At 40.8% G+C, this 243,793-nt stretch overlaps 3 protein-coding genes across 4 annotated transcripts; 2 read left to right on the forward strand and 1 right to left on the reverse strand.

The window, feature by feature from the left end:
- Positions 1-74,961: 74,961 nt before the first annotated feature.
- Positions 74,962-114,374, forward strand: TOM1L1 (target of myb1 like 1 membrane trafficking protein). 2 transcript variants are annotated; one of them, XM_081109609.1, is made up of 16 exons: positions 74,962-75,112; positions 77,593-77,677; positions 80,241-80,319; positions 84,835-84,984; positions 85,819-85,944; positions 87,689-87,793; positions 89,173-89,289; positions 99,907-100,040; positions 101,626-101,683; positions 102,081-102,198; positions 103,516-103,612; positions 108,662-108,713; positions 109,691-109,796; positions 110,211-110,292; positions 112,999-113,063; positions 113,662-114,374. In XM_081109609.1, the coding sequence occupies exons 1-15, from the start codon at positions 75,055-75,057 to the stop codon at positions 113,060-113,062; spliced, it is 1,431 nt and encodes a 476-aa protein (XP_080965735.1). In that variant the 5' UTR covers positions 74,962-75,054; the 3' UTR covers position 113,063; positions 113,662-114,374. The 2 variants fall into 2 exon arrangements, with proteins under 2 accessions (XP_080965735.1, XP_080965736.1); XM_081109610.1 differs by having other exon boundaries at positions 109,724-109,796.
- On the reverse strand, positions 114,215-119,535 carry COX11 (cytochrome c oxidase copper chaperone COX11). The gene is made up of 4 exons (XM_081109611.1): positions 119,156-119,535; positions 116,150-116,305; positions 115,662-115,787; positions 114,215-115,283 (listed from the first exon to the last, which is right to left on the reverse strand). Exons 1-4 carry the CDS (start codon positions 119,516-119,518, stop codon positions 115,101-115,103), a joined length of 828 nt encoding a protein of 275 aa, XP_080965737.1. The 5' UTR covers positions 119,519-119,535; the 3' UTR covers positions 114,215-115,100.
- A 48-nt stretch (positions 119,536-119,583) lies between these two features.
- STXBP4 (syntaxin binding protein 4) lies at positions 119,584-241,443 on the forward strand. The gene is made up of 18 exons (XM_081109612.1): positions 119,584-119,681; positions 125,009-125,084; positions 125,557-125,685; positions 127,739-127,871; positions 133,733-133,839; positions 134,024-134,243; positions 135,422-135,500; positions 140,544-140,638; positions 149,933-150,029; positions 151,293-151,384; positions 156,351-156,440; positions 160,135-160,200; positions 177,650-177,826; positions 184,630-184,746; positions 185,489-185,538; positions 189,123-189,256; positions 222,910-222,967; positions 239,594-241,443. The coding sequence occupies exons 3-18, from the start codon at positions 125,639-125,641 to the stop codon at positions 239,706-239,708; spliced, it is 1,677 nt and encodes a 558-aa protein (XP_080965738.1). The 5' UTR covers positions 119,584-119,681; positions 125,009-125,084; positions 125,557-125,638; the 3' UTR covers positions 239,709-241,443.
- Positions 241,444-243,793: the final 2,350 nt, after the last annotated feature.

Genomic DNA, 243,793 nt, shown 5'->3' on the forward strand with positions numbered 1-243,793 from the left:
TATATCTTGTCTACCTGATCTTTACTCCATGAACCACAGCCCTGCCACACGGCTAAGCCTGGAACCATGAGAGGATAACAGCATAGCTCAGTGGTTGAGAATGGACCGATGATCCAGGAGGTCACAGTTCGATTCCCGATCAGGACACATGCCTGGGTTGCAGGCTCAATCCCCAGCATGGGGCATGCAGGAGGCAGATGATCAATGGTTCTCTCTCATCATTGATATTTCTGTCTCTCTCTTCCTCTCTGAAATCACTAAAATTTATTTTTTTACAAATAAGAAGGGAGAGAGAAATGTTTAGGAGGAGTTAGTGGATATGATATCAACATTTCCCTGCTTTACCTATGCACCCCATCTCTTTCCTGTGTTTATTCAAACTCTCCATTACTTGTACTAATAAAAGGAAACCATAGTATACAGAATCAAAACAGAGATCATCTAAATAACCCCCATGTCCTCTTGGGAAAAGTCATATAGAAGCTAGAGCCCTAACATTAGGGACATAAGGTTAAAGTCACACTCCATACCTATATGATGGCCTTAGATATGTCATTCAACCTTCCTCAAACTCAGTTTATCTACTGCAATACCTTTCTAGCCACAGGACTGGCATGGAGATCATATGAGTTGTTCTATATTCTGCAGGTCATAAGACAAGGATGGCCTCTAAGATCATGTGACTATTACATTTGCAACGGATCTTCCAATGGCAAGGAATGGTTAGTCGGCATCAGATCAATAGCTGGTGCTCTGCCAAGTGAATATTAAGATAAGTTTACAGTTCTCAAGACTAAGCCACGTGACAATGTGGGGAGGCAGCCTAGCTGCATATTAGGTGCAGGGATCGCTGGCGGGGGTTGTAAGAGTCGTGACTGATCCACTACACAGTCGGTGCCTCTGCAGATAATAAAGAGTTGACTAAATTACAGGAAGGGCGGGAGGCAGCACCTTGCACCGCCATTACCCATATGGTGGAAAATGAAGGGTGCCTGTGCCAAAACCGGATCCAATTAAAAGTTGGAGAGGTGGCTCCGTTATCATATTTGCAGCCACAATGAAATTTAGGAGCAGAGAAGAGCTGCCAAGCCTGCGTCTCTGTTTTGGAAGGTGGGACATCTGTTAACATCAGTACAGACACGGCGCAGGGGGGCAGTCACGAAAATGCTGCTCCAAAATGAGCATTCAAAATAAACTGTTGTTTATTTTAACGCTCTGAATACCAAGCCTTCCATTGTTTAATGTGCCTCCGTTTCCTTGTGACCTCTCCTAATTGGTGATTTTTTTTATATAAATCACACCCCCCTGCCATACTGATTTCCACAGTCACAGCTTTTACAGATTGCAGTTCCCATGTGACTACAATTTCAACAAGGAAAGTGATCTATGATCAGAATTAAGGAGCTTTAAGGAGGACCCCGGACACTTGCTCTGGAGCTGGAGTTGTATGTGATGTGCTTCCATCACCTACATGAGGAAGTAAAGCTGCGGGGCTCTGGAGCAGGCAGTTTAGTAATAATATTAATGTCTCTGCATAACATGTTGCAGACAACACAAACTTCCCCAGTCCCCAATTATTTTAAATCACATGGCAGCCCTGGCCGGCGTGGGCAAGAAGCAAGATCTTATTGCTTCTCCTTTTATACCTCGTCCACCTGCTCTTTACTCCATGAACCACAGCCCTGCCACACAGCTATGCTGGAACCACGAGAGGATGACTGTCCTAAGAAGGGAGACAGCCCAGCTGGCATGGCTCAGTGGTTGAATGTCATCCCATGCACCAAGAGTCTGCCAGTTCGATTCCTGGTCAGGGTACATGCCCTGGTTGTGGGCTCAATCCCCAGTAGGAGTGCAGGAGGCAACTGATTAATGTTTCTCTTTCTTTTCCTCCCTCTCTCTCTCTCCCCCTCCCCAATCAATAAAAACACATTTTAAGAAAACAAACCACACAGCAATGATATGTATTGCCATTTTTCAGTAAGGAAATTAATACTCTCTACTCCATATATATGTACTTAATCTATAAGATACATAAATTTATATCAATAGATCCATCCATCAAGAGCTAAATGTTTTCATCTAAACAATTTCTTCAAGATGATGATACTTAAAGAGTACATTAAAATCCATTTTCCTGCTTATTAGGATGAAACCCTAATTTGAACAATGTGAACCAAAAGCAATACTCTCAAAACAGCACTGACAAATTCTGCATTGGACTGTGAAGAAAACCAGAAAGCCCTGGCCGGTGTGGCTCAGTTGGTTGGAGCGTTGGCCTGTACACCAAAAAAGTTGCAGTTTGATTCCTGGTCAGGGCACATACCTAGCTTGTAAGTTTGGTCCAATAGGGGTGGGTACAGGAAGGCAACTAGCTGTTTCTCTCTGACACACACTCTCTCTCTCTCCCTCCCTCCCCCCCAAATCAATAAGCATGTCCTTGGGTGAGGTGAGGTGAGAGAGAGAGAGAGAGAGAGAGAGAGAGAGAGAGAGAGAGAGAGAGAGAACACCAGAAAGCACCTGGACACTAAAACTGACAATACCACGAAGGAAGAAGAAGAGTGTCATGCAAAGAGCTCTAAGCTGAGCTATGGCCCTTGTGGCACAACCTTGGCCAAATTCTTTCATTTATTTTAGCATCATTTCCACAACAGGAAGAAAAGAGGTAGCAGCTGAAGTAGATTCTCCCTAAGATCCCTTCATGATGCCCATGAAGGACATTGAGCTGGACTTGCCACCTTGTATTTTCCTGATGTGTTATCAGATCTGAGTTTAAAGGACTCAGCTCATGCAGGGTCCCTGCTCACCAACATTTCCCCTATCGTAATTCAGCCCCCTGTGTCTGCAGACAAGTGAGTGTCTAAACAATCCAGGGGATTTCCTGTTTTATTTAAACCTTTGGTGTTTTTTGTTAATTTTCCTTAAAACAGGAAAAGAACTTCTGGCTTTCATCTAGGAGAATCCTGCTCCCTTGCCCTGATCCTTCAGAAAACAGACTCCAAGAGTCCCTGGAAAACTTGCCCCTTACATCAGTCTGTCCCTGTTCATATTTGCTCCTTCATTCTTCCACTAGCCGACTCTCTTTCTCTCTCACACTCACTTTCCACTACAGAACAGAATGTCCATTTCACACAGTTCAAAATCTCTGTCTCATTTTTCAGTGCTAACTCGATACAGTGCCCTGCAGCTTTTCAGACACTCATTCTTTTAGAGGCATTGGCTGAACCAAGTTCATTGGCTGGAGGTTTAATAAACTCTCCCGGGTGCTGGTATCTTTCAGTCTGTCAATTTTTAAATCCTTTCTTGAGCACCATAGATCACTGCAGAGAGAGAAGTGCACTCACAAAGAGAGACAGCAGGAAAATACCAGAATGCAAAGACTGCAAATGAATGGCTCAGAGGCTGTCACCGATGAAGATAATTAATAGCCCAGTTGTAAATAAAATCACTTTATGAATGCCTAATGAGATACCACCATTAGAAAGAGGCTGTTTATGTTCTGGCACTTTCAGGGGTAATGAATACAATATACATTAGGAATTACTCAAGATGTCAATTTAAAAATTCTTAGATTTCCTACTAAGCACTCAACCCTTGCCTAAAAGTGGGAAGACTTAAAGAGCTCTAACAGTCAGTGGTCTTGTTCCGTATTTACTTATTCTATTTTACATAAAATCGGGACCCATCTTAAGTCCAATCCTCCTTAAAGATTACAAATTTCCGTTTTTCTCTTTTAAATCTGATACATTTTCTATTTGTATAACATACTTTGCAACCTGCCCACCTATTGCCTTGCATTGCCTTTTTTGTTGTTGTTGTTAATCCTCACCTGAGGATATTTTTCCATTGATTTTTAGAGAGAGTGGAAGGTAGAAAGAGAGAGAGGAGGGAGAGGGGGGAGAGAAACATCAATGTGCTCACATGGATTGGTTGCCTCCTCCACGCACCCCGACCTGGGGCCAGGAATGGAGCCTGCAACCAAGGTACGTGCCTTTGACAGGAATCAAAGCTGGGACCCTTTGGTTAGTGGGCCAACATTCCATCCACTGAGCCAAACTGGCTAGGACTACATTGCCTTTTAGTTGTATTTATTTAAATGCCTTGTCTCAACCAAGGATATTATAAACTACTTACAGGTAGACATAATGACATATTTCTCTTGGCTAACCCACAACAGCTGGCATAGTGAAAACACAACACGGGTGCTCCATATAAACCCTTTGATATGAATGAAACGAGAAACTTGGCGACTGAGAAACTGATTCTGTCCTTCCTTCTGCACTTAACGAAAATGCTATCTCAGAGCTTTCCCGACTCATGCATTATTGATTTTTACAGGTGCCACCTTCTTCTCAGGAGATGTGGGGCACTAAAGGCCAACCACAGTGTGTTACATTAATCAGCAACAGTTTCCTAATCAGAAACCATTGTGCAGTTAGGACGGGTCTCACAAATGACAATCATCTCACCATTGTTAAACAGTGAATGCACTATAATATCACCAACGCAGAACGTGGCCCCAAAGTGTTCTCTTTAAGTCATCCTGCTGAAAGACAAGGCCAATCTACCTGCTGGTGCTGAGTCTTTCTTTGGAAAAACTTAGAAGAGACCTGAAGCTGAATAAATCACCATGAGCAAGTGTGAGAGAAAAATCACCCAGGACGATGTGATATCTTTCTGTCGTCATGCACGTGGGGAAGAGCATCTTATAGTCGTGATTTTCATATCATCGTCTGGGCCAAAACTACAACTTACACAAGTGCCTATCAATAGTAGAGTGCATGAAAGTATTATGGCATACGAAGAGCTATTATAAGGTAATGAGGGGGAAAAATGAACTGCTATGTACAACAACCTAAAAGCCTGTGACAAGCACAACAATAAATGAAAGAAGCTAGACACGAAAGATTCCATTTATATAGAGCTCAAAAATAGGTAAACCTATTCCCCAGTGATAAAGTCAGGAAAGTGGTTAACTTTAGAAGGAGGGCAGTGGCTGAGACACAGCAGGAAGAGGACTTCCAGGGTGCTGATAACATTCTATTTCTTAATCTGGGTAGTGATTACAAGAGTGTGATCACGCCAAGCCTCTGTGGCTCAGTGGTTGAGTGTCGACCTATGAACCAAGAGTTTAATTCCTGGTCAGGGCACATGCCTGGGTTTCAGGCTTGATCCCCAGTAGGGGGCGTGCAGGAGGCAGCTGATCATGATGCTCTCTCATCAATGATGTTTCTGTTTCTCTCTCTCTCTCTCTCTCTCTCTCTCTCTCTCATTCATCTCTGAAATCAATACAAATATATTTTTTTTTAAAGAAAAAAAGACTGTGACCGCTTTGTGAATTGCATCATTATACATTTATGATTTGTGTTCTTTTTTATTTACAGTGAAAATTCATATGTTTAGAATTAGCCAGCTGGACTCAGTTCAGATTATCTCAATTTTGTTGGCAACATCCAGAGCATCATAGTCGGGAGCCAGTCGAACATATGCCTTCTTCTTTTCACCAGGCCTGATCAGGGTGTTGACCTTGGCCACGTCAGTGTCGTAGAACTTCTTCACAGCCTATTCGATCTGCTGCTCATTGGCCTTGACATCCACAATGAACACAAGTGTACGGCTGACTTCTATCTTCTTCATAGTGGTCAAGCTTGTTTCTCCTGGGGCTGCCTATTTCTCCAGAAGGTATTTAGGCCAGCCGTGGGCAAACTACAGCCCGCAGGCCGGATCCGGCCCATTTGAAATGAATAAAACTATTGAAATAAAAGACCGTACCCATTTATGTAATGATGTTTACTTTGAATTTATATTAGTTCACACAAACACTCCATCCATGCTTTTGTTCCGGCCCTCCGGTCCAGTTTAAGAACCCATTGTGGCCCTCGAGTCAAAAAGTTTGCCCACCCCTGATTTAGGCTGCCTTCAGAGCCTGAGTGTCGTTGGCCATTGGAAGGTGGGTGACCTGTGGACCTTCTTTGGCTGTGGACACCTTTCAGCACTGCTTTCTTTGCCTTTAAAAGCCTTTGCTTGGGCAGGGGGCAGGGGCTTTGCTTTCTTCTTCACATTCAGCACCACCTTCATGAAAAGACTGTGTTCTTTATGTGTGTTCTCTTTTAGAAGCTAAATGACAAACTGTACAGGCATGGAGGATCAGGGCTGACTTTTAGTGCAGGGTATCAGAAAAATGCTCTCTAAGATGACATATAACCTGAGACTTGAAGGATTTCATTGTTTCGTTTAAGTCCTACCCATTTTAATATTGATTTTGATCAATGACATAATTAAAATTTCATGTTGACAAAGGGGGAGAAGAAACATATTTCTACTCTACAAAGAAGCTTCAATAAACAGATTCTGTTTTCAAATTGGTAGAAGCACCTTTTTCGATATTAAGCGAGTAAATCACTTGTTTAAGGCATGTCCTTTAGCCGAGGCTAAAATGAGATACAAGAGCAAGACCAGCCCAGAGTTAATGCCTCTGGGAGTAGGGGAGGATGGATTTGGATCACAAATGAAAGATATTAAAGGGAAGAGAAAAATCACTAAATGTCAGCTCATTGCAGAGTCTGATAAACAGAGCCAAAGTCGCTAAAAGCCCTCGCTTAGCACCCTGGCTATTTAATATGCAAAATATCTTATATGAGCCAGCATACTATATGCTGGCTACCTGGTATTTAACAGATTTCATATGAGCCAGCATACTGTAGGGTAGAGATGAAAAATAACCTCCTCTCAACCTCCCCACCAAACCTCCTCAAGCCCCACACACACACACCATGTTCCCACGGATCGGCAGAGGCTTCCTAGAGCACAGTGTCCAGAAAGATTCTGAGACCATATGCAGGCTCAGCAGAAAAAAGTGCCAGGAGCCCATCTATCTTTATTATGGGAATTAGAGAAAGGAACGTAAAATGACCAACTGGTTCCTGCTTTTGTCACTGAAAGTCCCACATTCCAGAATCCCGGGCAAACCAGGATATTTCTCCCTTTACCAGGAAATGGTTCCCTGCTTGCCTTCTCTGGTCTAGTTCAAAGAGCCTGGTACTAGGAGAAAATAACCTGGCTTACTTGCACAACCAAAGTATTTTATACCTTAGAAAAACCCCTTGGTCACTCAGAATCTCAGGTTTCTTTTAAAGTGAGAAAAATAATATGGGGCTATAAAATAAAGGGCATCACAAGTCAAGATACAAAAGCAACCTAAGCACCCATATCAATAGACAACTAGATAAAGAAGAATATATATACTTATGCGTATCCTATATAATAAAAGCCTAATATGCTAAGTGTCCAACTGTGCAACTATTCGACCAGTCACTATGATGCACACTGACCACCAGGGGGCAGACACTCCCACCAGTAGGTTAGCTTGCTGCTGGCATCCGGCCAATCAGAATTGGGTGAGACAGGCCGGACACATCCTGGAGCCCTCCCGCAGTCCCTCCCCAGCCCCCATCATATACAAGTGGGGTCCCTCAGCCTGGCCTGCACCCTCTTGCAAGCCAGGAACCCTCAGGGGATGTCAGAGAGCTGGTTTCAGCCCAATCCCCACATGCCAGGCCAAGGGACCCCAGCGGTGCATGAACCCGTGCACCAGGCCTCTAGTATATCTATAATGGAATATTATTCAGTCATAAAAAACAAATCTTACCATTTGTGACAACACAGATGGCTCTAAAGGGTATTGTGCTAAGTGAAATAAGTCAGAAAAACACAAACACCATATGATGTCACTTATATGTGGAATCTAAAGGACAAAATAATCAATCAAAACAAAAACAGACTCATAAAGAGAACAAACTGATGGAATCTCAGTAAATATCATTACTTTGCTCTTCTTTCTGGAACAGCGAGTTTGGATCAGGGCCACAACTAGCACCCTTCACGTGGCCAAGCTCCTGTTAATAGAGCAAGACTATGTGAACAACCCCATACAAGTCAGTTTTCCAAATCATGTTCTGTGCTATCTTATTAACATATATCAAAATAGGACTCCAGGGCAAACTCCTTTCCAGACACCCTGGGTTAAATGAAGTTAAACAGGCTCTTTCACGTGAGTCTTCCCAGGGTCTTGGCTATGCCTACATGTGATAAGACCATCCTTGAGAGGGGTGTAGTGAGACGCTGCTCTCTACAGAATACTTTCGCCATTTTGTTTTCTGCTCTCTTGGTTATTATTATTTGTTATCTCATTTCCCTTTAAAATGTTTCCCCAGCACAGCGCCTGGATCATTTTGTATACATAAATTATGTCTCCAGTTTCTGCTGCTGACTCCTGCCTGCTCCTTTGAGCAGGTTCTCACTCTCCTCTCACCCCATGAGGTGCTTTTCCCAGCTGAGAATGTCAGTTTTCAGAAAGCAACTCCACAGACTGCCTGAGCGAGACAATAAACCTCAACGCTATAGGGACCTTGGTTCCCAGGGACCATGCAGATAATACACTCCTGGATCTTATTTCTTTCTGATAAAATTTCCATAAGGACTGAAATAAGATAAAATAAAAGCATGATATGAATCAATTCTTATGACAGTTATTGTAATGAGGATGGGAACTGGTACAGTGTAGGCATTTGACACCCAAAGCTCCACTTGGTAAAAATCTAATCTATTTTTCATTAGTGTTTTCTCACTGGAGACCCTATGGAACAGGCCAGAACCCCCCTCCCCGCCGCCCACTCCACTCACAATCAGATTAGTCCACCTGGCCTGCTGCCATCTCTAAATGCTGCCCTCTCAACAACAGTCACATACAGGCAGACACTCGAGTGACATTTTTTAGTTTTAGCCAGGGGAAAAAATGACAATCCATTGTGCTGAAATGTCCTGGTAACAGTGCATGCAGAAAAGGTATTGCTTTCATGAAAACTATGGGATGAACTTTTGATGGAATTTAACTAGAGGACCTAAGAAATCCCAATTCGTGCTCTATGACCCTCTCACCAAGCAAGATTTTCTAAAAGAGCTCAACACAGAAGAAATTATAGCATATGCTGAATAAAATCCCTCTCTGTGTTTAGCAATGCCTCACCCAACACTCCTTAAGTGCTGATTAATACTGGGTTATAACACGGCTCAGTTTCAAGGCCTTGTGCAGTATCATCTACTTTTTCATGTAAGCCTGGATCTAATTTTTACCATCCCCTGGCTCAGAGCAATGACCAATATCAGGGAGAAAAAGGAAAAGGAAGATGGCCAACACTATTCATTGACGCTCCTCAGTTTACTAGTTTCAAGGTCTGGAGAAGTGGTGACCGAATTAAGCAATCTGCACTTACTTGCACGGTGACCCTTGCCACTACTGAATTTTGTCCAGTGTTTTGGGCTTGAAGTCACTGGTCAGCAAATGACAGCGTGAAGGCCCAATCTACCCCACCATCTATTTTTGTCAATAAAGTTTCATTTGAACAAAACCATGTCTGTTCAATTACATATTGCCTATCTATTTCAATCCACGCTAACAGCGTGGAGTAGTTGCCACAAAGACCACATGGCCTGCAAAGCCCAAAATATTTACTTTCTGAGATTTACAAAAAGAGTTTGTTAATCCCTGCTCAAAGCAGCAGTCAGATTTACTGCTTTTCCTCCCTGTGGCATAGCAAGGAAGAGGCTGAGAAGCAAGCAGAGAAGCAGGGGAACTTCCTTCCTACTCAACTCTCTTATTTCTATTTCTGTTACCCCAGTGAGTTAGCAATCAAGTCTGTAGCCAATCAGGGGTATGACTTCTACCTCAGGTTCTCCATGGAACCACTGGACATACAGATATACATGGGTCATGGTTTACTCTCTCTTTTTCACAAAATGATTTTTGTGAGACCATAGATTGTTTTTTCACCTCTGTAAACTATCCTTGGGACACATATGAAGACTTGGCTCATACTATTATGTACAATAATAGACAATACTTGGGGGGAAACCTCTATGCACAACCACTGGGAAAGGGAAGACCCATGTGACAGAGCATTAAATAAAACATCTCCAAAGAATATGTGTTATTTTTCTTAAAAGTCCAAATAAAAAGTGGGATACAAAACGATGTAATCAGCGTTTTCAAAATTTCACATGCAAGACAATAGAGGATGGGTGAAAGATGTTAGTCTTCACCTCAATGATGGAATGCCAGATGATTATGATACATGGAGTTAAGGACAATATTTCTTAGAAAATGTTCACAATCTATCCAGTGAAAGGTCAAGCTTCTTCTGGTGCTAGAGTGGGCCTGAATCTACAAAAAGGAATTTACTATCACAGACCTGGAGAAGAGAGAGATGCAGAAGGCAGGAAAATAGGCAAAATGTGCCCTTTGCTCCATTAATATGGAGTACATTGACAGTTAGCTGAGTATACTGTATGCTAAATTCTTACATAGTTGAGGTCTAGGTTATATAACCTGCTCATTGATCAATCTATCTACCTCTGTGCTAGTAGCATATTCCTTTTTTTGTTGTTGTTAATCCTTGCCTGAGGATATTTTTTCCATTGACTTTTAGAGAGTGTGAAAAGGGAGGAGGGAGGAGACAGAGTGAGAGGCATAGATGTGAGAGAGACACATCAATTGGTTGCCTCCTGCATGCACCCCAACCATGGCTGTCTATCGAACCGGCAATCTAGGTACCAGGTATGTGCCCTTAACTGGGAAGTGAACCAGGTGACTCTTCAGTGCATGGGCCTACACTCTAACCAGTGAGCAACACCGGCCAGGGCAGCATACTCCTTTAATTACTATGGGTTTATGGAAAAGCGTTCTGACAGCTGAGCATCACAGAAATTATTCAGCTTCCCTTGTCCTGTGACCTTTTTGATATAATGGGAACAAAACTCCAAATGCAGCCTGAGGAAGTTTACACAAATTTCAGCCCTAAGAGTAGTTATCTTCCGTTGGCAGGGAAAGTAGGGGACCTTTAGTGGAACTGAATTGTGCATTTGCTTTTTGACCCCCTGTCGACATCTAATCTTTGACAGAGTGACATTTTGTTACTCCATTCAGATTGCTAATGTAGGAGAGATACTTTATCACCATCATCCAGCTCCCTGGGATTAGCGCAGTCATTGGGCAGCACAGATTTATTAATGATAGCAAGAGCAAAAGCTGCAGAACACGCTGCTGCACTCTTGTAAATTTTCAGTCATTATTTCTTTTTCACCCAGAAATTTGGCTTTAATAGAAGGGTCACGGACATGCCCTCTGCTTTTCTCTTATCATCTCATGAAAGACCATTTCCCAGGCTAGAATGTAAATGAGGGAACACAAACATTGTTCTCTTATAACAGGGTTTCTTGACCAGTGTTTTCTATCCCCTTTTTCCCAAAAATTATAAACACTTTCGCCTGGCAGGTGTGGCTCAGTGGTTGAGTGTTGTCCTGTGAACCAGGAGGACACAGTTTGATTCCTGCTCAGGGCACATGCCCGGGCTGCAGGCTCAGTCCCCAGTAGGGGGTGTGCAGGAGGCAGCTGATCAATGATTCTCTCTCATCATTGATGTTTCACTCTCTCCCTCTCCCTTCCTCTCTAAAACCAATAAAAAATATATTTTTTTTAAAAATGCGAAGTAAACATTTTCCAAAACACTGTATAAGACAGCCTTTACCCTTTTATTTACAAAAAATATTAATGGTCTTAGGAAGTCAAGTTTATTTTCTGAGCTTTCCAATATGCATTTCCAAAAAGCATCATCTCTCCCATAGAGGGCTACAGATATGTGTGTGTGTGTGTGTGTGTGTGTCCCATGTTCAAAGGCTGTTAAATCGCGTTGTTTACCCATATCTTCAGAAAAAAATCACTTCTGTCGTGGTAAACAACCTGCTTCTCTACTTGTAATGGTCTGGCCCTCTAGCAACTTCAGCGCAAAATTATAGCTAATTTGCCTACAAACGTCAGGTGGTCATAATAATCTGGCCACTCAGTGTAGACAGTGTGCGGGAAGCCTGGCGTGTGGTGACAGCTTGAATGTCACTTGCAATGATATGGGTCCCCATCCTTTTGGAAACAGGGTCTCAGTGGTCAAAACACTTTCACCTATGCTTCCCCCGCACCCAACGGCACCAGGAACAATTCACTTCCAACCCGAGTCTCCCATATCAAAAGGACACAAAATGTAAGAGTGTTTGGCTGTACCACTCTAAGCTGAGGGAGTGCCCACTGTAAGATGTAAAGCTGCTTCTCTGGCCTCTGGGGTAAACATCTGCAAGATGTGTTTGTAGTATTTCTTATGCTCAGGTTATACAGTAATCGTCTCAGCCCCTTTTCCCTCTCCTATTCCCTCTTCCTTCTAGGCCAGTGATGGCGAACCTATGACACGCGTGTCAGAGGTGACACGCGAACTCATTTCTTTTGGTTGATTTTTCTTTGTTAAATGGCATTTAAATATATAAAATGAATATCGAAAATATAAATCTTTGTTTTACTATGGTTGCAAATATCAAAAAATTTCTCTATGTAACACGGCACCAGAGTTAAGTTAGGGTTTTTCAAAATGCTGACACGCAGAGCTCAAGAGGTTCGCCATCACTGCTCTAGGTCGAAGTTTTCTCCTGGTCGTCGTGACCTAGCACCTTTCTTCCCTGACCTCATTAATTTCTAGTCCCAAATACATAAACTTCTTTCACACTGCTTATTCCTCAACTTGCTTCCTACCATTACTTTTCACCTTCCTGTTAATTCAGATAGAATTTATCCTTCAAGACTGAGTTCAAGCGAAGCCATTCCTGACTTCTCTCTCACACTGGTTGCTATTAGCTTACAATACTAGTTTTTATTTAGTTATTATCTGCTTTACACTATCATAGGATATTAGAGCTGGAAAAAATCTTGAAATTATTCTGCACAGAAGAAGATACGAAGAAGTCCTAATATATCAATAATTACAACGTATTAAATGGAGTAATTTGTGAGTTAGAAGATAGATTGTTAGATTGGATTTATTTTTAATTACAAAAAAACATAAAAATAAAATTGAACATCAAAATAAATACCAGGAAAACACTTAAAATTAGTTTGCATAGAGATATTGTATCAGACAAAATAAACTCTGAGAAAACTTATCAGTGATTGACACTAACACTGATAAAATGTCACCTCATGTAGAAAATATAACAGCTATAAAGTTATCCTAATTTTAAAAATACCTCAAAATATACCAGCAAAATAAAAACAAATAAAATTACAGGAAAAAATGTTAAAACCACCCTCACAGTAAAATATTTCAACACATACCAGCCGAAACCGGTTTGGCTCAGTGGACAGAGCATCAGCCTGCGGACTCAAGGGTCCCGGGTTCGATTCCAGTCAGGGGCATGTACCTGGGTAGCGGACACATCCCCAGTGGGAGATGTGCAGGAGGCAGCTGATCGATGTTTCTCTCTCATCGATGTTTCTAGCTCTCTATCTCTCTCCCTTCCTCTCTGTAAAAAATCAATAAAATATATTTTTTAAAAAAATATTTCAATACATACCATACATTACCAATAACACAAGAATATAAAACAAATAAATATACTGAAGATTTGAACAATATAAATAACATGATTGATAAATGAACATATCTAAATCAGCATCTGTCAATTTTAAAATATACATTTTTCCATGCATACTAGGACAACTTACAAAAATTAGTATTTACAAACACTGACCACAAGTCTCAAAAAACTTCAAAAAAATGATATAGCTTTTCTACCATAAAGCAATTAAATAAGAAATCAATAATGAAAAGAAAATTTTAAGAATTTTCATACATTTGGAAATTAAAGTACCTCTTTTAAATAACTAAAAAATCTGAAAAGGAAATAATAATGAAAATGTTAAAATATTCAGAAGGAAATATTACATATCAAAGCCTGTGGAATATAGTTAAAGTGGTATTTAGAGGGAAATTTTAGCTTTAAAATACGCTTATATTAGAAAAGCAAAAGTCAAAAATTAATGAGTGAACCATAATAAAATTACAAAAAAGGAATCAGCATAAAAGCAGAAAATAAATGAAATAGAAAACAAAGTCATTAGAGAACATCACCAAAGACAAATTCAACTATTTGAACAGATAAGCTTGATAATTCTCTGGAAAATTACTTCAGAAAAAGAGACAGAGAGAAAAAAAATTAAAATGTGATTAAAAAGGAAGCATAACTATAGTTGCATTAGAGATTTTTTAAATGCTAAGAGAGCACTATGAATAATTGTATGCCTAACATTTTGAAAACTGAGATGAAATGAAAATACACTAGCAAAAATAATACTAATAACAGAGTTGGGAAGTGGGACAGTGCCACAATTATTTGGAAATTTTCACACAAAAATCCACATGTAGGCACTACTGAAGAGTTCCTACCAAACTGCCAAGAAACATAGAATTTCAAAATTATACAAAACCTTCCAGAAAACAGAAAAATAGGAAACACGTTTACAGGATATAATTCCTTCAAATGTTCATCAGTTTCTCAATTTTGTGATGTGAAGAAATAAATAGTTACACATTAGTCAGTTTGCAATAACTCTCTGCCCTTGGAATATTTTGATTCTTCTTCATTCATATTTGCTTACCAACTTTTTCTTTCTCCATGATTACACACAGAAATCTGAAACATATTCTTTTATTAAACCTGTCAACTTGAAGTATGCAAATGAGTCCCAACTCTTCAAAATAAACTCAAAGATTCAGAGTTAAATTACAATTTTTCAGACTTTGGAAAATAAAAAAGTCAAATATTATTTTTCAAGTCTTTAGAGACATGGTCATTTCCATTATTTGAAGCCATCTAAGAAATCATAAAGAGAACTGAGAAATGGTTTACTCACACAAAAGGAAGCTGTAATAAACAAATATACAGAAAATGTTTGACTCAATAAAAACATAAAGTCAACCTTCAGATAATTTATTCGTATTAAATTGTTTGAATTATTCAGAAGCTTTAAATAGTCACACAAAAAGTGGAATTATTGTGTTGTCCTTGGGATATTCCTATGTACCTGAAGCACTGTAAGGTTGCACAATACATTTTTGAATCTACTAGGAAATGCATCCTAAAGAAATTACAGAAAATAACAACAAAAAGCTATATCCATGAAGATAGTGCACTAATATTTATAATAGAAAATACTTGTAAACAATTTAAATGTCTGTGTAAATGATGGCACATTAAGTTAATGAAATGCTGCCAAAATGTTAGTAAGCAGCTTTTATGAGAGATAATGATGAACACTATGTTATCATGGGCAGTGTTAATTGCGTCATGTTAAGTAAAAGCAGATTATAAATCAGATCACTAAGAACAACTACAAAGAATTATATGTATGTAGAGTTGAAAGAACATCTGAAAACTAGGAAGTCTGTTATTGGAGGATTAGGATAATGGCACAGTAATGATTTATATTTTGTTGTTTGAACTCCCTTAATTTTATTGAAAAAATGCCTTTCAATTATTTTTAAAGAAATTGTTTTCATGAGTGAGAGATGGTGCAGGCTAGCCTTCCAAACCCAGGGACATTGATCATAGTGAATGGATTTGAAAGATGACCATTAAACTCCAATGGATTTACTGAACTATAATGGCAAAGCATTTGGACACACTTATATGCTTTTTAGTAGCTCATCACTATAAGTAATTTTCCAGAACATTTTTTTCTCTTTTCATTTAATCAATCAAAGTCACGCACTAACCAAAGAAATACCTAAAGACCCAGTGCTCCTCTCAAAAGAGATCTGAGGTGGATAATGTCAGTTCTATGATTCATAGGGCATAGCTATAGTTCCTCAACTAGAGTCTATCTCACAATCTGTCTGCCCTACAAACATTTTTGGTTATAAATTTTGAACTTAATATATAGATTATATGATCAAATTTAGCTGCAGTTGAAAACCACCAAGAATTTCCATTCACAGTGATTCAGTCATTAGGTTAATGAGAATACAGACATGAGGGAAGCTACTTAAACATATTTGCATTGAGCATACTTGTTCTAAGAGGATGACAGAATCTTTGCCAGAACAGATCAAATTTCTTGAATATAACTAGAAATCAGTGACTAGCAGGGTCCTCTTCATTTACACTATTTTGTGTGTGTTTTTTCCCTCCTTAGCTTTAATCCTCTGCATCACCGCATGGAAATCCTTTGACCCCTATGTTGGGTTACAGAAAGAAAAGAGACTGAGATATGGTGATAAGCTAGAAAGAAGTGCCCTTACAGGACAGGGCACCCTCTGTGTTTGGAGAAGGTGACCTTGGCCACTATTTGACTTTCAGGTACTACTTCCATATATAGTAAAGTATATGCTTTATACTTTATATAGTAACTGCTTCAGAATTTATCGAGAGTGGTGCCAGGCTTTAGCTTCAGTACTGGAAAGTAAATAACACTGTTATCAGGGAAGCTGAGGTATCCCTTTTCCCACTGGGTGCTGGGGATAGGGTCCTTAACACTATGCAGAAAAAAAAGAATTTTCTAAGACTCACATGGGAGGATGAGTGATTTTTATTTGTATAAAATTACAACCCTGGATTTCTGAAGTCCCATTTCCCTTTCCAGTCGTGGAAGAAGTGTAGCTGGGGATTTAGCAGAGCTAAAAACAAAGCCAGTGTCCACAGTTTCCGTTCCATATTGTAGCTGGGTCCAGCTCAGCATTAGGCTTGTTATAGACCATTAGTCCATTATTTGTGGGGTCCACATGGCCCTGGGCCACATGGGAGAATGCAGGGGAGCCATAAGAGTGTGCCCCCTGCAACAAGAGTTCCAAGAGAGACAAGAGGAACCAAGACAAGAGGAACAAGAGAGTGAACTCCTTTGTTCAGGGACGGAAGTATTCCAAGTCTTCCCATGCTTGCAGTGGCCACGCCCATTCTGGCCAATGACCTCTGTTCCCAGGTGTGACTGACAAGCAAGTACCTTAACTATGTCACCCCAACTTTACCGGGCATGTGTCTATCTCCTCTTGGTTGGATCCCTCAGGAGTGTAAAGCTGCAGTTTTCTGGCAAAGCTGCCTAAATTACATGCCTATAACATATGGCCTTCCCTTTGCTCTTTTCCTGCTATTAATGACTAATCACAATGGTATCAATTCCTCATGAAATAGTCACTGGCAAAATTGAGACATAATAATGACAACAATAGCTAAGATTTGTAGCACAAATAACACTTTACAAAATACCTTTGCATGTATTTCATTTAATTCCGACAGCAATTCTGCATCTAAAAAATATGATTATTCTCATTTTGCAGATGATAAAACTGAGGCCCAAAGAGACAATAGGTGAACCAAACTATAGGATTGATATTTAAGTATCTTTATGTGGAAAAGATGTATGTTAGTCCTCCATCGTTTTTTTAAAAATATATTTTATTAATATTTTTTACAGAGAGGAAGGGAGAGGGAGAGTTAGAAACATCGATGAGAGAGAAACATCACTATAACACGGAAACATCAGCTGCCTCCTGCACAACCCACACGGGGGATGTGCCCACAACCAAGGTACATGCCCTTGACCGGAATCGAACCCAGGACCCTTGAGTCCGCAGGCTGATGCTCTATCCACTGAGCCAAACCGGTTAGGGCAGTTCTCCATAGTTTTGACTTATCTCAAAATAATACAGGTAGACGTTGTATAGTCAGGATTCAAGCAAACGTTTTCTGACTCCAAATCTTATGCTCTTTCACAAATAGGCAGTGATACTCCTTTTAGGGAGGTGTGCCATTTTATGATCTTTGAGAATGAACATCTGCATGTGTCAGGATGTGTAACAGGATAGATGAATTGTCATTTGAAAGCCGAAGCTGACTTGAGCTGCATCTGGGTTTCATGGAGGAAGGAGGGAAACAGGGTAGAGGGCGTGGCTTACATCACACCGGATGAAGATGAAATCTCTATATGCTCATGAAAATAAGGGAGAAAGGAAACAAGCATTAGAGCCTCTGCCAGTTTTTCTGTTGTAAGGGGTTTCCATGACTTCCTATTTTATTTTAGATTGCAGCAGAGCCCAGTAGAGGGTCTTTGGATATGCAAACGTAGAACCAAACTCACTGGAAGGGTGGGAAGATAAATTATTCTGTACAATAACATCAGGAAAATAGAATCTAGAGGAGAGCAAGGAGACTGTATACCATGATGGATAGATACTTAGAAGCATATAACATTCAAGTTTAAGTTTTCTGTTTTCAAGGTGATAACCTCTCCATCATCCTGGCCCTTCTCAAAGGCTGCACATACACATACACTTGCAGATTCACACACACACACACACACACACACACACACACACACACAGACATACACACCCCTTGCATAAATAATTTTGGGAATAAACAGAAAAAAATTAAATTTCATGTTCGATTTACTGTGCAGCAAAAAAAAAAAAAATTCCTAGGAGATAAGTTGTAACTGGATTGAATTATCAATGTGAAAAGGTGACCATGAGGACATAAATCCCTGAGAATCTGTGGAAAATATCAGATTTAACTCAGAATTGAAATCTCAAGGACAGGCTGACTTCACAACCTCTCGGTAAATAATATACCCATATGTATAGGAAAGATGTGTATGAGCCTTCCATATTTTGGTTCATCGATTTATACAGCAAATACGTACACAAGGCCTATCAATCACCAGGCACTATTGCTAGGTGCTAACAATTCTCCCTGGGCCATGGAGAATAAGACTGGGCTCTTTTTTTCAATAATGGAATCGTTTAATGTGAGAGAAAAATAAGGAAATGGGCAATTTCAATTCAGTATGGTAAGAGCCAAGAAGAAAGTCACAGTGGCATGAAAATACAGAGAAGAGACAGCAAAGCCAGTCATAAGAGCAAAAACATGTGATAAACACACCCCCTAGATTTTCCAGAACAACTCAACTTCAAATAATTTGCCTCGAGGAATTTATTTTAAAGTACCAGCCTATTTACCCTGATAATGATTCAAAAAAAATATGGCCGCCACTTCATAGTCTACCAGGAGTTTATCCATCTTTACAGTATGATTTTCTGCCTTTAAAACCACCTTAGGAGTTCCAGTGCAAGCCAAGACAGAATACGCTCACTAGGCAGCCCATGGTTTACAACTAACTAAAAACCCTTCACAGAGCACAAAACACGTACCTGGGAATTCTGAAAAAGAAGCAGGATCAGAAAACTTAAACCACCAGCACAGTGTTGAGTCCCCTGTTTTCTTCCTCCTTTCCCTCTCTCCCTCTCTCCCTCTCTCTGTCTGCAAAAGCAATCGCAATGGTATACATCTAGGTAAACATAATAGACTATTTTTCTCTTCTGTTTTCTTATGAGCACAAGTAAATGAAACTAAAACAGAAAAATAATAAAGAAAACTCAATGAGACCAAAAGCTAGTTCTTTGGAAAGATTAATAAAATATATAATCCTTAAGTTGACTGACCAAGAAGAAAAAAGGTGAAGACACAATTTTCCAATACCAGGAATGAAAGCAGTACATTACTACAGACAGCACAGACATTAAAATGATAATGATACTATAAGTATTAAACCATAAATCTGACGACATACACAACATGGTCCAAATTCCTTGAAAAACACAAATTACCAAAACTCATTCAAGGACATTAGATAACTGGAAAGGCCCTATACTTACTAAAGAAATTAAACTACTGGATTAAAATCTTCTAACAAAATAATCCCAGTTCTGATGGTTCACTGGCCAATTCTACAAAAGACTTATGGAAGAAATTATATAAATCCTACACAATTTCTTCCATAAAATAAAAGAGACAACACATACAAAATCGCTTTATGTAGCCAGCACTACCTTGATACCAAGTCCAAAGACATTACAAAAAAAAAAAAATTCTGTGCATAAATAAGTTCAAAAATATATTAAAATAGAGTTAAAATATTATCAAATCAAATCCAGCAATATATAAAATGGATCAGAATCAATTTGGGTTTATCCAGGAAGTGTAGGCTGTCTAAACATTTAAAAGTCAATCAGTATAATTCATCATCTTAACAGACTAAAGAAGAAAAACTACACTATCATTTCAATAAAGGCAGAAAAAGCAATTGAGCACATTTATATCCATTGATTTTTAAAAACTCTCAGCAACTATATAAGGATGGGAATTTTCTTAACCTGATAAAAATCATCTAAAAAAAACTACACATACCTTCATACTTAATGCTAAAAGACTAAATGCTTTTCTACTAAAATTGGGAAAAGAGCAAGGATGTATACTTTCACCACTCCTATTCAATACTTGGCTGAAAGACCTAAGCAGTATATTGATGCAATGAGGGGAAAGGGGCATATAAATTAAAAAAGAAGAAATAAAACTCCTCTGTTTGCAGATATTAGATATTGAGATTATGAAGGTGCCAAAAATCAAGGTCAATATACAAAAAGCAATAGTATGTCTATATATTAGCAATAATTGAAAATCAAAATTAGAAACAGTACCATTTATAATAATAACACCAAAATATTAAATCTAACATATAAATCTAACAAAAATGGGTGCTGGACATTGTGATGAAAAAATACAAAACACTGATGAAAGAAATTTAAAGAGTTCCAAAGAAATGTATTATATCCATGGATTAGAAGAGTCAATATTGCTGTCGATTCTCTCCAATATGATCTATAGGGTCAGTGCAACCCCATTTAAAAGAAGAACAAAGTCAGAAGACTCGTATTACCTATGTTCAAGCCTTAACATAAAACTGCAGTAATTAAGATAGCGTCGTACCGGTGAAAGAAAACCACATAACTCAACAGAACAGAATGGGTTCACATGAAGAACTCGTTTTTTACAAAATTGCAAAGTGATTTAATGGAGAAAGGATCATCTCTTCAGTAATGATGCTGGAACAATGAGATCTATCCACATGCAAAAAAAAATAATCACAACCTATATGTTACTTTTTATAGAAAATATTAACTGAGCCCTAGCAGGGTGTTCAGTGGTTAGAGCATCGTCCCTCCGAATGAAAGGGCCTGGGTTGATTCCAGGTCAGGGAACATGCAGGAGGCAACCAATTAATGTATCTCTCTCTCCCCCTCCTTCCTCCCTTCCATCTCTCTCTCTCCTTCCTCCCTCCCTTACAGTCTCTCTAGAAATCAATGGAAAAAATATCCTCAGGTAAGGATTTAAAATAGAGATAAAATCTATAAAGATAAAAGTATAAAATCTAAAATTGTAAAATATTTAGGAAAAAACATAGATTTTTGCAACACTTGTAGAGTTCTTAGATATGACACCAAAAGTGTGAGAGCCATAAAAGGAAAATTTTGATAAATTATACATCAAAATATAAAAATTTCGGCCCATGAAATACACTGTCAAAAGAATAAAAATACAAGTCATAGATTAGGAGAACATATTTGCAAGTCACATATCTGACAAAGAACTTATAAACAGAATCCATAAAAAACTCAAAATTCAACAATAAGGAAACCAACAATGCAATTTAAACATGAGCATAAGATGTGAACAGACACTTCACCAAAAAAAGATATATCTATGGCAAATAGGCATGTAAAAAAAAGTCCATCAACATCATTAAAAATACAATGAGACGCTACTATTCATCTATTTGAGTGACTAAAATATAAAATACTGACAAAACAAAGTGCTGATGAGGAGCGAGCAACTATACTAGTAATTCTTTTTTTTTTATATTTTATTGATTTTTTTTTTTTTACAGAGAGGAAGGGAGAGAGATAGAGAGCTAGAAACATCGATGAGAGAGAAACATCGATCAGCTGCCTCCTGCACATCTCCCACTGGGGATGTGCCCGCAACCCAGGTACATGCCCTTGACCAGAATCGAACCTGGACCCTTCAGTCCGCAGGCTGACGCTCTATCCACTGAGCCAAACCGGTTTCGGCTATACTAGTAATTCTTATACCTTACTGGCAGAAATACAAAATGGTTCAGCCAATTTGGAACAGTTTGGCAGTTCCTTATAATTAAATATATACGTAACATAGTACCCGGCAATCTCATGCTTAGGTATTTACCTAAGAAATATGAAAACTATGTTCATATTAAAATTTGCATATAAACGTTTATAGCAGCTTAATTCATAATCACCAAAATCAAAATAACTGAGGTGTCCTTCAACTTGTGAATGGATAAACAAATTATGATGCAACCACACAAGGGAATATTACTCAGCAATGTGAAAGAATGAACTACTGATTCACATGATAACATGGCTTAATTTCAAATGCATCTCTCTAAGCAAAAAAAAAAACATGCCGCACTCAAAAGATTACATATCGTATGATTTCATTATATGACATTCTGGTCAGGCAATATTATAGACATAGAAAACAGATTCGTGATGCCAGAGGCTGGAGCTGGGAAGAGTTGACTACAAAGGTACAAGAGAATTTGGGGGTAATGGAACTGTTCTGAGTGATGACTATGGTGTTGGACACACAACTTTATTCCTTTGTCAAAAATGCACAGAACTGTACACCACAAAGAGTGAATTTTATTGCAGGTATTTGAAAAAACACCACCTTACGTACAGCGTGAACACATAGGGAAGTGGAAAGAGGGACCATTGACACTTGACCTCTAGCAAGAGTAATTAGGAAACATGCCAAAACACCAAGTACCTAGATCATTATGAGAAAGTTAGCAACTGTATTTTGTAAAGGCTTTCATAATGGCATAGGCTGAATTAACAGCCAATGCTTCCATACCTGGTTTTCACCTTTAACTCAAAAATTATGGGATCTAATCAAATGCTAAGGCTCATCGTGCAGAGAGCACATTACACATAACCCTCTTCAGAATCATTGTGCTTCTGAATAAAACATTTGGAGGCACTTAATGGAAAGGTGATAAGTTCATTGGCTTTGTTATTATTACCATAATTAAGGCAAAATATAGCTAGCTAAAAAGGTCTTACCAAGATAATGAAGATTTCTTAATTACCCACCTCTTTGTAGCAAGCTAACTTTATGTTAAACTCAATTTCCCCTTGTCACACTAAACACTTCATCTGAGAGAAGCTCAAAGTGGAATCCTGGCATTTTAAGAAATAAAAGAAATGTCAGGTATCACGGAATCAGACCAAGCCCAACATTTTACAAGTGTGAAACATGGCCTCTTCCCTTGAAGACTGTAAGACACAGAATTTAAACTCTTACACTGACTGCAGATGGCTGTAGGCTAGAATATGGTTTCAAATATCTGTATAGGCAACAGATAGAAAAAAAGAAATGATCTTAATAATCTTACAATATAAATCTAGTTCCAGTTATTTCTTGTAACTTTGCTTTTAAGAATGAGTGGATTTTGTTGGGGGGTTTTATAATTCCTTCTAGTCTTATAGATTGACTTAGATGTCAGGACGATAGTTTCTGAAAACAAGCAAGAGAGATAACAAGTCCACACCCTACCACAATACTACCCCTCACCCCCTCCCACTGTCAGCTTTGTCTGCACCAAAAAGAAGAAAGATGATGTTATTTTGTTGGGTCACAGGAAATAAAGCCATAGGAGGAGAATGGCAGGCAGTCTAAGAGCCATGTGAGAAGACTTCACAGATAATACTCATTTCCCGCCTTTTCCTCTCTCTCTAATGGAAGAGAAAAGTTAATATGTGTCCAAAGGGGCACAGTCCAAAGAGACCCACTAAAGCAGTGGTTCTCAACCTTCTGGCCCTTTAAATACAGTTCCTCATGTTGTGACCCCCAGCCATAAAATTATTTTCGTTGCTACTTCATAACTGTAATGTTGCTACTGTTATGAATCGTAACGTAAACATCTGATATGCAGGATGGTCTTAGGCGACCCCTGTGAAAGGGTCGTTCACAGGGTTGAAAACCGCTGCACCTAAGGTATGGAATCTCCTTACAAGATTATTATCTTCACAATCATGCAAACAATGTGTGTTGCTCCATAATTTATCACAGATTGTTTTAGCACACAAATTTCCACCAAACCAAAAATTACCCCTTTCTAGGAAATTCCCCTAAACTTGCTGGATGTGTGTAATATTTATCTTTTAAGCTCTTTGTGTCATTTCCTCCAAGCAGACTTCCTGTGGTAAACACTGAAATGTGTCTTCTAAACATAAACACACACAGGCAATAATCTGGCGAAACTGGAATATTTTCTGGACTGTGGAAGCAGAGGCAGGTCTGCCATACATGTTCACACAAAGGGAGTAAAGATAAAGTTGTACTTTCTTCTGCAATGTGTAATCTTTTTCTCCCTTAAGGGAGTCCTTCTTTGGAATGGTCATCTTGAAGGAATTGTGACTCTATCAATATTCACTCCATAAAGTTGTAAATCACTGCCCTGGCCCATGGGTTGGAGCTTCGTCCTGTACAGCAAAAGCTTGGAGCATACAAGAGGCAACTCAACATTTCTCTCCCACTTCAATGTCTGTCTCTCTCTTCCTCTCTCTCTCTCTATCTATCCATCTCTCTATCTCTATCATCTCTATATCTCTTTTTCTCTCTCTAAACTCAATAAACATGCCATCAGGTGAGGATTAAAAACAAAGAGAAATTGTAAATCACTTTTCCCAGAAGATGTGACTGTGAGGGCCTAAGAATTTTGGCAGGCTAGAAATGGCCCTCAATGAAGACACATCTGAAAGTGTCACCTACACATTTCAGGAAATAGAGGGGGAACATTAAGACAGGTTAATACTTTCCTGCTGGGAGGGAGAGAGGGAGAGAGGCACCTGTGCCTGGCACTTTGCATTTGGTGCCTCATTTGTTGTTAGATCTCTGTGTGTCTGTGTTAACACATTTTCTAGGTCAGCCGTGGGCAAACTACGGCCCGCGGGCCGGATCCGGCCCGTTTGAAATGAATAAAACTATTGAAAAAAAAGACCGTACCCTTTTATGTAATGATGTTTACTTTGAATTTATATTAGTTCACACAAACACTCCATCCATGCTTTTGTTCCGGCCCTCCGGTCCAGTTTAAGAACCCATTGTGGCCCTCGAGTCAAAAAGTTTGCCCACCCCTGTTCTAGGTAAAGGCACTGAACCTGGGGTGAAAGTCCACACAGCAGTTCACTAGAGAGGCAGGGTTTGAACACCCTGTTCTCTCTTGCAGCAGACCTATGTACCTATTACACCATGCTTTCTCCCCGATTCTCCCACGAGAACACATTTGCTATCACTGGGCAGGTGAAATAATAAACTTCTGCCCTGTGCCAGATTCTCTGCCTTCAGAACTAGCTTCAAAATCAAGAAATCATTTAACGCTGCCCATTGTGATTATCTTCCTTACATTCTTGAGAGAAATCAGTTTGGCATCAGCTAGGAGCACTGAAGGCACACATACCAAGGGCAGTAATTCCTCTCTTGCATATATACTCTGGAGAAATGCACACACATGTTCACCAAGGTCCCTGTTTAAGAATGTTGACAACACCATTGTTTGTCATAGCCCCAAACTGGAGACAATTCAGTGACAGATAAATAAATCACAGTAATTCATACAACTCCCTTCATACAATGGCATGTATGCATAAATAAAAATAAATTGATTAGACACACAATATGAATTCATCTTTCCAATAGTCTTGAGCCAAAGAAGCAAGACACAAAAGAATTCTTACAGTACTATTCATATTACATGAAGCTCAAAAACATGCAAAACTAAACTATATGATCAGAAATGCTTTCATCAATGGGAAAACAATTTTTAAAACACAAGGAATAGATTACCATAAGATTAATTATAGGAAATACTCTAAAGGTGGAAGTTACATGGGTTTATATATATTATAGAGACCAAAATTAACAGTTATAAATTACGGTAACTAAAGAAGTGTATGTCAGGCAAAAAGAGTAAACTATTTCCTTCCCCATGAAGGATGTCCCCAACCCAAAATTTCTATGTTAATCATAAGATTATTAATAAAGGGCTTTATTTTAAAAGTCACATATGTTTTCACTTATAACTTAATCCTTAAAGATGAGCTGTTTCATTTATCTATATAACCTTGTACATACACTATTATGTAAGGAGTCATTCTGAACAGAAATCCCATGTAGAAAGAGGTCAGGATTTGGAATCAGAGAAGATGATTTAAAACCCTGATGGGCATGTATTACCTAAACTCTCTAAATCTTTCTTTGATCACTTATAAAGGGGAAGAAAAATATTATCTAACCGCACAGAGTTGTTATGAGAATGAAAATAAGTGAAGCACATTTATAAGCATTGCTCAAATGCTTCATACTTGATATTAATATAAGCGATCACAGTGTGATACAATTCTTCACTCTGCTATTCTCATTTTCTCTATAATTAGCATTTCCACAATGACATGTAATCATCTTAGTGGCCTACCTACTTTCCATTCCTCCTTTGTTTCACTATCAGAAACTCAGTTTTATTGGAAGTGGGCAATGTGCCCAGCCTAGTGATAAATCACGATTGATCTGCACCAATCATGACAAACCTGTTCCCTTCTTTCCCAGCCTTCCTTGCAGCAGGGGGTGGGATCACATGACTCGGTTCTGACAGTGCAACCTAAGGGATAATTCACTGGGAGGAGAAGGGGTGCTTCTGGGAAGGTATTCATCTTCTGGACAAATGCAATAGACTCTGTTGGCCTTCCCCTTGTCCCTCTTCTGCCTGCCTTAAGCCTGAAGGTACTACTTAGAGCTTTGGGAGCCATTTTGTGTATATGAGAGAAAGGCCTGGGAACTTCCAAGACATTGGTCAGCCATGAGATCACCAAGCCCCTGCCCCAACCCATGCAGTCACCCACCTCTGGACTTCTTCTGATAAGAAGCAGGGGTCCTCAAACTACGGCCCACGGGCCACATGCAAATACAAATATTGTATTTGTTCCCGTTTTATTTTTTTACTTCAAAATAAGATATGTGCAGTGTACATAGGAATTTGTTCATAGTTTTTTTTAAACTATAGTCCAGCCCTCCAACGGTCTGAGGGACAGTGAACTGGCCCCCTGTTTAAAAAGTTTGAGGACCCCTGGATAAGAGAATAAAAAACTCATTTCTAAAAGCCATCGTTACTCAGAATTTCCGTTATTGCCGTTGCAAACATTTCAAACTGCTATGATGGTTTTAATGCCTTTGGAAAAATTCATCAAATTGATACAATTAAATCAGTCATTTACCCTTTGCCAGAAATTTGGATTTTCTAGTTCAACAAACATTTACAGATGGTCTCTATGTTCCGTGTTATTGAATAAACAAGATACATTCCTTCCTATGAAGGAATTGACAGTATTGTCAAAATTTGCACTGTTAAGAAAATCCAAGCTGAACACCCTTGTGCTTATATTTTTCATTGGCCTTATTTCCATAAGAAAGAAAGAATTCTCTCTCTTTTTTCTCTCTCTCACCCGCTCTGCTCCCACTAACCTTTTGGTTCCTGGAACATACCAAGCCCTCCCAACTTGGTAAACCTTCACTAGAGTTCCTTTTGCCCAGAATGTTCTTCCCCAAGATCAGTGTTTGGCTGGATCTTTCCTGTCACTGAAATCTCAACCTAAATGCCACTTCTTTAGGGTGATCTCTCTCCCCAGATGCATAAAAGCAGTCATCCTTCAGAGCATTCTGTTTTATCACAATGTCACATTTTTTCTTGTTTACTGATTTCTATATTCATTGTTTACTCCCCTACCCCTACCTCATTGCCAGAAAGCAGACCCATGTAAGACCCTCATTTGTTTTGATTACCTCTGTACCTCAGTCCCTAAAATAAGGATTGGGCACACCACAGCCTGCAGCCAAATCCTACCAGCTGCCTGCTTTACACATAAAGATTTATTAGAACATAGCCAATCACACTTGTTTACATATTGTCTATGGCTGCTTTTTGTATTTCAAGCACAGAGTGAGTAGTTCCAACAGAGACCTGATGGCCCACAAAGCCCAAAATATGTGCTATCTGTCCTTTACAGAAATTTACTGATGCCAAATCTAGAATGCCTAGCACAAAGTAAGCACTTAATAAATCCCCCAGAAGCATTAACAATTTGTCTCAAAGGCTAGAGAAACCTTACTGGTTTTCTCCTTCTATAGATACACTTGTTCCTAATGACATATCTGTACAATTGCTCTTTGCTGGAAGCACTTTATAAACCATAATTACACGCCAAACTTCCAGAAGGAACAATGCATCACCTTAGAACAGAGTATTAAAGTTTAGCTCCACATACTCCTAATTACAGGGGCATCTCACCTTCAGAATCTAATGTATTTCCCAGGCTAAGAGGATAAATCAGTTCCACCTGCATTTCTTCACTTTAGATCTGCCTTTGCCAACCCAAATTACACTAATGACCAGTGAAAAAAATACATCTCCCGTCACAGCCAGGTAACACTGTGTTACATATAATGTCAGTATCCTTGGTTTTCCAAAAAGCAGAGCACCTTTTAATTCAAATATTTTCATGCATGTCTTTACTAGGAATCACTGAAATAAAACTGCTTGTAGCTTAAGTTAAGGAACACAGCACTCATGGTCCATTAAGCATCAGTTTTTTTGTTTTGTTTCTCAGGAATATAACTTGTCATAAATTTTGACATTAAACAATTTTAATTCCATGATCTGTGGCCCTCAGGCTAAACTCTCCCCAAACCCACATTAAGCCAGGTTCCCAGATTCCCAATCTGTGGGATTTGGTAAGGGAATTCCAAAGGGCAGAGAAATATATGTGGGAAGCTTACCTCGTCTCAAAGAATAGTTTTATTTACTGTGGAAGTCCATTGTCCCCTGTGGTAGAAGTAATACACTCATCCTGCTCTTTCCAGAAGCGTGAACAAAGTCAGTGGAGACAACTAACCAATGATTCACTTTAACCGCTGCTCTTTATGTCCACCTGAGCCAGGCACGACACCCGACTGCCTATGGTGACAAGCGCCAGGCACTTCAACTGCATTTCTCACGATCGTAAAGGAACCCCTCTTGCGTTATTCCTGGTTACATTTCTCTTACATCCCATCTTTTCCCCTCCAGATTCTAAGCCTTACTTTCTCCCATTTTCAGCTCTACTTTTGCCCTTTGGAACGTGCCCACCCTAGGACAGTAGGTACTTTTTTAAAAACTGGGGGTGCCTTGGGAGTTCATGTCATTGCCAAGTACCTATCATATAGCAGCCATTTTGTCATGCACTTTCCATCATCAAAACTCTCCCCACAGCAAACTGCTCTTGGCTCCTATTGTATAGATAAGAAAAGTGAGGCTCAGAGGATTGTCTGATCTGCCCGAGGTTCGAGGGTTCGAGCTCAGCTCTCTCTGCCCCGAAGCCTGAGCTCTTCGCGCTCATATATCATCCTTTCAATCCGGCAGGAAAACAGGGCCATGGCATTCCATGTGACAAGAGTAACAGAATCCTCCACTGTTGGGCAGACCCTGACAGAGTTAAGTTACCATGTATTTTCCAAAAGGAATCAACTCACGGAAACTGAAATAAAAACCGTATTAGTACTTGTAATAGCGTGGGAAAGGCCATGGTTAAACATAGGAACTAAGGTCTTTTTATATTATTCATACTATCTCCTGTCACTACAACAACCCTTCCAAATACATACTGAAAATACACCTTCAGATTAAACATAAACCTGGGCCTGAGAAAGGTTGGGTAAACTTTCAAAGCGACACAGCTTCTAATAGCTGGGATCTGATTGCCCTCTTTCTTACCCCAAGTTGTTTCTCATGCTTTTAACCTGTGACTTTGGATCAGAAAAGTAAATATTTTATCCCTTTCTTAGGACTTGTCGATATTAAAAACCATCCGTTTCATTCAAATAATCCCTGCCAGTTTAAATATTGCTTTAAAACATGGAATCCTTTCATCCTGCTAATAACTATGCATAGTAAAGGCAGATTTCAACTCCCCCAGTTACAGGGGGAGAATCTCAAACTCAGTGATGAGACTTGGTTAAGGCAGAGCCTGGACACAAACCCAGGCTGTCTGATTTTCATGATTCCCAAAACACTGCAGAGAAGAAAACACAGAGGGATGTTACTTCCGTTCCCCCTTTGCATATGGACAGAAGACCAGGAAAACCACAACTCCCACGGGGGGGGGGGGGGGGGGGGCGGTAGCTGTGGCAATCTCCCTATGATTATTCCAGCTGAGAAAGTCACTGGATTCCCATGGGCTTCAGATGTGTCATGTGTAAATAATTATCCTTCTGAATGCTAAACTCCTTTACCACTTAGCCACCATTTCGCTTTCTTTGGCCTCTATTTTGAGGCCTCTGTTTAAATATTTACATTCTTACCAATGGAAACAATGTAGGAACAGAATAAACATCTGTGGGCTTCTAACATCCCCTATTTTTTTTCTTTAACATATTTTTATTGATTTCAGAGAGAGAAAGGGAGAGAGAGATAGAAACATCAATGATGAGAGAGAATCATTGATCAGTTGCCTCCTACAGGCCCTCTACTGGGGATCAAGCCGGAAACCCAGGCATGTGCCCTGAGCAGGAATAAAATGGTGACCTCCTGGTTTATAGGTTGAATCTCAACCACTGAGCCACACTGGCCAGGCTCCCCTATCTATTGATATACAATACAATTTGGATTCATTTCAAGAGCATTATGCTGAGTTGGGGTGGAAAAGCCAATTTCAAAAGGTTCCATGCCTTATGATTCTATTTCTATAACAGCCTCAAAAATGACAAAATTATAGGAATGGAAAACAGATTAGTGTTTTCCAAGGTTAGGAATGGAGAGTGGGAGGGGAGGGGAGGGGAAGTGGGGTAGCAATGGATGTGACTGTAAAGGGAAAGCATGAGGAAACTTTGAAATGATGGAGTTTTGAATCTTGGTTGTGGTTATGGTAACAGAATCTACATAAAATTGCGCGCGCGCGCGCACACACACACACAGTGTGCACGTGAACTGGTTAACTCTGAATAAGTTCTGTGGATTGTACCAATGTCTATTCCCTGGGTTTGATACTGCACTAATTAGTTCATAAGCTGTTACAATTGAGGGAAACTGTGAAAGTACACAGAACCTCTCTGTATTACTGTTACAATTTCCTATAAATCTATAACTATTTCAAAATTCAAAAAAATAATTTCCTGATTTTTAATGGGGGAACTTTGCTGAATCAAAGTGACCTCACAGGACATGCTTAGGGCAAATGTGCTCTACCATTCCCAAAAGTCCCCTCCCCTCCACACGTGGCAATGGCTCTAAGGGCTGCCATCAAATGTATCCCAAATCTAATAGGTTGCTCCTCTTTTTAAAACACATCCAGCCTTGCCGAAACCGGTTTGGCTCAGTGGATAGAGCGTCGGCCTGTGGACTGAAAGGTCCCGGGTTCGATTCCGGTCAGGGGCATGTACCTGGGTTGCAGGCACTTCCCCAGTGGGGGATGTGCAGGAGGCAGCTGATCGATGTTTCTCTCTCATCGATGTTTCTAACTCTCTATCTCTCTCCCTTCCTCTCTGTAAAAAATCAATAAAATATATTTTAAAAAAAAACACACACACATCCAGCCCAGCCAGTGTGGCTCAGCAGTTGAGCATCCACCCAGGAACCAAGAGGTCACTGGTTCGATTCCAGGTCAAGGCAAATGCCTGGGTTGCAGGCTCAATCCCCAGTAGGGAGTGTGCAGGAGGCAGCCAATTGATGATGTTTCTCTCTCATCGATGTTTCTATTTCTCTAGCCCTCTCCCTTCCTCTTTCTCTAAAAATCAATAAAAAATAAAAACACATCCAGAGAAGTAAGTTCAAATTCCTCATTTAAAATGACATACAGCTTACCTTTCCAACCTCACTATATGCCCTTCCCTCCCTTTCCCCGGAAAACAAACGCTTTCAGGTTTGTGACTCCAATGATGCTCTCTCTTCCTTCGACCTGGAATGCTTTTCCTCATGGCCCTCAGCTGTCGGTCCTCCGCAGCCCAGCAGTATTGCTGGCAGCTGCGGGTAAGAGCATCTCAGGAGGGCTCTGGCCTCCCTCCACAGACTCACAGTGTTTTTGAAACAGCCCAGCTCCGCTCCCAACGGGCCTTGCAGCTAAGGAGCAGCATGTGGCAAATCAAAAGCTCGACTCATCAACAAGCCCACTGAAAATGCCCCACAGCTTCTCTCCCCAGCCAGGATTCCCAGGCCTTTGCCTGGTATTAAAATCACTCACCGATATTTTTCCAGCGATCCTTCTGTGAGTCCAGGAGCAAAGCCTAACCTATATGAGTGCCCGAAGGGAAGCACGTTGATTTTTCTCTCCCACCATTTTAGGTGTGCACCACCCACCAAGGTTTCAGAACCGACATTAGACTGTGGCAATGACAAAAGGTAGCTCTGAGACGAGGATATTGAAATAATAAATCAGCTAGACTTTGCCAATATGGGTTACCTCTGAGATGCTGAGAAAAAGGCAGCGTCATTTGCACACAACTCTAGGGGGTCATGAGCATCCATTTCAGAGGAGAAAAGAATACAATACCACTTCAACTTAACCCAAGCTATGAGCAAGGAAAGAGAGGCTCAGCAGAGCAAGCCCAGTGGCATTCTAGAACTCGGGACTACACACCTGTCACATGGGTGTGTTTATCCTGAGGATCTTGGACCATGTTTGGCGCTTTCTGCTCCTACTTTCCATCCCTGGTGACTGACGCCATTACAAAGCAGCAGCCCTGAAGGAGCAGCAGCTCAAGCCAATTTATTCTGAACGACCGACAGAGGGAACGTGTATGTGTGAGGTCAATTCTTGGCCCACACCGTGCACATCTTCATCCAGCCCTGAGCTGGTTTCTAACTCGGAGGGACATTCTGAGTTAGGGACATCCGTCTCTAAAATCGCTTCTCATCACAAGGGCACCACAGCCATGAATGCATATGGACAGGATCAAGAACTGCCAATCCCTTGAAATAACTCGGCAGCATATTCAGCCTGGGGAACCTGAGGGGCTGTGTTAATGCCTGCACTGCACTGGTTATCCAGGACCACAGAGTATTCAGGACACGTTTCTCACCTCAGGTAACGAACTACAGAGGTGGCCACGTAGGATGGTCCTGAACTCACCTTTCCCCAAAGACACACTGAATCTATAGCTACATATGGAATAATTTCCTCTTAAAAACCAAACAAAAAAAAAACTGGCGGGGGGGAATGTGGGATATCTGCAATACTATCAACAACAAAAGATTTTAAAAGATTAAATAATACTGATTTTTAAAAAGCTAGTTGAGCTACAACCACATACAGGGCAAATGGGAAAGAAAACCACATCCAAACGGATAAGAGAGGCGGAGACGCAAACCTCGCCATAAACCTCCCCCCCAGCGCAGCGAGGCCTCTGTTCCAGGCACCTCCAACCCCACAGCTTCTCCCTGAGAAGCAAAGGATTTGAACCCCACATAAGAACCCCAACTTTTAAGATCTGTACCTGCGAGACGAGCCGCCACACACCTAGCTGTCAAAGCCCAAGGTGCTTGCGTCCGCCAGGCCCACTGGCTGGATGCAACCCAAGAAAAAGCTGTTTCAATGCCCGCGGCGGCCTGGACTCACCTGGCCCAGCGCCCCGCGCAGAGGCAGCAGCTGCAGAAGCGCCCAGACCTTCTGGGAAAGGAGACTTAGTTGCTTATCTTGACGTCAAGGCCTGAGGGTCAGGCTTGTACCTTCACACACACGCGGAGGCCTGTGGAAGCGCCCTGGGCGGCTGGCGCGGCTGACATGGCTGGCGTGCGCCACCCCCGCGCCCCTCTGCCTGGCTCCACCTGGAACTTATTGCCGCCCGGAGCCTGATTTTCGCGCCTGCGCACTTCCAAATCCCCGGGTTCTGGCCAGTGGGGCTTACACGTGTGGGTCCCACAGATAGTAACCAGTGGAGAGAGGGTTCTTAACCAGCTACCATCCCCAGGGCACAGCAAGAGGCAACAGTCCCAGGAGCCCAGTCTTTAGATAATAGATAATGATAGATAGATAGATAGATAGATAGATGATAGATAGATAGATAGACTAGTATATAGAGATATAGAGGTATAGATATTATTTTTTAAAAACTACAGCCCTAGCTGGTTTGGCTCAGTGGATAAAGTATTGGCCTGTGGGCTGAAGGGTCCTGGGTTCAATTCCAGTCAAGGGCACATGCCTGGGTTGCGACTGGATCCCCAGAAGGGGGCGTGCAGGAGCCAGCCAATCAATGATTCTCTCTCATCATTGATGTTTCTATGTCTCTCTCTCTCTCTCTCTTAAATCAATAAAAATATTTTTTTTAAGAGAGAGAGAGAGAGAGAACTACAACAGTGCAGGTTCTGAACATGTCAGGTGTGGGAGCTGAGCTTGGACACAAACCCTCTGAAGCACTCGGAAGTGACCACACATGATCTGGAGAACAAGATACTGACTCTCCATTTCTTCTCAAACACTCTTCCCACCAGGTAAGTAAGAACTCCAGAGTTTTGGCCATAATATCCGAGAGAAAATAAGATACAGTTATCAAAGCAGAAGGTTCAACCCAGTAGGTAGAATGGTTCCCTCCTTCCGGCCACCTAGAATTATTACCGCCAGTCCCACACAGTGAAAGCTACTGAGAGAAACATCAAAGCAATGTAGATGCCTACAAGTTTTCTGGCCAATGTGATGATGCAAGTTAAGGTATGCACTAATACAGTCTATCTACACAGATCAAAATGCCAGATATTGCAGAATCTGCTTAGAAACACAAGAGCATAGAGCTCTTGGTGATTTTCTAATTGAATACACTCACAAATAGTTTAAACTGTAAATGCCCTAACTTTATATTTCATTGACCTCTATCTATCACATGTATGTAGAATTCAACCTCTACCTAATGGAGAAATGTTAAAGCTCCCTATTATTGTGTACAAGCATACCTTGTTTTACTACACTTCCTTTTACTGTGCTTCACAGGTGTTGCATTTTTTACAAATTGAAGACAAGCCCCTCCGCCAGCAAACAGATTACAACTTGCTTTATTGTGATACTCACTTTATTACGATGATCTGGAACCAAACCCGCAATATCTTCCAGGTATGCCTATATCTGATTAACCACTTTAAATTGAAGAATATTTCTAAAGAAAGCATTTTCAGATACTTGCAAAACAGTTTAATTGAATTAATTGAGCAGGTATATATATCCCTTGGAAATGAGTTCAAAATGATTTTTATAACACCATCCCTCTACTCATTTTCTTCCTGAAGAATTGGCAGGTTGTAGGTTCAACTGGTACACCACTGAATATCTATACCCTCAAATTTGCCTGATGAAGAATGTTAATAAGAATTAACGACTTTTTAGAAGTAAGAATTGATCTATCTTCAACTTTGTTCAAACATCCTCCTCCTAGGATAGTGGTTCTCAACCTTGCTACACATTAGAATCACCTGGGAACCTTTCTAAAATCCTGATTTCTGGGCCTCATCCTCCGGAAATTCTGTTTCTTTGTTATGTGGTGGGGCCACACATTAGTAACAAAGAAACAAAATTTCCAGAGAATGAGGCCCAGAAATCACGATTTTAAAAAGATTCCCAGGTGATTCTAATGTGCAGCCAAGGTTGACAACCACTGCCCTAGGGGGAAGGGCTGGTCCACCTGATAAGCAAAGACTCAGTGTGGGGGATCCAAAAACTTTAAACTAGAGGGGGGCCTTCTACTGAAGGCAATATGAAAAGAAGCAGAAACATGCACACCAGCCAAAATCTACTGAAAAATAACTGAAAGCCAGATGCAGAAAAAAGAGGGTTTTTTTAAATAAAGGAAAATCCACTGAGATTTGAGGGAAAGAATAAAAAAGTTAAGGTCAGAAGGGGGTTAGATCACACAAGGATTACATCAGGAACAAGCAAGGAAGATCCAAAGTTCTAACTGAAAAGACCATTCAAGTGTCTGTGGTGTGCTTTTACAGTTGTACAGGTAGGAAGGACATAACCAGCTGGTTTAACAAATCAGAAGTAGGCTGAGGGAGCTTCTGATGACACAGATGGAAACAGAGTATGGGTCAGTCATCTCAAAATAGGTCATGGACTCTAAATGCTTCTCCCAAGCCTTTGTCAAATCACCTCAGTGAAAAATAGATCACACAGGAATGGGCTCTATGCACCATCAATTCATAACCTAACCAATGCTTTAAAATCTTCAAAGACTGTGTTCTAAACCCTCTGCTTTAAAATTTATACTTAGGGTAAAATGCAAGTAAGATTCCTCAATTTTCCTATCACAATGTTAACTCTTCCACTTGTGCATGTCCCTCTAGAGCAGTGGTTCTCAACCTTCCTAATGATGTGACCCTTTAATACAGTTCCTCATGTTGTGGTGATGCCCAACCATTAAATTATTTTCGTTGCTACTTCATAACTGTAATTTTGCTAATGTTATGAATCGTAATGTAAATATCTGATATGCAGGATGTATTTTCATTGTTACCAATTGAACATAATTAAAGCATAGTGATTAATCACGAAAACAATATGTAATTATATATGTGTTTTCCGATGGTCTTAGGCGACCCCTGTGAAAGGGTCATTCAACCCCCAAAGGGGTCGCGACCCACAGGTTGAGAACCACTGCTCTAAAGTATGTCGATCTCCTTCAATCAATAAGAAAAGCTTTGAGAAAGGAGACATTAATCTTCCCTTTATGTTATCTTCTACCCACCTAATCTCCAAAGTCTCACTGAGACAACTGATATTTTAGAGAGATAGACTAAGAGATTGCTAAATGTTCATTTCCCACAATCTTCCAAGCTCTATCTCTGAATCAAGTAGCCAGCAAAGCTATGTGCAAGATCCCATTCAGAACTACTTCTTCTCAGAGGTTAATGCTTAGGAAAGCAATTTTTTTCCTAAGATAGACTTTCTCCTAAAGCTGGGATATTTATTTTCACTAAAGGTCAAAGAAACTAAAGAAAAGAGGTGAAACTTTTTGAAAAGTTAGAGCTTTGTGACTATCATAATAAATTAATTGCCAGCAAGGATCAGGCCAAAATGTGGGGACCAATAGTAAAGGAAAAGTGAGGCAAGATCAACCAAGACCTAAGCGTTATGGCCATATGAAGAGAAGCATAGTGCCAGCAAAGGCAGCCAGGTGGCCCACGGCACATTTTCCATAGGCTGCAGCTATTTGAGGTGCATTTCCAGCAAGTAATTGAATTCTTATTTATCTAATTCAGAAAATTAAACCTGTCCATCTAGTCAGGGTGGGAATCCCTTGACCTAAATTGGGTGTCTCTCATGGGATATAGCACTTTCTTGCTTCAGAGAGAATCTCTAGCTGCTATGAGTAATGAGCTTCTTCCTGCTGGGGAATTCTGAGGGTCCAGGTAGAGCACATTCCTCTGCGTCATCCCATCTGAGCATAAGAGAACTTAAGTATTTGTATACCAGCTCCCATTGACCTACTGGCTGACGGGTAGCCGCTGGGGCTGGAGTGACACTAATTGTCCAGCACAGCTCCAGGGACAGACTAGGTGGTGGAAACTCCGTGAGCTCTCTAAGGACGCATCAACCCAAGTTCACTGCCATTTCCTCTCTTGGGTCTTGTCAACTCTGAGATTCTATTCTGGAAGCAACACAGAGTACTCAGACATGCCTTTTTTATTGCGCTCCCCCACCAAATTACCCAAGGGGGTGGGTCAAGGTGCCAATATCCACAGCATCTGCTTTTTCAGGGACTTGTAATATATAAGCCCACTTTGCATTGTTTCTCCTCAGACTTGTTTCCAACACTCAACCTACGAAATCCCTATCTAATCTCCTGGCCTGATTCCCAGCTCTGACTCATTTTGTCTTCTTCTAACTCTATGGTTCAGCCTCTGGGTACTCTCAAAGGCGAAGCTGTTCTTTAGAAAAAAATCAGAAGTTTTCTTAGGTTTAGTTTTCATTCCCCCATCGCTTCTCGGCCTTTTGGCTAAGATCAAGTGTAGTTTTCATTCCCCATAACTTGAGGCAATGAATGTCATAGTTCTAGCAGTCCAAATAGGAACAAAAAATACCCCCAAAAAAATCCTTTTCATAACTATGCCAAAAATATCATGAAATCTGGACTGTCAACCCAGGACTATCAACCCTGCTGATTGCTCTTTGGTTGATAAAAAATTTATTCATTTATTAAGGAGCAGGAAGTCTTCTGCAGATACCCTCAACTTTGGGACAGTAAAGCCTTTATCTGACTATTATTTCAGGGGCTATATCAGTATGTACTTAAGTAAATAGCTCTGAAATTTCATAGGACCTCCTTTTTCAGATAGTGATCAGCACATCATTTTTGTCTCTAAATGAGAAGGGTTAACCTTGCTTCACTGTCTGGATTTACTGTTGGAGGTCTTAGTGTTTGTCCCTTATGGTTCCAGATTTGCAAATGAGACAGTGCTGAGTGTTATCTCACAACTCATGCAAATTAAATGCCAGGAAGGCTATTGAAAAGAGAAGATGGTATCATCTGTCTTGCAAGGGTATTGCTCAGATTGACAGCCCCACTCAACCTCCTCTTTTCCTTCCCATGAATTACGAGCTCAGCTCACCCTCCATAAGAAGTCATCTGCTTTATTGAAATTAAAATTCCAGATACACTGGGGAGAGCCACTAGACAGAATGTGTCATTTGTTGCCTTTGTTCGCCTGGGCCGGAAAGGATGGATTATGCTCAAGAATATTTAGGAAAGACTTTGGATCTGACTGAAAGAAGAGGAGGTTTGGGAAATAAGGAATCTTCCCTGATTTTCAGGTGCCTGCACAGTTATGGGCTTCAGGTGGGGGCATCCCTGCTGGACCCTGCCATCATTCCTGCATTTCCGTGGTGTCCAAGAAATAATGCTGCCAGATTTAGTCACCCATATGCAGCCCTATACATTATGACAACCCAGGCTTAAGATGAATTCAACCCAGTCCATAAAAATATGAGCACCTGAGCATTATTTGTTTTGATATATTCAGATGAACCTATAATAATTAGGGTCAAACTCCTCAATCAAGAGGCACACCGATGTTTATGACAGGAATATGTTTACAAAATATGCCTAGGTAACTAATTATTCATTCAACAAATATCTATTGAGCACTATGTTATCAGGACTAATTCAAGTTCTCAGCATATAGTGGTAAACCAGACAGAGTCACTGCCCTCAAAGTTTATAATCTTACCAGGAAGCTAGAAAGAATATACCATAAAATCAAAGCAATAAACTCACTATTTTCAATTGAGGTAAATGTCATGATGGAATCAAAACAGGGTGAAGTGATAGCAGCAAGCACTGGGTGGACACACTTTGAGTAAGTGGCCAGGGAAGGCTTCCTGGAAGAGGTGACATGCGAGATGAGACATGAATGATGAGTTTGTTTTATATCTTGGGATAGTCCAAGAATTGAGAGACCAATGTGGTTAGAATCTAGTGACTGAGTCAGAGTGATAGGAGGGGCCAGAACCCATTGAAATTGGTATGAAGACTTAGAGTTTTTAGCTGGAGTCAGCATCTTCTAAGTTTTAAAAATATCACTCTGGCATGTATATATTAAATTGAGTGAAAATTGGGTAATGGTGGAGCAAGAGTGAGGCCAAGACGCTGTTTAGGTGGCAATGGTATAACTCAGATGAGTACAGGTGAGGAGATAGACTTGGGTGTAGGGAAAATAAACCACATTGGTGTTGAATAGGAAACATCATAACCAATTCTTCATGCTAAACTTAATGGATGCTGGAAGAGACAGATTGAGCAACTTCCCTTCCATTCAGAAAATTTTGGAGATAACATATATGTTTGAGGAAAAAAAAGAAAGAAAGCAATAATTGTAGGGAAAACACACTGATGGTGTCATTTGCAACATTAACAAAGAAAAGCCACATACATTTTAGCAATTGACACCATTTCAGTTTCCTGAGTCCACCCACTTTTTAATTTTTTAATTTTTTTAAAAATATATTTTATTAATTTTTTACAGAGATGAAGGGAGAGAGATAGAGAGCTAGAAATATCAATGAGAGAGAAACATCGATCAGCTGCCTCCTGCACACCTCCTACTGGGGATGTGCCCGCAACCAAGGTACATGCCCTTGACTGGAATCAAACCTAGGACCTTTCAGTCCGCAGGCCGACGTTCTATCCACTGAGCCAAACCGGTTATGGCCCCACCCACTTTTTTAAAGAACAGAGAAAGATCAAAGGTTACAATGCAAGTGCTTAAAGGCAAACTCAGATAAAAAGAATTTGACAATAAAACTTGTCTTTTAGAAAGAAGATGATAGAAAATCTCCAAAGAGGAAATTTATGACTTGGGACCGGGAGAAAAAAAATAGTTAAATTTAGTCTTATGGGGACCCACCTTCAGTTTGATTAATTGGATCAGCAAAACTTCTGTTCACTTTGTTTCTTTTCAGATCAAAGTGAAGCCTTTTGGGGAAAGCACCTTGTCTGTACAAACAATATTCCCACAGCATTTTTTTTCTTGGTGCAGGTGTCTTTGTTTCAGGTGCTCCCTTTATAATTAAGTTGGGCAAAAAGGCCCAGCCAGTGTGGTTCAGTGGTTGAACATCAACCTATAAACCAGGAGGGCATGATTTGATTTCCAGTCAGGGCACATGCCCGGGTTGCAAGCTTGATCCCCAGTGTGGGACATGCAGGAGGTAGATGATCAATGATTCTCTCTCATCATTGAGCTCTCTCTCTCTCTCTCTCTCTCTCTCTCTCTCTCTCTCTCTCTCTCTCCCTTCCTCTCTAAAATCAATAAAAATATATTTTTAAAATGTTGAGCAAAATGAAGCATATAATTTTTATCGCTGCTCAAGTTTCACAGGTGTTAGCAGTGGAGCTAGATTGAGAACATCTAGACAAGAGCTGAGACTAATGAGGTTGTGCTGGTGGATCCGGCAAGAGGGGTAAAGAAAAGGGACGAATCAAGGTAAATTCCTCAACTTTGGGCTCGAGCAATAACATAAGTCGTTATGAAAGGAGGAGACTCAGAAACTAAGAACAAGACTCCTTAGAAACTAAAGGGTCTTAGGAGTTGGTTCTTACTGCTTTAATAAAGACTCCAAGCCTCTTGAGCAGGGGTCATATTATTTCCCTGCGTATGTCCAGCAACTAAAATATTGAATGTTGTTAAAGATGTGTAGATTTCTGTAGAGTCCAACTTGAATAGAAATTTATTTTAATGAGGGTATGGGGTCAATTAATCAAAGAACTTGTACAGACTACCTGGCATGGCTGGAAAAACAATTCTTGATAAGATATAATAATAATTGTCATTACAATCGCTAACATTTGAGTAATTACATGTGCCAGTTTTAGGGTTCCTTATAGGAACCCTCCCAAGTAGAGAACACTGCTAATAACACAGCATGGTGTCTCTGTTTCTTCATAATTGAGACAAATCCTTATCATGTTAGTGTGATGATACCATAATATCAGAGCAATTATCATTTTCCATTTCATGTAGCCCTTTTTGGAATAATCACATCCCTCCAGTATAAGAAATTACTAATTAATATCTGACTATTTAGAAAAAGATTAAGTGAAGGCTTGGGGAAACTATGAATGATACTATGATCATAAACAGATCTCATTTGGAAGCCCCGTGAGATCTGATGAAGAAAATCATATCAACAGCATCTTTGGAGATATTTCAGGTCTTTTGTTTCTAAAAAATATTCTGTAATCTGAGGGTAACAAGGAAAATACTTTTATTGAAGCATGCTCTGCAATAGAAGAAAAGGATCATGGCTCTAGCATGTCACAACGCCAGCAATGAATGGAACGGCTCTTTGCAGAGAACTCAATGTAAATTTTTAAACATGTTAACATTTTCACGGGATCCTTTAAGGCTTCTTCTAGGATAAACCTCTCGATTAAGCTGCTCACTTGGTATCATTACTTGAGATCAGTTTCTGGGCTCTGAGTTGATGCCACCATCTCCTTCCCTCTCTCCCTCGAGCCCCGCCTGCTCGGGGCCACTTTACCTCCACATGTGCCACCAGTGACTGAAATTCACAGGCCGTGTTTTCAGAGTAACATGATTTCACAGAGAACCTTTAATTCCCTGGAAGCCCCGTGAGATCTGATGAAGAAATAAGATGGAATAAGAAATAAAGAGAGTGTGCCAGATTCAAGGAGGCTCTACCACGTTGGCAGTAGTTGGTCATCCCGTGACAGTGGCTGCCTTTCAAGGGCGCTGTGCCGGGAGGAGGGAGACCCACTCCCGGAGCCACGGCAGGAGATGAGAGAGGTATTAACCCTGGGAAATCCTCTTAAATAAAGCACCCACACCAAATGGGTACACAATATGGCCTGGTGTTCTCAGAGAAACAATGAATAAAGGACAAAGCCCCTGGCTAATCCCTAGGGCTCCAGCTTGAGAACATAATCAGGGACAATCCCACAGGCAAGCAGAGAGACTTCTGTGCGCTGGAAGGACCCAAGGCAGCGGTTCTCAACCTGTGGGTCGCGACCCCTTTGGCGGTCGAACGACCCTTTCACAGGGGTCGCCTAAGACCATCCTGCATATCAGATATTTACATGACGATTCATAACAGTAGCAACATTACAGTTATGAAGTAGCAACGAAAATAATTTTATGGTGGGGTCACAACCTGAAGAACTGTATTTAAAGGGCCAGAAGGTTGAGAACCACTGGCCCAAGGGAGCCTGGTGTTTGAAGTCAGCTCTTCCCCCTGGGCCTCAAACGGCTGGGGTGGGCCTCAAAGATCTGTGGTCTCCTTCTCTGCTCTGCCAGTAAACATAATCATATTTATCCACCCAAGGTACAGCAGCCCCCCTCCCCCGCTTACCCACAGGGATACATTTCAAGACCCCCAGTGGATGCCTGAAACCACAGATATTTACCAAAACTTATGCAACTATGTTTTCTCCTATGTATACGTACCTACGATAAGGTCTAATTGGTAAATTGGGCACATAAGAGATTAACAATAACTGATAAAATAGAACAATTATAGCAATGTACTATAATAAAAGTTATGTGAAGATAGTCTCTCTCTCTTTCTCTCTCCCTCTATCTCTCTCCCTCTCTCTATCTCTCTCCCTCTCTCTATCTCTCTCCCTCTCTCCATCTCTCTCACTGATGCTGGTCTGATAACCAAGAAGGCACTAAGTGACTCATGGGCAAGTAGTGTACAAGGGTGGAGATGCTGGACAGAGGGATGATTCACATCCTGGGCACGAGATGTCATCATGCCACTCAGAATGCCATGCGATGTAAAACTTATGAATTGTTTATTTCTGGAATTTTTCATTTAATTTTTTCAGGCCATGGTTGACCACAGGTAATTGAAATCACACAGAGAGAGAAACTGTGGAAAAGGAGGACCACTGTCATCAGGTACAGAGGGTCTAGAACTCCCTAATCATTGTGAGGTGGATTAGCACAATCAATGTGTTATTTAATTGGCACCCCAGCTTGTGCTAGGGGTCTCAAAAGGGTTGCCTAAATAGTTTAATTCAGACTCCATGACCTAAAACTCTAGTTTTTATACCATCAGTAGAGCCTGCTTTGACCTGTGCGCAGTACAGGAATTATTGTGATACGACATATGTGCATTCCTGAACAACCTCAAGCTTTACAAAATTAAACTTAAAAATAGCGAGGTTTGTGCAAAGCATGTGATTAGAACAAACCTCTCAAGGGGTATGTAACTTGGTAGCCCGAGCTATGAGTAACAGTAATTGGAATGTTGGGACAGAACTTGGAGAACCTGAACAGGCAGCTCAGGAGTGTGGGAGAATGCCCAGTGGGTACCAGAATGCACCACAATTTCCCTGATAACAAGGGGACATCAGGGTCGGCGGGGAACAGCCTGAAGGTGAATGTGGGCAGATGTGGGCATAGCTCCAGGGGATGTTATGACATTGGAATGTCTCGTGTGAGGCCGGTACAGGCTGTATACGCACAATGGGCCTTCCTAAACCTTCAGTGTTACTGAGAAGGGGTATGCAGTGGGGGTGGCACAGTGGGCAGTAAGGTAAGAAGAAATGAAAATGTAGTGTCATGGAAGCCCAGAGGAAAATATGTTACATGGACACATTACAGAGACACCAACTGTCTGAAATGCTGTTGAAAGATGAAGTAACAGGAAATCCCTGGATCTGTTAACATGGAAAATACTGTTTTGCTTGACAAGAGCGGTCACAGTGGAAGGAGGGAGACAAAGGCCTGGTTGAAATGAACTGAGAGGAGAATACGTTACGAGAAGTGAAGGGACTTTAAACAAAAAGGGTTAAAGGGACAGAGAGTACATGACCTTATACCAGCCGTGGGCAAACTACGGCCTGCGGGCCGGATCCGGCCCATTTGAAATGAATAAAACTATTGAAAAAAAAGACCATACCCTTTTATGTAATGATGTTTACTTTGAATTTATATTAGTTCACACAAACACTCCATCCATGCTTTTGTTCCGGCCCTCCGGTCCAGTTTAAGAACCCATTGTGGCCCTCGAGTCAAAAAGTTTGCCCACCCCTGCCTTATACTCTCTGTCGTAACTACTCAACTCTGACATTGTCGGTTGAAAGCAGCCTCAGATGATCTATAAGCAAATGGTCTTGGCTGTGTTCCAGTAAAGTTTCATTATGGACAATAAAACTGGACTTTTATATAATTTTCACATGTCACAAAATCTTCTTCCTCTTTTTATTCCCCCCCCCCCTCAATGATTTACAAATATAAAGCCCATTCTTAGCTCCTGAGCCATATGAAAATGGCTGTCAGGGCAGATTGGGACTTTAGGCGATGGTATGCCACCTCTTGCAATAAACCACTCTAGGGAGAAGCTTTTCTGTGAATGGTGTTGAGTGCATGACATGGAATCTATAGATCCAAAGGGAATGCAGGCTCCACACAGGAGACATTTTCTCTCTTGTTTTCTATCTTTAGCATCTAACACGGGACTTGCACATAATAAGTGCTTATTAAACATGTGCTAAGTAAGTGAATTAATTTAACCTAGATCTGTCTACTTTCTGCTCTGTCCCACTACCACACAGGAACACAGATAGTTCAAGTTAGAGCCCAGGAAAGTTCTCACCAAGCACTATAAGAATAGCCTGTCTGGTCTGGCCAGCATGGCTCAGTGGTTGAGCATCAACCTATGAACCAGGAGGTAACTGGTTCAATTCCAGGTCAGGCCACATGCCCAGGTTGTGGGCTCGATCCTTAGTGGGGGGTGTGCAGGAGGCAGCCAATTGATGATTCTCTCTCATCATTGATGTTTCTGTCTCTCCCTCTCCCTTTCTCTCAATAAAAAATCAATAAAAATACTTTTTTAAAAAAAGAATAACCTCTCTGTGTGTGCTGTGTGCTCTTTCTGGAACAGGAGTCAGATACCTGTCTGCAAAACTAGCTGCCTGGTTGCTTGGCCTTGCTTGAAACCCCCTGCCACAGACATCCGCCTGTGTGCTCAGATGTTAATCTTGCAAATTCATTTGAGACTAAATATCCTGTTCCTTGAAAACAGCTCTGGTTGAGTGAGGAAATTCCCCACCTGTATCCTGATGTTAATTTTCTTTCAGTGAAGAAACTTTTAATAGAGATATTTAGCTAAATGAAAAGATACAGGCAGGAAGATGTGGATGGATGGATGGATGGATGGATGGATGGATGGATGGATGGATGATAGACAGAGGTAGATAACCTATATACATATATGTATACATATACCAATATCTACAGGTACACAAATATCTACATACACACTCTCACATAAATATACACTTTTTTCTTTGCTCTGTCATCTCCCTCCTTCTCTTTCAAGTCCTGCTATCTTGTCTTTCTCCCAAGCAGCCTCTGAGCTGCTCAGCCTGCTAAGCCCATGAATGGGTAAGCCTCCTCCAGGGTCTCTGGCAGCTATGCTGGCTGAGGGAGCAGATAACCTGGGTTTGAGGAATGACTGAATTTCCCTTGATCCACTCCCTGACTTGCTAAGCTTTCTGCTACACACAGATCCATGGTCTGTGTTTTCAAAGGGCACTCGGGGAGACGGCCAGGGAAAGGCACTGTGGGCATAGAATTTCCACTACAAAAAGGACGCAAGGAGCAGATGCTCACTGCTTTTTCCCTCCTCTGAACTCTCACTCCTTACCATGTAAGCCACTTGGAATGTAATCACACACTGTGCTGGGGTATTATAGCCCTTCGCCCACCTATTCAGGCTTATCATGCATTGCACACTCTTGTTCATCCCCCACAGCCTCTAGTTCAGTCACACTGACTTTTCTGCCATTTTTGAACAACCTATTTTCCTCCCCTTTATTTTTTCACTCATTTTGCAGCCTACAACCCAACCCTCATCTCTTTGTTTCAGAGTCCTGCCCATCCTCCGAGGCGTTACTATAGTCTCTTTCTTCCAGGTTTTTCCAGCTGCCCATGTTGGCATTCACAGCTCCAGGTCCCGCCACCCATTTCACTTTGTTTCTTCCTGTACTGCAACACGGGCCACATAGAGAGGGTTCCAATGGAGAGAGCATGTGTTCTGGAGTTAGACGGACCTGGTTCAAATCTTATCTCTGCCAATTGCAAAGGGACCTTGGCAAAGTCAGTTAACCTCTCGGAGCTTCTGTTTTCTCATTCATGCAATGCCTAAAGGTTTCCCAGTTTGCTTCTTTATCCTACTCCATACAAAAAGAATGGCCGAAACCGGTTTGGCTCAGTGGATAGAGCGTCGGCCTGCGGACTGAAGGGTCCCGGGTTCAATTCCGGTCAAGGGCATGTGCCTGGGTTGCGGGCACATCCCCAGTGGGAGATGTGCAGGAGGTAGCTGGTCGATGTTTCTCTCTCATCGATGTTTCTAACTCTCTATCTCTCTCCCTTTCTCTCTGTAAAAAATCAATAAAATATATTTAAAAAAAAAAGAAAGAAAGAATGACTTTGCCTACACAGTTTCCACATTTGCTCCCATCCAAGTATGTACCATAAGGGATCTGGCCTGTTTTCTCATGCAGAACATGATCAAATGCAAATACCTATAACCGATTGCTCAAGTCAAACAAAAATAGAATCAGAGAGTTACAGAGTAGAAGGAATCCTAAGAAGGCATCTGGAACCATTACCTATCTTCAAACAAGAAGCAGTGTCTATCGCCTGATATCCATGATGTCCGTACATGGAGCCAGCCCAATGAAACCATTGGCCATTACCTGCTGCTAACACTAGGCCCACAAGACTGCTCTAGCAAAATATTTTTTCTAGTTCATATCCCTTCAGTGTGCTGACTACACCTGTAATCATGGCAATACTGCCTTGGTGTGTACATAAGAAGGAATTCCCGAAAGAAACAACGGAAAAGGCATCCACCTTATATAACTGTCCTTACATACTTACAGTCCCAAATCTTTGATATTTCTGATCTCATCTGTAATTCTTTCCCACCTTTATACGTCTCATTTCAAAGCGATTGTGATAGTGGAACAAATGTAGCTTCTCCCAGTCTACAAATTGGAAAATTTAGTCATAATGATGATGACAACATGGCGATGCTCCATTGATCTCTCTACAATGACCAGGAAGATCCAGAAGCCCGTCAGGGAAGTCCCTTATTAAAGGATGGGCTTGGGCTTGGCCGGGGCCATCAGTCTCAGGGTGTGCCTGGCCTCCACCAGATTGAGCTGGGATTAAAGTGGATAAAAAGTGCTCAGAGCAGGGTATTTTCAATTTGTAATGAAGAAAAACAAGGGTGGGAGGAGCAAGACAGGAGTTGACAGCCCCACAGGTTAAAAAAAAAAAAAAAAAAGAAAGAAACAGCTTTCAAAAAAGGAGATTTACTCAAGTACCTGATTACATTGCAAAATCAAACCTCCTCAGGCAAAGCAAACTATATGCTGGTAAAGGTCAGTTACTCCTCCAAGATCAGAGTTGTTGCAACCAACTATCTGTTTTCAAGTGAGTTCCTTAGTGTTTGTGTTTACAAACCCTGGTCTCTCTGGTGAGGGGATACACTAAGGGGGGAGTGGGGATGAGCAGAAACATCACTTCCTGTGACCAAGGTTTGGGAATATTAAATGGGGCTTGGCTGCTTAAATATGCCATTGGTACTAAATTCAAACTGCATTATCCCACATCTCAGCTGATGTTCGAACACTTAGCCAAATGCTTAACGTCCAGAAAAAAGATTTTGCACCTTAACAGTTGTGGCTGACAAATAGGTAATGTCCGAATTTTTTCACTAGCTCTTGAGTTAACTCTTGGTCATCCAGCATGAAGTAAATAAAGCCTAAAATAGTCCCCGAACGGTAGAGTAATCATTGGATAGTAGAGAAGAAATACTAGCAATCTGCTTAGGTGGTATCCTCATGGGAATTTAGACCTTTTTATAGAAATAACAAGAGGCTAAGGGACTCAGAGTTTTGTGCCCAGTTCCACTGGGGGTTGGAGGTGTTCCCCACCAACAAGCAGTGCTCTGACAACAGCTGGGCATCCCACCATTTAACTCAATTCCAACACTGTCTACCTGAAAACACTGTTAGATCCTACAGGTTAGGGGCTCTGTCCTATAAGACTGCCCCCCTTTCCCGCCCCTTTAGAAGTCAACCATAAGTCCAGGTTATCAACTGTGCTTATCACTAACTGGTTGTAGATTTGAGGTTCCAATGACCCCCTCCTTGTGTTCCATTAATTTGCTAGAACAGCTCACAGAAATAAAACACACACACACACACACACACACACACAGATTTTACTTGGCAAGGAACCAGGTTAATGACTATATCATCATATATTCACCATGAAGATCCTGAAAAGGGGGTTATACATACCTCATACTATTTCATAACACTTCTTCAAGGTAGGGATTATTTTTCTCCAGGGTTGGATGAACTTATCTGAGGTGCCACAGCTTGTTAGGAGGCAGAGACCTGAACTGTGAGAAATGCTCACCTGTCCGAATTCAAATATCAGACTCGGAGACAGAAGTACGGTGAAAACGAGACATTTAATATGTCCTTGCAAGAGCAGGTGTCTGTCCAGTTGTACAGGAGCAAATGGAGTAGCCATCACAGGCTATTCATCCCTAAGGTGTGAGAGCCCCGCCTTCGGTTCCTCATTGGCTGAGTGCTCTGGGGTTAATAGTTTCCTCAGACAACACCTAGGTCTCATTGTCTCTTATTGGGTTATTTTTTTTAAATGGGCTGATGCCTTTTCTAGTTGTCTCCACCTCCCCCCGTCTAGATGAGGCGGGCCTGGGTGTTTGTCCTGGGCGCCTTGGGGGTTTCCACCACGATGCTGGCTCACATCCACAGTTCTTTGTTCTTACATCCTCTTCCCTCCTCCCTACATTCTGTTTGCCCTGGGGAAGTTCAGTAACCTTTTCCATCAAAAGTGGGCTATGCTGAGGATGGATCACAGAGACCACTTCCTACAGAACTCAACTTGTACAGTGCCTGAGTCCAAATACTTCCCAGCATGCATTCCAGACCCCCAGGAGGTCAGAGACAGAAGGGGTCACACAGGCCAAAGCCAAGAGTAGAATTAACTCATCTAACAGTTGACCTTGAAATATTCCATGCAATGGCAGAAAGTTAAAGGGCGGGATTTCACAATTTGTCCTGGATTGCCAAGGTATTTACTTGTACATTCTCTTCATGTTCCCTGGAGCTTGATCCACCATCCCTGGTTTTAGGATAGGTTTCTGACTCTCCTGATTGGTCCAGGGACCTTTCTAACCAACCTTATAGGGAACGTTTCCCTCTACCCTGTAAGGTCTCTTGGTTCCAATGTAGCTGGCAGTTCCTATAAGATATACCCACTCCACCAACTCTAGTTGGAAACTTGAGCATACAGATCGGCCCCTGAATTCTGATTTCCTTCTACTGCAGCCATCCCTCCCTCCCACCAAGCCATTGGGATTGGATTACAACCCAAGCAGGAGCCCAGCCAACTTGGCTCAGTGGTTGAGTGTTGACCTATGAATGAGGAGGTTTGATTCCCAGTCAGGGCACATGCCCAGGTTTTTAGCTCAATCCCCAGTGTGGGGCATGCAGGAGGCAATTCTCATGCCGATTAATAATTCTCATCCTTGATGTTTCTGTCTCTCTCTACCTCTCCCTTCCTCTCTGGAATCAATAAAAAAATTTTTTTAATAAAAAGACCCAAGCAGGAAGTCACAGTGTTCTGAAACAGCAGTAAAGCTGTGGGCCAAGCAAAAATTCCAATTCTGAGGTGACATTCTAATGATAGTGAGTTCAGAAACCCCTCATCCCTTTTTCTTAGGTTTCAAAAGAGGCCACAAATCAGCCTCGTCAACCCCCCATACAGATTGGATCTGTTATACAGATAAAAAGAGTGAGGACCCTCTGTGGACATTCAGGCTTGCACGGGAATTTGCATCGCTGGCCTCCAGGCCATCACTGAGAAAATATTCCCTTTCTGCCAGGAAACACTGCAACCCTCCTTCTCAGGTTCTATTTGTGGATTCAGTGGGTGTGCCAGTACCTTCTCGGGACCACCTAGCAGCTACTTAGCTCTTCCGGTTTCCCCCAGATTCCACATTTTGCTCAGGAATTGCTTAATTGGTGCTTTAATACCAGCTTAGTTCTCCCTCCATTATTCCCTGAACCCTGACACCTCGTGGCATTTCTCGGCTTTAATGTTTAATGCTATGATGACTGTTACTGATTAGGACTAAATGTTACCCCAGGAAGCCGGGGGAACAAATGTTTTTATTAAGAGTACAGGAGAGGGAAAGCCATTCTGAAAAATAGAAAAGATTCCCGAGATTTCCCTCCTGAGACCACTGGAGCAGGAAGCAGAGCTGGCTGGTGGTTATTATTTGATCAGCTAGAGCTAATCTGTGGTGATGCCTCCTGCCACGTCCCACCATTGGTGTGTGATTACTCATCTACTGATACATAATGTATAGATCTGGACAGAGGCAGATCAATTATCCGGCTTCAAGAAAGCAAAGCCAAATGAATGGCAACATTAGCCTGAGACTTCAGGGAAATTGGAGGCTTGAAGACCCAGGTTTGCTTTATACGTGTGTGAGGGTCATTCAAAAGGGAAGGGGGGCAGGGAAAGGGGTGCAGACAGCAAAGAGGAAGGAAAATAAGGGGCAAAATGTCATCACTTGTGTTGAAAATAAACAAACATCCATATAAAACAACACCGTGCCCGTCCGGCATGGCTCAGTGGTTGAGCACTGATGCATGAACCAGGAGGTCACAGCTGAATTCCCAGACAAGGGCACATGCCTGGGTTGCAGCCTCGATCCCCAGTGCAGGAGGCAGCCAATCAATGATTCTCTCTCATCATTGATGTTTCTATTTCTCTCTCCCTTCCTCTCTGGAAACCAATAAAAATATATTTAAATACATACATACATACATACATACATACATACATACATACATAAAACAACACCCGATGATTTAGGGAGTCTCAACTTTCTTGTGTTAAATGATCAGATGCAACAAGATATATATTTAGGTCTATTGAGCCCAATTGAGGATGGTCAGGAACATGCACTGGAGAGATGATAAGTAAAAAGCTGTTCTAGGGACGATCGTCTCTGCCATGCTGGAATTCTTTAGTTCACAAGAAAGCTGAGAATTGATGGCACAGACACAGCGTCTTAATATCCGTGGGGGTTAGAGGATGTGAAATTGGAAGGGGTGGGGAGTACTCTTGAAGGCTGGCTGACCGGTAGCTACTGAGTGCTTAGGAAACTACTTTCAATCCATCTCTCTCCAGAGGTTGATGTTTGAAGACTTTTAAAACATACACGATGGGTGTTCTTTCAGTTATTTACACGTAAAAATGCTACTGCTGTCATTATTTCTCAGAAAATAAAGATTTTCTAGGTGAACTTAGCCCAGAATTTTATGATTTAAGGGACTTCTAAGAAGAAACTTTGTATCCTAGTAAGAATTCCTGGGACTGAGCTCAGTGCCTCGGTGTAATAGGTACTTGGAAATGTTTAAATGGAAAAGTAGATGAGTGAGTGAACAAATTAAAAGGATTATATGAGTTCAGCTAGAGCATTCTATATACACATGGGTGCAGGCAGATAATAACTTTGAAATATTTTAAAATTATTAAGAACATTTTTGAAAATATTTTAAATGATTATGACCACCTTGCAGTACTTGGTAGTGAGTTCACCTCTCTGAATGGAACAGAAACCAGATGAGAGTCCTATATTTGTGAGTAGAATACAGAAAAGATAGGTCCCCATTGTATGAGCTTTTCACCTGGAGAGTCATAATTTCTATAGTTGATAGGAAACTCAGCTATAAACTCACAGTAGATAGGAGACTCGGCCATATAACACACCATTAAGAAAATTCCAGTGAAGCAAACATCAACAGATGCAAAAGGGTCTGAGATACTGAGAGTAGAATTCCTGATAGGTGGGGAAAATTCTGGAAGGTTTAGAGCAGCGGTTCTCAACCTGTGGGCCGCTACCCCTTTGGGGGTCGAACGACCCTTTCACAGGGGTAGCCTAAGACCATCGGAAAACACATATATAATTACATATTGTTTTTGTGATTAATCACTATGCTTTAATTATGTTCAATTTGTAACAATGAAATTGGGGGTCACCACAACATGAGGAACTGTATTAAAGGGTCGCGGCATTAGGAAGGTTGAGAACCACTGGTTTAGAGGATGTAAAAAGCCAAATTTTCTCTAAAACAAAGATTTCAATCTGATGGTGACCCGTGAAACTCAGTATCTTAAATTTTTGAAAGACAGAATACTGTGATGATGGGAACACAGACATAGAAATGCATTTTGATGCTACCGCCACCAGCAGCTGCCACGTAGTGAATGCCCTGGGCCATGCACTTTGGGCAACTCACTTACCACTCAAAACTGCCTGCAAGCTGAGTGTCATCTCCGTTTTATGTACAAAAGGTAAAGTATCTTGCCAAGATGGCAGAGCCAGGAACTGATAGAGCTGGGATTTGAACCCAAGTCCAGCTGACTTCAAAACTCAGCCTTTGGTCCCCGAGAACAACGGCATTCTGTTTTCAGAAGGACAAATGGATACAAAAAGTTAATGTTTGGTTAGTTCGCTCTAATCCAGAGATCAACTTAATATATACCTTCATCTCCCCAGTGCCTGTGCAAAGGTCCTATGCTGGGTCCTGGGGACATGAAGGTCCCTTCTTCATGAAATGTGAAATCTAGGCATGAGAACTAGATGGGGCACAATGTAAGGTTAACACAGAGGCCCAAGGGCTGTACTGGAGATACAGCTAAGGAAGTAATTGCTTATGTAAAGAAGAAACAAAAATAAATATTTTTGTTCAAAAATTACAGATATTCTTAACTGGAATAATCAATAATATTATTGAGTACTGAGATGAGTACAAAAGGTTATGCCCAATCATGTAACTTTCTAACTCTATTATTTGTGATTCCTTTCCGTACAGAGCTCTATATGATTATAAAGTATGTTATGAAATATACAACCTCAAAAATGAATCTGTAGGAAAAGACGCCTTGCAAAAACCAAAACGGAAATGCAAGAATATATTTAGTAACACAATGATGATAATTACTAACCATAAAATTTCACCATTTCACTTAATTAAACTAATACTTCAGGAGATGCAGGATGTTATAGAGTCGATTCTGTCCTTATAGAAAGTAAAAAAAGAAAAAGGCTATGATTTCAATATGTCATTAAACTGCAGACTAATGGAGTGATAATTAAGTAATAAAAAAAGCAATATAGGTCAAAAAATATAAAATAGCTCATTGCAACAGAAAATATGCTCGTGGTATTGACCAGAGAAAAGAACTCTATGGATACCTTAGTACCCAAAGATAAATCAATTGCATAATAATATTCTAAAGATGGCTTTACGAACATAGAGAAATTCTCATTAGAAAAAGAACACTGTCAACTAAAATAACTCAGTTTAAAAAGATTTATGTATAAGAGAGACTTATCTTGCAGACACTTGCACAGATGTAAATTTCAGGGAAGTTTTGAAGCCATGGCGGACTTTTCCCCAGGTTTTGTGAAGAATTATTGTCCTTGTCAGAGAAAGTTAGTCAAAGATGTCTTGGGGGACTCTTCCCCCTCTCTATATGGGAGTCTGTACTTGTTCTTCAATAAATCTCCATCTTTAAAAAAAAAAAAAAAAAAAAAAAAAAAAAAAAACAAAGATGTCTTGGCTAGGCACAGAAAGCATAAACTATCAAAAATTGATTTAAAAAATCTGATTTCATCAAAATTAAAAACTTCTTTTTTGAAGAACACTGCTGAGAAAATTAAAAGAAACTAGGAGAGAATATTTGTCAAATGCATATCAGATAATGGAATGATATCCAGAATATATTAAAAACGCCTGCATCTCAATAACAAAAGTAATCCGATTGATAATGGAAAAGATTTGAATATGCACTTCATCAAAGAAGCTATACAGATGGCAAATAAGCATGTGGAAAGATATGCAATATTTTGTGATTTATTGTGTACCTATGATAACTAATAACATCATTAGTGGTTAGGGGTATGTAAATTAAAACCAAAGTGAGCAATTACTACACATCTGTTACAGTGGCTAAATAAAAAGGCAGGTTGCTGAGGGTGTACAGCAACTGGAATTCTTATACACTGTTAATTACAATGTACAATGGCCCACTTTGGAAAGCATTTTGAGAATTTCCTAAAAAGCTAAATATGTATTTACCATATGACCCAACTATTCCACTTTTAGGTAATTACCCAAGAGAAACAGACTTCTTTATGAATGTGCATAGCAGCTTTATTAGTAATAGCCAAACACTAGGGGAAGGGGAAGCAGTTGTCCATCACCTTGTGAATAAATAAACAATGTGTGGTATAGCCATACAATGGAATATTACTTAGCAATATAAAGAACAAACTACGGATACATGCCACAGCAAGGAGGAAGCTCCAAAGCTTTATGCTAAGTGAAAGAGGCCAGCTTTAGAAGGTACATTCTGTAAGATTCCATTTATATGACATTTTTCAAAAGGCAAAACTAATGAAAAAGAAACCTATCAGTAGTTATCAAGTCTTGGGTGGGGAAGGGGAGATTGACTACCAGGGACAAGAAGGAAGTTTTGGGGGCAAAGGAACTTGTGTATCTTGACTGTGGTGGTGGTTACACAAGGGCAAAAGTAGTTTTACAGTTGTGCGTACATGAAACACAGCTAGCTTATTCTTGCATTATTGTTTATTCTTGAATTATACACTTTCCCATTGGAACAACTATAATCCTACTTTTGTCCATCCCTTTATCTGTCAAAATTCATAGACCTGTACACCAAGAAGGGGTAAATTTTCCTGCATGCAAATTATACCTTAATCAACCTGACTTTAATGAAAGAATATATATGAAATACTTACTTCATTTACCTTTAAATTTTAGTAATAGAAAAGCATTTTTACACCACCTGGATTCCTGATAGAATTGTCACATGTAGGAAACCAAGAATGATTGTTTTTTCAACAATAAAAACAAAATGGCTACCTGAATTTACTATGAAATGTCCTTTTATTTTTTAAAAATAATCAAACCATGAGCTAATGAACCTCAAAATTCCTCCCCTGTAAGAGAATGTATATTAAACTGAATGTGGGTTTTTCCATTGCACACTTTGAAGTTAATCATTTTACTAATTTTTTGTCACCTTTAAAAAGCCCCAGATGCTTAATTTTAAAAAAGCCTCTTAACACTTCTTCTAAAGATTATAAAAAATAGATGTCTGAACCAGACTGGTATCTGAAATGGACTCCACTGGTTACATTTCTGCTTTCTCACAATAAACCAAGTATATTAATTAGTAAGAGCGCCCTTTAGGTACATAGCAGTTTTATTAGTAAAAACTGGGGGAGGGTGGGAGGTTGTCCATCAATATAAAGAACAAACTACTGATACATGCAACAGCAAGGAGGAAGCTCAAAAGCTTTATGCTAAGTGAAAGGGGCCAGCTTTAAGCTTACGGATTATTTCAATGTGCGTGCCTATGACATGCTACTCTGGCCTGTGCCTCGCTCTCTAATGAGCATTATTGAAAGAAGAATCGGGCTTTCAAGGGTGAACCCACTGAATAACTGCCTCAAATGCAGCTCGTGAAGGCTGACATCCGCGAGATGATTCCGGCTCGCTGTGTGCAATCTGAAACTCAGCAATTGCCTCTGACTGACAAAGACTATAACTTCACATTATTGTTTCTCAGCTCTCCGAAACAGGGTGTCTGGCCTGGCGCGTGATAGATATACTTCCCTCTCAGTGTATTTTCATCTCATTGTATGGAATATTTCCCATAAAGGACTCACAAGGGTGAAATGCAGGAAATTCAGGGGAAAATGCTTCAGGCACTGGAGGAATGGCCTGACCATTTAATTTTCTCACGGAGAGCTCAAGGAGGAACTCATATCCAGGGGAGAGCAGCAGCCACCCCCCCCCACCCCCCAGAGCAGCTGACGCTTAGCATGGCACTGGGGTGACACATCCATACATCTTAATAAAGCACCGCGCATTAATCTATTAGTAGCAACTCAAGGAAAACCTCCAGTGGCCAAAGCAGAGTGCGTATGGAGGATAAAGACTAACAAGATAGAGGAGAGAATCATATTAGAGAGAAACTTAGTGATGATGTTTCCTCCCCCTCCCGCAAAAAGAAATTCTCTATCTTCAAAATTAAGAAGAATGCTTCACAGTAAAGTAATTACCGTTGGAAGAATTGGTGGGGTGTGGTGGGAATTGAAAGACAGGAAGCTGCTCAAGCAAGCCAGATGTGTATTAAATTTTTTTTGTCCTCATTTATACAAAGGGAAGAAGTAGAAACAGCAACAGCCAGCTCCTAGAACAGTGGTTCTCAACCTTCTGGCCCTTTAAATACAGCTCCTCATGTTGTGACCCAACCATAAAATTATTTTCGTTGCTACTTCATAACTGTAATGTTGCTACTGTTATGAATCGTAATGTAAATATCTGATATGCAGGATGGTCTTAGGCGACCCCTGTGAAAGGGTCGTTCAACCGCCAAAGGGGCCGGAACCCACAGGTGGAGAACCGCTGTCCTAGAATGTCAGCGACAGAAAAAAAAAAAACGAAGCTGCAATTACAAGAAATGTTACTTAATTTTTCAAAATGTAAAAGCATTACACAAGCCAAAGGTTTGGGGGAGACAGATAATAGTCGGTTGACTAGTTTCTTTCAGGTCTAGAGTCAAACCTGTTAGCATGTAATGGGTGAGGTCAAGTGGAAGGTAGGTGCTATTGGTACAGCAGCAAGAATGCTGGACTTAGAATCAAAAGATTTGTGTTCGAGCCTCCAGTCTACCACTTGCTCCGAGGGTGACCTTGGGTGAGTTACTGAACCTCTCTGGAATGAAGTGAAATCATGGATGTGGAAATGCCTGGCATTAGCAGACACCAAGTAGAATTCTGTTTGATCTGTTTTCTATTGTGAGGACTTTCATGCCTGCAGCTCAGCCTCATGTGATGAACATTTCTTTGGAACTTGTTTATTGTAAACATTCATTGACTAGGACTCTTCCGTCAAGATGTCAATAGCGTTCTTAACTAGACCCACCCAAGTGGGGTCACTCTCTCTGTTGACTCACCCAAATACTTAACATATACTGCCTGCACTTGTGTGTACTTGCTGCTAAGTTGCTTTGTAAGCATTCTTATGTCTGTTCATATGTGCATGCCCTGTCTACTCAATTAGGAGTATTGAGTTATTAGCCATAAGGCACTTTAGAGCAGAGTTTAGGCCAAACTCTTCATTGTACAGATGGGACTATCAAGGTTCAGGGAAGACCAGGGACTTCAATGACTCGTCATACATTGGTTGGTGACTGTGTCACATTAGGACCAACTTCCCTTCACTCCCTGGGCAAAGCTTCCTTCTCCCACATTCCCATCACAAACTGTTCTAAAAATAAGCATCTCAGGATAAGAACCCCATTTTGCTGTTAATTGTTTTTTTATCCCTCAAATTCGGTTCCCATCCATACAACCTAAATGATCAGGGACATATGAAACTTTTGGTGCTTATAAATTGTTACATTCAGAAACACCAGAAGTATTCTTCTAGTGACCAATTTATTCTATAAATCCCATTCTTTCTTCAAGGTTGACAATACTATCATAGCTATAGATGTCTCTATGGTTTGTAAAACACTTTCATATCAATGATCACATTCAATCAGTTTGGAAACTCTGTGGCGTCAGAGTAGGTAGTATTATCCCCATTTCACAGTGGAAGAAACAGAGGGCCATAGAGGTTAGTAGTTTTCCTAAGGACTCACAACTACTCATTGTTGGAGCTGGCACACCAACCAACTCAGGTTTCTGGCTTAATAACCCAATATACTCCCACAGTACAATACACTCCCGCTGCATAGTAGGACCCTAAGAAACTAAGGTCCTACTATGGGGTCATAGAATCAAATGAACAGAAGATCTCAATACAAGAGAGCATCACCTATTTTGAATGCTGCCCAGGGATCCATTAAGACAAGACAAAGAAGTGGCCAATGAACCACCCTAGATCATCGGTGACCTTGATGGGAGAAGTTTCCATGCAGTGATAGGAAAGAAACCACTTAGATTGGTTTTAGAAGAGAACGGGGGGGGGGGGGGGGGGGTAAGCGGGGAATGCGAACATAACTCATTTTGTGAAGGAGGACAGAGAAATGGGAAGGAATTGAAAGGCCATTTGGGATTGAAGCAGGTTTGCAAATTCCAGGCAAGAAGGGACAGTGCCTGCCCCAGACGGCTTCACCATACAGCAGAGAAACAGGCCAGAAAAAAATAACGCCCCCCAATCCGTCCAAAACCCATTGTAATAAATGCATAGAACAGAACAACATTTATTGAGCAGCTATGATGGGTACAGTACTGTGGAGATATGCAAACACGAATCGACATGGAAAAATGAATGCACAGTCAGGTAATTAAAATAAAAGCCAGTGTGTGATAACTCTACGCAGAGGTACAAAGTGCTTTGGGAATCAAAGAGAGAAGAGGAATTGATTTTTGTCTGAACTGATGCTAATCTCCAAGAAAAACAGAGGATAGGGACTGTTTCACTGAAGTATAGGAAAGAATTAGCTGCTAATACAGAGGGGCTAGTTTGCATGAGACTAATTAAGAGATTGGTGGGTAAAGCTGTGTAAGTAGAAATATTATATATAGCATCAGTTACATTCCAAAGAATAATAACTATTATTATGTAATTTCTGACTTTTTAAGTACCTTTATACTTGTGTTATCCATATATTTATGGAAAATGGAAGGGTTGGCTATCTGGAGAGAGAGAGAGATGAGAGAGAGAGAGAGAGAGAGAGAGAGAGAGAGAGAGAGAGAGAGACAGAAAAGAGAGGAAAAGAGAAGGAAATAGGAAAGAAATAGAAATCTAAAAGGAAGAAAATGTAATTATTGAGCACCTATTAACCTATTGCATGCCAATCTTTGTTGTGATACTTTAATCCATCATCTCATCAAATCCTTGGCCAACCTTGCTTGGCCACCTGTATAACAGTGCAAATTAGGAAAGATTTATTCCCCGATTAGAGAAAATTACATGGAGTTTCTTCTAAAGACTCCCTCAATTACTTTATTTCCTCTCCAAATAAATAAATATAATAAAAGATTAGATTCCTTCCATAGTTATTAACTGGGCAACTATTATTTGTAAGAATCCTAACTGGTAGGGAGGAGAATATATATATATATATATATATATATATATATATATATATATATATATATGAGATTTATTGAGCAACTATGTATATATATATGATTTTATTGATTTTAGAGGGGAAAGGAGAGGGAGAGAGAAATAGAAACATCAATGATGAGAGATAATCATTCATCAGCTGCCTCCTGCATGCCACCTACTGGGAATGGAGCCAACAACCCAGGCATGTGCCCTGACTAGAATTAAACTGTGACCTCTTGGTTCATAGGTTGACCCTCAACCTCTGAGCTACGCCTACCAGGCAAGAATATATTTTTTTATTCCGAGGATTTCTAAACATTGAGACTACAAGAGGCACTTTTGTAGAGGGTTTTCAAATGCAGCTGTACATCTGAATCGTGGAGGAAGTTTTTTGAAAATGTGGGTTCCCAGACCCCACCCCCAGATATTCTGATTCTGTTGCTCAGATGTGCAGGTAAGAGGCGGCGGTGGGGAAAAGATCCCCAGGTGAATCTGATGTGCAGCCGGTTGTGGAAGGCACAACTCTGCTGCAGGCAGCTCTCTTACAATTTATGTTTCCATCACATGAGCTGCCTATGATGAGCCTGACAAATTAGAGAACACCACTTGCATTGCAAGCACAAGTATCAGTAGAAAGCAGGAGTGGGAAACCTTTTCTCTGCCAAGCACCATTTGGGTGTTTATAACATCATTCGGTGGCCATACAAAATGATCAACTTAAAAACTTGCCTGCTGCATTTGGTCAAACATTTAATTAACTCACCCCTAATGCCTTGGCAGGGCCACACCAAATGGTTTAGAGGGCCTTATACGGCCCACAAACTGGGCATTCTCCATCCCTGGTATAAAGGGGTGACCAGGAACTCAGTGCCAGGAGAGAGGGAAAACTCTGTCGTTCACATGGTATGGTTAAAAAAAAAAATGCTTTTGCTGACCTATTGTAGTTACTATGTTTGCGAGACACTGAGCTTCATCTTGCAATAACAATGGATGTAACAAGTCAGAAAGAGAAGAGTACAGGAGATGCTCTGCTAATGAGGATGCTGGTGGTTAAAGAGAACGGAGCCATTTCACCTGAGAAAATTAAATGCTGGATCTGCTTATTTGAGGTTTATAATTACATACCTTTCCTACAGAAACACTCTCATTAGGGAACATTGCCAGGAAAAATAGTCCATTTTGTTCCATTTAAACAGTTGTTTTGGTAAAACTTTTTAAAAATAACACCATATTTCTTTAAATAATGCAACTAATATTTAATAGCGGAATGGACTATAATCTCTGCCTGTGAATAGTATCATAATAAATATGCAAATATGCAAGTGATGCTAGAAGTAAGCATAGGGATCCCTAATTCTGCTGAGGAGAACTTAAAAGATTGGTAAGACTTATGCTGAAAAGGTAAGGGGTATATAAAAAAAATCACTACCATTGCGTTTGTTTATCTTTCCCTTTTAGGTGTTATTCCATTATCTTTGTTTATTCTACAATCTCACCCCTTTACTAATTAGAAAGTTCTTCTTGAATGTTCTAAATCCCTTTTTATGTAATTCCAGTTTATTCCCACGGATAGTTTGATTTCCCTGTAGAGGGAGGTGTTGACAGCCAATACCAGGCTCCTTCCCTGTCCCCCACCCTCATTTCACTCCTCAAGGAGGAGACAGGGTTAGAGGAAGGCGGTGTAGGCTTCAAGGAACAGGAGTGCTGACCAGGGTGACAGACTGTGGGCTGTGCTAGGGGCAGAGTTCCAAAAAGTATTAAAATGTCACCTTATTAGCACAGTCTTTCTCGCCTTTCTGTAGATTTATCTGTCACGCAGTACAGCCAGGACTGCACTTAAATGGCAGGAGTTTACCAGATGTTTTTTCTGATGTCCCCTTCACCTAGAGCTAGACTCAGACAAAGCCAGGGCAGTGAGGGGCATCTTTGCATCAGGGCAAAGAGATTTTTTTTCATTATAGCTCTCTTGGCCTAGTTTTTTCTCCCAACAATGGGACAAAATTGGAAGCAAATCTCAGGGGGAAAAATTTGGCCATTTTTCCAGCTTTGGTTCTAGACCAGTGGTCAGCAAACTGCGGCTCGTGAGCCACATGCGGCTCTTTGGCCCCTTGAGTGTGGCTCTTCCACAAAATATCGACTTCTGCGCATGGGCCACGAAGTTTCAATCGCACTGTACGTGCGCGCCCACACGTAGTATTTTGTGGAAGAGCCACACTCAAGGGGCCAAAGAGCCGCATGTGGCTCACGAGCCGCAGTTTGCCAACCACATTTCTAGACTATTAACTAAGCCAAAAAGGGAACACTCTTTAGTGTCAGTCTTTCTAGAGTTTTATATTGAGGTTTGAGGACAAATCCTGCTAAAAATAAAGTGTTTACTCCCTGGTTGTCCATCATATTATATCATCTCAAGACTTGAATCAATTCTTTCCAGGTGACCCAGCCCAGTATCATTCCCATTCCTTCTCAAAGCACCCCCAACTCACCTTCCTCACTCCAATAGAAAGCATAAGCCCAAACTGTGATCTGCCTCAATTTCCTTCTTTCTAAAGGTGCTAGGTAGTCAGGCCTGCATGGCTCAGGAGGTCACGGTTCAATTCCCGGTCAGGGCACATGCCCAGGTTGTGGGATGTATCGCCAGTAGGGGGCATGCAGGAGGCAGCTAATCAATGATTTTCTCTCATCATTGATGTTTCTACCTTTCTCTCCCTCTTCCTTCCTCTATGAAATCAATAAAAATATATATTTAAAATAATAAAAATAAAAGTGCCAGGTAACTAAATTGAGGTAACTAATGATATCCCGGGTTGTGCTCCTTGCTTCCAAGTAGCAACTGGTCTGAGTCAATCACTGAACAGTCTTCAGGACTGTCTACCCAACACCTGCCTATTAATTTGCTACGACCAACCTACTGCATCTGTCAATTCTCCCCATGAATTAATAGGCCTGTAATTAAAATCCAACAGAGAGCTCAAAAATTAATTCGGGCAGGAAACAGCCATGGAGGCAGCATGGAACATAGCTTTCTTTAAAGAAAAGACCAGCTTCATGTAAACCAAGGGAGAACCGCAGGCCTCTGCCCACCTTGGCACCAGCTGGTCCATGACCTGCCTTTTTCTGATCTGCAACCTCATTGTGCAAATGCCTAATAGAAGGCTGCCACATAGTGGGTATCAATACATTGCATTGACTGTCTGGCTTCTTATTTAGAATACTAGTGGCCCGGTGCACAAATTTGTGCACATTGAAAGGAAATTAATTAGAAGAAATATTTTAATATTGCTATTTACCCTACCTCTATAATAGAAGTGTCAACCAAATTCACGATCAACAATGACAGATCAAAACACACACGTGTGATTGGCACCAGTGAGAGCTTTATATGTATCACATATGCACGAGTCAACATTTATTTTTAAATTGCCAGTGCACGTCATATGTACCGGCTGGTTCGTCAGTGGGTCAGTCTGATGGTCGGATGCATGGACAGTTTATCTATATAAATAGATTATATAGATAATCTATTTCTCCTGCTTACAGAAAAAAAGAAAAAAGAAGGAAATTTAGAGGGATCAAATATCTCATTGGTCACACCAAGGCTTTCTTCTCCAGGTCCTCACACCCAGTGCATTGGGTGTTCTTTTTAAATTTTCTGGAGCCTGAGCTCATGAGCATGATGCTGGGAAAGCTGGCTGGTGCAATGGTTACATCCTCTGGAATCAAATGTATCTTCTACTCACTGTGAGTCCTTGAGTAAATTATCAATATTCTGTGCCCTGGTGTCTAGTGCATGGCAAGTCTGCAAATCTTAGGTATGTTATTAGTGTGGTTTGATCCCTGACAAAATAATAATAACAATGGTGTCTGTTGTTCCCGGTCTCAAGCAAGGATAGCTCAGGGACTCATATTAATAACTTCAATATACTCTCAGATCTATAAGAAACAGTCCCCAAAAGCAGGGTGCTATGTGTGATGCAATGTTTGGTGATTGGCTTAATATTTTCATTATATAATAAGAATGAGTCAGAGATATAAAATATCCTTCAGCATAGCTGTGAAAGATCTATTAACAAATCCAAGAATTCACCTCTTCAAAAAATAAAATATTCTACCCCCGAATAACTGCAAAATGGTGCCTCCTTTCCCATAGTGTGGAAGAAAAGGACAAAAATGTACTCTGAAGTCTGTTATATAAGATTGGCAGCCAGAGAAGGGGACTGTAAAACACTGTCAGAGATGACAAAGGTTGAATTAAATCCCAGGGACCGTTGAGAGCAATAGGAGGACTCATCTCTGACCAGGGGTAACTGGACATACACGTGTATTGATTAATAATGTAACCTTCCTTTAAACCTGTTCCCAGGCAGCCCCAAATCCCTCGCTGCACTCAGGTGAGAAATAGGAAAAGGTTTGCCCAAGATCCTCAACAGGAGCAACAACTGGAATAAACCCGACTTGTCGTGGAGCAGTTTCCACCATATGGAGCCCTAACGCCTCACCGAGCAGCATCTCGGCGCCTGGAGGGAATACACTTCCCCGCTTATTCCTCGTCAAAGGCCCCCCCAGAGAAAATCTCTGTGCATTTCCAAGGGATGTTTTACTTAGACTTGCTCAATCCATTCAAAGACTAGACAAAAAGTATGAAATGAGTAAGTAGGAGAGAAATCTAACATAGCCACTATTTAGTGATAAATATTTGATGTACAACTCTTTGTTCCCAACTTAATAGGCGTAGGAAAGTGTGTGCTAGGTTTTGTAAAGTTATCGGAAATAGAGATTCATGGAGGTTACTTCTAACAAAGGGAAATCAGCTGTGAGGCTACACGGGGAAATTACCACAATAGAAATCCCCCCAAACCCACCAATGGCTAGACTGAAGCTGGAATATAGTCTTAAAACCGTAAGATTTTTTTTTTTCAGGACACTAATTCCCAAGACCCAATGTGGTGTTAGAAATTCCTAAGGTTTGACAACTTCCAGCAATGATAACCTCAGGTTCTCTACTATTGACATCATTAGGCAACTACCCCACCCTCTATTTGGATACTGTTTTTGCCTTTTGCCTTTAGTTTACTGATACGTTTTTGACTACTCTTAATTCATGCTGCAATTGATCCCAACTATTCATCCCTTCACTTACCACACATTATTGAATTGTCAGACAGAGGCACAATGTCAACTCAGCTAGGGAGAGAATATGTCTTATAAATGATCATTGCAATTCAGTCTAAGCTATCATCTATTTATTATCTCTCTATCATCTATCATCTGTCTATTTATGATCTATCTATCTAGAAACACTGATTGGTGCAAAGGTCTCATACCAGGACTCTTCCAAGTCTGCTCAGTACCCCGACACTAATAGATTTTCTGCCCTTTCTTCAGGTGCCCTCTCTTAGTCCAATTAGCTCCAAGGGTGGAATCAAATTATTTAGAACAGGGACAGGCAAAGTATGGCCCATAGGCCAAATCTGGCCTGCCATCTGGTTTTTTGTATTTCAGTTCAGCTATGTATTGTCTCTGGCTGCTCTCACACTACAAGGGCAGGCAGAGTTGAGTAGTTGCCTGCAAGCCTAAAATATATACTTTATGGCCTTTTCTGGAAATTGTCTGTTAATACCTGATTTAGAACAAGGTCAAGTGTTCAGAGCAAGGAAGTGCTCTGTAAGGGGCTGTAAGCAGTTTTCTTAGAAAGGGCCCAGGACTAGAGCAGGTATTGTGAGGCTAACGGCCTCAGGGAGACTCCAAAGAAGTCCTTGGGTCTTCTGAAAAAAATATGCATACAATCAAATGTATATAGATTATCTTGTTGTGAATAATATATAAATTAGTTCACCTAAAACAGTGGTTCTCAACCTTCCTAATGCCGCGACCCTTTAATACAGTTCCTCATGTTGTGGTGACCCCCAATTTCATTGTTACAAATTGAACATAATTAAAGCATAGTGATTAATCACAAAAACAATATGTAATTATATATGTGTTTTCTGATGGTCTTAGGCGACCCCTGTGAAAGGGTCGTTCGACCCCCAAGGGGTCGCGACCCACAGGTTGAGAACTGCTGAGCTAAAAGTAATATTTATCCCATACTATCTCTTTAGTAACTATTTTTTCTCCATGAATTAGAATGTACCTCCAAGCCTGTTGGGAAGCTCTCATATAAATACAAAACATTAGGTGATCTGAAAAGCATTTCTATTTAGCTCTGAAATGGAACTAACGTTACTGTGTTTGCTGTGTGTTTGTAAGGAACATGGCTGGGCATTCACCTTGTAAAGTGGGGCTGAGACGGATAGGAAACACTATGGTTTCTACCACTTCCATCCTTGTCATTCCGAAGCTCAGCCTGATCCTGTTTTGTTTTTGGATAAGAAGCCAGCGAGGGAAAACTGTGATCACTCGATTCATGGGTGTGATGCAAAGTGGATTTTCTACCCATCTGCACAGAGAAATTAACTTTGCCCACCAAGTTATAAGTTCCTCCTTCCTTGACTGTGAGCACGTGGAGTGCAGAGATTGGATTTTACCTCCTTCACATACCACTGATTCCGAGCACAGTGACTGGCCTAGTGGGGGTCCCATTATGGATTTGTAAAATGAGCAAGTGAAGGCTGGCATATGTTCTCATAGCTCAGTTTGCAAAGCTGACACAGAGGAGCTTCCCCTCCTGACCATTGGGTGGTTTGTGCTCAGCCCTACCTGTGCAGCAAGCCTGGCTCTAACCCTATGCTGCCCAGACCTTTAATCTTGGCCGACACCCACCCTCCACGCAAAGTTAGTTCCCACGCCGAGCTCCCATGATCCTATGTGCACCCACTTATTCACCACTTAGACTGGACTGCAGTGATCATTTACTACATAGTTTATCTCGCCAGCCGCGTTCACATTGTGCTTCTGTCTGATCAAATTCAATAGCGTGTGATACGTGAAGGAAGGAAGGAGTAAATGATCGAATAAGGATATAAAATATAAGGCTTGATCCTCTCTCTTTCACTAACCATCTACGCTCATTGATCATGACACACATCCTCTGCTAATACCCACTTTCAGGCCCATACCATTCTTCATGGCGTAGCCTCTCCAGGCAGCCTCTAGCTCTATTTCAAAGTTTGCGCAACTATGAGTATATATTTGTCATCCAGAGGCTCAAATCCCAGACCTGACTTTTATTAATATCCATCCGCACCTGCGGCCACCTAAATCCTGAAGCATGTCTATCCTTTTAAACAACCACCTCCCCTAAACCCCTCACCTGCCTGCTAAATAAAGAATACCAGGTGTTACTGGGATACCAAGTTTCACTGTCAATGTGAGACCCTAGGACAGTGATGGCGAACCTAGGACAACGCGTGTCAGAGGTGAGACGCGAACTCATGTTTTTGGTTGATTTTTCTTTGTTAAATGGCATTTAAATATATAAAATAAATATCAAAAATATAAGTCTTTTGTTTTACTATGGTTGCAAATATCAAAAAATTTCTGTATGTGACACGGCACCAGAGTTAAGTTAGGGTTTTTCAAAATGCTGACACGCTGAGCTCAAAAGGTTCGTCTTCACTGCCCTAGGAGGAAACAGCAAGCAGCCATCAATGTGCTTCCCTGCAGAGCAGCTAACCCTTAGCAGTTAAACACCTGAAGACACAGCTGACTGGGGTTTCTGGAGCCTTCCTCCCCTGCCTGAGTGTGGCTGCCCAGCCAGGCCGCTGGGAGAATATGATAAGTTAATCAAGGCTGCCCTCTCATGGTTAAAAAAATATCACCTGTATAAAATAAAATACTTTCTCTTCTCCATACACAAGAAGTCCAGTTGCATTGAATAATGAGCCCCTGCCCTAGCACCAACCAATCAATCAGTGAAGGACACACTTGAAAAGCTGCTGAATAGTCTATTAAGATCTTCTCCTGGGGCCTCCCCTAAAATCTCCACCCTAAAAGTCCTTAGGATGGAGGACCCAGAGCTTTCTCCTTCCCAGGAGCACGCCCTCCTTCCCCCCTTTCCCTTCCCCCTGCCTTGTTATCATTAGCTTTCTCACTCCCGAGCTCCAAGGGCCCTTCCTTTTCCTCTATAATTTGTTTCCTACGCCCCTTTCTTCTAGGACTTACTTCGTCTACTTCTGTGATTTACCAAATAAATGTTCTCTTATAGTTTGGGTCTTGGCTCTGAATTCTTTGCTACCCAGAGCCCAAGTACTGAGGATGCTGAACCCAAGTCCAGTCTGACCCCATGGGTCTAACACCCAGTACCCTTCCCACCACATACAACAGTTCTGGGTCTCCATCTTATGACGCTCCCTAATTTGCATTCGTATAACAAACTGTACATTTTTCTCCTGTTAATCTGTCTCTGTTCATTTGATTACTAGTCCAGCTAGAAGAATTTAGAAAGTGGGAGGAAAAGTACTCTTTTTAAATATATATATATATATATATATATATATATATATATATATATATTATTGATTTCAGAGAGAAAGGGAGAGGAAGAGAGAGATAGAAACATCAATGATGAGAGGCAATCATTGATTGGCTGCCTTCTGCACGTTTGACCGAGCCCACAACCCAGGCATGTGCCTTTGACTGGAATCAAACCTGGAACCCTTTGGTCTGCAGGCCGACACTCTATCCACTGAGCCAAACTAGCGAGGGCAAAAAGTACTCTTTTTAGCCAAAACCGGTTTGGCTCAGTGGATAGAGTGTCGGCCTGCGGACTGAAAGGTCCCGGGTTCGATTCTGGTCAAGGGCATGTACCTGGGTTGCGGGCACATCCCCAGTAGGAGATGTGCAGGAGGCAGCTAATCGATGTTTCTCTCTCATCAATATTTCTAACTCTCTATCTCTCTCCCTTCCTCTGTGTAAAAAAATCAATAAAATATATTTTAAAAAAAAGTAAGATAGTAAATTAAAAAAAAAAAAAGTACTCTTTTTAGCCCCACAGAACCAAGTGTGACATCTAAAGTAAATGTCTCTGTTTCCCTTGCGGCCCACTCCTGATTCCAATCCTCTCCTGTAATAGCCACCCTTGGGGCAGGCCCTTCCCCACTCCAGCCCAAATGCCAGCTCTCTCAGAGCCCCATTCCTACAAGACCTCTTTTCAAGTAAGTTGCTCAACAAATCACACATTATTCATAAACTGCTGTTGGTGGCAAAATGGCAGCAGGTGTTAGACCAGTAGAGTCAGACCAGACCTTGGGTCAGCAATCTTGGTATTTGAGTTCTGGCTAAGAAAGGATTCAGAGCCAAGACTCAGAATTATAAAAGAAAATTTATTCAGAAAATCAGAGGTAGAAGTGAGCCCTAGAATATGTGGGCGCCGGAAACCAGTTACAAAGGAAAAGAAGGGCCCCTGGAGCTTAGGACAGTGGTCGGCAAACTGCGTCTCGAGAGCCACATGCGGCTCTTTGGCCCCTTGAGTGTGGCCACGAGGTTTCACTCGCACTGTACGCGCGCGCCCGCACGTGGTATTTTGTGGAAGAGCCACACTCAAGGGGCCACAGTTTGCCAACCACTGGTCTAGAATCTAGGGCCTAGAGGCAAGGAAAACTCACCAGAGGGGAGTGGGGGGGGAGAGGTGAGGGTTGCCCCATAGATACCACACTTGCGGGTACTCATCTGGAGGTCTCAGGGGAGGATCCCAGTAGAATATTCATCATCTTTCCAAGTGTGTCCTTTCAGAGTTGCGGTCCCTACTGACTGGTGGGCGCCAGGGAAGGGATCCTTAGTCATTGCAGCTGGTCCTGATATCCGCGTATCTGGTTTTGCTGCTTTTTCTGGGGCTGGAGCTGAAACACCACTGAGGCTCAGATGTGTCTGATGCAGGACGGAACCTCACTGTCTCAGGGGCTTAAGGCTTAAGGTCTATTCTCTGCCCCCGCCCCCTTGTTCTTCCTCCCTCTCAGGGGGGCGTCTAACCCATATGACTAGCAACGTGTCAGGGGAAGGAAGGTCATGGGAAGGTCCAAACTGCACAGCGATATGAAAGGTCAGAGGGTCTAAACAAATGGCCTGTGATGTGCTCGGGGAGAAAAGGTTACCCTGGGGGCCAGGTCCTTGTGTTCCCAGTTGTGCCCGTTGCTAGGTACCCGGGGCTTTCGCCCTGGTGACCATCTGTACCTGGCCCATCGTCCTTGCTCTGCTTTTGTCTGTCTAACTGCCTCCCACGCTGCTAATAGAAACTAAATGTGTGGCAGGTATAACTCTATTCATGCTAATAGGACCTTCTTTTACCACAAGGTAACACCTGCACATTTATATCGTGGCTTTTAGGGAAATATTGCCAAGCCTCAAAGACTGTTTTCTAATAGTAGAAATTCCAGCCACCTGGTAGGCTGAAAGGAGAAAATTATAATTAGTTAATATTTACTGAGCTTGATTATACCGGGCACCATTCTAAGTGCTATACATACATCTCATTATTTTTCAAAAACAGTTCTATGAAGTTGGAATTCTTGGTATCACCGTAGAGCTGGGGTTTGAACTCAGATATTCTGATTTGCAAATCTGAACCAGATTTCTAAAGGGACACCAGGAATTAAATGACAAATCCCCAGAGGTAAGTGTGAACTGGTGAGGCCATGAAACCTACAGAAAGCCACTGGACTTTGGTTAATTAACACATTGGTTTCCTTAGTTTATTTTCCAGATGAAAAGTTGGCTTTAAGCTTCATAGGAATCCTTGGAGATGACAAATTTAGCCAACAAAGGCCCTTTCGTTCTTTATGGAACTTCATGTTGAGGGCAGGTAATGAAAGCATTTGCATGGTTTAAAGTTCAATATTGGAGGGAGGGTAAATGTTTAAAGTCAATCTGTTACCAGCTCCAAGATTCTTGACCCCCTCCACCCTCAGGAGAGAAATCTAGGGAAGAAGTTTTTCAAGACCAAGTAAAAGGCTCAGGGCACCAAAGGAGCTCACACGGGACGGCAAGTTGTGTGGCTCCGAGTTACTACTGGGGTCTGGTTTACATGGTCTCAGCCTCCTCCTCCTCCTTGCTGGGCCGGCGCTTGACTCTTGTAAGCGCAGGGCAGGTTCCCTTGTCCTTCAGGTTTCCAGGCCTTTGCACTGGCACAGCAGAGCTACATTCTCTAACCTGGAGGCATGTCCATTAGCATTTTCCGGCTCCACCCACAGGTGTGTCTGTCTCCCAGGTCTGACTCAGGGTTCAGTGGTCTCCTCCTTTGGCACAGCTGGATGGGGAGGGCAGGCTAGAGGCTGCAGGCACGCCTCACCAGGGACAAGATCCTTGTGTGGGGTGCAGCAAGATGAAAATGGAAAAGGGTCTTAAACTTCAGAATGAGGCAAACAAACTCAAACCCATCTCCCAGTTCTGAGTGACTTTAAGGCAAGTCAGGGATTAAGAGGGGAATAATGTCCCAGCTGGTTTGGCTCAGTGTATAGAGCGTTGGCCTGTGGACTCAAGGATCCTGGGTTTGATTCCGGTTAAGGGCACATGCCAGGGTTGCGGGCTTGGTCCCCAGTAGGGGACGTGCAGGAGGCAGCCAATCAATGATTCCCTCTCATCATTGATGTTTCTAGCTCCCCCTTTCCCTCCCTCTCTGAAATCAATAAAAATATATTTAAAGGAGAGGGAGGTAAATATTCTTAGTTTATAGCCAAAGCACTCTGTATAGTGCCTACTAGTACTGTGCCTTGTCCTCTCTCATCGTGGGTCTCTGAGTTTAGTGCAAGCCTATAGAAATGGAACCAAACAGTCCTTTGGGTGGGAGTAGGGGAGAGAGGAGGAGCTCTCGTGTGAACCTGATAGAGGTGATCCCAAGAGCAAAAAGAGAGGGAAGGCTGAGCTCACAATTTCCAGAATCGGGGATAGCCAAGATTTAATATATTAAAAAATAACTGGAAATAAAGTCAACATATATCTTTGTACATCATGGCTTTCAAAAATAATGGGTAAAATTATTGTGTAAAAGAGGGTCAGTTTTATGTCCTGGTCAGTTGCTCAGTGGTTAGAGCATTCCCCTTGCAACTGAAGGGTAGTGGGTTCGATTCCTGGCCCAGTCAGGCTGCGTGCTGGAGGCAACCAATTGGTGTGTCTCTTGTACCTCGATGTCTCTCTCTCTCTCCCCTTCGCTCTCCTTCTTTCCCCTACTCTTTTTAAAAAATCAATGGAAAAAATATCCTCAGTTGAGGATTTTTTTAAAAAGAGGGTCAGTTTTAAAGATAATATATCTTTAGATTTAGGGTCTTAATTATGTTCCAGAGAACTCAAGCTTTAGTCCAATTTCACCCTTTGGCAGTATTAAGGCTTATGATATTTAAGAACTGCTGGAATGAGCAGTGTCCACAGAGGGAAAAGGGCAAGGAGACAGAGAGAAAAAGAACACAGGAGAATCCAAAACTGACTGAAAGAAAAGACTTGGGGATAACAACAAGATTTTTTCTTTGGCAAACTATGGTACCAAATCTTGATGCTCTTCATGCAGCCCAGGCTCCTTTAATCAGAATCTTTGAAGATGTGATCCAGGGATCAGTATTTTTTACAGCAACCCATGTGATTCCAATCCTATATAACAAAAGCCCAGCGACCAAACAGCGGAACAACCAAAACAACTACTCAACCAATCACTATGACCCGCCCTGACCACCAGGGGGCAGACGCCCAATGCAGGAGCTGCCCCTGGTGGTCAGTGTGCTCCCACAGTGGGAGCGTCGCTCAGCTGACCAGGATGAGCAGCTGCTCCTGCAACAGACCAATCCCTGCAGGCCAAACCCCCACCAGTGCATGAATCCGTGCACAGGGCCTCTAGTACATCAATAACCTTATTGGTCAAAACAAGAAAGTTAGGTAGGATATTGAGATGGTGGAGGGAGGTGATGAATATAGTAACTCTAGCTATATAGAGGTCAGGGTTCCAATAAGGCATCTAGGAGGGAATTAAAAACTGGATCTCAGAAAGGATAGAGCATCTCAATGTTTTGGAGAGCCATTCATTCATTCATTCATTCATTCAATAAACATCCTTTAAGGCTTATTAAGTGTCTGGATATCAAGTCCAACAGTCTTCTAAACAAAGAAGTAATATAAAGTGTTGTGAGCTCTAAGACAGAGATCTGTATGTAAAACAAGAGAGGAGGGCTCAATTCTCTTGGGAGTGGCAGGAAAAGACTTCATAGAGAAGGGACAAGAAGAAGGAACTCTGAGGGAATTGGAGAAAGAGGAAAAGATAGACTTGAGAACTGTGGAGTAGCTTACTTAGGTTTAGCAGGCCAGGGAGGAAATGGGAATGTAGGATAAAGTACCCTGAAAGGTGATGGAGGAAAGAATGGCTAATGGGAGGGGCATAATATACTACAGAGAGGGCAAAGTGAGGCTGAGAAATGACTGTTGGATTTGATGATCACATGGATATGGAAATTAGTTTCCAGAGTGGGATACCTGGGGGAGACAGAGAGGGTGGTATTTGGAACTGGAACCATTGAAAAATGAGACGGATTAAGAGAGGGCCAAAGAAAATACTATGGGGAAGGTTGGAGAAACACATTCAAGTATTAAAATAGAGAGGAGTTGCCTTTGGGCGAAAGAGTTTGGGACTCAGGGTTAAACTATTATGTTGCATTCTTCTAGCCTGGAACTGAATGGCTTTCTCTGGCTGTCATTTTTTTTTTCATCTATAAAATGATGGAGTTAGAAATTTTGATTTCTAAGGTCATGCCCAGATCTGACAATTGAAGAAATTCAGTGGTGAGAGCAGAATTAAATGAGAGGATAAAAATGACTCTTCGCTGCAGAGAGCTTGGTGATGGGTCAACTTTGTCTTCTAGACATGGTGGGTATTTGCCATGTTCAGCCACCTCATTCTCTGGCACATGCCCTGGAACCCACTTATTTAAAAGTGTGAAGTAGTCAAGGGTGCCGCCTACTATCTAGGGCTCTCCCCATGAGAAATGCAGTTTAAAGGTCAAAGTCACAGCTTCTGGAATCAGACACTCCTTCACTAGCAAGGTGACTGTGTAAATAAGTATTTACTGTGGGTTTCCTAATCCGTAAAATAACACCATCTGAATTAGCTACTCACCCAGGGTAAGCAGGTGGAGAGAATATCAGCTACAGGTAGGACCAATCCTATTAAGAGAAAAACCATCACAACAAAAAAAATGTTTTATTCGAGATTTTAGAATCCCAGGTATTAGCTCACTTAGAACAAGAAAAATGAGAAATAAAAGAATTAGAAAGAAAAGAAAAAGTTAGCCCCTTGGTGCATATGGCAATTGATTTTGACTTTTATTTTAAAATATATAAGACGAAGGACCTAAGTCGGCCAAGCACACTTGGATCTCTCTTGTCCTCATTCCCAGGGCCAAGGAAAGGCTAGTAGAACTTGGCCCAAGCTGACATCAGGAAGCAAGAGCTAGCTAAAGGCTGAGGTGGGGGGTGGGGGAAACGGGGGCGGGGAGCGGGGGGGGGGGGGGGGGGTCCCATCCAGTGGCTTATTGCCATCACCTAGAGATACCCCACTCCCTAGCAGGCTCTGGCCTCGCTGGAAATTAACATCAGGGAATCAGAAGTTATTGAATGCACAGGAAAAGGAAATAAATTCCCCTTCTGAAGGGGCAGCTGGAAAGGAGTTGAACTACTTAAACCAGGGTTTACATTCCAGAACATTGCTGAGGCCAAACACACTCCAGGCCTGAGCACCAGGAAAGCCCCTCTCCTCTCCTCTCCTCCCCTCCCTCTCCCTCCCCTGCCCTCCCCTCATCAAGGCTGGAACACAGGGCTCCCAGGAGGGAGGGTTAGGAACCGAGAGCTTGCTGGGTGGCGCCCTGTGGTCCCTCAGGAAATAAGAGCGAGACAAAGGACGTGGGCTCCTGGAAGGCCCCTAAACTCAAAGCCAACCCATCACCTGCAGCTTTAAAGGCCCAGGGACACACCTCCCCTCCAGGATCTCTGGGGCGAGGGTGGGGGTGGGAGTAAATATTTATAGTCACTCTATTTACTCAGCGGTTAAATATGTATTTTGTGGGTGCCAGACAAAGACCCAAGCGGTTTACGTCCCTAATTCTCATAACCATCCTGAGATGTGTGTTCTTAACCCCGTATTTCCCTCGCTACAAAGCAAAGCGAGAGGCGCAGCGAAAAAGCAGCAATTTGCCCAGCAGGCGGCGGGATCCGAGCTGGGATCTCTCATTCCCGGGCTGTGGCTCCGGGGCCCCCGGCGAGAAGCCCACCTGGGTCGGGAGCGGGCGCCCCGTATCCCTGCCGCGGGCTCCACGCGGGGGCCGCCGCCCACCGGTCCCACCTGGACCCGCAGCGCCGCCCGCTCCCCAGTCCCGCGGGGCGCGCAGCAGGTGCGCGGCGCCCGGGAGCCCCGCCCTCGCGTCCCCGCCCCCCGCTCCTCGCCTGGTGCCGGGCGCCCCGCAGCGGCCGGGCTGGACGCTCAGCCTCCACCCGGAGCCCGGGAAGCGATCGGGCGGAGAGGAGGAGCCAGGGACACCGAGCGGGTGGAGCCCGAGAACGGGGAGGCGCCTTTCCTGGGCCCCGCTCGGTCGGGCTACCATGGCGTTTGGAAAGAGTCACCGGGATCCGTTTGCGACCTCCGTGGGCCACCTTATAGGTAAAGGGGCGCGGGGGCAGACGCCCGGGGAAGGCTGTGGGGATCGGGGGTCCCTTTCCGTTTGACTCCCTTCTAGGCCTGCGGAGGACAGAGTTGGTCCAAGTTGGAGGAAATCCTTCCCCACCCCCTGCGATTTCCCGGGGCACTCGCATCCCACCCGTCCCCTTGGAGGCATTTCTGTATGGCTGACTCTTTCTAGAACCCACCCCCACCCCCGTGCACGCCTTCTGGGGAGGAGACCGAACAGGTGAGCCCCACGTGGGTCTCAGGTGTGGAGTGTCTGGGCCTCTCCAAGGACAGGACTTAAACTTCTCTGCCAGGGTTAGTCCTAAAGGGCGTTCTGGCGAGGGCACGGTATTCTTCTGACCGTTTTGCAGAGGAAGGCAGAGGAGAGGGGTCAAGGAGGTGAAGCGATGTAACCTCCCTGGGAGGCAGGTCTCTTCAAACCTGTTCTCCCTGGCGCCAAGCCCTGACAACCTGAGGTCCTTTTCCCAGTAAACAAAGAGATTGCAAATGCTCAGACCTGGAGTGCAGGAAGTGGGGAGCGCTGGAGCCATCTGGAGGCACCAGAGGCCTCTCAAGGCACCAGGGCCCAGCAGGTATCTGCCTAGCTCCTGTCCCCTGTGGCTGTATCTGAATACTGTCCGCAGGAGCCAGTGACTGACTTCTGCCAGCCCCAGCTCCCTTCTCCCTCCTCTCCCTGATGCCTCCGTTGGGAAGCAGGTGTGGCATCGGTGCCTATGATGCCAAGCAAAACATGATGCTCTCAGGAACTTAGTGAGGTGAGGATGCTCCGATCTGATCTGGGGAATGTGGGCTGCAGCTTCATTAGCTGCTGTGTGACATGGAACACACCCCTTAACCGGATCCTTAGTTCCCACGGATCTTTAGTTCCCACGTCTTTATAAAGGAGGAAATGATTTCTAAATTGTTGCCGGCTATATACCCCTATTGGATAGGAAATAAACTCTGAGCAGAAATGGATTCAGAGCAGAAGTGGATTCAGATTGCATCTTCACAAACCTGTTATTTTAATGATGCAAATGCTTACCGACTGCTTGGACCTGCTTGGCAAAGGCAAGAGCTGGTCTCAACCCTCAGGGAATGCACACTTTTGTAGAGAAGATGGACACAGTTTTGTAGTAGCTGTAATGTAGGTACCTTTACAAATACAAGAAAAATGTAAAACACCCAAAACGTAGGAAAAGGGAGAAATTAACTGTGCCATGGCTTTTGAAGGGTGAATAGGAGTTTTCCAGGAAGTTTGGAGACAGAGCTTGGAATGAGGAGCAAGGAGTCTGGCAGAAGGAATGATGATAGCATGTGCCTAGACAAGGCAAGATTGGTCAGGTTTGTCCACTGAATGCCAAATTTAAGGAGTTCTTTTTCCCAAGAAGCAGATTCCCAGCCAAACCTGTATGCTTTCTTCCTCTCTGTTATCCTTTTTCATTTTCTCTTCATTCCCTCTGCGACCTGGTATTTTCATGCTGAGGGATTCTCTCCTTTCTTGTAGGAAAGATGTTAAGCTCTGGGGTTGAGTTTTCCCATTACCCTTCCCAGACAGCATTTTGTATTCGTAAGGAGGATGTCTGGAGAGGGAAAAATACCTGAATGTTTAAGTAGGCCTGGCACAACTTTGGATAGTACAAGTACTAGGGGTGACCTTGCTCTACTGCTAAAGGTCGCAGACAATTTTAGTCGTTCTGATCTCTTTTTCTTTTTTTTAAATATGTTTTTCTTGATTTCAGAGAGGAAGGGAGAGGGAGAGAGAGAGAGAAACAATAATCATGAGAAAGAATCACTGATTGGCTGTCTCCTGCACCCTGCCCCCGTCCCCCATGGGGGATGGATCCTGCAACCTGGGCATGTGCCCCAACCAAGAATGGAACTGTCACCTCCTGGTTTATAGGTTGAGGCTCAAACAATGAGCCGCTGATCTCTTTTTCTTGACAGCTCCTCCTCCAGGTGAATGAATGATTTTAAGAAACAAAAAGTGGCATCAGACAGCTTTGATCTGAACACTAGTTGTACTGGCTGGGTAGCCTTCTGTACTTTTCTTAACGTCTCTGAACTTCTGCTTCATCCTCTCTCAGAGGGGGTTAAATGGAGTTACATAAGCTAAAATACTTAGCTCTAGGCACTTCTCCTTCTGGGTGGCTGCTGGGGAGGTGTCCTCTGAAAAGCAGGCAGGCAGACGGAGATTTCGCCGTCCTGGCCTTGCCTGGCAGCCAGGCGTTGTGCCTGCCGCCTGTATTAATAGGTCACTCATTACTGTGGCTACAGCAGCACTCTGAACTTGAGTTCTGATTGATTCCTCAATTACTGGGGATTGCTCAGAAAAAGAAAAAAATCTCTTTGCCCTTTGGCAATGTAACCATAATGGTACTTGCTAACAAACCCCAGGCAGATGAATTCAGGAAGACCAGCCATTTTTTATTCTCTTGTAGCTCAGAGTCAACACAACCGTGTTTTCTTTGCAGAAAAGGCTACGTTTGCGGGCGTGCAGACCGAAGACTGGGGCCAGTTCTTGCACATTTGTGACATAATCAACACCGCCAGCGATGGGTGAGTACAGTGTGGCTCCCGCCTCTGCCTCTGCCTCTGCCAAGGGGCATCAGAGCGACAGTGTGTTTCCTCTTGCAAACTCTTTTGCTTTTCTTGTGGAAAGAGTGTTTTCAACCCCCCACCCCCCTGAGGTGGTGCCCACTGCCTTTTGATGACAGGTCAGGTTGAAATATTAGGAGAGCTGCTTGTTTCAACATGTGCAGTGTCTGAGGATCCATTATCATTTTTCTCCTCTTCACCCTTTCCTTAATAGTTTCAAATTTTGGTTCAAATTCCTTGTTCTTTAAGAAAAATAATTATTTTTTTAAAAAAGAGAGATTGTTTTCTTCTTTAGGACTTGCTCCTGCTCTGATTACCGATATTTTATGTTACTATAACTGAAAAATGTTGTCAAGAAGCTAGTGGCCTCCTGGGGTGACCTGTCCCCGGGCAATTGTCATTATTGTAACCAGGAAACAATCTAGCAGTCTTTTCCTCCTCTCCCTGTCACAAGATGGATTTTTTTTTTCTCCGAAGGCCAGCCTGCCCATGTTCATGCTGTCTTTTCAAATGACGTACTATCTTTTGTTACACTTTGAAACGTGAGAGAATTGAAGTTGTGGAAAAAATTAAGAAGACCAGCTATTTTGGGAATTTAGCCTGAATTACAGATTGCTATGAGAGATGAAATTTGTTCATTTTACTGTGTATATTAAAGTGAGAAGTGACAGCAAAAGCGATTTAGTGTAATGTATGTTGAAGAAAGCATTACACTAAATTATTGACCATATCAGTAGAAAGTGCTTATTGTTAATAAAGTGTTTATGGTGCTTTCGTTGCAACCTTGTTTTCCATATTTGGTTCCTCTGCGAACCCTTTCTTGATAATACTGATTTCTTCATTGATGATACAAAAAGGGAATCTCAAAGTCAAAAATTTTTCCCCTTTTAAAATAGTATCTCTGCCCTATCCGGTTTGGCTCAGTGGAGTGAGGGCCTGTGGACCAAAGGGTTCCAGGTTAGACTCCGGTCAAGGGCACATACTTCTGTTGCAGGCTCCTCCCCGGCCCGGGCCCTGGTCAGCGCTCATGCAGGAGGCAACCAATCATTGTGTTTCTCTCACATCAGTGTTTCTCTCTGTCTTTCCCTCACTCTTCCACTCTCCCTAAAATCAATGGAAAAATATCCTTGGGTGAGGATTAAATAAATAAAATAAAATAAAATAAAATAAAATAAAATAAAATAAAATAGTATCTTTATTCTTTTAAACTTCTCTAAGAATTTAATTCTAGATTTTATGTGAGATTTTTTAGAAATATAGAAAAATTCATATAATAATGTATTTTATAATAGTGACAATTCCATATAAGCATATGTAATATTATGCCATTATTATCATATAATAGAAATCTATCCATGCAAACATAACAAATCCGAAGGTAATATGTAAAAATGACTTGTATTTATTTCTGTTTTATTGAGATATAATTGACATATAGCACTGTGTAAGCTTACGGGGTTCAGCATAATGACTTGCCTTACCTATTTTGATGCAAAATGATTACCACAGTAAGTTTAGTTGACATCCCTCACCTCATATGGGTCTAAAATAATTTTTTTCCTTCTGGTGAGAACGTTTACAGTCTACTCTCAGCAACTTTCAAATGTACCATACAGCACTGCTAACTGTAGATAAAGTCACCATGTTGTAGATTATACCCCCATGACTTATTTATCTTCTCACTGGAAGTTTGTACCTTTGGACCATCTCAAAGTAAATTTTGACTCTATTTAATACAATACAGTTCTTCCTTTTGTATCATAATTGTAGCCTATCAGAAGCTGACCTAGTGAGTCGTAATGCTTCCTTTATTCCCTGCCTACAGGATGCTCAGGAAATACTAATAGTTTTAATCAAAAGGAAAACCGTCATTGTTTGGAAATTACTTTTTCTGTATACTTGTTCTACATTGATAGAGGGAACTGAGGGTGAATACATTTCATATGTAGCACTTTCTAAGTAATACTCCTATGTAAAAATTTTTTTTGTTTGTGTGTGACTGGTGAATTTAATTTTAAATAACCATTTTTCAAAAACACATTTACACGAGTGGTGCATGAATCTCAGAGAACATTTATAAAATGCAGACAAACATAAAATAAAACTCACAAATGACTCCACCGCCCAAATAAAACTATAGTTAACATTTTAGAGTATTGATTCATAATCCACTTCTTTTTTTTCTTAATTATTATTCCATTTAATAAGACATTTTGAAAAGCCAGAGAGTATTTCTTAATAGGGATTATCACAAGTTATCTATGCAATCCTACACTACTGGATATTTAAGTGTCCAGTTTTTATTGTAAACAGTGCTACAGGAAATTTTTTATTAGATTCTCGCAAGGGGTAGGTTAGATGTACGAGGAAACAGGTGTGAGGAGTGCGGCCAGGCTCACACCGCAGAGCCGAGGCCTCCGTCTGCCCTGTAGCCATCCCTCCTTTCACAGCACACATTGCTTTGCAGAGACTCCTGGTTTTTGGCAATGCCTAATTGATGATTACGTTGTATTTGCTGATATAGGCCAAAGGATGCCGTAAAAGCTTTGAAGAAAAGGATTTCCAAAAACTACAATCATAAAGAAATCGAACTTACTTTGTCGGTAAGTACTTTCATGTTATCATTAAGACTCTAGGATGTCCCAAGCTATAGTCACATTTTGATTCTGGGTTAAAATACATATATATAATTAATTTGCTGTAATTTGCTAATTAATAGGTTAACAAAAAGTTATTTATAATTTGAATTAAAACTGCTTATTGAGAGTTGCAGAATCAAGAGAGTTTAGTTGATTGTAATAGCATTTAATGTTGTGGAAAAAGTGTTCCTGGAAAGTTAATTTTTCTGGTCAGGAGATGGGAACAGGTGGTTAAACTTACAGGTACTGGGCTGATCAAAAGTGTGTGTATATGTTCCCCAGGGTGGGAATTAACGTCTCGGGAAAATGCTCCCCCGTTAGCTTTGTGTTGCACTTGAACACCTTTGTGGAATTCCAAGGTGCTGGCTGTTCGTTAAGATTCAGCCAAGTTCTGCTGCTTGTTACAGTGGGGAGGCAGTTCTCTGTTGGTGTGAGTAATTCTCCCGTGCACCGTATTGTCTGTGGACTGAGTATGCACACTTACGTGACCTGTTACCATTTCCCCCCCATCCTTGGCCATATGACCTCTTCAGTCACTTCGGTGAGTTGCCCTTTTTCCTTCGGGATGTTTGCAAGCCTTGCCTGCTGCCTGAGAGTGAGCTGTGTGGCTTTCTGATTTCTTCTGCATGCCTTTGGACCTCAGCCCAGCCCAGGCCACGCATGGTTGTGGCACTAATCAGCCAGCATCACACTGCTCTTAGGGGCTTTGGGGGTGATTAGAGGGCCATGGGGCAGACGTGAGCACAATTCCCGTTTCCTGGTTTCATGGGAAAGAAAACATCTCATGTTTTGCTTACCTGGAGAGTAGCTGAATGAGAAAAGTCTTAATGATGCTTTCACTAGAGAAATTCTTTGGTTAGGAGCTGATATCGTTTTTCTTTTTTCTTTAATCCTCACCTGAGGACATGCTCAGAGAGAGGAAGGGGGAGGGAGGGAAGGAGAGAGAGAGAGATAGAGAGAGAGAGAGAGAGAGAAGAGAAACATTGATTGGTTGCCTCCCATATGCTCCCCAACTGGCGATCAAATCCACAACCCAGGTATATGCCCTGACAGGAATCAAACCAGCAACCTTTCAGTGCATGGGACAACGCTCAGTCAACGGAGCCACTCGGGCTGGGCTGGGACTGAATGTAGTTTTAGAGGCATTTTCCTCTTTCTCCATTTTTTGCTTTTTTACTTTTCCCTTGTCCTTTACCCATAGCAGCCACCTCAGGGAGGTCACAGAATGGAGGGAACTCAGGAGGAGGGAGGCACTTCAGTAGAAATAGCTGTACAATGGGTCGATGGTGGAAATAAGCCTTTGCCTGATACCTGATTGATGCTCTGGACAACCCTGTGAAACAGGTGTACTATTAACTCCATTTCACAGATGAGGAAACTGAGACCAGTGAGATTAAGTGATTCCCGCCCTCCCCCCACCACCAAGATTTAAGTAGCATGTCCTCAGAGTCTAAATTCCATGCCCATGCCTATACCATCTTGTTTCTCAGGACAAATTGTGCCCCTTGAAAGAATGGGCTACTATATATTTTTTTTCATTTCCTCAAATGTTTTATATTTTTCCAATATTTTGTATTGGTTCCAGGTGTATGTACAGCTTAGTAGTTAGACAGTCACATACTTTACAGTGTTCCCCCCCATATTTCCAGTACCCCACTGGGTCCTGCATAGTGATTACAATATTATTGACTGTATTCCCTATGCTGTACTTTACATGCCCGTGACTATTTTATTTCATTCATGTTTTCAAGTCCTTCATGCATGGTACAAGGCCATCTATCATGTATCACTTACTGTTGACTTAATGGTTTCGTGCCCACCCCCAATACCACCTCTCCTAGTAGTCAAGAACACTCAAGGGCTAACAGAAGGGACTGTAGAATTCGGGGAGAAACACATGTAGTTTTGGAATGAAGTGGATCTAGAATAGCTCCAGGCCACCAAAGGTAGGAAATTTGAGTGAGGAAAGTGAGGTCAGAAGATGAATTTATGCCACTTTCTATATTTCAGCATGTGGTTATTATTTCACCTTCTGACAGAAGGTTATCCTCTGTAGTGAGCCGGTCTCTTCTCTATTGCACCCAGCCTACTTGACCTGTCTATGGTTGTTTCTTATCTCCAGCTCCATATCTCTCTCCATCGTGGTTCCTTCCTTCCGAGGATGAGCCGGGACCCATCCCTGAGGAAGCTGGGTTATTCCACAGTGTTGTTTCTTCTTACCCTTCGGACCCCCCATTTCGCTTTGGGTTCCCCTTTCTTCCCTTCAGGTCGTCTGAGCTCTCAAGCCTTACTCCCAGCTAGCTGTCTGTTCCTATTACCTATTCCCTCTTGGGTAACTGTACTTCCTCCACCTCATGATTTCCACACCAGTACCTGAGAACAAATGAATCTAAAACCTGTGCCAAAATAAGGGTGAGAGTCACAGGTTGGGGGGCAGGACAGCCCCTCCTTGTGAAGGTCCGAGTTCACTAGGGTACCTGCTTCTTGCATTTCCTTTACATTAGCCTTTGTCTCTTGATAGCTTCTTGCAGATTTCCCCAAGCTGTCTATTTAGTGGCCCAATCACCTCACCTCAGACTACTCACTGCATTGCAGAGGTGTGTTGAAGGCCTCGGGACTGACTTTGATATTGTTAAGCCAGACTTGATTGTGACAGGAATTAGCCACTGAAGGTAGCATCTAATGTGCATCAAAGGCAATTTGATGTTTACCAATAAACTCTTTAAAAATGAATCCTCATAGATGACCTTTACATTTTATTACTATGAAGTGAAGAGAGAGTGTCGATGTCAATTATAAATGACATTGACATTTATATAAATTATAAATTCCTGATACCATCCAACATTTGGGTTCTCCATGGACTTCTGAGCCTTGATTAGGTCTTCCCTGGGGTATGACGAGACTGTGATTTCCTACCATCAGTTGGTGGAGCGGTTTTGTCAAGAAGCCAGTCGTTCTGTTTTTAAGGGAGCATTTTGTTACCAGGCTTTATAACTGTGAGGCTAGCCTTTTCTTCGATGAGTCAATAAGTCTCAGCAAGATGCTATTGTTGTCAAATGGAAAGTGGTTGGACAGATTCCTAGGAGCCAGTTAATTCATAGGCCTTTGTGGAGCACACCCTGGATGGAGAGCTTTGGGGGCTTCAGGGTAAGTGCCAAATGGGTTTACTCCTCCAGGCGTTTGTTGTAGAGTGAGCTCAGCCCCTAGGGTGGCCAGGCCTAGGGGTGGTCTTCTTCAGCTCTGGATGGCCCCAAAGCCTGGTTTTCTGTGCTTGGATTAGTCACTGTGAGAACTAAAACTACCAAGTAGCTTTTTTTTCTTCAAGCTTCTGGGAAAAGAATACTTCTATCAGCTAACCAGCACATTCTCTCCTGATGGAAAATTACGCATGGAAGCAGGGGATCAAAATAGTTACCATTTAAACAAACAAAATAGAAACAGACTCATGGACACAGAGAACAGACTGACAGCTGTCAGGAAAATTGGGGGGCTGGGTGAAATAGGTGATAGGATTAAGAAAAGCAAAAACAAAATACCCCCGCATAGACACAGGCATCATGGTGAGTACCAGAAAGGAAGGTGGGGTGGGGGCAGGTAGAAGAGGGTAAGATGGGGATAAATGGTCATGGAAGGAGACAAGAGTTTGGGTGGTGAATACACAATACAGTATATAGATGAAGTATTAAAGAAGTGTACACTTCAAACCTATATTATTTTATTAACCAATGTCACTCCAATAAATTCAACACAATTATTTAAAAAATAGTTACCATTTATTAAGGTCCTACTATGTGTCCTGACTCCCCAAAAAGTCTGTCCTCTAAGCCAGTGGTTTTTCAACTGGTGTGCCACAAGCATTTTTAAAACATGCAATACCTGACTGTTCAGCGGGGGCTTTCCCCTTAGATTGTCAAATAAAAAAATGACAACAGCCAACACAATAATAGCCATCTGGTGTGAATTCCCTGTCTTGAACCATAAGGATATAAGTCATATAATAAAGTTGCATCTTATTGGTCATGTCTCATAATAAGCTTACATCTGATTGGTTAATTCTTGGTACCAGAAACCCTTAGATACAGGTATAATCACCTGATTTTTTAAAAAGTCACTTTGTAGCAAAAAGGGTAGGTAATTACTATTATTTTTTGTAAATCAATGAAAATTATACCTATTTTTGTCAGATTGGCAAAAAAAAAACAAACATATTTTTTTGGTATTCCACAGAATTTTGATAGTTTATGTGTGCCATTAGATAAAAAAGGTTGAAAATCGCTGCTCTAAGCAGTTACATTATACCTTATACTTTGTTGCATTCCCTGGAACCTAACATTTTGCCATATGTTTTAGTAGACACTAAATTCTGTTTGTTAATGAGAATGCTGGTAGAAATTGTTACTTAGCAATTTTCACCTCATATTTAGGAAGTGGTTGTACCAAAGAAATTTACCATTTAACTTTTTTCTTCTAATTTAGCTTATTGACATGTGCATGCAGAACTGTGGTCCAAGTTTCCAATCTCTGGTTGTGAAGAAGGAGTTTGTTAAAGATAGCCTAGTTAAGCTGCTGCAACCCAGATACACCTTGCCACTAAACATTCAGAATAGAATTTTGAATTTCATTAAGGTGAGTCTATTGTATACCTGATGGGGTGGAACACTTCTACAATTAGAGATCTCATTACATACCAATTGGTTTCGTCGTCCTTCACAAACCTCTGATGGAGCCAGACAGCATTTTACTATTGGATTTTCTGTGTAATGATAATTTTTTGGTATTGGATGGTGCTTTTTTATCCAAGAGAATTTGTAGTTATTTTCCTGCTTTCTCTCTGGTTTCTATTTTCTCCATATCAGGTAGGAAAGAGAGTGATGTGTACATTCATTTTGCAGATATGAAAACTATGTCTGGAGAAGATAACTGATTACTTACAAAGTTATTTGGCAAAAGAGCTACTAATGCTGTTTTAGAATATGTGTATCAATTCTGGATTTGGTACAGCAAAAAATAATAATATATATTCCAGGGTTTCATTAAAATGTTGAGGCAGGTGAGTCTGATGATTAATCATATTATATTTTTATTCTTAAAAAATAGTTTTATTGATTTAGGAGGGGAAGGAAGAGGGAGAGAGAGATAGAAATACCAATGATGAGAGAATCATTGATCGGCTGCCTCCTGCATAGCCCACCCACACTAGAGATCGAGTCTGCAACTCGGGCGTGTGCCCTGACTGGGAATCGAACCGTGACCTCCTGGTTCATACTCCTGGTCAACACTCAACCACTGAGCCATGCTGGCCAGGCTTACACATATTTTATATTATTATTCTAGTATCTGAAAATGTACAGTTTGTCCTTGGCCTTCAAAAGTAGCTTTCTCTTTCTGAGTAAAGCCCTTAATTGTCAATCTCTCATTTTCGGTCGCCAGCTTAAGAATTGTGTTTGCTGTTGTTTTCAGACTTGGTCTCAGGGTTTCCCAGGAGGTGTGGATGTAAGTGAGGTGAAGGACGTGTACCTTGACCTGCTTAAGAAAGGTGTTCACTTTCCTCCCTCAGAGGCAGAGGCGGACGCAGCAGAACACGAGGTAGGAGGTCTTTTCTTTGACTCACGCAGAGTAAGTGAGTATGTGACATGGATTTTTTCTCACTGAGAGGGACAATCTCAGCTCTGTTCAGGTTAAGCAAGAAGATGACTGTATTAGAAGGATACTGCAGCATGTCCTAGAATAATGAAGCCACAACAGGTTGGTGTTAGCTGGATCTTTTGAACAACCAGGGACCAAGCTCTCAAATGCCTTGTTTCTTGTCTGCTTCTAGATCAGGGGCGGGCAAACTTTTTGACTCGAGGGCCACAATGGGTTCTTAAACTGGACCGGAGGGCCGGAACAAAAGCATGGATGGAGTGTTTGTGTGAACTAATATAAATTCAAAGTAAACATCATTACATAAAAGGGTACGGTCTTTTTTTTTTTTTTAGTTTTATTCATTTCAAGGCCCACGGACCGTAGTTTGCCCACGGCTGTTCTAGATGTTCCTCTGATCACCAGCTTCATTCCTCTCTCTCATTGCAGAACAGCTCCTTCCACATAGCAGATAACATAGCTCCCAGTTTTCCATGTGATTGCTTTAGCATTTTTCAGATTCCAAGTTTTTTAAAGAAACACACAAAAACTGGGAGAAGGAGGCTCCGTGAACCACTCTAGGCCAGTTTTTGATTTCTGCACAACTCAACTGAGTTCATGTAAAAATATGATACGTTGGCTCCAAACAGGAATCATTTGGCTATAGTAGAGGAGAGAGCAGCTTTCAAACAAAAGGTCTTGGTGCTAGACAAGGGTCTTTACCTTGGGTAGCTTTATAATATGTCTATTGTTTATTATTGATACTGTGTCCATGAGAGAGTTTCTAGATATTCACATGTATTCTCAAGTTTGCAAATAATTTCCAAAGTGTTGAACTATAACACTTTGAATGGCTGATTAAATTCACCTAACTTTCCATAATTTCTACAATGCAGAAACAGCATTCCTGGCCTTCCTTAGACTGGCGAGTCTTAACTTGGTGGAATAAGCAATACCACAAGTCTTATCTTCAAGGAGGCTCTGTCCGGAGGGCCAGCTCTTCTCCTTGTGTGGCCATTGGCCTTTCGCCCCATTCTTTCACCTGCCCATGAGCCTGCTCATCAGACCCCTTTTGTTCTCTTCCATGCACAGTGTGGTCATGGCCTAGAACCTTGCTACTTATTCCAAGTGTGATTTGGGGTATCATCTTTAGTTTATCCTCGACTAAATCAGAGGCTCATTTTTGCAAGGTTTCCAGGTGACTTCTCTGCACATTCCTGTTGAGAAGCGCTGGCCTCAAGCCCTGAACTTGGGCTCTCCACCCGGGTTGGGAGTGGAGCATGGATTCAGAGAGGTCCATTGGTGGAAATGGAGATGCCTCGCCAGCTGTGGCTTCAAAAGACTCGACACGAATTGATTTACCCTTTGTTTGTAACGACCCGAAAGAGGACAGCAGCAATCTCACAGGGCAGTTTCTCTTGTAGGCCCTTGGTAAAAAAATCTAAGAGCATTTTATTAAATTTTAATTCCGTTAATAATCATAATAGCCACCTTCTACTTACTCTATTATGCCATTTGCTTAACACTGTTCTCAAGATGTGGGCAGGTTCGACACTTGATGATTGACTCTGGGCTAACACCCTCTAAACTTGGATTTTGGCTGAGAGAAAGTGATGGAGTCATCTGAATGGAAGAAAAAATAACTGGGCTTGGGTTGTTTATGGTCATAAATGTTAAATAATAATCTTTCCGTATTTCATCTTGACAGACTGCTCAAGTCTCATCAAATCCACCCACATCTGTTCCTACTGCACCGGCTCTTTCTTCTGTAATTGCTCCCAAGAATTCGACTATTACATTGGTCCCAGAACAGGTAACAGAAGCAACAACTGAATGTATTGATGACTTTTTCTAAGTTCTGAGCAGTTGGTATACATTTTGTTTATTCTTTTTCACACTGTTATGAGGTGGGGGTACGTTATTATTACCCTCATTCCGTAGGGGAGAGGGCTGGAGCTTAATGATACTGTGTGACTTATCATGGGTCAATTCTAAGTGCACTTAAGCCCACGGATTCTGTCTGACCCTAAAGTCCAAGCTCTGAACAGTTCTGCTTGGCTAGTGGCTTTTGTGTCTTTGTGGAGGTTGGGCTGTGAAATGGACCTGGTGCCAACTAGCTGATTGTTATTGGTTTTGATTAGGACTGTCCAAACACCATTTCAGAAACCTCAGTACATGGTAGTCTTATTAGGAGTATTTATTGTGCTAACTGAATTACACTTACTTGTTTGTCTCTGTATCTGTTTATCAGAAGTCCAGATGAGCAATTATTATACAGGATGGGGCAAAAGTAGATTTACAGTTGTTGTTATAGAAAATAATACAATAATTAATAAATAATAATAAAAGAAACTCACAACTGCAAACCTACTTTTGCCCCACCCTGTATGAAGCTCTTTTCTGTGCTACTTTAAGGGAACTATTATTGAAGACTTTGTAGTAGTATTATTCAGCATTACATAAAAATTTATGGAGCCCTAGCCAATTTTGCTCAGTGGATAGAGCGAATGAAAGGTCCTGGTTCAACTCTGGTCAAGGGCATGTACCTTGGTTGCAGGCTCAATCCCTGGCCCTGGTTGGGGTGCATGTGGGAGGCAACCAATCAATGTGTCTCTCTCACATTGACGTTTCTCTCTTTCTGTCTTTCTCCCTCCCTTCCAGAAATCAATGGGAAAAATATCCTCAGGTGAGGATTTAAAAATAAAGAAATAAACACAAATAAATAACACTACCCTTTAAAAAAATCCATACAGTTAATTTCTCTTAGAATTTAATCCAGGAAGAGAAAATAAAGTATTTCTTGATTCTTCCTTCCCTAATACCATGAGAAGTGTACTACCTTCCCCCCCCCCTTTTTTCCATCAGTTGCCAAGAAACCCAGGGTAACATTTTCCATTTTGTCCAGGTCCCTGGTATAGTCACTTTCCCCCTTCTCCATATTGTTCCTAATCTGATTTCCCCCCTTCATTTTTAACACTCCTGGGAAATATTTTTGGATTTATTACAACCGATCTTTAAGTCCTTATAGGTGACAGAGACACATTTGCAAAATTGTAAATGTATCTATATTAATTGAAACAGATTTTACAATATTAAATTTTACAAAAGCATTTTTCCTCCCAGCAAGGGTCCCCTGAGAGAAAGAAACAAGGGGTCCCACATACTGACCGGTGACTGTGTTGCTCTCAACAGATTGGCAAGTTGCACAGTGAGCTGGACATGGTGAAGATGAATGTGAAAGTGATGTCCGCCATCCTGATGGAGAATATTCCTGGATCTGAGAACCCTGAAGACATGGAGCTTCTGCAGGTGAAATATGGTTTCAGGGACAATCAGTCCAAGTGTCTCTTAAAATTATTCTCTAAACTTAGAGCGTTGGAGATGGAAGACGCCTTAACATTGTCTATCAGTCCATCCTCCTGTGTCATCCATTGATTTCTAAACTTAGCAAAAAAAGATGCAAGGGTGGCTTTTTCAGAAATGCACTAGTAACTTACACATGCTCCTGGCCTCCTTGCAACAAATAACTTATACCATCATTTACTCATTCATAGCCTTGCTCATATGAACTCTCTTACTCGTCTCTAATAGTTTCAAATGCGCAAAAGTTGGCTCTCTATTGAGCCATTCAACAAACATTGAGTAACTACAATGTGGTAGAAGACTCAGACATTGACTCTGTCCTAGCCCTCAAGGAACTTATGTCTGATGAACATGATGGTGTTGTAAACAACAGTTTAATAAAGTGTTATAGATGCCAGGATAGAAATGTGTTTACCATATAGTGGGATGAGGGTTGGGAGCAAGGAGAAGGCTGAGGTTTTTGGAAAGGTCTAGATCAGTGGTTCTCAACCTTCCTAATGCTGCAACCCTTTAATACAGTTCCTCATGTTGTGGTGACCCCCAACCATAAAATTATTTTCGTTGCTACTTCATAACTGTAATTTTGCTACTGTTATGAATCATAATGTAAATATCTGACATGCAGGATGTCTTTTCATTGTTACAAATTGAACATAATTAAAGCATAGTGATTAATCACAAAAACAATATGTAATTATATATGTGTTTTCCGATGGTCTTAGGCGACCCCTGTGAAAGGGTCGTTTGACCCCCAAAGGGGTCGCGACCCACAGGTTGAGAACCACTGGTCTAGATGGAGGCAGTACTCAGGCTACAGGAGAAAGTGGGCAGTGCATCTGGGCCGAGGAAACCATGAGCAGTTCATTGTTACTGCTGATGGCCCTCCCAGGCCTGTTTCTGTGTCTATAAATCCATGCTCTTTACTTTTTCCCCTTTAATGATTGTTCTAATTGTCAGTGCTAAATTTTAACAAACATATTTTACATATTAATTTTAGGAGCACTTAGAGAAAAAAAAGTCAGTATCTAAATCTTTTTCCCCCCGGGAAGTCAAGAACCTTATTCTATTTCTACTTTTCTCAGATTCCAATGCATTTTTCTTTGTTATCTCTCCTTTCATTTCTCAGATTGTTATGAGAGTTGTAATGGAGTATCCTTAAAAAAAAAATCCACAATTGAAGGCTTTCACAGATATAAACTTTGTGACACGTAATGTTTAACAAGCATGTTCAACTAAAATACAAAATTAAATATGCCAGTAAAAGGGTATGTGGCAGATATTTTTCAAAAAATGGTCACATTCCATTTAAATATGTGAATCCAGTTTTATAATTTATGCCTTCTGGAGTGCACTGCAGTGCTTTTGTGTGTCAGCCTTTGGGTACAGATGTTGGATTGAGTTTTGCAAGGATAATACTAATTTGTTGGTTGCTGTTTTGATGCCTGGGCTTAGGGCTGCGTGTTGCCTTGAATAGTAAAGAGACTTGGGTTATAAATCAATTTGAGAGTACTACTCAAGGCCAATCCAGCTTGAATGGGTTCTGGCATCAGACCAACCTGCTTATGGAGCCTAGTGAATATGTAGCTTTCTTTTTCTTTCTATGCTTTCTGTTAAAAACACATAGAAATCGGGTGTGGGGAGTGCTGTTCTTAAATTCTTTTGACAAATATTTGAGGTTTTTTTTCTTGCCATCTAAGTAACCTCATAAAGAAAACAATTTCCCTACCCACAACACTTCTAACAGCTTGCGTGTGAGGTTTTCCCTCCTCACGTAACCAATTCTGACACTAACTATCTGGAGTTAGCAGGGACCTCACAGATGAAGGGCTCAGGCCCATGAGACCGCCCCCCCACCCCCTGTCAAACACTGTTTACAAGTCTGGCCCTCAGGTAACCCACACCTCTGTCTGATTTGGCTACCTGATGAAGAGGTACACAGGATGACGTCTGGAAGGGTCAGGAGCTCCTGTCTCCATAGAATTGGGGTGCACCACCCTCCCGGCTCCTGGATGTGTTCACTGACCCAGAAGCTCTCAGAACCCATTTATTTATTTAGAATTTTTTCGGATATTCCATTATTGATTCAATCATTTGGCCATTGGTGTTTAAAGCAATCCTCAGCCCTCGTCCCCTCCTTGGGGGTCAGGGATGGAGTGAAAGCTCCAACCCTCTAATCCCAGGATTGGTCTCCTTGGCTGCAAACCCCCTTCTTCCAAGAGTCACCTCATTAGCATAAACTCTGGTAGGGTTGAAAGGAGCTTGTTATAAATAACAATAGATGCCTCTCACCCTGACCACTCAGGAAATTCCAAGGGTTTTAGAACTTCTTTGCTAGGAACTAGGGTTGAAGACCAAATCTATATTTCTTCTTATATCACAGTATCACACCTCAGTCTAAAAGAACTGGTTGAATCTATGGAGATCAAGGACAAGGAGCCTATCTGATACAAGGATCTTAAAAACAAAATCAGCAAAGCTAGATGATGGAGAATGTTTTCAGGGGTTCTCTCACACCTGTCCCAACTATTCAGATCAATGGAGTTAGAACCCCCACTTAATGCTAGCTCCCTGGCCTCCCCAGGTAACCCCAGGGGCTTGGGAGGCTTTGGCATGCTCCTGGCTGGGACATCATCGAGGTGGGAGGCAGTGAGGGCCCACTGGCATTGAGCGTCCCCAGGGCATATTTTGAGGGTAGGAGTGCATCTGTGAAGAAGTGATAATACTATCAGAGGTCAACTGTGTGAGTTGTGAAACAGACATCTATTTCTTTTTTCAAAACCAGCTAATAACCACAGGTTTTTTTGTTTCTGTTTTTTTAAATATGTTTTTCTTGATTTTGAGAGACAGAGGAAGGGAAAGGGAGAGATAGAAACATTGATGAGAAAGAAACATCCCATGTTTCTACACGTCCCTCCTGGGGATCCTGGGACCTGCAACCCGGACATGTGCCCTGACCAGAATTGAACCAGCAACCTCTTGGTGCACGGGAGGATGCTCCGTCCACTGAGCCACTCTGGCTGGGCTAACTAATCACAGTTTCTGAAAGCTCACGGAAATAATAAACTTACCTCCTCTTATTCCCCAAATCCCTGTGAAATGGCAGAAGGAATATGAAACTAAGAATAAACTCCCTCGGATCACAGGAGAGCCTAGACCAGCCGTGGGCAAACTACGGCCCGCGGGCCGGGAAAAAAAAAGACCGTACCCTTTTATGTAATGATGTTTACTTTGAATTTATATTAGTTCACACAAACACTCCATCCATGCTTTTGTTCCGGCCCTCCGGTCCAGTTTAAGAACCCATTGTGGCCCTCGAGTCAAAACATTTGCCCACCCCTGGCCTAGACCATTAGGAGAGCAGAAGAGGGAGAATATTCAGTGTCCAATAACACAGGTGGCATCAGACTGAGGGAGGAACCCACAGCCTCACCCAGGCAAAAGAGACCCTTCAGGAACTTCCGGTATGGCTATTGTTGACCAAAGAAAGTATAGCCTATAGAAAAATTTTATAAGAGTTTATTTGACACTTCATTTTGAAGACATGCCCAGAAGCAAAATTGCAACAGATTGAGAAAATGCTTCTGTGAATGGAGTTTGCCACTTTCTTTTCTGCACTTAGAATCAAAGAAAAAAAAAAACCCAGGAAGATACATAAAATGCATCACGAGGTGGGAGAAAGCATAGCAGGGAAATCAGTAGGATTGGATAAAAAGCAAAAATGGAGAAACACACCTTTTTACATTGGTGGGTACAGGATGGTTAATCATTAACATTTACAGTATATGGAACTGGCATTTGGGGAACAAGATAACAAGGAAGGGTTCTCTGGTCTCTGGCTGTGGTGATCTTGTGCTCTGGGGCCTGCGGTTGTGCCAGCGAAGGGTCTAGAAAAGAAAAGTCCTGCGACATCGCGAAGCTGTGTTATCCTGGATGCATAAGAACAGGTCAGGGCTCACTGGCGGTGAAGACTGGCTTTGCTACGGCAGCTGGAGGCCTGGGTGGGAGTAGACTGCCTGCTGTGGCTCGCCCACTAGCAATTTATGATCAGACCCTCCTGTGTGGTTACTTTTGGTCACTGAGCTTGGCAGGCCTGCCTGCCATGGGTTCCCCCTGAGCTTGTCAGGTTCATGGCATAGGCCCCCATTTTTGTTCACACTGTAAAGGACAAGGGACAAGGACTGTCCCTCAATGAACGGGGTTTTCAAGGGGACCCGGAACCTCAGCAGACAGAGGAAAAAGGACCAGTATTCCCTAGGGTTTTTAAGCATGGAAGGCAGGGAGTCTCATTCCCAGAGATGGTGATGCAATAAGGCTGTTAGAATTCTCAGGGAAAAAATACTTATTTTCCTTCTCCTCCTGAAAGTCCAGGCCGAGACACCCTTTTCCTTTGTGGTTACAGAGTGAAAGGAAACTTTTGTGTTTTTTTCGACTGTTTAAACCAACACTACCCACAGGGCCCAGTTCTCCTACGCCAGCTGGGTGTCCTATAGTACAAATCAGTTCTGACACTATCCAGCTGGTGTTAGCATCAGGACCCACAAGACGGCCCCCACTTCCGATGCCCATGGCACGGCCAGGCCTTCCATACGTCTGACCAACCAGCTATAATAGAAACCAGGGATTCCCAAGACCTTCTCCTGGGGGTTGATAATTCGCTAGAATGACTCACAGAACTCAAGGAAACATTTCTATCTACCAGATCATTATAAAGGGTATTACAAAGGATGCGAATGAAGAAACCCAGAAGGGTTCTGAAGACGAGCGTCTGTCCCTGTGGGGTTGGGGTACGCCACCCTCCTAGCACTTGGATGCATTCACCAACCCAGAGGACCCCATAGTTTATGCATTTTATGGAGGTTTGAGGGTTCAGAACAGGCCTCCTCGACGTGTGCCACTTTGGCATGTGCATTATTTTAAACTGAGGGCCAATCAAGACCCTGTAGGCTCATGAGAAATTTCTACCTCTCCCTTAAAAAAATTTAAATTAGGGGCCTTGCCCATAATAAGTCATTCCTGGAGATAATGTTCTATGACCTATGTAGAGGGCAGGGCAGACATCTAATTACTGAGTATCTGCCCTTCTGATCCTCCTGGGATGCCCTTTCCTCTGATGCCCCAAAGTGCCTTACGTCATCCTTAGCACTAAATGCCAGATACACCTCATTTTAACTTCTGTCACTGAACCTTTCGTATAGGCAGGGTTCCCAGACAAATGTAATTAAATTTGTTTCTTTCTCTTGTTAATCTGTCTCATGTTGATCTAATTATTAGCCCAAAATAGCATCACTTCTGCTAAAGCCCACATACTATATATACTGTATACTTCTCATTTTAACTTTCTGTCCCTGACTTCCTAATGTACTAGTACAGTATGTGGCATTCCTATGCATACGTATGTAACTAAATTTGGTTATTTTGTCTTGTTAATTTGTCTCATGAAGATTTCCTTGTCAGAACAGCTGGAAGAACCTTAGGAAGGCGGAGGAAAGTTTCTTCCCCACAAGTTTCATCATGGAGACATGATCAATTATTAACTCTAATCTCCATCCTCTCTCCCCTTCCCAGAGGATGGAGAGTGGGGCTGAAAGTTACAAGCTTCTAATTATGGTTTGGTCTTTCTGGTGACCAGCCCCCATCCCAAAGCTGTGTAGGAGCCCACCAAGAGTCCCCGCATTAGAACAGAAGATGCACCTGTCACTCGGGGATTTAGGAGCTCCGTGTCAGGAACTGGAAGCAGATTATATATATATAATTTCTTATTTCAGGAAGGGACCATTTAGGTATCTAAACTGCATGAGGGGTCTTTGATCCAGCTCCCCTTCTTGTTCAGGCTTTGTCTCCTGCTTCCCAAGTTTATTAGAAATTGACCTTGATTATTAGAGATGGGTGCCTTTTGAGCCCTTATGCCTTTATTGGCTCTCATATCTTTGGATCCTATTTCCAGCCTTTGAAGATTTCTCATACTTTCTTGAAAGTTCAGACATGCATGTTAAAACATTTTTATATCATATCCAACTTTTTTAGGTATTTTGTTATCAGGAAGGTCTTACCGCAATTCGTTCACATTACACCCAACCTCTACACTTGGAATTGCTTCCTGTTTTGTCTATCGGTGCTTACCTTCTAGCAGCTGTTCTGTTCATTTGGAACCCGTTCCATCTTGTTTCTTTCCAGCCCAGATCCAGTGTACTTACTGGGAATCTCCTGTTCTCAAATCCATGGGGAACAGTTCCGTCCTGAAGCTCTGCTAATTAATGGGACTCCTACTCTTTGTTAGACTCTTAGGCAGTAAAACTATTTTGCATAATAAACATCTTTCCTCAAAACTACTAGTATGTTGCTTGTAGACTGTGAACTTCATTATGGGGTGGGGGTAGGGGTGGGGGAGGCCTGGGATTGCTTTTAGTTTCCCAGAGAGGAATACAAAGATTCTGATGAGTTAAAGAGTGTCTGTTCTGGTCACAAGAATGAAGCATTACTGCATGTGTTCTTGCATTTGCTTTCTTGGCCTTGTGCACTTGGCTTTGGACCAACTTACTCTGACCTTGAATAGCTCACTTTTCCTGTTACCTCCCATTTCAGTCTTTCTTGTTTTTGCCTAGCCCCAGTAGGAGAATGAAGGAACAGAATGTTTTCATCTTCTGCAGAATGAAGTGAGCTCAGATTTTCAAAGTACGACCAGAGAAAGCCTCACTCTAGCTTATTAGAGATGTTTCGAACCATGTGAATGTAAAATTTGATTCTGTAAGAGTAATTTGTAAGCAGTTGACAAAAAATCCTGAGAGGAAAATTTTAAAAAAGTCATCCTCCCCTGATCACTCTTACTGACTTTACCACTCAGGAACTAGTAAGGTATTGAGAGTGGAAGGGGCAGGAAGAGAATAACCAAATAATTTATAAGCAAACGAGAGGCCTGGTGCAGGAAATCCCTCAGCCCAGCCTGGGCCCTCTCTCAGTCCGGGATCCCTCAGGGGATGTCTGACTAACGGCTTAGGCCAGTGGGCTTAAGCTGTCAGTTGGATATCCTTAGTGCTGCCGGGGAGGCGGGAAAGGCTCCTGCCACCACCCCTGCACTCACCAGCTATGAGCCCAGCTTCTGGCTGAGCGGCGCTCCCCCTGGTGGTCAGAGCGCTTCATAGTGACCAGTCATTCCACCATTCGGTCGATTTGCATATTGGCCTTTTATTTTATAGGCCATTGTATAGCCCCGTGTTAAGTTAATAACAATGCACCTACCTATATAGTTTAAGTTTAAAAAATTTGGCTCTCAAAAGAAATTTCAATCATTGTACTGTTGATATTTGGCTCTGTTGACTAATGACTTTGCTGACCACTGGTATAGCCGATGGACACAGACAATAGACAGGTGAAGACCTGGGGTGGAGTGGGCTAAGGAGTTAATGAAAACAAACGTTTCCTGTAAGTCAAATGTTGACAATTTTTGTAGTTGGGACAGAGTTGGAAGGGTTCTAATGAGCTGATCTTCTTGAGGATTATCTTGACAATTAGTCATTCACTCAGCTGGGCTTGTAGAAGGCAGAAGAGACTGCAGGAACAAGTTAGGTTGAGAGATGTTCGGTTTTAGGGTGGGGGGTAGTTTTTATTTTGAGCAGATAGAGATGTTCTTTGGGTCTCTGGCAGCCTGGGTGCGGTGCCCTGGAGAGAGGAAATATGGTATGGGCTGATAATAGGAGTCTTGCCATGCAGATATTATTTCTAGAGAAGGCTTTCAAGTAAACGCTTCTTCCTGTATTAACTTTTTCAGGGGAGATGTTCGGACGCCTTTCTTTCCCTTTTGTACTGAGTTGTCCAGGTTGGTGCATGTGGGACAATCAGAGTCGGAGTTGAAAGTGCAGCGGGAGCTCTGGGGGAGTAGCAGCCCTCTGGATGCCAGGAGAGGAAGCCTGTAATGAGCTCCTTGTTTTGCTCCAAAGACTTTGGAATTGATTGTTCAGTTCACTTTAACTTAGAAGCCTTGCCTTCACTTTGATATGGTGTAAGGGGGGGCAATCCCAGGGGCTCCGTGCTGGACATATGCAGCGGCAGCTGTTCCTCTGTGTTTTTTGGCTCACGCCCCCTGGCTTCCCACATCCACAGTCCTGCAGGTGCCTGCTGTCCGCCCCGTCCTTCTGGTCCCTGGTGCTTGATCTACACCGTTTCCAGGCGGCTTGGCCCTCCTCGGAGACAGACATCAATGGCAAAGATCAGAGTGGGCTGGCTTTTGAAGAGGTTTGGCGAACTCTGCTTTGCAAACCTGCTGAGAGATGTGGTGTTCCTTTCATGTTTCCTTTCTGTCTGTGTCCAGAGGGCAAAGGGAGGATCTTCACGTGATGGGGGCTATTGATGTTGGTTGCAAATTCATTTCAGATTAATTTCTACATTTTTTTTTTGGTCCCAGGCCTCTAACAGCCACTGGAGTCCCTTGATCTTGACATTGCTCTAGCAAGGCTGCCAGGGAGCAAGGAGAATAATTTCTGTGCACTCCCAAACACAGGAACAAAGGAACAGTCCTCATTCATCAGGGGATTGTACTAAATGCTGTTCTGAGTTCTTGCCTTTGCATAATATTGGGTCCTGGTATTGGTGTGAAGGTAACAGGAGGGTACTAGTTATCTAGTTAAGCTTCTAGTGATCCCTCCTTATGCAACCATCATGCATTTCTTGACTCTCCACTGTATGCCATACACTGGGGGGGAGAAAGGGGGTTCCAATTATTTCCTATTCTTACAACAACCCTAAGAGATAGTTGGTTGTCTTTGTCTTATAGATTTAAAAAACACAAAAAAACCTGAAACTAAAATGTAACTAAATTCCATGTGAGGTCTGTGTATGTGAGAGGCCTTTGGTCTACTGAGTCTAAAGACTCTTCTCGCTCATACCAGTGAGCCCAACTCAGCTGGCTTGTTTTACATTGAGTCTATGGGTGCTTTCAGGGTCTAATGCAGAGCGGGGTCCTTTTGACAGAGAACAGAGGGCCCACAGAGCAGAAAATATTGTAATACCTGGACCTGTAAGAAAAAGGTTAGTTAGCACAACTGAGAGTGCCCAAGCCTTTATTTAGCAAACAGGACCGTTTTCTGCCTGCACGTTGCAGGTGTAAAGCCCAGAATCTGGCATCGATCTGTCCGTCTCGCTTTTCACCCCCACTTTTCACTTCCCTTTATCTTGCACATGTTTTTGTTATGATTTTGTGGAGAGTAGTGGCTTTTCCCTCAGAGTCTAAATGGCAGCTGGTAATGGTTTGATTTATTTATTTAGAGATTTCCTGTCAGAGCCTTGTAATAGATTGTTTGAGACTCTAAATGGTTTCGTGAAGCGTCAGTTTTTCAGCGAGTCTTTCTTGAGGGGAAAAATATCAGATAATGGAACAGTGCAATGACTTAGCAAGCCCCGCCGCTTCCATTTTGAAAGGGGGAAACATTTCTGTGTTTTTGCGTGATGTTAGTAGACTATGACGTGGGCAAATTCCAGCCAAGGTGGATTTGAAGAAATATCACTGTCCGTGTTCTACTCCTCAAGCTTACTTGGAGGTTTGCCTAGGAGGAGGTCAGTTGTAAGGCAGTAGTTTGCAAATGTCAGTGTGTATAAGAAACACTTTTGATGCTTCTTTAAAAAAAAAAAAGGGTAGATTCCCAGACCCTCAGCACCAGCTGTAGATGCTTCTGAGGCTCACGGGCAACAGCTGGTTTGGGGAGTGGAGCCCTGGCTCACTGCTGGGATTCTAGGTCATTCGAATAAAGATATTATCCAGCACTCCTTTTAAAATCCTGGTTCCGTTTATCTTGGAATGTGTTGCTGTAGCTGTAAGTTTTAAATGTTTGTTTAAGTGAAACAATAATGGGAAAATCACATTGCTGTAAATGTTGAACTACTTTCTATCACTATCTCTAAGAATGACATATTTTCTGTTGTACGTTGTGCTTTGTGGCTACAGAATTCCTCACCATGCACATCTCATTTTATTTTATTTCTTTCCTTTTTATTGAATTTATTGGGGTGACTCTGGCTAACAAAATTATACAGGTTTCAAGTGCACAATTCTACAACACATCATCTGTGCACTGTATTGTGTGTTCATCACTCCAAGTCGAGTCTCCATCCATCACCATTTATCCCCCTTTTACGCTCCCCTACCTCCCTCATCCTCCTCATTTTATTTAAATGTCAGCTCTTGAAACAGACGTGGCAAGTAGTATAGTTTTCATTTATCAAATGAGAAAATCGAGATTAAAGAAACAAGTGATGTCCCCAACAGTACAGCTAATAAGCAGTCCATCTAGAAGTCCCATATTCTGCTTCTAATTTCAAGTCCTGTGTTCCATGCAGTGCACCAATTTGTCCTCATGACACCTGTTTTGATTTTTAGAGGAAAACATAATCACTTATAACTCACTGTGTTCTCACAGGAATGATGAGCTATCCATAATTAAATATTTGGTAATCTCCCGTCGGTGACTGGAGGTGGAGGGAGTTGGTCACAGGTGTATACGGATTGGTGAATCAGTTGTCTTTATAGAACATTCCTAAGCATGGAAGAAGAAAGCTCTCTCCTCTCTTTGACAGAAACTTTACAAGACGGGTCGGGAGATGCAGGAGCGAATCATGGACCTGCTCGTGGTGGTGGAGAATGAAGACGTAACTATTGAGCTCATCCAAGTGAATGAGGATCTGAATAATGCCATCCTTGGCTATGAGAGGTGAGCAGACGGTGCAGTCTCTTCAACCCTCCTCCAAGTCTGGTTTCACCACCAGTTACTCAGCGTTCTTATTAGAGGGCCTACAAGGTGAACACTCAGGAAGATCAAGAACAGGTTCAGAACAAGGCCGCCTTCCTCCCAAGATAGGGATCTTGGTCCTGGCCTTCTGGGAGCCTGTGATACGGCCTGGGAGAATGAGCAGTCCTGGGCTCTCGAATAGATGAGTGCTATAAACAAAGTCTCAGGGAATGTGAAGTTGGCCTTGAGTTTGAGATGGAGAAGAATATGGGAAGGGAAGGGAAGGGAAGGGAAGGAAAGGGGGGGAATATCTTATGTGGAGAAAATAGTCTGTGAAAAACCAGAGCAGCCAATGAGGAAATTTTTTATGTGAACGTATAAAAATAGTTGTGCAAATAAGGAAATGGAACTTTGTTGCTCAAGGCTGGACCTGTGAAGGGTGTTCATACTCGGCACACACTAGCCTATAAGAAGCCAATGGTAGAAGTCGACGGGAGAAAAATCATGTGTTTTAGAAAGGGAAAAATCCTTAAAACCAAGTGCATGGTTCAATGAACTGGAAACTTTTCAACTTTAAAGTGTTTAGGTTCACAGAGTTGATGTGTCATAGAGTTAATTCCATGTTTCTAAAGCCTCTCTTAGCTTGCAAAGCATTTCCACATTCATCCACCTGTATTATCTGCTGACATCTTACCCCTGAGAAAAACTTTCTGATGAAGTGGTTGAAATAAGGATCAGGAAGTCATATCCATGGTCATATGGCTATTTGATAATAATGCTGGTACTTGAACCTTGTGCTTCTACCTTCAACTTTTACTATTTTTTCAAAGCCATTACTTTGTTTGTTTATTTAACTATTCCTCCTTTACCCCCAATGTATGAGAAGTATAAAATTTTAAAACATAATAAAAGCTCAATATTGTTAGTAGGTATCAAATGTCTTATAAAAATGAAGATAGTGAAAATACAATAAATGTATTTAAATCTTCAATGGAAAATTATAATGGCCAAATTGGAAACACCTTAAGTATTTGGGAATAATAAGACAAGTTAAATATGTGGTACGTTCATAAGGTAAAATATGCAACCACTAAAAATTGAACTTCTGAATAACTAGAAAAATCCTTGCAAAGTAATTGAATTAGGATACAGAAATATGTAAAGTATAATTTCTATTAAGTTTGAAATAGATTAGCCTCCAGAAAAACATATGGGAGGAAATACATTGTAATGTTAAGGACAGTTTCTAGGTGATAGAAATGATTAGGGACCATTTCTAGGGATGGAATTTTATTATTTTTAATACTTTTCCATATTCTTGCTGTTTTCTCAAAAGGCATCATTCATTACCTCTATAAACTGAAAAAAAAGTGATTAAAGTACTTTACTGGGAATTGAGTGGTGATGAAGCTTGTTGTCTTTGTTCCTAAATATTTGCATATTAATAATCTGAATTTGCATATTCCCATTTTCTCCACATAAGATATTCCCCCTTCTTCCCTTCCCATATTGTAGCATTTTCTTATCCATTTTCTTTTCAATGTTTCCATGTTGCTAATTCAAACAGGTTTACTCGAAACCAACAAAGGATTTTGGAGCAAAATAATCAGAGAGAAGACACCAATGTAAGTGAATAGAAATGTTATAAACTACACAATTGAATAGTTTACAAATTGTATAGTATGGAGCAAGGCTTATGTTAAAATAACTCTTAAAAAAGAGGAGACTCATTCCTTAATAATTGGGGTGGTTTTGGTGGTATAGAGTACTTGCCTCCATAACTTGATGTCATCAAATTACTAATAAGAGGTCATTAAAAGATGCTCTAATTAAGCAGGAACCCATGTAGAGAGTGAGATGTAATTAGTACTCATGTTGTCTATGTAATGGAGAATTCTCCCTCAAGATGCATCCAAATAGGATCTTCTTTTCTCCAAAGGAAAGCTTCCAGGGAGAAAGCCTAAGTGATAAACGACCTGCCAAAGTTTTTCCAAATTATGTTTGTGTTTGCTTTGTTTTCAGGCTGCCACGGAACCTTCTGCCCCATCCTGTGATCTTCTTGACCTAAGTCCCAGCACTCCGAATCATAGGGCTACTCTGGAGGAGGTCAACGCCATGAATGCTCAGCTTTCACACTTAAGTAAGCAAGCATGCCGGGCTTTTAGGCCAGCAGAAGAGCTTAAGGTGAAACAGATCTCCTTGGTTTCATGATTAAATGCAACCAGAGAAGGACTGGCTTCAGTCTGAATAGCAGGCCTATATCAGGAGATGTAATTATTCCTTGGCCAATGGGTGTTGGGTCATGCCCAGCACAGGAAAGAGATGTGACTGGGGGAGGAGGTCCTTGAAACTCATCCCTCTAGCTTAGAATCTCCTGGAATTCCCATGGCCTGCGTTGTAGACGTTGTTCAGTTCCATGGCCAGTACTCAAGTCTCCTCTGAACCCACACACTATTGTCTTTGGGTTTCTCTGCCATACAGCATCAGATAAGGGAGTATTTGATGTAGAGAAATTCAGGAATTGTGAGGCCTTATCCACACAGTGGCGAAATGTAGAGGAGGAAACACAGGATTTTGAGTCAGAGGAGAGTCCAAGTTGAAATCTCAGTTCTGCCACCTCTTAGTCACCTAACCTCTGAGACTTTCCTACCTTATCAAGTCAGAACAATGGTTATTTTAATGGGTTTCTGTGAAGGTAAAGGAATAATGTTTATAAAATGAAATGTTGGCTTGGGGTCACCTATCTTATCTATTTTATTTGTTACGTCCTACTATTCTATCAAAAAATCTGGGTAAATTACAAAATAAGGATAATGAGAAATGCTGATGTCCAAAGCTTTTGCCAAACTGAAATCGGTTTGTTTTTCTATATTAGGAGGCTTTTCCAGAATATTTGGTATCACTGAATTTGTGGTTTTCTTGTAACTTCCTTCATTTCTGAAATGTTGGCTGCTTGCTTAGTAGACCAGTGGGATGTGTGGAGTTTATTTCATTAAAAAATGTTCTTACATTTTTATCAGGCATTTGCCGGGGGCAAGCGGGGGGAAGGGGGGGATAGTTACTTTCTTTGAGGTGTCTCACTTAACATGGGAAGTTAAGAATTTGGGGAGGTCAGGGTAGAGCTCTGTATATACAATAGATTTTTCCTTTGGCAGTTGGCAGAACAAGACATGCAAAATCTCATCCATTCCTGATCAGCTTGGGATTTGAGAAAATCCAGCACAATAACATTTGTCACCTTCTCAACAACCTCTCCTTGTGGCAGGGAATTTCTCTCTTCCCAGTTACTCTAAACGAGGCTCTTTAATTTCTGTTTGAGGAAATTCCATAATTTTATGGTGACAGAAATCTCTCTCTCTCCTCTTACCCTCCCCCCCCCATCCCCCATGGAAAGGCCAACAGAAAAGTTACCGACAAAATGTTTCAAGCCAAACAACAAGTCCATTTTGCGTCCTAGGTTTCAGCTCTCCAACTCCTGTGATAATGAACAGCTTGCAGCCCAGTCCTCGCCCACAAATGGATCTGCTAGCCTTGGAAAACACAGACACAGCCATGTAAGTATGTCCGTCATACTTGAGAACCAACACCTCCTCTTTCTGACTCCTCATATTCCAGAAAGCATGACACAGTAGGAAAACCAGAGACTTGGGGAACAGACAGACCTGAGTCAGGACCTCAGCATGCTACTTCCCACTAGCTCTGTGACTTTGGATAAGATACTTACCCAGCGTGAGCCTTCCGTTTCTTCGAAGAATACTTCCTAGGATCTTACAAAGATTCTGTGAGATGCTGTATGTTACCTCCTCATATAGCACTTGGTAGGTAATAAGCCTTCAATGAGTTGTCTCTGTATCTGTTCGTTTTAACGTAGTAACAGGAAGTAGAGGAAATACAATGACAAAGGAAGGAGAAGGGAAATGAGGTTCAGAATCATGAAGAGTAACGGCCACACCAGTAACCAAGGACTTGCTATGTGCCAGGTGCTTTGCTAAGTGTTTTGTTCATTTCATTTAATCCTTGCAAAAGTTCTTGGGTCAATGCTGTTACCATTATTCTCATTTTATGGGAGGAAAGGCTGAAACTTAGGTAATAGAACTTGTCCCAGTTCATATAGCTATTGAGTAGCAATTCTAGCTAATAGCTGCTTATTGTACTCTGTGATCTCATGGGTCTTCTTATGCATGAAGATCTCTTGGGTGGCTCTGGCCACTAAATTCTGATTCAGCAGCAGAGGCAAAACAAACCATCCTAATGTCTTACGGTCTTGAGATTTTCCATCCCTCTGTGTTTGCAGTATAATGTGTTTATCACAGAACACATGAGTGCTGAAATTATTCATAACAGAAAGGATAAAAAACAGTGATGAAGGGATAAAGTCATAAGTCATATTTATAGCCACTACCATCAGGCAACAGGCTAAGAAGAATAAGAAATGCCTATTAATTTCTTAGAAGTGCTCCCTAAAGGCCTGAGGTAGATACCCCATCACTCTCATTTTACAAATGAAGAAAATAAGGTTACCCAACTAGTGCATACATGGGATTCAAATTCAAAAGGGTCTGATTTGAGTGCCTGCTCTCTTTTTTCTTTCTGCGCTTTAATTTTTTTTATTTCCTTTATGACAAAATTGACACCCAACCCTTTTTAGTGTACAGTTCTAGGAATTTTAACATATATACAGATTCATGTAACCATCACCAAAATAACTCCCTTATGTCGCAGTTCTTGAAAAGATTGTGTAAAATTGGTGTTTGCTTCATGTATTTTGAAGCTCTGTTATTAAGGGCATATGCATTTAGGATTGTTATATTTTCTTGGTGAATTGATCCTTTTATCATTATGTAATGTCCCCCTTTGTCCCTTGTAATTTTCTTTGCCCTGATGTCTACTTTGGTATTAATACGGCAACTCTAGCTTTCTCTCAATTGGTGTTTGCTTGCATCGTATATCTTGTTCCATCTTTGTTCTTTTAACTATACCCAAATATTTGAAGTGAGTTTATTGTAGATAGCAAATAGTTGTGCCATGCATTTTCATGTATTCTCGTAATTCCTGTCTTTAATTGGTATGGCTAGACCATTTCCATTCAATGTAATTATATGTTTGGAATAAGATCTATGATTGTGTAATGTTTTCTCTGTGTTCCTTTATCCCCCCTCTGTTTCGTGCATACTTTGAATTATTTGAATATTTTTTTCAGCATTCCACTTTACCTATTGTGACTTTGACTGTATCTTTGTATAGTTTCTATATGGGGGCAGGAACTGATTACTCTAGGGATTGCAATATACATAACTTTTAAGTCTACTTAGAAACAGTATTTGGCCATTTGAAGTGAAATGTGGAAGCCTTATCACCATATAGATTCCCCCATTTAAATTATAGTTATCATAGATATTACATATGTATACATTGGAGATAAAAACTATCACTAGACAATATTATAATTTTGCTTGCAACCCACAAATACAGGGTGTCCCAAAAAATGTATACACACTTTGAATCATTATTAACTCCAGTGGGTTAAATCTGAAAAGAAAGAAACATCAAATGAACTGTCAGCTGTTAGTGTGTATACATTTTTTAGGGACACCCTGTATATTTCAAAAAACTCAAGAAGAGACAAATAGTCTATTATATTTATGCAATATTTACCATCTCTGTTGCTCCTTTATTTTCTCCCAGGATAATTTCCCTTCTCTCTGTAGAATTTCCTTTAGCCATTCTTTTAGAGCAGGTTTATCAGAAGCGAAAATCTTAAGTGTTACTTCACTTGAGTATGTCTTATTGAATATTTGTTCCTGAAGGATATTTTCACTGGATATAGAATTCTGGGTTAACAGTTCATTTTTCTTCCAGCAGTTTTTAAACATTGTTTACTGTCTTATGACCTAAATGATTTCTAATGAGAAACCTACATTCATTCAAAGTGTTGTCCTCTATAGATACTGTGTTTTCTCTGATTATGCTTTCAAGAATTTTTTTTTCTTCTAATTTTGAACAGTTTGATTATGATGTGCCTGGATTTTAGTTTCTGCTGTTTTGGATTTGCTGAGTGTATTAGTTTCCTGTGGCTACCATTAAAAAAAAAATGAGCACAAACTCGGCGGTTTAAAACCACAGGAACTTATTTTCTCATAGCTCTGGAGGCTGAAAGTCTAAGATTCAGGACCACACACCCCACGGGGCTGCATTCTTTGGCATGTCACTACATCACTCCATTTTCTGCCTGCACCTTCACATTGCCATTTTCTCTAAAAGTCCCACTGCTGTCTCTTTCAAGCTCACTTGTCATTGGATTCAAGACCCATTTGAATAACACAGGATGATATTGTCGTCTCAAAATCTTTAACTTAAATACATCTGCAAAGACCCTTTTTCCAAATAAGATAACATTCTTAGGTTCCAGGAATTAGGACAAGGTCATATTTTTGGGGAGCCATCATTCACCTGACTCTACTGAACTTCTTTTTTTTTTTAAATATATTTTATTGATTTTCCACAGAGCAGAAGGGAGAGGGATAGAGAGAGAGAAACATCGATGAGAGAGAAACATCGATCAGCTGCCTCCTGCACACCTCCCACTGGGGATGTGCCCGCAACCAAGGTACATGCCCTTGACCGGAATCAAACCCGGGACCCTTTAGTCTGCAGGCCGACACTCTATCCACTGAGCCAAACCGGTTAGGGCATCTCCTGAACTTCTTGAATCTGTGAGTTTATGTCTATCAACAAAATTGTGAAGTCTTCAGCCCTTATTATTTGAAATACTTAAAAATGTTTTTTCAACATTACACATTTTCTGCTGTCCTGGGACTCTTGTTGACACCAATCATAGATCTGTTGTCATTGTCTCATAGAACCCTAGGGTCTGTTCATTGCTTTTCTCACTTTTATTTTTTTTCCTGTTTTTTAGATTGGATAATTTCTATAGATCTATGTTCAAGTTCACTGATTATTTCCTGTCATCCCTATATGTTGTTGAGTTCGTTCCATAGTTATTGTTAAATTTCAGTTACTGTATTTTTCAACTCTAAAATTACCATTCGACTCCTCATATCTTGTGTTTCTTTGCTGAGGTTTCTATGTTTCTTTTTTTTTTTTTTTTCAAGAGTGCAGTTTCTTGTTGAAGCATTTGTAGTAAGAGCTGCTTTAAAATCTTAGATAATTTCAGCACCTGTGTCCTTATGATATCAACTTCTGTCGATCTGGCTTTCAAGGAGCCACTTGAAATGTTTCCAGTTCTTCAAATGCCTAGTAAGTCTGGGTTGTATATTGGACTTTTTTAATGTTATGAGATACTTGCTCTTATTTAAATCCTATTGAGGATGCTGGTACTTTGATATTAGTAGGCAGACAGCCTTGCTAGTTTCATGCCACCGTTTAACCTGCCCTCTGTATGCCGGGGTTCCCACGCGGCTAAGCTTTGCAGCCTGTTCAGCTGTCTCACCTGTGCCTCCCTCAGTGGTCAGCCTGAGGTCTGGACGGCAGGCTGTGTCCAGTTCTCATTACCTTTGGCATCCCGACTGGGAGCAGATCCACAGAGTCACAGACCAGAGGGTGAGCCCAGGATTTCACAAACAACTCTGAGTTTGCTGTTCCGAATTTGTCCCTCTTTGTGGTTTCGCTGATACTTTGTCTTCCCAGGACTCCCTTTTTGGCTCTCCACTCAGAAGCTGGAGGTTTACTGTGCCGTGCCCTTCCTTCGGTGTTACTGTGTCTGGGACCAAATGGCAGGACAGAGGGGATAAAAAGAAGCAAGGGAGGTTCACCCCATCCTGTTGGGATCACAGTCTACCTGTTGGAGAGGAAGGTTCCCCTCACTCAGGGTTTTAAACCCCTCCAGGTCCCTGCTACCCATGATGCCACTGCAGCCAACTTGGGATTGCCAAGGGTTAGGGGTGTGAGAACAGAGAGAAGAGAGGCGGGAGGTGGGGGGAGAGATGGGGGGGGGGGTGGATTTCCAACCCTGAGCACACTACTCCTTAGCTAGAATTAGAAGGCTTCTTTTAGAGCTCTTGTCTGGCTTAACGGCCCCCTGCTGGGTTGTAGGCTACATTGCATTCGGCTAGGGAACACCAGAGGAGAAAAAATGGTAAGTTTGCCAGTGATACTCAAATTCTTGTCTTCTTTCCAAGTCAGCCTTTAGCTATTTACTTTTCAGTCCTCAAATATTTGCTCCATGCATTCGTTCTGCCCAGGTTTTCTAGCTGCATTTAGTGGGAGAGACAAGGCCAAGTGTGATTACTCCACCTGACCCAGAGCCAGCGCCCTCCTGTTCCTTCCTAACCTCTACTCTGCATCAGCTCTCCACCTTCAGGAAATGGCGGTGTGGGAGCTACTCTGATGGAAAGACTGAAGGCTCTGTTTTCACAGTGTACTGCGCGTACACCAGCGTCTTGGGGCTCCCACTGCCAAGGGGCAATTGGGCATCGTGACCTGGTGGGCATGGAAAGCAGTTGGAATTGTTTTGTAAAATTAATGCTTTTGTACAGTCTGAAGGTACATTTGACGTTTCATTTTTAGACCAGGAAAGTCATCTTACTTTCTGCATTTGTGTTCTCACTGTAGGGTAATCATGCTGTGTTATCACACTATCCTAGGTTTGCCCAAAGGACCAGCCAAAACCCCGACTCAAGTCACACTTACGAGAGTGTAAGTAATGAAACCCTTTCCTGGCAGTGCACCTAGTCCGATTGTCATGGCCAAAAGGGAACTGCTGGTCATTAATTCTAATGTTTTTCTCAATGTCTCTTTGAATTTATAATGTATTGATGTAGGCCTTATTAGGACTTTTCCTTATTGTCTTAATCTTTTTTTTTTCTTTTGATTTTGTAAAGTTTCAGTTGACTTACAATATTATATTAGTTTCAGGTGTACAGCATAGTGATTAGACATTTATTTAACTTATAAGATGATCACTCTGATAAGTCCAGTACCCATCGGACACCACACATAATTGTTACAATATTATTGACCGTAGTCCCTATGCTGTACTAGTACTTCACATCCCTATGACTGTTTTTATAACTGGCAACTTATATTTCTTAATCCCTTCCGCCTTTTCACCCATCTCTCCAGGCCCCCTTCCATCTGGCAACTATCAAAAAAGTTCTCTGTATCTATGTGTTTCTGTTTTGTTTGTCCGTTATTTAGATTCCACATGTCACTCTATGCCTTTCTATAGGGTCAAGATATGTTTGTTCCTGTTTGAGATTGTATATTTAGTAAAACCACTAAATCTGGATTGAGGTAAACAGTATGGCGAAAGTAGGTTTACAGTTGTAAGTGAAAGTTTTTGTTTTTATTATTGTATTATTTTCCATACCAACAACTGTAAACCTACTTTTGCCCCACCCTGTATATTCCTGCTTTTATTTTTTTAAAGCAACATGTTTCTTCAGAGTTTTACACGGGAAATGAGGTGTAATGGCATGAAGACAGACAGAAACGCAGTAAATTTTATAAGTGGTTATTACTTAAAAAACTAAAGTAGTAGCTCAGAATTACTAATTCCTGTCAAGAACATACGGTTCTTGGAATAGTGCCCCTTGGAAGCCTCAGAATCTAATTTCAAAAAAGGGAAACTTACTGTAGAATGTTGATTTGAATATGCACTCTGTCCTCTTCAGCTTCCAGTGTATCAAAATTCAGTGTTATTACAGCCGGTGAGTCTACACACCGTTCCAGCCACACCGTCAAACCAGACACTGCCAGCCTTGCCCGCCAACCACCCAGGTACTCAGGACCCTATTATTTGCACTAACAAGGGAAAACTGAATGTGAGTCTGCGAGAGATGTATTGGTAATCGAAAAATTAGAGGAGTTTGTTTGCATTTTTAAGTTCCATGATGTAAATTCAGGGTAAATACCATTCTGACATTAGGAAATTATAGAAGTGCTTGGGTTGTGCTGAATATTGTATTTTGAGCACTGAGGGTAAATGAACCGTTAGCTGAAGTTTGAAATCCTTTTGTTGTATAGATTTGTTGCCATGGGAGTAGTATTAGAATGGCAGTGTATTTGTTTCCGTTGTCAGTCTTTGTTAGGATCTTATGTTTGAAGTCTAAATCATAAGAATACTAATTGTGCGTATTCCCTTGAAAAGCACAGTGTGTTTACTGCCTTTTTTTTTTTTTTTTTTGCCTAAAGCGATGACAAAGAATGATCTCCAGCTACCCAATTACTACGAGGTAATGGAGTTTGATCCCTTAGCTCCTGCTGTCAGGACAGAGTAAGTCATTTTCAGAATGATTAATTTATTTTTTGTCTCGGTTCCCTTTGGTAGCAGAGCTAACAGGGCTTGCTTATATATTTAACTTTGCTTAGATCTTGGCACAAATTGATGACCTTATTAAAAATGACTTATGAGGTTTTATGGGAGCTGTTGCTCTTAATGGTCTTACCGTTCTTGGCCTTGTGACTGAAAAATAAAAAAGCTCGGGTTGCACATTAAGAAGTAACCGGAACCATCATGTGCATTAATGGATTCCTCGTGGATGGCTTGGCAGAAACTTGGGTTTTCTCCTGATTGAGAAGGGCACTAGTCACTGATCAATGACATAGCAACACCACACTGATGGGATATTTTAGCTGTGCTTTGACTCCTAATCCTCCCCAAAACTCATATAAGAACTTGGTGTTAGTCTTCACTACGTATGACAACAGTGTGCTTAAAATGAATTAATAAAGCATTAGTAAAAATTACTTAACTTGCCCTAACGGGTTTGGCTCAGTGGATAGAGTGTCGGCCTGCGGACTGAAAGGTCCCAGGTTCAATTCCGGTCAAGGGCATGTACCTTGGTTGCGAGCACATCTCCAGTAGGAGGTGTGCAGGAGGCAGCTGATTGATGTTTCTCTCTCATCGATGTTCCTAACTCTCTGTCCCTCTCCCTTCCTCTCTGTAAAAAGTCAATAAAATATATTTTAAAAGAATTACTTAACTTGAAATCCTTAAGGCACCATTATTTTTTGATATCCTATAGGTCAAGTGTATAAAAATATTTCGGGGATGGTAGGCTCTTTAGAGCTTTAATATATTTTAATTGACTGAAGGTTAACCCCCAAATTGTTAAAAATGGTCAAAGTATGTTTATAGAAATCATTGTTCAGAAACTGGCAGCATGCACGCTGTATCTTTGCTTACAGCTGTGCAGAATATACGATATGCATTTAAAAATTAATAGCCAACAGTTAAACACTGGGATATTTCCAAAGATATCTGGACCTATGGATTTAGATGCCAGGCCTACATTTTCACATGCTAGCAATAGGTTGGGGTTACGGAGTGGCTGTCTCCTTAAGATTAGGTAGGTTCTGCAGTCCACCAGGCCCCTTGGCCTTGCCCCCTGCATCCACTCATTTGACCTGCCTGGCATGTGGAGGTATTTGAGGGAACACCTGGTACAAAGGCCCCAAGGAGAGAGGTTTGGTACATTCCAGGACACAGAAAAGCCAAAGCTAAGAGCAAAGGGAGCAACAGGGAACCTGTTATCAGACATGGAAATTGCAATTTGGAAACCAAAAAGGGAGTGCACAACTGTGATGAACTTCAGTGAGAGGACAAGTGAGATGAGGACTGACAACTAGGTAATGGATTAAATAACTGGAAATCATTGATTTAAAAAAATGTTATTAATTTCAGAGAGAGGGAGGGAGATAGAGATAGAAACATCAATGAGAGAATCATCGATCAGCTGCCTCCTGCATGCCCCCTACTGCAACACCATGTGCCCTGACCGGCAATCAAACTGTGACCTCCTGGTTCATGGGTCAAGGCTCAACTACTGAGCCACATCGGCCAGGCTCATTAGTGATTTTAGTAAAAGCCATTTTGGTAGATGGATGGGGACAAAAGGCAAATTTCAGTGCATTAATAAGAGATGCAGTAGCGACAGTAAGTGCAGACACCAGAAACTTAAACACGAAGGGATGCTGGGAAATGGTTTGGAAGCTAGCGGGTTACTGAGGTGATTACCAAGTAGACACAGGGTTAGGGACTATATTGTTGATGCTGGAGCATCTGTGAATGCTGAGGGGTAGGATCCAGTAGGCAGGGAGAGGTTAAAGATTCGGTTGGGGAAGGGAAATAACTAAAGGAGGTAAGTGTTTGAGAAGCCAGGGCTCGAAAGGATCCCAGAAGGAAATGGTGATGCAGATGAAAACAGACTTGAAGATTCAGTGACGGGAAGATGAGGAAGTATCCATATCAAGGCATTTGATTTATTAAGAAGTGGGGTTTCTGACTCAGAGTGAGAGGAGGGAGATAAGAGACTTGAGAGTGAAGGAGGTTGAAATAGTTTTGTGGAAAATGAAGACAATACTTATTAGGGAAACTTTTAAAAATATCTGGACCATGCGAGGGCTTTGTGATATTGATGACCAAGACTTCAGTGATTTTTACATTTTTCTTCAGCCATGTACTAGTATATGAATGATACATTTTCTAGCCGCAGACATATAAGACATATATAAAGAGTTGAATGAAGCCTGTCATAGAAAAATTATTATATATTATATATATTATATATAAAGTACAAAGATGACATTTAAGCTAAAGGTGGCTCAGGAACTTGGACTGTATTAACACAGGTTATATAAACTAAAGTTAATATATTTTATGTTTTAAAACCAGGAAAAGCTGAACAATTTTTCTTTTAAAAAGCACAAGCAAACTGTCCAAATTTTAGCCATATTTTTCATTAAATCGCAATTAAAGTGAATTGACTATACAATACACATATTGTTAAGATGCAGAGGAACTGCACCATTAGGATCTAAGAAAGCTACAATGTAAGATTCAGGGCAGATATTTTTGTTTTTATTCACTTAAACAGCCTGAATGGCTAAAGGGACCAGAGTTTTAGTTCAGGTTAAAAGCCAAAATAGTACTTTGAAAGTGATATGTAACCCTTTTGCCACAATGGCTTGTTTGTTTCAGAGCTATTTATGAAGAAATTGATGTTCATCACCGCAAAGGCACTCAAAATCATAGTGACTGTTAAGGTAAAGACTTCCAATTTACACACCCTTCATCCCATTCTACAGGATTTCAGTGTAGTTATCACTTTTTCTAGTTAGTATTTACATTTTGTAAGGGCCATCTGACGCTTTAATGAGTGAAATATTAATATACAAATTCCTTCAAATCACTCAATTGAATGAACTATTTGTTCCCCAATGAAATACATTGTGACCTTGTTAACTAAAAATAATAAATCTTGGGAATGCAGAAATTCATCTGTGTATAAAAATATTAATGCTAACAAAAACAGATGATCAATAAGAACTTTTTAGCACTAGAATCAGACATCTGTCTTATATGTGCAATAGACACCTGTTAACTGGGACAGGTAGAAACCATCCATTGTTAATCCAGATAGGTCTGGATGACTTTTATTTGCTGGACTAGTCATCCCACTTATTTATTAATGAATGCATGGCCACTAATAACCCATTAACCTTATTTATTCCCCTTGCACCCCCCCAATGGAAACAGGACATTCCCGCCTTTCCTCTGCTAGTGTGTGGCCCTCTAGTTACCAAGGAATGGGGACAGAGAAGGAAAGGATGGGGATGGCTGACTATTTTCTGTTTCTTCTAGGTGAAAAGGAAGGACCAGCTCACTAGCTGCATTAGGGGTAACAACTCCCCAAGAGGTAACTGTCCAGCTGTGAGGCCCAGAAGACAAGATCTACCAACACTTTAAAACCAGGGTGGAACACTTCTCCTTGGCAACAGTGAAATTTAAATAGAAGAGTAACAGTTCAACTTTTATCTCAAAAAAACTTGCTTTTAACATTTTTCACTTAAAACTCCAACAGAAGAAAAAATTCATTGTACTGGGGCCAATCAGGTTAATTGGAGCATCTTATGTTTCTCAGGCGTTCCTACATTTAGAAATCGTCACATGGCTGTGATGAGAGTAGATGGATATTATTTTATTACAAAATAATTCTGAGTTCATGTAAGCACAAAATGTAAGAAACTAAATATAGTATTCAGGAGAATAGCGAGTGCCTTCATTTAACTAAAGCCGAATATGTGCACTTTTTTATAAATAATATTCTTGTTTAGAATTATGAATTGTAAAAACCTTAATATTGTAGTTCCTATTTCATGTATCCTGAAGAGGTCACAGGATGCTACATCAAGTTGCCTTTAAATACAATTCTTTATAATACTAAATGTTCTCTCTTTTTTTTTTATTGCAATTTAGTTTTTTTCTGAAACGACTACTGGAAAATATTCAGAATAAATTATACATTCATTTATATCATAAATTACAATGACAAATAAATTACTATTAAAACAATTTAATACATCTTTTTTTACAGTTTGTTCATTGCAGAACTTATGTGAGTAATCTTCACATTTCCCACACTTGCATTTTAACATTCAGGGACTTGGAGCTATCACAAGAAATACTAGAAGTCTAGTAGATATTTGCATTTCATTTCAATTTCATGATACCAAAACTTCAGTACTCTGAATGTAAATCGCCCTGTATCTTAAAGGAAGAACAGTCCCATCTGAAATCAGAATTAATCTTTGGGCAAACTGTTAGGGCTTAGTGATTCCCCTTCCACTTGGAGCTTTTCAAATAGTGACTGTACACAATGAAAAAAAAAAAAAAAAGTAGTAACCAAGTGTTTTAGAAACATAGTCAGAAGTTCTGACCTAGATCTTGAGACAATACTGGGCATTAACAAAAAAAGGACTACTACAGGTAGGTAATGCTAGTAATTGGGAAGGGACCATGCCTACATATTTAAGAAACAAAGCAGTTTCTTTTATTACTACTTAGCAAAGCACGGCTTTGAACAGTCATACATTCTAAATAGGCAAGTGGATTTCTTCTAATAAAAAGCTGAACCTCTTCTCAATTTTAAGTAGGGTAAATTAGTTGGGGGGAAGTATATAATATTTAATATAGAAAGCATAAAAAAGAATAGAATACATTATTGTAGAATGTTTCTCTTCTGAGAAGACAAGATACATGATTTTTCAAAAATCACAAATTTGAATCATAAGATACTGACTTCAATTATAGCCTGGAACTGGCAACTGGTGGCCCTCCTTTGCTTCAAAAAAAGTATAAGAAAGAGTGATGAGATCAACATTCACCATTCTTGGGTCTTCAGCAAATTCAGGATCAATGTAGAAAAACACTGGCATATCTACTTCCTCTTGTGGATTAAGCCTTTGTTCTTCAAAACAGAAGCACTAGAAGTTATAGAAAGGTATTAGTTTATTAATATTTCTATTCTATTATCTAGAATAAAAACTAATGGTGCATTTAGTGGCTTTAATAAGCATACTGTTAAATATAATCTTTAAATTCTGTGATAGGGTAACAGCATCTTTTCAGTTCTGCTTTAAGGATTGAGCATCAACAAATTCTTCTAATCTTAAAAGCAGATTTCCATTTAGTTTGGCTCTAAACCTCTACAGAGCTGTTATAAGCAATGAAAAAAAAGTAGTTTGAAGTTTAGAAGAAATGAGTTTTCAGAAATCAATACCCACTAAAATACTGCATTAAATTTAGTACTAAATAGTTTTTTTGTACTTTTATCATATTCTATAGTTTGCATTTAGTTGTACCTGTATTTTATTGAAATACTGTCCAGCTTCAAATGGTACAACATTGTACGTAGAAATTCCGATTACTGGTTTGTCAGTAGGATTCTTAGCTTTATAAAACGCCAGTGCAGTCTCTCCAGGCACTACCTGTTTTTTTAAAAAAGCATATTCATTATCAATACTTTAAGCCTCACACAGCTCCTTCTTTCCCTACTAAATCAGTCACATTATTTTTCCTATCCATCAGACCATAATACCTAATCTAAACTAAGAGCCAGCAAAATAGTGAATACTACCCATGAACACCTGATTTCCAAATTTTACTTGTATATATATTAGTGAAGAACCAATGCTCTAATATGCATACTTAGTTATGGAGTCTCTCAACATTTTGAAATTAAATTTAGATGAGTGTTTCCAAAATTGTGAAACAGTTTTAAGTTACACTGAATTTTTACACTGAAAAAAGTAATCTTTTAATACTTACAGGTATTTCTTTGATCACTTACATATATTTCTGTTTGCTGAGGTCTAAAGTTCCACTGGAGACTTGCGTGCACATCTGCATTAAAGGTGACTTTAATGATGCGATCCTTAACAGGCACCATGTTTTCAATCTGGTCTGATGAATGGCCTGCTGCTACTGATCCCCCAAGTCCAGTAGTCTAGAAAAAGAAGTGTAATATGTTACGTATTACTTTTAGGTGCTGACGATCTATTGCACAAAATCATACTTTTAAAAACCATTTAACTTTAATAACACAAGAGGAGCAAAGTTTATGTACTATCATTGACCATTTCCTATGAATGTGTCAAATGATTTAACCACTTTGCGGGGGGGGGGGGGGGGGGGAGGGTGTCAAAGGCATAAATTTATTTAAGTCATATTTTCTCAGTAATCACTCGGTTATGTGGCATGGTCAAAAATGAGTCATTTGGAAGACAGAAGACTCTTCACTGATAATACAGTTCAGAATATTTAGCTTTTCAATAAGCATACTTTCCTTTATTCCTAGTATTTCATATCAACTATTATTAATAGAAATAAAATTTACCCACATTCCTGTCATTTTAGTAAAACTATTTAAATAATTCAATTTTCCTATCTGGTCCTTTTTCATACTATTAACTTTTATAGCACAGATTCATTTTAGCTTCACTTCTGTAATCTGCTTTTCTCAAGCACCACAAGTATTTTCCCATGTTGGTAAATGTTTTTGTAACTTTTGTAATTTTTGTGTAGTATAGCTTTTACAGATATCAGAGAACTTGATCTCTTTGGCCACTGAATGAACTAATCATAAGACATCGGAATAATCTGTGTATGACACTTCTTCCCTATCTTTCTTGCCATTATTTATCATCAAAAATGCTTTAAAAAAATATTCTTACTTCCAGGCTGATCATTCTTCTGATGCTTGAGGTTGCCAGAATTCTGGTCTCCGGATAATTAATCTGTTACTATACTAGGAAAAAAATACCAAATTTGAGGCTAGGGGAAGACTCCCAGCAAAATATAGTATTACTAACTCCCCCTTGTTACACCAGTCAGCTAGCTTCACTTGACTGCCATGCAAATTACATTATAACCCTAAAAGATGCATCAGAGGGCAAGCCTTTATCTTTGTGTAATGTATAAGTATATCCTTCTGCCCAAGAAGGCTAGAATGCTTACGTTTTAACATATGACTCCTTTTCCTAAAGAATTCGAAATCACTTGAATATAGATTCCTTCAGGCACTATTTCTGACTGGCCGTCTTCGAATATAGATTCTTTAAATTTATGTCTGATGATTAGAAAAAATAGGAAAGGGCACTGAGAATATGCCCTGGTATCCAGTCTAGTTCTTCCACTAACTGAATCCAAGAACTCTATAAATCTTACTTTCTTTGGGCACATGTTGCAGATTCATAAAATGAGCTCACTGTATTAAGTGGTTTATATAAGCCCTTCTTTTTGCCTCTAAAGTTCTGAGTCCAAAAGTGAAAGAGATACTCTGGTTGGAAATGTCACTATTTAACATCCAACTGTGATTTAAATTTAGGATAAATCACAACTGCTTTTACTTTTCTGCCCTGTGCTTGCACACATGCACACAAAATATTGCCATTCATTGCAGTTTGGGCCAGGATTTCTCAACCTTGGCACTAATGACGTTTCGGGTTGGATAATTCTTTTTTTTGGTGGTGAGGTGGGGTGTGTCTGTCCTGTTTGTTAGATGTTTAGCAGCATCCCTAGCCTCTACCCACCAGATATGAGTAGCAACCTCCTGCCAGGTTGTGGCAACCAAAAATGTCCTCAGACATTGCTAAATATTCCCTAAGGAATAAAATCAACTTGGTCTGTGGTGGTCCATACTTGCTTGCTGTTTTGGGATTCAGGCTGGCCCTTGGCTGGCCTCTGCTGGAAACTAATTCACATTCTACACATCCTCCACAAATCAAGCGATTGCACTTTCCCACATAAATGCTGCTATCAGGAGGCTGAAAAAGTCCCTTTGACTTGTGTCTCGGTCATCACACAAAATAAAGGTAAGTTCACCTCTGTAAGCTCAGGGGAAGTTAGCCAGGTAGGAACAGTGGAAAAGATTCTGAGCAATCTTTAAAATATTACTAATGCCTGACCCCCACTCCAAGACATTCTGATTTAATTGGTTTGGGATGTCACTGATCTGTCAGTTTTTTAAAAAGCTCCCTGGTTACTCCAATGCCCGAGTAACAGAAATTACTACTTTTAAGAACTATAGAGACCACATATGAATTAGGGGAAGTTTGCCTGGTTACTCCAATGCCGGAGTAACAGAAATTACTACTTTTAAGAACTATAGAGGCCATATATGAATTAGGGGGAGTTTGCCTTGGCCAGTGGTTCTCAAACATTAGTTTGCATCAAAACCAGCTAGAGGACTTATTCACTTACTGACGCCCAGGCTCCTGATTGAGTAGGTCAGGAGTTGGGCACAAGAATCTGCACTCAAGTTCCAAGGTGATGCTGACCCGGCCGGTCCCGAGGACCACACGGAGAACCAGCTGGATGCGGATGAACACGGAGCCCAGGATAAGCACGTTAGTTACAAATGAACGGGGATGGGGCCCTCAAAGGCCTAATTCATGTCTCTTTTGATGGATAAAAAGCTACTCCCGGTGTAAGCACAAGTAACACGCGGACTCCCATCTCCAGGGTGAACCTGCGCACATCAACCGTGTGGCTGGCTCACCGAGTCAATGTGCTAACACGCACTACATTTTTTAAAGCGGGCGCGAGCGCCTGCAGCCGGAGGGTAAAGCAGATGGCTGGATTCCGGAGTGCAGGCTGCGGACCTTTCGGGCGAGCTCAGAGATGAAGGAATCTCACTCTGCAGCAGGATCACTCTATTTGTAACTTGCAGCTCCGCCGCGAACTTCCGTGGTGACCTTGGCCCGGTCACCGCTTTGGGCCCGTTTCCCTTCTGGGCGATCATCTCGGACGTCCCAACGGGACACCGCCCAGTGGGGTGGGCAGCGGCGGCCCCTACCTGGCAGTAGAGCCGATAAAGAGGCACGGCGGCATAGGACGCCCCCAGCATGCCCACGGCGGCCGCGGCCATGTACGTGAGGACGGTTCTGTTTCGCTGCCGCCATTCCTCGTCCTGCGCGCGCGCGTGCGGGTTCGTGCTCTTCGGCCGCCGCGCCGGCTGCACGGCCAGGTCTCGGGCCAGGTTCGGGCGCCTCCATGTTCCGAGCAGCCTCAGGCCCCTCTCAGCACCTCCCGTCCCACTCCTCTCCGGCCTGAGGCACCGCTCCACCCTCTCCGCGACGCTGATCGGGGGGCCAAGGGGACGCCAGCGCCAGCCGCAGAAAGCGACGCGCCGCCATCCCGAGCGCCAGAGCCCTCCCATAGCGTCCGGAAAGGACGTCCGCCGGTCACGCACGAGGGAAGATCTCGCGAGGCCTGCTCTGTCTCGCGATACCAGCGTGGAGCCCGCCGCTGCCTTGGCTACCAGGCTGCTGGGGAAGCTACGCCCGGAGTCGCGCTACGGAGGCCGGGTTGCCAGGTTACCGGTAAGTTCGCGTTTTGCTTTAGGACTGTTCCTCCCACTTGGTTTCGCTCCGACTTATCTCACTTTTAGGAAAACGCCTTACGCTCCTCCCGTGCACCCGTCCTCACTCGGGGTGGTGACCCCGGTCTTCCTAAACGGCATCGGTCTTTGTCTCGACCCAGTGGCCCCCCACGGCCGCTGTCCCGCGGTCCTTTTACCTGGGGTTCTCTGGCCGCCCGCCTGCTCCTTGCCGCGCGGCCCCGGCGCTGGGGTCACCTGTCCTGGGACGCCTTCCTGGGGTGACCAACAACAGCCCCTCGAGCAATCACGTCATTTTCTCAGCCCCAGGGAATGGGCGTCCCCTGCCCCGACGCCCCCAGCTAGGAGCCCAGCGACATCACCGCTGGTGGAGCCGGAGGGACGCCGTCCATCCGAAGTTGGTGGAGAGTGGCCAGGATGCGAGGGTCATTTAAGGAAGGCCGGGAGGAAGCGGGGATGTTCATCTCGGGAAATAGATGTTCGGGGATGCGATAGCTTCTTCCGTTATCCCACCGGACGGACTGGACTAGACAGCAGAGCCGGTGTTGCTGTAACGGAAGCATCTCTTAGAAACTATGTGAAGTCGCGGTGAAGAGCCCAGGTTCCGAGGTTCGGTCCGGATTCATCCCTGGGTCTGCATGTCGGCCTGGTGTCCTGGGGCCAGTTATTGGGCCCCAGACTTCGTGACCTTTTAGGAATCGTAATAGATTATGCGTGTAAAGTGATTTGCACAGTGCCTGAGACATAGTGAAAAATTAGTAAATGTCAGGCTTCCTTTCTAATGACCAGAGCTGCCTGAGAAATGATTTTCAGTTATTTACTTACTTATTTCACTGTTCCCGTGGGCCAGACCCTGTTCAACCTACTAGGGCTACAACATAGAGAAAGTCAGGATCACTTCTGTTATAGACTTTTCTTCTGATGACTCAGGGGATGATCAATAACATTCAATCTGTACAATGAAGACAACGGAATAAGATAGTGTAATTTTATTATTTTTTCTTTCAAAGGTAAACATTTTATTTTTTAGGAACTGCGTGCAACACATTTTCAAAGAGCCGCATAAGAAAGCAAAAATGTCCCCTCATCCTGGAAATAAATTAGAAGGGCGTACAATTTCTTTTTAAATCATGACGCTTGGGAGTTTAGCACCAGCATGCAAAATAAACAGAAAAGGGGGAGGGGCATTTACTATATATTTCAGATTTCTTTGGTTGGGGTTCTTCCCAGGTGGTATTAATATTTCTTCTTTTGATTCATATTACCAAAACAGTAAAAATCAGGAAAAATACATATAAACTTCGTGGTTGCTGAAATTGGGGAGGTTGCTCTCTTGTCTTCTGTGCAGGCATTCCTGGAAAAATTTCTGGAAAAATTGGCTGACATTCTCTTTTTATATTTGTTTTGTAAAGAATAATCGTGCCAGGCCAGTGTGTCTCAGTGGTTGAGCATCACCCTATGAACCAGGAGGTCGAGGTTCGATTCTAGTCAGGGCACATGCCCAGGTTACAGGCTCGATCCCCAGTAGGCAACTGACCTGTGATTCTCTCTCATCATTGATGTTTCTATCTCTTTCTCCCTCTCTCTCCCTCTCTGAAATCAATTAAAAAATATATATATTATTTTTTTTTTAAAGCCAATAAAATCCAAGCACCCTTTGACTCTTTTCTACTCTGGCACAAAAGTCTCAAGATTATGTGATTATACAAATTTATTTGTTTTGTTTTATGAGGATGTTTGAAAATCTTTTCATCTGTATCTCCCTTAGTTCTTACACCAGATTGTCAGCTCTTTGGGGACGTGATCTGTCATATTTTAAATTTCTTACAGTGTAGACTCAAGCCCCATGCAAATGTTAATGTCACTGAAAGCAAGAGTACATTCCCTCCAACATCCTCTAGGCAACCTTTTCATGTAGCAACAGGTTGCAGTACATATAAATGTCAGTCATAGTGTCTTTGTCTCGGGTTCTATTATTTTATTTTGTTTTGTAATTGCAACTGAAACTATTCCTTTCCAAGGTACAATAATCTTGATAGCAATAAAGTGGTGTTGGCTGCAATTCTTGTGAGTCTGAGTCTGCTTGTGATAATGCATAAATAATTATGATAATGAATGCTACATAATGGATTCTGCCTGGAATGGAATGGGAGCACCTCAGGGCATGACTAGTACAACCTTGTTCTGCAGGTAGTAGAGGTGTTGATTACAAACGAACTTAAAATATAAGGGGCTGGACTGAGATTTCAGACTTGGCACCTTTAATTTGTAATGTCATTGCTCAGCCGTAAATGATTAATCCTTGTGAACCCTTTCTAGCTAGTTATCTAGTTAGATGTTAGATATGATAATGCCTAATTTTACATAGTAAGTAAAATAGGTTATTTTTATATAAATCATTTTGGGGGTGGGGACTGAGAAATGGTGAAGGTTGAAAAGAAAGAAAAAAGAAATTTTGAGTCACACAATGTTTCCCTGTTGTGTGTTATTGCTTTTCAGACTTTCTGAAGACTTACAGATTATAAAGATGTATTATTTTAAAAATTTGGTTTCTAATTAATTTTTGGCATTTTAATGGCTAATATAAATTCAGGAAATTGCAATTTAAACCTTAGTATGTTAGTCACTGAGCTGTATTTTGTAACTGTCTATCTAATAAAGTTACTGGGTTCATTTGGCAATGTGAAATACCTAACAATCTGGCATTACAAACAACTGTTTATTTGGCAGCTGTATATTGCAAGATTTTTCCTGTACCTAAAGGAGGAAGAGTAATGCATTTGAATAAATAGTAAGAAGTAGTGAATTCCAGTTTGCTTGAGACGAGGCTGAATATTCACTGTTTCCCAATAAATTAAAGCACACTCGTGGCATGAAGCTGCCTTCGTAAGTCTTGATATCCTGGTTTCTTATTCTTGGCATCTTCCTTTAAGCCACATGTTTCAGGGGCTACTCCATATAAAAGGCTTCAGGGGCTACGTTTATATGATTGATAGATAAGATGAAATGAAAACAGAAATCATTCACCAGTAACTTTTATCAAGATCAGTGCCAGCTTCAAGGTTGTGTGCCCGTGCAGTTGCACAAGGACCTGCTTTTAAAAGGGCCGCTGGCTCAGTTGGGCCTTGTATTTGGTTTAATGCTCTGCTGTCATGATCTTGAAATAATTTTTTTAACAGGGACTTGCATTTTCATTTTGTCCTGGCCCCAGGATACATGTTATATTCCAAATGAACCAACTGACTGACGTTCTGACGTTCTGCTAAAGCGCAGTCAACCTAAAAGTAAGAGATAAGGAAAAAGGCCAATTCAGGTGTCCTGAGAATAGCCAGGTTGCATGAAATAAGATCAAGCAAAAATCCAAACTCCTTTCCACAACCCATTAGACCCTAGTTCATCTCGACCCTGCCTACTTTTCTAACTTTATCTCCGATCTATCTCTGTCTGCATTCACCAGGCTCCATCCACACTCCTCTTTTTATAAAAATGTATTTTTATTGATTTCAGAGAGGAAGGGAGAGGGAGAGAGAGATGGAAACATCAATGATGTGAGAGAATTATTGATTGGTTGCCTCCTGCACCGGGTGCCTTTCACACCCGGAATCAAGTTTGCAACCCAGGCATATGCCCTGATGGGGAATCGAACCAGGACCTCCTGATTCATAGGTCGATGCTCCACCAGTGAGACACACCTCCTTCTATGCTGTAAATGTCCCAAATTTATTTTGCTGCCTTGAGGCCTTTTCTCTGCCTGGGGTACTTTGTCCCTCAGTTTTTCTTCTGGCTGATCTATTATTCGGATCTTGGCTGAGACACCACTACCTGACCTAAATTAGCACTCCTCTTCCAGCCAAATGTGATTATACTATCTTTTGGTATCTGAAAGTTAGTTTATTTTGCTGCTTCCTTCTGTTTTTTTTTAATATTTTTTAATTGATTTCAGAGAGGGAGTGAGAGGGAGAGAGAGATAGAAGCATCAGTGATGAGAGAGAATCATTGATTGGCTGCCTCCTGCACGCCCCCTACTGGGGATCAAGCCTGCAATGGGGGTGGGGGTGAGGGGGGGGGGGCGGGGGGGGGGGACATATGCCCTTGACCAGAATTGAACCTGGGACCCTTCAGTCCCCAGGCCGACGCTCTATCTTCTCAGCCAAACTGGCTAGGGCTGCTGTTTCCTTTTTTTAATTGTTTTTCTCCCATCACTAGAGGGTAAATGCTATAAAAACAGGGACCTTGGATTGTTCAGCATAATAACACAAGCCCTTACATAGTGCCTGCATGACTGTGCTGAGTACATGTCTGGTGGGTGAGTGCGTGAGTGTGGCAAGCAGAAGGGAGTCAGAGAGTCTACGGAAACTTCCGAGAACAGTGAGCTGTGACTCTGACAAAGATCTCATGTTTCAAGAAATGTAGGACTCCTTTGAAGCCTTTCGGTATTTCCCACAGGATGGGGCTGTGTTACAGGCAGAGCTATGTGTCCACCCCCGAGACAGATGAGCAGCATTCCTGACTGTTTGGATTCCTGAAAGGGAAAAAATGCACGGGTAGCTGGAAAATTGCCCCTGGGTACACAAGAAAGGAGATAGTAAAAGAACCCTCTGACCTTTTATATCTTTATTTCCTGAAACCTTAATGTCATTTAAAAAAAGATCAATTAAGTAAAGTCTACCCCAGGGAAGAGACTTATTCCTGATTTTTGTCAGTGTCCTTAAACAGCTGTAGGGTTATATAAATAGTTAATGCTCGCTTGAAGAATCTCTGATGTGATAAAGTGCACAAATTACCACTTTGAGTTCCACTTCCGCTGCCCTTTTTAACTGAAAATCCGATTTTTTAAAAAGTTGATTAAGGTATCATTGATTTATAACAAACAACACATATTGAGGGTGAAATAATTTGCTAGGTTTTGACATGGGTATTCGTTTGGAAAACCATCACTATTGCCTAATATACCTATGAAGAAACGGGCTCAGAAAAGCCCAGCAGCACAAATTGGAACCCAGGTGTTTCTGAAACCAAGGTCCACATTCTAGGTTCTGCAGCCTGCATTCTAGCTGGGAAAACAACCAGTGACCGATTCTTATTTGGGTGGGGAAAGTACGCAATCTCTGTGACCCTCATTTCTTTAATGAGAGGATTGTGCTAAAGGATCCTAAAATCTTTTATAGCTTCATTTGTATACTCCGTTCTGTTTCTTATGAAGAGGTGGTAAATCTCTGTTCAAATATTTTTTAATTGAATGATACCACTGTTCTCTAATTTTTACAGTGGTTCTGTGAAAGAGATCAAAATACTTTTTTCTTTTCTTAGGAAAATTTGAAGAAGCTTGTGGAGTAATATGAGTCAGACTAATCTAGGATCTGCAGGAAGTCCCTCATGATAGTCGGTGAGACAACAGGAATTTCTATTTTCTTCAACAGTGTGTTGTATCATTATTTTGCAGACATTCTGACTATAAACTTCCTAGCCTTGTGCTCAGAAAAGACATTTCCCTCCGTCTTTTATTATTACGTGCTTTTTACGCTTACTAATGGTGGAAGCTATCGTAGTTACCGAAAGCTTCCCTGTATTCCTCACTTCTGTCAGCAGTGCAGCTTTCATATAGATGTAGATGTTATGATGATATAGGTATACCTTGATACCTTTATCTATGTCTCTATCTACAGTACTGTCTTTACATTTCTCAGATACGATGAGCAATGACTAAAATGACATGGCCCAAAATACATAAAATTCATGTAACATCTACACACAGGCACATATTGTTTATGTGCCAAATGCATGTAATGTTTTTATGCAAACTTATGGAGCACATTTGACTGTTCTAAGACATGACACTTTGTTTTCTGCCTCCCCAGTCTTAGGAAAAGAAGAATTTATAGACTCTTCATCAGATTCTCATTTGCACGGCTGTTAAATGCAAGCTACTATGGTGAAACCATGAATAAAAATTCATCTGCTGCAGTACCATCCGGTCTACTTGAAAAGTAATGGTTAAATTAAATTTAGTATGTTTTGAACTATCATAGTTTTAAATCTGTCAAATATTCGTGAGTGTCTGGTGGAAAGTGTTATACAGTTAACAACCTGTGGTCTAGGATAGCAGTAATGAGAAGTTGATCAATAATCACCTTTTAGTGTAAATCAGTGTAAAGGGCAAATTCTGCATTCCCTTTTAGAATTATTTTTCGAGATTGCTTTATAAAATTGATCTAATTTTTGAATATCTAAAATATTTTATAATTTCAGTATAAAAGTAACATAAGATTAACTTTTGCTGAGTAACAAACCACCTCCAAGTGCATTAAAAATACAAGCTTTTATCCTTTGCCATGAGTTTGTGATTAATTCTTCTGGTCTACACCTACTGATGTCATTCACATATTTTGGGGCCTAGCCGGGAAGGCTGGATGATGGTTGCCTCTTTCCACCTGATCTCAGCTTCCAGGAGGCTAGTTCAGGCTTTTTTTCTTTCTTTTTGTTATTTCAGAGAGGAAGGGAGATAGAAACATCAATGATGAGAGGGAATCATTGATTGGCTGCCTCCTGCACGCCCCCCCACTGGGGATTGAGCCCACAACCTGGGCATGTGTCCTTGACCAGAATCGAACCCTGACCTCCTGGTTCATAGGTCGACGCTCAACCACTGAGCCACACCGGCCGGGCAGTTCAGGCTTTTTTATGTGGCAGTGGAATGGTCCCAGGAGGAAGCACATATGTTTGTCAAATGTCTATTTTCCTCACATTTGCTGGAGTACTATTGGCTGAAGCAATTTAAATAGTCAAGTCCAAATTCAAGGTATAGAGATGTAGACTTTTTAATGGAAGTAGCGGTAGAGTCACTTTCCAAGAGGCATGCAGACAGGGGTGGGAAGAATTGCCATTCTGCAGCATGTCACACCCACATAACAAGGCACATTCAGAGAAGGCTTGCTTTCATGCTTGTCCTTAACTCTGCGGCCTCATTTCTCGCCTAGATAACCATTTTTATTCTTGTGGTTTTTTTCAGTGCTCTTTTTACATATACATATAAATATACATAAAGGTTATATATGTGTATATATGTCCATGAACCACATAATTATATATATGTTTTCTCAAAGTGATTAATTCTTTACTAGGTTCTGCTCTACATTAGACATCTACTGTTGCTTACATGGTGAACAAGTGTGGACCAGCCGTTGGACTCAGGTTCACAGGTCTTCCCTGGAGAAGGGCATCTGGCTAGTTAAACTCAGGGGGCCTTTCCCTGATGCTTCCTCCTCTGACCGCTGGAAAGGTCCAGTCTCCAAGCGGCACCAGCCAGGCCTAGCTGCAGAGTGTGCACAGAGCTCCATGTCTTGGTGCTGAGCAGCTCAGCACAGAACTTTTTCCAACTACTTAGTGCAAATCAAGCCCATAAGAGAAAGTCAGTGCTCTGACCAGAGTGTTCTAAGATGTAACTTGGGGGGATACCTTTCACAGAACATTTAGACACGCACTCTTTTCTGATGGCATTGCTCTTATGTCTGATGGAAATCACAGCTGGAGCAGTGCTTTGTACCAGGAAAATACTGCTCCCAATTAAAAGGATAAACTTTTTTTTTTGTAATTCAAATGGAGGTTATATTTCTTTTGCTTTAAATGGCCACTTTTACTTTAAAGTCACTTACCTCACTCATTAAAATGTCTAGTATTGGAATTGTTCAATATTAAATAGTCTAAAAATCAATAAAAGCAAATCTTTTCTATCACCTTTAATAAATTTTTAAAATTTATCTCTATTATATTTTTGAACTATTTTTGTTTGTTCGCCAAAGAAATAAGCATTATTGCTGTATTTTTTTTTTATGGTTTGGTTGTTTTGTAGAGAAAATGAAAGTTACAGATAAGACAATCCATTTGATTGCTTTTGTTTCACCATACTTTTTAACATGTAGCTGCTGGAATGTACTGAGTACTTTGAGTCATCTAGATCCAAGAATTTGATTCAACAAGTAGTTTAAGGAGAACCTCGTAAGATCGCTTGTGACCTGTGAGTGCTAATTTACTTTATCTTAGGGACCCTGCCTTGCAGCTGATTACTGTTACCAAGGAAACAGGCCTTGGTCTGAAGATCCTCGGAGGAATTAACCGGAATGAAGGTCCCTTTGTGTATATTCAGGAAATCATTCCTGGCGGAGACTGTTATAAGGTAAAAATGAAAATTTAAAAAAAACCTTCACCAAAAAGAACAAAACCATTAGTAACAAGGTTTGTTTTCTGTCTCATCAGTCTAGTCTTAATATTAGCTGAATGTCCCCTGTGAACAAAGGAACTGGAAAATAGGCCTGTTACCCTCAAGGAGCTTTGCCCTAAGAATGAATATGAAATAAAATGTGAAAATAACAGCCTTTAGGCTATCACTAAAGGTTATAGATTTTTAATTTATGCTATTCAGCTCTTATCCTATTTTTGGTTAAGAGAAATTATATTTGAAGACGTGTTGTTATCTCTAGACTGCTCGGAGTTCGGACTAATTTGGATCACTTAAGCTTGAAGTATATTCATTTCGCCTATCCTAAATGTAAAACAAAATAAACACAAACACTCAGCAAATAAAATTCATTCATTTTAAATTTACTATAATTTTTGTTCAGCTTGTTAATTATATCACTAATTACTTGCTCACATGGGAAATTAGATTTAGAATTAAGATGAGAGAATATCCTTTTTTAGGAATTAGAATGTCTTACTCTTCTCTTTAAGGCAGTGGTTCTCAACCTTCCTAATGCCGCGACCCTTTAATACAGTTCCTCATGTTGTGGTGACCCCCGATTTCATTGTTACAAATTGAACATAATTAACCTTTTCGGTCCAACGTCGAGGCTGACTCGACAGACCAGGCGCTAGGAGCAGGTCCAACGTCAAGGCTGAGGTCGACACCACAAACCAGTTCAACATTCAATCCCGTCAATTAATTTGGACCAGACTGTTTGGATTCCAAAAATAAAATTGGACCACAAAGGGTTAAAGCATAGTGATTAATCACAAAAACAATATGTAATTCTATATGTGTTTTCCGATGGTCTTAGGCGACCCCTGTGAAAGGGTTGTTCGACCCCCAAAGGGGTCGCGACCCACAGGTTGAGAACCGCTGCTTTAAGGTAAGAAATATGTAAATCGTTAGTCCCTTTTTCCTTTGGTTGCTAGGAGGCTCAGACCCAAGTCTGAAGCACAATACCAGCAACTTAGTTAACAAACTGGTTACTATATTTGCGTTCTCATTTCTCTTGGATTTTATTTGCTATTTTTGTTTTACTGCTGTGCTTATATATGTCTTTTATTGAAAAGTGGCCCCAGTGCTTTTTGGAAATAGATAGGATATAAAGAATTTAATAAAAATCCTATTTATATCAAACTGTATAGTATGAGAAAGGATTCTCTTATCATTAGGTTTGTTCATATTGTTATTTCTTATTCTACTTGTTTTGGTTGAATAAATACACTTAGTCTTATCCCTGTTCCCACCCCAAACACTTGTTTAGCAAGCAGCTTATCTCTTTTACTGGATTTTTTTTTCTTTGTTAGGGAAAAAAGTCAGTTTTACTAATAACTTCAAAAATAATAGAAATGATTTTGTTTCAGACTTGTTGAGATAATAAGGTATCTTCCAAATGCATAGTTATAAGTATTATACAGTAAGTTTGTGATATGATAATGATATAAATTTTGGGCCATTGAATTTAAATTATTAACCAAATAGGAACATATTTAAATGCTAAATTTAAACAAATTCAAGCAAAAATGAATTTTTCTTTTAAGAACTGAAATGTTTAGTACTACTTTAGTTTTGAAGCTGAGGTATGTGTGTGTGTGTGTGTGTGTGTGTGTGTATGTGAGTTCAGGATAGCTAAGGTGTTTACTAGGTTGAATTTGATATAACGTAATAACAGATCATTGTACCTAACAAGTGACAAGAATTTGCTTTTAAGACAAGCATCAACTTGTGCTTTTATATTCCATGAAAAATAGTGGTAATTAAAGTAATAAATTGATGTCAGTGGCGTGGAGTGGCTCTTAATAAGCTGTCAGTGATAGCAGACCAAGAAATTATATTCATAATAAAAACTTTCTCTTACTGGTTTCCTTAGAATTTCCTGTTTGAAAGGGAATTAATAAAAGCAAAACCCTGTAATGGACTATATTGCATATTTACCACTAGAGGGCAGCACAGAGCTGTTAATGTTCTTTGTACCTGGTACTGTCCAGGCAGCCAAAATAAAGAAAGGTGTAGTAGACAGAAGAATAAATAAGTTGGCAATGCTTACATTACTTTTTGTGTACTTTCTCATGATGGATAGTTATATGCATATTTACTCTGCAAATACAAAATGGATGCTCTTTTATTTTTAAACATTTTAAATCGATAATAGTAGCATTCACTGTGTTCTAAATACTGTATTAGAATGCTAATAAACACCTAATCGCACAAATCTTCTGCATAGTAGGTATATTCAGAATAGGGAACACAGGCTATAAGGTTATCCTTGTTAAGTTAACCTTATTGAACAAGTTAACCAAATTGAACAATTGTTAATATTTTAAATGCATATGAGTCCTTTGACTTGCTCTAATTTTAATGTATTGCTTCAGAACTAATAAAATAGGCAATCTCAAGCCTATAGATGGACCAGGGCTTTGTTGATAAATAGGACCAAGGCCTCAGGATGGCAAAGGGTAGAAAGCACTCCCATTGGTGGAGCTAAAGGGGTAGCAGCCAGGAGGGCTCACTTTGCAGTGCCGCGCTCTTTCCTCCTTTGCCATGATTTATTTCTGTGAAAGCCACCTTAATTTCGTGGACCTTATTCATTTACTGTGGACTTAGGTACCTGGCACTATGCTGGGGGAGCAACCATGACAAGGGCATAATTCTGGCCAGCCAAGAGAATTGGTGCTGCTGGTTTGGGAGATGCTGAATTAATTTGCTCTCATGGGAGCAAAAGGATATAAGGAGAGTAAAAAACAAGGGCAGCACAAAGTCAGTGCAGTAATACAGGTACGTAAAAGAGCTTTCGGAGCAAAGAGAAAGGAACAATTAAGTAAATGCAGGGAGTCAGGGAAAACTCACAGCAGAGATGTTCGAGGCTGGCTGTGAAGTTAAGTGAGAGTTCATCAGCTAGAGAAGTGGCAGGGTGGGCGGTGTCATTCGAGATGGAAATTAGTACGTGTAAAAGCATTAGGGGTTGAAGAACATTTTCTGAAAATAGAACGAAGAATTCATATGCCGAGAAGGGAAGTTGGATGATGAGGCTAGAAATAGCAGGCTGCAGCTAGTTTGTTTTGCTGGGTTTGGGAAGTTAAGGAGTTTCAACTTCTCTACCAGTGGGCAGTCATCGCAGGCTCTTAAGTTAGGAGTAACAGGATTAAATTCGCTATCAGTGTAAAAATTGCCCATAACAGATTTGGGATTCTGATTCTACTCACCTGTATTTAACACCTACATGTGCTTGATTATATATATATTATTTAATGATGGCATCAACCTTGTGTGACAGGTATTTATCCCTACTTTACAGCTAAGAAAGTCGGGTCTCGTGGAGGTTAAACCACTGACTCAGATTCACATAAGTAGCTGGTGATAAAAGAAGGGCACCTTCAGTGGACAGCTGATGGCAGCATGGGAAAGGACAAAGGCTTGCAAAAACATCCCTTAGTAGTGAGGAATAGTGAGCTAGTTACATCGGAGTCAGACAGGTAGATGGTTTCTGATAAGATAACAAGTTATTTAGAAAATGATGTACCAGTCTTTATAATCTGAAATGGACAGTGTTGGTAGTTTCTAATACAAGCATCTCAGTGGTCAGGAATGCATTACTACTGCATCTTTACAGATGTCAACCTGAAAGATTTCAGACTCTGAAGTCGGGCACATGAAAGCGCTTGGCACCTTGCCCATCGTGTTGTCTCGTTGCTCAGTAACTGCTGAGTCAGGATCGAGACAGCATGGAAGAGGCCTCTGAAGTTAGCATCTTCTCACACACAATGCGGCTGGTTCAGAATTCACTGGTTTGGGATGCCAGACATTTACAGAAATAGCTTTGTTTTAGTTTGCAGGTTCTGACTTTTAAGCAAGTTCAGAAATTCACATGATCAGCTAAGATTTTATTCTAGGAAGCAAAGAAAAGAAAAAACCACCACCACTGTAGATACATTTTAGAAAGAAAAGATATATAGAAACACCAGAAGCCATAGTCGGAAGGCATTGTTCTTCCCGTCTCCCCTGACTCGTGTCCTGCTTGAGAATGCTGTTCAGTGCATCAGTGGACTTTACTGTAAGATGCGTTTAGCTGCCTATACAAGGGCTCTTCCCTCTGTGCTGCTGACACCGTACTGCCCGAGAGGAGGCTGTGAGAGGTCGCAGGTCAGCCTGAACCCTGCTGCCTACGTCTGTTCTCTGTAGCCCTTTTCTCTGCAGCCCTGACAACCAGCTTTGATTTCTGTAAGATACATAGATACAGGAGCTGCCTCAGACGCCAGAATTCAGTTCTGCGTTCCCTGTGGAGGAGGTCGTGTGCCTCCCCATCTCCTACCTTCTCTCCCTCACCCCTCCCTCCCTCTCATTGTTTGTGAATCTCTAGCTAGCAAGCCACAGAGCTGAAGTGTGAGTGCAGGTCTGTCTGTTTGCCCGGCCTGTGGCCCTTCCACCCCACGCACTGCCTCTGAGAGCTCCTGCCCAAATGGAAGGCCCTTGAGTTGCCATCTGCCATAGAGTCATCACTATAGAATTTCCCTTTTTCAAGGAAGTTAAATAGAAGGAACTGAATACCAAGAATGCTTAGGTCAACACAAAGTAACCTAATATTGACTATCTACCACCCCGTTTCTAAAAGAACCTTTCTTTCCTTGTCAGCGACCTTTCCATGGTTTGCTCCAATGAAGCAGGGTTTTCTTCATTTCCTCCTTTCCCCCCCTAAATTGTTGCCAGGCTTTGGCACAAAAGTCAATAGTAAGGTAGTCAATACATGTCAGTTCCAACCTATGTTATTAAACTGATACTAATGAGGAATTATTTTTGCAGATTCCAAATGGTCTATAGTTCGATTTAACAATAATGTTTATTTCATTTTACTAGTTAATTGATTTATTTTAAAATCAGATTTAAAATTCTCTATTGGATCTTTACTTTGAATACCAGATTTGGAGTATAGAACCCAAATATAATTTAGGTAGTTAGGCGTATTGTCGGGCAAATGACATGAACTTTCTTTTTGGGGGGATGGATCACTTTTCTTGTTTAGAGTGCAATATTTGATGCATTCAGAAGGATATTGGGAAATATATGGAACTTATGAAGCATAATGATAAATGAACATCTACAAATCCACTTAGAGTTCAGCACTTGACTTAATGAGAAAGTTTAAGTACCATTGAGACTTCCTGTGTGCTTTCCCCATCACATTCTCCACCCGCCCTCCCCGAAATAAGCACTCTGGAGTTTTGTTTATTCTTCCCTAACGTTTATTCGCCTTATTATTTTACAGCCTGTGGCCAAATGGTTGTTTTTCTTGTTTGTTACCATTTCACCTTAACCTTGAGTGAATGCATGATTGTCCTCAAACTAAAGTTAAGCATATTAAGTTGCACACTAATGCACATGAGTGTCTAAATATAGTCTGGATATGCTTGATTTAAATGCATATGCAACCAAATTCTGTAATACGATTTGAACCCAGGCAATACGGAACTGTGTTTACCAACCTTACAAAATCAGCTCTTTCATTTCACTGAACATGTAGAATCCCTGTGGTGAATACTTTCTCCATATAGCTTAGTCTTTTTCAGCATTACTGTTGTGTTTTGCTCCCCATACATTAATCAAATGGAAGGAGGAAAATAATCATTAATCAAATGGAAGGAGGAAAAAAATCACTTATGAATATAGCAGTTGTGTGTTATGATCTCTGATTTTGCTCTTTAAGACATTCTTCACTAAAACTTTTCTTGCTTTAATTGCATCAATTTTTTTAAAACCATCCTTATTCATTTCTTTAAAAATGCTACTATTTTTGTTAGGATGGACGTTTGAAGCCAGGAGATCAACTTGTCTCAATAAACAAGGAATCTATGATTGGTGTATCATTTGAAGAAGCAAAAAGCATAATTACCCGAGCCAAGTTGAGGTAACTATTCTATTCACAGGATAAAAGGAATCATTTAGCATGGCTCCTTAAAATAGTAATTTTTAAGATGTCGTAAGTACTTGAGACCCTAAAAGAATATTTTGAAGTAATATGTGAAATATTTTAGAATTAAATTGTACTATATCCATAATACATTCATAAAGTGTTTTCTTATTAATGCTAGGTCAGAACCTGCTTGGGAGATAGCATTCATAAGACAAAAATCGGATGGCAGTCACACAGAAAATCCACCGTGTACACCCCTTTTACAGACCTCTGGAGAATATGGACCTCAAGCTTCAGCATTTAATCTTCTTTCTTCTCCCCCTGAAATACCGATTCCAAAGACCTCATCTACCCCCAAAACTACAGATGCTATTTTACCTTCTTTGAAGGGAAATCAGGTACTCTTCCATTTCTGCTTTCTTATGCAGTCCATAAATCCCCCATATGTTTTTTATATTTGCCATATACATCGAGAATTATCATTTTGGTAATACAGTGTCTTAGCAAACTGGTATTTCCTTGAAAGATTTTTTTTTTTTAAAGATTTTTATGCTGTGCTGTCAATAAATACAATTTACTCAAGTCAGTGTGTCTTTTGCCCAGAAAACTATGATCAGGAATGGCATCACCAAGATACATGTAGATATCACTTGGAACTATGTTAGGAATATCACATATGTTTTCAGACGGTCATTAGTACGGTCCAGTACATTATTATTTCTGTTTCCTGCTTGACTAAAGGCAGGCAGTATTCCTTCATGTTCCTCAGCTTCTTTCCCACACACAGAGTAATCTCTGCCACGCAGTGTGGGTGGGTATGTTCCTCATGTGTGGCTACTAGGATATCATTCACCCTCGCAGACACACAAAGGGGGGGGGGGGGCGGTTCCTGCATCAAAATCAATACAATTAATAACTAGTTGCTGCAGTAGCCTAATAAATCAAAGTTATAAAGAAAAGAGTATGTAGTCTTTAAGTGTGTGCTAGCTATAAAGTAAAATAGGAAACTCAGGTCGGCTTTCAGTCAGTGAAATACAATTTGTCAGAGGTAACTTCAGTTACTGGTATATGCTAATCAGATACAGGGTCTAAGATTTTCTGTCAGCCCCTTATACTTTTTCATTTGGGGTGATAACCTTTTCATGGCTTACCTTGTTGTCCTCATTTGGGGTGATAACCTTTTCAACGACAAGGTACATGGCCTATTTTGTTGTCCTTGGATGGTAGAGCTGAAAGCTGTTTTTACGTTTAATCTGAATTTCTTTGAAGATGGATATACCAAATTTTTAGAGGTTTTATATTTTTTTGAACTAATGCTTTAGTCACTTTAGCCATTCTTTTTATGTTAACACTAGAGGCCCAGTGCACGAAATTTGTGCACTAGTAGGGTCCCTACAGGCTGCTGGCCGCCCTCCCTTCCCCCAGCCGGCCCCACCCCCTGGTCCAACTCCCGGAAGAACTCCCAGTTGAGGGGACAATTTGCATACTATGCTTTTATTATATAGAAAGAGCTTCTAGTCTAGTCTTTGACCTTCTTTAGAAAATGATATTTCATGTTTCTCACTGTCTTTCATAGTTAAGAACTGGATACAAGAAAACAGAACAGACTTCAGTTGCTTCTTCGGACCACAGCCCTACAGATATGTCTAATAAAGGTAAGTGCACACTTAATTCCTCTTTCCTGTTATTTTTTGCAATGACTCTCTCTCTCAATGAGGAGTATGTAATGTGACTTAATAGACTTTAAGGAAGGATGCATTAAGTCTTCTTTCCCACAGTAAATAAAAGAGCAAAATGCATGCATTGTGCCATGGTCCCTGTCAGATTATGACTTTTACTGGAAATTTTCCTGAACAACGGTTAACATTTTCAAAGATGCATTAGAATAACAGTGCCTATGAAGCTGCAGCAATCAACTAACTGTTGAAACCAAGTAATGAAAACTCTTTCTAAATCAAGATTAGGTTGCCTTGCCCTTTTAGCGAAATGCTGGTGAGGTATATTAAATGCCCCTTTCAGAGAAATCATCGAAGGAAGCATTTTAAGAAAATAAATATTTTTGGGTGTGTTTTTAAGAGATTATATAGATGTAAATTAGAAAGAATATTAATATTGTAAATCCAGTGTTATTGGTTTCTAACTACCATGGAATGATTTACTGACTGTTTAAAATAATAAAAGATTGTGTAAGCCACCCATAAGAGAAGGATTTTTATCAAGCTGTAAAGTGTATATTGTCTCAAATATGAAGAAAAATTCCTCCCTTCAAATTATTTCCAAAAGTTAAGCACAAGTCAAAAGTCTATACAGGATGGGGCAAAAGTAGGTTATAGTAGTTCATACAGAAAACAATATAGTCCTATATAATAAAAGCCTAATATGCAAATCGACTGAATGGTGGAACCACCGGTGGGACGACCGGTCGCTATGATGCGTACTGACCAACAGAGGGCAGACGCTCAATGCAGGAGCTGTCCCCAGCCTGCAGGCCCCAGGCCAACCAAAGTGGGTGCCAGCGGGGGGCCTCCCGATCACCCTGCCAGTCGCCCCGCAGATTGGCCCTGATTGCCAGCCAGGCCAAGGGCCCCTACCCATGCACGAATTTCGTGCATCGGGTCTCTAGTCATTAATAAATAATAATACATGAATAAACTTTTGCATGTTCACAAGTGTAAGCCTACTTTTGCCTCACCCTGTACTTATAGAAAAGTTCATTATATATGTCTAAATTATAATGCAAATTATTACCCATATGTTTCAGTTTTTGATAGCATTATTTAGATCAGAATTACAAAATAAGGAATAGTTAGTATAAATTACATAGTGTCTTAGTCTGTTTGGGTTACTCTAACAAAACACCACAGACTGGGTAGCTTATGAATAACACATATGTATTTCTCACAGTTCTAAAGCCTGGAAGTCCAGGATCATGGGGCCAGCATGGTCCCGGTGAGAACTTTTCTCCGGCTGCAGGCTTTTCATCATCACGTGGAAAGGGCTAGGGCAGCAGTTGGCAAACTCATTAGCAGAGCCAAATATCAACAGTACAATGATTGAAATTTCTTTTGAGAGTCAAATTTTTTAAACTTAAACTATATAGGTAGGTACATTGTTATTAACTTAATTAGGATACTCCTAAGTCTTAGGAAGAGCCACACTCAAGGGGCCAAAGAGCCGCATGTGGCTCGCGAGCCGCAGTTTGCCGACCACTGGTAGGGAACACTGTAGGATCCCTTTATAATAGCACTAACCCCACTCATGAGGGCTCTATCCTCATGACCTAAGCACCTCCCAAAGGCCTGCCTCCTAGTACCATCCTCTTTGGGGTTAGGATTTCAGTATGAATTCTGCAAGGGCACAAACATGCAGACCATTGCATGTAGCTACCGTACTTAAAGGAATTCAGAGTAGATTCCATAGTAGTTTCCTCTGGTTTGGAGCAGTATTGACTCGGAGGGTGGTAGCAATCCTTAGCCATAAATAATGTGCCTTTTTACTTAATGGAATTTGTTGACTATTAGAAATTTTATTAGTGCATTCCTGTCATATAATTATTTCCATGCTCTTGATATATTATTTTCTCTTTTAAACTCTAACCTCACGTGAGCAAAAAAGATAAAAGAAGCAAACAGGAGACATTTGTGTAACATGCTTTTAAGGTTGTAAGTAATTGAACTACTCAGCACCTCTCTTAGTCTTTTATTTACTCAGTAAGCACTTACTGAGTATGTCATAGGTATGAAAACATGCTCCAGTAGAAATTATGAAAGAATTAGGATACTTTCCGTGAGATATTTAATTACATATTGTGAATAAAACATGGTGTTTAAAAAAAACCTTCCTTATTCAGATTAGAAAAAGAAATGTGTGTGAGTGTGTTTATGTGTGTGTGTGTTTATGTTATCGAATAACTACTGTGTGAGTATTCTGTGTGAACTAGAGCAGAGTGTGGATGGACTTAGTACTCTAAGGAGCATCTACTCTTTGGATGAATTACACATTTGAACAAATGGTATGAAGCCATGAGCAAAGTGGACTAAGGAGGGAAAGTAGTAAGTGGTGTAGGGAAGGCTCTGAATGGAAACTTACGTTGCCGACCTCAATGTCATAGGAAGGAGCACTGAACTCAGTACAAGATGAAGCAGACAGACTTTATTGAAAAGAGCTTGTGCACTAGGAAGTGGACCAGAAGAGAGAAGTGACTCCCTAGGGGTTCTTGTGGATGGCTTATACAGGCGCCAGGGGTGGGTGTAGGGCCTGGAATGAGGAGGAAGGTGCTGTCCCACAGTGGTATTCTGGTGGCGGGTGATCCAGGGGTAGTCACAAGATGTTTTCCATGGTCAGTGGACCACTCAAAGGGTCTGTAAAATAATGCTTGCGCAAATGTTCTAGTTGTTTTAAAGATTAATGAGTTTATATATGTAAAGTACTTCGTGCACTGTCTGACTGAAAGTAAGCATACATAAGAGCTAACGTGTTTTATTTCCACTGTTACACAGCATTTTTTAAAATATATGTTTTATTGATTTCAGAAAGGAAGGAAGAGGTAGAGAGAGAGAGAAGCATCAATGATGAGAGAGAATCATTGATCAGCTGCCTCCTGCATGTCCACAACTGGGGATGGAGCTGCAACCCGGGTATGTGCCCTTGACCGGAATAAAACCTGGGACCCTTAACTCCCCAGGCCGACACTCTGTCCACTGAGCCAAATCGGCTAGGGCAGTGGTTGGCAAACGGCGACTTGCGAGCTACATGCGGCTCTTTGGCCCCTTGAGTGTGGCTCTTCCTAAGCCTTAGGAGTACCCTAATTAAGTTAATAACAATGTACCTACCTATATAGTTTAAGTTTAAAAAATTTGGCTCTCAAAAGAAATTTCAATTGTTGTACTGTTGATATTTGGCTGTTGACTAATGAGTTTGCCGACCACTGGGCTAGGGCAACACAGGAAATTTTTCATCTTAGATATAGGAAAACGTACATGAGAGTGCGTGCCTTAGTGCGTATGGATGGTGTGTGTCCCTGTGCCTCCCTCTCTCTTCCTGATCCCTCTCTCTCTCAACGTCTCTCCAAGTGTGCACTTAAACTTGAACTGAGTAGTGCACGCCCAGGGTTGGTCTTGGTCTGAGACCATAATTAGGTGAGCTTGGGTCCACCTAGTGTCAGTGTGCCTTAACTGTAGGTAGGTCAGGCACCAAGCTGAATGGCATTGTCAAGCCTCACAAGTCCAAACCTTAAAAATGAAAAATAATGTTCGACTTACCTGCTATGTGGTCTTTCATGCCATGCCGCTCCGTGCTCCTCTTTTAGGCCACTCTTTGGGTTTGGCAGAGAATTTCTCTTAAGGGTACTGAACCGAACTGAACTGAATTGAACAAGGGTCTGCCTGTCGAATGCACAGGAAAGCCAAACACTGAACATTGAGGAGAAATTAAAGCCATTTCATTGGTAGGGCACCAAGCAAGGAGAATGGGGAGCTGATTCTCCAGTTACATTAAGAGAAAAAAAATACACATATGGTATTTTTTTTTATCTCGTGGCCAACAATTAGGTAGCACATCAACAAAGGACACTTCGTTGCTTTTTCAAAATTGCAAAAATTCTTTTCTATTAAAATCAGTCTTTCTCAGCATTTGATTCCACTTGAAATTAAAAGTCAGTAGCCATTTTTTATCTTGACACATATAAGCTATATTCAAGATTTTACATAGAATGTTAACGATGTGTTAAAGGTTTAGAGGAAGACTATTTATTTTCATACGCGCTTCTTATGTTCTAAAGAGAATGCAAATCATTTTGTACTTAGAGACAGATGCTCCGAGAAATAAAAAAAAAAATTAAAACACTGCATAAAGATGTGACATTTTAAAAAGTTTTTTTCTCTTCCTCATTTCTATGTAGAACTAGTAAAATACCATTTAAAAGTGTATTTAGAATAGTGACAATTTAGATACAAGGATTGACGTGAATTATAGCAATTTGTTTTACAAACTCTGGCATATTAAAACGAATAATGTTTTCCAGTTCCTAGTCCTGGGTGGCACCTGGTACCTTATCCATGCAACCAGGACAAAGGCTTGTCTAAATAATTAGCGTCCATTGAAAAGGTGCCAAAGAATAATGGTATATAAACTCCAACTCTTGAAAGTCTATTTATACATCTTGAAATATAACCTTCTGTAAAATAAGAAATGGGATTTTGAGTTCAAGAAGTTATAAGTCCATTATAGTAATGTGTAAATTTGAAACCATCTGCATTTTTTAGTTTTTCTGTAGTACTTCCAGAACTCACATAACAAAACCACTTTTGCCAGCCAAAGAAATATCATGATCTATTTGAGTTTCTCATATGATTTTACTTATTTGGGAAGAAAAAAAAAGACTTTTCATTTTACAATTAGGAAAGTGTTGTGATGACAGGGTCGTGGTAGTAGGATGTGTGTTTGTCTTTTAAATTAGTATTTCCATGGGACTTAATGCTGATTGGTCATCTTTTAATATCACATATTTTAGGGCTCAAGTGAAGCTGGTTTGTATGATGCATTTTAGACTTAATGAAAAACCCGTGAAAACCGAAGTGAAACCTGCCAGCTGATTAACCAGGATTTTTTTCACAGCAGGAGCTCAGAACACATCCTGTCACATGAACATTTCTATTCCAATTAAATTTCCAATCAGTGTGCACCCTGTTGTCTCCCAGATGCTGCCCCTGTCTGGACCGATAATTATGGACCACAAGGAAGGACGGTCTCCCTAAATCCCTCCGTTCGCCTGAAGGCAGAGAAACTGGAAATGGTAAATACTTTAAATGTCCATTTTTCTTCCATAAAACAACAGCAAGGAAGGCCTCTCATCTTGGAGAGGATGAAGGCCTGGAGCCATTAGTTTCTTGAGGTGCTATTTATATGCAATGAAATGAATGGCAGTTTGGATTTAAATGAACTTATTCATGTTTGAGTTGGGCAGTTCATGTTGTTCACTAGCACAAAATAAAAATTAAACCTTTTGTCATTAAGTCGACATCCACATTCATCTGTTTCCTCCTGTGTATAAGACAAATGTGCTGTCTTACCGCGTAGAAGCCAAGGACACATGGACTAAATTATGACAAAGTATAGTAGACTTCATATGTCAGAGCAATAAGTGCAAGTAATACTTCCATTTGTTCAATTTTTTAAAAAATAAAAGGAAACTAAATCCTAAAGAACCTTAATAGTCAGGTATTACTGACTATTAGGAAGATGGTAGCAATATACAAAAGGCACACAAAAAAGCCCCGGGGAGAGTAAAAACATCGAGAGATTCTGTATGTAAAAGAAACTTAAGATGATTAAAAAGAAAAATTAAAAGTAAAAATGCATTTAAAACTGGTTTTTGTCCCGTTACTTGGGAGCTAACAGTAAAAATGTGCTATGTCTTATTTTTTTAATATAAAAATTGATACAGTGTTAGAGGCCCACAGCCTCTACTTTCCTATCATAATTTGTGGATGATAATGTTTTACATTTTAGGAAGAGTATGAAAATGCACATCTGGAATAAACACACATTGCCCTTATTCCCATGTTCATACCTTTGCATGGTCTTATAGCAGCACCGTTTTCATTGCCAATTTGAATCTTCTCTTTTATTCAAATTCTGACTCAACTCCGTCTCCCCTGTCTAGACTTTGCTAACTATTGTGGTTAGAGCCAATATCGCCTTATTTTGCACATCTGTACATCACTTTGTAGTTTCCTGTAATCTTTTCTGTATCTTGCTTTATCAACGAGCTAAAGCTTCGTCACAACAGTGTCCCATGTACCTACCACTGTTTAAACACCTGGTTTGTGCTCAATGAAACTTTCCGATCCATTGGATACTTGAGATGTCTTTTTGATATTTTAAAACTCTTGAGTATCTTTTGCTAACTTATACTCTCTTTTTATTTTTGGGTAAGATGTAAGTTCTGGCTTACGGCAAAGTTTACAACCAGTTAATATTAACATTTTCAAAAAAATAAAATGTTTGAGGTTTGAAAACATATTAATAACTAAAAATGGATAATTATTGGTTTTTAATGATGTTGGTTTAACATACATTTCTTTTTTTTTTTAAACATATATTTTATTGATTTTTTACACAGAGGAAGGGAGAGAGACAGAGAGTTAGAAACATCGATGAGCAAGAAACATCGATCAGCTGCCTCCTGCACATCTCCTACTGGGGATGTGCCCACAACCCAGGTACATGCCCTTGACCGGAATCGAACCTGGGACCTTTCAGTCCGCAGGCCGACGCTCTATCCACTGAGCCAAACCGGTTTCGGCAACATACATTTCTGAACATTCAAGATTTAATGCTAACCATTCGTCTGGATAAGGAGAAAATTATCCAGCTAAACACTATCTGGCAGCCTTTATTCTTTTACTTGGTTTAAATTTTTTAGTGTAATTTTCTTAGAGATATGATTCTTAGAATATGAGTTACTTGACTACTGAATCAGAATTCCAGTTTTGACTTTCCTTTTAGCCTAAGCAAATTATTTTTTTTAGAAAAATAAAACAGTAGTTTTACAGCAAAAGGAGCCCACATTCTTTGTAAATTCAGCTTCCCAGCTTTGATTCAAGATATTTTTAGTGACTATTCTGGAGAGCATTCCTTGTTTTCAGAGTTTGAAACTGTATTTTACTTAATAATTCCCCCCCCGCCTAAAATCCAAATTAGCATCTGTTCGCCCACTTATTTCCTAAGCTACTCTTCCTTTTTTGGATAGTTAGCTATTACTATCATAATATCTGTACCACTTTCATTTAAAATAGGTTCTTCTATTTTACTTGCTACTTTGTAGACAAATTCAACTTTATCATCCATTACATTTTTAACGTATTTTCTATTCAGTGATAGATATGGAAAATGTGATCAAATATTTAAGATGTATTAAAACTATATCTTTATTTCTTCAACTTCTGTAAATATAGTGCATATGATATCTAGAAAATGTGTGCTGTGATAAGATTTCACAAGGAAAAGGTGTTGACTGATTATGTGGTTATTAACTAATTACCCTACCTAGTGCAATTTTTAAGAAAGGCAGAGAGGTTAGAATTTGATGAAGGGCAGTGTTCTCAGGAAATCCTCTTTGTTTTTCTTGTCTAAGTAGATGATTTTAAATCAGAATCTCCTGGAAAGTGATTTCCAACATTGAATTCATTTTATTTTAATTCACTGTCTGAGAAAAAATGATTGCCTCTTTTCATGAATATTCTAAAAATGATTTTTTATATACAGATATTTTTATATAATTTCACCAGACTTATTTAGTGATATATTTTTTCATAGTATTTTTATAACTACTATGTGTCTCATCTGATCCTAACATTAAACTTATAAGCAGGTATGGTAAACATAGCAAATAGAAATACAGTTTATTAGTTGGCTTGAAGACACCTGTATGCTATCTATATTTTTGTACCTGGGAAAGATGCTTTTGGATACAGGTGCCATTTTGTTGGTATTTACTTTACCTCTTGCCATTTCTGTAACATTTGAAGAAAGCTGTAGTGAGCAATGCGTACCCGATGTCTGATGATAGTTAATGAGATGTTCTTTGTTATTAGGCTGGGAAGTATGTGTCTAGTATTGTACAGAAGTGACATTTTTAAAAATTCATCATCTAGACACAAGAAAACGTTAAGGACAGATATTGTCCAATTAATACATTTTTAAGGCTAAAAGATGACATTCAATAAATTATTAGAACCTACTTTATGATTAAACATAAATTACTTGCAATTTGAATTCATGAGCTTGCCTCACTGACATGCTATATTCATCTAGAATAAATTCACATTCAACAAAACTTTCACCTATGACTAAGTTTAACTCTAGACCAATTTACACTGTGGTTAACTGCATTTTGCAACTTTATTATTACTTGATATAATAAGAGTCACCATATATTGAATACCTTCTGTGATAGGTGTCTTAATTGCATTATTTTTATAAAATTGTTTTTATATCTTCATAATATCAATTATACACACAATGATTATATTATAATGTTCAGTTTAAAGAATAATCAACACATGTACTCACCACCCAGCTAAGAACGAGAACTTTTGAAATTGCCTGTTTCTTCTTGATACATGCTACAACATAGATAAATCTTGAAACATTAAGCTAAGTGAAAGAAGCCAGACACAAAAGCCACAAATTGTATGATTCTGTTTGTATGAAATGCCCAGAATAGGCAAATCCATACATACAGAAAATAGATTAGTGCTTGCCTGGGGCGGGGGTGGGGGTAGGTAGGGAACTAGGAAGTGCCTGCTAATGGGGTTGGGACTTCCTCTGGGAGGTGATGAAAATTTTCTAGAATTAGTGGGGATTGATACACAACTTTGTGAATATACTTAAAGCCTCTTAACTGTATACTAAAATGGTGAATTTTATGAGATGTGAATTAAATATCAATAATTCTATTTATAAAACAAAAAGTCACATCCTTAAAAATATTTCTAAAACTATTCACATTGTGTACTTAAAAAAATATAAAGTAATGGTGTGAAAACATGTCTGAGATTGTCCATAGAAACTCCATAAGATGAGAATATTAAAAAGTGAAAAGTTATGCCCAAAACTGGGAGAAAATATGTATAATACCCATAACGTATAAAATGCTAAATTACAAAGAATTGTACAAATCAATCAGAAAAAGACCCATCAACACTACTCCTAGGTATTTACCCTGAAGGAATTTTTACCCTTGTGCTGTGGTAGATATGTACAAGAATGTTCACTGCTGCATTGCTGGCAAGCAGAAAACCCCACTGCCCATCTTCAGGAGTATGGGCGAATAAATTGTGGCATATTAATATAATTATTACATTTGTCAGTAAAAGTGGATGCATTAATCTCATAGTAGCATATAACCACACGGATGAATAATAAAACGATACTGCAGGATGAAAAATTCAAGTTTCAGAAGGCGATCTGCAGCTTTTTTATGAAGCTTAAAAACAGCAAAACAAAGTAACATTAGGGATACGTATATGTGACAAACCATTTTAAAATAAATAGTATGGAAATTTTAGTATTGGCAGTTTTGTAATTCTAAGATGGATTCATGCATGTTTTATTTTATTGTCCTGATTTAAAATGTATGTTACATACAATATATGCTTTTAGTATACATCAAATGTTATATAATAAAATGTTTGGGAATATTAAACCAAATGTATGACAGCTGTTACCTAAAGGGAGAAGTTCAGGAGGGCCTTTTGTTAGGTTGCGTTGGTGGTATAGTGGTGAGCATAGCTGCCTTCCAGAAGGGCCTTTTGCAATCTTTTGTTAATTCATAATCTGATCTAAATATAGCTCAATGCTAAGCTTTAATATACTATTATAGCAATTTTAAAAAGCATGCAAAAGGTCTAAAATCTACAAAATAGGAAGCTGTGATATGTTGATAGTTTTAAAAAATCAGAACACTCTATATAGTGTAATTTAATTATTTCAAAATACATAATTTACATATATATTTATATATAGACTAGGGGCCCGGTGCACGAAATTCATGCACTGGGTGTGTGTGTGGGGGAGTGTCCCTCAGCCCAGCCTGCCCCCTCTCACATACTGGGAGCCCTCAGGCGTTGACCCCCCATCACCCTCCAATCACAGGATCGGCCCCTTGCCCAGGCCTGACGCCTCTGACAGAGGTGTCAGGCCTGGGCAGGGGACCCTCATTTCCCCCCATCACTGGTTCTGCCCCCAGCCCAGGCCTCATGCCTCTGGCCCAGGATTCAGGCCTGGGCAAGGGACCCCCCTTTCCCCCCCATCACCAGCTCGGCCCTTGCCCAGGCCTGATGCCTCGGCCAGAGGCGTCGACCCCCATCACCCTCCGATCACCTGATCGGCCCCTTGCCCAACCTGACGCCTCCGCCAGAGGTGTCAGGCTTGGACAGGGGACCCCCATCTCCCCCCGGTCACTGGCTCTGACCCCCGCCCAGGCCTGATGCCTCTGGCCCAGGAATCATGCCTGGGCAGGGGACCCCCATCTCCCTCTGATCGCTTGCTCCCCCTCCCCACCCAAGCCTGACACCTCCGACCCAGGCTTCAGGCCTGGGCAAGGGGACCATCATATCCCCCCAATCCCCAGCTCCGCCCCCCACCCAGGCCTGATGCCTCGGCCAGAGGAGTTGACCCTCATCACCCTCCGATCGCCGATCACCGGATAGGCCCCTTGCCCATGGCCTGAGGCCTCCAGCAGAGGTGTCAGGCCTGGTCAGGGGACCCCCAGCTCCCCATGGTTGCAGGCTCTGCCCCTGCCCAGGCCTAAGGCCTCTGGCCAAGGCATTAGGCCTGTGCAGGGGACCCCCAGCTCCCCGCGATCTCCCGCTCTGCCCCTGCCCAGGCCTAATGCCTCTGTCACAGGCATTAGGCCTGGGCAGGGCACCCCCAGCTCCCCGTGGTTGCAGGCTCCGCCCCTGCCCATGCCTAACGCCTCTGGCCAAGGCATTAGGCCTGGGCAGGGGACCCCCAGCTCCCCGTGGGATCGGGTCCCGGGTGACCGCCAGCATGCCCCCAACCCGCTCTCGCGGGCGTACGCCGCAGCCACCCCGCCGGCCCGCGTCCGGGTCTGCAGGCGGGATCGGGTCCCGGGTGAGTGCGGGCAGATGCCGCAGCCGCCTCACCCACCCGCGTCCGGGTCTGCCGGCGGGATCGGGTCCCGGACAACTGCAGGCACTCACACCCCTAACCCGCTCTCTGATGGCGCTGTACCATCCTGCCTGCAGTATGCAAATTAGCCGCCATCTTTGTTGGCGGTTAACTGCCATCTTAGTTGGCAGTTAATTTGCATATCACCGTGATTAGCCAATGGGAAGGGTAGCGGTCATACGCCAATTACCATGTTTCTCTTTTATTAGTGTAGATGCTATGTCCATAGCAAAAATTCAGAAAACTTATACATCAAACTGTTAATAGTGTTGGTCCCTAAAGCCGTGTTTTTCAAGGACAAGGATGTGGAAATTTGCCTTGGGGAACATTTGGCAATGTCTGGAGATATTTTTGGTTTTCATAAAAATTAGTAATCACTAACAAAAATTACATCTTAAGAGTCTGTATATGAAAATTTAAAACCTATTGCTAAGTAATTTGTGAGTTAAAAATATTGCTAATCAACATGGGAAAGATTAATATCACTTGTAATTAGGGGAATTCAAATTAATACACAATGTACTATTTCATATACAACACATTGACAGAAATTGAACTGTGAAAGCATAAAATGCTGCTAAGAATGTAGAAAATAGGAGTGCTTATGTCCTAATTGTGTGCATAAATTGCTTGGTACAACCAATACGGAGAGTTATTTTACAATATCTATTAAAGTTGACTTTATAAACCCTATGACTCCACATTTCCTCTTCTAGGGATATACTGTAGAGAAATTTTCACACAACTATACAAGGATATATATATATATAATTTCTTGTAATGAAAACCAAATTGGAGTAACTATAAAAGCCCATCAAACCAGGCTGGTGTGGCTCAGCAGTTGAGCATGTACTTATGAACCCGGAGGTCACAGTTCGATACCAGGTCAGGGCACATGCCTGGGTTGTCGGCACGATCCCCAGTAGGCAGCTGATCAGTGATTCTCATTATTGATGTTTCTCCTCTCCCTTTCTCCCTGAAATCAATAAAAAAAAAATTTTTTTTCAAAAAGCCCATCAATCAAGGAATGGGTGATAAATTACAACATTCATACAGTTAGATACCATTTCAAGTTAAAATAATTGAACTAGTTTTGCAAATAATATCGCGCAGTTATGAGATCATAACACTGAGGTAAAAATAAAAATATTGGTAAGATTATTCTTTTGTACTGTACTGTTCATGAACAATTTCAATTGCGTAAGAGTACATATTATTAGGGGATGCATGAATTAATGGCATCAAATCATGAACAGGAAGGATACACCAACCTTAGCTGTATCCTGTTTAAGAACAATGGAGAAAGCTTTTAACTAAGTCATCAATGTTTATTTCTTAAAAACATGCATGTCATAGAAATGTACACTTGAAACCTATATGACCCTATTAACCAAGGTCACTCCAATAAATTTATTTAAAAAAATATATATAAATTTCAAACTAATATTAATAAGTACTTAGTGTTAGCAAATACATAGGTGTTCTTTGTATTATTCTCTTTCCTTTATTTTTATTTGGAAAATTTGGAATATTTTTATGACTGGAGGCAAAGAACACCAGAAGTTAAGAATCATTATTCCATATTATTCAAGGCAAATATTTATAAGTGTGTAGACAGGGTAGTCAGATAATGCTAGACTAAGCCCTAGAATCACTTTTAAAGGAATCTTTCCAGATGTTCTCTTTCCTCCTGTCTCCTTCCTTCACTGTGCCCAGTCACCTGTGCATTTACCCGGTTTGTTTTGGCCATAGTAGATCCTGTATACACTTCTATTAAATTAGATATTGCACTAATTACAGTTATTTACATGTTATCCTCACTCTGAAGATCATACTAGCAGCTCTATCTTGTTTGGGTGTCCCTTTGCCTGACAAATAGTAAGCACTAAGTAAATACTTGGTAAATGAAATGATGAATGAATGAACGGATTCCAAAGGAGGAAGAAATTTATAAAGGACTATTGCCAATATTATACTTTGCCTATATTTTAGTCTTGTTATGATTGACACAGAATATGTTCTTGCCAGAATTCAACAATAGGGCATCAGTGGGGCCCTATGCATTAGTTAAGGTTAGAATTTGCTATAAATAACTGGAGAACCTAAAATAACAGTGGTCTCCATTAGAAATTTACTTCTCTCCCACCTAAAAGAAACCTGAAAGAAGATAATCCAGGACTGGCCTGGAGGTTCCACAGTGTTGGGGTCCCATGCCCCAACTATCATCTTTCTGCTCCCCCATCGTTATTGAGGTTGCTCATGAACCAGAATGACCACTTGAATTTCAGCAACCAACCAACCTCTTTCCCTCTCTTCCATTCATCTTCCTTTATGTTTCTTTTATTTAAGGCCAAAGAGAGGAGGAAAGGGGACAGGAAGTGCCTTCCGCTACCTTTGAAAGATTCCCCAGAAGGTCCTTACAGCACTTCTCCTTGTATCTCCTTGGCCTGCACATAGTCACATGGCCTCATCAAGCTGAAAAAACAGGGATATCTTTTAGCTGGATGACAATATTTCTAGCTAAATATTGTCATTCTGTTACTAAGAAACAAGGAGAGAATAGACATTGGAGTACAACTAACAGTTTCTGAATTTTTAATCAGCTATGGCTGCTAAAAGGAGAAGGTAGAGAAAAGCTTTTCAGAGAAAGCTTTTTAGTTTACTATTTATGTAAGTCTGCTCATAAAGAAGCCCAAAATTAGAATATTTTGTATGTAAATCAGTTTTCATCAACTTTTTTTTTAATGTATTTTTATTGATTTCAGAGAGGAAGGGAGAGGTAGAGAGAGATAGAAACATCAATTATGAGAGAGAATCTTTGATCGGCTGCCTCCTACATGCCCCACATGGGGATCAAGCCCACAACCCCGGCCTGTGGCATGTGCCCTAATCGAGAATTGAACCGTGACCTCCTGGTCCGTAGGTCAATGCTCAATCACTGAGCCACACTGGCCAGGCCAGTTTTCGTCAACTCTATTTTTGGTCTCAAGTTTACAAGATATTAGCAAAATCTCCATGCTTTAGAGTGCTACTTGTAGAAATTCATGTTAAATTAGATTTCATAGGATTTACTTGCTATTTTTCTCCTGCCACATCACATATTTTAAACCAGGAGAGAGTTTGGGTTTGGGTTCTAGGACTATGCTTATAAATTTAGGATCAGCTGAAGTGTTAGCCTTGGGAAGGGGGAGCAGTAAGGTGGTGGTGAAATCAGGAAGCTACTATTTTATAGAAAATTAATCCATAGTCAGCAGACTTTCTTTGTACATCTAATTCTGGTCACTGTTCCTGAGATTGATTCTTTTCCCTGGACTATGAAATAAAGTTCTAATGAAAAGTTTTATTCTTTGGAGATTTGAAAATTGCCTCACACAAGTCCTTTTCTTTCCAGGCTCTAAATTATCTTGGTATTCAACCCACAAAGGAGCAACACCAAGCCCTGAGACAGCAAGTGGCAGTAGACCCACAGGGGACAGTGTCTTTTGGAGGTAATATTAGGTATATTGTGTTAATCCAGCAATTTTCAACCGGTGTGCCGAAACATTTTTGAAAACATGCAGTACCTGTCTATGTAGTCATGGGCCTGACCTCTTTTCTCTTAGATTGTCAAATTAAAAAATGACAACAGCCAACATAATAGCCGATGGTGTGAATGAATCAAAATTATACCTACTTTTTTTGTCAGATGGCCAAAAAATATATTTTTTGGTGTGCCACAGGATTTTAATAATTACTTTATGTGTGCCATGAGATAAAAAAGGTTGAGAATCACTGTAATATCATCACAGAAAATTACTTAAAGGGTCATTGTGACTCATTTTTATTGAGTTCCTCTTCAGAAAGAGAGAGAAAAAAAGACAACATTTATTTCAAATTCCTCGATCAGTACTCTGAAAAACTCAGCTAAAATTCCTGGTTGGCAGTATCAGATAAATAGAAAAAGAAAAGGAATTCAGAGAAAGGGAAATATTGCAAGAGTGGAAGAAAACTTCAGGTAAACCATAATTAGCATGTTTAAAAAGATAAGCAAAGATAAAGAATTCGTGAAATAAGAGTAGGATGCTGTCAAATAGGAACAATCGGAGAACATTAAAAGAATGCTTGGAAACTAAAAACGTTGTAGACAAAATAAAGACCTGTGAGGGTAGGTAGATGAATAGGTCACGCTCCACGTCTAAAGAAGCATCGGGCAGTGCTGGGTAACGCAGGATGTGCCTCTGAGTCAGACCTTAGATGGAATCCTGTTCTGCTACTTATTTGTCAAGTGGCCTCGGGGATTTTAGCAGTTCACTTGTCATAGCCCCAGACTGGAAAATTGAGAGGATAAGAGAACCTGCCTTGTAAAATTCTGAGGGTGAAATTGCAAAGCACCCGGCCTAGCATAGAGAGGCTTTACGTAAACATTAGTTGCCGATAGTATTATTATTAAACCTCGGGTTCTTCCAGCTAGAAAAACTGTAAATCATGACATTGTCCTGTTTCAGAAAGGTTCTACTCATAATTTAAGGGTTGGAGGAATAGTTATGCCAGTGATATACATTTGCTTTGTAATTATCTTAACTGATGTACTAACTTCAGCAAACTTAAAGGAAGTTAAAGCCAGTTTCTTTTTATTTGAACTTATATTTATCTGTCCCTTCAGTTAATACTATTTTAAGGCAACTTTGTTATAACACATAGCTTCACCTTCCTATATGAGCTATATTTAGATGAGGTTAAATAGTTTCTTACTGAAACGTGTTCCATTTTAGATTTTGTCCAGGTTGCCCGAAACTTGTTTTGCTTGCAGTTGGATGAAGTAAATGTTGGTGCGCGTGAAATGTCCAGCATATTAGACTCGCAGGTAGAGTATTCCCTACAGAACTGTCTTGACTGTCTTGTCCTCAATGTTACGGGTCATGTGTGTGGGCTTTTTTTCATTTTCATTGTGTTTTTTCTTATTGTTGTTTTTAAATATATTAGTATTTGTATCGATTTCAGAGAGGAAAGAGAGGGAGAGAAAGATAGAAACATCAATGATGAGAGAGAATCATTGATTGGTTACCTCCTGCATCCTCCATACTGGGGATCGAGCCCACAACCTGGGCATGTGCCCTTGACAAGAATCTAACCCAGGACCCTTCAGTCCGCAGGCCGATGCTCTATCCACTGAGTCAAACCAGCTAGAGCTTCACTGTTTTTTTCTAAGTTATACAAATAATACATGCTTCTTGGATAAATTTACAAAATATAGATTAATTTAAAATCAAAAATAACATTTTGTCTTGATCTCCTCCATTGTTTTCTTTCTGCCAGACAGTCCTCAAACCTACAGAACCCACATTTGCTGAGAAAAAGCACGTACATGAAGTGGGGAATTCAGAGTACTTCGTGTGAGCATGCAAAGCTTTCCTAGCAGCTGCAAAGAAATAGTCATGCTCCAAATTAGTAATTAACTTCCTTCTTACCAATATGATTTTAGGGCAGATAAGCATGTATTCAGTCTGTGATACCTTGACAGCAAAAGCAAAGTGCTCATGGTAGTTGTGCAAGGTCTTCTGCAGGCCAGCAATTTACTGTTTGTAGCTTCAGATCAAAGGTTGGACCATAGTCATTGTATTAATTTATAAGATTTCCAAAAAAAAAAAAAGATTTCCTTTGTTGTATTGTACTTTTCAGCACATGGAAGATATCTCCATTAAATGTTGGTTTTTCAGTTTTTTTCCCTCAGATATCCTCAAAAAGAATGCATTTTACTTTACCACACTCACATGTAAACTTGAAACAAACGTCTCAAAGCATCACCTTTTCTACATCAAGGCATTCTTTTTTTTTTTTTTTTTTTTATATTTTATTGATTTTTTACAGAGAGGAAGGGAGAGAGATAGAGAGTTAGAAACATCGATGGGAGAGAAACATCGATCAGCTGCCTCCTGCACATCTCCTACTGGGGATGTGCCCGCAACCCAGGTACATGCCCTTGACCGGAATCGAACCTGGGACCTTTCAGTCCGCAGGCCGACGCTCTATCCACCGAGCCAAACCGGTTTCGGCGTGGCATTCTTATTTAATATTCAGTTCCATTTGATTAAATTTTTGGTTTTACAATTCACTAATGAGTTTGTGCCACAATTTGGAAAATACTATAAAAATCCTTTGGGCAGCATGGATGGACCTGGAAAATATTATACTAAGTGAAATAAGCCAGTTCGAGAAAGACAAATACCACAGGATCTCGCTTATTTGTGGAATCTAATGAACAAAATGCATTGACCAATAATAAGACCCAAAGCATGGAGGCATGGAATAGACTGATATACCTCATTGTGTGTGCGGGGGGAGGGGAGCTTGGGGAGAGGGGAAAGGAGGGGGAGAGACAAGGAGAGATAAACCAAAGAACTTATACATTTATATTCATAGCCCATGGACATGGGCAATAGGTAGTGAAGATCTGGGGGGGGGGGTGGCCAGGGGCTGGGAGGAGTGGAATAAAGGTGGGGGGAGAAATGGGAGATATCTGTAATACTATCAACAATAAAAAAGATTTTTTAAAAAATACTATAAAAACCATTGCTTGTCAAGCAACTCAGCAGAAACAAAAACTATTTCATTATTTTGTAGTATATTGTTATTTGAGTTAAACAACAGTAGAATACCTTGTCTGAAGTTTATCAATTGATCTGTGGTTAGGATGCTGACAGTCTGTAAAGGTGGGGAAATTCCACTATGGTTACCCCCTCAGTTATTTTGTCACACACACGTACAAAAAAATCAGATTTTATAATCCATCTGTTAGGGATGCTTTTTGCTTTCTTTTACTCGCATGTGTCCATTTTTGGGGTTGTCTTTTTCTTGATTTATTTCTTTAAAATATTTTTACTGGTGCATTATGGACACACAGTAAAGTACAAAACTCTCAATTGTACAACTTGATGAATTTCGGTTCGTGTCTCATGTGTAATCACCACTCAAAAGGCTCCTTCGTGCGAACTTTCCAGTCCACCGTGGCTCCCACTTTCACAATGGAGCAAACCACTCGTTTGATTTTTATCAGTATAGATTACTTTCGCCTATTCTTGAACTTCATTAGTAGAATCATGCAATATGTATTCTTTTGGAACTAGCTTCTTTTGCTTATCATTTTGTCTGACTCAAAAGATTTCTTGAGATACTGTCTTTTAGGAAGGAAGAATTGCTGAGTCATTATAAGTCAGTCCTACTTTTGTTTAGTTGACAAAAAACATTGGGTTTGAGAATAATATGGCATTTAGAACCAAAAATATAATTATCTTACTGTTGTTCTAATTATCATTGGTATATAAAAAATTTACATATTGCCGCACCTGCTGCTGGTCCAGAGTTACACACAGAAAAGGGAAGTTTGGAACATCCTAGCTCCCCTTAATATAATGGGTTTACCACATTCATTAAGTACCATAAACAGATTATCTTAAAATCACAGAGAGAATATGCTAAATTCCCTAATGTAGAAGTTTGAAAATTTAGCTTCTTGCTAAATCAGTTTAGTGGATTGCAATCACCATTTCAACAAGTGAAATAGAATAGAGTGGAAAATACCAAGGTGAACTGTATGTGATACTGGCTCATGATATAAATGATATTCTCACTATGTGTAGTAGTAAATACTTCATAGCCACTTCACTACACTCATCTGTAAAATAGTAAATATGTGTTGCACAAGTACAATGTGCATGGCATTGTGTTAGGTGTTTTGGTGCATGTTATTAAGATAAATAAAACTCTAACCACTATGTTGTACACATGAAACTAATTCAAAATAATATTGAATGTAAACTATAATTGGAAGGGAAAAAAAAGACAGGTAAAACTCCAGCCTATCCCTCAAGAAATTAAGGTATAGTGTAAGGAAATTTATGTACACAAATAATTATTGTTTAAAAATGCATTGTACCCTAGCCAGTTTGGAGCAGTGGATAAAGCGTTGGCCTGTGGACTGAAGGGTCCAGGTTTGATTCTGGTCAAGGGCATGTACCTTGGTTGCAGGCTCAATCCCCAGCCCTCATCAGGGGGCATATAGGAGGCAACCAATCCATGTGTCTCTCTCACATTGATGTTTCTTTCTCTGTCTCTCCCTTCTGCTTTCTCTAAAAAAATTAATGGAAAAATATCCTCTGGTGAAGATAAATAAATAATAAAAATAACAAATGCATTGTGTGAGCCCTGACCAGTGTCGCTCGGTTGGTTGAGTGTAGTCCCATGCACCAAAAGGGCACTGGTTCGATTCCAGGTCACGGCACATGCCCAGGTTTTGGGCTTGATCCCAGTAGAGGGCATGCAGGAGGAGCCAATCCATGTTTCTTTGTTACGTTGATTTTTTTTCTCTCTAAAAAAATCAATTAGAAAAACATTTTAAAAATGCTTTATGCGATAAGGCCATAATAATAAAAGAGCTTTGAACATTCAGAGAAGATTCATGACAGAGTTGGCATTTGAGTGAGTTTTGAATGATAAATAGGATTTTATCTGCTCAAGAGTTAAACAGAGAAGTATAGAGTACCTGCATGAACAACAACAAATATATATGTATAATGTGATGGTAAGCAGAGAATGATTTACTTTTTAAAAAGACAGTCTAGTACATGCAGGACAGTAAAGGAAGTTAGGCCTGAAAGGGTAAATATTAAATTAGAAGTGTGCACTTTACTAACAGTCAGGAACCATTAGGGAGAACAGAGACATCACCAAAGTAATATTTTAGAAATAATGATCTTATAATCATGTTGGTTATCTCACAAGAGGATGAAACTGCTGGTAGATAGTCTAGGTAGGGGACAAAGAAGAGTCCAAATATAGAATAATAAGTAAATAGAGGAGGCGGGTGTAGTACGGTCAGATAACTTGAGGAAATGCAACCATTTATTATATTTCCTTTTGGGATGTTCAAAATGCTTAGTAGCATATAAAGGCTATTGGAACATGGCAGGAAAGTTAATTTTTCCAAGTCTTCTATTTCTCTAAGATTGTCCTTGTTTTCTACCTTGCAATTATCTGTAAGAGAGATTGTCAGCTTTGCTATTTTTTTTGTTGTTATTCACTTGTGCATGAATTATTAATATTATCTTCAATACACAGTTTCTGTGCAGAAATCTTTTTAAGCCACTTGACTGTTATGTTACATTGTGTTTAATTAAAGCAAGACACAAGCTCAATTAATGTACTTTACTGGGTTTAGATAAACAATCTTGGTTTATAATGCCCAGTATCTTGTTAGCCTTGGAGACTATGTGCTTGGTTGGAGTGGATGTCTTTAGGGAATAGTTTATGTTGATAGCTCATGAAGTTGTTTTAATATTATAAACACACTCTTGAACCCTAACTGGTTTGGCTCAGTGGATAGAGCGTCGGCCTGCAGACTGAAGGGTCCCAGGTTCCATTCCAGTCAAGGGCATGTACCTTAGTTGCTGGCACATCCCCAGTAGGGGGTGTGCAGGAGGCAGCTGATCGATGTTTCTACTCTCTGTCCCTCTCCCTTCCTCTCTGTAAAAAATCAATAAAATATATTTTTAAAAAATAAACACACTCTTGGAATTTGGACTTTTAAGGAAAATTATATTGTTAAATAAGAATCATAAAGATGACAACAGAGTGTGTATATCTGATCATCACCTAAATTCTGTTATAACAACAATATAAGATTAAGTATAAATGGGTGAAGTTACCCCAGATTACGTTAACATTCTCTTTTACCCGATCAAATGACTCCTAAGCCTTGTCAAAAAGGATTTCTGTGTTAGTTCTCATAATCAGCATGTAACGTATAATTTTCTCTTGTATTTTAATGTTGACAGTTTATTGCCTGTGAGTCCTTAGAAGCAAATGATGTGGAAAGGCTTAAGCGTGAAAGAAATGATGCCTTAGAAGAAGTGAATGCACTTAAGGTAATCTCCAATTTAGCTTTCTTACATTTTCTCTAGAAAAAAAGAAAAAGGAAATTATCTTGTGTTGAATTCTCAAGTATTGGGGCTTAGTTTTATTTTTAATTAATGAATGTTAATATGAAATAGCTTAATGTCAATTTTGGTCAGTATTGAATATTAATGTCATAATTGCTATTTATTTCTTCAGTTGATCCTTAGAGAGTTAATCTTTTAGTTCACACACACTTTTCATTTATATTTTACAGTATACGTAAGATTCAGTGTGAACAGTGGTTTTTACTTGTAACTTTTGATTTGGCTACTTCTCACCCTTTTTATTTTTTCTCACATTGGTGGCAAGGATGAGGAGCCCACAAAACATGCCATGACAATTTTGGGTCCTCAGATGTTCATTGGGAAAAACATTTTCTCCCCTGTTCCTAGACATGCCTCTGGGATACCTTGGTATGCTAACATAATTTGGAATAAAGGCAAAATGATTTGAGGAAAGAAAAACCATATAATATATCCCAAATATACATTAAGATTTTGATTCTCTTTATATGTTTTCATTCTGTGTTTAGTAGAATATTAAGTTTCAGTTATATCCTTATTTTTATAGTAAGCCATTAATGTTTTTAAATCTTCAAGAAAAGCAACATAACTCCTTGATTTACTATTAAGTCAACATAGCTCTATATTTTAGTATTATTTTAAAGTATTGCCTTAAATAAGTGAACCTCTATTATTTATTTAATTTTTATTAAAGCAAAATCATTAAACTCATAAAAAGAAAGAAATTCCCTTGCTACCTTAATTTCTAAATTTCAATCTCTAGAGGAAGCCATTGTTAAACATATCTTATTTATCCTTTTGTAGACTTCCTCTAGATAGCCATTTGTATTTCTAAAAAATGAATGTATGTTCAGGTATCCCCAAAAAAGTATACACACTTTGAATACTAATAATTATTAATTCCAATGGGTTAAATCTGAAAAGAAGGGACTATCAATTGAGCTGTCAAAAAGGTATATGTATACATTTTGGGGAATACCATATATAAAAATATATTAACTATACATAAAATATATAAATATATGTTATATAAGTATATTAATATATTTTTAACTTTTACAAAATCATTTAATACAAGGTACACTCTTTTACAACTTGCCTGCTTTATTCTCTTTGTCAACATGTGTTGGGTTACTTTTCTAGTTAATATACTAGTACACAGATATGCCAAATTCTTTTTAATGGCTCTCCTATCATCACATGGTTCTGTCTTATGTTATTTAGCCAGTTTCTTAATGATGAATAGTTAGGCTATTTTAAGTTTTCCATTATTAAAATTAATTCCATCATAAATCGCATTATAGATATATCTTTGCATGATTGTGCAGTTGTAAAAGTACAAATGGAATAAATTACTGAAAGTGAAATTGTTTTCTCAAGGGATACAGACCTATTAAAATTTTATCTGTGTTAACAAATTCTCTATCAAAAGGCTTTAGCAATTCATGTTTCTTCCAAATGTATGTGAGCATTACTAAAGAAGTATTTTCTATACTTTTTATTATAAACTTAAAACCATTGTCTTTCCACATTTTCTGGTATAAATTTAGTTTTAAAATTACATTCAGTTTTAAAAATAGATTGACAATAGTTCTTTTACATCCTTGTAGAAAATATCTCCACTATTGGTTACCTTGGTAAAATAACATTTTTATAAAGTTTGTCTCTGTAGATACCATTAAATTTATGGTTCATCAGAATTTCCAGAGGATCTCAGATCTTCTTCATTCCCTTAATGTTTATCATTGCTAAATTTAGTGATACATTCAGTGACTATCAACCTTATTATTAGAATTGTAATTTAAAACTATACTTATGTAACATTTAAACAAGCTCCTCTGAGGAGCTGTTCAGTAAATCAGAATTCATATTTAAGCTTTATGAAATATAACTGAACATATCCTAGTGTGAAATTTCCTTTACCTCAAAACCTATCTATTGGCTGAGAACCACTTGTTTAGCTATATAAAAAGAGTATATACAGCAATAAATATTTTTATTTGTGATAAAATATTGTTTGTACTTAGTTATTCTACTTAAATTATGCACACACAAAGAAATAGACATTGTTAAATGAAGTTCATAGAGTGTGTGAGTAGTCTCTCATTGCTTCTCATTATCCTGTGACATCTCTAATCTTTATGTCTGATTTAAAGTACAAACAAAAATGAAACCAAGATAATTTGATGGTAATGTCTAATTTTATTTTGTGAGAATGATTTTTTAAAATATTTTTTAATTGATTTTTTCAGAGAGGAAGGGAGAGGGACAGAGAGTCAGAAACGTTGATGAGAGAGAAACATCGATCAGCTGCCTCCTGCACATCTCCCACTAGGTATGTGCCTGCAACCAAGGTACATGCCCTTGACCGGAATCGAACCTGGGACCCCTGAGTCCGCAGGCCAACACTCTATCCACTGAGCCAAACCGGTCAGGGCGTGAGAATGATTTTTTGAAGTGCTGTGGCTTTATTTAACTTAAAGCCTTTCTGCAGAGTTCACATTGGTACTGCTTTGCAAAGCTGAATGGAAATAGCTATATTTTCCATTTACAGATGCAAAAAACTAGGACAGAAAGAGTGAAGGTGACTTGCCAGAGCATAAAGGCATGGCAGCCAGCAGTCTCCTGGCTCCTGGTCTGTGGCAGATGCATAAGATTGCTACAGTATATTCATCTCCGTATACCTTCACTTTATCTCTTAGACGAGGATGAGCTGAAATATTCCACCAAGCAGATCATTTCTTACAGATATTGCAGTGTTGCCATGAGTATTTACTACTCAATTTAATCTCCAACCAATTCCTGTTCAAGTTTATAGTAAAATGGTTCCTAAATTATTCTTAGAATATCTGATTTGATCAATAAAATGTGGACTTATTTAATGATATACTTAAAAGTGAACATTTTAAGGTATATGCTCAGTTTTAAGTTCAAAGATGATAATATTTGGTGGCATGCATAATATTCTGTTTTAAGAACTACCATTTCATATTTTGGTTACACCAGTCGTATCTTAATTTTTATGGATGATCTTCCAAGAATAAGCTAAATTAGAAAAATGATATTCAACTCAGTTTCATGTCCTCTTTAATATAGTAAGAGAGACTTCTGAATTATAATAATGCTCTTCAATTTGGAAGCACTTTGACAATGATAGTTATTACCCAAAATTTAGTTAATATTTACATATTTTGAACTTGACTGACTTTGGACCTCAGATTCTGAGACTTTACAACATGTCTAAAGAGAAAATACATTTTCATCACAATTCTGCTGTAAATAACTAATTACTTTCATATGGTATTTATAATAAAAGGGTAATATGCTAATTAGACTGGACGTCCTTCCGGATGAAACTGGGTCAAAGAGAAGCCCGGGTCCCGGATGCCAGAGGGAAGCTGGTGCCGGCAACCAGGGGAAGGAAGGCCTACTCTTGCATGAATTTCATGCATTGGGCCTCTAGTATATATATATATGTGTGTGTGTGTGTGTGTGTATAGCCAGAAAAGTGATGGAATTACATTTTCAGATGGTAGCAGTGGCTATTTGGGGAATTTATAAATTTGAAAACAAAGTTCTAAGAATGATACCCATTCATATATTTATAACAAATTATTAATTTAGTGGTTTTTAAATATAGGAAAAATTATTTGAATCAGAAAGACAAAGGAAACAATTGACAGAAGAACTCCAAAATGTGAAACAAGTAAGTGCATGTATTGTCTATATGTGTTTTGTGTGTGTGTGTAAACATATGAGGTATAGTTGTAAAGCAATGATGCTGTATAACATCCTAGAGTTGATGTACTTGTCCTGAAGGACTGTTACTACTGCTCAAAAAATGATAAAACTTCTCTCAAATTACTTTCAAAACCAAATATCCATGGGCTGAAATGATCATTCTCATTGCTTTTCCATTCTTTTTTTTCTCTTATATTTTTCCCTTTTCATCTGTTACTCATACCTCATATTATTAAAGATAAAAAGAAACAAGCAATAAATTAAATAACCCTGCAAGACAGAGCATTTTTTACATTTATTTTTTTAGTAATAAAAGGTAAAAATTTAGGCCCTGACCGGGTAGCTTAGTTGGTTAGAGCATTATTCCGATACACCAAGGTTTTAGGTTCAATCCCTGGTCAGGGCTCATACAAGAAGTAACCAATGAATGCACAAATAAGTGGAACAACAAATCAGTGTTTCTCTCTCTCTCAAATCAATCAATAAAATCTTTTTTAACAAGTAAAAATTTATTTTCACTTTGCATCATTTTTCAAAGAATTTTAGGAAGCTTACAACAAAACAGATACAATGACATTATCATAAAACAGATATACAGATAACAAACAAGTAAAATAATCAGAGTAGAAATTTAAGAGAACATTGGTAGAGATCAGTGGCATCACCTGGCTTTGAATCTCCCCAACATCATCCCCCTGGAAAACACAAAGCCACTAGTGCAAATAAACTCAGCCAGGGCCCATACCTTCAATAGGACTGTGTGACAGAGGGCACCAGCCTGCAGGCACATGTAAAAATGTGCTTTAAACAACCAGACAAAGCTTTGCAGCTCGCTAGCCACTAGAACCTGGAACTCAAAGAGCAGAGCAGGTGGGCTTCAAATGCTAGAAAAGAGCTGGGAAACAGAGCAACTCAAAGTACAAATAGTCACCCCCAGAAAGAGAAAACGGAGCAATCGATGCCAAAGTCCTGAGCTAGGCCCCGACTCCGTGGTTCTCAGGACTCGAGAAAGTGTGTGTAACCTGAAGTGTCAGCCTCACGAGGCTTGGCTTCTCAGGGAGAATCATAAGCAGAGAAGAGGTGGTACTCCTGGGAGATGAGGAAAGGAAGAGAGAGGAGGACATCGAATACCCCTCTCCAGTACTGTGTGAACTTGAATCAAGCGGGGAAAGAAGGACTGGAAACACAGAAAGTAAAGAGATTCTTTTAAAAATGTGTGTGTGTGTGTGTGTGTGTGTGTGTGTGAGAGAGAGAGAGAGAGAGAGAGAGAGAGAGAGAGAGAGAGAGAGATTCTCCAGAGATCTCTCTTCTCAACAATGTCATCAGTTTGACTCAAATAAACTTTTATGAAAATTAAAAAAGGAGGGGCCTATGTAAGGGGGAGAAATAAGGATCTGGCATAAATGAAGGAAAATAAGACTTGTCAGACCTCCTCCATCTACCCCCTCCACAACCATCCACAACATGATCCATAGAGGAAATTGCACAGAAGAGGGTGCTGTTGAACCGGGAACTCTTTCTATGCAAGAAGTGGACTAGGGAAATAAATCTGTCCCCAAGATTACAAAACAATGGTAAAAATCAGGCAATATGAAGTAAAGCATTCCTCAGACCATTAATTAAATGTGGTCCTCTTCAGAACATTCCAAGCACAAGGCCAACCAAAACTACTACAGCACTCCAAACTCAAGTATCCTCAAGCAAGCATTTGGCATTAAGAATCAGAAATTTAAAAACTAAGACTAGAAATTGAACAAAACAAAAACAACCCTCGAAGAAATGAAATGAGAGTTGATAAAACTTAGGAAAGAAAAAAAAAAATTAGGAAAACACAAAATCATATTAGAAAAGAAAACTAAATTACAAGTTGCCCTCGGAAGAATGTACTAGTATTCAAATGAAAAGGCATGAAAGAAAACTAGAAAAATAACCAGGGAAATTAGAATGAAATAAATAAAAGAGTTTCTTGAAGTCAATAAAAGCCACTGGACAGCACTACTATTTAGAACCATAATCCAAGAAAACTTTCCAGACATAAAGGAAGACCTGAATGTTATTGGGTATTGGGGCCTGGAAAGATCAGCTCTAGAACATAAAGTAAAACTATGAGACTTTCAAAAAAAAGTGCCTCCAAGTGAAAAGATCAAATAGCTTACAAAGGCCAGCATCAACCTTCTCAATAGAGCATGTAAAGCAGTAGTAGAGCAACGTTTTCAAGAAACTAAAGGAAAGAAAGTATAAACCAAAAATATAGTACAGGGGCAAGCTGACACTCAGATGTCAAGGCTGTAGGAGCACGGTTCGTATAGTACACATGCATGGTTTCTCAGGGGAATTTAAGCCAACCTTTGGCAACCAATCCCCAAGCTACATAAGTGGCTGCAGAGTATATAATCATGACCCCAGTATTTGTGTTCAGTGTTTGACAGGCTAGCAATGAGTTGGAAAAGAATTGCAAACAAATCTTGAACTATTTTAAGGGTGTTTGTTTTAGGGGTATGGTCAAAACAGTCCTGAAACAATTTTAAGATGTATTATAGGTTTCAGAACATGGGTTGATCGTTGTTGAAGTCCAGAATCTCAATGAAAAAGCAAAGACATAGAAAATAGAATGAAGGAGGTCAAGAAAGAATTTTGTGGAATGGACTAGAATTGGAGGTATTGTTGTGAGTGCATAGTTTCTAAAATATATGTATATGTGCATATATGAATGTATATGTGCACATGAGTATATGTATGTATGTAGATAATATTTGTGTGCATGTGTGTGTGTGTGTGTGTCCATAGTACTGTCAACTAAGGAGCCAAGAAGCAAATATTCCAATAGCATAACCAAGTGCCCAGATTCCAGTCCCCACTGAAAGGAACCCTTGGAAAATGCCTGATTTCCGGTCTGGGGGAGGGTACGTACAAGATGAGCCTGGAACATGTCATACCAGAAAATAAGGAAGTCTTCACAGTGCAGGGAGCATGTCACAAGAAACCAGCTTGGAGGGGCTCCCATTGGCCAAATCTGGAAGTACTTGAGACCAAGATAATTAAGTACAGTAGTGAATTACAAACCATCAAAAAAGAAGTAATTCAGGAGTCCATACAATTTTATTTGGAGGAAAGGAGGGCTCTTTGCTTGTTATCGTAGGTTGAGTGCCAGCCAGTAACTGCGGAGTGGCTGTTAGATTTGGGAAATCGTCATTCTGCATCTGTTTTAGTAAAAACTTGGATCAGACAAGAATCATCAGATACTAAATCTAGGGAGAAATTTTGATGAAGAGCAGAATATTTACACATTAATGATTTTAATGTTGCTCTCTAGAAATTGCTTATTGTAAGCGGAAAATAGTAACTACACAGTAGTGAAATCAGACAACTCCATCACGTGTTAAAATTTGATATCAGATGGGCATGTGTGACTTCTTTTTTTAAATTTCCATCTTTTGTTTCTTCATTTAAAAGCAAAAATGGAACATATTTATTTTTAATGTTAATTCATTTGTGTGTGTTTTTTGTTTTTGTTTCTTTATTGTTGAACATATTACATAGTTCCTCCTTTTCCCCCCATTAACCTCCTGCAGCCCGCTCGTCCTCCCCCCCTCACCCCATCCCCTCACCACTCCATTGTCCTGTCCACTGGTTATGCATATATGCATACAGATTCATTGCGACAAGTGTTGGCAACCCTAGTGTGGGTGTGACTTCTAATGCGACACCTTGAGAAGGACAAAACAGCACCTTGTAGCATTATGGCTGAGAATGTATGACCTGGACCTGGCTAGGAGGAAACGCCAGACAAACCTAAAAGGAGGGACAGTTTTATTTTTTCAAAGGTGTGTGTGTGTGTGTGTGTGTGTGTGTGTGTGTGTGTTTGTGTATGTGTATGTGGCTGTATGCTTCAGAAATGCCAATGCTATAAAAAAAATAGAAGAAAGGTGATAAAAGGCTAGGTTCCAGGTTAAAAGAGGCTAAACATCTCTGAACACTAAATACAATACTGACCCTAGACTGGATCCTGCACTGGAATGGGGGAAATGCTATAAAGGATACAATTGCATCAACAAACAAAATTGGAATGCAGTGGATCAATGTTAAATTTCCTAAATTTGGTAATTATAGTGTGGTATGTAAGAGACTATCTGCTGTACTGAAGTGTTTAGGGGTAAAGAGACATGGTGTCTGTAACACCCTCAAATGGTTAAGAAAAAAATTAGGTGTGTGTATTTATTTATGTGTATTATCTATACAGTACACACATGTACATGTGTGTGCCTATGCTTGTGTCTATATAAAAAAACACTGCAGAATTTTGCCACTTTGCACCACTTCCATCCCTGGTCCAGCCATCACAGTTCCTGCCTGGGTTGCAGTTATCGCTGCCCACCAGATCACCCTGCTTTTACCCTGCCCCGCCCCATACAGGCAAATCAGATCACAGCGGCCAGAAACATCCTTTTAAAACTGAAGTAGAACTCTCCAGGACTTTCCATCTCATGCAGAGTGAAAGCCAAAATCCTGCAAGTAAATGACAAGGCCTCCAAGAGCCTCCTCGATCTGCCATCTTAGCCCCATCCCCACCCTCCTCTAATGGCAGTTACTTCATCGCTCACCACCCCTCCCCCTTCCCTCCCTAGGAATTCTCCAGCGCCTCTGACGTCACTGCACCATCACCCCACTAGCCCTCCAGCTCTCACTGTGTATGGAGAAGTTTGTTGGCGTTACTGATTGCTCTCTTACGTATTATAAACTTGTTACGTTACTGCTAATGAAAGAGTTCCGATGCTTTAGTGAGAATAACTACCTCTCCATTTTTTTCAAGGATTAATATACTTTTTCACAATGAGCAAAAGAGCCTTTAAAAATTACAATTAGAGCCCTAGCCGGTTTGGCTCAGTGGATGGAGCGTCGGCCTGCGGACTGAAGGGTCCCGGGTTCGATTCCGGTCAAGGGCATGTACGTTGGTTGCGGGCACATCCCCAGTAAGGTGTGTGCAGGAGGCAGCTGATCAATGTTTCTCTCTCATCGATGTTTCTAACTCTCTATCCCTCTCCCTTCTCTGTAAAAAAATCACTAAAATATAAAAAAAAAATTACAGTTAGAGTGTGTATACCTCTTCTATTAAAAACCTTTAAAACCAGAAACTTGAATTGTATGAAATTTGGCAAAATTTCTTTCCCAATTTTTGGTATCCCTTTGAAGATCTTGACATGAAGTAGTATGATACTAATAATTATACCATCTATACTAATCAAAGGGTAATTTGCTAATTAGAGCAGAGGTCTTCCGGATGACCTTCCGGACGTCCTTCCAGACAAAGCCACAGCTGCTGCTAAGGGCCCAGGCTCAGGCCAGCAGTGACGGCGGCAGTGGGGTAATGGGGGCGGTACCTTCCCCTGATCCACCAGGTTGCCTCCCGCAGAGGGATGCCAGACTGCAGCTTAGACAGGGGGCTGAGGCAGAGGCGGTTAGGGGCAATCGGGCCATCAGGGGAGCAAGTTAGGGGTGATCAGGCCAGCAGGGAGGCAAGTTAGGGTTGATCAGGCTGGCAGGGGGGCAAGTTAGGGGCATGAGGCATGCAGGCAGAGGCAGATAGGGGCGATCAGACAGGCAGGCAGAGGGGTTAGGAGTGAGCAGACAGGCAGACAGGTGAGCAGTTAGGAGCCAGTGGTCCCAGATTGCAAGAAGGATGTCTGACTGCTGGTTTAGGCCCGATCCCCAAGGGTTCCCAGATTGGAGAGGGTGCAGGCCGGGCTGAGGGACACCCCCCCCTCCCATGCATGAATTTTGTGCACTGGGCCTCTAGTATACTTATAAATCCTTTAAAAACATGGGTAACCTAATTATGAAAACATTACTTGATTGATTTTTCAATTTATTTTACAGTGATGATTACTAGTTCCTTCCAAAGGTAGAAGAAAACACAATTTGATAAATCTTTTGTTCACTCACTTGTGAACTTTTAATTGCACAATTTTGAGACACTGGCCTGATCCTAAGAACAGAATAATCTCCTCTTTTGAAGGTACATTAGCTATTTTAAATTATTTTACCTTTATTTAGTGTAGTGACCCCCCCCCCAAAAAAAAAAAAGTAATGAAGAACAAAAAGAGAGGGAGAAAGGGGGAATTGGAAAAAGGAAGGGAGAGAGAGGGAAGAAAGAAATATAACATGGAAGAACAAACTGTCAAGGAATGTTTTCCACTGAAGTATAAGGCACATTCCTTTTTTCACCCAGGCATGGCTACCAGAATACTTACTGACTCTTTTGACAAAATTGGCTGCGCTGTTCTCTGAAATCTAAGTATTTTTAATGAGTTCTTTGCCTTACAGAATAGTTCAACTTCACTGTTAAAAACCATAAGCACAATTTCCCATGAAATTACACTTCTTGTTATTTTTTTCTTCAAGTTTTAACAGCTTTTAACAGGCATGGACCGTCTTCTAGCAACTTCCTTTGATCAACAACTTTCTAAAACCTGCTCTCACACTTAAGTTGTTTTTTTAAAGTTCCTTTCAGCATCGTGTTATGACCTAAGGCAGCAATGAATTGGTGAACAGAGTCCAAAGCCAAAATAGTTAGCTTGTCTGAACCAGCCTTTGCCCTGAAGAAACAGGGGAAATTGTTCATTTGGCAACTTCTCTAGATTCAAATAAGCCCAGTTGTATTCGGCCTCACCTGTGCAAAGGTTGGGTTGAATACTTAAAGTCCTGCGGCAGAAAGTTAAGGTCCAATCAGCATAGGATTCCCTGTGGATAGTTGAGGTTGAACATGAACTTAGTTATAGCTGGTGCAGCTGGCATGGGAGCTATCTTGGTTTATGGATTAAGTAACAAAGGCAACTGTAAGGACAGAATAAATGTACTGTTTCTAAAAAGAGCAATGATATGTGATTACTAAAGACATATTCATGATTTTACACTTTCAGAGATTGTGTTTCTTTGTGCATTTATTAAAGAAACACTAAAGTCTCTAATTTTCAGAATTGATATGAGTTCCCACATTTTCTTCTTTAGTGATCTGAGCTTTTTGTAGTATTTCAGTTTAGTAAATAGCCTAGGATGTCAATCTCATCTTTAGAGGGGGAAAAAAAGAAAAAACACACATATATTTGATTTGTCAGTCTTTTCTGTTCTAAAAGGTTACTATGGTAAAATGTTCCTGTGTTTCCATTGCAGAGGGCCACTGGGGACCTCATTGGATTTCCGTATTTTCTGCAGTTGGTTGGCTTCATTAGAACTGATGGTAGGGTTCTGGGTTCTGTATGATGAGCCACTATTTTCTGGCTGTTCAGGACCACATTCAGCATTCCGTAATCAATTGTTTCAAGTGTGCCTGTAGTAACTTATAAGGGAGATGAGTTTTTAAACACACATGTCTTTGTGCTATCTATCTCCTTCTGTGATTTCTTCTTTTTTTAAACTTTTTTTAAGGTTCATTCTTAGTTAGATTTAACATACATATTTAGCAAGAGAATTTAAGCAACATTTATTTAATGCTTATTTTGTATGGATGCACTGGGAAAGCTAGATATACTCTCTACAAGGAGTTCTCAACTAGTAAGAAAAAAAGAAAAATAGAGCAAAACCTTCATTTTCTACAAAGCATTTCAGACTAAGTGTCCGGTAGGTAGTCAGTCATCACAGGCACGATTATATTCCAAAGTAGACATTACTCCCTATAATTTTCCTTATTTAACTAAAAATAAACAAATACAAATCTCTAAACTTGCATTAGGCAGTTGCTAAGAGAGCACCTTTCAGGGCGTATTTTAAACATCTCTGTTAGAGCAATATATTAATTTGGCTGACAAACTAGTAAATTTTACCCAAGGAGGAAGTAGTGATAAGGCAGTTGATACTATAAAATTCTTATCTTGGCAGCTTACTATGTGAGAAACACTTTCAGTATTCTTACTTCAGTATGGGACTCCTGACATTGTGTTACATGATTTATATTCACAAGCTATTTTAGAATTAAAAACAAGACTTCTCTAGTCCTACCTACCTAATTTATTTACATAAATAAATCACCCTTTTTGAAAATATCATACTTTGATTCGTCGTTATCCATGTTAGTTGCCAAAGATTGTGTGTGACCATGGTTTCAAATTAAATTGTGAATTCCCTCAGAAGTCTTCCCTATTGAATGCAGTTGCTTTCCTGATATAATTGCTAGTGACGTCCTGCCAGTCTGGGCCATATGCCTCTTATTTATCTTGAATCCTCTACCTCTCCTGCTTTTTCTTCTTCCCTTCTCTTATATTAACTAGTACCTGTTTCCGCTCCCCCCCATCATTTTATCAGATCTCTTTATTGCAGTTTCTATCAAATCTTTCAGCAATATTTTCATCTATATGCAAATTGCCTTTGTAATTTTCTCAAAGTTTTTAAACAGAAGTGTTTTGTGTTATCAAATCTATCTTTTGTGATTTCTTTTTACAAACTTTTCTTAAGGTTCATTCTTAGCAATAGTTCAGATACATTTTTAGCTAGTTTTCCTTCCATGTCTGTATTCACTTAGTCCATCTAAGAAATTACTTCATTGGGTGTATGGTATGAGATGAAGGTCAACACTTTATTCTTCTTTTCCCCAAATAGTTTGTCATCGAAACCACTTATTGTTTTGTGGTATCTCCATTATCATAGATTAATTCTTACATAATCTAGGATCTGTTTGGGACATCAGGTCTTGCCAGTTGCGTTGTCAATAAATATTTATTGGGTGAGTGAATGTTTCATCTAACTCATCTTTGGCCAGTACCAATTATTGTAGGTTTATATATGATTTAAATCCTTGAGCCATGTTCCACCTTCCTCTTTTCTTTCTCCTTGCTGTTGGTGGTGGTTTTCAACATTTGCTTACCAGTTCTTACTGATTATTTTCTTCCAAATCCATTTAAGAATATTCTTTATTATGTAGGTCTTATTATATCTAGATTCAAATTTAGAACTGTTGGTCAAGTTCCTTCAAAACAAAATCTGATAAAATTGTGATTTTAATTGGATTAAACCTCTATAGGTTAATATAGAAAGAATAATTTCTGTCTTGAAGTGAGGTTTGCCTTAAACCCCAAACTTCACATTAATTCTATAAATAGCCTTTGAGCTGTACCAGGCTTTGATGAACAGGGTTTAAATACTGATTATGAGAAGAAATTTCCAATACCATTAACAAACTAGAGGCCCAGTGCACAAATTCCTGCATGGGTGGGGTCCCTTGGCCTGGCGGCAATCAAGGCCTATGGGGCCACGGGAGGTTGGCTGTGGGAGTGCACTGACCCCCAGGGGGCAGCTCCTGCATTGAGTGTCTGCCCCCTCGTGGTCAGTGAGCATCATAGAAACTGGCTGGCCGGTCATTCCAGTTGTTCAGTTGTAACCATCGCTTAGGATTTTATATATATAGATGTCCCTTTTGGTACATTTTTTTACCAGAATTAAAGAAGTCAGAAAATAGGTTTTTATTTTATGTCATCCTTCACTAAACTAGAAAATACATGAACAAGGTTAAATATATTGTCAAAGCAGGTTTTCACTAATTAATACTTATATTGAGAATAAGATCATGTGTTAAAATTTACCAGATAGATGCACTTGTGTATCTGTCTTTGATTAGGGACATCTGTTTATAAACCAAGATTAAAAATTGTTTCTTTGATTTCCTTTGATGTTCAGAAGCAGAATTCAATTTTGTGCCTTTTGGAGAATGAGGCAGCTGCAGGTGAAGAAGTTGACAGCTCTTGGGAAGGTTAATTAGACCTAATTATAATTTGATTGACCTCCTTTTCCTCCAAAAAGCTTAACCAAATCTTCCTTTGCAAAGTGGGCACTTTACATTTTCATACAAACTAAAGATAATCTTTGTTTCTTGGACTTGCAAATATCTATCATTTTTACACATAAATTAAGTGCCACCACATGAATTATTGAATCAGAAATATGGGTGGGATTGGAAAGGACCTTCCAGATTATATAATTCTTTGAGCATGTACTCTATTAAATTATGATGGAAAAATGTAAATTTTAGGGAAATATATACTAGTGTGCATAATTTTTAAATCTTTTAAATTCTTAATCTAAAGAGAAAACAAGAAATAAAATTGTTAAACACGATAAAGTGTAACTGCCTGTTTTCAACTTTGGTATTTTTTACCTTTCATTGGTTTGCCATAATCTCATTTGCTTGATAAATACTACAAAAGGATTTTTGTTGAATTTACATATATAAAAGGAATTTAGTGAAATAATTTGCTTTATTATTATGTGGTGTTATTCATAGCATGCTTTATGATTGTTATTACAATTATTTAAATGAAATACAGTTCTATTAATATTCCCATAAACCTTTTAGAGAGAACTTTCCTATGAAAGCTTTGTACCTAATAAAGCTCTCTAGGGCAGTTATTGTAGTCCATGAAAAACAAAATAGTCATTTTCATTGATGTCAACTCAGTTATATCTCATATTTATATTAAGTGGAGCACCTGTTTATTTTATGTAGGGTTTTAACTCTCAGCCTGCATTCTAACTTGGGTAGGTAAGACACTTTCATTTTAGAAAATTAGGTAGTAAAATATTTATATTTTAATGACAGTTCAAGAGAGCAGTAGAAGATAGATACTAAGTGGTATGTGATTATTAATAGACCACAGATATTATAAAAGATAAAAGGAGGGGGAAATCATTATAAGCTGAAGTGGTCTGGAAAGATTAAAGAAGGTAAAATGAAGTAGGTTTTGAAGGATAGGGGAGAATTGGATAAAGAAGAGGGGGAAAGTGTGTATACCTAGTGGAAAGAATAATGTGCTTGAAAGCATTGTGGAGGTAGGAGAGCTTAATCTGGGGAAACTGTAAGTTAGTGCATTTGGATGTACAAGTCATATAAGAGGGTTGAATATGCTAAGACTGCAGAGACTGGTTTGGAACAAGTAGTGGAGAACCTTGAAGTATGGAAACGGAGGAAGTATTTGTCATGTCCCATGTACTTAGGCTTGTTACCTGAGGTGGGATTGAGCAATATTTCAGGAGGATTGGTGCTTCAGAAGTGTGCAGAGTACAGTAGAGTGACGAGCACAGTAGACAGGGGGATCACTTATATGATTTTCATAGTATCTATGTGTGATCTGGTAAAGACATGAATCAGTAATGTGGAGGTAAGAATGGAAGTTAAGGGGTGGCTGCAAATATATCATAAATGAAGACTGCACAGTGCTTAGTAACTGGTGAGTGAGGAGGTGGAGTCGTGGGCCTGATGTGTGCAGGGGAAAGGAGAAAGCACATTCCAAAGGCCTGTGTAAAGTTCTGTGGATTAATTTTCTCCCCCAAGTGTGTCCATGCTTAAGGGATGAGTTGGCAGGTTCATTTATGAATATCTCCAAATTACTTTGAGATCATCCATTGAGAAGACTCTGATACATATTTTACTAAAACCTATACCTAAGTTAAGGAAACTAGATATAACTTGCTTTAAAACCCTTTTCCTTCAACAGCCCTCTTCCTGTAGTAAACCCTAATCTTTTTCACAAGCTGTAATGGGACCTAGACCAAGAAAGGTTTTCCCGTGAGTGAATGTAGGAAGCTGATAAGAGAAGCAATCTTTTGAGCTTGGTAGTGTAAGTTACATTCCATTAAAACATATATCTCTTTGAAGTCTCCTTTTTCTCCTGTCATCCATTGACATTTTGAAAGATTTACTAATTAGCTTAAAAATTACAGAACTTCTAAGGTTAGTGATGCAACCTGCTAGCCTAATCACAAGCATGCAACTGCCATTTAAGGCGCTTTCCTTTACATTAGCAAGCCGTCACAGCTCATAACTAGAGAATAAAAGACTACGTGATTGTTGCTGACATTAAAGAAGACGTGTGCATCATGTTTGCAAACAACGTCTCTAAATTTCAATATTACTAATTGAATGCCTCAGGAAATTCCTTAATAAGTCATCTAGTCTAGCTCTCTAATCGCATCAGTGATTATGTATATTTTTCAGAATCAGTAAAGAGGAACGGGGGAAAAACTGTTAACAAGAACCATTAGTTTCTTTAACCCTCTTGTGAGAGTTGTTTTGACCGTATAAAGTAATGTCATTTCCTATGCTACAAATGAACAAACTAAGTCTTAGAGAATTACACCACCAGAATGTGAAAAAATTCCCAGACCTAAGATTCTGACCTAGGTATAGCTCATCTAATGCTAGTGTTTTTTTATTCTATATCGTTTTTTATGCCTCGTGGGGAAGAAATGCTATATGGCGGGAAACACATACCATATTATCTTCCTTCTAAGTTCCCACTGCCCTGTGTGTGAGTTTATAATGCCCTTTGTCTCCACACAATCACATAGCTAAGGTCAAAGAATGTGTAGCCTACAAAGATTTTCATTAGTGTGAAATATGTTTTCAAAGAATAATTTGGGCTGATCTTCCCTGAAGATTCATTGTGAAATTGTGAGGTGGAAAACATCCTTATTTTATGATGGGACAGTATGAGTTGAAAGTATTTCCTCAGTGTCACACGCGCGCGCACACACACACACACACACACACACACAAATTAAGTCAGAGATTTGATTTCATAATTCAGTATGAAGTATATTTGCTCATACTCCTTACTATTAAAAAGAGTAATACTTATGTCGATTATGTTGAATTTTTTGATTTACTATTACATCTTTCTCTTTTATTTTCTAACTTCCTAAACTGAATTACTCCTTACCTGATACAAAGTAACTCTGGGAACTGGCTACAGTGTTTACCCTGATGGGATTTCAGGCTCCTGGTGATGTATTGGGAAAATTCTGCCTCAATCGTTACTGCTAGAGAAGGCTTTATAGTTAGTTAGTTATTAGAAGATCACCCAGGAGGAAAGGAAATAGATTGATGGGATTCTGTATTGCTCAATACAGCACACTGCTGCTGTCTATTCTTTGCCACTTCCTCTAAGAGACATCATTTCCATGCACTAATCTTCTGAACAGCCATTCAGTGGGAACTGGGCTAGAACTTTGCCAAGGGGTCACATCTACCAACCTGACAGTTATACCTTTAACAAAAGAACTAGCATGAATTTATTCAGCATCAAAACCTCTGCATCTTTTACCACCCAGCTGCATTTCACACCGTATTGCCATCGCTGCACTGTAATGGCTCTATAAATTCATCCAGATTCTTCATTTAATTAACTAGCGTTCTTTGAGCAAAAAGAAAAGTGCTGCTTTTTAAAATTTATTTTTAAATCTTTATTGTTGAAAGCGTTACATATGCCCCCCCCCCATTGACCCCTTATAGCCCTCCCCCACCGCAGGCCTCCACCACTGTATTGTCTGAGTCCATGGGTTATGCATATATGCATACAAGTTCTTGGTTGATCTCTTCCCACCCACCCCCGCCTTCCCTCTGAGATTCCACAGTCTGTTCTATGCTTCTGTCTCAGAATCTATTTTGTTTAACAGTTTATTTTGTTCATAATTTCCACATCTGAGTGAGGTCATGTGATACTTGTCTTTCTCTGTCTGGCTTGTTTCGCTTAGCATACAGTGCTGTTTTATAAAGGAATAAAAGCTGCATGTAGTGAATGTGGAGCCAGATCATCAAATTACTTACTCTTCACTGCAGCTTTGAAGAATGCTCTGTCCTCTTTCTCTTCAGTGAAATATATATTTTTCTAGCTTGATTGAATGGAAAATGAGGGACGATACAACCACCTCAAAGGTTTCTGAGTAGATTGTAATGTCCACATCCTAAGTTCATGTAGAATTGGGCACTGATGATGCTGTCATCTGCAAGTGATTTTTGGAGAAGTAGCATGGCATAGTAGCTGAGAGCATGAACTTTGTAACTAGACTGCCTGGGTTCTGATCCTGGTTCAGCCACTTACTAGGTTTGTGATTCTGAGCAAGTCACTTAACTTTTCTGTGCTTCAATTTCCTGTCCATTAAATGAAGATAATAATTGTTATACCTCACACAGCAGCATGCAGATTAACTGAGTTGATCCTTGTGAGAGTAGTGCTAGCCATTGCCCTCGCTATTACCGCCTGTACGCACGGCACAGTGTGACGTGAAGTTAACTGAGCTGTGACACTGGTGACTCCTGATCACCTGGGCTGAACTAACTAGATGTGACCTACATAGCTAGATAAACATCCTTTTCTTTCCCCAGACATTTCTTTTTAAAAGTACTCTTTCATTATAAGACAATTACTTTATAAAATAAGAAAATAAAGTTCTGTGAATCAAGAGTATAGTAGGCGGAATGTTGGCCACATCTCTCCATCCTGCTCCCTGCTGCCATCTTTAGCTTCCAGAGCACTGTGTTCTCATCTCACTTTCTGCTCAGAAGGTGTCAAGACTTCCCCAGATAGAAGTTCTTTTGGAGAGCTCCAAGATGGCAGCTGAGTAGGTGGGTGTTACACTCACCTCCTCCCAGGACCAAACCAGAATTACAGCTAAAATATCGAGCAATCAACCTGAATAACCAACTGAAGATGAGCTGGAGAGATCTTCTAACCAAGGATTTATAGGAACCACATCGAGACTGGTAGGAAAAGGGCTGGCCCCCATCCCACTGGTGGCAGCTAAGATTCCAGAGGGATATTGCATCTGCAGAGGCTCCCCCTGAGGGGCGTGGAGTCTCAATCTCAAGCCAGCCTCCCTAGCCCAGAGCACTAGAGCCAGGAAAAGGCACTCACAAAACATCTGGCTGTGAAAATCAGAGATTCTGTCTTCCAGGGAGAGACGGGAGTCTATGAGACACAGGTACCCTCTTAAAGGGCCAATGAGGGTAGAGTAGACTAGAGTTGTGTGAAGAGAGACTGGGGCTTGTGACTCTGGGGAGAGAGCTGAAGGAGCAGCCACCAGGTTCCCTGAGCCCAGTTCCTCTCCCACACTGCAGATGCCATCTTTCTTGGGTGGAGCATTCCCCTCTCTGCAGCATCAGCCTGGTGGAAAGCAGTAGCCCCACCCACTGGACTCCCTGCGGAACTTGCACCTTGCTGAGGAGTCAGCTGCCTGGGCCAGGGTACAGAGATCTGGCAGACTCGGGGGGGGGAAGAGGGGTGTCAGTGTCTGAGTTGTGTGCATCATAGGGGTACCAGAAGGATAAGAGAGAGAGCAAGGGATGGAGAAACTATTTGAAGAAATAATAACTGAAAACTTCCCTAATCTGGTGAAGGAAAAAAACATGCAAGTCAGCAAGTGTAGAGTGAAAATATGATGAACCCAAAGAGGCTCACACTAAGATACATCATAATTAAAATTTCAAAGGTTAAAGACAAAGACAGAGTCTTAGAAGCAGCAAGAGAAAAACAAATGCTTATCTACAAGGGAGCTCCCATAAGACTGTCAGATGATTTCTCAACATAAACACTACAGGCCAGAAGGGAATGGCATGAAGTATTTAAGGTGATGAAAAGGAACTATAATCAAAACTACTTGACCCAGCAAGGCTATCATTTAAAATTGAAGGAGAAATAAAGAGCTTCCCAGACAAGAAAAAGCTAAATGAGTTTGTTAACCACCAAACCAGCATTATAGGCAACCAGAGGCCCGATGCATAAAATACGTGCAAGAGTAAACCTTCCTTCCCCCAGCTGCCGGCACTGGCTTCCCTCTGGCACCCAAGACCTGGGCTTCCCTCTGGCCACCAGCAGGCACCTGGGACCCAGACTTCCCTTGCAGCCCAGCTTTGTCTGGTCTAATTAGCATATTACGCTTTTATTATTATAGATGTTAAAGCACCTTCTTTTAGAAGAAGAAGAAAAACAAAAACACAGAGGAGCATAGTTAAAAGAATAAAATGGCAATAAATACATACCTATTCATAATCACTTTAAATGTAAATGAATTAAATACTCCAATGAGAAGAAGAAATAAGATGCGTATATATGCTATCTACAAGAGACCCACCTCAGATCAAAAGATACACAGACTGAAAGTAAAGGGTTGGGAAAAGGTGTTTCATGCAAGGCATGGTCCAGTCTCCAGGCCTTTGCACAAACTGTTCCCTCTGCCCAGAAAGCTCCCCCTTGGGAAATCTTCATGGCTCCATTCTTCCTGCAGATCTCTCATCAGATGTCTTCTCAATGAGATCTTCACTGGTAATCTCTATTTACTATCTCCCCAAACTCGAGTGTAAATTCTGAGGGGCAGAAGAGAGGATTTTTTTGTCTATTTTATTCAGTGCTCTATCCTCAGTACCTAAAACAGAACTTGACATGAAGTAAGTACTTAATAAACAGTTCTTGAATGTATGAATGAAAATTTGATCCTTAAGAACATATCCATATTCCCAACCCTCTCCTCACTTCAGTCGTATTTAGGCTCAAACAAAATCAGCATCCTGTAATATAATAGCTCCAAGAACATTAAAGTAGCCATGGCAATTGGAGCAGAAAAAATTCCATTGCTGAGGAAAGAAATTTCTGCATCAAGTAAAGAAAAAGAAATGGTTTACAGTATAGGACCCGCCATGTTAAATTAGAATGTGTCCCGGGGCGGACTGTCGTGGACCCAGCACCAAGGCATATTTTGAGAGAGCAAGTGGTTGGCCACCCCATCCTCTTCCCAGGTGGAGAATGGAGCGAATCCATAGTGTTGTTTGTTTTTGCTTTTAGTTTTTATCATCCGGTGGCAGAGTAAAATGGTGAACCGAGCATTAAGGTTGGAGTCAGGCGGGCGGGGTTTAAATTCTGGCTTTCGTCTGTGTCCTTGGATTATATAACCTCCTTGAGCCTCTGATTGATTATGTATAAAATGATTTTTTAAATAAGTTCTTTCTCCCAGTAGTGTTATAAAAGTCAAGTGAGAGGAGACCCATGAATCACCAGAGACATAACATGTTTAATAAGTGTCTTGTGAGCATTGCATCCTATCAAAATAACTATATATTTTGCTACTGAATTCTACCTTTTGGCTTAAATCGAAAAAAGAAAAGTAGCCATTAGACTGGTGTCTAGGAGTAGGCTTTGGCTCCTGGGGCATGAACCTGGAGAGGCCCCACATACTATAAACCTCTCAGCAGTATCTGATGAAGCTCCAAGGACCTTCCCAGAAGGAGCCTCACCACTGATGGAGTTTTCTGGAAGCTTACTCTTGTTATCTTCTGAACCAGTTCTTAGTCTCCTACTTGTCATTTTCAGTTCTCCTCTGCTTTCCTTACTTTCAGAACGTAATGCTACGTGTGCGAAGCTGGGGACCCCATACTGAAAAGCATCTCAGAAGCCAGCAAAGGAAAAGCAAGACCAGGCAGCATCATAAAATAGCATGAATATTAATTTTAAAATTGAGATGCGGGGACCATGTACATTTTAAGTTTTAGAATTATAACTTCCAGAGAGAGGAAATATTTTGTTTTAAACCACTGAGCTAATTTTGCGTGTGTGTGTGTGTGTTATTTTTTTTTCCAATGACATCCGTGTTGAAACCCTTAGGAAGCCAAAGCGGTCATTGAAGAAACCAGAGCCCTGCGCAGTCGGATTCACCTGGCCGAAGCCGCGCAGAGGCAGGCGCGCGGCATGGAAACGGACTACGAAGAAGTGATCCGGCTGCTGGAGGCCGAGATCACGGAGCTGAAGGCTCAGCTTGCTGATTATTCTGACCAAAATAAAGTAAGCAAAGCAGTCCCCTCTTCTGGTTACCATGGTTCCCTTGCCGTAGCCATGTATCCTGTTTTCATTTTCTTTTCGTCTGCACTTCTAAACTAGGTCAGTGTTTGTCTTCTGTTATTCAGCCACGGGGTGATGTGTCGTGATGGGGCAGCGTGAATGTTGTCAGCCTGCCCGTATTCAGATAACTTCCTTTGTTCGGGTCGTTGGTCAACATTGTACATGCAGCTCAGGCATTAAATCCTGGAATTATTGAACATTTAATTGATTATATTGTTTTTATTCTTTTGTTTCAAAACTTGCTAATTTGTCTTGTGGGGATGGGAGGAGAAAGTCTAGTGGTGGGTTTTGTTTTTTTTGATTAAGGCAACGGAGGAAGTGTGAAAGTTAAGCAATTTTGCCTAAGGCCCAAGATAGTTAACAGAGAAAACTGCGTTTGAATTTAGTAACCACTTTCCTGAATTTAGTGTTAACCATTTTCTTGATAATTTTACAGCCTATGTATGTATATATCCCTTAAAATTGCTCTTGAGTTTTGTCTGTTTATCAATTTTACATAAATAGGAAATACCTTGTATTTGTTTCTCTGCCTTGCTTTTTTCACTCAACATGTTTTTGCGATTCATCTGTTTAAATATTATAGCAAGTTTGTCTTTTCATTGCTTTGATTGTACACCATTGAATGGATACACAACAGTGTATTTATCCATTCTGTATTTGATGTACCACCCAATTGTTTCTGTTTTCTCATATTATGCATAATGATACCAAAAACATTCTTGTGTAGATATAGATACAGATATAGATATAGATACATAGATATGGATATAGATATAGATATTCTGCTCTCCATGTGTAATCGTTTCTCTTCCGTGCATAGCAGAATGGCTAGGTTGAATGATGAGTGTACAATCAGCTTTACTAGGTGATGCCCAATTGTGTTTAAAAGCGTTTGAACAGTTTTTACTCCCACCGGTTGAATGGGAATTACCATTTACTCCACATCCCTGTTGGCACTTTGTTTTCCTTTGCTTTTAATTTTTATCAGTCTGTCAGGTGTGATAATTAATCATAGTGGGTTAATTTGCATTTCCCTGGTTACTAATGACTTTAAGCTACTGATGTATGTGCTGGGATCAACTGGCACTGGCTCAGGAGAGCTGATTGTGTACATCTCTTCTCAACTCCATGGTTAGTGACATCAGGTTGGTGGCTTGAACACAGCCATGTCGGAGTTGTTTATACCCCCAAATGCTATAACCCAGGGCTTTGCCCACAGCCCTAGATAGCCTGTGGAGCATATGCTTATGTATTTATTAAGCTTTTGTGTTCTTATGTGAAATGGCTCTTCATATCTTCTAGCCATTTTTCCACTTAATTGTCTTTTTCATATTGACATGTAATGATATGTTCTGATTACTAGACCTATGATGTATTATCCTACACTAGAGGCCCAGTGCACAAAAATTCATGCACTTGGGGGCGGGGGTCCCTCAGTCCCACCTGCACCCTCTCGCAGTCTGGGAGTCCTTGGGGGATGTCTGACTGCCAGCTTAGGCCCGCTCCCCCAAGGGTTCCCAGACTGCAAGAGGCACAGGCTAGGCTGAGGGACCCTCTCTCTCCTCTCCTCTTACCCCCCAGTGCACAAATGTCATGCACCGGGCCTATAATATGTTATAAAATCTTCTGGATTTATGGCTGCTTTTACACCCTTTGGTGAATGAACAGGTGTTCTTAATTTTCATGTAATTAAATTTACCAGTCTTCCCCACATGTGTCTTTTTAGATGTCCTTCCACTCCCAAAGATATAAAGATCTTTCTTTATATTTGCCTCTAAAAGTTTTGATGTTTGACCCTCTGTCTTTAGTTTTATGGCATTGTAAGAGGTTGGAATCCATTTTATTCTTTCCTCTAAATGAATAACCAACTATGCCAGCACCATTTACTCAAAAGCCTCTTCTTTCCTAATTGACCTACAACATCTGTCATATATCAAGATTTTGCGTGTGTGGATCTTTTGGAGGGTTCTCTATTCTCTTTTATTGGTCTTTTTCTATATTCCTATGCAAATAATACACTGTGTTTATTACTAGATCTTTTACAGTAAATCTTGATCTCTACTCACCCTTCCTAGTTTTGTGTTTTTTTTAAGTGTGTTGGCTACATGACCCTTTGATCTTTTATGTGTAGGCCCAATTTATAAGTGCTACCAAAAAAAATTAGCCTTTTTACTGAAAATGCATTAAGTATGTAGAGTAATTTGGGAATAATGTACATAGTTCTGACTGAGTCACAGAAAGGTTAATTGCATTGTGGCCAGAGAATCTAGCCTGAAGAATAACAACACAAAGTGTTGATGGTTGTCTTAGGACTTACTATATGGGCAGTGTTTACAAATGTTCAAAGAAAGCTTGAAAAACATTCTGCGGTTGTTTGATGTAGTTGTGTTATTTTAGACCAGTAATCAGAGTCATTAATGTGAGTCATCAATTGTCCTCTAGTCATACTCATTTTTCAGGGAAGTGTGTGAAAATCACACGCACAGGAGCTTGTGATTAATGTTCTCTGTATATTTTGAGGTAATGCTTTTAGTTACATACAAGGTTGAAATTATGTTATCATCTTTTCATGAAAATGTTGTGATTCTTTAATCTAGTAATCTTCTCTTCCCCTTAGTGCTTGTTTTTGATTGATGTTAAAATAGTTACATTGACTTTCTTTTGATTAGTATTTACCTATGTATTTTTTCCATCCTTTTGCTTTCAACTTACCAATGTCCCTGTATTTTAATTGTGTCTATGGTAAATCACATGTAGCTGAATCCCTCCCCCACGTTTTAATAATTTTTTACCTTTAATTGGAAATATTGTTTCAGTTACACTCTTTTATTTGCTAATGCACTTGGCTTCATTTCCATCCTCTTAATTTGTGCATTTTAATTGTCTCGTGTTCTCTTCTTGTTTTTCATTTGTAGTCTTCTTATCCCCCTCCCCTTTCCCTCTCTCTTTCCTTCTTTCTCCTCCTTTTTTTTTTGAATTGGTTCAGATTTCTCCTGTGTTCTCCAACTCCTATTCCATGTTTCCATCTGCTGGTTCACAAGATATATACTCTTTTTCTAATTTTTGATGATTAGTTAAGAAATTTTAGCATTCTATTTTAACTTCCTATCTAATAAAAGAGAAACATGGTAATTAGCGTATGACTGGTACCCTTCCCATTGGCTAATCAGGGCGATATGCAAATTAACTGCCAGCCAAGATGGCGGCTGGCAGCCAGGCAGCTTGAAACTAACATGAGGCTTGCTTGTTTCAGTGACGGAGGAAACCAACGTTCCCCACCTGCTTTGCCGGCCCCTGAGCCTGCAGTTTGAAACATTGTAACAAATATAGAAGCTAAACAAAACCCCAGAAACCTGCTTTCAGCGAGCCAGGATCTCAGAGCTGGAGTTATACATTGTTTCGATTATAGAACCCAAACAAACCAGATACCTGCTTTCAGCAGCAGAGGCCTCAGAGCTGGAGCCAGAGCTAAAGCTGGCCCAGAATAAAAAAAAAAAAGAAAAAAAGGAGCAGTTGGGAGTTTCAGCCCTCAGCCCCTCACCCAGACTGGCCAGGCACCCCAGTGGGGACCCCCACCCTGAAGGGTGTGTGACCAGCTGCAAACAGCCATCATCCCCTCACCCAGGCTGGCCAGGCACCCCAGTGGGGACCCCCACCCTGATCCAGGACACCCTTCAGGGCAAACCAGCTAGCTCCACCCATGCACCAGGCCTCTATCCTATATAGTAAAAGGGTAATATGCCTCCCAGCACCGGGATCAGCGGAGCCGCGAGGCCTCTGCTGGGATCAGCGGAGCCGAGAGGCCTCGTGGCACCGGGATCAGCGTGACAGGGTCCAGCGCTCAAACCCCCTGATTGCCCTGCGGCTCTGTGTGTGACAGGGGGCAGGGCCACAACCTCCCTATCCGCCCTGCTCTGTTCCTGACAGGGGAAGGCGCCCCAACCTCCTGATCAGCCCTGCTCTGTGCCTGATACAGGGGAGCTCCCCAACCCTCTGATCGCCCTGCGGCTCCGTGTGTGACAGGGTGCGGCGCCCCAACCCCCTGATCGGCCCTGCTCTGTGTGTGTGTGTGACAGGGTGCGGCGCCCCCACCCCCCCATACCCCCCACGTGCCCTGCTCTGTGTGTGACAGTGTAGAGCCATAACCTCCCCATCGGCCCTGCCCTGAGTGTGACAGTGGCGGCGCCCCAACCCCCTGATCGGCCCTGCTCTGTGGGTCATAGAGGGCAGCGCCCCAACCCCCTGATCCGCCCTGCTCTGTGTGTGACAGGGGGCAGTGCCCCAACTCCCCTATCGGCTCTACTCTGAGTGACAGGGAGGAGCTCCTCAACCACCTGATGGGCTCTGCTCTGTGCGTGACAGGGGGGAGCTCCCCAACCCCCTGATCGACCCTGCTCTGTGCGTGACAGGGTATGGAGCCCCAATCCCCCTGATGGGCCCTGCTCTGTGTGTGACAGGGGGTGGCACTGCAACCTCCCCATCGACCCTGCCTTGAGTGTGTTGGGGGCGGTGCCCCAACCCCCCAATCGGCCCTACCCTGAGTGTGACTGAGGGTGGCATCGCAACCTCCCAATCCACCCTGCTCTGTGCATGACAGGGGGCGGCGCCCCAGCTCCCCAATCAGCCCTGCTCTGAGCCCGACCAGGGGCTGCACCTAGGGATTGGGCCTGCCCCTCTGCCACCCGGGAGCAGGCCTAAGCCAGCAGGGCGTTATCTCCCGAGGGGTCCCAGACTGCGAGAGGGCATAGGCCGGGCTGAGGGACCCCCCCTTCCCCCGCGAGTGCACTAATTTTTGTGCACCGGGCCTCTAGTAAATTATATAAAACTAATCACTAGCTTTCCCCTTCTTCTAAAAGTACTTTAGAACAAATTCAATCACCTCTTCCTACTTCATTTCTATTTGTGTCACTATTTTAGTTCTTTCTTGACTTTTAGCACCATAACTTAAACATGACTGCAATGTATTTTGTGCAGTCAACCTTTGTTTAGGTAAACCGCCATGCTTACCATTTTCTATGTGTAACAGTCTTTCTTTCTTCTCAGACCTTCTTGCTAGAATTATTTTCTTTCTTTCTGAAGTGCAGCTTTTAGAAATTTGTCCAGTGAGATTTCTTGGTAATAAACTCTGTCCATTTTTGTTTGCCTGGAAACATCTTTATTGAACTCTTGTTCTTGAAATACATTTTTGTTACATTTAGAATTGTGTTGCATTTAGCACTTACTTTTTTCAGTGTTTTTACTCCATGGTTACAGAAATCATTAACCAGTCATTTGTTTGAAATCTGTTGTTTCTTTGTAGATGATTTTAAGATCTCTTTATCGTCAGTGTTCAGCAGTTTGACTCTGAAGAGTCATGTGTTGACTTAATTATTTAGATTCATTGAGCTCCCTGAATAAAAATGCCCTTTGCCATTTTTTTTAAAACCATAAAGTGTTATCCTCAGCTATTTTTCGTTCATTCTTTTTGGTCTACCTTATGTAATTCAGATTGGATGTATGCAAGATCTTCTTTTCTCCTTACCTCTTTCTTTTATGTTTTTTATTTTTATCTTTCTGCTTCATTATAAGGACCTTCTTTACCTCTGTCTTCCAGCTTACCCATTCTCTTCTCAATTGTGTCTAATTGGATAGTAAGCCCATAAATTGAGCTTCTAATTTAATTATGATTACATTTTTATTTTTTAAGATTGATTTTTATATCATTGAATCTATTTTGATAGTTTCTTAATCCTCTATTTTGCTTTCAATTCCTTCTTAAGTTTTAAAACATAATAAGTATTACTTTACATTCTATATCTGATCACTCCAGTGTCTGTGGTTTTTATAGGTCTTACCTTGTAATTTGTTTTCTTCAATGAACTTTTCATTTATGGTAGATTATTTCTGAGGTCAGGTTCTTTTGGATACAATGTATGTGAGGATTACTTAAGATTTCAGTGTAGAAAATACCCCTGCAGAGAAGTTTTGTGTTTTCTTCTACCAGCTTGGGACCAATTTAAACTAAATTTTCAGCTTATGAATTTACAGATCACATACGCAGTATAAATTCTGACCTTAAACCTGCTTGTGGTTAGCACTTATTCAGGGGATACTTTTTAAAATCTGCTCCCCAGAGCCAAAGTCAAAACTCTCTTCACCTTGAGTTTGTTTCTTCCTAGTTCACCCATTAGAGTTCTCCCACCTGCCGTATGTGCCTGAGGAAGCCCCAAGCTGTAGGCCGCCAGAGCTCAGCACGTGCCCTCAGAGCACACTACGCTGCAGCCACTCTTACTCCAGCGTTCACTCAGCACTGCTGCTGCTCGTCCGCGTGGAACGCCTGCCCTGCCCACGGAACCCCTTACCTCCCTGCCAGCTCAGCTTCGTATCGGGTTGTGTAATATTAAACATAGGTGTCTAGCTTCAGGATTTTCAGTTTTGCCACACTGGTAGGGTTTTCTGTCAGCATCTGGTAAGACATGTTGCAAAACAAAACAAAACAACACTGTAAACTAATTTAAATGTAATTCATTATAGGAAGTAATAAAGTTATATGAAGCTTATCTCATCAAATTTGCAGCACCCGTGCAGTTTAACTGTTAAATGGGCCATTGTTTTTAAGTGCTGCCCCAAATCAGCCGGCCTACATAATAAAGAGAAAATAAATGATACGGCAGTGTCGGGTGCTAGTCCACACAAGCTAAGGCAGGCGCCTCTCCTGTGGAATGGAAGAAGGGCGTAAGACGACCTTTTCTGCTCTCTCCACCCAGGGAAGTGTTCAGGAGTTAAGAAAGAGAATCACGGTGCTTGACTGCCAATTGCGAAAATCAGAAGTGGCTCGAAAAACTTTCGAGGCATCCACTGAAAAGCTGCTTCATTTTGTAGAGGTAAATTTTCCTATTACGTTACTTTATGTCCATTTCTAAGAAATGGATAGGCAGCTAAGCTATATAGATAAATACTAGTGTTCAGTGGCTGGTGAAACAGTCTCTGTGGTCAAAACAGCAATACTAACAGAGTCAGATTTAAATTGCCTAGATAATGAAAAGACCAGCTAACATACAGGTTGTTAAGAGACATTATTAAGACAGGGTAACATGATCCCAAATGCATTCTGTGTGTTAATGAATACTTTTCTAAGAAAACTCTTGATATTCTATAAACATTATTTGATATTTACTAGTCATAAAGAAATGTTTGATGGTTTTATTTCTGAGTAGAATTACATGTTATTGTAATTGATCCCCTCCACCACCACCACAAAACAGAAATACCTTTTAAAAAATATATATTTTTATTGCTTTCAGAGAGGAAGGGAGAGGGAGAGAGAGATAGAAACATCAAGTGATGACAGAGAACCATTGATCAGCTGCCTCCTGCTCACCCCCTATTGGGGATCGAGCCCGAAACCCGGGCATGTGCCCTTGTTCAGAATCAAACCCGGGACCCTTCAGTCCACAGGCCGGTGTTCTATCCACTGAGCCAAACCAGCTAGGGAAGAAGTACCCTTTTAATCAACTGAGGCGGGGGGGGGAGAGCATGAAGGAAGAGGTGATAAATATTAATTAAGCAAGAAAAGACATTTTTTAAAACGATCAAACAGATCTTCACTATTTTCTTTGTTGACAGGCTATTCAAGAAGTATTTTCTGATAATTGCGCTCCTTTATCAACTTTAAGGTAAGAATAGTTGAGTGCCTCCTACAGGTATGGCCACAGATTACATTTTCATCTGGTAATTGGGACTAAAATACAAAAGTCTCTTAGGTTTAAGATGCTATGTAACTCCTATCCGATACTGTTCTTTAATGTCTTGTGGAAATAGACACAAGGATATGTCATTGTTGACCTCATCTCTGTGAAAGAAATTCCTGGAGATATTTAGCAAATCATTGTAACCTCATACTCTAAAATTGAATTCTGTAAAGAAATTAAGCATCCTGTATATGAATAAAACTCACTACCCTAGTCACTGCTAAAGGTAACTCTCTATCTAGCATATTAGTTGTTATGGCAAACAGAAGTTTATCAAACATGCCCATGCTATCCATTTCTTGCATTTTCAGCATTCAATAGACATAAATAAAAAATACATATTTGGAGAATACACCTTGATTTTGTTATTATTCATAGTTGGTTTCTGATATAAAGTTTCTTACTAGGAGCTACAATCATACTAATAACATTTATTTTTTTCAAACTGCAAGTTTATGGTCATTTAGATACATGATACAAAAGAAAGATTTCTGTTTGTGCATTTTCTAAGCAATTTTTTTCTCTCATCTTATAGTAGCTGACACTAACATTCAGCTTCTAGCAATGTATGCTTACAGAAACATAGGCAAATTCTACCTTATGCTATGAAAAAAGCAGTTTATTAAGTGAAGATAATTCACTGTATTCTTATTATATTTTAGGTTTCCACAGCATTTTTTTCAATTTAGAAGAAATCCTATAGTAGTACACTTTTAAACTCATTTTATTGTAATGTTTATTTCTTCTAATGAAGGAATTTGACATTTTTAATTGTTATCCATGCTACTTATGATGTAAGATATTTATGTGAATTCCGTGATAATTATTTTTAGTAAGGATGTTAAAATACTCAGCAATCAGATTCCCCTTGTAGGTGTGCCCCCTACCCGCACCCCCAAGGTCTCATCGTGACCGTGAATAATAATTCAGTCTGCCCTTGCCTTAATCTAGTTCATGAAAAAAGGATAAATTTTAAAAGTGACATTAAACAAAGTTTCACCATGTCTTGGAAAGTTAAACACTAGCAAAATTTGGTTCAGTCTTTTTTTTTCCCCCTTAGGGGAGGTCTAAAGGGAGGATCGCAATAGAATATTCATCAGCTTTTTGTTTTTAAGGAATTTTAAAAATTGATTTCAGAGAAGGAGAGAGATGAGAGAGAGAGAGAGAGAGAGACATCAGAGAGAGAGAGTGAAACATCAATGATGAGAGAGAATCATTGATCAGCTGCCTCCTGCATGCCCCCTACTGGGGATTGAGCCCACAACCCAGGCATGTGCCCTGACTGGGAATTGAACCATTACTTCCTGGTTCATAGGTCATTGCTCAACCACGGAGCCACACCAGCTGGGTCAGTCTTTTTAATATACTGTATCTTCGTAGTGGATATTTATCTTGGTCATTCAACACAAAATAATGGTTATTTATTTGAATTTAATAATTGATGCTTTAATTTTTCCTTGTTAATTAATCCCATTATGCTTAAGAATTATGCTTAGCATAATGACTTTTTGCAGTAAACAAACCCTTGCATTTTTAATTACATCTAAATGCATTTATTTCAGGTGACATTTGCATTTTTCAAAGTAACAGAAGTGCTCTAGGCTGTTAGGTTTAGGAGAAACAAATGGAAGTGCTTAAGAGATAATTTCACTAATAAATATACATATTGAAGTTATAGTTAATATTATAAGAAGTAATAGTAGATGCATGTTTAATAAATTTATGTTTATGAGCTTAACTTGAATTTTTACAAAATGAAATAAAAGGCTACATCATGTTAGCATAAGATAAGCACTCACTAAAAAAGTCCAACAAATGACTTAGGAGGTGGGTCATCCTTCTATTCCTTTTTATAAAATACTAGGGGCCCGGTGCACGAAATTCATGCACTGGGTGTGTGTGGGGGGGAGTGTCCCTCAGCCCAGCCTGCCCCCTGTCACATACTGGGAGCCCTCAGGCGTTGACCCCCATCACCCTCCAATCACAGGATCGGCCCCTTGCCCAGGCCTGACGCCTCTGACAGAGGTGTCAGGCCTGGGCAGGGGACCCTCATTTCCCCCCATCACTGGTTCTGCCCCCAGCCCAGGCCTCATGCCTCTGGCCCAGGCGTCAGGCCTGGGCAGGGGACCCCCAGAGCCCTCCGATTGCTGGCTCTGCCCCTTGCCCAGGCCTGATACCTCAGCCAGAGGCGTCGACCCCCATCACCCTCCGATCGCCTGATCGACCCCTTGCCCAGGCCTGACGCCTCTGCCAGAGGTGTCAGGCTTGGACAGGGGACCCCCACCTCCCCCCGATCACTGGCTCTGACCCCTGCCCAGGCCTGATGCCTCTGGCCCAGGAATCATGCCTGGGCAGGGGACCCCCATCTCCCTCTGATCGCTTGCTCCACCCCCCACCCAAGCCTGACGCCTCTGACCCAGGCTTCAGGCCTGGGCAAGGGGACCATCATATCCCTCCAATCCCCGGCTCCGCCCCCAACCCAGGCCTGATGCCTTGGCCAGAGGAGTTGACCCTCATCACCCTCCAATCACCAATCACCGGATTGGCCCCTTGACCAGGCCTGAGGCCTCTGGCAGAGGTGTCAGGCCTGGGCAGGGGATCCCCAGCTCCCCGCGGTTGCAGGCTCTGCCCCTGCCCAGGCCTAACGCCTCTGGCCGAAGCATTAGGCCTGGGCAGGGGACCCCCAGCTCCCGCAGTTGCAGGCTCCGCCCCTGCCCAGGCCTAACGCCTCTGGCCTAGGTGTCCGGCCCGGGCAGCGGGGACCATAGTGGCAGCGGGGGGGCGCCGCCATCGCGTGGGCTCCGCCCTTGCCCCTGCAGGACGCCTCTGGCTGAGGCGTCTGGCTCAGGCAGCGGGGACCCATAGCTGCAGTGGCCCCACAATCGTGGGCTCCGCTTTAGGCCCAGGCAAGGGACCCCTAGCTCCCGGGACTGCCAGCTTCAACCGTGCCCAGCTCCCATCGCTGGCTTTACCCCTACTTCCTGCTATCACTGACCAGGGCGGCAGAGGCACCTGATTCTCCGATCATGGCTGGAGGGCAGGGCAAAGGTGGCCCCAGGGCAGCCTTTGCCCTGCCCCCCAGCTCTTAGCTCTCCCCTGGGTTTCAGATCACTGTCAGTGGCAGGGGGCTTCTTCCTGCTTTCCCTTTCGCCTCCCTGCATTGTGCCTACATATGCAAATTAACTGCCATCTTGTTGGCAGTTAACTGCCATCTTAGTTGGCAGTTAATTTGCATATAGCCCTGATTAGCCAATGAAAAGGGTAGCGCCGTATGCTAATTACCATTTTTCTCTTTTATTAGTGTAGATGCCTATTTATTACACAGTCAAGAACTGAAAACAGAAGTAATGTTTCCTGTGAATTACTTCATTTATAGCTATAAGAAGACAATGTTCCCAGATGTAGAAATATTTCTGTACACATTTACAACTAATACAAATTCAGATTTAGCAAAGATAGATGTTATTTATTGTGTGATGACTTCAACTTTTGTTTTCTTGCCCTCGCAGTGAAAGAAGAGCATTGTTGGCCTCTCAGACTTCCCTGACATCGCTGGGAAGGAATGGCCGGAGCATCCCAGCATCGCTGGCCCTGGAGTCTAAGGAACTCGTTAAATCCGTTCGTGCCATACTTGATATGGACTGTAAGTTTTCAGAGTTTTTTCACTTTTTAAAAATAATTGATTTAACAAAACAAAAGAAAATTTCAAATTTGACAGTTTGACTGTGTTAGTTTGGCTACAGTAAAATTGATAGCTAAGTGATAAAAATCTTAATGCACTGATTGTAGAGGGAGAATATTTGTTTTATTTAAACTGCCCAGAATGGCTTCCAACAGAAGGTAACTGATTAAGGTGTATCTTTACTTCCATCCAAAGTCTCTTTGAGATGGAAGAATAAGCATAAACATAGGTCCTCAGCAGCACTGGAAGCCTGGAAGGGTGGAGGCAACATGGAGGGATTTTTAACAATATCAATAGATGGACCCCTGGCCGGTGTTGCTCCGTTGGTTGGAGTACCATTTTGTACACCAAAAGGTCGTGGGTTCTTTTCCCGGTCAGGGCACATGCCTCTCCCTTTATCCTGGGCCAAAAATAAATAAATAAAAATTAATTAATTAATTTAAAAATATATGTAGACATCAGATGGAGTAAGATGGAAGGTACAGCCCAGCTGAGTCTAAGACCCCAAAACACAATCAGTGTGAAAGACAAGATGCTGTAACAGTGAGTTCAGCAGAACCGCGGGGAAATCCCCAGGATCACAGGCAGGGAAAACTAGGCCGTGGGGCAGCCAGCAAGGTAATTAATTAAAGGGCTGACGAAGAGCTGAACCAGTTCCCTGCTCTTCAGGGCTGCTTGCTCAGGCATTTACTCCTCAGCGAGTCCAGGAGAACACCTCTCTAGGAAATGCATGATCTGCCAGGGCCCGAGGCACCTCTGAGCTGGAAAGAGAAGCGGGCAAGGCTCAAAGTAACTTCCAGCATCTCACAGGACACGCGGTCCTGCGGGGAGAGCCAGAATGACTGGACCGTTCCATCCTTTCCTCCTGCCATCTCCAGGCACTTCTGCCTCTTCGTGCATGTGGACTCCCTTCTTAGGTTTGTTTTCCTGTCTCTTCCCTTGAAGTCAATCAGCCTGCCGATTCCTTTAGTGCTGGCCACTAACATTTCACTATTTCTCTAGTTTGCCATTCTTCATTTTTCTGTGCTGCGGACCAGATATAAAATATATATATACATATATATATATAAATATATATGTAAGTATATGGAGATATAGATAAAATTCTATGTTGAATAAGTATTAATACGTTTTGAGTTATGTCCTAAGTAATAGATAGCTTGAGTTGGTGGAGAGCAATGTTCAAAATTCTTTCGGGTAACTTTTTCCTTCACTACTTTGTTCTAGAGGACTGGAAATGGTGGCTCTAATAGTAGCTGCTTAGTTTATGCAGTAGGGCTTTTTAAAATTTTGTATAACCTATTACCTTTTAAAAAAATCAAATTACATCTCAAAAAACCTGTAAGAACTCTTTATGTAAAGAAATCCTGTAGGTTTTTAAGGAGGGGATAAAAAATAACCACTCATAATATATGTGCATAAGCTCACAATTTTATATATCAGACATTTTTAAGTTAGAGTGGGGACAGGGTGGGGAAGTGTCGTAAATGTTTCCTTCCACGTCCTGCGTGGTTCAGGGTTCAATATCTGGAAGAGGAGCCGCACACAAATGAAATAGAACAGACAAGAGATAATTTGGAAATATTGGGGTACCAGGCGGGTAAGTCCAACTCAAGAGGAAGGACTTCCACCCGTGCTCAGTCCGCACCGACCTTTTATAGTCTGAGGTAAACAATGCAGTGGTTACCATAGTTACAGTTCTTGTGAGTTTCACCTGTTTTGATCATGTTTACACTCCCTGCACTTCCCTCAGCCCATTAGCTTCCCAGGTAAGATCTGGGGAGTGTTATAAGGCAGCCGTGGGCAAACTACGGCCTGCGGGCCGGATTCGGCCCGTTTGAAATGAATAAAACTAAAAAAAAAAAGACCGTACCCTTTTATGTAATGATGTTTACTTTGAATTTATATTAGTTCACACAAACACTCCATCCGTGCTTTTGTTCCGGCCCTCCGGTCCAGTTTAAGAACCCATTGTGTCCCTCGAGTCAAAAAGTTTGCCCACCCCTAGTTATAAGGTCAAGCCTAATTATGCTTAGAGGACTGAGACCTCTAAGCTGGGACTTGTTTGTGACTTTGCCAGGAGGTCAGTCCAAGGCTCAACCCTATATCAGTTTCCCACAGGGAAGCACCTTCACAGCCATAGCCCGGTGGACACTGCCATCATTCATTTTAATTACCTTCCTAACATTTACCTTTATATTCATCAAACATGGTTATTCAAAGAAAATGTCTGAAATCCAGCAGAACTTCTTTGAAGAAAAGTGAAAAATTCCCTCTGCACCTTTTATCCATTGCAAGGTTATACATACTTTGTTGTTTAAGACTAGCAAATAGTTTCTATGTTTTCTTTTTATTTAGAAATGTAGTTGCCAATGCTGGCATATTTTCCCAATACTTTTATATGATATATCTTTTTTTTTTATTGCTTAAAGTATTACAAAGGGTATTACATATGTGTCCTTCCCCCCCCCCCGCCCGCCCTTGACAGTCCCCTAGCCTCCCCTATCCCCCAGTGTCTTATGTCCATATATCTTTTTAAGTTTAGTAATTTAGATCAGCCCATTTTTCATTCTCTTTACACAGTAGCATTTTCTGCATGTGCAATGAAAAACAGAAACTTACTACCATGAAGTAGATCATTCAGCTTCAGCCTTCACCTCATTTCCGTGGCCATGGCTGTCTGGTTATTTCAAGTTATAATCTGAAATTTGCTCTTGGGTAATTGCCTCCACTATCTTCTTAATAGAAGGTCAGTCTAAGATGTAATACTGTGGGATTTCCTCGGAAATGAGAATACGATTTCTTGGGTCCGAGAGCTTAAGAACAATCTTCCAAAGAATGTGTATAAGACAATTGTGAACCTTTTTTGGATCATGGGATACACTAAAATCTGGAGGAAGTCCTCCTCCCAGAATTGTGCAATTATATCATTTCTGCATTCATTTTCAGGTGTTTATGAACCCCACCTTAAGAACCTGGATGTAGACTAGTAGAGACGGCCCTCTGCCCTCAGCAGAATACCTTAAGCATTTAAAGTAATTAACTTAATGCAGCTTTTCTCTGTGCAGAGTACTAAATAATTATTGCCTAAAGCTTCTTTCAATTTGGATACTTTTAAAATATGGAAGATGAGCGGTTTTCTTAATATAGAACATTTAATGTTATTATGGATTTTGAGTTAGAATATTGTCATCGCAGGAAACTGTGGCTAAAGGTCTGAGTCAGCATCTTTCAGTTGCTTATTGCTAACTGTAGGAAAACGTTGGCCTCTTCTGTTACATTACTTCCACTGAAACAGCATATAGACAGCACAGGCATTTTTAATCACTTTTTGAATCCTTGGAGGTGCTTATATTGTTCTCCATCAATATTTACGTGGCCAATATTGGAATGCTTTCGTGTAACCTTTATTTCAAATAACTACTTGCTTTGACCTATAATCTTTTTTGATTGACATCTAGATGGACAACCTAACTAGGTAACAAAAGCAGGAAGAGGCAGTTCTAGTTTAAAAATGCATAATAAAAGAATCTAGCTAGATAATCCCTGAGGAGGCCTTAATAAAAAGAGGACTTACTGGCTTCCTGAGTAATTGGTAGCATAAACACAGGCATTACCTTCCTTCAAGATTCCCATGGAAATGATTAATGCAATATCCAAATAGGGTAAAATCTTCAAAAGCAGCAGCAGTTACAGGCAGAGCCCCCGGGCTTTTCAGTACAGGGCAGGTAGCGCCTCAGAGAAGGAAAACACGAAGGCCACCTGTTCCTCCTTCTGCTGGAACAACAGTAGCAATGATGCGGAGCCCTGGCAGGAGGGCACTCCATTCTGCATTCGCATGTGAAGGGGCAATAAATAAAGTCAGAGACTGCCTGAGGGGTAGATAGACTCGTTTTTCTCTTTTATCTTTGTGAGTCGATGGCATTTTTTAAAAATACTTTTTTATTGATTTCAGAGAGGAAAGGAGAGGGAGAGAGAGAGAGAAACATCCATGAGAGAGAGTCCTTGATTGGCTGCTTCCTGCACACCCCCCACTGGGGATCGAGCCCACAACCTGGGCATGTGCCCTGACTGGGAATCAAACCGTAACCTCCTGGTTCATAGGTTGACACTCAACCACTGAGCAACACCAGCCGGGCTCAGTGGCATTTTTTAAATTCTCGGGGTTTGCACACATTCTGTCAAGCAGAAGGCCTACCAGGGCTTGGTCCTTCAGGCAGCCTAGACACACTTTAGATCTGACATGCCCTGGGCATCCAGAAAGCTTTAAATGCAAAGGGAGTTGACACAGCGGCTTCTGCACCTAGTGCCACAGTGCTCTGCACACCACCTCTGGCCCTGGCTTGCTCCTCACACCCCTCAGACCTCTGCATCATCCTTGTACACACAATGGACTAGTAAAAGCATATTGGCTGCCCCTAGCGGTGAATGTCAGGGCAACCAGGCTCCACACATCCTGTCAGAGGTCAGAAACCAATTCTGAGGACAGAGCTCTCTGCATTCACGCTTTTATAAGGAGAAATGCATCACACATGTACACACACACACACTTTATCCAAGCCCTTCTAAACAAATATGTACCAATGTGCGATGATGGAAAAAGTCCATGGTACTAAAGCTAGAAAATAGAGCTGTTGGGATTCAGAATAAACTCTGGGAACAAGATGGTAGTGATCTCAGGCCAAAACCTCCCCATTCTGCTCTTATACTTAGAAATGACATTTAAAATTGCATTCGTGTGTTTAAAAGATTGAAACCAAGAAAGGAACCTCTCCCTGCACCAAAACGGAGGGTGAAACTCTAAAGACAGGTGGGCTCCTAAGCTTCAGAGGCTCATGGAATTTAGATGAGCAGCTGGAGCAAAGGTTTCCACCCCTACGAGGGCCCAAACGAGGCCTGAGCAAGGAAGCAAGGAGTCCATAGAGCAGCGGTTCTCAACCTGTGGGTCGAGACCCCTTTGGCGGTCGAACGACCCTTTCACAGGGGTCGCCTAAGACCATCCTGCATATCAGATATTTACATTATGATTCATAACAGTAGCAACATTACAGTGATGAAGTAGCAACGAAAATAATTTTATGGTTGGGTCACAACATAAGGAACTGTATTTAAAGGGCCAGAAGGTTGAGAACCACTGCCATAGAGAATGCACTGTCTTTTCTTAAGTTACTCCTATGTTACATACTAAAGAAATAAAAAATCCCCACAGTTTAGAGCCATCCAATCCTGGCCCCTTATTAAATTTGAAAGTGAATTTCTCATCCACTACAGGTGGGAATATAACTGGCCACAACATTCTTGGGAATCAGTTTTACAGTGCATATCAGGAGCTTGTGAAATGTCTATTTGAAAAGTTTCTGTGAAAGTTAAAGAAAAAGTTTTAATGGTCATATATTTTAACCTAGTAAGTTAAAAAAAATTAATGGTCATATATTTTAACTTAATAATTACACTTACTGGTATTTTTTGCAAAGAAAATAATGAGAGGTGTGCATAAAAGCGCATACCTAAGTATTTTTATCACATCATTTCTTAGAATAGAAATATGGATGTTCAACTGTTACAAATTGGTTGCATAAGTATGTAATTCTTATTCAGCCATTGAAAATAAGGATGAACTTTTCTCCTACCAAGCAATGACCATCTGATTACATGTGTTTGCCTATGCGAGCCTCCTGCATCAATCAATTCAGGTGTTCCTGGCTGAAATTAGCAATATTTTAACTTTTAAATTTAGAAGGTCTGTAGTAGCTCATTAGAAGTGATTTAGGCAGATGGGGAAAGGTTTTAGGAGAAAACGGGGAAATGCATTTGAAGGCCTTCATAAGTTTTCTTTTAGATCCAAAACTCAGACTAGATATAACGCCTTCTCATTATACTTATTCCGGGTCTCAAAGTATCATTATTGCTTTTCTTATTTCCCCCACAGCTTATTTTTATTAACATGAATTTATCAAAGGGAGGGTCAGATATCTTTGGTGAAAGTCAGCTGGCCTGTTTAGAATGGGCATTATGGAATTTACTTCTCCGTAAAGTAATCATGCCTGCTTATGTATCTCCCTTCTCCTGGAATTGAGGAGCATGTTCCAAGCATCAGGGAATCGCTTATATGATTCTGATGCCATTAGAGAGACTAGTCCACCTGTTTTTATAAGGCAGACCTGTTCCCTGGAGAATTGATTATTCAGACCCAAATAATAGCCACTATAAATGTTGGTGGAAAATGCTAAGCTCATATATTAATCTGTATTGTTGCAAATTAAAAGTAGGTCACTGCTGTAATGTTCCATTAAGAAAGTATATCAGATTCAATCTTGGGTGATTTCTGGGAAAGAAACTATGCTTAGATTATTTAATTTTGTTTTAAATGGGAAAATTATTATTAGCTTCAAGAAAAATCAGTAATTTTTTTACTGGTACAACTTTATTTCCAGAAAACTGTATCACTTAAGAAAATGTAATCATTTCGATTCATTTCTTTATTCTTTCATGAACTATTCCTTGAGTGTCCACAGTGGGCCAGAGCCTGATCTAGGCACTGGAATAACAGCATGAACAAAGTCCTTGCCATCACATTGCTTAAGGGCAGAGATGACCAACAAGTTAGCAAATAAGTGAATAACAATTCCAGACAGTGATGACTGATACAAATATAATAAAACCAGCCGATGTGTAAGTGAGGATGTTACTCCTCTTTAGAGGGGTGGTATTTGAGCCAAGATCCCGCCTGGAGAAAATCTATGAGAAGAGCTTTTCAGGCCGAGTACAAAAGCCCTGAGGTAGGAGCAACCTTAACATAATTACAGGACAGACAAAAACCCGGGTATCTGATACATCGGAGCAAGCAGGAGAGTGACAAGAGAGGGCGGAGGTGGAGGAAGGGGCCAGGTCACACAGGGCTGTGGCCACCATCCTCAGGAGTTCGGATTTTCTTTCTGTCATAGGAGCCATTGATGGTTTTAAGCAGGAGGAGTAATATGACCTGATCTGCATTTTAAAAGATCATTGAGGTTATTTCTTTGAAACTGGACTGTAAGAGCCACAAGAGTAAAGAAAGCGGGAAGACTGCTTGGCTCTTGCAGTGGTCAACAAGGGAGATGGTAGCGTGGGCTCGGTTTGGAGTAGCAAGGAGCAAATGTTCCTTTTTAAAAAGAGATTAGTATTGCATCTACTAATGTGAGTGGATAACATTTGGAACACCTGAAATTCAATCCTGATGGTCAGACTTGATATCCCTGTGCATATAGGGCCCACGACTCCAGATGCACAAAGCAATGCTGTGTTGTCATCACAGATCTTAGCCAACCTCATGTTTCCCTATTTCTCCTTCGGCACAATAATTAACTGTTGGGTATGTGCCTTTTTCACGGAACAAACTCCTGAGAACTGAAGTGGTGAAATTGTTTAATAATACCACATCTGTAGTAAACTTAATACAGTTTATTATAAAGCCACCATATTTCCTGTATTTAGTGCACACACACAGATTTCTAGTGAGTAGGGATCCCAGAGCTACTACACGGTATGCATTTTCACGGAAGATCATTACCAGGAAAGTATTTCAGATACAGACTTTAATCACATAGACTGCCAGCAGCCGTAATAGAGGGAGGCTTGGCTAGACGAGCAGTACTTAATTCCTCCCACAGGACAGGAGTATGGTTGTCAAGGGGATTGCAGGATGGACAGCGTCTAAGATTTAATCTAGTAAAAGCTTATACACCTTAGGACTAACATGATGAACAGATCGTAACATAAAATGATTTCTAACGCAAAAGCAGAAAAAAATAATACTAGGGCTGCTTCAAAAACTACAGAAGGGCATTGGTGGTAAAGTCTATTAAATTATCTGCCTTCCAAAAAATGGAACTCCAGTTTCTTTCAGGATTAGAACTGACTGTGATAACAGGATGTCTAAAGTGTAGTTCATGCTGCAGTCCTGTAACTACCTGAACAACCAAAATGTAAATGATGCCAGAAAGAAACATCTTTCCTTCAAGGACTGAGGATGTCCTCATCCAAACAGAGTACATTTTGGGGGGTGAGTAGGATGGGTGTTCTCCAGAGGTCAAATGAGGACGAAGTAGCAACAGCTCATCTCAGAAAAGACAGCAGTGGGAGCCGTTGTGTGCAGTAACAGCTCGAGCAATAATTTAATGTGATAAACGAGTTCAATTTCGATCCAGAACTTTCTGCCTTCAACAACAGAATATGCCTATTACTAGGACAGATAATATATTTTGAAATCATAATATCATAGAGATAAAAGGTTTTTAAATTTTATCAGTTTTACATAAGGTTTAAAAGTACTATTTTACATCAATATGTCTGCACATCAGTAAATCCTGTGAGATAGGCATTATCATTTCTAATTTAAAAGCTAGAAAAAGAGCAAGGCTCAGAGAACTTAAGTGATGTACTTAAGTCACAGGCTCAGAGGCCAACCCCAGAACCCTAACACAGATCTTCTGATGAGTCCCATGGGTCCCTAGGGAATATAGTTGGTCATTACATCACAATTGAATTGGGATATTTTTTTTTCTCTTTGGAGTATATAACATGGTAGGAAGGGGGGGGGAGGGGCTTATTTATACTAAACAGTATCTTAGGTTTGATAAAATACGGTGACTTCTTAGTTACCTAAGTTTCTGGAGTGGGAATACAATCTTCATGACATTGTTTCAAGCACAGAGGGATCTATATTAAAGGGCTTTATAACATGTAAAGCACTATGTAAATAGATTATGTTTAGAGTTCCTTTTTTTTTTTTAATTAGAATCATTGACCAAAATTTACCTCATCTTAACTAATTTTCCTGACCTACATCTTCAGAATAAAGCACCAGCTTTCATTGGTTCAAAAAACTTTCCCAATTTTCCATCAGGTATAGAGGATACCTAACTTTGATGCATTAGTTTTCCAGGAAGTCAGATTGGCAGAGTACCTGTTTTTTTGTGTGTGTTTTTTTAAATTAGAAACTTCTCTTTGAATATTCTTTTTCGAGGGAGCATTTGTTACTTCTGAAATTTAAACCATCTTTTAATAGTTAAAAAACAAGTTAAGCATCATGGAAACCTCACAGTAAGAAATAAAAATTCCCTTTGGAATGATTTACAAAACAGTGCATAAAAAGGGAATAATAGATGCGCCTAGGTTAAAGACCTTCAAACCAAAGATACAGAATCAAGAACTGAATCTTTAATAATCTTTTTCAAAAACGTGTGACCTTATGAACTTATCCAACCAACATTTCCAATTAGATTAAGACGATTAGGTCTTGGGACCGCACAATGCTGTTGGTGCTTCTCATTTCTTCTCCCAAATGCTCATGAAAGTTCAAGTCAACGTAAGTCCATTCACAGAGTAAATTGGGAGTGAGAGAACCTGCTTCTTGCATGAGATCTTTTACATCTGGAGGTAATTCCTCATCCTCACTTTTGCTCCATTTATAAAATGGAAAGAATGAGCATCTGGGCTCATTATATTATGGGCTAAAATGGAGTAACATTTGTGAAGTTGTCTGTAGTTTTTACATAAAAATCAGTTCTATGTACCCTAAAGGCTATCTTCATCAAAACAATAGGCTCATTTTTAAAATTTATCTTAAAAATTAAGTATTGTTGAAAGTATTACAGTTGTCCCCTCTGTCCCCCCTTCATCCCACTCCCACCCACCCACCCCCAGGCCTTCACTGCACTATTGTCTGTGTTCATTGGTTATGCATATAAGTTCTTTGGTTAAACTCATTTTTTACTTGTAGGGAGGCAGAATAGTATAGGTTCAAATACAGCTCTACTACCCAATAGATTTGTGTTTTGGGATTTCTCTGAGCTCTCTGAGTCTCATTTTCTTCATCGATGAACATGGAGATATCACCAACTCATAGAGTTGTTGCAAGAATTAAATATAATACATCTGAAGTAGCAAGCTTATTAAAGATAATGTTTATAAAGTGATTCACATCTGGTAGGTACTCAATATATATCATCATTATAATTTTCATCATTCATTGTCCTGATGTAAAAGAAGTAGTTTGCCCTTGCAGTCTAGTCCGAGGGTAAACTATTCTCTTCTTCCCTGCTCTTCTTTGGAGGAGTAGGGGGAGAGCCGGAAACCTTGGTAGGTGGTGAAAGGTTTCTACTAATGTAGATTCGTATCATCTATCATTGTTAAATCACTCCACTGAAAACACATAGGAAACCATGTGCTGAAACCTTGAAAACAATTGCAAACCAACATTTCACTCTTTAAGTAGCAGTAACATTTGCATAGGAAACCCAGCTTCAACTCACATTTATTTCGTGAATATGAAGTTTAAAATAATAGAGAAGTTTAAGTCTAACTGGCAACCTCAAGGGCTCCCATTTGCAGTCTTGTATATGGAGAGGGAGGTCTTGCTGAACTCATATAGAAGGTAGAAATGCTCAGGAATGGGTATGAGTAGCCACCGGTTCATTGCAAACCTTTAAGCTACCCTTTCACAGGCATTCCTCCCCTAAGAGGAAGGAGTAAGCCATAGAGATACCTCGTAGAAGAATGTCCCAGCAGCGAGTGCAAAGGCCCCGAGCAGAAGAGTACCCGGTATGTTTGTGAAAAACAAATTGACATTTGCCTGTATCTTCCCAGTTGAGAAAATGGCCTTCAGAGTGGCGAGGCTAGAATGTTTCCCTGGGTGAAAAAAGGTCCCTCTGTTAGAGTAAGCGATACAAATGGCCTTCTTAGAGCTTTGATGAGCTTTGTGAAGCAACATCATGTTCTGCTGAGATGACTCCCTTCTGTCTTGCCCGTCTCTTTGACTCCTTCTATCCAATCAGAGGAATTTTGGGGGAAACATCTTAGATAAGATTATGTTAGAAGCGCTGTGGGTGAATATTCCTGAGAGAAGCCGCTGTCCCTCCTCACCAGGTGACATTGTCTCATTCAGTTTAGCATTCCCAGTGCCTATCACAGCGCTGGACACACAGCTGACGTGACTGTTTGATGAGTGAATTTGTCGTTGAGTTACCTCCCCCATAAATTCAGTAAGAAAGAAGGAAAGACACCCTTCCCTACTGTGGTGTTTTCCCTTCTTAGATTTCTGGGAACGAAAAGACAAGCATGACCTTTATTTGTTCACAGGGAAGCACATGAATGAATCCTGAGGACACAGAGATGAGTGTATTACATCTTGTAAATAGAAGGGACCTTACCACTCTAATATGAATGCTGGTTATTTCATAATTCTCTTGTTTTCTTCTTAATCTACAGAGCTCTGTTTAGTTTTATAGGAGACACGCTCAGTGTTGGCAGATGCTAAAAGCTTAATTGTCTGATTCCAAATGATATTGACAGAATGGACTCATTTGTTATGTCTCCATTTTCTACACATCACATAAGAGCGCAAACCTTTTATAACCTGACAGTAATTGAAATGCCTTTATCTTTTATTCGTTTTATTTTCAACTTCTTTCTCTGTAGAACCCTAGTGGAAACAGTCTTAACATTATTCATTCCTGTTTGGTGCATTGAATGCCTGGTACTTTGTACCTCATTACTAGCAATTTGTGAATTCTTTATAAATGCTTTTGCTAATTAATTCCTAATTGCCTTTTTGGACATACTGATGACAAAATGCCCAAAAGATTTGGTTTCATTTACATAACATATAAGTAGGAAATGGGCAAAAATTTATGCTCTGTTGCTTTTACTGTTCATTTCAGAAACATGGTATTATTTTAATCTAAACTAAGCAAATGAAAGCATTTCAGCTTCTAATGTCATTATTTGTGAATTAGGAAATTACATACCTGTTGAATTGAAACCTTCATTTCTAAAAAGTGAATTGATAAAAAGTGTAGGGATGCTCAATGGCCATGTACATTACTTCTCCCCTACGCCTATTCTCTGTGGCCTTTAATACATTAACGAGACCACATCACTCCTCGAGTCCAAACTCTCCATCTGCTTCCCATCACACTGAGAATAAGATTTGAACTCTTGACTGTGGCATAGGAGGTCCTCGTTCCTGGGCCTGACTAGCAGTCTGATCTCATTGTCTGCCACTCTTCCCTGCTTACACTCCCAGCCACATTGGTCTTTCTGTGGTTGTTGACATGCCAAGCTCATTCCCACCTCATTGCCTCTGTACTTGCCCTCCACCTCCTGGAATGGCCTTCCTCAGAACTTCATAAGACTCACTCTTTCATTTATTCATGACCTGTGTTTTCAAGTCATTTTCTCAAGGAGGCTTTTCCCAGCCACTCTAAACTACTAGCCCCCCTCATCAGTAAGTATCTCTCATGATTCCTCTACTCTAATTTGTTTTTCTAATAGCACAGATTGCTACCTGAGACGGTATTTTACATTCTGTCCCACTAGAAAGTAAAATACAGGAAGGCAAGGTTCTCACATATCTTCTCACCACTATAGCCCCAGAATCCATTACCTCAGTGATTCAACACGTGTTAATTGAGCAACTAAATGAATAAGATTCTGGAGGTAGATTGTATAGGACTGAACAATAGTTGAAGAAAGTAACAAAGAGGAGAGATCAAAACAACACTGAATTTTTGAGCCTGGATAACTAAAGGGAGGTAGAACCATCCAAATTCACAAGTAACCCAGATAGAAAGACAGATTTGGGAGAAAAGGCAGACAAGTTCTGTAGAAATGCTCATAGACATTCAGAGGGAGATTGAGAGCGAGGTCAGGATTGGAGATGGTTAGGGGATGATTCATGTAGTTCTGATAATTGAAGCCCAAATATTGTAGAGAAAGGATGTATCAGGAAAGAAGGAGAAGTCCTGTAGGGACAGCTCAGAGGAAGAGGGCCCAGATGGAGAGCAGTCAGGATGCTAGGAGTAGAAATGAAGGTAGATTATCGGGAGGTTAGAAAATAAAGCCCAAGGAGAAGAGGATTGCACGGAGGGGGTGGTAAGCAGTGCTAAATGCCGGTAACAAGAGGACAACACGTGAGACACAAATTGGCTGTGATTGTGAGCATTTGTGGCCGTTGAGAAATGCTTCCATAGACTGGTGAGAGCAGACATACATTTCACCAGCGCTGCCTTGAATGCTAGTGTAATGTTTCTTCGTGATTCGTAAGGCATTTCAGTATCTCTTAGACCTTCTGGTCATTTTGGAAATGTCAGTTATGTAACTCTAGTTTAAAAGGTGTAGGATTAAGGAAAAAGGTCGAGGAAGCTGAGCTGCATCTACACTGATCCTATAACATATGGTAGAAGTTACTTAACTTGAACAAATTCCCGCCTGTGCCCAGATTTCTGTGACGCTCGTGAGGGATGCAAGGTGCTCTGATAACTCTCAACAACGTGTCATTTAAGTGTGTGCACAGTTTTTTCTAAATTGAGAAGTGCTGAGATAGAAGGGAAAATGTTACTTAGGCCAGAGATATACAGGGCCCCCCCCCCCGCCCCCCACCTGCCAAAATGTATACACACTGTCACAGCTGATAGCTCAATTTTAAAAATGAAATGTATTTTAATAAACACTGTGTTTATAATTATTCAAAGTGTGTGTATACATTTGGGTGGACATCTTATATTTATTTTATTGTCTGCTGACATAAAAATGTGTTAAACTTTATTTTTGTTAATTTTGAAAAGATCTAAAAAGTGAATAAGCAGGAAAAATTGCTTGTAATTCACCACTAAGGGACCATTGTTTACATTTTGACTTAATTTTTTTCAATCCTTTATTTCAGTTTTTTAAAACTTTTGTGTTATTTCTATATAACGGGAGGAGTATAGTGGCCTACAGTATAGGTTCAAGACTCAGTTTGCCTGGGTGCAAATCCCACCTCTGCTTCTTGTAAGCAACATGAACTTGACAAGTTTCATAACCTCTGTGCCTCAGCCTTGTCACCTGTAAAATGTAGGAACAACTAATTCTTGTATAAGCTGATTGCCCTAATAGCCGGTCTACAAAGCAGTTCATCCCAGACTCTCCCCACCTTTCCAGTCTTGCCTGTTCTATATTCCCCCTGCGCTGGCACCTACATGGAAGACTTCGCACTCCTCGCGTTATTTTATCTATCATCCTCCTCATGTTCTGTACCTTTTTCATTCGTCTGGATATGCAAATACTATTTACAGATGTCATCTAGGTTGGGAGCCACCTCCATTCCTGGAGACTGGGCTAACACGAGCCACTGAGGAGCCCAGTTAAGGATTATACTTGTCCACAATGGCCCTGAAGTTGCATTGCACTGTGCCCCCACATTAAAGTCAAATATGACCTGGATCTGTTCTGAGAAAAAAGGATCATAAACTAACTAAAGCACTTGGTTGTCTGTATCAGCGTTATTATCCTAAAAAGCCATTAACCATGCAATGATAATCAAATCACTGGATGGGCTGTTAACAGTAATATGCCCCTTAGGGTAATTGCAACCCTGTGTGCAGTGTGCAGACTGTTGTGACAAAAACGGTGCTGAGATGAGGCTAAATGGGAACTACTTAAGTAATAGAGGACCCGAGGGAAAACAGTCTTCTGTTGTTTCCTTCAGGAAGTGGACAACATTTCTTTTTAGTGTCCTTAACGAAAAGGGAGATTAAGAAAGATGGCCTTGTTGGCCTCTTGGTTAAAATAATTGTTCCAGTAGCATCAAGGCAGAAAGAACCTGGTCATAAAAGATGCAGCTCTTCTCCTTGGATCCTTTATTGAAAACAAAACTAAGCTCTCAGTTCTCCCCCGTGGACCCAATGAGCCCCTGGGGTGTGACAGTCATAATTCTCCTATTTCCCAGAGCCACCCTTGACTTTGAGTGTTTTGGCACCCTCTTAATTACTCTCCACATTTGGGGCTCAGAAAAAAAATAGGGGAAGTCTCTATAATATTCATTCTTTGTAAGCAAGGTTTTTGTCCACCTTAGCCTTTACTGAAAACACCTTTGCTGTGTCCTGGTGCTGCAATTTAGGTTGTCATCCGAAGGTGGTACTGACAAGGCTCTGTAAGTACAGCGCTATGCTTTGGGTTGGGGAGTTTTTCTAAACATGAAAGTGCTATTGTTTTATGGTTTGAGTAGGCAGTGAGGTGACATTAACTTAAGGAAACAGACTGCCGCGAGGTTTTCAGAGTACCTTGCAGTAAATCAGCCTTCAGAGACTTCCTTAGGAAACACATTGGCCCTTTTTAAAAATATAAATGCAATTCACTGGACATAGTTAAATCATCTGGCTCTCTTTTCTAATCCAAGATAAGGGAGATGTGTCAGTATGTAATACAACTTCCTAGAGATTTGAACGAGAGCTGGGATGCTCTCCATCCCGCGGAGCTGCCAGCCTCGGGGTTCTCTGTATGTTCTCACTTCTTAGGAGTCAATTTAGGAGGAAGGTTGCATTTGTGTGGCATCTTGACCCAGCTCATCATCCTGAAGTTTTCTTTTAAAGAATGACTGATTATCTACTGCTTCACATGTAGAAGTGAACTTTTTGTTTGTGTATTTTCTGAAGTTTTGACTACCCCCTCCTTTTCTTTGGAGTAGAAACCACTGTTTGTTTTCTCTTTAATAAAATGCAATGACACAATTATATTAAAACTAGAGGCCGGTGCATGAAAATTCGTGCACTTCAGGGGGGTCCCTCAGCCCAGCCTGTGCCCTCTTGCAGTCCAGGACCCTTTGGGGATGTCCGCCTGCTGGTTTAGGCCCAATTCCCAAGGGGAGCGGGCCTTAACCAGCAGTCAGACATCCCTCTTGCAGTCCAGGAGCCCTTGCTCCTTACCGCCTACCTGCTCACTGCTCCTTACCGCTCAACTTGCTGCTCCTTAGCGCTGCCTCAGAGGCAGGAGAGGCTCCTGCCACCGCTGCTGCACTTGCCTGGCTTCTGACTGAGCGGCACTCCCACTGTGGGAGCATCCGGACCACCAGGGGCAGCTCCTGCATTGAGCATCTGCCTCCTGGTGGTCAGTGCACATCATAGCAACCAGTGGTTCTGCTGTTCGGTCGATTTGCATATTACCCTTTTATTATATAGGATAAGCTGTTCACTGGAATATTTGACCCTCTACTCCAATCACAGTTTTTTTAAAAATATTTATTTGTTGCCCTAGCCCCATGGTCGGCAAAATGTGGCTCACAAGCCACATGCGGCTCTTTGGCCCCTTGAGTGTGGCTCTTCCACAAAATATCACGTGCGGGCGCATGAACAGTGCGATTAAAACTTCATGGCCCATGCGCAGAAGTCAGTTTTCAGCCTGGGCAAGTCTATTTTGAAGAAGTACTGTTGATATTTGGCTCTGTTGACTAATGAGTTTGCCAACCACTGCCCTAGCCTATTTGTCTCAGTAGATAGAGCGTCGGCCTATGGACTGAAGGGTCTTAGGTTAGATTCTGATCAAACATGCCTGGGTTTTGGGCTCCATCCCCAGTGTTGGGGTGGGGGGGAGTGCAGGAGGCCCCGATCAAATGATTCTCTCTCATCATTGATGTTTCTATTTCTCTCTCCCTCTCCCTTCCTCTCTGAAATCAATAAAAATATATTTAAAAAAGACAAATTCAGAAAATAATGCCTTGTTTAACTATTTATATTTAAGTTAAAACTTCTGAGCTACTTTCTTACATCTCAAGGACTAAAAGTTTCATGAAACATACACATTTATGAACATAATTTTTTAAATGCTCAAAGGGAAATATTACCATTTTCCAAAGACCTGATAAATGTTCCCAAAACATTGCTGGGGAGTATATTTGCATTTGAGAACATAGCTTAAATATTTTATTGACAAAGCATTTCATTGTGTTTGTGTTATTTCCAAAGACCGTCAGTACCTAGATCAGTGGTCGGCAAACTCCTTGGTCAACAAGGCCAAATATCAACAGTACAACGATTGAAATTTCTTTGAGAGACAAATTTTTTAAACTTAAACTATATAGGTAGGTACATTGATATTAACTTAATTAGGGTACTCCTAAGGCTGAGGAAGAGCCACACTCAAGGGGCCAAAGAGCCGTGGTCGTGAGCCGCAGTTTGCCGACCACTGGCGTAGATCATAGCACACACATATATGTTTACCATAGACATATTCAAAGGATAAAGGCATAAAAATCTTGTTGACTTGCCATGTGACATGTCAAATTTCCCCATCTCAACTACAATGCCTAAGATGCTTCAGAAACTTAATTGGTGTTTAAAACAGTTTTGAGATTTCCAGATAAAAGGTTTCACACAAGCCCGCATTTTATTATCTGGCTTTCTGTCTAGTGGTTGCTCTTAGCACACACTGCATATAAACTTGCTTGAATATGAAGGTAGCACATTAAGACTGTGAAGAGGTCAAGAAGTATAGAAGTGTAATTATGGTTACAACTAATTATCATGTACGTTAACCAAGTATAATTACAAAGCAGTTCATTGTTAACTGTTGTTTAAACATTTGAGTAGAAGACAAACAAACATTGGGCTTCTGTGCTCTTCTAACTGCTGTGTTATGTGACCTAGATTTCAAGACTCCAGTATTTCCTGCACAAAACCAGTGTATTCCTTCTCTGCAACCCTACCCACTAATCATAAAATATGAGTCAGCTACATAGAGGCACTAACTGTGTACAGTTTTTAATCAAAACCTTTTATTAATGAAAAACAAGTACATGGTACTGTTATAATGCAGATGAGCTAATAAGCTATCTATAATTAAGAATCTAGAGGGAAATTTCTCAGTAGATAAATATTTAAAGACTCACCCTTAAGTTGTTTTTTAAATAATATGCTTTTTTTTATACATACAGAAATTTATTTCTATGTCTGGTGTAATCTTAGAATTCTTGGTAGGCAGATACTGTAATTCTAATTTATTATTGTACTAAACAAATATTTTCAATTTATTCTCTTCAAAGAATTTACTATTATAATCTCACTCTTTTTTTAAAATATATTTTATTGATATTTTACAGAGAGGAAGGGAGAGGGATAGAGAATTAGAAACATCGATGAGAGAGAAACATTGATCAGCTGCCCCCTGCACACCCCGTACTGGGGATGTCCCCACAACCAAGGTACATGCCCTCGACCGGAATCGAACCTGGGACCCTTCAGTTCGCAGGCCGACGCTCTATCCACGGAGCCAAACTGGTTACGGCTCTCACTCTTTAAAAAAAAAAAAAAATATTTACTCTGGGAAGCAAACAGCTATCCAGTTCTGTCACTGATAAATGATATGGCAGATTTAGCCATACTATAGCCTTTTCTCTTGGCTTAACCCTTAGGATAAGAAAGACTAGTTATAAAATTTTCCTCTGTAGCCCATCTATATTTTGATAGTGACCAGAGGTCCTAAGGTGACAATTATGCTATAACATCACCGTCAGGAAACTGGACAGAGTTCAGGTTCTTTACTGAACATACATCACAGGGTCAAGGCTTCCCAGGCAGCACTCTGGCCTTGACGGAAAGCGCAGCACTCATTTAAGAATTATGTGTCTTAAAGAAACAGGTCTATCCAAATTGGCTGTATAATAATCAGAAAATAAAATCATCCTTTCAACTCTATCTAAATGGCATCCAACGTCCATCTTACAAGTAAAATACTGACTCATCTACTAAACTTGGTGTTCCCAAGAGTACAGATGTTTGCATTATGTGGCAACACAGCTGAGTGATTGAATGTATTTGAATTGTTATCGTAATCTCTGAGTATTGCTGTGAATCATCCTTTTTTAGGGTCTGTTTTCTTTCTTAATCATACTGTCACATCTCTCCTGTTGCCTCCCGTCCTTTCTTCAGCAAATACTGATTAGTACCAACGATGTGTCAGACACTGGGTATTGATTGGGGGAGTAAACAGGCATGGCCTTTCAGAGGGTACACTTGGTGAGGGAGTAATTGGACTTCTTAAAAAGTTTAATCATATACTTATAAATTATGGTGAGTGTTCTAAAGAACAAGAATAAAGTGTTATGTATTTATTCAGTAAACAATCTTGAGAGCCTACTATATGTCAGGCATTTTGCTAGGTTCGTAGTAGGCAGGGATGAATGAGACATGATTCTGTTCTCAAAGAGCTTATGGCTTAGTTGGGAAAACAAACAATAAACAGGAAAATCAATAGATGAGTGATTTCTAGCTTAGCAAGTGCGGTGGCTGATGGTGATCGTGCACATGCTCTGACAGAAACAGAGGGCAGTCAGGATTGCCTGTCTGCTTGTTAAGCGACAAGACGTCAGGGGTCCCTAGGAACCAGCCACATGGCACAAGAAGATAGCATTCCAGGCAGAGGTCAAGGGCTGCCTGTCCCAAGGCATGAAAGGAGCCAGAATAGATGCATTTGGTGAGATGAGGAAGATTTCAGGGAGGATAAGCTTTGGAGAAATAAAACTTATTTTTGCGGAAAATTAAGTATAATTTGCCTGTGAAACATCTAAGTGGAGATGCTATTGGGAAGTTGCTTATATTAGTCTGGAGTCAGAAAAAAGGGCTTGGCTGGCCAAATTTGAGAGTCACAGCATATATAGGGTTTCTTAAGCTCTGAAAGTCACGGCGCTCCCTGGGATACAAATATACGTAGGGAAATGAGGGGATCCAAGCCTGTACCCTAGGAACATTGAGAGGCCCATATAGAAAGAAGAAATCAGACTTAAAGGAACTGGTCAGAAAGATGGATGGAAAGAGAAATGGCATGGTTTTGAAAGCATGCTTCTGAAGAGGTAAGTAATTATCATAGTAGATAGTAAATTTTTAAAAAATGATTCTCAATAATTGCAGAAGACTCCATATCTTTTTTATATTTTAGAACCACTTTCTCCAAAAAGTAGAAACTATCTCAACCAGGTTAACTAACTCATTCCACTCTCCCTGTAAAGCAAACTGCTGTGCACGGGTGATGTCTGCTCCCAGCAGCCTCTCACTGGTACTGCCATGCACTTAACTGCCACCGAAACTGGAAATGGCATCTCATGCATTCTGAGTGTGGTTTCTGCAAAAAAAAGCACACCTATACAGAATCCTAATCAGTGGGCTAATCAACCAAGGAAAGACTTTGACCTAGTAAAGATTAACAACTGAATATATCTTTATGTTTTGGTTTAAAGTAAAGTAGATAAATACAAATATATGAAATAAAAATATATCCACTACCTTATACCCACTATATATATGCTACCTTAACTCATGGTTGATCTTCTACTGTCACCAAGTATCTTTCTATCCAGTTCTAGCATATATCAGTTGATCAAAGATAAACTTTAACTCAGCCTATGTTCATCACTAAACTATATTAATAAGTTACTGAATAAATGGAATCATACAAGTATATTCCTCTTCTTTCATGGTTCGGATATCTAAGTACTGCAAACAAAGGAAAGGAGTCTTTCCATGGTTTGAATTTTCTAAGTACATGCACCTAGCCTTTGTATTTTTCTGCTTTAATCATACTGATAACTTTTAAGAATGTATTTGAGTACTCATTAAATCAAACCAACCTGATATTTCACTTTTATTCTTAACACATAACCACAGTTAAGGTTACTAAAGCACACCTCTCAAGGAGAAATGACTGCAAATGAAAAGGGTTTCCCTCCTTATTTTGTGAAGTTCTCTTTTCAATTAATTTCAGATCTTTCCCAAGATACCTAGAGGACATGAGAAAGAAAACTTTGTAATACTGTTACATTTTAAATATCAGCCCTTACTGCTCCACATTTATCTGCAAGCATTTAATTTTTAATCAATAATGATATTTTCAAATCTAAATTCCACATGTAGTAGAGTCACTAGTCATTGTGAGATGGCAAGTGATTAAAGTGGGGAGGTCATAGAATAGAGTGTAATAGAAGCCTGGGATCCAGTGGGGGGGGGGAATAGAAATGAAGTTTAAAATTCCCAGGGTTTCTCAATTATGTTCTTAAAGATAACTTGATTTATTGGATTTTAAATACATATATAGGATGTCCCCCAAAATATATACGCATTTTGAATGATTATAAAGTCAGTGTTTATTAACATACAGTTCATTTTCAAAACTTAAAAGGTTCGACAGAAATAAATTATGTTTTTGGTCAATGCCAGTTCTCAAACTGATGACCATTCTGGTCTGGGCACTGCTGATAACATGAAGCAATGGCATCCCGAACATCAAGAATCGTTTCATTTGGTATTTGTGTGCCCTTAGTTCATAAACTATTGCTGGTTTTGTACTGTAACCTTTATCTTTTATGTATTACCATTAAAAAAAATCTAGTGGCACTTCAGGATAAGTTTTCTTTGTTCAAAGCTTAGTCTGGCTTCACCCATTATTTCAAGCCAGTTAAACTTGAAAAGGAGTCCAAATTAAGTGAGTTATCAGCTGTTAGAGTGTGTATACATTTTTTGGGACACCCTATATTTGCATGTACACACAAATGTCTGATAACCAAATACACATTCATGGTCCCTGCCTATAGTTACATGACATTCCATTACTTGTGTGTTGCTTACAAGGCAGCTTCTATGCCAGTACAGTGCTTTAAGGCATGATTATTACACACAGAATCAGAAGTTAAGTCTTTGGTCCATCATATAGAAATAACAGGAAGACATATTTTGGCTCAATTATGAGCAAGAACCTTAGACAATTAGGCCTATCCAAAAACGTGAAGTCCTGTAATTGCCATCACTACAGAGCTTGGACAAATCCTAAAAGAGTCGTAGATATATTGGATGAAACTAGAACAGTGATGGCGAACCTATGACACGCGTGTCAGAGGTGATACATGAACTCATTTTTTTGGTTGATTTTTCTTTGTTAAATGGCATTTAAATATATAAAATAAATATCAAAATATAAGTCTTTGTTTTACTATGGTTGCAAATATCAAAAAATGTCTATATGTGACACGAAACCAGAGTTAAGTTAGGGTTTTTCAAAATGCTGACACGCCGAGCTCAAAAGGTTCACCATCACTGAACTAGAACTTCCAAGCCCTGGTTAGGGTTGAGGGTTCGATTCCCAGTCCAGGGCACATACTTGGGTTACATGTTTGATCCCCACCTTGCAGGGGCATATGCAGGAGGTAACCAATTAATGTAGCTCCCTCACATTGCTGTTTCTCTATTCTCTCTCTCTTTCTCTCTCTCTCTCTCTCTCTCTCTCTCTCTCTCTCTCTCTCTGTCTCTCTCCCCCCCCCCCATCTTCCTCTCTCTTCTACTCTCTTTAAATCAGTGGGAAAAGTATCCTCGAGTCAGGATTAACAAAGGAAAAACCATGGAACTTCTGAAATCCTTTCTATATGGAGGTTGCAAAGCATTTTGCACAGAAAGCAAAGGTCCTAGAGATCCATGAGGCTGAAATACAACCCAAATGCATGCTCCGATACAGGCCCATGTTTCCTAGAGTAAGGAGTGCCTTTTTCATATTTTGTAAGACCACTAGCCTAGTAAGCTCCAAGCCCTCAAGAGTTCCATCAGCTCAGAGGAGGCACTATTTTCTAGCCCTTGCACACTGAGGGAATGTCATTCTCAATCCAGAATGGAAACTTCTGATCTAGTTTTTGCCATCATCACAGGCAAGCAGTGGCTTAGTTTTTTCTCTCTTTCCTCGTCTTCCCTTCTATTTCCTTCCTTCCAACACTAAGTCTGAGTAAGCAAATGTAAGAACATGAATTAAATATTCAATTCAGAAAATGCTATTTTTTCCCTGGCTTGGTTAGGTTAAGTGTCGTCCCAGGCACTGAAAGGTTGCCGGTTCCATTCTTGGTCAGGGCACATGCCCAAGCTGTGGGTTCGATCTCCAGTGGAGGTGCATGCGGGAGGCAGATAATCAATGTTTCTCTCTCACATCAATGTTTCTCTTTCTCATTCCCTCTCCCTTCCTCTCTTTCTAAAAATCAATAAAAACATTATTTTAAAAAATGAAGAAAAGAAAATGCTATTTTGGATCCAACTTTGTCTAAGGAAGACTCAGTACCCTCACGGAGTTAGCAGTCTTCGGAAAGAGGGGAATAAAATAATTGTGCAAATTATCACAAAGTGAAGTGGAAGATATTACATATTGTATGAATGGTACTAACAGAGGGAAAATGTTTTAAAATCAGGAAAGCGTTTATAGAGAATATAGCATTTAAGATTTGGCCATGAGAAGTTTTAAATGGTAGTAATGGAACAAAAGGAAGTTGGAGTACATGGGAAATAAATGTAGACTGTCATAATTTTACTAGTAGAAACACTCAAAGAACTATGAGATGCAAGATTGAAACAGACATCTCATTATTTATCCAGCTGTCAGCAGCCATAGTCTTGAGGAAATATCTCAACATGAATTATTAACTCTATCTCCATTTGCACTGATGCCCTAGGGTCCTTCAGGATCTCAGACACACTCATCCTAACAAGCTTGGTACCTTAATATCTTAATTAACCTATCGCCCTATCGTCCGTCTGACTGTTTATGGCATCTACGGCAAGACTCAGTGTTTGCCCTGCCACGTCTGTCACATTCGAAACTGTGAAGTCAGACATTTGCTTTTTCCGCCTCCTCCATTCCTGGTCAATGAGATGTGAAGGACAGTCTGCTTAGGAACTTCTTTTCTTTTCAAATTTATCTTTTGTTGAAAGTATTACAGGTGTGCCCCTTTTTTCCCCCATCTCCCTCTGTACCTCACATCCGCCCCTCCCAGGCCTTCACCACACTATTGTCTGTGTCCATGGACTGTGCATATATGCATATAAATTCCCCAGTTAATCTCTCACCATCCCAGCCCCACCTTCACTCTGAGATCCAGCAGTCTGTTCCATGCTTCTATGTCTCTGGACCTCTTTTGTTTATCAGTTTATTTTGCAAGTTTTTAAGTAATAGATAAGAACAGTTGGAGCTGAGGCTGCCTCATTTTCCTCCTCCCTGCCTTCAGTATGAGATGATGTCTGTGGCCCTGGAGGCATTTCTGCAAATGGAGGGTGACAGTAAGGGTGCTAGGGTAGAAACATCGAAAGAACCTGGGCCTTGATGTTATTATTGAGCAAGCTCCAGGCTCCTTAACTATAAACTCATGTTCGCTCACCGCCCAGCTGGGTAGTCTGGCACTGTCACCTGAAAGCAGTCCTAATATGCCACATTTTCTCTAATTTTCTCCAAGCAATATTGCTTTTTTAAAAATCTGTAGCTGGGTCTTGCTTCTTGGATTGTGAATACTCAACAAACCATTGTTGAACATTTACTATGCACCAAAGACCATATTGTGTACCAGAAAATGATGCAGAGATAAGATATAGTCATCGCCCTCAAGGAACTCATGTTTTACATGAAGGAGTGATAAGGGCTGTGATAGAAACTGGTACAAACCACGGAAGTACCACCAGGCAGGGGAAGATGAGGTCTGCCAGGGAAGCTGGGGGAGGCTGCACAGAGGGAGCACCATTTCTGCTGGTGTAAGGTGTTTTTATTAAGTCTTTTTTGAAAATACATCTAATAAATCGGCTTAAAGACAAATATCCAAAATAAGTTTTATTTTTATGATTTTTTCAAATTTTACTGTAAGTAATGTGAGATCCTTAATAGATTTTCAGATAACCACACTTAAAAAAAATTTAAGACAAGAATATTAACAGCAAAATGCTACATGATTAGGAACTAGTGATATTTAAAGTTGCATTACTTATGCTGAGGGTAGGAAACATAAATAATCTTGATTTTATTTCATCTGGTCTGTGACGGCATATCGAAAATTGAATGTCTGTTGGTTGTCCACTACCCTGTTGTCAAAATCCACAAATAACAGTTGTACAAATATTTGTAAGAAAGTTCCCCTGGTGAGTACAAAGGTCTTACTTATAACAAGAACATTTCAAATATCTGCAGGATCCACTGAGCCATCAGCCTTCATGGGAGGCAAATTTCTATAGTCAGTCAACAACTATTTCTTGTGTGCCCAGTGTGCATGGGTGAGGCCCTGCTCTGGATCTGGTCACCATTCCATGTGTGAGGCCTTGGATAGTAGACACTCAACCAGTGTGAGTAGAAAAAGTGTTGAGTAGACTTTCTGATAGATCCAGGGTCTAGGCAGGCAAGGATCCAGAGGCACTGACGAGAAAGGCGACAGGCTGGGCAAGTGTGAGGGAGATTTTGACCAGCTCTATCGGGGATAGGCTTGGGTGAGAGTCCAAATCAGATTGAGAGATGGGATCTGGAGATTGGAGTCCACCATCTCCAAACCGCGTTACCTGCCCAACTTCACTGTGCCTAAATTTAACTTGCCATAATCCTTTTTATGTGTTCTCTCTCTTCTTTTGTATTAATGTGATCTATAATTATACACACACTGTAAGATCTAGTTTAGAGCAGTAAGCATTTTTCTCTCTCCTCCTCCTCCTCCTCCTCCTCCTCCTTCCCTCCCTTCCACTCTCTCTAGGAATCAATGAGAAAAAAATAGCCTCTATCCTTGGATGAGGATTAGAAATAATAATATTAATAACAAATAAAAGGAGTAACTGTTCTCTTCATGACTATGAGTAATGGTCTCCTTTTGTATATCATTGTATAGTGATATATTATCTAATAAGAGTCTCATGGTAACCCTATAAGCTAAGCAAGATAGATGAGAAAGTTGAGACTCTACAAGGTTACTTATCTATGTTATTCAGCTTATAATTGTGGAACATTACGTATAGAATTAGATGTTCTGACTGCAAATAAAGTGAAAATTACACTGTGTGATGAACTTCATATTCTTTAGAACACTGAAATTATTAAACACTCTAACTTGATGATTTTAATACTCTAAAGAATATTGAAATTATTCTTTAATAAGAATAACCCCCCTCCTTTCTTCCACTCAAAATGTCAAATGCTAGAAGTTAAATGTTTTTGAGTTTTTATAACAATTATACTAGCAGGTGCTTTTCAAATAAATTTGACTCTGTTTGAACTCTGTCTGCAGTTGATGGTATTGTCTTTCTGTATTTTATTCTTAGAATTTCCATTCTCCAGATTTCTCCTCATCCCAACACCTGCCATCAATCATGTGAACTTTTATTTTTTCATTCTTTTTGTCCAATGACCTTTTTTTTTTTTTTTCCATTTTACTATTCCTAACCATGAACCTTGGCATCAACAGAAAGGGTTCAAACTCCTAAATCTCCCACTCAAACTTCCCATTTGTCCAGCTCACTACAGGTTTATTGTCCTCAGTAAGATCTCCTGTTGTCCTCCACTGATGTTTCTACTTGTCTTCTCATTTGACCTTAAGTCCAGGGTCCATTGTTCCAGTCCTTCTTACAGGCTCCCTCCATTCACGTGGCCCTCCCTCCTTCCATCACAGCATTTAATAAGACTTCGGGCCTCCACAAGCTCAGTCACCCACCTCCTACATAATACACAAGTAGTGAGCATTGCTACAGCTATACAGCCATAGTTCACTAAATTGTACTACGTCTTTTAATGTGTAATTTTAATTATTTTAGAGTTTCTTATCTTACTAGAGGCCCATTGCATGAAGTGTTTCGTGCAATAGGCCTTCCCTTCCCCTGGCTGCTGGCACTGGTTTTCCTCCGGCACCCGGGACCCAGGCCTTCGCTCTGGCTGGAGCCTTCAGTCTTCGCAGATCCTGACGGAGCCTTCAGTCTTTGCTCCGCTGCTTCCCCCCCCCCCCGCATATGCAAATTAACCGCCATCTTGGGTTAATTTACATGCTCTCCTGATTCGCTGGTGAACGTAGCAGAGGGATGGTTAATTTACATTTTGTCTATTATTAGGTAAGATATGTCACTGCATCTGGTTCTGTTGATGGTTTTATCTTTTGACAATAGATTTTTTTTCTCATTTCTCTGTGCCTCATAATTCTGATTGAATGTCAAACATTGAAGGTACCAAACTATAGAGACTGAAACAGATATTATTAAACCCAGAAATGGGCCTGCCCTTTTCTGTCAGGCCATTAGTGTGTGGGAATTTTTCAGCCTCATTTGTAGGCAAGCTGGGATTGCATTTTGTTTCTAGAGTTCGCCACAGATTTCAGATTCCTCCAGTGTTGGTCTCTACTCTTCTTGTGCTTATGTGAGGCCGGGAGTGCTGGAGGGTTTTTTTCAGTATTCTTGCACCATCTTCAGCTGGCAGGAGGCCCTACATGCCTGCCTCTGCGGACATTTAATGTCTGCTCTCTTGCCCTCCCCTAGAGGTAGCCAGGTGTTGCTTTTTACACAGGGCAAGGTGACTGGTGAACATGGAGAGTGGAGGCTGGGGGAGAGGCTCTTGGTTTTTCCACTCCAGTCTCTGGTTTAGGCAAACTCTGTGCTCCAGCAGCGACAAACAACCCCACCTCCTATTGCCTAAGGCGGTTTCCTGCCCCTCTCCTTGTGAATGGCAAAATCTGCTTTGTACCAGGGCAGGATTCTAGATTTGGAAGCTTTCCTGCCTTCACCCTGCAGTGACTTAGTGTCAGTGCATGGTGAAGACATCAGCTTTTCCACCCCCCACCTCAGGACAAAGGTTCCTGCAGGCATGGCAAGGACTGGCGATGTGACGATTTCTTGCCCCTCTCCCAAGAACAGGTGGCTTTTGCCCCATATCACTCCGAGTCCTGTCCAGGGTGTGGGGGTCTCCCGCTTCTCTCCCCCAGCAGCAGCCGGCTATTACTTTATCTCAGAGGGGGGTTGAGGGCATCTGCAGGTGTATCCCTGTCCTCCCCTGCACCCCCATAGCAGTTGATCATCAACTATGCTCATGCAGGGCCCAGCCTGCAGATGGTATGCCTGCTCCACCCAGGAACCTGCTCCTGCGTGAGCTTGCGCCACCCAGGGGGCCTTCAGGTCTCCTGCCCACCCCCAGTCTTTCTTGTGACCAGAGAGCTGTTTAGGGAGAGCAGGCTTGTATCTAGGGCTCCAGGAATACTAGCCCATAATAAGGCTTTACAAATTTGTTAGATGTTTTCTTCTTACTCATTTTTATGGCAACACTTTTTCTTCCTGAGCTCTGCCAAGAGAGAAAGAGCTCATTTGCCCCATCTTTCCTCAGAGGGGCTTGTCGCCTTTTGAAATTCATTCTCCTGAGAGTCAGCACAGGTGAGCAACACAGTCTGAGTAACAAAAAAAATGTTTTTTTAAGTTGGGCAGCTTTTCCCCACATAAGGTGCAAGTTACTTTCTCTTGCAGCTTTCTTCATTTTAAATATTAGGTGCGGATCTCCTACTTCCTTTTTAAGAAACTTTCAAACAAGTTTAGTGTGGCCTGCAAAACCATGCATAGTCATATTTGCCTGTCACTCTAGCCCAGGGGTGGGCAAACTTTTTGACTCGAGGGCCACAATGGGTTCTTAAACTGGACCGGAGGGCCGGAACAAAAGCATGGATGGAGTGTTTGTGTGAACTAATATAAATTCAAAGTAAACATCATTACATAAAAGGGTACGGTCTTTTTTTTTTTTAGTTTTATTCATTTCAAACGGGCCAGATCCGGCCTGCGGGCCGTAGTTTGCCCACGGCTGCTCTAGCCAGATCTTAGATCACTCTCCTTCTCCCTCACTCACTGTGCTGCTCTAACAATAATTGCAGTTTCTCCGAACGCCAAGCTCTTCCCCACACCAGAGCCTGTGCAGGGTCAATCACTCCGCCTGCAGTGCATTTGCCCAGTCTGCACCTGGGTAACTCCAGCTCCTCCAAAGACCCTTCCTTGATACTACACCCCCTACTCCAAATGGTGCATAAATTACTTCCTCATTCTCTTTCACAACTGGACGGTAGGCCATTATCTGGGCCTATTGTCTTGATTTAATCAATCTCTTTAGTGGTTATTTAGATTATATTTGGTCCTTTATTTTTATAAGTAATAATCTTGTATAGAAAGCATATCTAGAGTATAAATTTCTAGAAGGACTTCTGTACAAAACAGTGCATACAGATAGTTCAACACTGTGGTGAAGAGTCTGGGCTGCCCCCTACCAGCAAGTGACTTAACCTTCCCCTTATGTGTGAGTTGAGGATAATACCAGTCCCTCTCCCCTCTCTTAGAGTTGGTGTGAGACTTACTGAGTTGGTACACATATAGAGTGTCTAGCACATAGCCTCTCAATATACATCAATTGTTATTATTAGCATTTAAGATTTTAGCTAGTTTCTACCCATAAATGTGTTATCAATTTAAACTTCCAACAGTATGAGAATGACTGCCTCTTCATACCCTCAACATAGCGTCTTATTAAACTACTTTTTAATCTGTGCTACCATGATGCTCCTAATAGTATAATTAGTATTTCTCTTACTAAGAGCGAAACTAAGCATATGTTTCTATGTTTAAGTGCATTTGAGTCCTGTGTCCCAGCTGTTCCTCATGTTTCACAGACTACTCCTATTGGTCATTGTCCTTTTTATTGCTGATTGTAGGAGTTCTTTATGTATCAGGGAGTTGTGCCTTTGTGCTATGAGTTAGTCTTTCATAGTAGTCAATACTTTTTCTTCATGATACTAATTCCTGTTTTTCATGATTTCTGTATTTATGATTACTTTCTAAAGCTCCATCATATCAAGGCCCATGTTTATTTGTTTGTCATTGTATATTGAGCACCAAGTAAAACGCTGAACACATAGTAAATGATCAATAAATATTTAATGCACGGACCAAATGTAACAAAGAGCATCTTGGTACATAAGTAAACTGGGAACTTGGAAGGGAACAATTTTGTATGAGAATGTGACGAGTTTGTTTTTGGATATGTGACATTTAGGTGACAACCAATGTTCTAAGTTGAATACATACTATGCTCTTATTTGGCAAGATACTCGCAAAGATTTCGGAGTCATCACCATGAAGTGTTTGATTGGAAACAGATCTCTGATGAAGAGACTGTTATGTGAGGGTTCACAAACACTTCCAATAAAAAACTATTTCAAGTGATTATAGTTGTTACAACAACTTCCGAAAAAATATGAAAAGAAAAGAAAACTAGAAGCATTATATATTTGTAAGTATAATGATATGGGGAATGTAGAAAAATGTTAATGCCTTGGAACAATAATTATTAATGCAAAGTGTTTAGCTAATATTTTATAATTATGCCCCAGTTACTTATTGTGAAGAAAAGAAAACTTTACTAATGGAAAGCTGAGTTTATTATATACATATAAGTGTGTGGAAATCAAAAGCGCTTTTATTATATAATGTAGGCTATTTGGATTATCAGTGTATTCTGTTTTTCAGTTTAAATTGGACATTGATTGTGTTTTCTATTACTGAAATACCACTGAGAGATAGTTACTATCAATTTAGTCTCCAAGTCTGTATATTAACTGCATGAAAAAGAAGAACCCATTCAGTCTTCTAAAAAGAAATGCTTATTTTTTTCAGAACAGAGACTTTATCCTAAAATAAACTATATATATATATATATATATATATATAATTTAATACCCAGGAATATCTTGATGGCTACAGTCATTGAATAACCATTTGACTTAAATAGATATGAATTGGTCCCTTTAATAAATCTGTTGTGAAGTTATAGTCCCTGGTCAATAATCATAAGAAAATAACTTGGGCAGAAATTTGATTTTGATGGCTAGTAGATGTGCCATTTCAGCGTCAATCTTGATTTTCAGATGAGCCTGTGGATTAAAAAATACTATCTTTGAACTATACATTTTTCTCCTTTTTATTAAAATCTATGAGTTGAGAAATGAGGAGTATGTATATAATTGTGCTGGACAGACAAATCATTTAGACAAAAGTTCTGGTCGTGTTAGGATGCCTTTAGGCTGGACATTTAGCTATCTTTGGCTTATTGATCAGAAATCCTGGTATTTGGGGCATTTTTGTTATGAAAACGGGGTTTTTATGTGTAATCATCAGATCCTTCGTTGCAGGTAAGGGCTTGTCACTGATGAAGGAAGTAATCTGTAGCAAAGACACAGAAAACATGGAGAAAATACATCTACTTAAACAGGAGCGGCAGCAGCAGCTTATCACAGCCTGGCTGGCTGAGCACCACCTGGCAGTGGGCACTGAAGGAGGCATATAGTGTCACTTCGGGGGATTTCAAGAAGCCAGTCAGTCCAACTGGTGTTGCTCAGTGATTGAGAATCAACCTAGGAACCAGGGGGTCACAGTTCAATTCCCCATCAGAACACATGCCTGGGTTGCAGACTTGATCCCCAGTGAGGGGCCTTCAGGAGGCAGCTGATCAAGGATTCTCTCTGTTGTTAATATTTCTCTCTCTCTCTCTCTCTCTCTCTCTCTCTCTCTCTCTCTCTCTCTCTACCTTTCTCTCTGAAATCAATAAAGATATATTTCTTTAAAAAATAAAAATTAATTAATTAAATAAAAAAGAAGCCAGTCAACTGGTTATGCTGAATTCGCAGAAGTGCTCATTTTCTACTTAAAATAGGAACATTTATTCCTTGAGAGAGAAAAGAAACTCCTAGGGGGCCTGTGTTTATCTAGGAAGGAAATAGTTATGAATTTTTGGACAGGGTCTTACTGTATACAACTTGTGTTAAAAGACTGGAGATAAAGATGAAATAAAGCTTGTTTTGTTTTCCTTCATTATGAAAATAACCTTCTGAGAGCTGTTCTCAAAGAACATCCTCTACAAAGCAGTGGTGACAGAGTAAGGTTTTATTTCATCAGATGGTTATGGTTCCTGCATTTTTGCTCAGACTCCTGCTGAGACTTGGGTAAATGGAAGTTAATGGTTTGTGGCTAAAGCCCAGTTACTTTCCTGCACATGGAGTTCGTTCTGTAGTGCGTTAATCTATCTTATACCCATCAAAGGAGCCATGATAAGCCAGTATCAAGGACTGATCTGAAAGGTCAATTAATCTTCTTAGCAATACCCAGGGATGGAGTAGAGGGATGGAAACCATTCTGTTCTAGAGGGTTCTAATCCTATATAATAAAAGAGAAACATGCAAATTAACCATCCCTCTGCTATGCTCAAGCCACGGCCTCAAGCCAGTCAGGAGCAAGTATGCAAATTAACCCAACTAAGATGGCGGCAGCCACGGAGCTGGAGCAAGCAGGAGGCTTGGGTTGCCCCCGGCGATGGAGGAAGCCAAGTTTCCTGCCTGCCCTGGCTGGCCCTGGGCTCCGCTCAAGGCTACAAAGTTTCAGTTATAGAAGATAAATAAATCCCTGATACCTGCTTCCAGCCAGACCTGGGCTCCACTCAAGGCTACAAAGTTTCAATTATAGAAGATAAATAAATCCCAGAAAGAAGAAAAAAGAAAGAAAGAAAGGAGAGGCTGGGAGCTTGGGTCGCCGGGGGGCATGGCCAGCCTGAAAACGGCCATCAGCCCCTCACCCAGGCTGGTCAGGCACCCCAGCAAAACCCCCACCCTGATCTGGGATACCCTTCAGGGCAAACCAGTCGGCCCCCACCCATGCACCAGGCCTCTATCCTATATAATAAAAGGCTAATATGCAAATTGACCATAACAGAAGACCAACTGGAAATGACTGGTCACTATGACACACACTGACCACCAGGAGGCAGATGCTCAATGCAGGAGCTGCCCCCTGGTGGTCAGTGTGCTCCCATAGGGGGAGCTCTGCTCAGCCACAAGCCAGGCTGCCAGCTGCCAGCACAGCAGTGGTAGTGGGAGCCTCTCCTGCCTCCTCAGCAGCGCTAAGGATGTCCGACTGCAGCTTTGGCCTGCTCCCTGCTGGCAAGTGGACATCTCCTGAGGGCTCCTGGGCTGCCAGAGGGATGTCTGACTGCCAGTTTAGGCCCAGTCCCCTGGGGAGTGGGCCTAAGCCAGCAGGTGGACATCTCCCGAGAGGTCCCAGACTGCGAGAGGGCACAGGCCAGTCTGAGGGACCCCCCCCCCCACCCCAGTGCACAAATTTTTGTGCACTGGGCCTCTAGTTGTAATACAAGAGAATGTGACTCCCTCAATGTGTGCCTGTTCTCTTGGTGTGATGAGACAAAAACATACTCTTGACAGAAACGTGGCCAAATAACTGCTTGCTTGCTTCAGTCTCCATCTCTTTTTTAAAATATATTTTTATTGATTTCAGAGAGGAGGGGAGAGGGAGAGAGAAACATCAATGATGAGAATCATCGAAATGGCAACCTCCTGGTTTATAGGTCAATGCTCAACCACTGAGCCACACCAGTTGGGCAGTCTGTATCTCTTTATAGCTAACTATTCTCAATCCCATGACAGACATGGAAGCTAAGTTCAGCCAGTTGTCTGGCCGTTTATGTTAGTGCATAAAATTCTTAATTAACAAAATATAATCCATTGTAAATCACTTTGGTAAGCTTTTAAACCTCATAAGGAATTCTGTCTTGTCCAAAAGCTGCTTTCAAACTGTGCTGATCCGGCATGCATGCTCCATTCCCCGTGGAGCTGAGTGCAAGGATACAAAGGGAGCCAATTAAAGAAACTTAGAGCCAGAAGAGTCGAGCAGAGGCCATCTTGCCCATCCTTCTGCCTCCAGGCAAAACCTGTCCCCTGCACCCAAAATTTGTACTTGAATCCGGCTACAGACATGCTCACCACAAGTAAATGACAAGCAGCTTATCTGTTCAGGACTTATGTATGATGTTCTAAACATGCTGAGTAGGAAAGCTCATCTGAATTATTTTAATTCCCCCTTTCTAGGACGTTATTTTGTTCAAGAAATGGTCTCAATCATTGTAAAGATGTGGGAGTCTGTGTCTGCGCCACACGAAGTTCTCTTTGTCATCGTATTGAGTGTATTTCTGGCTTCCTTTCACTCTAGGTCTACCTTATGGGTGGGAGGAAGCTTACACAGCAGATGGAATCAAGTACTTCATCAAGTAAGTACAAGCGTCTCCTCCAAGTAAGCAAGTTTTTCACATCTGGCGGGAACCTGGGAGTTGCAGACTAATCAGCAAAACCAAGACACCCTCTTGGAGGTTACAGAAATTAGAAACAAGAAATGAAGGCTCACCATTTTGACTTCATGTGATTTAAGTGCTAATATCAGATATCATTTGGGGAACAAAATTAAAACAACAACAACAGCCTAATAATAATTTTAAGGGGAACATCAAAAAATTGGAACAGGGTCATCATTGGAACTTAAATAGTGACCGCTTGGATTCACTTCTGGCTTAAGGTATTAATATTTGTGAAAAGTTAATCTAATGAAAACCCCACTTAAAACTTGTCAATAATAGTGCTAAAAATGAATATTCTTAATGCTTTCCAGTCTGCACAGTTCATTTACCTGCAAATACTTATTTGAACATTTGCCATGTGCCAGGCAGTGGTTCATGCCTTGCAAATTCCATAGTGAAATATACAGAGTAGATCCCTGATATCATGGAGTTTACATAATAGTGAGGAAAGTCAGGAAATAAGTAATTGAAGAGACAAATGAGATGGTATACGAACCAGCCTTATCTTAGTGGATCGTCAGAACACCCTTTTATGTGTACCTTATTCTCCCTGTTTGATAGATGAAGACAGTAAGAGCCTAGAGTGGTTGCCAAAAAATCCACAGCCACGAAGTTACCAACCCAGAGTAGAATCCATCTTCTGACTCCATGATTCTCCCTAATAGACTAGACTTGCCAAAAGAGACCTGTCTTTGAACAGAATACATTTTCCAGCTGCTGACCTGGTTAGCTTTACCCTGGACAAAGCAGTCTGGCAAACTTCCACTATGTTTGGGACAATTCTTTTCATGTCAGGTTTGGGTTATGAGGGCAAAAAGGGGGACTCCTGACAGACTCCTAAGATCCCAAGAGATGCCCTGAGTTTGTACTTTTTAACTAATACTTGTGCATTTGGGGAGAAGAGGGAGGTGTTCTTGCTGTCCTTTCAGATGTGCAGGTATTTTCCAAAGCAATATCCAGATTTTGGATTCTCAAGCCCTGTGACTTGACCCTGGTTCCTACATCTCCCTTCACCCCAGTTTTCTCATCATAAAATCGGGGAAATAGTACCTACTTTATAAAGTTGTTCAATGCTAACTAAGCATTTAGCATAGAACTTTGAACACAGTAGGTGCCCAATAAGTACTCAGAAATTTACAATATGGAAAAATCGTCTTCGTGGGGGGAAAACATGAAAAATAACGTAACCATTAACAGCATTGAGAATTCAAAAGCTTCATATTTGAAAATATTTAAGGAAAAATTAGGGGTAAACTTGTCAAAGTATTGTCATGATATATTTTTTCTTGTGGTCTCCAGCAAAAGGTAATTCATACAGCAAAGGTGTGGTTTGCAACCTGCAGAGGGGAAGGGGACTGGTGGAGCAGAGAACCCAGGAATTCCATGCGAAAATCACATTTAGCCCCTTACTATTCACTTCCAGAATCAGAGCTCCTCTGGAAGGGAAGTGTCACTCTGATATGCTGGGTTAACTATGGTTAGTTCTTGGACGATGGAATCACTGGGCTTTCGGGATGGCAGGAAAATGAAAAACCATCTTCAAATCTGCTTTGTTTTCTTTCTCATAATAACTTTGTAATGAATAAGGGAAAAGATATGGGGGTGGTGAAGGAAATAAGCATTTATTGGGCATTAGCTGGTGTTGAATAGCCAGGCATATGTTAGGTTTATTTTTTCTATGCGTCATGTCATTAAATCCTCCTAACAATGTGGAAAGTGGGCACCACCCGGCTCTTATTAGGATGGTATTCTGATGGTGGTTAGCTGCCGCCTGCCCTCAGCCATGCCTGTCTTCTAGAAGGTCCCCAAAGAAATGCCTGATCAAAGAAAGGCAAACTAGTATTCTTATTCACTGGGTTCTGAATTCAAAGGCATTTGGACAGTGGCAGTGAATGAGTGTGGACCCTGTGAGGACTCTTCGCTAAACTTAGCCTTAGCCGTCTGTCAGTGTATTCCAACCAAAAGGTGAGGTCAGAGCCTAACTAGTGTCAATGGAAGAAAGGATACGAAAGGGATAATCGCCAACTACCAAGGAAAAGGAGGGAGCAGGAGATGGCCAGCAGAGAGCGAGTGCGCCCCAAGGCCTGTTACCCAGCTGGCTCAGCTGCCGTCCTTTGCAGACGGAACACTGGCCTAGGCTGGGCTCCCTCCTACCCGAGGGAGAATAGCACCTGAGCAGAGGAGAGAAGAGAAGGAATACACAAGGCCTCCGACTGCCCTGAGATCTAACTCACAGTTCCTGTGGAAGGAATGGAAAGAGACACTACATTTATTTAGTGGACTCCGGTCTAGAAAATATACCCCTTAGAGCAGTGATGGCGAACCTTTTGAGCTCGGCGTGTCAGCATTTTTGAAAAACCCTAACTTAACTCTGGTGTCGTGTCACATATAGAAATTTTTTGATATTTGCAACCATGGTAAAACAAAGACTCATATTTTTGATATTTATTTTATATATTTAAATGCCATTTAACAAAGAAATCAACCAAAAAACTGAGTTCGCGTGTCCCCTCTGACACACGTGTCATAGGTTCGCCATCACTGCCTTAGAGTGTGCTTTGGAAGGTCATCAGTTGTTTTCTTTGACCTGAATATTGACTCATAAGGAAAGCAGGAAAGAGGTAGTAAGACAGATTTGTTCCCAAGGACAATGGCGGGTTTCATTGTCTCACCATTACAGTCTGAGGAACTGTGTGGAAAGGAGATTAAACCTGTCAAGGTTACACAGCAATAAAATCACACAGACCCAGGGTTGTCTGCCCCATAGCCACCCTGCCCCACCACACACACGCACACGCACAAGCACATGCACACACTGCACCTCCCCCATCTCCTTATTTTAATATAGTATGTTTACACGTGACAAAGAAGACATTTTAAACAGCTCTTCATTTAGGAAGAACTCTATTCATTTTAAAACAACAGATTAGAAACTTAGTTCTAAGAATGAGTACTTATCTCCTGGAGATCAGAAAGGTCAAATAATAGAGATAAGGAAAATCTAACACTATACCAGTTCTTCCTTTACCAGCCTCAGGGAGGAACAGGGTGCATACCAGGAACTGGGTTTGGGAGGAGGGGGGGTTGCTAGAAATTAACCCTATTCAAGCACCTACCCTTATTTTACCTTTATTCTTTATGAAAATCTTACTTAATAAGTGTTAATACTTCCCTACCTTCTTTCAGGGCACTGAACAAGCACAAATTATTGTGAATGTCAATCTTATACATAATACAGTGAGTTCTGCAGGGGGATATTAGGCTGTATAAGCTAGAATACAGAGACAGCGGTCACGCCTCTGCTCTCAACATGCCTGTCCATCCCCTCTCCCCACTCTTCATTTTTATCATCTACACACCTCACCCTCTTCTCCAGGAGTTTATTTGAAGAGGATAGGACACCAGATAATCAGACTAAGTTCAACTGCTGGTCAGTAGTCCTTGAGGTGTATCTGCAGGGGTTTGTGTGTGAGTCAGATACATTTGATGAGCTTACTTCTTGGCTCTTAGCTGCGTTCAGATAGATGATGCCGTCAGAGAAGTAGTGCCTGCATAAACAAACATCTACTCTGTGTCTTTCTTGGAACTTTGTTTTGTTTTTTTGCTTTTGGTTTGTTTGTTTGTTTGTTTGTTTTTAATCTTCATCCTCCCACTGCACCAACCAAAATTTGAGCCTGGATAGGCTGTGTTGGTTTTTGGGTAGGAGTGGTTCATTTGCCAGGTTAATGTACTTTGGAGACAAGGAATAACGAGTAATTAATTCAGGTTATTCCCTCTCTCACCTTTACTTGTGATTGAAATCACCCTCCGGAACACCAGAGTAGGTGATGGTCTGTGTACATATAGTCTTTCCCCTGAGATTGACATCTGTCACTGGCGTCCCAGAAATTGAATTGTTACCTCTGATGGAAGCCACGCCTCAGGCAGAGGAGTAACTGTCAGTGCTGTCCCAAGAATGCCCAGGCAGATATCGTCCTCACTCAGCATCCCCGTCCATCCACGTGTCCATTGCACAACTATTAATACTTTGTGGTCGTCTACTTAGGTTCTGACACAGGGGAAGAAAGCATTGCACGCGGTATAAACAAATTTATGCAAAGTGTTGGTGTTATGCAAAGAGCGGAGAAAACCTCAGCATATTGTTTGCGGATTCCAAAGAAATAACCCCCGGAGGACTGGCCGTGAAAGACACGGGTCTACTAGGGCTTACCTGTGCACCAGTGTCGGCTGGCCCGTGAAGTTTTCCATCATACAGGAGAGTTGGGGAGTGGGTTCTGCCACCCACACTTTCCAAGTACCGCGTTATATGGAGTACAGACAGCAGAGCGCACAGCACCTGCTGGTGGCTGTGCGACATCAAAACGCAGGCTGTTTCTCTGCAGCTGCTTACCGTCTGCGCTCACATCACAAGCAGTTTCTCTCCGGCCCAGCAGCTGGCCAGGCTCCCGAGGTGTCTCAGTCCCCTTACAGATGGCCTTCACCACATTCCCACAGGGCCGGAGCTTGGGGAGGGCCCCATGTTCTCACATACCCCACACTTGGCCTTGCTAGAGAGTTTCATAGAACTAAGAGCATGTGTATCTCTTATGTATGTATGTGTACCAATATGTGTGTGCACATATGTATACTGGCAGGGCCTGCTCACTTGATAAATATGTGAGCATTCAAGGGAAAATGTTCTTATCTTTTCCTTAGAGAGTTGCAGCTTTCTTAAATTTCATGACAAGTGTCAGTTGTTTGATGATGCTATAATGAAGTTATCTGATTAACTTGACCATTTTCCTACTTACCTTCTTCTCTTCCCTTTGAAGTTGTATACTAGTCCAGATCTATAGTGGTCTTTGGTACGACTCCACTTTACAAGTTCATGTACTTTATCTGTATGTTACATAATTTTACAAAACCATTATGAGGGTGATGTTTGATAGTGAAAGTGAATTTAAATATTATAAATTAGACAGCTGCTGCATTGCTCTCATTGTATTCTTATTTTTTATTGAAAGATTCAGACTTACAATGATCAGTGATCATGATTGTACTAATTGTCTATTGCTGCATAATAAAATTCTCCCAACTTTTGCAGCTTCAAACAGTAAATATTTTCTCACTGAGTTTCAGAAAGTGGGCCATCCAGGTGTGGTTTTGCCGGGTCAGCGTGGCTCTCTCTGGGTTTCTCTGGAAAGTGCAGTCAGGCTGCTGGCGGGGGTGGGAATTGCAGAGTGGCTTAGGGGGACCAGCGCATCTGTGCCAAGCTCACATGGGACTGCTGGCGGGCAGTCTCATTTCCTTGCCACAATGTGGCTCCATAGGGCCACAGGGCTGCTCACAGCATGATGCTCGCTTCCCCCCAGCAAGGGGCGAGAAAAAGTGAGAGCAAGAGGAACATCAAGACCAACACAACCTTCTGTAGCAAGTGCCTTCTATGACCAGTCTCAGAAGTGATGACACGCCATCACTCTGCCATACGCCATTGGTCACACAGACCCACCCTGGTACAATGTAGGCAGCAGCTACCCAGGTGTGAGTGAGGTCACTGGGATCTATCTTAGAGGATGCCCACCATGGTGCCATTTCACAATGCAATGCGTATGCAGCGTATCACGTTTATATGTCATCTATATAGCTGTATAAACAATACAAATCCTCCATATCAGATACTTGCTTCAAACATAAAATTATTATGCTTTGGTGATTTTTCAAGTAGGTATAATCATTTCTCTTTAAAAGTTACTTACACTTGGTTTATACCTCTCCCTCCACTCCTGTGTGCTGACATGCCTTTCTGTCAGATCCTAAAGTCTGAGGCGTCGCTGCTCACGCTATAAATCCTGTTCTCCATCCCAGAGGAAGCGTTGTACTTACAGTGTCAGTGGAATCTGGGGAGTCTGCGATTTCTCCATAAAACAAGTTTCTGTCTAGCGCAGAGAAAGCCAGTGGGTTTCAGCTCACTCTCTCAAGGGTAGTTGTTACGAATTCTGAGGCCACATTCACCTTCACTGCTGTGGGCCTTGATGTCTGCTGTGCAGCAGAGGGGAGTGAACAGGCATGTAAGACATGTGCCATAACTGTGCAGTCATTGGTCTTCTAGAGCATGTAGCTAACACAGGAACTCTGCCAGGGTGGATAGCAATAATGCAAATAGTAGGCTGGAGTAACAAACAATGGCAGCACCCCCCCCCCCCCAATTCTTATGAGATAGTATTTAAGTGCTTTGCTTTTATGACCCTAAAAGGATTTCCACTAGGCACAGTTCTTCTCATTTATCAAAAGTCAGAGTCAGACACTTTAAAAAATATGTAACTTTATTGATTTCAGAGAGGAAGGGAGGGAGCGATAGAAACATCAGTGATGAGAGAGAATCTTTGATTGGCTGCCTCCTGCACAGCCCCCACTGGGGATCAGGTCCATAACCCGGGCATGTGCCCTGACCGGGAATCGAACCATGACCTCTTGGTTCATAGGTCAACGCTCAACCACTGAGCCATGCCAGCAGGGCTATTAATGACTCTTAAATCATGGTCTGAACTGGGTTGGGATATCCTATTAGGTTGTTCCCAGGTAGGAAAGAATGTGGATCATAACCTGAATATGAATAAAATTGTCATTGTCAGCCTGCCATGCTAATTAAAGGGTTAAGTTACAGCGTGTTGTCTCATTTTTTAAAAAATAGAAAACACAAAGGAGACAAATTGGAAGTTATATTACCAATACCCTGGCTTTATTTTGCAAGTAGAGTCTACCTTTGGTAATTCTAATGTGATTAGAAATGAAGGCTCTGTGAGAAGGGAGAATGGAGAGGAAGGGACAGTTCCCGGATTGGAAATATAAAGCTACTATTTTTCTCTTCTAAATTCATGGCAGATTACTGTAACTCCACTTTAGTGGACACTGTCAGGAGCCCTCCTACTGAAAACCTCATTAATTCAGCTGCTTTGATTTTTGAGGAGTTAAGAAATACCCCCTGGCAACCCGCTAAAGTCTGAGGCTCACTTAATGGGGCGTCAGGGCAATTTCTATGCACCTAACCTGAGCCTAGATGAGGAGAAGGCATGTAGGTTCCTCACTATCTTTTGCATGTATGAGACCCTGAGCATTTTAGTAACAAGACTATAATGAAGGAAGAAATATGGACCTCTTTAAATATTTTTTCCCCAAATACTTCTTAGCTATGAATACGTTGTAAGGTATCAAAATCACTAGTTTGGATATAACCATTGGTGTGGCAACTGGCTTAGAATATCCAGTAACTAGTCCAGTGCCTGGTATGTATAGGGACTGAATAAATATTCACTAATGAATGAATGCAGTCATTGGCAATTTGGAGAAGCAACTGGTGAGAAAAAAATATATATGGGCTTTAGTATCAGACCGCCTGGATTCTGTTGTTTTTGCCTCCATTTTTTGAGTGTGACCCTGGTATAATTGGTATTATTTCAACTGTCTGTTCTTCCCCTTCTCATCCAAAAGCAAAAATAGTGGTTTCTATCTCAGGGTTGTTTTGAGAATTGAATAAAACAAGGGATGTAAAACCCTGACAAAATATCTGGCTCATGCAGAGCGATGAACAGATGTTAGTTCCTCTCCCTTCCTTACTTTATACTATAGCCACTTGCCAATGAAGGAGTGTTAAACGACAACCTTGGCGCAGCTGCAGATAGAAACCAGTGGCCACAGCCTCCACTTATGCCGCTTTCCGGCCAGTCAGAAGCCCTGTGACAGGAGCAGAGAGGGCGCGTGGCTCAGGAGCCTGCGACAGCTTGCGCTGGGTTTTCTATAAATATCTAGTAGGGGTAGCAACATGAAGCGCTGTGTGAGCAACTGTCACTTAAGCGAAAGGCCAGCCAGCTGGCTGGGGTGACTTGGAATGGCAAAGCCCACTGAAATGAATAAAACATCCAATCCAGACAGCGGCATCAAACTCTCTCCCCACCTAACCGGTGACAGGTGGAACTGAGGCCGGAAGTATGTTTGTCGCATCCCATTGGGATAATGTTCTTTGGAAACTCGTCACCTTTCTGGGGCTATACTTCTTATTTAGCCAGATGCAGAATTCTCTCTAACCCCAGGATCCTTTATTTAAATTTACCAGCAAATAGGAAGCTTTGTCAAACACTTTCCCTTAAAAATCTGGTTGCTGTATAAGTCGGCTAGGGCTGCCATAACAAAGTAGCCCAGACTGGGTGGCTTCCACCACGGAAGTGTATTTTCCCACAGTGCTGACGGCCAGATGGCCACCATCTAGGTGCCGTCAGGACTGGTTTCTGGTGAGGCATGTCTCCCTGGGGTTTAGGCAGCGCCTTCTCACTGTGCCCGCACATGGGCTCTTCTCTGAGAACTTACGGAGAGAGATTGATCTCTGGTGTCCTCTTCCTTCAAGGACAGTAGTCCCATTGCACCGGGGCCTCACCTCCATGATGTCACCGGAGGTCCTATCTCCATAGGTAACCACATTAGGGTTAGGGCTTTGACATATGAATCGAAGGGGGTGGGGCACAATTCAGTCCATAACAGTTCCTTCCCATAAGATCTCTAGCACCTTCCTTTTCTTCCTCCAATAATCTCCATAACAATGCAGCATATAGTCTTTATTTTTATACATTTACAAGTTTTCAGCAAATTGCAAGAATTAATTCAAACCCAGGCCTTTACCCTTGGGCTCTAGTCTTTAGTGGAAGAAACAGCTGGAGGGACGGGGAGCGTGGCAAACAGAATAATGGCTCTCCAGTGATGTCCACGTGCTACTCCCTAGAACCTTTGGATGCGTTAGGTTACATGGTAAAGGGGCATCAAGGTTGCAGGTGGAATTAAGCTTGCGAACCGGCTGACCTTAAACTAGGGCACGTCTCCTAGATTATCCAGGTGGATCCAATCTAATTACTTGCTTCCTTTAAAAGTGGAAGAGGGAGGCAGAGAAGAGAGTTGGAGAAAGAGATGGGGCAGTGAGAGCAGAGTCAAAGATATGCTATGTTGCTGGCTTTGAGGATGGGGCCATAAGCCATGGAATATGGGTGGTCTTGAAAAGTGAAAAAGTATGGAAATGTTATGGATCCCTCTCCCCCAGACAAGAATGTATCCTGGCCAGTACCTTCATTTTAACCCGGTTGAGACCCATGCCGGACTTCTGAGCTACAGAACTGTAAGCCAGTAAATTTATGTTGTTTTAACCAAGTTTTTGATAATTTGTTGCTAATACAGGGAGTTAGAGGTGGAGGGGAGAGAGTGATGGTGAACGGAGAATGCATCAGGCGTGGAACTGGGGATTTATATGTGTTGTCTCTTCACACACTATTGAAGCAGGTATTCTATGTTTTCTAGATTAGGAAACTGAGACTCAGAGTTCCAGTAGCTTCTCCAGAGACACGCCCATAACCAAGTTAGTAGGTACACGGGCCACCTGGGACTTCAAACCAGGTCTACAGTAGTCCTGTTTTGTAGTGTCTTAAAGCTCACATACCAGTCAGTGCAGGGATTCCTGCTTGAAGGAGGCTTCTTTTTTCTTTGGATGGTGCTTTTGAAGGCTTGTCACCTTCTAGCTCAGTGGTTCTCAACCTTCCTAATGCCGCGACCCTTTAATACAGTTCCTCATGTTGTGACCCAACCATAAAATTATTTTCATTGCTACTTCATAACTGTAATTTTGCTACTGTTATGAATCGTAATGTAAATATCTGATATGCAGGATGTGTTTTCAGTTACAAATTGAACATCATTAAAGCATAGTGATTAATCACCAAAACAATATGTAATTATGTATGTGTTTTCCGATGGTCTTAGGCGACCCCTGTGAAAGGGTCGTTCCACCCCCAAAGGGGTTGCAACTCACAGGTTGGCGACCCACAGGTTGAGAACCACTGTTCTAGCTCATGGCTCTACCATTCCCTAGCGTCTCAGTGTCCTCTGCATTCAGTTTGTAACCCCTGGCCCAGGAACAAACATCAATTCTCTTACCTTGCATTGTTGGGAACTAGTCACATGCTTACATGAGGCTGTAGTTGCAGCTGGGAAATGTAGTCTGTGCCTGGGCAGCTGCCTCCAGGTTACAGCTCTACAGTACGTAACAAATACACCAACTACAAAAGTCTGTATAATGTGTTTATTAGTGTATAATAGTCCAGTGTGTAGGTATCAGTGTCCCTAGGACATGTTCTTTGAGTTCTTCTGTATTTTTTGTCCTAACGTGATTGAAAACAGTGGCAATTTTTAAGAGTTACCAGAACTGTAATCTGTGACTATAGTGCACTTTCTTTCTTTGAAAAATTAATTGCATCAGCTTTGGACCCGGCATGTTTTGCTTCTATACAAAATTGCCAACGATTTAAGCCTCTGTATATATTTGAAAAATATAATTGATATTTCCATATTTTTTAGGAATTTTCTTTTCATTGTTCTAATTTTGCAAGTCTAATAAGGTAGCAATTGTTTTACATTATTGTACATAAGGAGTATTTTACTATACTTTTAGATTTTTGTAATATAATTCGATATCTGACCTAAAGATTTTAAGTTAAGGTCACGTGCCGCATAACAAAGTTCAGGTCAGTGCTGCACCACATGTGTGACGGTGAGCCCTTAAGCCTATAATGGAGCCAAAGATTCCTCTCACCTAGCGGTGTAGCTATTGCAGTGTCGTAGCGCAAAACATTACTCCCAGGTCTGCGGCGATGCTGGTGTAAAAAACGTTACTTGTTTGTGTACTCACTGTACTTTTTATCATTATTCTTATCCTTTCTACTTCCAAAAAAAGTAAGTTTGCTATAAAACAACGCTATGTTACTGCGGTAGCAGCCTCCTCTGTCTCTTGTTCACCATGTCCCCTGATGACACCATTTTCTCTGTGCTTGCTTTAATCTCGTGTTGTTTTGTACAGTAACCTGCTGTACAGGCTTGTGGCCTAGGAGCAGCGCGCTATCCCGTACAGCCTAGGCGCGCAGTAGGCTGTGCCGTCCAGGTTTGTGTACGTGTACTCTGTGAGGTTCGCGTAGCAACAGAACTTCTAACGACGCGGTTCTCTGAACATGTTCCCAGTGAGGCAGGGCGTGACTGTAATTGGGTTTTTTAATTTTCAAAAGATATCCTATGTATTTTTTAATAGAAAGTGCCATAAATATATAATAAAAATAAAATTTGTTTTCAAAACTTTGAAGATTTGGATGGGGTCCTGCTAATACTTGATTAGAGCCTCGCTGGATTTTCAAATTCCTAAGTACAGAATGCTCAGTGTGTTCTGAGAAATATCATTTTGATTTTAACAATATATTTTCAAAACTATGTAAGAGGGAAGTCTATATATCAGTGGGAATAAACCGCCTGGAATTTTCTCTTACGCATGTTTGGAATGGATACTTCATATTATTAATCTATAGCCATTCTCATAACCAGTATCTGGTAAGATTACATGCTGACTTTTTAATAATTTTATTGCCATGATTTGCTTTTTGTTCTTACCAGTTCATTTGTTTTAAGTTGGGATTTTTTTAAGTATAAATCTTTTATTGTCATTAGTACTTGCAGTTTATGGCCAGTAGTAAAATTTTCTAGTATTTTTAAGGTACTGGTGGCAAAAGCAGATTGAATTGACATATATTCACTTATTTGTTCTCATGTTCTAGTTCAGTGGTTCTCAACCTGTGAGTCGAGACCCTTTTGGCGGTCGAACGACCCTTTCACAAGGGTCGCCTAAGACCATCCTGCATATCAGATATTTACATTACGATTCATAACAGAAGCAACATTACAGTTATGAAGTAGCAACGAAAATAATTTTATGGCTGGGTCACAACATGAGGAACTGTATTTAAAGGGCCAGAAGTTTGAGTACCACTGTTCTAGTTCATATGAATGTTATATACTTAAGTCAGCTCACCCCCTGCCCTGGCTAGGTGGCTCAGTTGGTTGGAGCATTGTTCCATACACCAAAAGGTTGCAGGTTTGACTCCTGGTCAGGACACATACCTGGGTGGCAGGTTCAGTCCCTGGCTGGGGTGCATATGGGAGGTAACCAATGAATGTTTCTTTTTTTTTTTTAAGAATTTTTTTTTTAATATATTTTATTGATTTTTTCCAGAGAGGAAGGGAGAGAGATAGAGAGCTAGAAATATCGATGAGAGAGAAACATCGACCAGCTGCCTCCTGCATATCCCCCACTGGGGATGTGCTCGCAACCCACGTACATGCCCTTGACCGGAATCGAACCTGGGACCCTTGAGTCCGCAGGCTGACGCTCTATTCACTGAGCCAAACCGGTTTCGGCCAATGTTTCTAACATCAATGTCTCCCTACCTCCCTCCCTCCCTCCTTCCCTCCCTCCCTCCTTCCCTCCCTCCCTCCTTCCCTTCCTTCCTTTCTTTCTAAAATGAATAGAAACATATCCTTGGGTGATGATTTAAAAAAAAAAAAAAAAGATAGTGCCCCCCTCCCCCAGTAAAAGAGCATTGGAAGTTAATTACTTTGGCTCATGCTTCTGCAGCTTTATCTTAAACATGATTAAATAATACTTACAATCTGGTTAATTTCACAATGTTATATAAATAGTGCCATCTACAATGGAAAATTAACAAAAGGGCCTCTTTCATCACAGACAGTTATAAGAATGAATTTCTACAAAATGAGTAGACTTTTTATCTTTAAACCACTTTTCTCTTAACATGCTGCCCTAAATTTTTGAAAGAAAGCATCTTGCATGCTAGAAGGTAAGAAACACAAGGAGAGTCATTATAATGAAATTTAAATAATTCACTTACATTTCTCTGCCAGTAAAATAAAGCCTATTCTGTTAGGGTTTTGTTTTGTTTTTTAATAAACTCTAAATTATGTCTTGCAATTCACTATTATTATGGAAGAAAAACTCAACACAGTCATCTTCCCAAATCAAATATTAATGTTTTCCAACAACAGATTTGGCAATCATTCAGAGGCAAGTAGTATGATCATTTTTAGATTTTCAAATATATTGGAACGGCTGCTGATGGCTCCCCAAATCAGGTCAGATGCACTCTCTGCAGGCACATTTGCCAGCGGTACTGCGTGTTCCAAGGGAAGATGTTCACTTCACAGCCAGCCTCATCTCTTTTCCGGACCTCTACATTTTTCATACTAAGTAGCAGCATCCCACTCTATGAACCATGGGGTCTTTATTAATTAAACAGCATCAACAGGGCTGATTTATTTTCTCTCTTCTCAGTTGAATTACCAAGCACATAAACCAGGGAGCAAATATTTCGAATGCTCGTATGCTGGCCAAGCCAGTCAATCTGGGATGAGCTCATCATACAGAGCTCACTAGGACATAAAAAACTGAACAGTAAACACACAGATGCCCCATTCCATCATCATAGGAAGAATTCCAAGCTTTTCTCACAGTAATCAGAAAGCCCTAGTTATCCACCAAGCGAGCCACGGTCATTAAGGGAATGTGTACTCATTGCCAGGCACTGTCCATGCCTCACCTGGTTCAGAAGCATTGGCTCTGGAGGTCTTTACAGAAGACCCGGGTGAAAAGTGTGCTTGATGCGCAGAGCACTCTCTCTGCTGCTGAGGTTTTATTTTTTTTCTAGTAGTAGCTGTTGTAACTGCATTTTTGGTATTTAGGTGTGTGTTTTTAAAATGACCAGATGAGCCCAGCTAGTGGCTCAGTGGTTGAATGTCGCCCGTTGGACCAGGAGGTCACAGTTCGATTCCCGGTCAGGGCACATGCCCAGTTGAGGACTCAATCCCTGGTGTGGGACGTGCAGGAGGCAATCGATCAATGGCTCTCTCTCATCATTGATGTTTCTGTCTCTCTCTCCCTCTCTGAAGTCAATAAATATATATTTTAAAAAATAAAATAAAATGTACAGGAGAGCATACTGGGAGTATAAAATTAATTAATATTTTATGGCATTGTTTTTTTATCTGGAGTAATATAAGGTATTGATTCATTGCTAAAAAGTGTTTAATGAAGGTTATTGGCAAGGATGACTTTCTGATGGAACTTCCTAAGGTATTGTTCAGTCCATACCAACATTTTTTCTTAGACATTTTGCTTTTATTTTAAACTAGAGGCCTGATGCACAAAATTCGTGCAAGAGTAGGCCTTCCTTCCCCCAGCTGCCGGCACCAGCTTCCCTCCGGCACCTAGGACCCAGGCTGCTGGCACTGGCTTCCCTCCGGCACCTGGGACCCAGCTGGCTTCCCTCAGGCCGCCCACAGGCACCCTGGACTGCTGGCTTTCCTCCGGCCCCTGCTTTGTCAGGAAGGACGTCCGGAATGACATCCAGAGATGTTCAGTCTAATTAGCATATTACCCTTTTATTATTATAGATGGTCAGTTTAATGTTTGTATGTGGGCACTTATATTCAAAGCATGAGAATATAATTTTTTAAGTAAATTGGAAAGCATGCACCTGGATTTACCTTTAGGTCATTGTTCCCATTTTACCTGGGCAGTTAGAGGACGTTGTAGGGGAGGGAGAATTTATAGTCATTTAAATCTCTTCTTTGTAAATGTGCTGATAAATATTAAAGTATTTTAATATTTTAGAATTAGCAAAACTGTCTCATCAGGGTGTTGCCTTTAGCCCTAAACATGGACGATGCGTTCTCAGTTCCCCTTGCTGTGGCATTCACGCCCCCTTATGTTACTCTCACTAGTATCTATTTGAAACCACTTTCAGTTTAGGCAGCTTTGCAGCTTTATAAAGGCCTTGTGATGGAGTTAACCTGTGCAGAATCAGCTGCGATAGTAATTCAGACCCCGAATTAGAAGTTCCATTCAATCACTTGAGATAACAGTCATGTGGATCCCTGTCCAGAGAGGAACGTGTCTCTGTACCACTTACCCAGTCAGCGGCTGTGCAACTGACGACGTCTGGGCCTTCCCACCTTCACCTTGATTCTTAAACAGCCTAACTCTTCTACCCAATCGTGAACCCATCAGTGATCTTCTTCCATGGAAAAATGCACTTTTAATATGTAAACAGACAAGCTGAACAAGTTTTATAGGGGGATATGGATAGAATTTAGAGTATAGGGTTGAAAACAACCCAAACGCAGTAATGACAGTGAAAGTGACCATTTGTACTAAGTCCAACATTTGCAGTTACCGTCATCGACAGCCAGTAAAGCAAGTGCATTTTATGACAACTCCCACATCGTGTTCTGTAGAACACTAGCCCTGTGTGTGCTCGTAAGGGCACACTGGTTTGAGAAAGATTGCATACTCTTGGAGAGTGCGAGAACACAGGCGTATATTTAAGGTTCTGGGAAATCCTGGAGTAAAGAAACCTACCTAACTATATCATATCTCAAACTTATTTGACCATAAAATTCTCTTCTCACGTAAAGACCCTTGGAACACACTTTGGGAAATGTTACCCTGTAATGTAGGAGATCTGTCCAGAACCACAATCCTATTTAATACTCAAAGTGCCAGCCCAGGAGAACTTGCCCTGAGACCTGCTGCTGCTTCTGAGGTTGAGTTTGGATAGGATCGGGGTGGAGGAAACTGAGCTAGGATGGATAAGGGCAGTGGGGTGAACCAGGACCAGAAAGAATATCCAAGGAAAAGAAACAGATCACCCTAATTCCAGAAGCTTCTGTCTAGCACTCAGGCACTGTGCCAGTAGCAGTAGATTCAGGACACCCATCCAGCTGCAGGTGTGTCGGTTACAAGTGCTGAGAAACGCCACCCACCAGGTAGGGGTGCCCTCTGTGATGTTTCACCACCACCCCAACATGCCCTGCGTCTTGTGTACACCCTTCCCTACCTCTGCTTGTGACCTTCCGGAAATGACTAGTCATCTGTTCTGAGAACACATTAGGCCCCGTAAACTTGGAGAAAAGAATCCATTCCCGCCCTCCGAGAGCTTCATGTGCAGTAAGAAGGCCTAAAAATAAACACATTTTATCCTACGGCATAATAACGGGTAGAGAGGGGCACTGATGGGAGGAAGCCGAGGAAGATGTGGTTCTTTAGACGCAGTCGCCTAGGTTATCCCAGTGGGAGAGGAAGACTGTCGCAGAGAAGGAAGCCCTGGTGAAGCAGGTAAAAACAAAGCGTTTCATAGGATGGAGTACGTGTCCGAGCCAGGAGGCACTGGCTGGCAGTGAATTTTTAGCAAGTGAGCAACCGTGAGGGATTTGTCGTTAGAAAGACCTCTTGGCTGGAGTGGAGCATGAATTAGAAAAGAACTAGAACAGAGGCGGAGAGACAAGCCATTCAGTGACCCAGGCAGTAGCGTCGGAGAAGGAGAGGAAGGAAGAGGGTCCAAAGAGGCTGCCCCAAGGCAGACACAGAGCGTGTGGCTGGTGACGGTCAGGTAAGGAGAGGCAAGGAATCCACGACGACTCACTCTCCTGCCATTCTTGTTACCAAAGGAGAAAAACAGACATGGTTTTTGTTGGACCTTAAAACACATGTAAGACGTTACAAAGATTGGATCCGGTCCCACCTGCTTCCCATCCCAGGGACTGCAGTCGGTCGAAGCGGTGTCACTGGGCCGAGTACTTGCATGGACGGGTGGGGCAAGCTTCCAGATTGTAACTGCGTTCCTTGTTCCCCTCAAGTCACGTAACACAGACCACGTCCTGGATCCACCCGGTGGCGAGTGCGCTGAGCCTGTCCTGCTCCGAGGAGAATGAGGAGGACTGCCCCCGGGAGCTCCCCGACCGGAAGAGCTGATGGTTTTCTGCAGGAAGCTGAGCGCCGTGGTCCTCTCGCATCTCTGTCCCCGTGGACGGCTCTCAGACGCAATGTCCAAAATAGGAACGAACACACTACGTATTAAAGTTGTGAGATGGAGGCTGGATTTAGGCTACTTTTGTAAAACTTTTGCTATAACTGTATACATTCACAAGGTCAATTGCCACTACAGTAGTTCTGTAAGATTAATCTAGTCCTATATTTTGAAGTCATATATAATGGCACATTTATATTTTGTATACTTTTTTTATGTAGATGTAGATCCTTATAATTTTATATACAGCTCTCTGGAGTATCTGATACAGTGAGTTCTATAATTAGGACTTAGTTTGGACAATTATGTGAACATAGTGAAAGACTTCATTTATTTGGTAATTCACTAACCTTTCACATGTGTATCTTAGGAGAGTGATTTAAGCAAGCTTTGGGCTTTTTTTTTTTTTATCACCAACAACTATCTCACAGGCTACTGAATACAGCCTGCATTTGTATGGGGCTTTCTCATTTACCTAATGCTTTCCTGGCCCCGTGTTCTTTAAACCACCCAGCATGCCCAGGAGGCAGAGCCAGGGGGTGATTTCTGTTCTTGTTTGTCAGCTCTGGAAATAGTGGTTCAGAGAAATGAGGCACCTTGTCCTGGAACTGAGGCGCACACCTAAGTCTTCTGATCCTCTGCCCAGCCCTTTGCCCTGCACCCTGCTGTCCCGGCAGCGGGAGGTCACAGCCCCGCACGCAGGGCACCTGGGTCTGTTGATGCAGCTGAGCTCCACGCTGTGCTCTCCGGTGGCCGCAGAGATTCAGGAGGCACCTCTTCAGCTAAACGTGGCCCCACATAACCCTTCCTCCTTCCCCCTCCTCCACCCCCGGGCCCTCACCTGGTAGGAACATTGTTTTTGATGCTTCATCAGGCTTCTTGTAGCAGCTCACATTTTTCCAAAGTAAAGGGCCTGCCTCCTGCACAGGATCTGCCCTGCTTAGGGTGCCCTTGCCCGCGGGCACATTTGAGGGGCACTGATGAGAAGAAGGGCATCCAGGAACTCCTCTGCTGTCAGAAGAGACATCCTGGAACGCTTCCGCTCTGAGTTCAAGACTGACATTATTATTGCTGGTGTCGCCCACCAGCTAATTATGCTTTACCTCTTATTTTATCTTACTGTAAGGATGCTGGGCCATTTCTGGCAGGAATGAGCCATTGAGGTGGAGTGCTGAAGATTGTCTCTCAGTGGAGTGATTGAACCCGGGGCTGGAAAATGGGGGGAGGGAGTCATTTTCAATGTCCTGGGCATTAGGTACCAACTGAATATGAACGAGGTATCTATTCTTATCCAATGTTGTATTTTTAGGTACTACACTTCAAAAGGGAGTAAGAATCATTCATAATCAGAATACTTGTTCCCAAAGCATGCCTGGTAACAGAGAAGCTGCTGTGCATCACTCTGGCCTGTGCTTCCCACTTCCTGGGTGCTGCTTGCTGGTGGGTAAAAAGCAAAAAGCTTCTCAGGTGGCCAGAATTGAACAGCTTCTCTTACATTTTTGAATTTTAAAAATAATCTATTTCTATCAAAAATCAAGTAGGATGGAATTGAATGAAGTTAAAAAAAAAAAAAAAAAAAAGCCCATCGCACTTTCCAGAGGTGTAGCCGTCACTAATATTTGATGAGTATTTTTACTCAAAGGAAATAAAACTGTTAAAGCAGCTTTTCTCTGGCTTACTATATTGTGGTCCGTTTTGTTGTTGTTTTTTCATGTCAATACATAAACCGATGTAATATTTCAAACGTCTGCATAAAGTATCACTACCCAGATAACCCTTGTGTAGCGTATAGCCAGCAAGCTATTGATGAGCCCTTAGGCTGTCTTAAGTTTTCTGTTACTAACAATGAATGTCACAGTGAACAGTCTTATGTTCATATTCTTATATTTATTGTATCCTTTTCCTCACATACCTATGTTCTCTTGCGCCAATATGTCTATAGTGGGAATGCATTGATTAAGTAAATTATGTCAAAGATAGGTTCATTTTGATTTTGGTAGCTATTCATACATTTTCCTCATAAAAATAGGATCAATTCACACTACCACCAATAGTGTATGAGAGCTGCTTTTCTCTACATTACTGGGCTTTTTCTGGTGCTAAGATTGCCAATAGCTTTCTGATTGTTATTATGCTTCGAAGAGTAGGTTTCTTTCCAAAGTTGCCGAGGACCTGAACTTTTGTCAACAGTAGGTTTAGATGTCCTTTAGCAGCAGACACTGATTCTCTCTGTGGAGGGGAATCAGCAGGAATTAACTCACTGGGTGTCGAGCACATCATTACCCAAAAATATTTACCTTCCCTCTATCATATATATGATAGTCATGAGGACCGACTTTTAACAGGCTCGCTTGGGTGCGAGCCTGTGGTAAAGTGGGAAGCACAGTACAAACACACCCACAAGTGCTTTGGGCCTCAGTTTCCCCATCTGTATAAGGAGGCTCACAATCCCCTGCCTCTTCCCAAACCAGTTCATCTCAGCCACCATTTCCGGAGCACCTGCTAAATGCCAGACAAGATGTAAGGACTTGAAGTTACCATACGAAGCTCATAATCCAAAACCTTTTTTCCTTTGTTTTTTTTTTTTCTCCAAAACTTTTTATTTTTCCTTAAAGAAATAAGAACTTAGGGGTTTGTTTCTTTAGGAACCCCCGAAGAGACGCCCTTTATCACTCTCTTAAATTTGAATAATTCCAAAATAATAACACCCTTTGAGTCGAAATGAAAGAAAGAAACATATGTTTGTAGGGCCTCTCCAATAGTGAATGCAAAGCAGCTGTAAAAATACAGGGTCGAATGACACTTTCATACACTGCCTGCAAAATGAGAAAATATTATTCTTTATCTAGGGCAAAGGGGATGCTTATATTTTCCCAGCTACGTGAAATGCAGTGTTGAATTCTACACGGTATAGGACAGAAAGCACTGAACTGACATTAACACAACTTTCGTGCTCTATGGCATGTGACCTTCAAGAAGATGAAAGGAACTTCGCATTGTTGAGGCCTGTGGAGCCTCACTTTGGAAATAAAACACCCAGGATGTTTTCACCACAACTCTCCACGTGTCATCTCATTGTCTGCATGGTGATTATGTCCCTACCCAACGCTGTTCTGTAATTGCTCTCTTCACAGGGTTTTTACATTTCAGTAATCCTGCTTTTGTTAACTTTTGTTCTTTGACTCCTGGGTTGGAGGGGTCTGAGGGAAAGTGCAATCAGATTAATTGCTCGGATCCTCTATTCCCATTCCTCCGTCACCAGGTTTTTGTGTGTTTACCATTTCACCCTGTTTATTTTTTTTACATTATTTATCTATTTGTAATGACCTTTCTTTTGTTTATTGTCTTCCTTAATAATAGGAGCAATAATGCGAGTAAGCTCCATGAAGGTAGGGATTGGTGTGTCTTGCTCACCGTTGTATCCTCAGGACCTATGGCAGTGCCTGTCGCGTAGTAGGTGTTCAATGCATGCATAAGACTTAGTTCCCAGCTTCACTCTCCTGCCTTTGCATTTCTTCACTTAAACACGTACTGCACTGCTGCAGGATGCCTGGCACTTTGCTAAGTACCAGGGGTACGATGCTAAACAGACGTTGTGATCCTAGCCACCTTGTGATTTGCATTTTAGGGAAAGAGCATTCAACTTAAATTAGCCAAAGCTTGAACTTTCCAGCCATTTAGTGTCCTTTGCCTCAAGAGAGAGGGGCGGCCTCAGAAAGCAGAGGGGTGCGTGCTCTGTGAGTTTTGAGGGGCTGGCTCCTCGGGGTACTGGGCAGGATTTATGATTGGATCAAAGATTGGAGAGCACACAGATGAAGAGGAGCAACGAAGTAAAACCCCTGGTCAGGGGGAAGAAAGACCAAAATGTTGGTGGGACTCAGAGAAAAGGGCGTGGGCCCCACCTCCTGAGGCCACCGTCCTGGGTGTAGCCAAACCCCAATGATATTTGTTAGTTCTGAGCGCAGAGGAGACCCAGTCCTCACTGTACCCTGAGCTGGAAATGACTGTGAGATTTGTCTAGGCCGGCCTT

Source organism: Myotis nattereri (genome assembly GCF_964212035.1).
Source record: "Myotis nattereri genome assembly, chromosome: 16".
Classification (NCBI taxonomy): Eukaryota; Metazoa; Chordata; class Mammalia; order Chiroptera; family Vespertilionidae; genus Myotis; species Myotis nattereri.

Coding starts and splice junctions, on each gene's coding strand:
- TOM1L1 (XM_081109609.1), top strand. CDS start 75,055: ATGGCGTTTGGAAAGAGTCACCGGGATCCGTTTGCGACCTCCGTGGGC. Junction 80,320..84,834: donor AAATCGAACTTACTTTGTCG/GTAAGTACTTTC, acceptor CTTCTAATTTAG/CTTATTGACATGTGCATGCA. Junction 87,794..89,172: donor TTACATTGGTCCCAGAACAG/GTAACAGAAGCA, acceptor TGCTCTCAACAG/ATTGGCAAGTTGCACAGTGA.
- COX11 (XM_081109611.1), bottom strand. CDS start 119,518: ATGGGAGGGCTCTGGCGCTCGGGATGGCGGCGCGTCGCTTTCTGCGGC. Junction 116,306..119,155: donor TTTATCGGCTCTACTGCCAG/GTAGGGGCCGCC, acceptor TTCTTTTTCTAG/ACTACTGGACTTGGGGGATC. Junction 115,284..115,661: donor AGTATTTCAATAAAATACAG/GTACAACTAAAT, acceptor TATAACTTCTAG/TGCTTCTGTTTTGAAGAACA.
- STXBP4 (XM_081109612.1), top strand. CDS start 125,639: ATGAATAAAAATTCATCTGCTGCAGTACCATCCGGTCTACTTGAAAA. Junction 133,840..134,023: donor ATTACCCGAGCCAAGTTGAG/GTAACTATTCTA, acceptor TATTAATGCTAG/GTCAGAACCTGCTTGGGAGA. Junction 184,747..185,488: donor AGCTGCTTCATTTTGTAGAG/GTAAATTTTCCT, acceptor CTTTGTTGACAG/GCTATTCAAGAAGTATTTTC.